The following is a 287,298-nucleotide window of genomic DNA, read 5'->3' as shown; positions in this document are numbered from 1 at the left end:
CTACTTACAGGATATTCAAAAGTTCCTGAGCAACAAGGGCTTCACCTCTTCTCGAGCACTGTTTCCAGCCTGGGGTTGTCACAAGGTCTTGGGAAGCAAGGCAAGGAGTGCAGCTCCTCATCTGTCTCCCAGCAAGCAGAAGGACTGCTTTGCCTCATCTATAGAAGAAACATATTAACCCAGAGACTGATAAAACATCACCTCAACAAGGCAAACTTTCCAGCAAATTCTGAACCCCAGGGACAGGAATGGAAAACGCTGTGCAGGTGTCACAGTCAGCCCAGCATCAGCTGCACCCCAGCACCTCTGACTCGCACAGACAGACAGCTCTGTGCCAGTTGTTCCACCCAGCAGATCTGGAGCAGCGCCTGGCTGGTTTACTCCAGCTCTCTCTGTCCCAATGCAGATAAATTTAGTTTTCTGCTCTCGCTGCCTGGGGAAGAGTAGGGGGGGGGGAGATGACATCTTTCAAATGAGACCTTAAAAATAAGCTGTCTGCATGTCTGGACGTTGAAGAATCCCAGGCAAAGCTTTGCCTAGATAAAAGAGCTTGTTCCAGTACCCTAACCAGACTGCTCCCCAGCCAGGAACAGCTGCAAGCATGACTGGCATTTCTTGCTGCACCCAGGGTGCTCTGGGGGTGCCACCATGCTGTATGCCACATACACATGCAGTGACAACCCCTGCACTTCATTTCTTCAGCTCTTCACAGAGATCTGGAAGACAGAAGCCACAGCAGAATCAGGAATAAAAGTCCAGATTGCCCATTTTCCATAACTGTCACCCACTCCAGTCACTAGCCCAGCTTCCCTCCCAGAGACACTTTCTTTCCCTGGGGCTGAAAGCTGCTCTGTAAAGGCAAGTAAAGATTGGATAAAGAAAATAACAGGATTAATAAAACCATGTGTTTGTACAAGAAAGCTTTTGCTCTGATCTGTAGTGCTGCAGTATGTTTTGACCTACTATTGCAAGATTCAGCTACATCTTCCCTCCTTCCAAATGTGACAGAAGGCAAAAAAGAAAGCCACAGCTGATGCTGCAGAGCCCTGTGATGGGATTCCAGCTGACAAACAGCCTCAGCAGAGCTGCCCCCACACACACACGGATTAAACCCCCACACCCTCTGCTCTCCTATCACCTGCATGAGGAATTGCACACACATATATACACACATACAGGCCTGATTCTCCACTCAGACACTCAGTGAAACACCAGTAGCCTCCAACACAAGGAGAAACACACCCCCAAGAAGATATACTTCCTAATGAGGGCTGACATTTACCAGCTACCACCAGATCCTGTATTACCCAGAATAAAACTTACAGACAGAACCAGCCCTGCTTGGACAGGGCCAGTAGCAATAGACCTCAAACCTACCCAACACTTATGAGGAGCTGAGGTTGGCCAGTGGCATCTGCTCTTGTGTGGCATTCAAGGGGAAGATCAAAGACTCCAGGTGGCCTTTGTTGCACAGCCTCTCTAGGCTGTCTGGCTACTATACAACCCTATTAGCTTATCAGTTCTGTGTTGATATAGAGAGAAAAGGGGCTCTAAGCACCAATATCAGAGGCTTACAGAGTGATGAAGACTCCAAAAAGTACTAACTGAGATCTCACCCATGACAGAATAAAAATTCCAAGGTTTGTTCCAGAGAGCTTTAGCACCAAGTCCTCTTCAGCACAAGCAAGCTCTGAGCCACACACAAAATAAGTGCAGTGCATTTTTGCAGTGGATTCCAAAACCTCTCTGGATGTGGCTCATCTTATTTACTATTGCTGCCATGGAAGGTGGATTTATTCCCAAATTTAGCAGCTGCCAAATCAATGTGAGAGTGTCCACATGGGAATTTGCCACAAGCTTTTGTTAAGCCAGGGCAGTACTTGCACGCTGAACAACCTTTCCCTCGAGAGGAAGCGGTGGCCTCGCTGCATCACAGTGTGGGTTGCTCATTAGGTATCTCACTCTTGCCTAAATCCAGTGGTGATCCTCTTTAGAGACGGTCCCTCACCTTTCAAAGATGACACAGTGACAGGAGACAAGGAGCTGACAAGGAAAAAAGGACTTCTAAACTTCAACCCCAGCTTGGAATGCAGGGCACATGGTAGCGAGTTTATTTTTTCAGCAAGCAAGTTTCCTTTCTTCCAATCAACTCTGAGGCAATAAGAACTGGTTTTCAACATGGCATAAATCTGCCAGCAGCATATCAAGGCTTCAGAATAGCAAGGGCACAGACAATTGTCCAGTGGAAAAGAAAAAAAAAGGTCAGAGCAGTAACTCTTTCAGTATTTGTTCCACAAACAGAGAAGGTTTACACAGCTTTTCTGGGCAATTATAGGGCAGGAAATAAATCTCAACAGAAACTCATCTTCTTCTCACTCCTTTTGCAGTCGAATCTCTTTGCCTCCCGCCCCTTGCAATGTCCCCAAAATGCTTTGCAACAAGATGTCAGTTACACAACCCAAGGCTGAGCCCCAAGAGCCGGTGGAGAAGTGTATTAAATTTAATAGCATTGCTCCAGGTAATCTATGACCACTTATAATCAATTGTCCATGCCTGCTGCAGCATGACTGGAGCCATTTTCCCAGGCTGCAGGTGCAGGACTGGCAGAGAAAGCTCCTGCATAGGCTGGGAACGAGCTGTCTCACAGCCTTGAGAGGCTGAGGGACAGCCAGGCAGCTCATCTGTGCTGCCACAGGCCTGCAAAGCCAGAGTCCATGGTCTCCTGGGGGATTGGAAAGCCCAGGCATGACCACACCAACCCCAAAGAGACTATCATCTGTGCTGGGGGAAGAACAAGGAGGAACCAGTCTCTCTCCTTTGGCATCAACGCAAGGAGGCAAGAAAAGGATCACTGTCTGTTTTATTTAAAGGGAAATGATGCACAGGGATAGGAATGATTTCTCCTCTGCTGTGGCAGAGTTGGGAAATGATTGGCATCTCCTGCAGCCCCTGAAATCCAGTATCCCTTCCACACTTTGCAGCACCAGCATCATTCTGCTGCTCAGGAGCAGCTCCAGGCTCCTCCACAGTGCTGATGGGGAGCAAGAGCAGCCAGGCCAGGCAGGCAGAGGGGAGAAGGAGGGGATGGAGTAAAAGAGGACAGTTTCAGGAGCAGGGCTTGCTCCTCCCATCCTTGCCATACAGGCAGGAAACACCGTCCCACCCATCTCAACACTTCCGTTATAGAAGTGGTAGGAATTAGCTGAAGAGGAGACTGCCCTAGACCCCAGGTCAGCTGTTGTCACCACACCAGCCAAGTTCAAGTAAGATCTGGGTCTAGGCTCTATTTCTGGTTCACAGAATAAACCCAGTTGTCCCACGATGAGGGTACACTTAGATTGATAAAACCCCAAGGAGCACCATGAGTACAAATGGCCCCGACCTTTGCTGAACATGGTGCTTGCCTTCCTCCCTGCTCAGCTCTCTGGGGGCCTTGGCAAGGGGCTGAGTTTTGCTGCCAGCTTCCAGGAGGGCTGTAGGGAAGAGTTACTGGACCCCAGTCTACGTGTGCTGCATTTCACAGTGCCCCAGGGAAGGAACACATCCTTGGTTTTCTGAACCTTCCTCTCTCCTCTTCTTGACCCTAAATGGGTTAAGTCCACGATAAAACGTGGTCAGAAGCCAAGTGAGATCGGCCCCAAGCTTGAAGCAAAGCTATCAAGTGCAGCCAGTGAGGACAGCAGCCTCCAGGCTCCCTCCATCTTTCTCCCTTGACACTTATATGGACAAAGAAAGGACCTGTCACCTTGGCATCCGGGAGAGAAGATAAACACAGGCACAGCCTCTGAGGTGTGGTCTCCATTCAGCATCACAGCAGAAACCCGGGGAAAGGAGGAGGGTACTGAGCCCAGCATCCCCATCACTCATGCAGTGACCAAAGCCAAGTGCAGGGAAGAGGTGACAGCAAGTGACAGCTCCAAGTGTGCAGGAGCAATTACAGTCCTCTCTCCAGCTACATTTTCCTTCCCTAAGCTCCCAGCTCTCCTCCAGCCAAAGACAAGGCCCTAGTGCCCCACAGGCAGCCTCCACACACACTGGGAAGAGCAGATCCCCTGTCTGCATCCTCAAGCACACACAGAAAACTAGGTGAGCTTTGTCACAGCAAAGAACACCCACCACTAAAATCCCTACTAGCTCCCTGCCCAACAGGCAATTGTCCGAGCAATCAACCCCGAACCAGTTTCATCACGTGGTGGGGAAAGACAGCCAGAAATTACTGTCCAGCCTGCTAAAACCCTGGTCCCCTAAGGTCAAGCCACTTTCACTGCGGAAGTGATAAGAGGCAGCGGGGTGCTAAGCTGTCCACTTCAGCCCAGCGTTAATCTCGGAGCTTCTCCAAAGCCTGGCACGAAAGGGATCCATGGAGCTGGCCTGGAAGCAGCTGCTGGGCTCCTGAACAGAAACACTGCCATCTAGAGGCCCGTTGCCTTGCCTGTGAAAGGGGTTGGGAAAACCTGGCAGGATTTTCCATACTCCCCAGGCACCTGTGTGGAAGAGAGCTATCAGAAGGGACAGGGAACCTGACGTTTGGGAGTGCAGCATGGGCCAGACTCCAGGAGATTTCAGTCATCATTGCTCAGAGAGCTTTAAGGGATGTTGCAACACTTAGGTCTTTCTTTTCTCCTTAGGAGAACTTGGCCAGGGCTTGAGTAACAAATGTTCCTTCTGCTTTGGAGTGTTTGACAGCTTGTCTTGCCCTCTGCCACCCACTTGGAGAGATGTGAGCTGGGGAAGGTTCTCTACACCCTTGGGCAGACCACGCTGAGGGGACTGAACTGTCCTGTGGGGAGACACCAAGGCAGCATCACTGCAGTGCCTGAGAAATGGAAATGAGTGTGAAATCAACTGGCTCAGCTGAGCATCTCAAACTCTTTCTGCACACAAGAAAGTGCCAACCACCCAAAGTGCTCTGTAAAGGCAGGCTCAGATCCCAGCAGACACCAGTTCAAATCAGAGACATTCTCCACAACATTTTTTGGCCCATGCTGCTCTCAGAGTCAACAGCCTCTCATATTTTGCTGCCTCTATCACACAAGACCAGAGTGCCACATCACCAGCATCTCCTTGTCAGCAGAGGGAGGCAGGTCCTCCACACAGAGCCACAGTTTAGGCAGTGCACACATGGGACACTTGCAGGGTTGCCTGCAATATCCTCCACTGGTGCATCAGTGCTGCAGAAACCACACCTACCCCAAAGCACAAGGAAAGGGGAGAGCACAGCATCCTCTACCCTTTCCAGTGATACATGAACCAGCAGCCAAACCCTAGCTTTGCTCCTGTGGCTGAGATGGTGGCCTCCACAGCAGGGGCAAGCTGGACAAGAAGCTGGGTAGATCACAGGGAAGAGGATGGGCCAGGGAATTCAGCTGAGGTCAAAGGTAACATCTTCATGTTAGGTAAACTGAGGCTGGCCCATTGAAGTCACTAGACTGGATTGTACCAGTGAAGAACAGGAGCTGGAGCATGCAGCCTCCAAGCTGAAGAAACCTCTCAGCCCTACAGAGCAGCCTGCAAGCAAGATGCAGATCTCTAGCACTTCACTGGTCTCACCCTCCAGGATCCCCAGCAATAGCATTACACAGTCACTGTCACATACAGAGAGCAGCCTGGACCCTCTAACTCTGCCCCATGGTGAGCGCACACCCTATTGTGATCCACTGCCACAGTGGTGGGACACACCAGTGCTCCCTCCACCTTTGCATGCTCACCTGGGAGCGTCAAGCACATCCTCAAATCCAGACCAGTGCTTAGTCAGAAAGCTTTTGTCAGCAAAGATTAATTTCTGTGGTTTGCAGGTTTCTACCTGAGCTACCTCAGAGCTTGAGCTCTCTGGGGAGGAAAAGAAAAGATAATAAAATCCCCTGAATGTGTGATCAGAAAGGAAGCCTGATTGGGTGTCCTGTAGTCCTCTCACATTTTTAAACTGGTGAATCACTGGAACTACTAAAGAAAAGAAAAATCACCTAGCCTGAGCCCTGGAAATCTCATTTGAGAAGGTGAGAAACTAGAAAAACACACTTGAACACAGGTTTTGAAAAGAAACCACTCCTCGGTCTTAATTAGGGCTTGTCCAGATGAGGCAGCCATTAAGGTGCGTGCACAGGGAGCTGTGGTTAGTGTCCACTAATGGATGAGTAAGAAGACACCCCAGGATTTAAGCTGCCGGCGCCTCTGAGGACTGATGGAGGGGAGGCTTCTTGGCAGCTCTCTTCCTCTCCTCCACAGTCAGGAGGCTGGTGATGGATGTCTGAGTGCCAGCCCTCCTCTCCCACAGCACATCATTTGATTTGCCACAGACGCAGGGCTGGAGGTCCCCGGCAACGCTCTGCATGCCAGGAGAGGTCACCGTCTCTTTGAATAACATCTTCTTACAGTGCCAAGAAGTGACATTAGGCTTTGCCCCCTGCCATCCCCTGGCATCACAGGGATGCTAGTCAGAGTAGGGGTGAGAGGAGGTGCATTCCCTGCCGTCTCTGCTGCCCATGCATGATTTATACCTGCTGTGTCAGATGGACAGCAATGGCACACGCTGCCTCCCAGCACTGGCGGCAGAGCTAGCAGAGATGAATGGGGACACTGCTCTGCTCCATGCCAGCCCAAGACTTCCTCCATGTCCCCTCCACAGAGGGCTTGCACAGGGTAGATTACTGTTTGCATGCAGGTGTTTGATGGGAGAGCATCTCCTGGGATGTTACTCTTCAAGGGGCCACATTGGACAAGCCAAAATGCTCAGAAGATTTGCTGCTGAGGTCCTGAGACAATATGTGGGCCAGCAACATGCTGACACAAGAGACATAGATCACATAAAAAGCACTTGCATTCCTTTATTCCTTTGCCCAAACTTCCCTCTCCATCCCAGCATAGGCTTGCAAGCTTGCCTTCTGCTCTCTGACCCTGCTTTGACAGGCACGGCTGGTCCACAGAGCAGCAGGTCAGACAAACAAGAGATGGCACGTGGCTTTCAGAGCTAGATAGGAACAGCTGAAAGACATAAGAGACAGACCCAACCACAGAGAGAGTCAGCACCGAGGAAGGACCCCTGACCCCAGGTCTTGGTTGGGAGACTCCCCCTCTCCCAGCATTTGCAGTTTCAAGTTGCTAAGTGGCCTTACTTCAAAACAAACTGAACATTTCACAACAGGATAGAGGCTACACGTGTGTTTTCTCCTCATTCCCCTCCAAAACCTGCCTTCACCACTGCTCACCAGCTCAGACATGAACACGTGTGAGCAGCTACCTACAAACATCACAGATGTCTCTGGAGCCATTTGATATTTAAGGTGGCATCTCCACTGACCTCTCCGACCAGCAGGATGATGCAGGACTTGAGGGCATCACTGTGAAGCTCTCAGCCTAAAATTAGAAACAGTGGCCCACCACTGGGTCACTCACCACAAGATCTTCCACCACTGCAGCCAGCTGGGACCCTCAGCAATTTTCACCTGCAAAGTCAGCATTCAGACAGGGCTGCTGCTGCATTCCCAGCCATGAGCTGGAGATTTAAAAACTACACTCTAGACAGGAAGGCTCCAGGGTGGCAAGGGGGGAAAACATTCATTTGTCCTTGGCAGAACAGCACCAGCAAACCCTGGGCTTTGAGGGAAGAGGAAAGCACTGGCAGCTACAAATTACTAATCAATGTCGAGTAACAACAACAGCAGCTAATAAGGAAGGGCTGATCAGCTTACTTTGGCAGTAATTATTCCTGACACCAGCCCTCAGAAGGAGCATCCAGGCTTAACACACTGTCTACCATGATGATAACCCAAGATAGCTAGAAAAATTTTGTGCTGGAAAAGGGGAGGGGGAAGAGAAAAAACCCTCAGCAATTAGCAAGACTTGTGGTGCTAATTACACTGTGAATGGTGTGCAGGCTTTGTCAGAGCTCACTTGAGCCTTCCAGGTGATGCCAGGGAGGGATGAAGTGCTAGCACACCTTTTCACGTGACAAACAATTCTGGCACCTGGTTATTTTTGAGAACAGCACAACTCTTCTGCTGCTGAAACGGAACCTGGCACGCATCCTTTGCCTTCATTGCCTGAGGAAAAGCCTCTCACCTCCATAGTGTAGTAGAGTTACAGTTCAGCTTCACATCACTGGGTGGTACTGAGCCCACCTAACCTGGGTACAGGACCAACTCAGGATGAGATACAGCCAACAGAACAATAAAAATCTTAATTTACCAACATGTCTGAGGTATGCTCAAAGCGTGTTGCATTCACCCACAGCTGCTCAAGATCCTGCAACAACAATGCTCTGCAGTGCTGCAGCAGCCCAGGCACAAAGGTCCCATCACTTCCAGCACAGCCACCAGTCCTCCCGCTGAAGAGAAGTTTCCATCAGCATCCTTTCACCAGCACAGGAAGAGTTACTGCACCCAGCAGGGGTAGCAGAGTGAATGTGTGAACACACACATGCTTTCTCCATGCACTTCTTACTGACAGAACAGGTGAGAAGAAAATCTAACAGCCCCCAAGGCTTGCGATCGCACACGCTCCTCGCTCACCTCTCTCCCAGGCAGGCATAATTAAAGGTACCCTTCTCTTGCACTCCTCATTCGGGGGGGCTGACAAATTGCTCTCTCAGCAGTGCTGTGTGTTTTACAGAGGTGAGCTTCTCAGAAAGGCAGCTGCCTTGGGATGCGGGTCACCGCAGTCACTGGCTCACGGAATCATGAGTTCTGCAAGTCCAGAGACGAATGAAGAGGTTGCAGCTTTCCTCCACACACATCAATGCAGTTACAGCAGCAGCAAGAGCTGCTGGAGACTGTTCAGACCTTCTCCTCTCTGGCTTTTCCTTCTCCTCCAAGACTCACAGGCTTTGGCACCTTATGCAGGATGGGGACTTTACCTTGGCCATGGGGTCTTTACAGAAAGCCAGTCCTCGGTCAGGAATACAAACCAGTCCGGCGAGACCCAGCAACTCAAGAGACAGTGGAGGTGCCCATCAGCACAGTGTTTCTGGCCTACAAACATCCCAACACTTCCTATTCCTCTCCCTCCCTTCAAGGGTGTTCTGTGCCAGCCCACCCTTCCCATCCCACACACAAACCTGTCATGAAGTCTACAATCGTAATACAGGGCAGCATCAGGGGGACATGGCTACCAGCCCTTGCACAAATAAAATCCTGTTACAACAGAGATCCCAATTCCAGCCTTTATTTACAGAAATTATTACTACAAAGGACCCTGAGGGAAATCACAGTTCTATGCTGCATACACTGAATTCATCATTGCTAGTAAGAAGCCTCATAGTGTTTTGAGACACACCAAGATGCAAATAACATCTGCGTTGTACGTCATGGAGTGGGAGACAAGAGGGGAAAAAAAAAACAACCACAGCCTAAGCAGTCACAGGAAGAGAGAAAGGGAATGCCACATGTGTTTCTTTTGTCCAGCCCAAGGCAATTTTTTATCCACAAGGTGCACTAAATCCTTTGTGCCACTTGATTAAATTTACAGCTGACCTAAGCTGTTGTTCTGCCAAAAAAAGAGGAGTCCAGACTTAAAATTGTCCATAGGGTGAATGGCCATGGCTCTATGCAGATATGTAGGCAGCCCAGGAGGGCAAGGAAGGGAAAGAGGAGGGAGATGCTGCAGGGCTTGAACAGTTTGGAATTGCTACCATGAGCCGTGCCAGCACTGACACCAAATCCTGTGCTGGAGTATCTACTCTCAGGTGAGGGAATACAGATGGGGAAGGGGAGCAAACCCCCATTGCATCCTCCTGAGATGCCACATTTGGACAAGCAGGGAAAATGAAGGCATCAAGCACCTGGGGCACCCTCCCACCTGCAAGTCATGCATAGCCCAGTGATGCTCAAACACCAACATGGTCCAGCAGTCAGAGCATTCTCCTGTCACAAACCTTGACTGGTTGATAGAAGCAAAGAGGGAAAGGGTTGTGATGTTCAACAGGGAACAGACAGATCTTCCTGGGGCACAACCACCTGTCAGATGCACACTGTTCAGGCATACTGGAAGGAAAGAGGAAGAGGAAAAAGAGAAGGCATCTGACCTTACACAAATCTACAGGAGCTGCTCCTAAAATTTACCAGCACAAAGCAAGCAAGGCATCGGAGAAGGGGAGGCGAGTTCTCTGACACTGCAGTGCAGGTGCCATAGCACTGTAAGGGTTGTAAATCAGAGTGCTGACACCAGACTCACTGTATGGATCACACCAGGCACCATCAGAATCACACACACCTGCTACAGAGAGACCTTCCCTAGCAGAGGGCTCTCCCTTGCACTACAGATACTTGTAATAACAACCCATCATCACTTTGCTGTACATAGCCAGAAATGTTGACTTTAATGCCAGGCCAAGGATGTTCTCAGTGCCTGACCGGCACACATTTCCAAGTGATGTTTCTTCAGCTATTTCCATCCACCTAGAAATTATTAATACCATCCACTTGAAAGCATCTTCCCAAGCTGAAGCTCCCATGTCTCAACATTATCAGAGGAAAGCAAATCCTGACAACAAGAGGAAGGTCCCATCAGTTGACACCGATAGGTGAATGTGACAGTTCTCCAGGAGGGAACCAGGAGAAATAGTGTTGCTCAGGGACAGCCCACGTAGGGCTCGCTTATCACAGAGGGGACATCAGCACAAGGTGCAAGCTCAAAGGCTGAACAAGACTTCCAGAATTGGAGGCTAGAACCAAATCATTCCTTCTTTGTGTCCTCAATCAACTCGTCTCTCCTGCTGCTGTTTCCACCAGAAAGGGAGGCCATGGTCTTCATATCTATGGATTACAGCCAAGGCAGCAGCCTGGACAAGCCAGGGTAACACAAGAGCTGGCCCCTGCAAAGCTGTTCATCAGTATTTCAAGGTGAATCTGACAACACAGCTGGTTTCCTAAGTGTTAAGAACATGCTTTGCTCCAGCCTTTCATCTCAAGCAACACAGAGAGCCAGAGGGCAGCTTGCCAAAAGCAAAAATCACGTGCAGGACGAAAAGCAGCACCCCTGGGAAATCGGCATCCAAGGAAGGTGGAAACCTCCCCCCCCAATCTGACAGAATTCAAATCCCTCCCCTGCTGAGACAGTCTCTTTCAATTTCTTCAGTGGATGTATTTCATGCCTCACCTGCAGAGTGAATGTTTCCTGTAGAAGGAGGAACCATGCAGAAGTTTGAGCACAACACAAAGCCAAACCTGGATTGTATCCCTTTTCCTTTTTTTTTTTTTTTTTTTTTTTTTTACCCTTTCACCCCCTACTGAGGCATGTCAGGAGTGAGATTTCAGAGAGACCAGCAATATTGTCAGTGCCTGAGCCCCCTGCCAGCAGCCCTGAGCTGGCAGGAACAACACAGCCTCTTCGGGAACCCTTCCTGCTTGTTCTCTTCTCACAGCACAATTGGAGGCTAAACTCACACTCCAACAACAATGCTGTGGATGAGTCATGCTCGCTGCTGTCAGCTGGAATGATTAAGGATGAAATGGCATCGCTTATCAGCTATGAGGTGGCTGCAGGACCACGGAGACAGTCACAGATTGGGACTAGGAAACACAGCCCAAAGCAGGGACTTTCTCAAAAGACCTAACCTTTTGTTCAACTCCTACACAAAGCTCAACATTGCTTTAAAGCCTAAAACCAACTTAAACTTATCTGCTTGCAGAGACAGCAACTGGCTCTTGCACATGCCTATGGAAGATAAAACTTTGAGGGGCTCGATGATAATTTTAGGACCAAATTGTGTCAAGTTTTTAGTGTTTTCAAGCTGGGAGTCCTGCAGGGTCAACAGAAGTGTGTTCACAGATCATAATGGCTCTGACTAATCACTGCCAGTTCTTGGCTGGCTGCCTGGTTAAAACTTGGATTACTCCAATGGGAAGCTGACCCTCATTTAAATTTAAACCCACATTTTACAGCTTCAAGTTGCAGCTGCCAGGCTCTCCCTGACATAACTTCTTTAGGTCATTGCTGTTTCCTCTCACACTTCTGGTGAGGCACCAAGAATCAGGGCCATTACCAACGTCTCATAGTTGACAGGACTAAGACAGCAACCTCCAGCCAGGAAACCAGTGTGATACATTTAATAGCTGAGCAACTAAACCCACTGGCTAAAATTACTTGCAGCAGAACATCAGTCCTGTGGGGAGGTCTCCCTAAGCTAGCCCACATTAGTATTTATTAATAATAATACCAGTATCATTCCACTCACGCACTTTTGCCTGAAGATACAAGAACAGGAAACCCATTGCAAGAAAGAGCCACACAAAGTATTAGGTAAGACATTTCAAGGGCACCTTCCCAGCTCCAAAAGCAGCCCTTGGCCTGCAAGACAGGTACCTGTGCTCCTATGGCACGTGGAACCCTACAAAGTCATGATTCACCAGCCTTTCCACCCCTGGAACAAGAAACTAGATTATATTTAAGGTCCCTTGAAACACAAACCATTCTATGATTCACAACAGAGCGGGTATACAAGAGATCACCCCTTGCCCAAATATATATAATTTTGGTTGACAGCTGTAATGGACATCAGAGCCTTGCTCTCCAGGGGAGATTCAGTTGGAGATCACCTGCAGATCAGCTGTCTGACTGGAATATAAAGGCAGGCATTGGCACTGAGAATGGCTTCAGGGATTGAGAGCTGATGCTTTCCCAAATGGCCAAGTAAAGCAGATAAAGGAGCTGTAGGTTGATTTGATGATATAATCAATAAGATAATTATATTAATTCAATCGTTTGATACAAAGCCACTTCCTTTCTGTTTGATTTAACTGCATTTCAGAATTTTCATGGCTGAGTTGATCAAATACATAAAATAGTAAATTTGTGCTGATTAATTAATATTAGATGTATTTTCCTTAACCATGAATTGCAGAGGCCCAGGAGCCGAGAGCGTTGTCACCCAGGAACCACATAATGACAGCCCATAGATTTGCACCTACAGTCACCACACAGCCAACTACTTGTGTCAGATTTCATCCAAAATTCAGGACAACTGTACCACAAGGGGACCTGGCAGAGAACAGAGATGCAGGTGCATCCACATCCTTGAAGTGTGGGCATCTACACTTAATAGAAATTACCACTTCTGGTAATGGAGTAAAGAAGGAATAATATCAGGTAATATCAGTGGTTTTCCATTTACAGGAAAGAGGAGTAAAGCACCATCCTTCAGGAGGATGGAAGATTTTAGGCGGTTCACTTTCAGTCTTGTACCCTAAAAGGACACCAGTTAGAGAAGCCAGTAAGCAACGCCACCACCATCCCTGCCCAAAGCTACAGTTACATGGTGAGCTACCCTACTATTATTGCCCCAGAGAACCAGAGTAAAAGGGAAAAAAAAAAAAACAACAACAACAAAACCACTACTATTAATGCCCCAGAGAACCACTGTAAGACACTGTAAGAGGGGGAAAATGTGATAGCAACCTCTACCTTGTTAGACTGCAGGGCATTCCTCCCTAAGGCAGGGAGCAAGTATTCTTCACTCTCCTTCCCAAAGATGCTCCACTGCTCCTGTTGCTGGGCAGCAGCATTTCAGAAAGCAGACTGAAGATGCTGGGGAAACTGGAGGTGCCTGCAATGACCTTTGGTTTTTTCTGCTTTTCCCTAGGAAGGACAAAAAACACACTCCCACACTCCTGCCTGCAACTGTATCTCTACAGTAATTCCCAGTGCTACCACAACTTTCTTTCAGGCTTGTTTCTTTTTCCTCCCTCTTTCTCCACTTGAAAATTTGCTAACCCCTGACACTGCCAGGAGAGATGCCGTGAAGGCGATCGTAGGTCAGCCTTCTTCAAACAATTGCAGGCCTTCTTGCCAGGTTCCTCTCTGGGCAATACCATTCCTCCAGCAAGGAAGAAAAGCCTCTAATTAAAAAGACCTGGACAGCAACCCATCAACTCCCACTCCTGCCCTGATCAATGAAGCTTGCTAATTAAAAGCAGTTGACCTGAGCAAAGAATGGCTTGGAGGCGATTAGCCCAAGGGAGACTAGATTTAAGAATTAAATTACTTGACTGGTCTGTTTCATTTTATTTTACAATCCCTGTTCTTCCTCCTCCCCTCAACAGGTGAACAGTGGCTTTGAGGACTCAGTCCCAGTTTGTAAGAGCAAAGGAGCAGAAAGTACAGCCTGCTGTTTAATTCACTGTCAAACACCACAGGCTGAGTGCTTGGGGCTGTTGAAGCAGCTGCTCTGTCTGATCACCAGGTGACAACTGAAAAACGGCCAGGTGGCACCTAATTTCTGCAGTTTGATTAACTAGTACTTTGCACCCTGACACATCAACAGGATTGGGGACAAACACATGGCCAGTGCCTCAGACACTCACTCTGAATCTACAGCCATATAAATACTGACATATTTATTATAAACCCCCCAGGAGATTTATGCCCAGCAATCAAAGGGAAACAACCACCACTCAGAAGTAATAATGCTCAGATCAGGTCCCCATCACCTGGCCTGACCAGTGACTCACTGGTTTGAGTATCCCACCACACAGGGCTATAAAGCAGGTGAGAATCCTAAGGCAAACTGACATGCAGCAAACACACCATGTCCCACATCTGGGATCTTACAGGATGCACTGGGATTGCAAGGAAAGCTCTCTCTGGAGAGCTCTCACATCTAGTTTCCAAGGTTGCTTTGCCCTGCTCACGTCAGTGGGAACTGCAGGAGCTCAGCACCTCTAGAAACTCTGTTAATAAGAGGTAAAACAGAAGAATGTAACGCTTCCTTGCTTCAGGAGAATTGGGTAGAAACGTGAAGTTTTTCCCCATACAATTACAAATTCCAGTGCAAAAGTGAAATATGCTCTCATTCAACCACCAGTATTCAGGGGCCTTCACCACAGAGTAACTTTAAGGGGATTTGCCCAGAGCACATACATTTGCACAGAGAGAAAGAATATTCTTGAGAGAAACAAGAAGCTTCCTAACCAAACGCTTGGGATTTTATGTACGTTCCACACACAATCTTGGCATTAATTTTCTTTTTAAAATCATTGTTTTGGAGCTGAGAGGAATAAAACCAAGAGCAGGAGTAATGGCAATCCTATTTATGTAACTTATTAATCTGCTGCCCTTTCTTCTCTGGCATGCCATTTATTTCCTCTTCGCCTCTGATGTGCCTGCAGAGCCCAAAGTGTCCCCCCCATACTCCTGACTGTTGATACCAGATCTTCAGAGCATTTCAGCTTTTGCTCCCCCATGATTATTCTCTCTCCTTTTCTCCTTCATGTAGCCTGCAACAACTTGCTTACCATTTTCCAACCAGCACAGCTGGACACATCTGACACTGAACTGACCACCAGAGCAAGGCACTTTCTATTTCAGCTGCAATTCCCAAATGAAAATAATACTCTATGGCTTCTTCCAGTTCCCTTAAAAAAACACCCTGATTACAGGATGAAAAAGTGATTGCATAGCATCCAGCAAAAGGAGCTGGTCAAGAATTAGGACTCTAGGGCACTAACACCAGGAAAAAACAAAACGCAATACCTCCTTATGAATGCCAGCCAAAGGAAAAATAATTCAGCACCAGAAATCTAAACATAGCCAAGCCATCTCAGCAAGGCAGTAATTTGTATTCCTCCCCACCAAGGGAAGTAGTGCATAGGCATGTAGCTACAGACACAGAGTTAAACCCACAGCTGCTGCAAAACCAGAGATCTGCCTCCAAAGTGCCCTAGGAGCCCACAGACCTGATGGGGCTCACCAAGCCCACAGGGATGTTGTGGCTCAGGCATTGTTTAAACTGCATAAACAAAGATGTCTGAGATGTTATAATATGCTGTTACTCAGGACTAATTCCCCAGCTGCTGTCCCTGAAGTAATCCCATAATTTTTATTACCAGGAGGGAACCTACTGCAAACCCAGCCACTTTTCCTTCCAAAGGGGAGAAAATTCATCAGAGATGCAGCAAAACATCCTCATCTGACTTGTGAAGCAAGAGATTTCTTTAAAGAAAGTTGGTCTCTCCAGCAACACCTCCCTCCTGCCCTAAGGAAGAGAAGCACAGGGAAGCATGACAAGAAGCAAAGCTGGGTAGTCCATCAGAGGAAGGTGCTTAGGAGATGCAGTCCCTTCCAGCTACCTGGCTGAAATTCAAGTGCTGGATTAGTGTCTCTGGCACATTTCTAACAGGAGGCAAAGGAGAGAAATATAGTGCTTCCTTCCAGCCTTTCAGATCTACAAACCTCTCCCAGGCAGCAGACATTCTGGTCCACCTAAAAGAGGCTAGAATTAGAAATTAGACACATTTGTCATATAAAATTTCCAGGTACAAGGAACAAAGCTGAATTTTTATCAGGCAGAGATGGTGTAATAACACTGTAGCAGCTGGGAACTCCAGTCAGGTGAAGGTCAGGGCTGCTTGGCATCCACTACAGTCACAGGCCTCTCAGAAAACCAAAAAGAGCAAAGGACAAACAGTTCCCCTTGGCAAGCTCGCTCCTGTCCAGCTGGATATGATGGGCTTTGAAGGTTGGAAACTCAGTGGGTCTGGCTGCAGCGAAACAGGGAGGAAACAGGAGATATGGAAGAAGAAAAAAAGTTAATCTTCAAAAACAAAATGGTTTTGTTCATCTTCTCTTTGGTCACCAAGTTAGCTCCAGCTGTGCCTTGGGTCTGGGACTGAAAGGAGAATGCTAGCTGGAACCCTAGGGAATTGAAGTCACTTATGTGTCTCCTTTGTACTGAGTTACAGCTCACATAAAAATTAGGGTGGCAAGCCCTGAAGGTGCCCTTTAGCCACATAAAGAGAAAAGTGCTGCAAAAGACAGACCTTGATAAAACATGATCCAAATGGGGACACATTTGGCATCCCTTGGGGTAGTTGACAGCTGCGCAGGCAATCATCCTGACAGTGCTGGGCAGGACTGTAGCTCTGCCTTTGGCCCACACCCATTCTGTGGGGGAGAACACAGGAGAATGCAGGGCTGCTCAGATTTGGCTGTGTCCTATTTCTCCTATCAAATCTCTGCAAAAGCAGCATTCTTCCACCTCCCCCCTTGGAAACCTAACAAGGATCAACAGCTGGAGGCCCCTTACCACTGCCAAGCCAAGCACCCAAGGACCTGCCATCTGTGTTCCAGCCTGCCTTTTGTACTGATTTGTTACGTTTTCACCCTGATTGCACGCCTCAGGCAGGAGACAGTTGCTCTGTGCAGTACTTGGAGGAGGGGAGTTTTACAGCTTGGCTGATGCCAACGCACAGATGTTACAGGCTGGGTCACGGCAAGGTGCTAAAGGCCTTCAGAAATGTTGCAAAGCATTAATTATATTCCTGCAGCTGTTCTTTAACCCTCATCCATGTCTCCTTTCTTCCATGGGCTGCCAGAAAGACAACTGTGAATGTGAAATCAAAGCAGGAGGCCTTGAAAAGAAGCAAGGCAGAGTCTTTAAAGGTTAAAAGAAACAACACTCTGCAAAGACAGAGCTTTTTTAAAGCTGTTTGTCCCTGCCACTTGCTTGGACACCTCCTCTTCTCCTATTTTGGTGCAGCACTGAACTCCAGCAGCATCCGAGGTGAAATGGAAGAGGTCACCCAAATCCTGACATTTCACAGAGCACGTCTCAGCTTGAAGGTTGATCCATGAGCTTGGGAATACTTTGTCTCACAAGACTGGAGCAAGGAAAGATTAGTGGCATGGGTTTAACCAACCCCCCATCTGTGCAGATCTAGAGTTGAGGGGTTTCCCTGGTTTTCCACAAGTTTATGTGAACCTCTTGAAGCAAGTCCAGAGGAAGGTCACAAAGATGCTCAGAGGGATGAACACCTCTCCAATGGAGATAGGGAGGAGAGTTGGAGCTATCAAGCCTGAAGAAGAAAAGGCCCCAGGGAGACATTAGAGCCCCTTCCCATGCTGAGAGAGTGTCCTAGGGTGGCTGTATGATGCCTTTATCCCCAATCGTCTGCCCTGTTTATGTTGAAGTCTTGTTCCAAGAGTGAAAGGAGGAGGGAAGAAGCTCAGGGTTTGTTTTCAAAAAACTCACTCCCTCCTCCACATTCCTGCTCCGGGACGGTGTTGTCTGCAGACGGACGGACAGCGAGACAGAGCTCTCCTTTGCTTTTTCTAGTTAGTTTTAGCTAGCTGAGGCAGAGAAGTTCCCTGGACTGTGTTTTTTTTCCTTTCTCTGGATCTGCTCTGGACTGAACACCAGAAGAGCATCAGCAGCTCACACCTGTGGCCCAGCGGGCCGGGCCGGGGCCGCGGCATTGCCAGCGCCGGAAGGACTGGTCAGAGACTGAGTGAGCTGAGCTGCAGCCCGGGGGGGGATTTGCTCTGAATTTGTCTCTCTTGGAGTGGCAAGAAGTCTTATTGTTTAATAGTGTCTAAGTTCTCTTGTATAATAAACAGGTTTTTTCCACTTTTTTCCTCCAGAGGTATTTTCTCCCGAACTGGCTGGGGGGAGGGGCCAATTGAATCTGCTTTCCTAAAGGAACCCTTTTGTGGGGGGGAGGGGAATTCTTTCCCCAGACTTGCCCTGAACCAGGACACATACATTATTTTGGCGCCCAACGTGGGGCTCGAGAAAGTGGAAAAAACCTTTATTCCTCTACCGATTGCATGTTGGTTGTGTTTGTTTTGTAGTGGGTTAAAGCACCCAGTAGCCATGTTGCTTACATCCATAATGTCTCTTGGGGTGGAGGCCTTCATGTGGTTCTGGTCACTAGGCCTTTTTGAGGTTTTAGTGCTTTTCTGGTCACTAGGATTGTCCCTTACACGCGGTTTTTACAGTAGAAGAGCACAAATTAAAATAGCTATTGTGCTGGCCTTGGCAATAGTGATTTATAAGGCGCTTGTAAAGATACTGGATTCTGTTCAAAATATGTATGCTTTATGGTTTTTTCACCCTACCCTGCATCCTAGTTCCAGTAGGATGTTCTGGGAGTTTATTAGTAATTGCACCTGGTTTGTTAGAGGAGGAGCAGAGGATGAGGTTTTCCAACCCCTCCTTTCCTTCTTCTCTTTTGAATATGTTATGTCATTTTTTGAGAATGTTCAGTCTCCCCTGAATGTTAAAGAGACCCTCTTTCTGGTATTTATCCTGGGAAACTTCCTTTATACAGCCTGCAGTTTCTCTAGAGTGAAGGCTGAAAAATCCAGAGGGACTGATGAAACCCCTCATTCAGATGTGGAAAATCCTAAGTGGTGTGGAGAATGGGAGAAAATAGGCCAGACCCTGAAGGAATTTTCTGACCCTGTAGAGTGGGATTTTCCAAGTGAACAAATTCAGAACCCAGATGAGGTAGGGAAATACCTGAAAGAGAAGTGCCATGATGACTCTAAGGAGAAAAGAATCATTGCAATAAGCTGGGCTCTGGCTTATGCTTATCGCACACTGCTAGATACTGTAGGCCAGCAGACAGAGGCAGGGGGGCAGGGAGATAAACCAGCAGCAATCCCAGTCACTCAGTCCGCAGCCAACCCCCCAGTTACTCAGGCTGTAGCTAAACCAGACAGTGAACCTAAACCACTGGCAGTTGCTGCGGGAAAGAAGAGAAGCAAAACTGACCGGCCAGGGACTGATGATGATGATCCAGGAGAAGGACCCTCAAAGCTAATTACTGACACAAAAGCCGAAGTTAAGGCAACTGATGCAGGATCAGAAGCCACTACTGAGTCCTATTCCCTGAAGGACCTTCGTGGCCTAAGGAAGGATTACACTCGACGACCTGATGAGTCTATAATTAGTTGGTTGGTCCGTCTTTGGGATGCTGCAGGGGAGGCTACAATTCTGGATGGTAGCGAAGCGAGACATTTGGGATCCCTGTCACATGATCCTGCCATTGATCAAGGAATTATGAGGGGGGCTAATCCTCGCAGCCTCTGGGCACGGGTTCTGGACAGTGTAGCACAAAGATACTTGTGTGCAGATGATCTTTATATGCAGCAAACCCAGTGGAAGACTATAGAGCAAGGAATTCAACGCTTGAGGGAAATGGCAGTGGTAGAGATTGTCTTCTCGGATGATCTAGATACTGTAAATCCAGACTTGGTACCATGTACATCTGTGATGTGGCGAAAACTTGTAAGACTTGGGCCAGATGAATATGCTTCTGCTGTAGCAATAATGAAGCAAGGTGACGGTGAGGAGACTGTGCTTGATATGACAAAGAAGCTCCGAGCATATGCAGATGCTGTACATGGCCCAACACACTTGAGAATTGCAGCAGTAGAAACACAAGTGCAGAAACTAGAAAAAAAGATAGAAAAAAAGATAGAGAACAAGATAGAGGAGACTCTTAAGGGATTTAGGGAGGAGATTAAAGAGGACCTTCTTAAAATTTCTGCAGTACAGATCAGAGGTCCTGGTACCCAACGCAGACGTCCCTCAGATAGGGAGAGAAGGTACACCTCACGAGCTGAGCTGTGGTTCTTCCTGCGCGATTGTGGAGAAGATATGAGGAAATGGGATGCGAAACCTACTGCTGATCTGGCACAGCGGGTGCGTGAATTGAAGGGAAGCAAGACTCCGAGAGGAATTTTCACCAAAAGGGAAGCAGCTCCAGTGACCCATAACCAAACTGCCATATATGATGATGATGACGATATTTTCGATCCCCTTGAAGGAACCTCCAAGACATATGCCCCAGGAAAGAAGGATAACCAGGCTTAGAGGGGCCCTGCCTCTAGCCAGGTAGAGGCTAGGGAAAACCGTATTTTCTGGACGGTGTGGATTCGTTGGCCTGGCACATCAGAACCACAAGAATATAAAGCTTTGGTCGACACTGGTGCGCAGTGCACATTAATCCCATCAAACTATGTGGGGACAGAACCTGTTTCTATTGCTGGTGTGACAGGGGGATCACAGGACTTTACTTCAGTGGAAGCTGAGATCAGCCTGACTGGAAATGAGTGGAAGAAACAGTCTATTGTAACTGGCCCAGAGGCCCCATGTATTTTAGGCATAGACTTCCTCCGAAGTGGGTATTTCAAAGACCCAAAGGGACTCAGGTGGGCATTTGGAATAGCAGCTGTAGAGACAGGGGGCATCAAGCAATTGAACAGCTTACCTGGACTATCAGAAAACCCATCTGCAGTAGGACTTTTGAAGGTAGAAGAGCAACGAGTACCAATTGCCACCTCAACAGTGCACCGCCGGCAGTACCGAACGAATCGAGATGCCGTGATCCCCATCCACAAAATGATCCGTGAGTTGGAGAGCCAAGGGGTGGTCAGCAAAACCCATTCACCCTTCAACAGCCCCATCTGGCCTGTGCGTAAATCCGAAGGAGAATGGAGATTGACAGTGGACTACCGTGCCCTAAATGAGGTGACTCCACCGCTGAGCGCTGCTGTGCCGGACATGCTGGAACTCCAGTACGAGCTGGAGTCCAAGGCAGCAAAGTGGTATGCCACTATTGATATTGCCAATGCATTTTTCTCCATTCCTCTGGCAGCAGGATGCAGGCCTCAGTTTGCTTTCACCTGGAGGGGCGTGCAGTACACCTGGAACCGACTGCCCCAGGGGTGGAAACACAGCCCCACCATCTGCCATGGACTGATCCAGGCTGCACTGGAAAAGGGTGAGGCTCCAGAACACCTGCAGTACATTGATGACATCATTGTGTGGGGGAAAACAGCAGCAGAGGTATTTGAGAAAGGGGAGAAAATCATCCAGATTCTCCTGAAAGCTGGTTTTGCCATCAAGAAGAGCAAGGTCAAGGGACCTGCTCGAGAGATCCAGTTCCTGGGAGTGAAGTGGCAAGATGGACGGCGTCAGATTCCTACAGATATCATTAACAAGATCACAGCGATGTCTCCACCAACCAGCAAGAAGGAAACACAAGCTTTCTTAGGCGCCATAGGTTTTTGGAGAATGCACATTCCTGAGTATAGCCAGATCGTGAGCCCTCTCTACCTGGTCACTCGCAAGAAGAATGATTTCCACTGGGGCCCTGAGCAGCAACAAGCCTTCACCCAGATCAAGCAGGAGATTGCCCATGCAGTAGCCCTTGGCCCAGTCAGGACAGGACCAGATGTGAAGAATGTGCTTTACTCTGCAGCCGGGAACCATGGTTTGTCCTGGAGCCTTTGGCAGAAAGTGCCTGGTGAGACTCGAGGCCGACCACTGGGATTTTGGAGTCGAAGCTATAGAGGGTCTGAAGCCAACTATACTCCAACAGAGAAGGAAATTTTAGCAGCCTATGAAGGAGTTCAGGCCGCCTCGGAGGTGATCGGTACAGAAGCACAACTTCTCTTGGCACCCCGACTACCGGTGCTGGGGTGGATGTTCAAAGCAAAGATTCCCTCCACCCACCATGCCACCAGTGCCACATGGAGCAAGTGGATTGCCCTTATTACGCAGCGCGCCCGGATTGGAAAATTGAATCGCCCTGGGATTTTGGAGATAATTACAAACTGGCCTGAAGGTGAAAACTTTAGTCTTGCAGATGAAGAGGAGGAAGTGGCACATGCTGAAGAAGCGCCACCATATAACCAACTGCCAGCAGAAGAAACACACTATGCTCTTTTCACTGATGGCTCTTGCCGCATTGTAGGAATGAAACGGAAGTGGAAAGCAGCCGTATGGAGTCCCACACGACGAGTTGCGGAAGCTACTGAAGGGGAAGGTGGATCGAGTCAATTTGCTGAACTCAAAGCGGTTCAACTGGCCCTGGACATTGCTGAAAGGGAGAAGTGGCCAAAACTCTACCTCTACACTGATTCATGGATGGTAGCCAATGCTCTGTGGGGGTGGCTGGAGAGGTGGAAGAAAGCTAATTGGCAGCGTAGAGGAAAACCAATTTGGGCTGCTGATGAGTGGAAAAACATTGCTACCAGGGTAGAGAAGCTACCTGTGAAAGTTCGTCATGTAGATGCCCATGTCCCCAAGAGCAGAGCCAATGAGGAACACCAAAACAACCAGCAAGTAGATCGGGCTGCAAAGATAGGGGTATCAAAGATAGACTTGGATTGGCAACACAAAGGGGAATTGTTCGTGGCACGATGGGCCCATGATGCCTCAGGCCATCAGGGTAGAGATGCCACTTTTAAGTGGGCACGAGATCGAGGGGTGGATTTAACCATGGACAGTATATCTCAGGTAATCCACGACTGTGAGACATGTGCTACCATCAAACAGGCCAAGCGGGTGAAGCCCCTATGGTACGGGGGGCGGTGGTCCAAGTATAGATATGGGGAGGCCTGGCAGATTGACTACATCACACTGCCCCAGACACGCCACGGCAAGCGTTATGTGCTCACAATGGTAGAAGCCACCACAGGATGGTTGGAAACCTATCCTGTGCCTCATGCTACTGCCCGTAACACCATCCTGGGCCTTGAAAAGCAAATTCTTTGGAGGCATGGTACCCCTGAGAGGATTGAGTCCGACAATGGAACTCATTTCAAGAACAGCCTTATCAACACTTGGGCTAGGGAACATGGTATTGAGTGGGTGTACCATATTCCCTACCATGCACCAGCTGCAGGAAAAGTAGAGAGGTACAATGGATTGTTGAAAACCACACTGAAAGCATTGGGTGGGGGATCTCTCAAGAATTGGGAACAGAATCTGGCAAAAGCCACCTGGTTAGTTAACACCCGAGGCTCTACCAGTCGATGGGGCCCTGCCCAGTCTCAGCTTTTGCATATAGTAGATGGAGACAAAGTCCCAGTAGTGCATGTTAGAGGCTTGTTAGGAAAGACAGTGTGGATCAATTCTGCCTCAAGTACGGACAAACCCATTCGTGGGATTGTCTTTGCTCAGGGACCAGGTTGTACATGGTGGATAATGCAGAGAGATGGAAGAACACGATGTGTACCTCAGGGAGATCTGATTGTTGGGTGAGAACTATGTATAACTATCACTGTTTCCTGAATACTGCTGCCATTGTCTGTGTATAGTTGTATATTAGATGTATAATGTATCTATTTATAGGGTTTGAATATATATATATATTAGTTTTAGTAGTAAGCTGACGATATGGGGATAAGGGGTGGAATGTCCTAGGGTGGCTGTATGATGCCTTTATCCCCAATCGTCTGCCCTGTTTATGTTGAAGTCTTGTTCCAAGAGTGAAAGGAGGAGGGAAGAAGCTCAGGGTTTGTTTTCAAAAAACTCACTCCCTCCTCCACATTCCTGCTCCGGGACGGTGTTGTCTGCAGACGGACGGACAGCGAGACAGAGCTCTCCTTTGCTTTTTCTAGTTAGTTTTAGCTAGCTGAGGCAGAGAAGTTCCCTGGACTGTGTTTTTTTTCCTTTCTCTGGATCTGCTCTGGACTGAACACCAGAAGAGCATCAGCAGCTCACACCTGTGGCCCAGCGGGCCGGGCCGGGGCCGCGGCATTGCCAGCGCCGGAAGGACTGGTCAGAGACTGAGTGAGCTGAGCTGCAGCCCGGGGGGGGATTTGCTCTGAATTTGTCTCTCTTGGAGTGGCAAGAAGTCTTATTGTTTAATAGTGTCTAAGTTCTCTTGTATAATAAACAGGTTTTTTCCACTTTTTTCCTCCAGAGGTATTTTCTCCCGAACTGGCTGGGGGGAGGGGCCAATTGAATCTGCTTTCCTAAAGGAACCCTTTTGTGGGGGGGAGGGGAATTCTTTCCCCAGACTTGCCCTGAACCAGGACAGAGAGGCTACAAGAGAGCTGGAAAAGGACTTCAGACAAGGTTCTGGAGCAGGAAGAGGAGGAATGGCTCTAAGCTGAAAGAGAGGAGGTTAGATTAGATATTTGTAAAACATTCTCCCCTGTGAGGGTGCTGAGGCCCTGGCACAGGTTGCCCAGAAAAGCTGTGGCTGCCCTACCCCTGGAAGTGTTCCAGGCCAGGCAGGACAGGATTCAGAGCAACTTGGTCTAGTGGGCGGTGTCCTTGCCCATGGCAAGGACATTGAATTACCCACTGGAATTCCAATGGAATGGGAAGATCTGTAAGGCCCCTTCCAATCCCAACCATCCTGTTATTTTGTAGTCAGAAAAACCCCATTTTGCCCCAGCTGGACCAGAGCTGTACTCAAACAGACCGGTGACTAAACTGATCTGCAGAACCCAAGCTTAGAGCTGCTCCCATCCCTGCTATGGAAGCTGGGGTTATGCCAAGTGTCAAGACAACATTCAGGCAGGCTTACCTGTAACAGCTCTGGGAGATGTAGGAACCCAGGTCTCCTGAACGCATCTCTTGTGCTTCAGTGCCCTTGACAGCCAGCATGTGCCAGGGCTGGCAACACACCCTCTGGTGTCCCTGCACAGGCACTTCTCTGGGCAATGGGAGCCCTGGAAAACATGAAGCTACTGCTGAGGAAGTAGATCCATGCCTACAGCACAGTGCCATTCAGAGCTACGACTGCAGGAAAGCAGTTAAGGAGATCTGCATCCACATTTGAGCCCTGCTGAAGATCAGGACTAATGAGCATTCACACACCACCAAGGCAGCCATTCTGGTCCTAAAACTATAGCCTGCCTGGGGGGGCATCTCCATACCCCACAAACTAGAGGTTCTCACGGGGAGAGCTTGTCCATTTCTTGTCTTCAGACCAGCTGCAAAGTAAATCTCCATCTCAAACACAGGCATTCACTAACATCTGTATGGGCTGGGCTGCAGCTGTGCCGCAGGGCATGAGTGGGCTGATAAAACCCACCAGGCTCCTGAAAGGCCTCTCCCTCCCCTATTCCCTGTGCTTTAAGCTGCAGTCAAACAGAGCATAACTCCTTTTAAGACTTGCAGATGTGTTTCTGAATCTGGCTGGGCAGCTTGTGCTGGCTAGAGGGAACAAGATTGTCTGTGGAACCCTTTGTGCTTCAGCTCTCTGTGCACAATAGGATCCCGTGCACTCGGGGGCTGAATAACTTCTTATGCCAGAGATGAAACAAGGGGGAGAGAAAAAAAATAGTACAGGCACAATAGCAAACAAACAGGCAGAGAGAGCAAGGTGATGGAAAAGCAGGCAGGAATAGCTGTTGTGCCCAGACATTCATTTCAAACCGCATCTCCCACATCCAAAAAAGCATAAACTAATAAAGAATAAGTTTTTGCCTGACACATCTCAGACGTGCCTTCAGTCGAGGATCGTTAGGACTCAGCATGCTGGCCAGGACTTGAACTTCTGCATAATGGCCCCAGACAGCTGCTGATACCCTCAGCTGCTGCTGGCACAAATTTTCACTCCTCTGCATCACTTTGGAGTCATGATAACTAAAAAACCAAATACCCCAATGTCCAACCCTTGAAAGGGGATCCAGGATAGCATTAAGCACTGAACCCCAAGGTCATGTAACACCAGACTGGGCTATGCTGACAGCCATAGGTGAAGGAGCTTCCTCCAGGTAGCTCAGGAGCCTCATCCCAGATGCCCAAATAGGATACAATTCCTCCCACACCAAAGCAGTGAGTGATGGCTTTCTCCCCTTCCCTCTGGGGAAGGCTGCCCCTGGATATGCAGCCATTTCAAGCAGGAATTGGAGATGAGCAGTGTCACCCTAACAGTCCTTACACCCTGGGCTTGGGATTGTCTTCCTTAGGCAGCTGCCCTAGAGCAGCCAAAGGTGGGCCAACATCAGATTCCCACCAGAATGTGCCAACAGCCAAAAAAAATCAGATTAAAGGCTTTGCAGGAACAGTTTTTGTGTTAAGACATTTCTGGACACCTCCGTTCTGCCTGAATACCAGAAGACAATGTTTTTATCTGACTAATGGAGCTCCTCAAACAATGTGGCCCAGGCTGGCTATTTTAAAACAACGTTCAGCAGAGACTTTTGTTTCTGACAGAAAATTTAACACCTCACTCTTGCTGAGTACTCTCACCCCAAGCATCAGAGTGGATCAGAAAGGCTGTGCTGGGAAAAACCACAGAATTATTAAGGTTGGAAAACACCTCCAAGATCAAGTCCAACCACTGATGCAGCAACATAACTCACATCACCTCTGATCCTGGAGCAGAAAATCCTACCTGCCCAAAAGATCCCTCAGCAGGGACATGCAGAGAGGCAGCTTCTCCAGCAGCCTCTCCCAAACAGCAGCCTTCCTCTTTCCACTTCTTTTTCCAACATTCTTTATTTATTTTTCAATCTGCTTCCCTCCTCTCCCCCCACCCCGACTCCAAATTCAAGTTATGTAAATTTTACAGAGGGGCTGACATCTTCTGATGAAGATGATCCCACTGGTGTTATTGTCTGGCTGTCAGCTCCTGGGAAACAGGCAAGGCACGAGGGCGGTTGCTGTTTTTAACCAGAGGCCGCATCTGACTCGAGCGTTAGGGGAGTTAATGAGCACTGTGCAAAGGGAGGGATGCCTGGCAGAAAGCAAACAGAGGAAGCTTTATTTTTACATTTCATTATTTTTATAAGAAAAATAAGCTTGGGACCTTAAGGGAGGTATAAAGGGGATTTTTTTTTTTTTTTTTAATAGAGAATTTGCAGCTGGAAGGACCTGCTGAGATGTCCTGTGCCTAAATATCAAGGAGGTGTCAGGGTCTCCAGAGAGGTTACCTTACTCTTCTAGGTTTTAACATCTGTGAGTTCTGTGTTTTAACATCTGTGAGTGTGTACCCACACACTACAGCTCTAGGAGAGAGTCCTCTGTGGCTCATCCCAACCATCCAACCCCATCCACATACAGGATGGATCTTCTCTTGGGGGGGTCACAGTCCCCAGGCTGCCCCAAGGAGTCCAGACAGGCTGGGAGCTCCCTCTCCAGCTCTAAAGCAGATTCAGGCCACTCACTGGGTGCTCAGCACCAAGCAAGTTGAAACCAAAACCAGTAGTCTCTAGAAAAGATGGATAGGGCCAGCAAGCCTGACACTATTCCCCATAAAGCAACAGGGAAGAGGTTAAAAGAGATTTATGGGCATATATCTCTGCCAGAACCACCAGGTGATCATGTGTACACATTTCTCTACTCTAAGACCTAATTTTCCACCATTTCCCTTGATTTGCTGTTCCTATTCTCCCATTTCCTTGATTTAAAGCCCAATTATTTCTTGTCCTCTTGCCAGTGAAAAAAATATTTCATAAGCACGCCTGCTGCCTCTCGCCACTCCCTCCCTCCTTTGGATGCTGGTTTCAATGGCTGACTCATGCTTCATGTTCTCTAAAATTTAGAGTATTTTAGTGAACACCTATCAATGATTTTACCATTTTTCTCAGTGATACAAATGGGATTTGGCACCAACTAGCTCGCTGTTGGAATTTAAGTGAGTCTGTGGTTGCCACAGCTCTGGCAAGTCTTTGCAAAGCAGTCCCTGGAGACTGTCACCTGGGCAAGATTTCATTGTGTCCTTCACAAGGGATGAGCCACAGATCCTGGGCTGAGCTGGAGGTGATTGTGGGCTGGGATAGGGAGAAGGGCAGACAAGTAAAATCTGTAGTTCACCCAGGCCAGCCCCAGCCTTCCAGGGGAGAGCTGGTCACTACCACCCCTACCCAAGTCCAGGATCTGGTCCTCCTCCTTAAGGATAATGACAAACTCTGCCCTCATTAAAAGGAAAGAACAGTGTCACTGGTGGGTCCCCAGTCTAAACTTCTAAGCACCATCAAATCTTCCAAGTAGTTTGTCACAGACTGGCTTCTGTTAGCCCAGTGAGCACCAGTGCTTCAAAACATTCCTAGGCAAACATCCCCCCTCCCATTGGAGCAATGGTTTTACAGTAAATTTTCATTCCTCTTCCTCCTCCTTGCCCAGGCTTGCATTTCCATAACATCCTCTTACTAGCCCCGCTCAGTCATAACCAAACCTGCCCCAACACAACACACCCATGAAAAAGACAGTCAAAAGTGCTATTTCAATGTTTCCAACCTTCTTCAAGGAGATGGATCCATAATGTTAGGTGAGTTAAAGCACAAATCAAAAGACAGGCTCCTTAGGCCATGAGCCTAAGAGAAGGAAAAGCTCAACATTGTTCTGAATCAAGCTGAACATGGACTCAAAATTAGTTCTCCCGTACTCTCAACTCATGCAGGTCTCCAAGACCTTGAACTTCCATGGCCATCTGCTTCCATGACCATCAGCTGCTTACCTCTACCTGCACAGCATAACTAATTTAGCCTTCATTTCCCCCCCCCCCCACCAAAAACCGCAACCAAAACCACACATAAACACAACTCACTGGACATGCAGCCTTTTCATTCAAACACCATCGAAAAAAAAATCTCAAACGTGAAAGTTGTAGCTCACTAGCTGGCTCTAACTTGGGTGGCTCTCCAGAAGGGACATCTCCAGAGATTTTAGTCCTTCCAGTGGCTTGCTGGAAGCAACAAGGAGGAATCACCTTGAAAAGATGATCAGAAGGAAGGAATAGGATGAGTTACTCTCTCCTAGATATTTTGAGCTATGCCTGTTCTCTTCAGCCACACAAACATATACCACAGCACATGGAGAAGTGTCCAAACCTGATCTCATGTTCAGATTTGGAGACAACTGGGCAAGAGAACTGGGCACAAGGTGGGAGATGCAGAGCCATGTCAGAAATCAGGCCATAAAACATAGCAACAGGAAGCCCTAAGAAGGTCAAAACATTCACACATCCCAAAGTAAGCAGGATCTGCTCTTCACACCCATCATGGCTGCTGGCAGCTTATTCACACATTTCACGGAGCCTGGAGGACAAGTTGAGGCCTGCAATGCTGTTTGGCTACACCAGACTTGCTGCTCTGTTATGGGATTGGGCAACTTCGCTCCAAAAAGCTTCACAAAATAATTGAACACCAAATGCCACCAGAGTGAGAACAGTTTGGTCTTTGGTTACCCAAGAAAGGACTGAGGTTTGTTGGGGGAGGCAGCTCTTTATCTGAACTTATAAAGAAGAAAACTAGCCCTAGCTAGAAATATCAAGTAGGAATGGAAAACATGAGGAAAAATTGAAAGGCTCTGCAGATTTCCCTGTACAAGGCCATCATCTCTTCACAGCTGGGGCTACACAAGGCAAGACCTCCTCTGTTTTCAGTGTGGCCTGGAAAAAGCCATTCTGTGGGGCATCAGACCTGCTCTGGATTCCTTCTAAGGATCAGCCCAGTGAGGGCTTCTGAATTCCACTCACAGCTTGGGGATGTTTGGGGGATCAGCAGCCCCAAGATCTCTAAAATCCAGAGGTCTCAGAGAATGCTAACCAGGCTAACTTCATCCCCCTCTTCGTACAATCAGCTCTGCTAACTGTATTGGCCTAAGGGTTAGTAGATTAATGCCACTTTTAATTTATCATGTGGCTGTGGCTGGCTGGAAGCATCACCTCCAGAGGAAGGTGACTCACCCTAAGCACACTGTTTTCTGAACAGTTTTCAGCCAATCCTGCCCACTAGACCAGCTCCCCTTCAAGCTACCTGTCAGCCCAGCACAGGCTGGACAGCCCCCAAAAGCTGACACACCACAGTTCATATTCCTGGCAAGTACCATCACAGAGCTTAAATCCCTGTAAAGTATTGGAAACGGTAAAAGCTGGCCATTAGGGTAGTTTTATATGGAATAGATATTCTAGGTTGTAAAGTGTGTTCAGAGGGATCATTACACTCCCTCAGCTGCCTTTCCTCAGAGGAAAGAAGATAAATGTCCAGATGGATGTTCATAGCCCAGGGCAAGGGAAATACAACATCCTCTGGAAGAGTGAGCAGAAGTACTGGAGAGCAGAGACTCTGCTTGAAGCCAGCATGACCAGCTTCCCCAGCATCCCATCAAACCCAACCACTCGTGGCAAGCCTACTCCAGGGCCTCAGTGCCACTCTCCCAGCATCCCAAGTGTGTGGTGTTAGAGAAAGAGGTGCCCATTAGAGAGCTCACCCTGACCTTGGATACCATAGTAGTGTCAGGGATGACTCAAGATAACAAGACTCAGCATGTCAGCAGTGCAGTGCCTCTGTGTGCTTACCCTGCTGCCCGAACAAATCTTCCCCCATTTGATTTGACCATTCCACAAGCATGGGGATGAACTGTGTGGTCCTTGGGGAGCTCACTAAGCCAGTATTTATGTAGGAAACAGAAGCTTGTTCCAAATCTAAATATAGCTTTAAAAAAATAAAAACAGCCTCTATCTGATCAAGAGAAAAGTGTTTGGAGGGCAAATTGAGACAGGAGTTTGCTCAGATTTATGGGGAGGGGGAGTGAGAGAGATCTGAACTGAATCCATCCCTTGAGCAGAAGTGTAACTACATAACCCTGAAGTCCAAGTATAATTTCCTCTGCAGCCTGGCAAAATGCCCGAGGTCTCTTCAACCTCAGCTATTTCATGATTCTGTGGGATGCAGAATTTACGGTACTCGATCTTGATGGTAGGAATAAGAGGGATATGGTTAGAGCCCCAGCAGATCTTCTATCCCTCATCCCACCCCTTCTGATTGAATCCAAACCTTTTTTAACAAAGAGGTCCATCCCTGTTCCCTCAAGGAGGGACATTTACAGCCTTGGAAGAGCAAATGTCCACCAGAGATCAGTTTTTCCATTCATCCATGGAAAGGATCAGATCAAAAGAACAGGGACAACACAAACCCTAAAATGCACAGGTCCTCAAATGCTGAAACATTTCTCAACCTCTTCTTTGCCAGATTTTGGCAGGGGGAAAAAAGACAGCAGAGAAGAGAGATGTAACTTGGTTTACTGGACACTCCTACTCGAGCTCTAGTGCCTAGGATCAAAGATTAGTTGATTAAAATCCAATTTCAAAGGTTATTAACTTTTGGATGAGAAATGCTGCTATGGTGAGCTTACTTGGGCAGGCTATTTCTGGCTTGGCAGAAGCGGCTGTCAGGGAAAAACAGCTCTTTGCTTATCAGCACCCAGCTTAGACCCAGATGAGGCAAGAGGCTTTCACCTCCTCAGGCCACTTTAAATCAAGACTAAATGAACAAAAGGACTTCCCTTAAGTTGGATATTAAAACCAGCTGGGCATTTTCCCTTCATGTCACCACAGCTCATTTGAAAACCCTAAAGAGCCTTTGTGTTGTTTTGCTAAGTTACCCAAATTTCACTCTCCTGCACGGTATTCTGGTCAGGCTGGCAAGTGACAGCTCTGACACGAAGTCTCAAGGTATCTTCAGCCCACATCCTCCTTGCCCAAGCAACTCCTTGTACTTACAGCAGCTGTGCCACCATTACCAGCTCTGTCCCACTACAAAGAGGCAGGAAACTCTGGCACTGCCAGCTGAGAGAGGTGACAAGCCAAGCTGAGATCTATTTGCCACAGGCTCTATCTTGAGGGCCATATATCCCAGCTCCTAACCTGAGATCCTTTCAGGACACCCAAGTATATTTTAAAGCATGTAAGATACAAAATCACAGAAACATTTAGGTTGAAAAAGACCTCTTAAGATGTAGGGTGGAGCTATGTCCTGGAGCTTTAGGGTTGAACACATTCCTTGTCCTAAGGACAAATGGGGGTTAAAGACTGCCTTTGGGGAGCCAGTTCAGCCCATCCCCTCCTGTATGAACTAATCCTAATACTACTTGCAGATAGTTTCCCAGTTTCTCTGCTCTTTCCCAGGCACAGCAACCACAAAGATGAAAACTGCAACGCACAACACCGCAGCAAACTTTTTCAGATGATAAGGGCCCATTTCTCTCTCAGGTACAGAGGTTTTCAGAACATCTTTCATCCGGGGAAACAGTATTTATGGCCATCTGTACCCAAACAATGGGCTTCACCTCTTGTGCAGAAGGACTGAGTTTATCAGCCAAATGCAGTCATTGACAGGGACTCACATGTGTTTTGCAAAGGGCTGGGTCTGACTCTTGTCCTGCTCACAGTGAACCATGTGATGTGTCTTCAAAAACCATCAGAACAAGAGGAGGTTAACACCAAAGCAGGAGGGAAAAGGCAATTCCTGCTACTGTACTTAAAAGAGGGAAAGCAGCAGGCAGTCAGGGTGACCAAGTTTTCTTTGAAGAGTGTCTGGTGACAACTACATGACAAATACCTTGTCTCTCCAGGAGGCACCTCAGTAGCTTCTTTCCTCTCTCCTGCTGTGCTCCAGAAATCATGGACACAGTGCCCAGAGCAGCACGGTTGAAGGAACTCCACTTTCAGACACTTTCAGACCCAACTCCAAACAGCCATCAAATCAGTAAATGACAGCAAACACTGACTTCTCCCTGGTTCAATTAAATCTTATCTTTAACCAAGGAAAAAGGAAAACAGCCTTGCAACCTGCCTCAGGTACACATGAAGTATGCAGGAGCTCTTCAAAAGGATTCCTGTGCCTGTAGATCAGGAACAGGCTTTCAGAAAAAAAAAAAAAATCAGTTATTTCCACACATCTTGTTGCAATGTTCAACCAAGTTCCTGTTACACATAGTGCCTTGGGGGAGGAAGCAGCGTGGACAGCACAAATCAGAGGCCTCCCCCATCCCTGACAAACCCTGAGCATGTGATAATAGAGAGAAAAGGGTATAGCTGCAAGCTTCACTTCCACATGGGCACAGCAGGGATCAAGTATCTGAAACCAAGCCCACAGAAAACTTTGAACCTAGAGAAAAAATGTTGGCACAGAAGTGTTGTAGCACAAGACCTTCCTGCTGGTGGTGAGGCCACTCTTGCCTTGGGGAAAGAGCATCGTATGTCTCCCCTGAACTGCAGAGAGGTCAGGATGGAAAGGCACAGAAGTTTCTTCTATGAGAAAAAAGCTGCTTTTTAAACTACCTCTAGAAAGAGAGTCTGACTCTCCTGTCATTCAGCCCATGCCACCGCACCAGCCCAAAGGGCTAAGGGTCCCCACACAGCCTGGGAAAGGGCCAGGAGGTCAGCATGGGTCTAAGTGCCACCCATGAGCTCCACCTTGTGCTCCCAAGAGCAGGAGCCCTGCTCTTTCCTGCAAGCTTTCCTTGTGTATTCCAGCAGCAAGCTACAACTGAGCTGTGAAACAACACTTGGAAGCAAAGGCAACACCAGATCAGCCAGGCAAACGCTGAGGAGAGGTGACAGTAACAAGGAAGGTTATGTTTAGCCTCACATCTGTGCTGTTTGGAAACTCTCTTTACAGGGAAGGAAAAAATAGCTTAAGAATAAATCTTTTACTTGGAAAACATCCAGTTTGGGAATAAAAACCAACAATCTAAGAGAAAGAGTAATTGGATGGAGAAAGATTATTGAGTAGGTGAGGTCAGGGGATGCAAGAAGAACAAATGAAGGACCACCAGCACAGGAAGGATTTGGGGAATCAGCCATCTTTGGGGCAGACATGCATGCTCCAGCTGTCTCACCAGCATCATATTTTGGAGGGGAAAGAACAAAGCCCTGTGCTGCCCCCACTTTGCACAAACCACCTTCCTACAACAGGGGAACCAGCTCCATTCTTCCCTGGGCTCTTCCATCCCAAAGCTCAGCAGAAAGCCAGATGCCAGACAGGAACTGGGAGCTACTGGTAAAGGAAGCCCAGTGTGGAAGACATGGAAAGTCACTGAATCTGGGTCTCAGTTTGGAGCCAGTCACTCCAAACAGTATCCTAACACCACAGAGTCCACCTGTACCTCCTCTGAAATGCCCCAGTCCTTCCTTCTCTATCCTCACTCAGCCCCACCTGAATCACATCCTAGTACGGCAGGAAGCGCCAGCACTGGAGTAGAAAGGCACATGCTGTTTGCTCAGGACCAGTTCAAGCACACATCATTGCAGGCACATTCCCATCTGCTCTTCCAGTGCCCCAGGAGTCACCACACCATGGCAGCAAGAAGATGCTTCTCTGCCCACCCAGTCCCAAGAAAGCAGCACCATGCTTGGTTAAAGTGCCCGACAAACAACCATCCAGGCCAGATAAGCCATCTCCAGACAGGCTTGCTGGGGATATTTCCCCATTACTGCCTCAGTGCCATGTGAGAGATCTGAGTCCTGCTGCATTACAGGTGGTTGAAAATCCAATGTCCTTCCTCCCAAAACAAGGCATGTTTGCACCTGCCTCAACCCCCCCAACCCCGCATAAGGGTGGAGCGACCAGCTCTTTGCAATGAGCACAAAACCCACATGGCATTAATCCTCCATGTTCATATCAGAAATCCAAATCTCTAATTTACTTCATCCTGAAGTCACTTAAATGTAACCATCACTCCTGGTCCTACTTCTGTATTTATTTTTCAGGTTGCAGATATAATTGTTATACTAACAGTGCCTTAGTTGTGATTATAAATACCCAAACTCCCATGCCTATGTATGTGCAGGCACGCATCCACACACACTCATTCTTCTACCTCTTGAGAAATGGGTTTGTTCCGCTTTCTTCTGCTACTGATAAAATATTGATTAGGGAATTTGAAAATTTGAAATGATTTAGGAGTCTCTGGATGGGAAACGTAATGTAGTGTGCCGGTCGCATTATGAGCCATCCATCACCTGTCAGCAAGCAGCAAGGAAGTGACAGAATCAATACAAACGTGTCTGAAGATGGGTTTAATTCATTTCCCTTCCCCCTCAGGCCATGGCTGGAGCATCCCAGACAGAGGAGGAGAAAGCTCGGTAACACCAGCCCAACCTCAATCCACCCAAAGTGCAAGGGGGTTAACTTCTTCCTTGGCAGTCCAACGACATCAGGGCCAAGATGGGTGAACTTGGCCACATTTCCAGGGGAGCATGGCCAGGCCAGCCAGCCAGGAATTGCTAAATCAGATCCTGAGGGCTGCATGCAGCTGCCCTTGTGCCCTGAGGTGCTCTGGGGTACCTCCAACATCCATGTGGGTCACAGCACCTGCACGGCTCCTACTAAAAGCTGCTTTGATTGACTTGGCCAAATTGTTACTTGTCCCTAAAGCCTCCCCATGGATGGTAATTCCAGCCTGTCCCAGCACATTTTATGCCATGAAACACTCCCATACATTGGTCTGCTTTCAGAGGGACCAGACTGGGCAGTCTGGTGAATCAGTGTGAATCTCTCCTTTCTTCCCTACTTCTCTTCTGCAACACCCACCTTTAGTCAGCATGGCCTGATCCAGCTCCTCATTCCTCAAGCATTTGTTGTTCTTACTCTCACCAAGAGTTCTAAAATAAAATTAAAAAAAAAAAATTAAGGGCTGAGAAGAATCCATCCATAGGGCGATACATCATCCTCCTGCATTTTACAGATGGATTCAATTGGCCTGTGATCCTATTTTGCAGATTCCCTTAGAGCACTGTAATTCATCCTGCAAAGCATTTCAAATGAGACCAGACAGAGCACCAGAGAAATGACAGGAGTCGGGTGCCCTGCTGTGCTCCCCAGGAGCAGAGAGGGTGACCAGGCAGGCTATTGCTCATGTGTGATTAGAGCTAGTTATTCCAGGGCACACCGCAGGAGGTGATGGCAACACAAGGGCAGCTGAAACAAGGCCAACAGAGCTCCCAAAAGCTGCTCCTTAACTCAAGCCAACCCACTGTGGGCTACGTTAGGCAGCAGCATTAACCCTGGCTGTAGAGCACAGTGTGGCACAAGGGATATTCCACAGCACAAAACAACTTCTGACCTGCCAGCTGTGGGTGGAAGAGCCAACAGCCTGCTGGGTGCGAAGAGGAGGATCCCCAAGCTTCCCCCTTGGATGGCTCTTTGTCCTGACAGAAGCCTGACAGACAGCTCTCCCCTCTTCCTGACATCTTTCAAGGCTTCAGGGAGGCGGCACAGGCCAATGGATACAGGAGCAAGCACTCATCTTCTGGGCAGCATGTTTCTCCTCTGTTCTTTGGCCGATGATGTGGCTGCAGGCAGGACTTCTTGGACAAAACTTCCTCATTCATTTTGATTTTAATTCCATTATTGAATAGACTGCAAAACCCTTAATGTGCTGCAGAGTCTCAACTACTGCAGCTGTGCAATTCACTCCAGATACATCCCTTCTACCTCACCATCCCTAATAGACTCAATAAACGGTTTCCAAATCCAGCAGAAGTGCTCTATTTGCTGCCTAGTATACCATATAATCTTTTGCAGAGGTAGTATTGATCTTATTAAACCTGCAGCCATCGAGTCCTCAAATGTGTCTCAGTATTTGCTTGCCTCCAGCAAAGTACCTCTTCCAGCCCCACAGCAGCATGCAGATGACAGCACCAGCCTATACTGACCCAGAGACAAGAGGATCAGTGCATTCCTGAGAACAATTTAATAGTCAGTAGAGCCATGGCTTTAGGGTATTTAGTCAGAAGCAATATCCCGTCTCAAAAAGAAATGTCTGAGTAATTTTAACTGTAAGGGACAGAAATTAGGGACTAATTCAGGCCATAACAGGTACTGAATGCCAAGTCCAGAAGCAGCTCTGCTCGTGGCTAATGGATTTTGCACAGTGAGACTGGCTCAGGGCTCTCAGCTCATCCCTCCAGAATGCTCACAAGATTCACTTGCAGCCACTTTGCAAAATTTTCCTCACCCATCCATAAAGGGAGAAACTCATGAGATTATTTGCACGGTCCTCTCCAAACAAGCAACCCTTCTCACAGCACAGAAGCTGGCTCCAGATGAGAGAGGAGAGACTGTAGGAGGCTGGGCAAGGAAAGCTGCATTAAGATGCAAAGCACAGAGCTGGAATTCTAAAAAGAAAGCTATATATACACATCTGTATGTGCAGGTACATGAAGCTCACCATTTTGAGGAAACACAGCACCACAGTGTGCTGGGAAGGCAGAGGCATAGAGCACAGTCTAACCAGATGTTTGCCTGACAGAGCCTCAGCACTGGGTTATGTTCCCAGGCTACCCTGGCAGCGACACCCAAGGAGAGGACAGATTGCAGCTCCACAGCAGAGCATTAGGACCATGACTTGTGTCTTTCTTCTAGACAAGGCTCTGGTGCTGCCAGCTTACAGCAGGCACTGAAGGAAGGGGTGATAAGTGGCCACCGTCTGGCCCAGAGGCACTGGGGTGCCAAGCAGAGGGGAGAAGGAGGCATGGCTTCCACCCCTTTGACATTGGCGCTGACCCAGTTGTGTCAGTCCCGCTTGCTGGCCCATCCGTCACCCTGCTGGCTCCTGCCAGGGCCTCAGGACCTGCAAACGTGGCTACACATGTTGGACTATTTGTCTTTTCAGGTTCTTGGGACAAGGGGGCTGACAGCCCTATTAGTTATCACACAAAGCAGAGCCCTAACACATCCCCAAAGAGGAGGATGTGGAATAACCCCAGGGAATAAGAGAATGTCAGAACCACATGGCTCCCAGTTTCCCAGGGAAAGGCAAAGCACCAGTACAGCCTGAGAAATTAAATCCTTGCAAGAAGTATGTGGGGAAGAAACCTGAAAGCTGAAGCTTTCACTCATCACCTGTCATCTTTCCTTAGCCAAAATTAAGTTGCTTCTGTAACAGGCAGAGGTCATCCCCACTTTCAACACTGACCTTTTAAGCCTCATCCTGGGATGTGCCCAGGCTGGGAGACCTAAACTACTCCTGCACCAACCCAAACTAATCCAGCAGTCTTAAAGGCACATCATTGCTCTGGGAACCAACCACCCACTCACACACACTGCTATGAAGAGGAAGAAACACTGATCCAACAGCCCAAAGAAGTCCTCCAAACCTATGTAATGCCCACACATCCTGAAAGCAGCAGGTAGGGACCTAGACCTCTGTGCTGGAGGAAAACCAGGATATATGGTTTTCATATATCACAACAACAGCTCATCAAGACGCTTGAAAGCACCAGGCACAGAGGTCAGATGACTAAGAATTGTACTACAAGTCCTCAGAACACACCAGTGGGATGTCACATCATTTTATTCTAAAGAACAGCTAAAGAAGTGCCCTGCTCCCCACATTGCCAAACCAATGCTCCTCCAGCCAGTGCAAGTATTTCTAGTGCACACATACACCCAAGCCATTCATCAAGGCAGCTCCTGACTTCCCACATAAGTTGGTTTTTAGGTAGGGATCTCCATGTGAGTGATTACAGCCCAGCTTATCACTGTCACCCAAAGCTGCCCACCTGCCCTGCCAACACCTCCAGCAGAGCAGGATCCCAGCCAGTACCAGTTCCAGGATCTTCCCCAGCCGTTCAGAAAACAGCCAGAAGGCAGAGACTGAGCTAAGGTTTTGTAAAATAGAGTGTGTTGTAGGTGGAGAGGAGGGGAGACATCTCTTTGAGCAAGTAATTTCAATTGCCTTGAGAAAACAGGTTGTTAAAATGATAGAAATAAATGGGTTGCTTGAGCAGCCTCTGAAATGCTTTCAGAGAAAGCTTCCAGGTAGGAACATTGATTGCAAATACTTATTAACTGCTCCTTCATTATCAAAGAGATGTGATACATATGTTTACAAATTTTGATACATTTTTATTAAATCTACTTAACTGTTTGGTTCTCTAAACCTTCCCAGAAGAACCATCACCAAGCAACTTCCTAAACACAACTTCCACTTCTGCACAGGCAGGCGTGGGCACCGCAGGAGTCCCTCAAGCATCTGCCTGTACCGAGGAACACGTGGCACCAGTGTTAGACCCAAAATGGCTCTTTTGATCCCAGTCTCTCAAAAAATGAGGCTCTCACTTCAGAAGATGTGTGATAGGGTCACTCACCCACCTTTGTCCACTCGTGAAAGCCATCAGCCAAGAGACTGTAGGTCCCTCTAACTCAGCCTCCTGTCTCCCACAGGAACTGGGCTTGATGTTAATGGCGAGAACTGAAGAGAAGGTGGAGGCGTTTTCCCAGGATGATTCTCCAGCTCCTAGCAGCTCAGCACTTACAAACTTTCAAGCTGTAAATTGCTTCAGGGCTCTGTTTAGGCCCATCACCAAGAGTTATCTGCCATGAAATTGCCAAGTTCATTTTTAAAGCCTCATGATATTTTTTGGCCGCCACAACATCCCAGGACAACACATTTCCAAGGCTGAATTTCCGCCCCCCACCACAGCATGTAAAACTGTTTGATTTAAACTTGAAGTCCATTATTTTCTTACCCTGCAGGAAACAACAATTGCCTTCTAATCATCTTCTTGGGTGATTTATCCATGTCTCAAGTCCTCCTTGCTGATGCTTTTCCCAAGCTGGTGAGTCCTGACCTAGGCTACCCTCAGATGGAAGCTGTGACACCAAGTTATATAAAGCATGGCTCCTTGCTCTTGCCAACGTCTTCTCCAGCAGCAACATCAAGTGTGAGCGATGCCCTGTGCTGAGACAAGTGTTCTCCTCTGGGGCTCCTCCCTGGAGCTGCTCTTCCAGTGAAGAATCTGAAGATCTGTTTATTTTAAGCAGGCTAGAGAGAGGCACAGGCAGAAGATGGTGGAGAAGGATCCCCACCTCAACAAGAGACAAGATTTGCCTCTGAGAAAGCCTGTGCCAGAGGGATGCACAGATTGTCACCTCCTGGCTACTTGGTCAGGAGTCTCTGTCCAGAGAAGAGGCATCATGCTGATGACCAGATTCCTGCAGGCTTCCACAGCCTCCATAAGCCTGCTGGAAGAAGGGAGTCCTGCCAGCCCTTTTCCAATAATCCTGCCTGAGGACTGCAATGTCCCAGCCAGAAACAACCCTCTGAGTACACAAGAAGCACAGTGATGCTGGTATGGTCTGCAAGCTCCACCTGCCACAGAGATCACAGCCAGTCCACCAACACATTTTGTTTTCAGAAGCTGAAAACCCTGGTGTGCTGCCAAGTAATGGATGCTTCATCATTAGCACCTTGCCTAAGAGCACACATAGCATGGCTGGAGTTTGCAGGAGAAAATGGGAAATATCCTCTCTCCACATACGGCTGTTAGGGAACACTTTATCACAACAGGAAACCCAGCAGGGCCCAAAGCAAAGACTCACAGGTACAAACTGACAAGCACAGTACATCCCATGGCCTGCATTCCCCAGAAAACACCTACCAGCTCAAGAGCTAGAAAAGCAGTTACACCTTTCTATACACATTGTCTCCGTGTTGGGATTTTTCATACTACTAATGACAGGCTGGGTTGTAGCTGGCCAGGTGTGTTTGAGCCTTCAGCACTGCTGCAGGGCTGCAAAATGGAACCAAACGCTTTGCCACAAAAGCTCAAGTCACCTGTGGGCCAAACCCAGGCTTACATCTCAGCCACACACCTTCCACAGACATATTTGCCAGGCAATTCATCAGTCCAAGAATGCCATACCCTGCATAGTTCAATCCTAATCCAGCACCTGCAAATCCCACTGAGAAGTGGAACAGAGCATCTCTGTCACCAGCAGTCAAGCACACAAAGTTTTGGGCTTGTCTGTACTGCCCAGGCATTATTTCCCCCACAGAGAGAATGCAGTGGAAGGACTTTTCAGACACACAGACCTCATCCCTCCCTCACTGCAACTGTGTTGTCCCAGGGGCCTTAATTATCCAGGATCCTTCTTGCAGGGAGCTGCTCTCTGGGAACATTTGCATGTTTGACTCCTCTGGACAAGTTCTGAGGCAGGCAGCTAATCCTCTCCCAGGTCTCAATGTCATATCAATTTTCCCATTTGAAGCTGAGCTCCCTCCATCAGGGGTTTTAAACTAATGAGACATACTGAGGCCTTCAACTCTGGGAATATCAAATGCAGTGGGATTCAATTTTGTTTGATTTTCCTGTGGTTTTCCCTTCGTAATTAACACCAGACAGCATGCAACGTCTCTTCATCCTACCACTGGATACCATCTCCTCTCAAGACAAACATGTCAGGAAAGGTGATGCCTCTACCCTATGCTGCCAAAAGCATAATAATTCTTTTTTGCTTCCTTCCCCCCAGCATGAATATAATCCACATCCTCACAGTACCATTCAGACCCTTAAATCTCCAAGAGCAGTGGCAAGATCCCTCAGGGTTCACAGCCCCTCCTACTTCGTACTCATACAGATTATGCTCCAGAAACACCAGTGCATGGGCACAAGCTCTGAAAGGATTTAATGGACAGTCTTTCCTAAAATCCTTAGAGGGCTGAGGATCCCCAACATGCCCTTGCAAAGATGAGGAAATATGAATCATAGAATCATTAAGGTTGGAAAAGACCTCTAAGACTATCAAGTCCAACTGGATCTGTTTCCATGTGCACCCTTTCCAAAGGCAGCCCAGTAGTCTTTCTACTATAGCAGGTTTTCCACTCTGCTAAGACACAACAGCTGGCACTGATCATTGGCTTGGAGATCACACAAGCCAATATCCACTTTAAAAAAAAAACAAACCTAAATGAGCTCAGTTGTGCCACATCTGGCAGGACCTGCAAGAAAGGCAATGTTCTGTTTGATCAGAGGAGTTTGGTACAGTCCCTCAGTGTAGCAAGGGGCTGCACAGCAAAATAACACGGTGCAAAAACCTGATCAGCAAGAGACAGCTCCTACAGGCACTGTTATATGAAGGTTTTGAGGGAGAATGTGTATCTTTAATGTCCATTATTAAAACCTGACACTGCCAACATCCTATGGCCTCAATCCAGCAGAAATCCCTGCAGAAGGGCTCTCCTGCAACCTCTCTAGACAGAGAACACCTGAGGCAGGAAGGGAAGATACTGCTCTAAGCAAAAGCAGGTCAGATCTGCATTAAACTGAGTGAAGCAGATCCTTCTCCACAGTTAGAAAATAAAAGTCACCAACCAACTACCCCATACACCTTGATCCAGGACTCTCACTGCAGGAGCTACATCAGGGTTCAGAGCAAGACCTGGGGTTGTCTCTGCCATTCAAGCATGTATATTAAATACACTCTTTTAAAAGGCACAGCATACTGTGTGATCTATTCTAAATTAGCATGTAAAATACCTCATTTTTCAAAGAAAAAACTGTTTCATTTACCATAACTCAGTTGTCACCTTGACTTTTCTACACAGGGTAGCAGAAACTGGAAGGGACTCACCTGGACTAATGCAGTCTGCAAATTTAAAATCATGCTCTTCCTTTGTGTATCTGTAACAGCCACATCCCATTTCTTATAGTGATTTCTATACCCACAGCCCAAAATGACCATTTCAAGAGATGTTGCATTGCATCTGCCCTTTCCCCAGTTCCACCTTGGAAAATATTTAGGTTAGGAAAATACTAGGTTCATTAACTGGACCATTTGCCACCTGAAGCTGCAACCAACAAATTCTCCCACACCTGCAGCACCCCCATGGATGTTTGAGGGATGAATCCATCCCCTGTTAATGCTCTCACTGCTGTGTCCCTGCTTTGGAAAACACCAGCCCAGCCTCCTGCTGCTGTGCCAGGAGCTTGCAAGTTCCAAGTGTCGAGCAGCACCTCGGAGCAGAGTTCAGCAACACTTTATTATCGCTCCATCACAGAGTTCCCCACACTGCCTGGCAGCTCCAAATGAGCCCTCCACGCTGTCGCAGCACCAGGACCACTGAGGTTTCATCAATATTCATGTCCCAGTGACACTCCAGAGAGCAATGGATCTGTTTTCACCAGCAGATCATTAAACAAAGGGAAACGAGTGACCTCGCAAGACCAGCTGCGTCACTGATGTCACCAGGAGCTGAAGGGACAGAGACAGGGTCATCACCCAGCACTTCTTTTAATAAATAACAGCTCTAAATGAGCATGGCCTTGCCATGCCCAGCGGGATCCACGTGAGACTGGAAGCATCAGGGACAAAGATGCCCGAACTGCAATGTCAGGCACAACAGTGCCTCCTCTCAGCAACCCTGACCAGGGGGATGCTGATGGAGGAAGCAACAGCCAGCAAAACAGGGCTGTAAATCTGAATTAAATTGCTGTTTCAGGCACAGTTAGCCCAGTGCAGGGAACACACACAACTCCCTCCAAGAGCAGTAGCATTTAGGAGCACCCCAGGGCTTCCTGGAATGCTGCATCCCAGCTGAGGGTGTTTAGCAGAGAGCTTCCCCAGGCTGCACTACTGCACTCCACACGCAGAGACAGACCCTAATTGCTGCCATCCATCACGTTAACAATTAGCATCATGTTAATGCATTTCCACTGCTCTCAGGAGAGGATGGAGAAGGAAAAGTGAGTCTTAGTCCCAGTTTACCTCGGGTTCACTGGGAGGCCACAAGAAAGCAACTCCCAGGCAAACTTTCAACATACCCAGGGGTTCCTTGTGATATTCCCAACCTCTGAATAAACCAAAGCCCCACAGGAAAAAAATCAGCTTCCTCCAGCCCTCCTAAACCAAGCAGACAGCTGCCCTACCTCCATGTTCCCACATAAATAGAGTAGCTAATGGAAAATCACCCCTCACCAAAAACGAGACAACCTTGGGTGGAAGGTGCCAGAGACTCTTTTTTCTTAGTTCTTTAACTGATGTTGATACCCAACTCAGGTGCATCAGTTAAGGCTGATTCTGCCTCTAAACTCTTCTGTGAGCCTTGATCTCCAAATGTCCAAACTTGGTATCAAGAGAGCAACAGGCAAGCAAAGAACCTCCTGTACCCCACATGCATGGCTGCTCACTGAGTCTAAGGGGATTTGCAGCACACTCTACTTCAGAAAAGTTTTGCTATTTGACTCCTTACAACCTCAGGGGATGAAGTGCAGAATCAGAAACCAAAAATCTGAGAAGCAAATCTAAATTCACAGGATTTATTTCTAAAATTATTTGCCAGATCTGCAACTTCTACAAGCAAGAAGTCCCCTGTATTTATAATTTTCCTCTGAAAAAGAGATTGCCTGAGCAACAGGATAGACGACATTCAGTCTTGGAAGAGAAGGATATCTAAGCCTTGAGCAAGAGATTTGCACACTCACAGCCCTTTAAACCAACTCAAAGGACCGTAGGGCAGCAAAAAGCCTCTGCCAGGCCAAAAAGCAACATACTGACCACCCAAAGAGCTGCCCAAAGCATCCTCCAGCTGAGACTGAGGGACATGAAGGTGTGTGGGTGCACACCTGCAGGACACAGAGCTGTGAGGACACTCAGCAACATGGGAGTCCCTCCCCCTGTACCCACAGAGGCAGAAATTCCATCCCAGGATTCCTAATCCCAGAATTAGGTGCCCATCCTCAGGAAACCCACTGGAATTGTGTGCTGCAGTTAGCCAGACTCACTCCAGGGCAGCATCCTGGGCTCAGCCAGTCCCTTACAGGTCCTGGGAGCCAAGCAGCCCTGGAAGAAGGGACAGCCAGGTGACGGCACCTGGATCGGCCCACGCAGGTGCCCCGAGTTTACCTCGGCCTCGATACCCTGATATAGTAAAAGCCAGCAGTCCCTGCACTGCAGCCCTGGTTAAAGCCATCCACACGCTCACCTGCCAGCCCTCACAGCACCTCCCCGGAGCTGTCCAGGGCAGCCTGCACTCCGCCCCACAGCCCGTCCCAAGGGCTCCAGCCCCACAGCCTGCTATCAACAGGGCTTGGACCCCAGCCTGGATCAGTGGGGCACGAACCCCACAGCCCGCCACGAGTGGCCACAACCTCATATCCCTTCGCGAGGGGATTTCCCACCCCGCAGCCCACCCCAGGCAAGTTTTAGCCTCGCAGTCCTTCAGCTCGAGGTCGAGACGCCACAGCCTGCCACGGGCAGGTTCCAGCCCCACCGCCCACCCCAAAGGTTCGTGCCCGCCGCTCCGAACACAGCCCCTCAGGCAGCGGTTCCGAGCCCCGCCATGAGCCCGGGCTTTAACCCTCACAGCGGGGCACGCCGCCAGCCCCTTCCGACCAATGGGCGACTCTAAATCAGCATATACCGCAGTGCACACTGGGTAGAGCCAGCGTCTCACCCTACGCTAGAAGCAGCCATATAAGTGAGCCTTTATATAGAGCCGGAAGCGCGCAGAATAGCGTCCGGGGGAAGCTCACTGCCGAGGCCACCCACGGGGTGCGCGTCACCCGCGCCCCGCCTCGGGGAAGGTCTGAGGGAAGGGCCGCACACGGCCCCAGCAGGGCCCCGCCCGCGACGGGTGAGTGAGCCACCAGCAAGGAGGGGGCGCCGCGCGGGCCGGCCCGGGCAGGAGAAGCTGCGGCGGTTCCCCCGCGGAATCCCGGCGGATGCTCGTGGCCCCGCGGTGCTTTGAGACAGACTCACGGCCGGCGCGCTGAGTCCAATGGGTGAGGTGGGGTACTGCCCCATAACCCAATTCAGACTACTCTCCCCCGGACACCTTTTCGTTTTCACTTTCTCCTCACCATCCTTCTGTTATAAACGGGACCACACTCCCGGTACTAAAAGTGATTGCAGCACTTATTGTAATAAAAAGAAAGGCCCAAAACAAAGTGTCTCGCAGGCCGAGCAGGAGCGTTCCCGCCGAGGATGCTGCAGCACCAGTGGTGGGTCGTCCTGAGCAGCGATGTCCCCGATGTTCCAGGTGGAGCGGCACAAATTCACTGGGTCAGATGCCCCTTTTATCCTGTTTTTTGTCCCTTTGGATTGGTTTCTGTTTGCATCCCTCATTTCTATGAAGGTTTAAGGAGATTGCTTGGCCCAGTTCTGTCCAGGCTGGCTCGTTTTGCTGGGAGGGTGGTGCACTTTACTTAGGTGTAACTACCCTTTTAACCTTTACAACAGTACATGCTTAAAAACTATCAACTATTTTACAACAGTTTCTAACCTATTTTTGACACTTCCACCCCCATTTCTACCCTCCTTACCTTCCCCTTCTTCTACCCTCCTTACCTCCCACAGACACCTCAATGTTCCACTCTTCCCCCTATTTATTACTGACTTCAACACCCCAAACCTGGAGCCCGGCGACAAAGATCATTAAGGAGCATCTTGCTTATGAGGAAAGGCTGAGTGAGTGAAGAGAGGGGACTTCATTAAAATATCTACGTATAAATACCTAAATGTTAGCAAAGAAAGCTAAATAGAAATATTGCACTGGACTTCAGGAGCCACACATAAGGGACGAGAACAATGAGTTATGCAAATCAGACCTAAATTTTGTGAAAGAGGAAGGTAGAGGCATGTGTTCTCACCTGGATCACCAAATTATTCACCTCCCTCCCAGCCTCATGCCCCCCATTTATTGACTTTTAAACCCAGAAACCTCCCCCTTATTCTACAACACCCTCCACCAAGCAGGCCCAACCACTGTTACCCCATCCAAAATAAACACAAACACCATTTTGGTTAAAAAAAACTTTGTGCAATTGGTCTCTGCCATCCTTACCCACCACCTCACAGTGGGTTGGGGTAGCGATGCCGGGAAAGCAGCTTGGGTTGGGTGGGTCGGGCAGGAAGCTGGGAAACACAGAGAGAGAGGTGGTGTGAGCAATGGGCTGTACCCCAAAATGTTGGTTTGCCATCATCAGGATGCAGCCACAACCATCCTCCCTATGTTTCGCTCATTCATCATACCCTCCTATTGCTGTCCTCCCACAATTGATTTACTTATAAAAAACCCTTATTCCCAAAACTGCTATTACCTAAACCCCCCTGCCCATAGGAGATCACCTCCAATATGGCACCACCCAAAATCCAGGACACTTCTCCTCCCCAGAATCATAAGCCACCCTGGGTCCCATGCAGCACCACTCCCTCAGGAAAATGCTCTCACCTGAGCAACCTGGGCAGGGTTGAAGAGAGGAATTGAAGCCAATGGTGGAAGAGGTCCGGGGTAGCCGGCCTGGAAGGACCAAAGAGAGAGAAAGTTAACAGCCACCCCAAGCAGAGAGGTCTCCTGGACACCTCCATCACACACGGACACACTTCCCTCCTCTTCTCACCTGCTGTCCTGCTGACTGCCTTCCATCCTTCTCCCATGAGCCTTTCACCTCTGCAGACGCTGGACTAACAGCAAAGGTACTTTCACCCTGCATTCCTCCTAGGGCCAGCAACCAAAAACAAAACCCAACTTAAATTTAAGAGGAGAAACTTGTAAAAGGGTGATGGAGGAAAGATGTGAGGGGAACATGCAGTATTTACCAGGATTTCTGGAGAGAGGCTGAGCCAAAGGGTTTGTCCCATCTGCCAGAGGGGCTATGGGTGGGGATGGTGATGTCTGCTCCTGAAATCACATCCACCCGTTTAGAGCAGAAGCTCCTTGAGCTGGGAGAAGACCTCTGCACCAGATATCACATCAGGCTTTTGGGGTACCCATTCTGCATTCGTCCTGCTGCACAGGTACCCCAGGAGCTGCAGGAAACACGGCTAAGGAGGGGCTACAGGGTCAGGGCAAACAACTCGGGCACAAAGCTAAACCAGCCTGAGGGTTCAAACTCAGGCAGGAGGCTGGACACCAAGCCTGGGTACAGTGTGAGGGGCCAAAGTCCATGGGTCCCCTTCTGTTCTTCATCTCCTGCTAGGTTTAGAAGAATATCCCAACATTTTTTTGCTCTGGGGCTGTAGATCATTCTCTACCAGGAAGAAATTTCCAGGGGAGGTTCTCGCTCCAAGCTCCGAGCCACCAGGGATGTGATGCCCTTAGGAGCCGGCTAGGTCTGGGATAACCATGCATGGCTGCTTCCCCCTCGCCGCTGCACTTCCAATTAAAGAGGTTTTCCTTTCCCTGCATCTCCTGAAACCTGCCAGAGCAGTGCTGCTCACAGCTGCTGTGTTCCGCTCAAGCGGAGGGCGAGGGATCCCTGCAGAGTTTGCCAAGGGCTTGGATGACCTCATGGGTGAAAGAGGCTATATGAATTTACAGTTATTATTAATCAAGGATTCAATTCCAGGCTACAAGGGCTCCCAGTCCCGATCTGCCCCCACACGGAATGGCCATGGCCCCTGCACGAGGACAGGGGGAGAAACAGTGGGTGATGGGGAGATGTGTCACCCATTCTCACAGCTGCACCCTGCATGACACCAGGGACAGGATGGTGTTTTGTCCCCTACCTGTGGTCCTGATGTGGGAGAATCCGAGCCTGTCTCAGACTCAGCCTTGGGAGAAATTTCCTTGGTGGGTTTTGACCAAAACCAGCCAAACCACCTAAATCCAGAGCTCTGGGAAACGAAGGAGAAGAGTGGAAAGGGATAAGAAGGGGTGGATGCCAGGGTCCTCCAGGTGCCTGCTGGGAGTGGACACCATTTTTCCAGGGGCAGTGCTGGCATCAGGGACAGGCAAGCTCAGTGCATGAGGCTCATGATGGCTCTGGCATGCTCACCTTGTCCTCCTCTGGCTTCATGGCCTCTGCCTGCTCCTCAGCAGGGTCCTCATCTGCGCTGTCCAAGGAGGGCTGGCTGTCCCCCAGGGAGACAGTGGAGGTCTCCGAGAGAGTCCGAATCCTGGTCCGTAACTCCTCCTGCCATCAGACATGGAAGCTGCCACGTACTGTTCCCACAGGAGCTGCACTGAGCATGGTCAGAGCCCCCCTGGGACTGCTCCACACCCAGATTAGCGGGAAGATCCCCAGGGACCCCCATATGCCTTACACAGCAAGAGCACCCAGAGCAGGGCACAGCTTTCACCCAAGGGAACAACTGGCACCATGATGGGGGGGATTCCATGCGAGTTCAGTGCACGGAAGGATGGGCCAAGACATCCCAGATCCAGCCAGGACCCTCAATGGGATGGTCTCTCTGGCCCCTCTGACTCACCTGCTCTGAGGAGAGGGCTGGCTGCACCCCTCCAGGGGACAGCCTGGCACCCCAGGGTTCCCCAGCTTCTTCTGTGGAGCAGAGGGAAGGACACAGTCAAGGTTTGATCGGTGGAGCTATGGATTTATCCATCAGAGGTATTTCCAGAGCTTCTACCATGCCCCTCTCCAGAGCACAGCCATCCATGTGGTGGCCAAGATGTCCCCCAAGAGATGCAAAAGGCCATTCTGGTCCCTGTCCCTGCCAGCACCAGGGAGTAAGTGGTGAGGCTGAACTGGTGCATCTCAAAGACAACTTCTAAGGAAGAAATTTATTGCTGTGAGGGTGGTAAAGCCCTGGCACAGACTGCCCAGAGAAGCTGTGGCTGCCCCACCATCCCTGAAAGGTGATGGCCAGGCTGGATGGGGCCTGGTCTAGTGGAAGGTGTCCCTGCCCTTAACAGGGGGTTGGAACTAGATGATCTTTAATGTCCTTTCCCAACACAAACCATTCTGGGATTCTGTGATTTTTGCAGGGAAACAAGGCTGCAGCACTTACCTGCTGGCAGCACTGGCTGTGGAGGGGGTTCAGCAAAATCCCCTCCCCGAGGGGCACATGTCTCTTGGCCGAGCACAGGGGGCTGCAGGTCTCTCCCCACGCTGGGCAGCGGCGACGCCACGACCCGAGCAGGTGCTGGAGACCTGAGGGACATGTCCTCCTGGGACCTCGGTCCCTGGGATGGCACAGGCTCAAACCACTGGTCATACTCGTAGCTTTCACTCTGGGGAATCTTATTGCCAGGCTCTTCATCTGCCAAAAAAAACCACACCTCAGGAGTTTACAGTGTTTGTGATGTTTGTAATTCTATCGAGCTGTTGCACAGATTTCTCCCCTTTTCCATTAAACAACAGCAGGAGCTGGGGGAGTGAGGAAAGACTCCAGGGACCAGGCAAGGGAGGAGGTAGGACACAGCACAGCAATAGGAACCTTCCAGAGGTTTCAAGGAAGGTGGGCTGGGAAAGACCCGGGGGAATTTTTTTTTAATCCTGGGAATGTACCTGAGGCTATAAATGAACTCAGAAGGGGAATGCTATGGAAGCAAAGGGCCCACAAGCAGCATGCAGCAGCAGCTCAAAGGAGGCTGAGGTCTCCAGCCTTTTCCCCTACTCCTGCTCTCCTGCTGCACACCCTGAGCATGAAAGTTTCACCAGGTAGCTTTCATTCCTGTTCCACAGCAGCACCCATGGATGAGTTCCTTGCTTTAGGCAGATTTATTCCAGGTCGGGATTTTTTTGTTTGAAAGGCAAGTTGAGCAAGCAGGATTTGTTTTATTTAACACACACATTGGTCCCAGGTGTGTATGTCCTGCTCATTCCAGCTCAGCAGCCTCCTGCCAGAAACACTGGGCACTGGGAAATTCCTCTGCCATTGCTGTGAGACATGGCAGGCAGGATACAGATCCCATAGGGAAGGATGACAGCACCTCTTGATGCAGTGCTATCAAACCCTTTGCTTTGCTGCCAGCATCACCTCCAGCCCACTCAGGATTGGCTTCACACCCATGAGCTGCTCCCACATGGCCTGGAGGTGCTCAAGATCCACAAGGAGGAGGAGGATGGATGCTCAAACTCATGCTGCCTGGCAAGCTCAGCTGGAACAAGTTAGGGAGGACCACGTGGATTCCAGCTTGGCACCTGATTTGGGCTTTGTCTTTCCAAGATGGATGGATTCAGCACCAAGCCAGCTTTCTCTGCACGCAGGTCCCTCAGGTGGTGGCTCTGGATGGCCTTCACAATGAAGGAAAGGGCCAAGCACAGGGAAGGTGAGCTGTGGAGACCACATGGAGCAGACCTAGCTGCTCAGAGAAGCCAAGCCAATGGGATCATCATATCTGCAACTTCCTTCCAGGGAAGGAAGATCATAGTCTCAGCCCTGATAGCAGCAGAAGGCAATCAGGATTGATGATCCTTTTTACTGCCTGGGAGAGCCCTTTGAAAAGGAATTTGGCAGCAGCAGGGAAAGCTGATAGGAAGAAACGGCTTGAAGGAATTAGTTGTGTTTCATCCTGTCTGTACCAGCCTCTGCTCTCCACACTTCAGTGCCAGCATTCCCAGTGAAAAGCAGATCCAAGGAGCAGGGGACTGTGTAGGAGCATCCTGCTGATGGAGGTGGATGTGAAGCAACACCTGCCCCTGACATCTCCTCAATGGGACATCCTGATGGATGACTGCCCAGATGGGAAAGAAAAGCCCCCGTGCACTTCCCTTGCCACCAGGGGATGGTTGTGTCCCTCCTCTTGATGTCTCTGGGCCTTCTGGGTGGGCTGGCACAGGAGGGGACTCTTGGGGTCACCAAAGGGTGAAGCAAAGGGATCAAAGAGGCAGCAGGGAAGTAGAAATGCTGGGACTTCAGCAACAGGCATCCTGCATCCTGTCACACAGCAGGATGAGCTCCTTCCTGAATCCTTTGCTCTCTAAGTGTGAAATCCCTTTAGTTCAGCTCCAGTTTGCACCCTCAGAGGACTGCCTGGGAATGGGGCCGTCTCCCCTGAGGCTCAGCTGGGAGGCTCATCCAGCATCCACCCCCAGCTCCTCTTCTCCTCCCACAGCACCCAGAGGGACCCCGAAGCTGTGGTAATTAGGCCCAATTACTCAGACTTTGTATGAGGACGTGAGCATCGAGCCCTCACTTTGCAGCCCATGCCTGAGGGATGCATCCAGGCAGGAGCAGCCTTTCAGCTCTGGGGGGATGCAAGGAGCAAGGGGTTGCTGCTGGTAAAAAACTCCAGGGATTGGGAAGCTGCTTCCCAGCCCATGGCAGCACAGTTCCATGCAGGGGGAGCCCACTGGGGAGACCACAAGTTGCTGCTTTGTTTTATTTACCTGCTGTCGGTAGAACAGCACAGGGCAGCTCCAGCTGAGCAGGTGCCACCTCTGGAAGAAGATCATCTTCCACCTGCAGAGGGAAAACACGGTAAAACAGATAGGAAAAAGGGTGGCACAGGACAAAAACTAAGGAAACCATGAGGCCAATGCAAAGGAAAGCACAGTGCTCATGGATTTAGGCTCATAGCCTACCCCAGGCTGCAGGAGAGACCCACACCAGCAGGGACACGGCTCTTTCCCAGTAAGCAAGAGGGGCTGCAGCGCCCCTGAGAGCAGGCAGGAGGGGAAACGAGATGGAAAAGGCCACAAAACCAAAAGCAGATGTGAAATCTGAATGAAGAGCATTAATCCAAGCACCAGACCATAGTTAAAGGACCCCAGAGTACGCCCACAAGGTGACACCCCACCAGTGACCTCTGCAATGTCCTCCCTGCAAAGGGAGACCATCACTCACCCACCAGCCCCTGCCTGCCCTCCTGAAGCAAAAACAAAGAGAGTTTTGCCCTATGTGAAGCTCTGCAGCCCTCAGGCACTGCAACACTGCAAGCCCCTTGCTCCCCCTGAATCTGCAGGTCCCAGAGCAGAGACCACATCTCAGAACTCACAAGCCAGAGAAGAATAACAGCTTTTGAACTCCATCCCCTCAGATTCAGGGAAGAGGAGGAGGATGCTCTTGCAGACAAGCCACAACACAGACCAGCTGTCCCACTGCATCCTCCTTACCTCCCACTCCCGGCAGCAGGCTCGGAGCTGCTCCAGCCAGTCGGGCTCCAATTCCTGCTCCTGCTCTGGCATCTCCAGGAGCAGAGGGTCACAGAGCTTCAGCCTCTCAGCCAGCTGCAGGGCCAGGGGGACAGCAGAGATTAGCACATGTGTCAGATCCACAGGGATCCATCATGGCTGGGCACACGGGCTCGGGAAAACAGCATCATTTTGTAATACAGGGGTAAAATAACACCAGCCTCTTGTGCAGGATTTAATCCCTCTCCCACACCACCACATAGGTGCCGGCCCATCCCCTGCCCCACAGACTCTGCAGGACTGGCTCAGCACCTCCACAGAGATGCCAAAATACTGTGCCAAAGATGCTCCTCGCATCAAAGAGACAGGTAAATATCACCATCCTTTTCCCCCCTGAGGAAAATGAGTGCCTTTAATCCCCCCTAACAGCCATCCTGGGGCACTGGCAGGTTTGCAGGACACACCACCAGAAGCCCTGGAAAGAGCCCAGCTCCCAGGGCAGCTCATAAGCTCCTCACCTACCCCATGAGGATGGATGCTGGTGTTTTTCTGATCTGCATTTACAAATCTCTGAGATTTCACAGCCTCCCAGGCTTGTCCTGATGCTTGATGTCCTTAGAGCTAAAGAGTATTTTCTTAATATCTAAGTGAAATCTTCCCTACTGCAAATTAAGCCTCTCTATCCCTGCTCCCATGGAAGCTGAGAGAGGAGCCAGGCAGCATCCCCCACGAGCAGCCTCCTGCATGCTGGAGGGCTGTTATCACATCCCTCATACCCCTTTCTCCCCCACCATATCTTGCCTAGAAGAAATAACCCTCAGGCCTTCTTCAGAGGTCATTTCCCCCTCAATCTCTTATCACCCTAGCTCTCCACTCCCACACTCACTCCAGTTTAGCCCTGTCTCCACATGCAGCAGCCCAAACAGGCCCCAGCCAAGACCCCTGAGACCCCAGCACGGGGGGATTATCACCTCCTTGTCTCAGATATGCCAGTTGTACTCTCACAACCCAGAATAACACTATAACATTGGTGGGTTTTTTTTTTTTTTCTTTTGTAACAGCATGCTATTATGCTGCTGCTCAGTATTTTTTCCATGCTCCACTATCTCCCCCAGGTCCGTCTCTGCAGTGTTGCCGCTGTGTGTTTAATTTCTCCTGCAGAAGAGGGGTCTGTGCTGCCCTGGCTGCGGCCATCTCGGTGACTTGGGGCTCCAGCTCCCATCAATGGAGCAAGAGGCTTTTCTGGGGTGACCCAGGAGTCCAAGGTGAGATGCAGGGCTCTCTGCAGAGCTAATTCCCTGTCTGAAGGAGTGGTTTAGACAAGGATCCAGCTTTAAGACAGGTGGGTGAGGGGAGATGGCACTCAAAGCACTGCTCTTCATCCACATCTTTACTGAATTTTCTCTTGCTGATATCAGTCCCTGATCTAATGGAAGGTGTCCCCCATGGCAGGGGAGTTGGAACTAGATGATCTCTAAGGTCCCTTCCAACCCCAAACATTCTAGGATTCTTGGGGATTTCTCAAGGTTCCTCTGGCTACTTCATGCTGCCTTGTCTTCAATGCTTTGCTACAAGGTTGCCACCTTGAGGGCCAACAAAAGCCACCCAGAGGCGACTTTGCAGCTCAGCCACCCTCCACAGCTACACAAGACTCAGCTGTTCTTTCTTGCACCAGTCCCAAGCAGCCATTTCTTTCTATTCCTGAACTTTTAAAACACAAACTCTAAACCAGCACAAAGCACACTACCCAGGTCTGTGAGTTTACAGCAAGACAGGAGCTGCACAACTGGATCCCAGCTTGGGACTGGGACTGGCCACAAGAGCAAAGTAACCCAGAAGCCAACCAGGAGCCTGCACTACCTACTGTCCCTTCTCTTTACAAACACACCTATGCTCATCCTAAATCAATCACAGGAAAAAGGAAATTATAAGCATGATTGCTCCTAAATGGGAGGAATATTTAATCCAAAAGCTTATGTACACTTTGATCCAGCATTAATGAACCAGCACCTGGTTGTATATCGTCCCCAGCTTCAAAAGAGGGGAAGTCTTAATCAAACACTAATGTGTATCATAATTTGTAACACAGTCTAGAACATCAAAGACAAGAACATCTATGAATGCACTAGTTTTTCAGATGAAAGTGTTTTCTCCCAGGAGAAGCATTATCCCCAGCAGAATGGCAGATCTAAAAGGCTGTTAGACAGCAAATAGGCTTCGATGACGGGGTGAGGAAGCAGTGCCAGCCAACTTTTGGGTGAACTCAGCAGCACCCACTTCAGACAAGCAACTTGCTGCCCCTCCCCTCACAGCACCACGGATTTAGCGCCTTGCATAGAATCACAGAATGGTTTGGAGTTGGAAGGGACCTTAAAGCTCCTCTTATTCCAACCCACCTGCCATTTGCAGAGACACCTTCCACTAGACCAGGTTGCTCAAAGCCCCATCCAACCTGGTCCTAAAGGCTGGAGGAAGGTGACTAGCAGCCTCAGCACTGCCCTGGTCTTGTGAGATCCCCACCTTCCCAGGGGACCTGGGACACTTGGCCTCACCCCTCTCTGGCCCAGCCCCCTGCTCAGGAAGTAGAGGGGCTGCACTTGGTGCTACAAGTTGGGCCATGCTCCCTCTCAGTGTCACCCCAGAACACACCCCCTCAGGAGGTAAAGAGAATTGTAGATGTGCTGGAGGAGAAATGTGCACTTAGACTTCACTTCTTAAGTCTGTGACATCTAGAAGTTTAGAAAACCCCACCAGACTTAAAAACATCCTTTGTTTCCAAATAACTCTGCTCCTACTCGACAGTCAACATAATACCTTTGTTTTCTACCCTAAATCCACGGGGATTAGAAACCCTGTGGAAGCGTTGGCTTCGCTGTACTTGGTAGCAAACCCTGGGGGGCTGCTCAGAGCTGCCAACCACTCCCACCCCAGCAGGTCCTGAGCGGGTACCACACCCAGGTGGGGGTGCAGGAGGTTCAGACTCACCCTCACCACTTGCTGGGCCAGGACGGGATGTACAGCCGGGTCCTGGCGCAGGAGCGCGGTCCCGATGAGCTCACAGTACTGCAGGGCCTGGGCTGGCAGCCCGTGGTCAGCCAGGCGGGAGGCGTAGAGCAGCTTGTACACCTTGGGAGAGGGAAGCAGAGCAGCTTGTTCACCTTGGGAGAGGGAAGCAGAGCAGCCACGGGTGGGAGCAGGGAGATGGACAGGTCTGTGGGTGCCCTGTGCCATGGCACATCGCCCTGGCGTGATTCAGAGCAGCCTGGATCACGCACTCAGAGGTCATTTGCTGCTTGAAGCCAGTTCCACCCATCCCCATGGAGGCATCCAGCCCAACCCCCCTCCTCCTTGAACCAGGCTGTGGATATTCTCAGTTCAGTCAGAGAGAAAAAGAGAAAGATTTCTGCCAGGCTAAGCCTGGAAAAAAGTCCAAGAGGAATGTAAACAACCTATTATCTTGTTTTCCGTTCATATTGTTTATAGATATGTTCTATCACACTGACCTAAGTCCAGTGTACCAATAAGGTGAAATGTTTTTACTCTAAGACCAATGGAATTAATGTTCATGATGTTCTCTATAAAAGAGAGAAGTGCTTTTGAATAAACGCTCATTTGCCTTCTGAAATTATGTGAGTCATTTCGCCCGTCCCTGGCTCAACAGCGTCACCAGGCAGCTTCATAGAATCCTGGAATGCTTTGGGTTGGAAAGGACATTACAGCTTATCTAGTTCCAGCCCCCTGCCATGGCCAGGGACACCTCCCACTAGACCAGGTTGCTCCAAGCCCCATCCAGCCTGGCCTTGAACACTTCCAGGGATGTGTCCATCCAAATCCATAGTGCCCAAGGCAGCAACAGCTGGGTGCTGCTTTGCAATAGGAAAAGTTCACCTGTTATGCAGAGAGCAGGAAGCAATGAGAGCTGAGCAAGCACTGATCAGACACACTGTGCACCCCAAAATCTGCCCTGCATGAGTCCCTTGGCCAAGGCTATCCCTATCATTCCCAAAGCCCAGTAAGGGGACAAGCCTCAGGAACAGCTTGAATTCCAGGCTTCGGGGAGATGGGTGCATGTTTTGGGGTAAGTCTGAGCTCTGCACAAGATGTAGTTGAGCATATCCATTACCTGGAAGGGGAGCAGGAAGGATTCGGGCTGTCGTAGCTGCTGGCAGTACTCGTAGATTTCCATCCTCTGGACGGCCTCTGTCCTGGCAAACCAGGAAAACGCCTGGCTGCAGAGGAGAGGGGCTGGGGTCAGTGAGCAGGAGCAGAGCTTCCTCCCCAAACAGCCCCGCACAGAGCACGCCTTAGCAGCAAGAAAAGCCCCGACCAGGGATTGCTTCTGCATCAAAGTGAGATCCCAGGGATGGGGAAAATGTGGGACAGGTGACTGTGGCAAGAACCCCAGCCTTGCTCACCAGTGGCTGCTGCCCAGCAGGGCCATGCGATCTGCCTTTGCTCCGAAGTAACCAAAAGGAATATCTGCCATCAGGTAGCAGAAATGAGCTGCTTCAACTGCTCCCTTGCTGGCTGGATGGAAGAAGGCAAACAATTAGTCCTGAGACATCACCACATGGTCTGCTTTTGCTTTGGAGGCTCTCAAGCTCACCCAAAAATACAAACCCAACTGCTTTGCTTTCCTGCCCACACAGACCCTGATCCCTCCCTTGACCCTCTTGTTCGTCTGTTTTCCCCAATTGCTGCTTTTTTTTTCAGGAGGTTTTGGTTTAATGGTAGAACTGAGTGAGCCTGAGCAGATCCAGCTCCAACTCTTGCAGGGTTCATAAAATCCCACCAGTGGGAGCAAGGCTCAGTCCCTGCAGTTACCTACACCTTCCCTGGGCCCACCTGCTCCAGGTGTCTCCACAAGAGCAACTAATGGATGTGCCTGGGCCCGATTCATCTGAGGATCCACTGGCACCTCACCACTTCCACTTCTCAGGCACTGCAGCTCAGGGGTACAGGCACAACTGTCTCAGTGTGGACATGCACGGTGACACTGCAGTGCCCACCCTTGTTATGGCTGCTCCCACTGATCTCGGCTCACCCAGAGTGTCTCCCATGGTGACAATGGCTCGGTGGTTGAGCTCCATGTCTCCAACCTTGTTGGACAACATCACAGCCAGGTGAGGCCTCCAGTCCCCCCACGTGGCATCCCCGCAGCACTGGAGGGAGAGGAGGAGAGCAAAGGTGAGCAGAGATGGTCACCAAAAGGTGTGTGTCACAGGCAGGTGACAGCACAGGGGAACACCTGCCAGGGCCAGCCTCTCGCTCACGGACCAGTGCTGCCTGAGGGATCCTTCCTGACATCAGCTGGAAGAGGGTCTGCAGTGGGTCATTGGTGGCCAGTGTGCTGGTGAACCTGTGAGGAGACAGCAGAGAAGGGCTGCAGACCAGGACCCCAAACCTTCATTCACCTCCCAGAGCACAGCCGAAATGCCCCAGGAAACTGATGTCCCAGAGAATCCAAGAATGGATTGAGTTGGAGGGCACCTTCTAGTCCAACCTCCCTGCCATAGGCAGGGACACCTTCCACTAGATCAGGGTGCTCCAAGCCCAGTCCAACCTGGCCTTGGACACTTCCAGAGATGGGGCAGCCACAGCTGCTCTGGACAACCTGTGCCAGGGCCTCCCGATCCTCAGAGGGAAGAATTTCTTTGTAACATCTAATCTAAATCTACCCTCCTTCAGCTGAAGCCATTCCTCCCTATCCTATCACTCCATGCCCTTGTAAATAGGAGGCAGAGCGGATCACCAGCCCCTGGTGAGAATGGCTTTCCTCCTGCTTTCCAGCCCCCCACTTGGTTTCTCCTGTCCATTGGGAAGCCTGAAGGACTTAGACCTGTCTGAGTGGATGCCCTCTGTCCCCTTTTTCCCCTCTGGAAAGGCTCCAGCTGGAATCAATGCTCTTTTCCAATTCAGGAGGCAGTGAAGGGATAGCAGGCTTGGAAAGCCAGCCATGGAACATCATACCCTGCTTTAGCTTCTCCAACTTACCCAGTGAGGACCCAGCTGTATGTCCGAGGGTCCATCTTGCTAGAGAGGAACAGGGCATGGCCCCACAGCTGGTTTCTCATGGCCCAGACCAGAGCGTCCTGCAGGTGAAGGGGAAAAGAAATAGGGTTTGCACCAACTCTGCTTCCCCCCTCCTCTGCTCCCCCAGCTCAAAGAGTCCCAGTAACTGCTCTGGCTTTAATTAGCATCCTCCAAAAATCTCTTCCAGGTCCATTTGTCTTTCTACCTTGAAAATTTACAAGAACTTGGACCTTCAAAGCAATGTTGTATCCCCTAGATTTCCAGTTCTTTGCTGCCTGTTAGCTCTCAATGCCATGGGATCCCAGTCTGGGCACCCAATCTGCAACCCTCCTCTCTTCTCCTTGTGCCTTAGTATCCTGTGAGATACCATAGCTGCAAATGGGTTTGGAACAAGATGACCTTTAAGGTCCCTTCCAAAGCAAACCATTCTAGGACTCTATGAAACTAAATGTGGTTAAAGTGCTGGTAAAAGCCTCCGCATCTCATCTTCACTTGGGTCTCCCATCCCAGTTCCCAGTGGTGGGAAATCACTGCCATAAGCCCCGTTGTACAAACACAGCTTGGAGGGTTGATCCCACAACGACAAGTCACTTCTTGACCACCCTTCCCTTTAAAACCTGCCTGAAGAGGCCAACAAGTCCAAGAAAAAAAATCTACAGCCCCGCGTCCTGGATCCCACTCACCACTTACTTTCTTCCTGCCATAGTAGAGGAGCTTGGTGAACTTCTCCACTATCTGTGCCTGTGTCTCCATGATGGGAGGGACCTCGCCGGTGAGGAGGTCCAGCGCGCCCGGCTGGCGCGATGCCCACTCGTCGTCTGTCAGGCCCATCAGGCTGGCCACAGGCTCCTGCCTCTTGTACTTGTCCTGGCGCCTGCAGTCCTGCATCAGCAGTTCGGCCGTGTCCGAGCCCACCATGGACTGGGAAAGGGAAGGAATGAGCCACCTGGAGGCTGCCCCAGCAGCAAAGGCTGACGGCACTTCCAGTCTGCCCCCTTCTTACCCCTGTATCCTCGTCCCAGCACATGCCCCAAAGAAGACCAGCTTTGGCTACCAGCACGTGGAGTTGGAAGGGAAAGGACTCAGCACAATTAGGAAGACCTTCACAACACTCCCTCTGACAAACTTATTTATCCACCTGCTTCCAACAAGCAGCTGCAGACTGGATTGGGTGGATTTCAGTGGATTAAGGGAATGCCCCCCTTTTAAGCATCTCCATGAAGGTGGCACCAGTCCCCCTCCACTGGGCTGTTGGCAGTTCCCAGGGATAAAAAGGAATCATGGAGAATGATTTGCTCCAAATATCCAGGCAGCATCAAACTGAGGAATGAAAATCAGATCCTCTTAAGGTACACCCCTTCCCCCCAAAAAATAGCAACTGCATCAAGAGGCACCTAAGGGACATATTACTTGTCTCATTTCCAAGATCAAAAGGGTCATCCCCTTTCATGGGATACCTACTCCATTCTGCCGGCAGAGGAGGACCAGGAGTTTCCAGAGGAGAGAGGAATCTCTGCCCTTCTGTGTTGAGAGATCACAGCCTGTGGTTATCTTCTGCTGGCAAAATGTCATCACATCCACCTTGTGCAGATCTTCCCTACAGTAGCAGAAAGAAGCATCAAAGAAAGCCAAGGCAAAGCAACCTAGGGCATCATTCAGGCTCAGTCCCTAGGTTCACTGATGGGAATATGCCAAAGATTCAAAGCAAGAGCTGGAGGAAAGAATATCCCCAGTACCAGTGACTACTTTTAAGTTCAAACACACTCAAATTTATTGTGACTCTTTGCAGATCTCTGCGTTTCAGGGATGCAAAGTACATTTCAAACCCACTCTTTGCCCTCCTGATAATATTTTCCTCAATCCATCTGCAAAGAAACAGTTTGGATTTGCTGTGCTGCCATTACATCCATGGATGTCCAAGGCTGCAGAAGCAGGCACAATCTGTTGTGGAGGCAGAGTGGAGGGTCACTTGTGTGACCACAGAAACCCTCAAGCTATGTGCAAGCCAGGCAGAAGTGCTGCCATGCAATAAAATAACCATGCAGTTAGAAAGAAAGAATGGATGAAACAGAGAGGGAAACTGCAGGTGGAGATGTTGCTCCTGACTCGGTCATTCCAACATATTATATGGAAATTCTGGGTTCCAAATGGTAACCCAGAATCACAGAATGGTCTGGGGGTTGAAAGGGAGCTTAAAGCTCATCTAGTCTTACCCACCTTCCACTAGACCAAGCCCTGTCCAATTTGGCCTTGAACACTTCTGGGGTAGAGCATCCACCACTTCTCTGGGCAACCTGAGGCCTTACTACCCTCACAGGGAAGAATTTCTTCCATATATCCAACCTAAAGTTCCCCTCTTTCAATTTGCACTTACTGCCCTTTGTCCTGTCTCTACAGTTCCTGACAATGAGACCCTCTCTGGCTTCCTTGTAGCCATTTCGGATACTGGAAGGTACTGTGATGTTTCCACACAACCTTCTCTTCTCCAGCCCCAACTTCCTCAGCCTGTCTCAATAGGGAGGCTGCTCCAGTCCCTTTATCCTCCTCTGGACTTGCTCCAACAGTCCCATGTCCTTCTTATGCTGGTGGCACCAGAACTGTTTGCAGCACTCCAGGTGGGTCTCACAAGAGCTCACAAGGGAAGCTCCAGATATTTCACCCAGCTTCTGTGTGTATGCACAGCCCTTTTGCTTGGTAAATGCTTTTTCCCTTTCTCTCCCTGCTTTGGTTGAGAGTGGCCAGAAATAGAGACAGCCTGATGCAGCACACCCTGGTTCATGCCCAGGCTCACACTGGAAGAAGGTACATACTGGGTCTGACCCTGCTGTGGCTCAGCCACCTCAAGGGACAAAAACTTTAGGAAAAGCTAAGCCACAGCTTGACCCAGGGCTTTAGACATCCAAAGAAACCAAAAAAAAAATCATTTTTCTGAGACAAAACGAGTACAAAATAAGGTCAGATGTACAAACCACACTAAACCCACATCCCATGAATATTCAAAAAAAACATGTCCCACAACCCAAACCAACCCACACTGCATCAAAGGGGCTGGGCTCCCAGCCTGAACTTAGACATGGCCTTTGTAGATAAAACCACAGGGACCCTTCGAGTCTGCCTTGAGCTCACGTCTCCTCATAAAGGAGACAGTCAGGAGGACACAGCTCCTGGACCTGCCTGTGCTGCCATACCTGGCCAGGGGCCCGGGGAAGGCTTGCAGCTCCTCTAACTCTTCTGTGCCATGAAGGATTGCCTAAAAAACAAAAGTAAATTCAGCAGCTGGCCTCCAGCAATCGGACCAGCCTCAGCTGGGCTATTGGACAGCCAGTGTCTTGGCCAAGGATTCAACAGTGCCAGTGAACCCTGTGCTGTCTTAAGGTAACCACAGATCACAGACCCTGAGCTGTCACATGGACTTCAGTGCTAAGGCCCAGTAAAGAAATGTCTGCTGAGATGCCGTCTGCCTCCTTCTGGAGGTAAAATAGGAGGCTGGAATGCTGTGGTAGACTTGGGGCATGGACAAGGCTCCTGTTTTGGAGCAACTCAGGAAGCATGAGTGGAGTTGTCCTTTGGAGAGGAACAAACCACATCTGTCCCCATGAGAAGGGATCACTGTGAGCAGCCACAGGTACCAAGGGTTACAGAGGTGAAGGCTGAAAGCACCACCCAGGCACAGGCTGGCACGATGGAGACTCAAAAGTCCACATGGGATGGACAGAAGATAGGAACAAAGAATGGTAAGGCTGCTGAGGAGGCTGCTTGGGTTATGAACCATGTTTGCATCCCTCAGGGTGACAGGAGCCACTCCAGGGAGGGGACATGGGGCCTGGAGGGCCAGCTGTGTCCTACCTCCAGGCTGTGCAGCTCGACACGGGGCAGCTGTCCCTCAGCAGGGTGGTGGGGACACGCCAGCACCAGGTGACCCCCGGCTCCAAAGCACAGCGCCGTGTGCAGCTGTGGGAACTTGAGGGGGACTGCTGGGGTCGGGGTGGACACCGAGGACCCCCCTGCAATGACACATAGGCCACTGTGAGCCACTCGCACTGATCACACTCCACATCCACTATGGAGGACTTGACCAGGTCCCAACCTTGTCCCCCAACTTAAGTGGCCCTCCAATGACCCCCTATGCAAGAATTGTCCCCCAAAGCAGCAGATGTGCACAGCAGCTCCTACACCTACCCAGGCAGAGCCCCCAGACCATTCACCCACCCCACAGCCCCCAGTCATGGTTTGTGCCTGCACAACCTCCTCCAGGAGAGGACCCAGCTGAGAAACAGCCAATATCCTACCACCAGCCATTTATTCCCTTGCTTCCCTCTTGTCAGAGCCCCTCATTACACCTCACCTGTTTGTCCCATGTTCCAGGACCCTGGAAGCACAGGGTCATCATGGTCAGCACCATCACGGATGTACAGGCTGAGCTCATGGCTGCTGGAGCTGAGTCCTGACTCTTGGTACTGCAGGAGCAGGCTGGGCTGGCCCGAGGGCTGCAATGGAGGGAGACCACACAAACCTGGCTCAAAAACTAGGGGCACTGCTGATTTCCTGCTCCCAGGCAGTGGGGCAGGCTCTGCTGCTCCAGGGAAGTGCCCAGCAGGAACAGCACAGCCAATTCCCATCCAAACAGCTCACGCCCTACACCAGCTTGAGTTCACCCAACAGCTTAGAAAAGTAATTTACATCGGCCACAGCTGTAGTCCAACAACTTTTCTAGCCCTAACATGAGCTCCTCACCACAGCCAAGGAGATGGGGCTTAGAAACCCCAAAAAACACCACCCAGGAGCAAAATCACCAGAGCAGCTTTGATTTGATCTTTTAATTTTCTCTTGGCAAAACCCACCAGTCAGGACACAAGTGTGCTGGAGCATGACTCGGTGGACAGAGCTGACAATGACAAACAGCTGTCAGCTACCTAGGAAGGCTAGAATAGTGGAATCATGGAATCATTAAGGTTGGAAAAGGCCTCTAAGATTAAGTCCTACCATTAATCCAATACTGCCATGTTCACCACCAAACCATGTCCCCAGCTGCCACATCTACATGTCTTTAAAATGCCCCCAGGGATGCCTCTACTACCTCCCTGGGCAGCTTATGCCAGGGTTTGACAACTCTTCTGTTGAAGAAATTTTTTCCTAGTATCCAACCTAGACCTTCCCTGGCACAACTTAAGGCTGTTTCCTGGTGTTCTGTCACTTGTTCCGTGGGAGAGGAGCCTGATCCCCACGTGGCTACAGCCTCCTTTCAGGGAGTTGCAGCAAGTGACAAGGTCATCCCTGAGCCTCCTTTCCTCCAGGCTGAGCCCCCACAGTCCTCTCTGCCTCTCCTCATCAGGCTTGTGCTCCAGACCCTTCCCCAGCTCTGTTGCAGAACATCCCACTAAGCCTGGATTTCTGTCCTGCTTCTGGGCTGAGCATACAGACCTGCACCTGGGGAAGGGACAGCTCAGCAGAGGGAGAGAACACAAACACTAAAAACCCGCTGCATAATCCCCCAGGCACTGTCAGGCACCGAGTGCTACATAACAAAGGGCCCCTTTTCTCAGCTGGAGGGGGACACATGGATTTTTCCCCAATCTCTGAGATTCTTGTCCTCCACCCCTGCCCATCTTGAGGTCACCTCTTTGGGCTGGCCACCAGCCTCCCCTGAATCACTGCTGAGGGTTCCTTCCCCTGTCCCTTCCCTTCTGGCAGTTGAGGTGTAGCTCTCCTCATAGGAGTTGTAGGTCTGTGTCCTGCAGTGAGAGCAAAGGGAGACATGCTGAAGGTCTGGGAATTTTGAACTGCCCACAAACCAGCTCATTTTGCAGCAGGTGGTTTCACAAGGCTGCACAGACTCGCCAGCTTTACCTGTCCTGCCCTGGGTGGCCCGTGGCCAGGTTGGGGTGGTAGCCCCTGTAGTAGTGCTGGTCCTGGTAACTCTTGCCATAAGACTCTCCTTGTCTCAGGTCTAGAGAGAATCAAGATTCAGCATTATCCCTCCAGAGCAGCAATGAAGTTTCAAAAGAAAAACCATGAATCAGGCAATTTGCCATGCCCACTCAGTTTGCTTCCAAATTATCCCAACACATTGGAGATAAGATAATAATGCCTTGTGCACATTTGCCAACACAGCACTGATGTCCTTTTCTCTTTCCTCCCTCCTCTTCTGTTCAGTCCAGAAACAGCTAAGAAGAGGTCCTGGCCATCCTGCTCACACAGCACCATCAAACTCGGGCTGGAACCAGGAATGACACAGGTTTTTAGCCATGGTAATGAAGATCAAACCTCCCTTGGGTGCACCTAGCTCCTGCTCACATTTCCTAAATGCAGACAGGGAGCCAGTGCTGCACAGAGCACCCACCACCACCCAGGAGTGTGGGCAGGAGAGAGCCCAGAATGTGTGCAAGCCTTGGGAGAAGAACCCTTCCTGGGGAAAGCATCACTTCTCCTGCAAGCTGCCTCTGTCCCCAGAGCCAAAGGATGAGCCCATACCTCTGTCATCCTGCCACGGCACCGGCTGCCACTGGTGGCTTTGGTAGGGGTAGCCATCCCTGTTGCCAGCTGCAGGATACTGCCATTGGGGGTCTTCATAGCCCTGCCTGGAAAACAACACAACACACTGATGTGGGGAAGAAAGGGTTCCAGGGTCACATCTAGGGTCTCTCCTGCTTGGGACCTTTGGAGGCAGCAAAGGGGATGGAAATAAAACCAGGTCCCCTGCTCAGTGGCAGGGCCAGGAACTGGTCCAGCATCACACCTGGAAGGAGCAGGAGGAGGTTTGGATGCTTTGCTGCCCCCACCTCTGAGAAAGCTGTGCACTGCAGTTTCAGGGGATGCCCAGTTTTATAGAATCCAAGAATTGTTGGATTTCAAAGGGACCTTTAATGGTCATCTCATTTCAACCCCTGCCATGGGCAGGGGACACCTTCCATTAGACCAGGGTGCTCCAAGCCCTAACCTGGCCTTGAATACTTCCAGGGATGGGGCAACCTGTGCCAGAGCCACACCACACTTAGAGAGAAAATTTACTTCCTAATATCCCATCTGCATCATACAACCTCAGCACAAAACCCCATGTACTGACTCCATAATTCACTGAGGGCAATAACTCAGGCAAATCAACCCAGATTTGCTGGAAGCTCTTTCTCAGCACTGAGAGCATCCTCCAGCCCACATTTTATCCATCCACTCTTCACTGTTTCAGCAGCTGAGCTTGCAGGCTGCCTCTTGCTCCTATATTACCACTTGTATTTTTATTGTTCACCTTGCACTTAGGAAAAAAGAACTGCATTTAATCAAACCTGTAAGAAAAATGCACCTCGGGGCTGAGACAGAGCTTGTTAAACAGCAACCACAGAAGTCACAGTTTTAAGAAGAAATCAGAGCTGCAAACGCTATGCAGCCTTAAATACAGAAGTCATGGGGGTGCTTGAATAAGCTGGACATCACCTATTGACACGCTGCGTCCCTGTGCAGTCACAAGGGCAGGACCTGTGAGCAGTGAAATGGGCAGTTCTTATTTGAAGGAGGTTTCCATAAAGAGGAATCAAAGGGATCTCACCTGGAGTGGGGCTGGCTGGGGTAGCTGCTGTCAGCACGGGAAGCCGGCCAGCGGGTGTCACTCTGGGGGTGGTGGCCCTCATCCCGGGGGTGACCAGAGAGGTGTCTCCCGTGCCAGGAGCCGGGCCGAGGAGCCTGCCCTGACTGCAGGATGTGCCGCCGGAGCGGTGCCGGGGGGCCGTGGTGCCCCTCTGCCCATGAGCCCCGGGCTGCCAGCCTCTCCCAGGGCTGGGGCATCTGGGCAGGAGCCCAGGGCTCCATCACAAACTTGCCAGCAAAATCCTCTCTGTTTTTGGGGAGCTTAAGCCCCAGATGGCTTTAGTGGCCTGCAAATGATAAGTCACAGTGCGTTTGATCAGCAGCTTTTCAACCCCCTCAAAGCCCCCTTTTTGAAGCCTATTGCCAGCTACTGCTTTTTAGGAGCATCCTGGAAACCCAGGATCCTTTCCAAAATACCCAGAGGCAAGGAAAAGTCAGCTCTACATCTTCCTTAACTTGAAGCTCCCCTTAAAACACCAGGATGAAATGGTCTGCCTTTGAAAGCAGCACACATCCATCTCTTTCCAGAACAAGAATCTCAGAATGGTTTGGGTTGAAAGTCACCTTAAAAATCATCTAGTTCCAGCCCCCTGCCATGGGCAGGGACACCTTCCATTAGACCAGGGTGCCCAAAGCCCCATGCAACCTGATGTTGAACACTTCCAAAGATGAGGAGTTTCTCTGGGCAACCTGTGTCAGGGCCTCACCGCCCTCACAGGAAAGAATTTCTTCCCAATACCTAACCTAAATCTCTCCTCTTTCAGTTTAAAACCATCTCCCCTTGCCCTATTGCTACAGGCCCTGCTATAAAATTTGTCCTTACCTTAAAAAGCCCTCTTATACCCAGGTAGGATCCTCCCAGCTGCAAAGCACCAGCACTCACAGCCCCCTCAAGCTGTGAGAGGCTGAGAAATCACCCTCCCCTCTGTGACACAGCAGTGAAACTCCATTTGATATGCAGTACAGGAGGGGGCATTGGCAAAACTTTGGGCAGGACAAGGAGTTTTGTTCCAAGAAGTGAGCAAGCAAGGAGCAAGGAGAAATGGAGGTTTGTTCTTGTGAGCTATGGGATGGGGTGAAAACAAGGATTTCCTCTTGCCTTTCAGCTCCAGCAAGAATTCCAAGCAGGCACCAGATTTCGTTATAGCAGCCCCATGCAGAACAGGAAATCCTGAGGAGAGCCCAGGGCAGCGCATGGGTGAAGCCCCAGCTGCCAGGGGGGTGTCACCCTCAAGCCCCCCATGTCTCCTCTTGCAGCATCTGTACCCAAAGTGTCCCCACCACTACAGGCGTCCCCAGCGCAGGGAGATGGCCAGATGCTGTCTGAACCCCTCCTCACTCCTCCCCCTCAAAGTTTAGGGCACTTTGGCGTAATTTCAGAACTGGAAAACACACAGGTCTGAACAGAGGTGGCTCAGTTTGTGGCTTTCTAGGTGACATCCAAACAAACCCTTGCCCTAAATAGCCCCGAGCCACAAACATCCAGGCACCCATTGTTCCAGTCTCACCAAGGGCCCACCCCAATTTTTGGCCAGGGGTTCCCACCACCATCCTCCCCCCTCAGCAGCCACACACACCTGCTCAGAGGCCGCCGGGGCCTTTCCTCTGTTCCCTGTTGCCACTTCCAAAGTCCACTTCCACATGGGCCAGTGGGCAAAGGTCAGCCTCTGCTCCTCCGCCCCGTGCCCGGCCGCTCGCTCGGCTCCCGGGGGATTCCTGCTGCTCTCTGCATCCTGAGGGTCACCTCTCCCATCTCTTGGGTCTCCTCCCACCCAAGGTAAGGAGCACGCAGCCCTCTGAGCTCAAAAAAAAGCCAGATCTTTCTTCTGGGGAGTTTTTAAATGAAGTAAGTAGGGGCTGATAGCGATAGGACAAAGGTGAACAGCTTTAAGCTGTAAGAGCAGAGATTTAGATTAGATGTTAGGAGGGAATTCTTCCCTGTGAAGTTGGGGAGGCCCTGGCACAAGGTGCCCAGGGAAGCTGTGGCTGTCCCTGGATCCCTGGACGTGTCCAAGGCCAGGTTGGAGGGGGCTTGGAACAGCCTGGGATAGTGGAAGGTGTCCCTGGGGGTGGAATGAGATGATCTTTAAGGTCCCTTCCCACCCCAAGCATTCCAGGATACTATGAAATGTCTTCTTCGATATATCCTCACATCTCCTAAATAATAATAATAAATAAAACCTTATTGGTTTAATTCAGACCCAGCCACAGGTCAAGCAAATAACATCCATCCCACCATGTCCTGCCCAGGGCACAATTTGGGCAGGATGGAGCTGGGCTCCACCCCAGCACTGCCTCATCTCAGTCATTACAACACTATAATGGCCTTGTTCTCTAAGTGACCAGAGATTCCTGCCTGGAGACCCTATTCTGAACTCCCCATGGCACTTAAAAACTGAGAAAATTTGCAAATTAAATCAAATTATGTCATAGAAAACCACATTAAAAGCGAGATATAAGGTCCATCATCTACCACCCAGCAGTGTAGTGATGTCTCACCTTCTCCCCCATTCCCAGAGCCTCCAAATTACTTCCACTGTAACATGACAGCACTGACTGATTTGGGATTCACAGTCAGGAGAGTTTGCTTTGCATCATGGTGGCACTGTCAGAAACCCCCTCCTTTAATGATGTTGAAAGACTACATATATTATAGCTTCAGACCTTGAAATTTACATCCTGTTGGGAGAGTAAGAAATTTTCCCTGGTGATCCTGAGAAATAAGCATTCGGTCTCTGCAGAATTCAAGATTTCAAGTAAAAAAATATCCTTAGCACTCAGCCGTACAGAAATCCGACTGGGAGAAACACAGACCAGGGCAGCGCTGTCTTTGTGCTGCTGAGCTGCTGCAGTAGAATGAAATTAAGCATCTCCTCTTATTTCACAGCTGCCCTTCAAAACTTCAGGAGGTTTTGAAGGAAAAGGTCTGTTATGGACAGATCAGGGCTCAGGGGATGCAAGAAAGGATCCCTATGAGAGTCACACTTTAAAAATACAAAAATTGATAGGATATTTCATTAATATGAGCCTGCAGGGCTCAATCAGCATCACATAAAGATGAAAAGGGGAGTCAATTTAAATTAGATATAAGGAAGGAGTTTTTTACAGTGAGGGTGGTGAGGCCCTGGCACAAGGCTGCCCATAGAAACTGTGGCTGCCCCATCCTTGGAAGTATTGAATGTCAGGTTGGATGGGGCTCTGAGCAAACTGATCTGGTTGAAGATGTCTCTGCTCACTACAAGGGGAGTTGGACTGGATGACCTTTAAAAGTCCTTTCCAACCCAAACTATTCCATCTCTATGATCCTTAGGCTGCTGTTGCCAGCCTAACCTGGGAGGCTTGGATTACAAGGAAGATTTGGGAGCTTGTCTTGCATAAAAGCAGCTGCAGCTTGTGACGCTCGTGTTTGAGATGTGTGGAAACTGTTCCTGTTCTTGCTAGGGAAGAAGAGGTGAGAAACTCCACCACCAACGTAAAGCTTTGAGCAGAAGTGGTTTAAAATGGATGAGGAACACCAACTTTAAGGCAAAAGCAGGAAAGTGTGTTGGAAAAAAGAGCCAAGGAAAGGAGCTGGGGAATGAAAAGCGGCAGAAGAAAAAACAGAGAAAAAAGTCTCAGATGGGCTAGAAAGAGGGGAAGAAAAGGATAACCTTTCAACGTCATCACATCTAGCCAAGAAATTACTACTTTAAAGGAGTCATAGCTGTGCCCTAGGACTGCCATCAGGCTTACAGGACGCTTGCAATCCAGGCAGCAGATAGCATTTGTCACAGAGCTGAAGGGACACCGCTATCATGTTAAAACATCACATTTTTCTGCTTTAAAAGATTTCACTGGTGTTGTTACAGTAACGAGATTAGGTGGAAAACATTTTTCTTCATGCCCTCAGTGTGTTTGTGCAGCTCCTTGGGGCACTGATCATGGACAGCCCCAGGCTCTCAGGTCAGTCTCCCACAGCAAACCCAACCTCATCTGAAACCTTTGTGACCCAAGAGAAGAAATTCAGGTGGCTTCAGTACTTGAAGCTAATTTGAGGTGATTTATGTTGTTTCTACTTGGTTCTGAGATAAGGTTTATTTTTTTTTTAAGCAGAATTGATAGGAAGCTTTATTAATCTCCAAGCTTCAGCCCCCTATAAATGTGAAAATATATATATGTAAACAAATGTTGGGTTTTGTTTGGTTTTTTTTTTTTTTTTTTTGGAGGGGGGTTGTGTGTGTGGAGATGTCTTGAGCATCATGCAGGGCAGAAATGCAAGTAGAAAATGAACTACATAAAATGTGAAAACTCATCTTAAATATTCTACACAGCAAAAAACACCAGCCCTGAACATGCTGCCAGCTTTTGAGACATTTGGCAGCCTATTTCATGTCACGCAGAGCAAGAAAACAAAAACCACCCCGGCCTCAGGTTCCCAGACAGGCTGAGCACCTGCACCACATGGGGAGAGCCCTCAGCCCCAATCAGTCTCAATGGCAGCTAATTAATAATTAGCTTGATCACCCTTCTCAGGCTCAAAGGGAAGGAGCTGTGAGAGCCCTTGCTCCAGCTAGGGGGTGGCATTTGGAGCTTCCCAGGCCACGGGCATGCTGGTGGGAGGAATGTGGTGTCTCCTAAAGCAGCTGAGATGGGATCTGCTCCCACCTACAAGGCACTGCCTCAGCACCATCCTGTGGGTGTGATCTGGCCATCATGGCCTCACTGCTGCAGCCACTCTGTGAGCTCCAGTTCCCACCCATGGTTTTGCACCTTCCTTCCCCACGTGAGATCGTTTCCAGTTTGGATGGATTAAGCTGTCCCTCCCCACCACCCCCCTGCAGACACACAGCCGCATTCGGCAGCTCCCAGACACGCCTATTAATTTTTGGAGACTTAGGCAAGAATATTAATTGCATTCCAGAGGCATTCAGCGTACTAGAAAAAGCATTTTATACCCCGCATTGTATCTGGTGAAGAAACAGAGCTGCAAAAGCTGTTATTTGTGAAACTCAAAATACATCCCTGGTCTGGATGCACCAGAACCATGACCTCAGCCTTCTGCGAGAGCTCCTGTTACAAAACAAATCCCAAAAAACTTCGTAATCTTCCTCTTACTTCATTCCCACTTCAGCCAACCCTCCTTAACTCTTGGCTGTGAATACTAAGTCCTGGCTACCTGCATCCCCCACCCTTAAAGGAGAAGCTGTGCAGCTCCTGCATTCCTTCAAGGCTGGCTTGCAGCACCTCACCTGCCTGGACCCACCACGGGGAGGGACTGGGATGCACAGGGACCATGGAGAGACCAGAGCTAAACCCAACAGCAGTGAGAAGGCCAGAGAGTTTTCAGTATTCAGGTCCTCTCGTTTTCCTGTGCAACACCCCTTATGTTTTCCCAGCCATAAAATTGATGTTTATCTCACTTCTAACTGCCTTACAGAGATCATTACACATTGCAAATGCAGCCATTTGTGGATAAAACGAGCACAGGCAGCCTGGAGACTGTCACACCACCCCTTCCCGTGCCACACTGCAATGCCTTGCAACCTTTAAGCTGAAAATTAACATAGAATACCAAGGGACCCAGAAATATTTGTCAGGCAAATGCAAAAAAACAACGAAGCAGAGGCAATTCTTCCACCTGTCCCACACCACCCCCTGCTCAACCAGGGAAAATTAATTTTTAATTGGGACAAATCCTGCAGCTATTCTTGCGGCATTAAGTAAAACCAATAAAAAAAAAAAAAAAAAGCCAAGAGAAGGTTGTTATTCTGTGTCTAAAATCTCCTTGCTCTAAAATGTCCTTCTGGATCTGGGTCTGTTGGAAGGTGTGGAGGGCACAGAAGGCAAAGAGGGGGATGTAGATATTAAAAGAAGAAACCCCAGCGGCCACAATTCTGCCACAACACCTCCTGGTGTGCATGCCATGGAGAAGCAGGGCTCTGGGAGGCCAGGACAACACCAGCCCTCCTGGAGCTGGTGCCTCCAGAGACTTCCACATCCACCCACCCACCCCCAGGCTCCTTTGCTGGTGGCCATGGAGCGAGTGACTGGACACAGACCCTTCCCCGAGGTCTCCATCGAGTGCCAGAGCAGGGAAAGCCGATCAGCTGGACGTCTTTAGCCCCGGGAAGTTGCAGGGTGTCCTTTTGAAAACATTGCCATCTTGTGTCTCTTCAGACAGCTGAACACTGCTCCAGGAGCTTTATTACAGGCAATCAGGGACAATAAAGACCCGTGACAGTTACAGATCGCCTGGCTGTGTCCTGTTCCTACTGCTGCCGTGTAAAGTTGGACAGTAACCCATTTCCCTCATTTTTTCTCATCTCAATTTATGACTCCTCTGCCATGAAAAGCCACTTACACCCTCCACAGTTACATACACCGTATCCTCTAAGGCCAGTAAATCACGGTCTCAAGTCATGTCAAATTTTGTGAAATAAAGCTAAATTGCAGTTGTACTCTAAGGCGAGAAGCTGCAAAATTGAGAGAGAACAAGCTCTGCTTAAAGCCAGAAACCCAGCTGGCAGCCTCCCATGGCTTGAAGAGGCAAGGACCACAAAAACCCCTCAGTGAAAGATAAAATCCTGATAGTAGAGAGCCCACAGGACCCTCTGGGCCACCCCAGGCTGCCTCTGTAGGTCTTCTGTGGGGTAATCCCAAGAGTTTAAATAGTCCAGACTCAGAGGATTTCACTCTATAAAATGAGCTGAAGTCCCTCAAAGCCAGGACACAGAGGGCTAGGGGCAGGACACAGCCAGGCTCCAGCAGCATTTATTCATTGAGGCTTGCTCCTCAGCCTGAATTTGGGCTTGGAAAGAAAACTGGGGGGCTGATGGGGTCATTGTTTAAAGTTTTGGGGGTTGTTGGGGTTTTTTTGTGCAAACAGAAGTTAGAGAAGTACTAACACAGCAGGGTTTCACTCTGCTGAGCCCATCTGGGCTCACTCAAAGTGCTGGGCACTGCACAAAGACCTGGCGAAACTGAGGACAAAGAAACTTGACCCCAAACCACCCTTTACATTTTTCAGGGGCACAGTGACTTGTCTTTTCCCTTCTGCAGCAGAGTTAAACTTTCATGAAAGCTAAATTAACTTGGAGAAGAGCCAGCTCCAGGGACAGACAGCAACATGATGGAATGAGAGCAACGAAGACCCAGACCACTGCTGTTCCTGCAAATTCCCCTGCCTGCATCCCACACTAGTAATATCCAGGGGACTCAAATTGCTCCATGCACTGCAGCTTCTCCATCTCACCATGACAGAACATCCAGCCTTGCAAAGGCACCAGGCACCTCTTTCACCATTTCTCAGGAAAACCCTTGCAAAAAAAAAAAAAAAACAAAAAAAAAAAAAAAACAAAAAAAAAACAAAAAAAAAAAAAAAAAAACAAAAACAAAAAAAAAACCAAAAAAAAAACCAAAAAAAAAAAACCAAAAAAAACAAAACAAAAAAACCCCAAAAAACCAACAAAAAAAAACCAAAACCAAAAACAAAAACAAAACACAAAAAAACCCCAAAAAAACAAAACAAAAAAACAAAAAAAAAAAAAAACACCCACTGCTATTTTTGAAAACAGAATTTATTCCACAGTCTCAGCTCAGGAGTCTTCTTCACTTCACAAGGTGACCTCACAGCCCATTGCATGAGCCCAGAGCACACCTCCAGGTGGAAGAATGCCTCCCCAGAAAGAGAAAAGATCCAAAGTAGACACACACGAACGCACACAAAAGAGGAAAATAATGAACAGCCATGACAGAGACAAGGAAAATCACAAAACATCTCCTGCCAGAGTCTTAGCTGATAAAAACCCAACGTGCATAGCACACAGCTTTGGGCTGGGATACACTTAGCCCTCTCTGAATGTTTAATGGGAGTATATGCATCAGTTAATCAACAGCACAAGACACAAAGCATTTTGTACCTCCTTGCCACGTGTTGTGCAATTAAAAGGCTTCTCATTCAGGCAAAGAAAGAAAAGTCAAGGGACTTTGGCTGCGAAACATCCATTATTCAAAAGTATATCCATTATTCAAAGTTTTTCTTAAAATCCTATTGTCAGTTTGAAAGGAAAAAGAAAATGAGTTTCTGAAAGCTGTGCTCCGTTGATATTCCATGCCAATTATTGCTGATTGTAAGTACTAAAACTCCAGGCATTTTGAGGAACTAAAGAAATCCTTCACAATTGATGAAAAAGGCATCACCCTGTGGGAGTCACAATTTCCCCCCCCCCCCCCTCAGTTAACTCTACCTAGCAGGGGTGTGAAACACCTGGGCCAACAACGCTCCCTCCTTTCCCAAATTGCTCAGCGACCCCAGCGTGAGGCTGAGGAGCAGCTGTTCAGGAGGAGCAATACCAAACTGCTCAGCAGGCAGGAACAGACACCCAGCACTGCCCCCCAGAGCTGACTGCACCCCTGATGCTGGTGAGGGAAGCCTGGGTGGGAGGCACAGCCTTCCCACAGCGCTCAGGAGCTTCCACGTGGGGTGCCAGGGCTCAGCTGCAGGAGCTCAAATAGGAAACAGATCCCAAGGGTGCCTCCTGCCATCCTGATGCGAGGGAAGAGGAGCATCAGATCCCACAGAGCCCCCCCTGGAGCCACCCAGCTCTACCACAGCCCCTGCTGCCCTCAGTGGAAAAAGCACTGGGACAAACAGCACTGCTCCAGGGAAGATGCCACCCAGGAACCACCTGGACAGTGGAAAATATTCAGCAAGAGCAACAAATTGTGATAAATTGCTGACTTTAGAATATAAAATAAGTAGCCAAGGTTTTACCTCCTCTTGGAGCTGGAGGAGAGAGTGCTGAGCACCCCCTGAGAATCCAGGCATCAGGCACCTCTGTAGGGATGAAACAGGTCTTAAGTCCAGGTGGTCAGTCAGTCCCCAGGCTGGAATCGGGTCCAGGGAAACAAACATGCTTGGCCAGGCCCAGAGCAGCAGGGTCTAAGACTGTGCTGAGCTAGAGATTAGTGTTGCTAGTCAAGGCTTAGAAAGCAGAAAAGCCCCCAGGCCGAGCTTATTTGGAGCCCCAGCCCACGGGTGGGGATGCACCAGAGGCACTTAGGGAGAGGTAGAGCAGGCTGCTGTCCTGTAGGGCTGGCTGTTAAAGAAAGAGCTGAACTGAAATTATTATTGAAGTTATATATGAGATTAAGAAGTAGGGGCTAAAACCTGAAAAAAATAATCGAGAGTTATGAGCCAATAAAGGTGCTTATAACTTTAATTTAAATAAATATGTGTGGTAGAAGAATAGAAGCCTTAGAAAGGCTTCCCTGTCCGTGAAGAGGTAAGGCTATAATGTCTAGTAGTCTCTCAAGGCTTAAAGATTATTTTAGGTGAGTAAAGGAAGAGCAAAAGAAAAAATGCCAGAGGGAAGCAGCATTCCCTGTGTGATAAATACTTGCTGTAACTGTAATACTATATAAGAATATATGCTATTAGGAAAGTTTAAAATCTGCTTATTTAGGATTTCTGTATGTACAGTGTGTAACTGAAGTGTGGAACCTCCAGTGGTGTGACCTGAGCAGGGCAAAGACCCAACTCCACCAGAGCAGATTGATGGAAGGGTGATGGCTGACAAGTAATAAATGCAGTAACTTGGGTGTAACCTATTAAAGCCCTTTAACACTGCTGGAAGCTCAGTGGGTGCCACAGGGTCAGAGGCCTGCTCTTCCACCATCATGCTATTTTTCTACTGTCAGACTACCAACTTTAGGTGTTGCCAATAACTTGGGGAACAATTTAAGTGTATAAAATGAAGGCATTATTCAGCAGCCTGTGCTGACAGCTATCTTTAAGCAGCACATTTATCTAAAGTACAATGATGCTTCAATAGTGGATACCTGTAGAGTGCTTCCAGGGCACTAAAATGAGCTGGATTTTATCTGCAGGAAGGCTAGGGCTCACAGCTTATTTGGACAAATTCTTTTCTGCAATAGACCATTTTCTGCTATTACCAGTGAAATAAGCTAAACACCCACTTCTTTTCTTCCACAATGAGAAGCTGTGCATGATGTGATGAATTTGCAAAGCTTTTAAAGGATGGATGGGAGTTAAAAAACTTCCTCCAGGGTCTAAGACACTGCCAAGCAGGACTGGAGTTGCAAAAGGAAGCCGGGAGGTGTACTGCAGCACGGAGCCAGAGCTGCTGCGATGCTGGAAGAGAAGGGCACAGCACAGACAAATTGAAGCATTGACAGATGAAATGGTCTGACTCTTGTGACTCCGCAGCCCGTTGTAGCTCAAGTTTCTGTCGTTAAGCTTCAAAGAGTAACAGCCAGCTCGTTAGTGGCGTCTCAGGGTCCCTTTGTTTGCAGTGGTTCTTATAAAGGTAACAGTGTCTGTAATGGCCCCTCCTGGGACCAAGCTGGGCTGATGCAGGGTCAGGAGCACATTCGTTCTCCCCAGGCAAAAATGCCTGGGGATGTGGCAGGCTGTGTGGAGGGAGGGCAGGAGAGCAGTGTCCCTTCCTTGCTAGCCACTGCTGGTGGCTGCATAGACTTCATTCCCTGTTCAAAGCACACAAACTTGTACCCTGCCTGAAATCTTTCTGATTTTGGGTGTCATTTCAGCTCAGACCTCTCTGTGCAGCTGCTGATGGGGGCACTGCTCTGATACAGAATCACGGAGTGGTTTGGCTCAGAAGGGACCTTAAGGCTCATCTTGTCCTACCCCTCTGCCATGGGCAGGGACATCTTCCACTAGCCCAGGTTGCTCCAAGCCATGTCCAGGCTGGTCTTGGACACTTCCAGGGATCCAGGGGCAGCCACAGCTTCTCTGGGCACCCTGTGCTTCACCCCCCACTATGGCAGTGGCTCCCAAATGGGCACCAGTGGCACCCTGATTAGCCTCAGCTGCTGTTTGTACAGCTCAAACTGGAAGAAGCAGCTGGAAGTCAGCCATGATGCTCTGCTGCCATAGCCACTGACTGCAGCCCAGACACAGAATCAGGCTGCTGTCAGGGGGGAAAAGTGGCCCCCAGCCTTCTGATGGGGTTGGAAAAGCAGTGTGAGGAGCCAGCTTATACCTGGAGATGATGACCATTCCTGTGGCCTTGTGCTGGAGCAGGTGGTTGGAGGCTTCATTTAGCTGCAAATTCAGTCAGAGGTATTTATGGTGATGGCCATGAGGCTTTGGAGGAAGGGGAGGGAAGGGAGGAAGGGAGGAAGGGAGGAAGGGAGGAAGGGAGGGAGGAAGGGAGGAAGGAAGGGAGGAAGGAAGGGAGGAAGGAAGGAAGGAAGGAAGGAAGGAAGGAAGGAAGGAAGGAAGGAAGGAAGGAAGGAAGGAAGGAAGGAAGGAAGGAAGGAAGGAAGGAAGGAAGGAAGGAAGGAAGGAAGGAAGGAAGGAAGGAAGGAAGGAAGGAAGGAAGGAAGGAAGGAAGGAAGGAAGGAAGGAAGGAAGGAAGGAAGGAAGGAAGGAAGGAAGGAAGGAAGGAATTTAGGAAGGAAGGAAGGAATTTAGGAAGGAAGGAAGGAATTTAGGAAGGAATTTAGGAAGGAAGGAAGGAATTTAGGAAGGAAGGAAGGAATTTAGGAAGGAAGGAATTTAGGAAGGAATTTAGGAAGGAATTTAGGAAGGAAGGAAGGAATTTAGGAAGGAAGGAAGGAATTTAGGAAGGAAGGAATTTAGGAAGGAAGGAATTTAGGAAGGAATTTAGGAAGGAAGGAATTTAGGAAGGAAGGAATTTAGGAAGGAAGGAAGGAAGGAAGGAATTTAGGAAGGAAGGAAGGAAGGAAGGAAGGAAGGAAGGAATTTAGGAAGGAAGGAAGGAAGGAAGGAAGGAAGGAATTTAGGAAGGAAGGAATTTAGGAAGGAAGGAAGGAAGGAATTTAGGAAGGAAGGAAGGAAGGAATTTAGGAAGGAAGGAATTTAGGAAGGAAGGAATTTAGGAAGGAAGGAAGGAATTTAGGAAGGAAGGAAGGAAGGAAGGAAGGAATTTAGGAAGGAAGGAATTTAGGAAGGAAGGAAGGAAGGAAGGAATTTAGGAAGGAAGGAATTTAGGAATTTAGGAAGGAATTTAGGAAGGAAGGAATTTAGGAAGGAAGGAAGGAAGGAAGGAAGGAATTTAGGAAGGAATTTAGGAAGGAAGGAAGGAAGGAAGGAAGGAAGGAAGGAAGGAAGGAAGGAAGGAAGGAAGGAAGGAAGGAAGGAAGGAATTTAGGAAGGAATTTAGGAAGGAAGGAATTTAGGAAGGAAGGAATTTAGGAAGGAAGGAATTTAGGAAGGAAGGAAGGAAGGAATTTAGGAAGGAAGGAAGGAATTTAGGAAGGAAGGAAGGAAGGAAGGAAGGAATTTAGGAAGGAAGGAAGGAATTTAGGAATTTAGGAATTTAGGAAGGAAGGAAGGAAGGAAGGAAGGAAGGAAGGAAGGAAGGAAGGAAGGAAGGAAGGAAGGAAGGAAGGAAGGAAGGAAGGAAGGAAGGAAGGAAGGAAGGAAGGAAGGAAGGAAGGAAGGAAGGAAGGTGTGTGAAGTCTGCATCTGAGTCTGGGCTTTCCACTCCTGGGATCCACTGTTGGGGTTGAAATAATGCAGGACCAGACCAGCTCCTGGCTGTTCCTCTGCTCTACATCCTTGAGTGTGCTGGATGGTGGCTATGTAAATATTTCTGTGGAGCTCAGCCATTACCTAAAGATTTAAATGCCATTGAATAAGTTAAAAAAAAATATTTGAACACCTTCAAACGTGCTCCAGGGGGGAAATGCAAATGAAGGAGCATCAAGATCCACTAATCCACTTCTAAGGCATTATCCCAACACATTATTCTTTAAGAACACAAGCCCTTTGGTATGGGAATGAGTGGGTTTTTATGGCATCACCACTAAACACATCACAATTCTGACCTTGCAGTACCCAACCAGAAGTTAATGACTCCAACTCAATTAAAGCAGATTTAAAAGGATGAGGAGAAAATGGGATTTCTTGATTTAATATTTTTGTTTCTTAGAGAACCAGAACTCTGGCCTAACTGCTCACTAAACTCTGTTTCTAAAAAAAAAAAAACAACCCCCCCCCCAAAAAAAAAACAAAAGAAAAAAAAAAAAAAAACCCAAACAAAAAACCCCGAACAAACAAACAAAAAGGCTATTTGCTAGAATAATTCTGAGGAGTCTTCCCCATACTTACCCCTTCTGGTTTGGAGAGTGCTTGAACATGGGGATGGGTATTACTGGGAAATGGAGAAGATAAAAGAAAGTAGAAAATACATCTTCCTGGCAGGGACTTGGAATGTTCTCATGGCACAAAACGTTCTTCAGGAGCAGCAGATTAGGGGCAAAGAGGAGGATTTTTCTTCTTCCAAAACTGACTCTCACAATCCTGCCCTCCCACATGAACCTGCAAGGGGAGTGAGGAAAGAAGATCCACTGGAGGTCTTGCATGTAGTCTTGAGGCATGATCTATGTGCTGAAGAGGGTTTTTACTTCAGAGCAACTTTCCAGAGCTTCCTTGAAGATGATGGATGGGATAATGGGGAAAAAATCCTTTACTGTGAGGGTGGTGAAGCCCTGGAACAGCTTGCCCAGGGAAACTGCAGATGCCCCATCTCTGGGAGTGTTCAAGGCCAGGTTGGACTGGGCTTGGAGCAGCTTGAGAGAGTGGAAGGTGTCCCTGCCCATGGCATGGGGTTGAAATAAGATGAGCTTTAAGGTGCCTCCCAACCCAGCCCTTTCTGTGATTCTGTCCCCACTGATGGCCTCGATGGCTGAGTGACACTTCAGCTCCTCTCTGCTCCAGCTGCAGTTCACGCTGTGGCTTGTGCTACCCTTCAGAGCCAGCTCCCATCTGGGGTTGTTCCCCCTGCCACTATGGCCTGAGAGTGAGGGAATGGCCACCACCCCATGCAAAAGCTGCTCTGCTCAGAGAAGCACTGAGAACCTCAGGCTGCACATGTGAGGTTTTTTCAAGCAAGTGGGAAGCTGGGGTGTGACCAACTCTTCCTCTGTAGATATTTAAATGTGTATATGGCACAGTGGAAAAGACACATTGTTGATTTCTGAAAGGTGCAGTGTTTCCAGGCCAGGGGAACCCCCCTGCCATCAGAGATGTGCTGGGTGCTGCCATCCAAGGAAGACCTCTACAGAAAGGGGTCCCATCCCCTCCCTTCTTCCCCAGCACAAAGCTTTGATGTAGTGAAGTGAAACGTTCTGCCAAACAAGGACCAGTATTTGATGCCAACTTTACAAGCAGGAGTACATTAACTCCAGGCTGCATGGAAAATGTCACTGCTGTGCCATTCACACAGCCCATGTAATTGCTGTGGAGCAGGAGAAGGAGGGTGGCATGGATCAAGGTATAGAAATGATTCCTGCAGCCTGTCCCCTCCTCTGCTGCTGTCTCTCTGTATGAACCTCAGGGCATCGCTTCATTTCAATGCTTTGTCTCAGCATGTTCCCATCTTTCAGAGGAGTGAATAACTTGGCATTTCAGCTGGTGGCTGCTGCTGAAAATTGCAAGAGTTGGACACCCCCACTGCAGCTCCCTGGTGAAGGCTGAGTGGCACAGACACTGCTGCTCACAACCAGAGCTGCTGCCCTGGAGCCCTTCAAGGGACACTGAGCTCCTCTTTGGTGAGACAGCTTTGTGACAAGATGCTCCCCACTGAGGGGAATAGGGAATTAACTCATCGCTGCATGTGGCCTGTGGTGTTTCAGCACTGAACAGGTTCACCAGGAATGTCACATGCTGGATAGAAAGTTTGTGCTGAACAATTCTGAAGTTTGCAGTGTATCTGTGTGGGTTTAGTTTGTAAGAGTTGCCTTTCCTGCAGCCCCTGACACTTCAGACTGTTGAAATTCAGCAGGCTGGGGCTGCTGACTGAATCTCTCACTGGCAGCATCCCAGCTGGACCCTGTGCAATCCTCACCTCCAAGGGGCCTGCATGCTTTCCCCTGCTTAGAGGGAGAGAAAATCAAGATGCAAACCTGAAATGATCACCTCAGCTTATACAGATAGGTGCCAAAGAGACAGGATGCCAGTTTTTCTGACAAATTTTTGACAGCTGAAATACCCAGGTGTAGGGTTATGCTTCATGTGCTGCCCCCTGAGCAGCTGCTGCTGCTGTTTACACTGATTAAGTCCATGTGCCATGGCCAAGAACCAGTGAAATTGTGCCACAGGTGGTTGGCAATTGCACCATGTCCTCATACTATGCCTCCAGGGATCTGCTACAGCACCTGCTTAAAGCCATGAGTAATCCCAAAGAGTTATGGGGCCAAAGATCTGTTGAGCTGAACCCATGGTGGGGCTTGTATTTGAGCCTGTTAAAAGATGTAAAAATACTTGGTATTTAATAGCTTTTTTTTACATCTTTTAACAGCCCAGTGTTAGGATAAACTTCCCCCAAGCATCACACTCTGCCAAAAAATGACAGGGTAAGGGAAAAAAAGTAATCTGAGGGTTGCAAGGCAGCAGCTCCAGCAGAACTAAAGCTCTGAACAAATGGACAAAAGTCTTTGCAGTTTTGGAAAACAGTGGCTCTGTATCCTCACCTTCTGATCAACGACATGCTCTGCTGCCGCAGCTTTAGTGCCAGTCACACCACTCACTCTGCTTCCCTGCCAAAAATCCCTTATTGGATGGGTGTCAGGAGAGAAATCACGTAGTCCTGCTGCTCTTTCTGAATTAAACATTTGATTTCCCTGTGTTTTCAGGAAGAACCGTGAACAGCTCATGATGTGTCTAGTAACAGTCCACTTAGCAATTGCATTGAGTGAGTGAATTTACCCCCTTCATCTCCTGAATGTGACTCCTCAGGCAGAGCCTGTGCCTTCTCCATCGGCAGAGCTCGGCATCCCTCGCCCACAACCACGGTGCTAAGGCTTGAAGGGGGCACCCTCCGTGGCACATCCCCTGGATCTCCACCCACACTGACCGATGAGGGAACACGAGCCCGTTTCTAAACCCTTGCATCCCTGCATTTTCCTTACCTCCTTTCCCTTCACATGGGCCAAAGACTGGGCAAGCTGTGAACAGCAAAATTCCAGGTGGGCAGAAGATGGCAGCAACAGCCCAGCAACAGCTCTGCTCCACTGGCTGGGATTTCCTTTCTTCGGGAGTACCGGTGTGGTTTTGCAGAGGAGAGGAGATATTTTTCACCCCTTTGGACTTCAGGATTGTGATCAAGGCACAAGAGACACCTGGACTGGAAAACCAAAGGTGACGGCTCAGCATGAAGAGCTTGGTGTGAGAAGGACCCTGTAAGCATTACCCAGACATTGAAAGGTGTTCTTCCAGCCTGGGTGGATCATTACAGGAGACTTCCATGGATTTAGATCCTTAGTGCAGACAGATTTTCTGCATCATCTTCATGATACAGGTGATGCTGTCCCGTGGGAGGTGGTGGGAAATGGGCAGCAAGCATTGACGAGCAGCAGTGCTAGGACAGTTTTGGATGCTTTTTTCTTTTAGTCTTTCATCATTGCAGGAGGCTTGAGTGGATTTTAGCTCCTGGGTGCAAGTACACAAGGCCTTGTGGATTTTAAGCTTGACATCCCCTTTCCCCAGTGGAAATATTTAGGAACAACTAGAAACTCACTTTTTTAGTGCTCTTCTTTTTCAAGAAACGTGGCAAGTAGATCCTGAACACTCCACTGTGGTAGGAGTGTAGGCTGGGATGGGCTGGCAGACACTGGAAGTGACATGTGGGAGAGGAGGGAGATGTGGACATCACACTGCCTTGCATCCTGGATTTAACCTTCCTCTTTTCCTCCATCTTGTACACTTTTTGCAACATGCACGTAACTTTTGTTTATTCCTGTTCTTAGGAAGGTTCACTGAGATGGGATTTAAAACATCTTTCAGCTGTGCTGCTGCTTCTTCTGTGGAAGATCTTGGCCGAGTCACCTGTGTAAATTCAGTGTCCACATTTGTTAAAGGGAGACAAAGACTCTTCTTGGTAAAGAGCCTGGAGATGTATCAGCAAAGGGAACTTTTTCTTACTAATGCAGCATTCAAAGGGGCTGATTTGAAAACAGGGCTTATGCTGTTGTAAGGTGTTGCCCAAATACTATAAAAAATAAGCAGATTCTCATGTCAAGGAGGTTTTCAGGGCAAATGGACAGGGCAGAGGGTTTGAAGAGGGGGGCTGGAGGCACAATCAAATTCCCAGAGCAGGGCTTCTCCAGCGTGTGAAGCTGGTGCCACTACCCTGTCACTGTAGAGGGGACAAGGAGAGATCCAAAGTGAAGGGGGTGCTGCAGAGGGAGATGATTGGGACTGAAAGAGGGGAGCAGAGGAGCAGCAAGACAGGCAGGGCAGGTACAAGCTCCCTTGAGAAGCATGACTTGATTTACTTCCCCAGTGTAAGGGTATTAGATTATTCTCAGTGACCCAATAAGTGCCCCACAAGCCTTTGCAGTGATCACTGTACTTTGTGGGGCTGCAAAGGAGGGCATGGGGCATCCCACATGACCAGAAGCTTTGCCAGTTTGGTAGCCTTGAGCATCTCCTCTTCAGGAGGCTTGTCCCAGGATGAACACCAGAGCCTGCAAGAGGAAAGACTCCACCATGCTTTTGCCAAGGCACTGTTTCATAAAGCACTTACAGCTGAAGCCCAGGAGCATCTTTGGAGTGCTTCAAATGTTGGTATGGGAGCAAAGATCTTCAGTGCTGGGCTTGGGGGGAAAGCAAAGGAAGCCCTGCAGTGGGGCCAAGCTGCAGGCACACCTTGGGGAGCCAGAGGGTGCTGAAGGGGAGAGGTGAATGATGGGAAAAATAGAATAGGGAAAAAAGAAAGGATGCTCTGTCCCAGCTTGGGGGGACTTGAGAGGTAACAGGGCCACTGCAGCTCCTCACAGTCCTGCTCCCAGCACAGCACCCCAGGGCACAGCTGTGCATCCCCAGCCGACTGGGCATTGAGCACGGACTGGCGCTTTCAATATTGGGTAAATAAAAAAAATGCTGGGTAAATATTTAGAGTATCTAAGTAGATCTTTGCAGCTTCAGTAAACCACACCAGAGGAAAATTTTACAGAGGAGCATTTTGGCTTCCAGAAGTTTGATTTTTTAGAATTATTTTAATTTTTTGGGGTATTTTTTGAGAGAAGGTGCCTTTGCAGAAGCCTGTGGTGGTTCCCAGCAGTAAAAAGGGCTGTGTGATGCCATCACAGTGTGTCATCACACTGGTTTTCCCAATGGGGAAACAAAACATTCAGGGGCCATGGGTTGAGTCAGAGCTTGCAGAGCCAGGGGATGAGAGCCCAGATCTGCTGAGTCTCCACCCCATGGTTTAACCACAGAGTTGTCCCTTCCCCTCGGGGGATCCCACACTCCAAAGCTGTGCTGCTGCTTGCGCATGATTTTTGGAGAAAACTATTTTCATAGAAAATAATGTGCTTCTTGGGCTGAAACATCTTATAATAACTCTCTGTCCAGAAGGCAGATGGCAATTAATGTGGGGGAGGGATGATGAGACAAAAAGTTTGGGAGTGGAGAAATCAGTGTGGTGATTTGTTACAGCTTCCTAAGAGGAAGACCAGAGCCCACACAGCAGCTACCTGACAGAGACCCAGGGCTGGGGTTAGGTGTGGCTGTGCCAACGTGGCTGTCCAGCCCATGTCATGCCAGGTGTGGGGTAAACTTGGCTGGCTGATTGTTCTGAAGGCAGCTCCTGGTTGGCAGTGGTGATCACACCACCTGTGCATCTTTATCTGGAGTGAAGCAGGGCGTTTGTATGCAAGCACCCTTTTGTCTGGCACCCAGGATCAGGAAGAGAGGTGAATTTCTCTCATAAAACCCTGCAAGAGCTCTAAAGAGCAAGTGGGACTGAGAGGATCTGTGCCCTGAGCAGCGCTCCAGCGGATGTGCCACAGTGCAGGATGCACTGTAACTGAATGGGTGTGAGATTTTCTGTGTATCCTCTTTTTCCTTCTAGACTTCGCTCCAATAGCTGGTATTTTAGTAGCTTAGGGAGAGAGTGCCTCTCTTACTAGGGTCATGACCACTAGCCCTGGTGCCTTGTGGTGACGTGAAGGAGAAGGGGAGCAGACTCAAGCTCAGTGCTGGTACCATTTCTAGATATACCAGGTTGTTACTAGACATCATGCACAACTTGGATTGGAATCCTGCAAAAGGACAATGAACTGGCTTTTCTCGGGAGCAAGTGGATTTTGAAATATCAGCTGTGGTCATAGAAGTGCTGAGACTACACTCCCATAGAAAATACAGAGGTGGGAGGAAAAATACCCAATGCAGCTCCCAGACGCTCAGTATTTCTCGGGCAAAAATCTGCACTCATGCACAGAAAGCCCTAAACATTTTGGAGTGTACCTGCAGAGAGGACTGGGCACTGCACATCTGGACGGTGTAGGCTTGTGGAGCATTAGCTGTGGGCTGGGAGCTCAGGCTCCTGGAATTCAAGCTGTACATCTGCAGGGCAGTCATGGCGTAGGCTCTGTGTACACTGTCCTTCACATCTGCCCTTGCCAGGCATCAGCCCTTACCTGTGAGCTCAAGTGGACAACTTGAAAAGTCTTTTGCTGCACTTTGCCACAGGGAGTCTGTCAGCTCATTTCATCCATCAAGTAAGCGCACAGCCAGCAGTAATTGCTCCTGGTCTCTACTGTACAGCCCTGATTAAAAACCAGGGCCACAGCCACCAAGTGTCATCGCTGTGGTATTTCCTGCCCAGAGGAACAAATGCTGCTTCCCACCAGCTTCCAGCTTCCCTCCCATAAGCAAGGAAGGTCTCACCTGAACATACTTGCTATGAAGGCAGATGCAACCAACTTGAATGTCTGTGAATGACCGTGCCCCTGCCCAGGATCACTGTCTGGGGGACAGGCAGGTGTTTCTTGGCTGGCAGTGTAGCAAACAGGATGGTCAGCTCCACCTTTGAAGCAGCTCAGATGCAATTGAAATTAATCTGCTGTGGAACCCTCCTGGCTTCTGCTGAACTACAACACAGATGGGTTTGGCTCACTGCATGCAGCAAAAGCCACTTAATTACAGCAGCATCTCAATTTATTTATTTTGATCATCTTTATTAGCCATCACTTAAGCTTGTAATTAAGGGAAGAATAGGGAGTGTAAAAAGAGTACCATCCTATGCTGCTGGTCTTCTCCTGTACTGCAGCAGCTGAGTGTTGCTCCAGTCTGCTCAACACCTTCAGGACCCTCTCCTCTCCTGTATGGATAGCACTGCTGTCACCTATGCTCCAAATTGCCTGCTATATTCCTGGAAAAGCATGGCTGTATTTTTTTTCCTGGGACACTTCAATTGACTTGGGTAGAATATCTGATGCCCCAAATGCCCTGTAGGCCCAGCATGAGCACCAGGTACCTCCTGGAGGTAAAATAAATACCCAGCAGGTAGGTTAGTACTCTCTCACCCAGTGGTAGAGAGCATCAAAATCCTTGCAGAGACCCTGGCAGGAAAAATGGAGGCCTGAGAAGTGAGACCTGAGGCTCTCATGGTAACTAAGGGAGCCCAGACCTTCTCCTCAGGAGAGAACACTGCTCAGAAACACAAAGCTACATCACAGCTCTAATTGTGGCTGTTGTCATGTGCTTAAATCCTTGTGTTCAGTGGAGGTGTAGCTGTTCAGGTACTTCCTCTCAAGTGCCCAAGATGTCTCTGTGATTTTCAGCCTGCCTCTGTACCACTGTCCCAAATCTCCTCCTCACAATCCTACATCTTGATTGCACTCTTAGGGCTGCAGGGCTGCTGTGATCAGCACCACACAGCCATTTCCCACCATTCCTGCACTGAGACTCAGTTTTGGTTTATGCAGCCCACTTCTGGGGTTCCTACATCTTCTTTTAAAGATGGCCTGAACAACCACAAGCATCACCAGAAAGCTTTAATGATCTCTGTGGTTTTAACAGGGACTATCTCATTCACGTCACCGTAATGCCTGCTCCTGGACCAGGACCCACCATGGCCCATGGGATAAGCTCTGCTGCCAGGAGGTTCACAGGTGAGTGGCAGGGATGCATCTCCAACCCAGCATCTTTGTAGGTGCCCTCCTAGTGGGACAAAGGGCTGGACTTGACTTTGAGAGCTGGCAGCTCCAGTCAAGCACTTTTGTGTAGTCCAGGAGGAAATTCCCCAAACTGGCATCCGTCCCCTGTAAAACCAGGAGAAGGTTCTGTTTGTGGTGCAAGGGAATGTACATCAACTGTCAGGGTCTGCTCAGAGGACAGAGGAGACGGCTGGATGTTGTATTTGTGTGTGAGCTGTTAAAAGCTCCAGAGCAGAGTTTTTCCTTTATTTATTCAAACATCTCAAGGAACATTAGGTTGCTGGACTGGGAGGGGAGAGGAGGAGTTTGCTCCTCCTTTCTTCCGAAGTTTCAGCATCTCACAGTGCTCTTGATCACTCCTGTTTGGTGAATGATCCCGTGGTAAATGTGGAAATGCAGCGTGGAGAACCCCAGGGCTGTGTTTGTAATGAAGAGCCATCTCCAGGCTACACCAAGCGAGGTTATTTGTGTCCTGGTACAGCCTTTGTTTGCAAACAAAGGCCTCTCTAGGTAACCACACAACAGAGCACAAGTGCCTATTTATTTGCATCTGCCTCTGCTCACAAGAGTGAAGGAAGGGAACCCATCTGTTTGGGTAAGGGAGGAAAAAAAAATAACAGCAGAGGGAAGTTGGTTACATTTGTAATACAGGCAGCCTGGAGAAAGAAGCCCATGATTGTAGAGATGTAGATAAATCTAGTGATTACTCTTTGCTCAAAGTTCAAGCCAAGTCATCTAACCAGGAGCCTGACAAGAAAAATAGAGACAAATACATCATTCCTTCCTTACTGCCCTAATTTCTTGCTCAAAGACAAAACCCAAACCTCTTTGGCTGAGTTACAGTCCAGTAACTGCAGCCTTTCGCTGACCCTGTGTCCATCCCACGACCTTTTCTGCACTGACTCATCACAGCATCTGCTGCTGTCACCTCCCCAGTGTCCTGGGGACCAAAAAAAAGGATCTGTTCAAAGGCTAGATTTTAAAATGCCAGTCCTGGGCTCCCTGAAGATGATCCAGCCCATGAAGAGAAAGCTGACAAAGGTTTGTCACAGTCTTGCCTTTGCTTGTTATAGTCAGTTGGAGAGTTTTACAGATCTGTTCTGAAGGTTGCTGGAGGCTGGTTGTTTTGTTTTAAAGTCAGGGCAGTAGCAGACGGGCATCCACTATTAAAAGGAGGAATTTAAAAAGTCATTTGGGCTTTAAAGCCAGCTGACTGCTTTTGATAGGCTGAAGGATTTTTTATGTCTGGATATTCCTGACCTGCAAGGTGAGGGGATGTGTTGTCATGGAAGAGGATTTGAGCAGCTCCAGCAGACAGAGAGGATCCTCCACCTTCTTTAACAAGGGTTCTATGCTGACTTGTGAGAGCCTTTAATCAGACTTCAGGTACGCTGGCATGGCCACATCCAGCCATCCCTTGAGCTTTGTTTCCAAAGAAAAGTTCCAAAATCAGACCTTTCTATACCAGCTCCAGCCTTTCTTCATTTCCCTCCTCCCTAAATCCTATGAGGAGGAAAAAAAATTACATTTAGTGCTGCATATGCCTTTACATTTGCTTTTTATAAGGGCTTGGCATGAAGGCACATTTAACCCTAAGAACATCCCATTGGAAGGATAAGGTGCTGTTATCTCAGGCTGCTCCCTTAGTCTCCTCTGAATAGTTTTGCTTAGCTTGAGAGAACATTTCTCAGCAATTACATAGAAATTATCTAGTTTGGTGCACTTCTGACACATTTTACAAAAATACTTGATGTGCTGCAAAAGGAGTGACTCAAATGAGGAAGAAAAATGTTTCTCAGCCAGAAAAGTCATGGAAGTGAAGAGCTCACAAGGGTTCAGCTGGTGACCCCTCAGCCCAAACTGTCCACAGCATCAGCAGGGTTTATATTTGGATGATGTTCTCCCCAGACTGAGTCATATTTCCTGCCTTGAGTTGCTCCAAAAGGCTGGTGTTTCAGGCAGGGTCCACATTTCAGTCTGAGTCACACAATAGGCAGGAGTGGCCCTTTCTGCTGCTTTTGGGTGGACTTGGATTACCCAGCACATGTGAAAATTAGACCCAAGCTGAGTAAACAAATATTGATCTACTCAACCTCAGGTCACAGCTGAGAAGAGTGTTATGAAGGAGTATATTGAAGGGGCTGGATAACATCAGAGGGTATAAATGCAGGATGAAATTCAACCCTTCTCCGGGGAGTTTGCAACCTTAGAGCAATCAATAGGAGCATCTGAAAACGCTGGTCTCATTTGGATTACAAAAACCCCATGTCTCTGAGTGGTTCCTCCTTTAGCAGCTGAGTGTAAAAAAATAATTAATGAACAGTCCAGAGCTGCTGAAAAGAGGAGGGGGAGTGATGCTGAAATAGCTGTGTGTCGGGGGCACGTGGAGCTATAAGTGGATTGGGATGGGAGCAGAGGCACGGCCTGTTTGAGGGAAAAGCAGAGCAGTGGGATAGACTCGCTTGAGATGATTAATGCTGACCCACACCCCATCATCATTCAGGGTATGAGCGCTCCTTTCAGACGGAGACTTGTGCTGCCGAACGCGCTACGTGGTAATTTTCCAGGTACTTGGCCATTTGACTTGAGGGTTTTTTAAAACATGCTGGATGAGATGTGATGTCTTGTGAGCACTGGAGGGGAGGCAGCAGAGCGAATTTTTCCCACTGTGGTGAATTAAGTAGGACGTGCTGCCTCCCCAAGCAGAGTCCCTGACCTTCCTTGTGTCTCTGTAGGGTCACAGTTTATTTGCTAACACCTTACAGAAAAGCCAGAGCCAGCTGGTCTTTCCTCAATGGTCTGAGCTTTCCTCCAAAATCCACACTGTGATTTTGGAGAAAAATTCAGACTATTGAGGTTGGTGTATTCAGACCAATAAGGCTGACTCATTGCAGGCCTGATCCCTGACCAGCAAAGTCTCTGGGATTACCAAGAAAATTATTTTCCACTTAAAAGATGGTTTGGGTCAGAGGGGACCTTGAAGATCATCCAGCAAACTGTCTAGTCAGATGGGTTTTCCCTGTTTTCTTCCCAGCAGGATACAAGGACAGGAGCAACCATCCATCAAAGCACATTGTCACCAGCGTGGCAGACAGCAAGCCCCAGGTGTGGAGGGGACAAGCTCTCACAAGTTCACATTTTTGGTCCTGGTTCCTGTTTCACGTGGCAGCAGGTTGGCCTCGACCCGGTGCCTGCCCCAACAGAGCAGGACACGGCAGCTTGAAAGGGACTGTTGGGAGAAGAACAGCTGAGAGCCACAACGATCCCAGCGTGTGTATAAATAGAGACGGAGCTGTTATCCTGATGAAATGAGACCAGATGTTTCTCCCAAATCCCTCCTCTCTGCTAGTGAAAATTATAGTTTAGTTACAGCAGGGCAAAGCAGGCAGCAAAATATTTTCAACCAGCTAATGTTGGGAAGTCAAAGGGGCAAAATGCCTTCAGTGGGGTAGGCATACCATGCCCTGTGATGCTGCAGGCATGGATTGGGCATAGTCAGAGTGGGAACCAGAGGAGTCCCTTGCTGCCTTTGTTCTATTTTTCTGCTTCCTATCCCAGTATTAATGGGCTGAGTTTTAAAGCCCATGCTGCGGCCGCTTTTGTGAGGTAGAAATTCAGTGTCAGCACATGTATCCTGGAGGCAGTTGGCATGAGATGAAGGAGGGACGGCAGCAGCAGTTAAAACTGGGCCTTGGCTCTTTAATATTTAACTTTCCCCAGTGCTGGGTCTTTTTTTTAATCAGTTTGTGCATTATCTGCCATCCCGTTCAAAGAGGGTTTTAGCAGAGAGATTTCAGTGCTTAATCCCAGGGGCAGGGAAAGCGGAAGAGTCTCTCTGAAGGTTCCAGGGCTCAATCTGGCCTCAATTACACCAGCCTAAATCAGCAAAGAGAAGCCACCATGGACTTCGCTGTGACCACATCGGGCTGCAGGTAACAAAATTGGGGGTCAGTCCTGTATCTCTCCAGGAGACACCTCTGGTCCCTGAGGCTCCATCTGTAAGGGAGTTCCCAGGAGGATCTAAACATCGTCAGACTGTCTCAGAATAAATATCCACTTTGGGCAACAACTTGCGGCCTGGCTGTGGCCAGCTGCAGATGCTTAGGAAGGGATATCGGAAGAGGAAGAGTATAAAGTGATCCTTCCTCCGGCATTTCCTCCTGGCTCCTGGTAATCAGCAGTTGAGGGACTTCCTAAGCCGGAGGTTGCATGAATTTGTGTAATCCCTTTTGTTTTGTTTTTTTTTTTTTCTCATTCATTTATACTTTTGGCCTCCATGACATCCTGTGGCAATAAGTTCCACAATGTAATTATGTGTTGTGTGAAAAAGTACTTCCTTTTGTCTGCTTCAGACCTGGCTCCTGAACATTTCTCTCTATGTTCTTGTGTTGTGAAGAAAAGGGAAAAAGAATTCCAGGTTCATACCAGACCTCTCTTGACCTCTTCAGACTTCTCTGTCTTTATTTGCCCCAAGGTTTTGTTCTTCCAAACTGGAGTCTCCTTGTTTTTCTAGTCTTTCCTCCTCATATGGTATCTATCCCATCACTTCCACTGTCCTTACCGCCCTCCTCCGTGTCTCTTCTCATTCTTCTCATTTTCTTATTGCCTTTTTTTTTTTTTTTTTTTTGAGATAAGATCACTGAAGTGAGACTTGCTCACTTCTGAAGACATGAATTCATTCTCCTGGAAGAAGGTCAGCTCAAAAGCTTTCTTTTCTCAAGCCACACTGGTGTACTTTCAGTTCTTTAACAACACATACAGCAGTCTTGGGCTTAATGAAAATACATGTGCAGCTCTCTTCAAATACTTGGATTTAATCTATTCTGAGCAAACCCCCAGCCCTAATTTAACTAGAGTCTGTGGGTTAAAATGATATCCACAAGTCAATCAACTAAAGGGGCTGGTTTACACGAAAGGAATTTCATGCATGTGCTTATATTACTGCTCATTTATGCCTTCACAAATCCCCTGAGCACTACTGGTGGAGAAGACCCCCAGCCAGAACAGCTGAACTGGTGAGCATGAAACTTGGGAGTCTCTGATTTCCAGGACATCTTTATTTATAAAATATGTCTATTTTTGCTCCTGTCATGCCTGCAAAACCAGCCTTCCTATTTTAGTCATCCCTGCTCTTTATTATTGTTTATGTTGCCCTGAACCCCACGAATAAAGGCTGGAGAATGGATTTTGTCTTCTGCTGCCATGTGAATTTCAGAAACCACACTAGCCAGTCCTTCCAGACCTTGCTGTTAGGATGGCTTGATCATACTTGCAGATGCAACCAGCCCTCACTTGATGGGAACCAGTTGCTGCTGTCCTGCGCTGCTCCTGTGTAAACGCCGTCCCAGGATTGTGTGGCAGCTTTTTAAATCTCCACTTTTGGCAGAAGCTTAGCAGCCACATCCTTCCCTCACTATATGCCAGCTCCTCTCCTGCTTCTCAAAGCAGCTCCATCCCCCGTTCCCCCGTGTCCGCTTGTGTGAGTTTCCTGCAGTAGGGAAAGAGCCCAGGCTCGTGTGAGGGATGGGGATGTCTCTGGGAGGCTGGCAGCAAGAAGGGGGCTGTGGGGAGAGTAGGAGGGGAAAACCTTGAGGATTTTGTTGGGTTGCGGTCACTAAATGATAAGCTGGGAGAATATGTACATTTTATATTATCAGGAGCATTGGGAATGAACAAGGGTAAAGAGCACGTAGGAGGGAAAAACTGCTTTTCCTACTGCTTTATGGTATTATTATGGCAATTTATGCAGATGTCTGCTCTGGAAGGAGTTTCCTGCACATCCTCAACTCCCAGAACTTTGGAAACCACGCTGCAGAACATGTTTTAGGGTGGGAAGGAGCAAGGAAATGTTACTGGGTGTCCCAGTTGTGCTGTTTCTTTGCAGAATCACCCCTGTCACAGTGGTGGAGGGTCAAATCCCCACCAGATTTCATCCTGGTTATCTCTTCCTGGTTAAAAGGGTAGTTTTAAAGACCTCTTTTTTCCCAGAGAATTGAGGCTGACACCATTAAACTCACTGGATCTTTCTTTCCCCTGGTCCTGTCTCTTACCTCTTACCACCTCAGGAAGTGCTGAACTCACTTGTTTGTTTTAAGCAAAACAGAGGGATAAAGGTCCAAGAGCTAATCCTGGCTCAGTGAGATCCTACAAGCCTCTTCACTGAGGGTGTCCATCCTCTGCCAGGTATGAATCTGTAGGAAACTGGACTACACCAGTTCTGCCAATCATGAAACAACCTAACATTTGGAAGGAGGTTTCTTTATTTTCCAACTCAGCCTGGAAATCGCAGCAGGGTGCATATGCCCACCCATCCTGCTCTCTCCCAGCTGGGTAGAGAATGACCCAATTGTAGGGCAAGATTCAGGTGAAGCTCTCAGTCAAGCATGAGACAGAAACTCACAGAAATGTGGTTTCATCAATTAATCATGGGGCTGGCAGGACTTTTTTCCTCCATTGAGGAGGAAATGCAGCTTCCATCACTGACACAACTATGTGGTGTGAGGGTACTCCAACTCACTATGATCAGGAGGGCAATGTTCACTACCACTTTGCAAATCCTCAGCTCCCAGGAGGAGCTTTTGGGAATTCCTAAGACAAACCTTCATGTTCTGGCAATGGACTGGGACCTGTCAGGCTGCAGAGCATGAAGTTGCTGTTCTTCAGCCACAACTTGCTGTGTAAACCCTCTTATTCTGTTCTGCTGCAAAACAAAATAAGATGACAGAAGTGTGGTTAGAAGGTGTGGAAGCTGTTATCTACTTTAAAGCAACTTTATGGCAGCACAACTGCTACAGGTCCACACTAAATCAACTGCTCTTTCAATAAAGAAAAAACTGTTAGTGCCTCTAAGTTGTGTACAGAGGTGAGCCCTTGGAAACAGCCTGTGCTAGTGGAGATAATCACTGGATCTGAGTGCTTGGGTGAACCCACACAGTTCATATTGATCATGGACAGGTGCAGGCTCAGTCCAAGAGATTACAGGGATGGAACCCAAAGTAAGCTGAACCCCTCTGCCCACCTTCCCTGAAAATTCAAGTCACAATGCCATGATTTAAAAGACACTGCAGGATGCATGCTTTATTCACAGCTGTTCTATTCTAGACTTTTAAAGAGCATGTACCTTAAGCACTGGGAAATTCACCAAAATACAAAAGGAAAATAGAAAACTGAAACATGGTGTACCTGGGGGAGGTCAGTAAATAGACATTCAGGACAAACCAGCCTGCAAATCCCATAAATGAAATGCTCTTAATCAGTTGCCCTCCTTTCCCGGCAGCACATCTCCTCATGTACCTGAGAGAAACAGCCTGTGTGAGTGCATGAAAGATTTATCAGTCTCGGTCAGGCGTGCGAACGCAGGTCTGAGCCTGGGGAACCCCACGGCAGCCGCTGTCCGAGACTAACCCCATCACCCTGGCGGTGCTGCGGCGTTACTGGGAGAAAGGGCCGATTTGTATTCCTTCCGGACGCCTCTCCCGAGCCGCGACTCCCCTTCCCGCCGCCGGGCTGAGGGGAGGAACCATCTTGAGTCCCCTCCGCGCTGCCACACGAAGCCCCGCACAGCGAGACGGGCTCAGGAGCAGGCGGGGGCCGGGGAAAGGGCTGCCGGCGGCTGCGAGGGCAGCAGGGGCAGAGCCTCCCGCCATCGCCCGCCTCCCCTCAGGCCTGGGGCAGGGCGCCGTGGCTCCGCCCGCGCTGACGCGAAGGGCGGGGAAGAGGCGAGCCGGGGGAGGGAGAAAGGGAGGGATGGAGCCGCACTAAGGCGAAGCGGGGCCGGGGCGCAGCGCGGGCGGTGGCGCCTCCTCGACCCCACGGTAGCATGGAGGCGGTAGCGGGAGCGTCGGCAGAGCCGGCAGCATGGGCGGCAGAGCCCTTCGCGGAGCCGGAGCCGGGCTCGGAGGAACTGGAGGCGGGCAGCGCGCTGGACCGCGTCCTGCGGGAGTCGGTCTGCCAGCAGCAGGGCTGGGTCCGCGTCTACGGTAAGGGGCGCCGGGGCGGGGAGCGGCGGAAAACTTCCCGGCCCCAACTTCTTTCTCCCCGCTGCTGAAGCTCCCAGTTCCCCGCGGCTCCTTGCCTCCCCCCTCCCCGCCGGGTTCCCGGAGCCCGGGTTCGCCCCGCGCCACGCCTTCCCCTCTGCCGAGGTGCAGGATGCTCCGGTGCCGGGATCCGCGTCCAAAGCTTTTGTGTGCCCGGAGTCCCAGGATGTGTGCCCGGGATGAGGGTGCCGGCAGGGCTGAGCGCTCCCGGATCTAATTAGTATTAATGAGCAACTATGGCCTGGGAGGTGCTGATACCGTGGGTCCCGTCGCCCCGGACTTACTGGTCTGTGTTACATTGGCACCTTTATAATTTATAAAAAGGATGTTAGGATCTTCAGCACTGCAGGACGCGGGGTTGTTTCCCCTTCTTTGTCAAACTCTCCCTGGTATGTAACCTTTTAAAATTAACTTGATTTATGTGGCCGGGCCTCTGGTTTGTTTAGGCTCTCAGCTGAAGTGTAGTCGGATTTTATCTCTCGATCAGCACCTAAATAGTGGAAATTCTGTTTTATCTTTTCCTTGTCTCTCCCTCTTGTTTGTCTTGGTAATCTGAGGATAATTACTCCCACGTTTCAGAGTGAAGAGTACTGCAGGCATTATTTTGTTTTCCCTCCTGTAACAAATTTGATGGTCCAGCCTCGAAAAGGCACCAGTTGTGGTGTGTGCACATGTTACCTTTCTCTGCTATTATTATTGTTGCCCCTTCCCTGGAAGTGTTCAAGGCCAGGTTGGATGGGACTTGGAGCAACCTGGTCTACTGGAAAATGTCCCTGCCCATGGCAGGGAGGTTGGAGCAAAACCATCTTTAAGGTCCGTTCCAACCCAAACCATTCCATGTTTCTATGATGATGGAGAAGCTGTAAAAACACTTTTTTAATTGGGACTTTTAAACATGTTTTATGCTGGTGATAGTCCCTTTCATCTACCTCACCCGTCCTGAATCCCAAGGAGATTGCCCAGGTTTTCCCTGACCTGTAAAACTAGACGCAAATGCGCTCTGTTATCTGTGTCATTGATCTGTTACTGGTTGTGTTATTCCTGAAACACAGCGATGACATGAATAAGTTATCTGCAACAACTCTGCTGCATCTCTTGGCTGATGGCAGGTAATTATTGTGAGTACCGCCAGCCTGAGCCTTCACACATATCAAATGAGGAAGATCAGGCTGCAGGTTTTCTGGAGAGCATGGTCTGTTCAAAGACCTTTGTGTTTATTTTGGAAGCTTGAAAAGCTGGTCCCTCATCCCTCACCTGGATGAGGTTGTCTGTCTGCTTTCTGTCTGGTGCATCAATGAGCAAAGTTATGCTTAGCAGAATTAATTGTAATAGGAGTTTGGGATTTTTAATAGTTTGCACTGTGTTTAGCTTGCTGCTTCTAGCTTACCTTGCTTTTGTTAATCCCTGCCTAGAGCTGAGACTATAAAATGCAGCCTTATGCAAAAATATCTCTCTGCTGTTGTTGAGAGGCTTTCCAAAGAAAGCCATTTGCCTTCAGATTGTTTGTTTGTTGAGAATACTTCCTAAAGGTAAAATGAGAATGTACTTAAGAAGGGGATGTCTGGCACCAGCCTATCTGATTGTTACCAGGGTTGTATCTTCATGAGTGGAAGCAGGAATGTGGTTTCAAAATTAGCCGCAGTGAGGAACATTGCTTGTTGATAAAGTCATATGTTGTGATGTGCTTGTAGTTTGACATTAACATGTAGATAAATGGGGGAAAATCCACTGTGACAGGGCCCAGCTAGCTCACAGGCTATAAAAATCGGCCTACACTTCAAGCATGTAAAAATACATCTCATAGCCCTAGGACAATAACTAATTATTCCTAGTCTGTGTTTAAAAACAACTAATTATCCCTTTCCCTCATAAAGAATCTGATGTGTGTCTTCTCTCCTTTCCCTAAGAAATTGCAATCAGATTAGCTAGTATTTGTTTGTTTCCTCCTGCTTATTAGCCTTTATTTTTTTCTTGCATGAGCACATCTGGAGAAGTTTGTGGACAATGAATCAAGCTGAAACTGTGCCATGTTTGTGCACAACTAAATATGGGTTACAAACCTATGAGTGACAAGTGTTATTCATAGGATTAAAAGTAAAGCCTTGCACAGTTGTTTGAGGAACCACAGCAGCATAGCGAAAGAAAACAGGAACAGAAAGCTTAGCCTTATTGTCTGTATTGTCTGATAAACAAAGAGAACACTAACACTAATTATTTCACAATGAATGGCTGGGGGAGGGAAGGAATATCGAGCACATGAAAAGTGGAGAAGCGTTTTCTGGCATGGTGAGAAACACAGCTTTTGATGTCACTGCATTTCTTTTCCACGTGTCTCTGTGAACATGAACCACTGTGTAGGGGTGTTGTTCCAAATGAAAGGTGACTGTCTGAAAAGTGTCCCTAGTAGTGGAAGCATGTATTTTGAAGAAAAAGAGCTCAGCAGCCACTTAAAGACAGACAGCTGTTTATTTCTGTGCATCTCTACTTGGCAGTGGTGTGCCATCTACTTTGTCTCTGTCCAAAGGAGTAATTACTGCCATGAGGGGAGCTGGTCTGGTTGCAGAGCCTGTAAAACTTCATCTGTTAGCACAGAGAAAAGAATTTAGCATTAAAGTCCCATCATTGCTGGTCTCTGCGGCTTGCCAGCAGTATGACAGCGATGTGAATACAGTAGGACTTTACAATGTCTGGGATGTGATTTCAGTGTGACACTGAGGTCTTGTCTGACTTCACTACGAGATCTAAATCACAGTCTGGCTATTTTTGCATTTCCTGCCATAGCTGCACTAGTTCCAAGGGTGGCTGTTTCATTCTGCGTTCTGGAGGTTCAGCAGCTTCTGCTTAAGTGAATTAGCCAGGACATTATCATGGAAATACAGTTTCCTTACCCATGGACGGAGTTTGAAATATAATTAGTTTCCTCTAACCTGATGTTTGAATAGTGGATGGGAGCTGCAGATTTGCTTGTCAGAGTGATAGGTTTAATTGCTCGTGAAACACAAATCATGTGAGTGCTGTTAGATGATGTTTCCAAGAACTGGTTTTGACACACAACTAATGTTTCTGTAAAATATGTATCGACGTGTGTTCTGGGTGACGGCTTCCATTCAGACTCATGGCATGTGTGCAAGGGGTAGGAGGGAGGAGGTGTTTTGCCTGGATTAATGCTATGATTTTTTAACTTTTTTTCCGCTCTCTAAAAGTGATAACTGACTTTGAAAGCATCCACCCATGTTTCAAGGTCTTTTTCTCTGCTCTTTGAAACAAGTTTTGTGAGGAGGAGGCAGGACAATAACTGAATAGACAGCATTTTCAGTGCTAACTGTGGAAACACAGCAATTACATTGCCTGGTGTGGCTGACTGAACATCCATGGATTTTGCAGGAATGAATTCTAAAGCCAGCATCACAGCATTGGTGTTAAATGTTGCATGTGGTGGGGGTAGAATCGGTTTTTGCCTGATGTACAGCCTATGTCTAAACAGGTTGCAAACTTCTGTGACGGAGTTGTCAGATTCATTGTTGATGTGCCTGCTCTAAGCTCACTGCGAAAGCTCCTGTGCTAAAATTGCAAAAGAAGAGTTGCTGAAATATGTAAAAAATAGGACAGGGAAGAGTCTGTTCTTGAGTGCTCAGCCTGCAAACAGACATTGTTGCTCTGGGGCCTTATCTGGACTAGGAAATGTCTTTCTCTTTTAGCAGCAGTGCTAAAAGCTGGTGGTAGTTGTACAAACTCGAGTGCAGATAGGATGTGGACTCTTTCATCACCTTGTCCTCTAATCCTGCGGGCAATCTGGAGACATTCCTCACTGCTGGAATGACCTTCCTCGCCCCCCTTTCTCCTGGCAGAAGGAAAAGGCTCTCCAAGCATGGGCTCCATGCCTTTTCATGGATATCAATCTGCAGACAGAGCTTCTAACTCCAGAAAAAGCCCTAGACCCTGTGCAACCAGACAGAAACATCTCTTGGCTGCCTCAAACCTGAGTTCCAGGCTTTTAAGTATTGGCTCTCAGAAAATACCAGACTCATGCTCAGGACTGAAGCCATGGTAATATACGTGGTGTCATGCAGAGATTAAAAAATAGCTGTGGCTTGGGCACTGAGCAGAAGCATCTCCTAATCATGTGAAATTCAGTTCAAAAGCCCAATTTCTGTGAGCTATCTATTCCAGCAGTTTGTTTTCTGTCTTGCTTAGTTCTTTTATATCAATGATTTCAACTCTGTTCTGGGGGGTTTCTGGTTCTTTACAGCCTGCCTCACTATGACTTTGAAAGTAGCTTTTTATATCTACCTTTTCTTTTTATATTCTTGTTGTATTCCACTGTTTGCAGTCGCAAAGATTATCCACTTCCAAACCGTCTTGCTTTGGATGAGTACCAACAGGCTTTGGTAACGAGTAGCATCTTGTTGTCAGCAGATCCTTTCCTTCCAGCCCTGCTCATGCTGCTGGCCGGCTTTTTTCCGAGATGTGCGTGCGGGGATGGGGAGTGTGAGCCACCACCCTCCCTGCCCGGGGTCCCGCCTGCCCCCCAGCCTCCAGCCGAGCCCGAGGAGGTCCCACCAGGTGGCGGCATCTTCATTGCGGTGGTGCAGGACCTGCCGAGGATGCCTGAAACACGCGGGGGGGATCCCGTCCTCTCCGCTCCCAAACCTTATCGCTCATCTCCACAAGCTGAGTTACGAAGTACTCTAGAGGCTGTCTAACAAGGGGGAGGTGAGAATGGTGTAGTTCATGTAAAAACAAAAACAAAACAATAAAACCCCTCTTAGCCAGGCAGCGAGGCAATCTGCTAGATGAGATGGCTGTTAGTGAAGGATCTCCTCCTAGAGATGCCTGTGGATAGTCAGCTGGGCTGAGGTTTGTATCTGCTGCCTTTCTGAGTGGCTGTGGAGCTGCAATTCCTTGCAGGAGAACATTTGCTTTTAGGAAGGGCTTAATAGGAGATAAGGTGAAGGTGCAGAGACCCCTGGAAAGCTGAAAGGGAGCTGGAGAGCTGCATGGCGTCTGTGCAGCCAGTCTTGTGTTGGAACGGAGAGAAGGTCAGTGTTCACCAGCGTTTCTTTCCCTTCTGATCAATAGGCTTATTATTAACTCGCCCAGAAAGTTGGTGCAAAAGCAGGCTTGGAAGATAAACCTTATTGAGCCGGGAAATGTCATTTCCTGAGTGTTTGGACAATGCCTGCTGTGGTGATATTTGACCTTATCGTAGCCTTCAGGTACGGAATGAGGGACAGACATTGAATACTGACAGCATAAAGCTTTTGTTAGTTTTGTTGAGATGATAAGCAACAATGAATTTTAGTTGGAGCCCTATTGTAAAAGGCAGAGTTTAATCAAAACCAAGGTTTTAAGTGACTGCATTTGCTACAGATGAAAAACAGTCTAGTGTGCTGTGGGTAGAGATGCTGCTTTCCCTTGCCAGACAGCAGCAGGGAATATCAAAAGATGAGTGAGGTGCTCTTGCAGGTGATCTGCTCATGCCTGCTCTGTGACAGCTCCTCTAATAGCCCTTTTTGACCCCAGGGAATTCTTACAACCATGCAGGGGGTGAATTAAGGAGCCTCTCTGCTCATTCTCCTGTGCACTGGCAGAGGTGACTTGGAATGGAGCTGAGAGCTGGACACAGCCTGTTTTTTCCTTGGTTGCTTTACTCCAAAATCTTATTGCACAATCAGCCCTTTGACGTTAAAACTGTTTGCCTTTCCTCTTTTTAAGGAACACTGACAGGAACTTATACATAAATGAAGTTTTAAAAATTTTTGGGGGGAGTTTTTAGCTGGACTCCTTCAGCTGGCTGGGTTGTTGCAGGTGTTGCCTAGGTTACTAATTTATTAAGTCACTTAAATATTTGGAGGCATCAACAATACTAGAGTATGCTGGGGAAAATGAGGATGACATTATTTTAGAACACTGGTTTCCTGACTCCTGTATTTCAGTCACACGATTTATCTCTGGCTGAACATTTTCATGTGGTGCTGTTTCCTATTTTTAAACAATAGGGAAAAAAAAGGGAAGATAAGAAGAGCATAACTGTGACCTGTTGACTTATTATGAGATCATGGATTCCTTTTAACTGATATTTATAGATTTTTATAAAAAATAGCTGAGACTTCTGTATTTTTGACTTATATGCCTTTTTAGCCTCAGGGTCAGAAGTTAAGATCTCATCTGAATTCTTTCAAAATCCTCTGTGAAGACACATAGTAATCATGGAAATACAAATTGTATCTGCAAGGAAAGTAACCAAGTGAAAAGAAATATTGCTGCATTTTGGTTTGTACAGTTCTCTCAAAGCCCTTTGTGTGTTTTGACACCCTCCTATGTTAGAAAACCTTTATAAAATTAATCAGGAGGGAACAGCATTTGTTAATTCTCTTTAATAGGGTTTTGAAAGGTCACAGAAATGTAGAAAGGCTCATCTCCAAGCGTTGGGATTATTTTTAATTGTAAAGCAAGCTGGAGCAGTGCAAGTAAGGAGCTCTTGGAGGTGAAGGGGTCTTTGCACTTAAGTAAATGTAAAACCAAGTCCTGGATTTAGATCCTTTATTATCTAAAGGGATTTTTTTTTTTTCCCAGCTGGGAATACCCCATTAGAAATTAGCTCTTACACTGCAAGCACTGGCAGGCACTTAGTTAAACACATTAATTCTGCAAACTGTGGGAAAACGACACCCATTTCAGCAGATGTGCATGCGTCTGGTGTAGATTTGCATAAGAATGCATATGCTTCTCTGTGAGTTTCTGGCTTGATTAAAACTTGCAGGCACCTTTTCTCTTCCTCTAATGCTGTGTCTGCATTCTTGGCCATTAATGGTTTAATTGAAAATACCCCAGTTTTTTCTGTCTTAAGATAATTCATTTTATTTACACAGTGCTGCACTGTAGATGTGCTTGGTGCTGTATAGACAGAGGCTGCTTTGCTTGTCTTTTGGAATTTGTAGCCAGAACCAGAGAATAAAGGATATAGCAAACATGGAAAATGGCAAATGTGTTTGAAAGTGGATGGAGGATTACACGGTGGAGTATCAGGAGCTGGGAGGGGATTGTGTGTATTCAGTCCCAGCTTCCAAGGTGGTGTGGGAATGGAAATCAGTACTGTGATGAGAAGAAAAGAAGTGTTGAGGAATCTGTGACTAAAAATGATCTCAGACTTAATCCCTCCCAGCATTAGGGTTTCACAGTAACAGTCCAAGAGATTCAGCAGAACCTCTTCACCTTGGTCCTGTTCTCAGTCTGCATGGCATGAAAAGAGTGTGGGAAATTCCTTCAGGTAGACTGTAGCATTCAGTCTGAGGAAGTGTTCTTAACTCTGGTAGCAGGGAATTGAAGCAAAGTACTGGAGGCAGGGTATTTAAAAAGAGGAACATTACTTGGGTTTTGACTTGAAATTTCCAACAAGGAGACAAAACTTCCTAGGAATAAGCATTTTGTGTCCATTGTATCCACGTAACATGATGTAAGAAATGCTGGATGCCCCCTACCACCTTTTAGGGCTTCAGGAGGAGATGTTTTGGTTTTTTTTCCTAGGGCTTCAGAAGGAGATCTTTTGTGTCAAGAAAGGGAGCAAACTTAAAGCAGCGGAGTCTCTGGGACAGGCACCTGATGGCAGTGAGCCCAACTGCATCAGCAACAGCTTCATGCTCTCCTGAGAGCTCTGATGTTCCCCAGCTCTGGAATAGCAGTCCTCAGGGTTAGGCTGAGAAAGCTGGAAAACCTGGACATTTATGACACATCCGCTTTTGGGAGATCCCTCACAGAGGAACTCGAAGTTACTACATGGAATACAATAGTGTAACTGCATTTCTCCTCTGGGGATATACATCATCCTCTACTAGTAAGGGCTTGGAGGAAATATAGGTGGGTTTGGCACTTCTGGAGGGATTTCTGCTCCCCGTTTGATACTTGCATGACAGAGTTAAAAACCTGCTTGCTTTTTTCAGGATCTCATTACTTGAGTTAGTGGATTGGCTTGAGATAAGTGGAGGTAATTCACACCCTCATTTAGCTGACTCTTTAGTGCACTGATACTGGTCTCAACAAGATAGGGGACAGATGCTGCACTACTCAGCACAGTGTGTGCTATGAGGGTTCCAGGAAAATGTGTGCAAAGCAGCAGTGGCTGGGAGGGCTCAGTGCAGTCCTTGAATCTCATTTGGAAATTAAGTGATCGCTTTGCTTCAGGTTTTCTGTTCCAATTTGCCTTGACAAATGGTGACTGCTTTATTAACAATTCCATCAGGGTTAAAGGAGGAAGGATCAGTTTCACTGACTTGAACCATTCATTGCCTTGCTGTATGAGTGCATCCAAAGCATTAATGGTTTTATTTGAGAGGGCTGCTCTGAGCTGAGAAGGTGAGGAAATGAGGCACAAATAGGTCCGATAACTTGTCCAAGGACATACAAGAAACTTTGCAACAGAAGTCTGATCTCCTGAGACACCTACAGTGCTTTGCTTGCATGCCGTGGGTAGCACTGCTTTGTGTTTGGGGTGCCTCTAAGCCTGCTGCTTTACTTAGAACCTCTGTAACTATTAATAATCCCCCCAAATACCCTATTACCTGTCAGATCTGTAGGTCAGCAGGGCAAGATGCCCTCAGAGAGGGACTTCCATTCAGGTGATTACATCTGCTTGTTCCTTTTATTCCTTTTTTTTTTTTTTTTCTTATTCCCCGAAAAGCCAAAGGTAAAGCTTTGTTGACCTTACATATAGAATAAACTTGTCTCATTACAGTGATAGCAGGCTGGACCACTGGTATGAAGGTATTGGATAGCCAGCACTCATTAGCTTTTTGTAATTTGTAAGGCTGAGTGGTGCCTAAATCATTAATTTCAGGTAGGTAACTCTTCACTGCTGACTGGGGGAAGCAAATACAGATCAAACCTAGAAAACCATAGAACAATGGTTAAACCACTTTGAACTCCAACATCCTTCCTGTGGCATTTGGGACCTGGTGCCAGTGGATAGCACAAGTTGGCTTTGCCAACACTTGACTGATCCATAGTAGTTTTCCATGTTAGGTATTTTATCATAGGAGTACAGTGCAGTGCAGGCTCTAGGAAAGAAGAGGAGACAAAATGCTTCCTGAAAAGATGTTTATTTACATTATGAGGTTATACCTCAAGCTGTACAGACAAGCTGCTGCCTTCACTGCATTTCCTACTTGCTTAAATATACTGAAACATGTACATCACGCACCAGAAACACAATGTGCTCACACTTGCTAGGAAATCATTAGACTTCCTTGTCAAATAATACTAAGTATTTCCTATTTTGAGGAGGTATGTTTCTGTAATTATTTTCCATCTTTTTTTTTTTTTTTTTTTTTTTTGTTCAGCATGGTGGGTAGTTGATAGGTATCCTGGAAAATAAGAAGTCAGGAAAGAAACCAACATCCTTCTAAACCAGGTTTGAGAAGATTTATCTAAATGGCATTGGTTTATGCTCTCTCATGCTCTCTGGCAGCACTTGCTTAGGATGTCAGTGAGGTGTGGGGTGATTAATTACCCTGTTGAATAGATTTCATGGGGTCCTTCCTTAACTCCTTCCATTAGCTCAGGCCTTGCTCACTGAAGTTTTCAAATAGCCTCAACTCCCTAGAGATAATGAGTTTTATATCCCATATAGTGAAGTAGCAAAAAAAAAGTTTTATGGTCTTGCCATAAATATTTATGTCAGTTTGCTTCCACGTACCATTGGCTGGTGACTCCTCTGCTTAAAGAAGCTCCTGTAGTTGTTCATGTCCAATTCTGTAAGTATTGTCAGAGCAGTGTGAACTGAGGCCATTTCTAATTCAACTCTCCTCATTTTGATGCCAGTGGTTGCTAATTTCTCAATTTATAGCCATTAAATCATTATAACCATTAAATCAAATTAGGAAGGAAGCCTCCTTTTTTTTTTTTTTTTTTGTCAGCCTATACAAGCTTTACAGATGGAAGTTAAGCATTTTCCACTCTAATTTTTTTTTTTTTCTTTATTTTGAACTTACTAATAGGGAAGTCAGGACTGTGAAGTAAAGGGCCTCTGTTTGAAGAAATGATGAATGTGCACGATAAAAGGAAGTATGATAAGAAGGAAGCAGATTTATTTTTTTTTATTCCAGACCTGTGCTGGAAATGGGGAATTTGCATATGTTGTAAAAGTCAAAATATGTCTGAAACTTTGCTGGAAAAAAAAAAAAAAATGAGGAATGCTGTAATAGTAGTTGAAAATCTAAGTGGTATGAAAGGGAATTAATCTTTGCAATTCTGGCACAACTTGCTTTCTGCTATTTTATTTTGTCAGAATATATTGATTTTTCTGTGTTAAAAACCAGAAAAGGGTGAAAATACAAAAGTATCTGAAAATGCAGCATGGCTGTCAGTGATAAATATATGTGTGCTGTGAGAGCAGCATTCACCTGAATCATCATGTCTCAAATTTATCTGGCTCCAGACTTCAGCAGGGTGTTTGGCCAGTTCAATTATGCATTTTTGGTAATTTGGATTTAATGGCTCTCTTGGCACCTTTAACCTGCTGCTTATATATAATGGTGATAGAATACTGGTCATCTTTTATAATACTGGTCATCTCTAATTATTACATTTGTGAGGCAATAAACAATTATGAATTGTACATAAGCAACTAGAAGGAGGCTTTTTCCTTAGTCTTGTATTTTGACTTACACATTTTTATAAAAACAGATCACAATCCCTTTCTTTATGAATAATTTGAAGAGCAATAGCTCTTAGTATCAAAATACAGCAACTGTTTTCTTTGCAATGGTACAAATCTCTTCTCAGAATAGGATGGAAACCAGACAGCCTGAGAAACAGCAAGTGCTCTGGTAGAAGTTAAGGTAGTTTCCCCTTTGAGCAGATAGGTGTTCCTATAAAAAGGTGCTAAGAATTAAATCAACCTGCTTCTTCCATGCTGAGAAAATACTTGCTCTGATTACAGGTTATATTAGCTTTGATGTTTCACTTAATTCTGGGGAGAAAAAAATGGTGAGAATGGACTGCTGGGCCCTGGCTTTCTGTGTGTTCAGGCTGATTTTACTGCCATCTTTGTGGGATTACCACAGGTATCTGCTGGTCAGGCCATGACATCTCTTGGCTGACATGTGTAAAACTGTAAAACATAACCACCACATCTGTTTGCAGATCAGTCTCTACCTGGATGGCTCTAAAAAAGCTTTGGGCTGAATCTCAAATGAAAGCTGTGGTGACAGAGGGGTGTTGGGACGTTGACACCCAACAACATAAATCTTTGCTGTCAAGGCTGCTATTGTTGTTGATGGAGTTCAGAAGGGTTATCGCGAGTTCAGTCTAAAAAGCATGCAATTAAGTTTAAAACTTGGAGTAGCTTTGCAGGAGACTTACAGAGGAAAAGCTGTTATGTATCACTTGGAGGCTAGTTAATCTGTTTCATCAGGTTACCGGCTGAGATATTCTAGCTGTACTTTTGATTTCCATTTATAATAACCACCCAATTCTCTAGATGACACAGTATCCCTCCCTGTTTTGTTTCCAGACTTTATTGATGTGGCTTCTTTGTGACCTACTTTCTCTGCTTTAAGGTTGCTTTTTTTCATTCCCTTCCAAAAGGAAGTGCCTTCCATGAGAAATGCTGGAAGTTCACTAACCAGTTCTTAGTACTGGTAGATGAAAACTTGGACCAGCCTGAGTGGCCTTCTACTTACACCCTGGGTAGATGATGTAATTGACTTTTGGGTGCTTTCCTTACTAAGTTCTGTTGCTGACCATTTTGAGACCCTGGAGCTGGGTGTTTGGAGAATTAGGGAAGGAAATGCCTGTGTTTCCTTGGAGCTCTCATTACTCGTGATGGAACTGGCCAGCCCTGTGACTTTTAGGGGCATTGTGTTGGCCTCTTGTCCTTGCAGGGGCCTGCAGTATGTCATGTGCTTATTACTTAAGCACTTGCACAGCTGGAGGAAGCAACATCCCAGTTCTTATTCTGGGGTGTTCTTCATTTGTGTTGCTCCTTGTGGTTTTCTCTGTAGTTCCCACTGGTGGTGATTCAGTTTGAGGCTGAGCTGTATCTCTCTTCAATTAGTGGTGCCTTTGCTTTTTATTTGGGGCAGGAGGTGTGTGTTCACTTCTTTGTGGGGACACTTAAAAAACAGTTAGTCTGATGCAGATACGCAATTTTCAGCAGATATGTAACGTTTAGCTAAGTCTTTTGGGGGGATTAATACCTCAGTGGAAAAAAATTTCACTCCTGTAATTTCACAAAGCTGATGTAGCATTTGTAATCATCATCTCATAAAACTGGCTGCTTTTTTTCCTGCTCCATTTCACTCTGGTGTCAAGTTGGTATAGACACTGGTTACCCAAAAGAAAAATCTACTCCAGTCCTTTTTATGGAACCTTGGTGGCTTTTTGGTTTCCAGCAAAGATTAGCCAGCTTTGTGTTTATAAAATGAGCATGCTATTAATTTTAACTACACAGTTTTTGCTTGAAACAGCAATTCAAACCATGAGGGAAATTGTTTTTGTGTGTGTTGATGTCAAAGGAATTTCAGCAAAGGTGACATTCTGCTCCCATTGGGGTCTGCAGTTGAACTTGCCTTTGCTCATCTGGGGTTGGGTGCAGGGTGCCCTTAAGCCCCTTAGAAAAACCTTTACCAGAAGGTGAATGGAGAGCTTGAACTACAAGAGATGTTCACCAGTGCTGCAGACAGCAAGCTACTGGAGGAGAAACACGTTCTTGTAGTCCACTGCTGTAAGTCAGAATCCTCACTGCCTCCCTTGCTGCCTTGTGTCTAACCAGCTGTGGGCTTGTGTGCTGGTAGAGGTGGAGTTATGCTTGTAAATGGAGTGCTGGAAGAGTCTGGGGGCTAAAAATACAGCTGAAAGTAGCTGTAGTGGAGTAATTTGCCTCAAAAGGCAACCTCTGGCATTGTGCTTAGTGTTACCAGGGCTCTGAGGTTAAAGGAGCTCTGTGTGACTGGGGAGAAAATGCAGAATTGAGCAAGTGTGGGGGTGCCAGCTGGAAAGAGCCAGTGGTTTTCTGGGTACACCATCCATTTCTCCACATCTCTTGCCAGCAGGATGCTGGGTGAAAGCGGGGTGGTGCTGTTTTTGTTGGAAGCAAACTTGGTACAAGAGGCCATACTGGTCCAGATGTATGGCATGTGAGAGTTGTTAGTGGTTTGGAGCTTTTTAGGATGTTCTTATTCTCTGGATGGAATATCCAGCAAAGCAAGTGAAACATCGGCACCCATAAGGGATAGCTACTGAGTTTCATACCTTGGGTTTTTTTTTTAATCTTTCCCTTTATCAGCATATAGGAAACAATGATTGCAAATCTCTTCCCCAGCACATGCAGATGTATTTGTTGCTTGGAATCTGAGCTGGGCAGGAGCTCTGAATTATCAGCATCTGATTCCAGAGCTTTGACAATCTGCAATCTCCTTAATATTCTGATGACCCACCATGGGTATTATTTCTCTGAGGTTTTTTTTTTGGGTTTTTTTTGTTGTTGTTTTTTTTCTTGAAACTCATATTGCAGTCTGAATGCTGTTGGTTTAGGATTAAAAGAGATGTTGGCTGGCTCTGTGCTTTGCACAATTTTCCTGTGGCAGCAGAAAGAGGGAGAGTGGATAGTAGGATGCTCTTTCTTCCACATTAGTACAAATGAAGCCTGAATTAGAAAGAACTTTTAAAATTGAGTGTTATCTCCTGTTCATAATTGTGTCTCTCTAATACTATGACTACCAAAACACATAAATTATTCATACAAGGAAGAAATACTCAGATTTTTTTTCTTGGGGGATCACAGCACTTCCAAGGAAACACTTTTTACCTCTAAAGACACTGAGCAACTCTGCTCTGGATTCTCTGGCAAGGGTATTATTCCAGTTACAGCTTATCTTTAGAAATAACTGCAGATTAATTTTAAAAGACACATGTATTTTAAAATTAATCTTGCTTACCCAGATGGCAATTAGATTCATCTTAGCGGTAATGTAAATCTAGAGTAGCTCTCCAGCCTAAGGGCTGGCCATTTTACTGTCCAGCTGTTTTGCAAATGATTTATTTCATTTTCCCCCTTAGTTTCTTTGCCTCACCCCTCAGCTTTACTCTTGCTGCTCATAGTACAGTGAGGGAAGAACAGTTGCACTTAGCAGCTCCAATAAATGACTTTATTAGAATTAGAATTGTGTCTGCATTACACTAATACCAAAGGTCTTAGTTCATCTTATAGTCTCTGAAGCAGATTGTCATCATTTCCACACTGCCTCCTTACAGTGGGGGAAGACAGCTCTGACTCAGTCCCTGGATAAATGGGAATACAGGGAACTGAGTGCTGCTGCCAGGCAGTTTGTTCAGGCTTTGTCAGTGGCTAAAGACGTCTTTCTCCCCACTTACTGTAATGTTGAGCATAACGTGCAGGAAGAAGACCTGCTTTACAACAGCTCAGGAATAAGGATGAACTACCTTTCTGTCAAAATGATAGTAAAAAGTCCTTAAGTCTGAGGATTTAATGTGGATATTTAGAGGACAGTACAAATGTTATCCTAGGACACAGCAAAACCAATGCTCCATCTGAAACCTGCAAATTTTTTGGCATTCCTTGCTGACAGAAAATAAAATTAAAAACCGTACTCTTTTCAGGCGTTCCAGTAAACAAGCTCATGAGTAGGGAATTGCCTTCTTTCAGTTGGGAAGTAGCTCACAGGATGGAAATTCCTTGCTGCTTCTCCTGGTTTTCTGAACTTCAGAGCAGTGGAATTACATGCCAAACACAGCAGAGTTTTGTGCTATCCTAGGGAAGCCATGCCTGCAATGTCCTGGAGATGGAGCAGAGCAAGTCTTAGAGGTCAAATTCAACTCCAAGGTCCATATGAAAGATCTGAAAGATGAGGTGTGGCTTTATGGTTCCTGGAGAGGCCTCACAGACAGACTCCCTTGCCTGGGAGGAGGTTTCCATTTGAAATGCTACCTCTGGGCTTCACTTTGAGGCTTCCTATCTTTTCTTATCTGCTGGACCAGTGTCAATTGCTACTTGTATTTGTCTGTTCTTTGCATCAGGAAAGTCTCTGCAGAGCACTGGAGGATCACCCCTGTGCCTAAGGGCTGTAACTCCCAAGGGTACTAGGAAAAAACCATTTCTTCTGCATTTTCTAATTTCTTGTATGCTATCCGTAGCTTTTTATTTTTCTGAATTAGTCTCTCTGCTACACCTGCCATGGCTCCTAAACAAAATTTAGAAGTGCAGCCCAGACAGAATATTAACACCATTCTCATTTATTTTTTGAAGAAAGGGCTAAAAAGGAAACAGCTTGCCTCAGTTGTCTTGTCAAACTTGTTTAATGTCAGTACATGAAGTATTTCACTAGAACATTTCCACCTTTACTCTTAGTAAGTGGATGTTTTTTGTGGCTGATACACACAAGGTATGAACTTCCATTCACACATCTTTGCCATAGCTTCTTTGCTCTCACTCAAATACCAGTTGTTTCTTTTGAGTCACTTATATAGCGGCAAAGAGAACAGGTAGAAAAAAATGGGGTTTGGTTTTTATCTTTCTGAAGGTGTGCCTTTGTCTTGAAGATAAATCATTATTTATAAACCAAATAATGTATTTTCAAATGCAGTGTGTGGTTTGGAGTTTTTTTTAAAACTGTTCTACTTTAAACTGGAAGTCTGTGGTTGAAGTGCTAGAATAAAACCCAGAAGCAGCTTGATGCTGTGCACCCACTTGGATGGTAAAGCAGAAAGAAAAATACCAGGGAAGCTGGGGAAAGGGACAGCAGCCCTAAAAATCCAAACTCTTCCTAATCTGTCTCTTAATCAATTGTGTTATGTCATTCTCAGGAGTTCACAGGCAGCCTGAAAGCAGAGACCAAAGTTCTTCATGGGAGATTTGACAAATCCACCTGTCAGTGTCACCCGACAACTGATTTATCATCTCTGACAAGTAGAAAATTGCTTTGACTTGTCTGCAGGACAAGTAAAATTTAGTAACAGTGATGGGATTTTTTTAAAATTGTCATGATCATGTAAATCCTGTTATCTCTGTAACTCAAGTTCTGAACAGTAAAATGACATTAACTTGCTTAAAAAAAATTTAAAAGGTCTCATATTAACAGATAACAGGACATTTTTCCCCCTCAGTTCATTTTTAAATCCTGTTGCCTTTCAAAGGCTCACACTTGTGTATTTCAGCCCTATTTCTCTGGTAATAGAATATTGAAGATGTCTTTTAAAGAAAAAACCCAGCGTGTAGCTATGTCACATCAAAAAACACAAAGGAAGAAAGTCTGCTTAATCTGACAAAGCATCAGTGTTCAGGCTATAAGCTCATTATGAGGCTTGTATAGTGGGAGCTGATGTTTTTCAAATTAATTTCTATGATTACCATATAAACATTTTAATAGCCTTTCTTTCTCTCATATCCTCAGCAGCTGAATATTTTAGTATGTTATCTGGTCTTTCACAGCAGCCTTTATCCCAATCAGCCATGCATGATATGTTTACTAGAATGCTTATAAGTATTTCCACTGTAATTTCATGTTCCAGGTTATGCTGCTTCAGCAGCTTCTCTGAGTGCATTTGGGGTGTTCCCAGAAAACACTCAGGGAGTTTTGGGAACTTTGAATTTCTAATTTTATTTGGTAGTCAATGTAAAGAAGTCACATAATATTCTATTTAAATCTTTCAACTGTCTGGAAAACAATTTGCTGTAGCAAACATCAAACACCTTGAACAACGAGGCTGATGCTGCAGCATTTGGTTTGGTTTGGTATGTGTGTTATTTGCTGACAATAATAAGTAAAGCCTCGTGTTCTGCTCATGCTGTGACTGAAAGGTTGAGGGAATCTAGAAAGTAGGAGTAGAGCACTGTTAAATGGCAGAGATTTGTTGGGATTAGGGATCTATGCAGAGCTGCCTCCTGCTGTAGGGTCCCAGCACAGGAAGGACAAGGACCCGTTGGAATATCCAGAGGAGGCACCAGGGTGGTCAGGGGGATGGGGCAGCTCTGCTGTGAGGAAAGGCTGAGGGAATTGGGATTGTTCAGCGTGGAGAAGAGAAGGCTTTGGGGTGACCTCATGGTGGCCTTTCAGTACCTGAAGGGAGCCCACGAGACAGATGGAGAGAGATTATTTACAAGAGCATGGAATGATAGAACAAGGAGAAATGGGCTCAAAATGAAAGAGAGTAGGTTTAGATTAGATGTAAAGAAAAAATCCTTCCCTGTGAGGGTGCTGAGGCCCTGGCACAGGTTGCCCAGAGAAGCTGTGGCTGCTCCATCCCTGGAAGTGTCCAAGGCCAGACTGGATGGGGATTGGAGCAACCTGGGATATTTGAAGGTGTCCCTGCCCATGGCAAGGGGCTGTAAGTGGATGACCTTCAAGGTCCCTTCCAGCCCAAACCATTATATTTTATAAATTAAGACTACTGCCAGCTTCTTGAAACTGGTGGAGTTTCAGGCTGTTGTACCACATAGGTTTGAGTCTTGCAGCTCAGCATTCTGATATTGCTTTTCTTCTCTCTCAGCAGCACCAGAAATGTCAAAAAATGTCATACTGCTCTAGGCATGGTCACAACATACATCCTCTGGGATCCCTCATTTGCATCCAAGACCTGTCTTGGCTCAGTTTCTATGACAATCTCCTGTTCTGTATGTTTTCCATGATTACTCCAAAGCTCCTGCTTCCCTAGTTTGTTTCCCATCAGTAGCTTTGAATATCCATCCTCATGCCTTGAGTGTTTCTTCTGTGTCTCACACTCTCCCAAGCTTGTTGTCAGCAAGTAGAAGAATTGCAGCACACCAGTTAGGAGATCTGAAAGCTGTGTATGGGCAGGCTAGGCAAGCATTTGAAATCAAAATAAAATCTCCCAGCAAAATAGCGGTAGCATAATCAACAATTATAGTGTGTAAAGCTGATTTTTTCTAACCTATCTCTTTTCTATATATGGTTCCCCCTCTCCTCCCTTTTTTTGCTTGCCCCTGCTGTTTGGGCTTTGGGGGTGGGAGACCTGTTTTGAAAGATGCATTAAATGCACTAGCTAAATCTACCAAGCTAAGAAAACAGCACAAAAATAATGTAATAATTGTCAAAACCTCCTATCAAAACCTCTGTAACAGAAATAAAGCATGGATAAAATGTATGACATTTTTGAAGTGATTGCATTCTTTAGTACTGAGGAGAGACAGCAAAGTCTAGATATTGTTTGATTTTATTCTTTTTCTTTTTTGAAACTACCTGGGTTGCTGGTAAGTGTCAGCATTATTGCTGTCTTGAGGCTTTTCCAGTGACAGCTTATTAAGAAATTGAATACTCTCAGAACTGCACTATTTTAAACATAGGGGGTTGGGGATAGTGTGCAAATGAGGGAGTAAGCAAAGAGGCTTTGGAATTCCAGTCTGCTGCAGAGGAACAGATTCATTGCTGCAGGAAGAAATGGTTTCCAAGAAACTTTTGGGAAAAAGGAGGAAGAAAAGAGCAGTGCTTAAGCCTGTGACCTGCTGCACACTTTTACAATGTTTCAACATCAATGTGGATAAAAGTAGTAAAGATGGAAGATAGGAGTAAAAGCACCTCTCATGATAAGACCAGAAGAAACAGGTTTTGCTGTAAAGATGAAATGCTCCTTGCACTTGTATTTTAAGCAATGTTTTGCTCTTTTAAAAGTGTTTGAGGAAGACAGAGATCAAGCAGGAGACATGATAATTACATGAAGCTCGTTTACTTCTACATGTCACGCCAACCATTAAATCAGGAGATGTGATGAAAACGGGTTTAGAAGGTTATTTAGCTAAGCCTGAGCTGTTCATTGTTTTTCCACTTTAGTTTAGTTGCAATTTTGTCATGTAAAATCAATGAATGCATAAATACACAAAAATAGGACGGCCTTTAAACTTGCCATGTTTCTAACAAGTGGTGTAGGAAACTGCTGCTGCCTGTTGACCCTGTCCCTGTGAACATCAATAACAATATGTTTATTTTTCCCCATCTCAAATGTTAAGTTGTTGATTTCAGTGGTTTTGACCTTCATTTCCTGTGGAATGAGACTTTTTTTTTTCCTCCTTCTCCTTGGATTTGAAGGTTGACCATCAGGAAACAATATTTTTTGCTTATTTTAAGCTATGCAACACATATTCATTCCATGCTTTTTCTGTCCTTGGCTTCAACTTGTAGTATCTCAGCTCCTTCCTCACTTACTCCAAATTCATCCAAAAAAAAGGGCTGTCTTTCCTCCTGCAGGCTCTAAGCCTTTAGTAACACTGATATTAATATTATCAGCAGGCTGAAGTTCATAGGGTGATTGTGAAGTGAGAAATAGAGAGTGTAAAGGAATTACTTTGTTATTGTACTCAGACTTTTCTCAAGGGGGAAAATAAAACTCCCTGTTAGGAGTTCAGCAAATCCAATCACCAGTGTTGGGGTTTGAAGGTACACAATTAGAAAGCAGTATGGCAGTAGGATGCAAAGAAGCACAGCATCTGTCATGCCTGAAATAGTACAGATTCTGTTCAGTGAACCTGGTCACTTAAATTTTTACCTGTCCAATTAAACTTTTAAAGTAAATTTTGGTAGATGCCTTAGATAATATACATGTGATTGGTTTCATGTCTTCATTTTTGCCCTGCAGCCTTGTTAGTCTGATCCTTCTTTCAGATAGCATCATTAAAATACTGGCTCATTAGAAAAATGCTAGGTTTTTAACATCATCTTAATGTAGCCTTGTGTATCTATTTTTTTGTAGCAATAGTGCATGCAGGCTTACCTATTTACTTTTATATTCTTTTGTTTCTCTTTCCCCCACTATATTAACAGCTGTGGTAGATGAACCAAGAGCAGGGACCCCTGCATTATGTTGGGACTTGACTTCAGTGGTGCCTTATCTGAAGCCTTGCCTGAGTAATGGCTCTGTCAACCTTTGCTGGAGGGGATAAATTTGGCTTTCCTGGTCACAGAGTATTAGTCTGACTTTTCTGTTAACACCTTTGACTCTTTCTTTTCTGGCTCAACGAAACCCCAACAGTTTAAGTAAGCTTAGCCCCAACAGCTTAAGTAGCCAAGTTGGAGTTGGAAGTACAGTATATTTTAATCCAGTCTGCATTTCAACAGTATTTTGATTACATGAGATGGAAAAGTTGAAGTTACTCTGTGCCTAATCTACTTGGTATCAGTAAATCACAGACACTGTATCACCGTTAACTTTCTAAAGAAAAATATTATTCAAATTTAACTTGGAATACATTTTCCCTCTATTTCTTATGCTTGTGATCTGAGAGATGGGAGTATTTTCTCTCCTACTTTTCCCCTTTCCCCCAAATTCTTATTTAGTGTTTCCAGACAGAGGAAGAAACAGGATATGTCCAAAACTTACATCAGGTTTGTTTGCAGTGACCTGCCAGACTCTCTGAATGTTGCTTGGTATAACAGCTACCTAGGAATTTGGGTCCCCTCTTTTAGGATGGACCCATTACCTCCAAACTGTTCTGGCTCACTGACCTTGAACAGTGTATTTGTGGAACATTCATCTTCATGAAGCAAATGCAGATCTACCAGATCCCACATTTCCCAGCACGAGGCTTTCTGTCACTCTAATTCCCTTATCATAACCACAGCAACTTCAGTTACCCCTGAATCCTGGCCCATCTGTCTTGGATTTACTAGAATAGTACTGTGGTTTAAATAACATCGCCTCCATTTGTGGAAGCAAACATTTATTGGTTTATCTGCAGGCAGAATTGATGAATATTACTGTTTGCAGGGATAAATGGCATTTTATCATGGACTCATAGCAATATCCTACCTGACTGCACCTGCTGCTGGAGACAAAGCACAGGGAAAAGTGACTTCCAGGTGGACTTCCAGGCCTAGAGGAGACTGGAACCCTCTGTCAAAACTGATTATAAATTACTTTTTTTTTCCTAATTTCAGCTGTCTGTTTAAATTTTGAATTTTATTTTTGTGATCAAACATTGTTCCAGCTCCTTTTCCTGATCAGTCTCAAGGATTATTTTTCCCCCATGCAGAATAAAGAATGCTAACGTGCTGCAGCTTAGGGCGCATTTGTTTGAGTGCTGTCCCATTTGATTAGGCATCCTCGGTGAACCAAACCCACTGATTTTTTTAACTCACCTAGCATGGAGCTGAACTTTGTTTCAGATCAGAATCCCTGGTATTTGTGCTGATTTCACAGATGGTGAAAGTTTATTTTCCAATTTTACAAGCTGATTTTACAGATATTTGGGGAAAATCATCCTGCTGTGTAACTAGCATGAGTCAGCATCAAAACTTTTCTGTCTCTTTCCAGTATCTTTTCTGCTGACATTTTTTCTTGTTACAGTGCCTTTTGCAGTACTTTCATATCTATTTTATTCCTGGCTTGTAGCAACTGTGAGAAATCTTTTAAATAAGGACAGTTGTTAGTGTGTGTGGGTTTGAGAAGTTATGAATTCACAGCTACTTGAATGTGCAGAAAGAAATAGCCTTCTTTTTCCAGCCTTAATGATTTGAGGATTCTTGGGGGAGGGCAAGGAAGCATCAGTCATTTCTACAGTAATTTCATGCTGATGGATCCCTCTGCATCCTGCAGCCTATGGTGGTGGGTTTATTGACTGTAGGTCAGTGTAGGAAGGCAGTTTATGCACATACTCTGCTGTGTTGGAAAGCTTCATTAATTAGAGGCTTCTCATTTTCTCCTTGATATTTTACTGCTCTCACACTTGCTGATCTCAGGGGGAGGTGGTTCCCCAAAGACACAGCCCAAGGCACAGCCAGTCCTGCTAGAAGGAAAGGGTCTATTAATCTGGTTTAGTGCTGGGCAAAGGGTGTTGTGAATTTCCTCCATTCATCGATTTGCCACTCCCAAACAAATGAGTAGTCTGCCCTCATTTGGATCACCTGATTACTAGCCAAAGTTTAGGAATAGAAGGACAAAGTAGTATGTGTGCTGTCGAAGTAGCTTCTAAACGTTTGATTATAGGGTTAGAAAGAAAATAATATGAAAAGAAAACACAAGTACAGATTACACATGAGAGCAAGATCCTTCATTGGCTGCTCTGGGAGTCTGGCAGCACACTCTGCTGCTCCTCATGAGGCTCCATGGCCTTGGGTTTTCTTCAGGCTTTCTTCAGTTCTCTTGCTAAAATCACTAAAATAAAACAGCCTGTGCTCTGCCCAGACTGGGCTTTGAGAGTTGGGTGTGAGCATGGGAGCAGCATAGTTTTTTTGAGCTGTGCTCTCAGCTGGGATAAAAAACAGGGTGAGAATCCTTTCTTAATTTTTCCACTTAATTTGCACATTACTCATACATTTCTTGGCTTCTTGCAGCATTTTTGGGTCTTCTGTATGTCTTTGACTTTCTCAGAGTCTGGGACTTTGGTTGTCCACAGACCTTATGAGCTTCTACCTTCCCTCTCTCAGTGAGCACTGCACGAAGGCCAAGTGTCACACAGATGACAGGTTTGCCATTCCCTGTTTTTTTTTTTTTTTTTTCCCTTTAAGCTACCTTCCTTCCTTTCCCACCACTTCTTTTTAGCATTTTTAGCTGCTGCAATATTTCTGCTATAATTAGCTCTAAGCATGACTGTTGTTATCTCTCCAGAGTTTAATTTTTAAAAGACGATCTAGAGGAAGTAATGCTACCTTGGCTGAAATCCCTTTATTGTTTTGGCCAAGTGGCCAGCTTGGTGATGGTTAACACAACGGGCTTTTAAAAAAGGTTTCTGCTTGTCCTCTTCAGGTCTTCAGTCTGGATAAAGGACTTGATGTACCATTAAACATTAGACATACACTCACCCCCAGTGCATGTGCTGGTTTATTTTGATTTAGTCTGGATTTGTATAATTTGTCTATCTAGGTCATGAGTGAAAATAAGCTCAGGGTATTATATGCAAAACAGATCTGATTTTTGACTTGTTGCCTCCTGAAGAAGAGTTCTGTGCAGGGTGTTGATTTTGCAGAGGTTGAGGCTCAAATGTGTGGAGGGAAGAATTTTTCCTTGCTTTGAAGTTTGTGCCAGTTAAGGCTGGTGAGGTGGTGGAAGCTCTGCACCCTTTTCCTTTTAGCATTGAGTGAATTTTGTCTCCATATTTACTAGTGTGAAATTAAAAAAAAAAAAAATTGAACAGGATACAGGAACAGTAACTTTGACTTCACCTTGCACCATCTTGCAAACAAATCAGTGGCTATCGTCCTGCCCTTCCCAGAACTGGGTGTGGTGGCTGAAATAAAACATCTCACAAAGAGAACACAGCTCTATTGTTCCAGGGCAGCAGAAAGATGACTTCTGAAGGCTGAAGTGAGGAGTTTGGTAGTTATTTTTACTGTGTGTGTCCTTTTTTGTGGATTTTATTTTTTCAAGTACGATATTTGTGCTGGTTTTGACCCTTTTTCTCCAGTCTTTATTATTTTATTGATTACCTAAATAAATAAATTACAAGAAGCCTTTAGAGCCACTCACTGTAATTTGAAGCTCGTTTCAAATTATCTGCTCCAATTTAATTGATGAATTTCAGCGAGTGGTAGCTTAGCTTAGGAGTGTTCCTCTGCACCAAGGAGGGATTGCAAAAGCAGAACCTCCCTCAAAAGTTGCCTCAATACTTGGCCTCAGAGAAATGTCCTTATCCTTCTTCCACCTCCTCATTGTTTCACACTCATGCTCATAGCTGTCTTGAATTTAATTTTTAGTTTGCAAGCTGGGATTTTCCTTATTCATTTTATGAATGCAATGCCATGCAGGAGTCAGCCTTGTACCTTAAACCCAGTCTGGATTTACTGCATAACTAGGAAACAGGAACAAAAAGGCCTCCTGCATAACTGGTATTATTTCTCTTGCTGAATAAACCTGTTCTTATGATTATTTCTTTACTGGCAGCAGACCCAGAAGGTTTCTGACTGGATGTTCATGCACACCTGTGTCCTGTTTTGTGACTTTTGCCCATGGATGGGGTCTGAAGTTCCTCCTGGAGAGATGCTGGATACTGAACAAGATAGCTGGACTTGGCCCAAAGATAACTAGTGGAAAGTCTGAGAATTGTATTATGCCGAAAAAAAAAAAAGCCTAATGGACTGTAAGAGAGTCTCTGGGATCTTGGAGTGCGAGTCTCCCAAAGAACCCTGGGTGGTGATGCAGCATAACTGAAGATAAAGGGAAAACCACAGGTCATAAAAGTGTGATTTATGGTGGTGACTTCTTGTGCCAAATAACTGCGTGTGGAGACTGTTGTTCTCAGGAACATAAGGAGTGGTCTTTGTGTTGATGATATTATTTACTCCAAACACTAATTGACACTGAGTGTATTAGAAAGGAAGTGATTTTTAGGGTGGGTTTTCCACCTGAAAACACAAAGGCAGAAAGAAGCAGGAGCTTCTTCCTTTGCAAGCACCTGCTGCCATAGGGCACTGAGGTGTCTGAGCACAGCCCCTAGTTTGACATTTCAGCAGGTCTCTTACTGAAGTAACACTTGACAGTGTATAGCAATGTTTTTCTTTCAACTTTTGTTTTAATTTACAATCAGCATTGCTCAATTAGAAGTTTTCCCTTTAAGATCTGCTGCTATGCCTTTTATATCTGATCTTCCAAACATATTCTTGTGTGGCTTTTCCATCTCCTCTATGTTTTCTGTTAAAGAAAACCTCATAAAAATGGCTGATTAAAAATTATAATTAAAGGATCCTGCTTTACTACAGACCTGATGATAAAAATTTTAGAACATGAACATCTTGTAAGAGCAATCATTTCAGTTTGCTTACTGTAGTGGACTAATGTTTGATCCTTCAGTCACATTTGGAAATATAAAATCACAAATTTTAAAAACTTCCTCTCTATTTCAGACTGAAGACTTAGACTGCATAAAATCCAACATGTGCTAGTCAAATGAGCAAAATATTTGACATCCTTCAGCTCTGGTAACAAAAGGACCATAGTCTGTGGAATCCCTGATGCCAGCTGTGTTGAAAGTTGCTGACTTGGCCTGTGGCTGTTCCCTGCTCATACAGAATTACACTTTCACAGACACAATCCAAGCTGTGTGCAGTTTTCTTTTTTTTTTCTAAAGAAAAAACAAACATATGCTCGAATATAAGCACAGACGTATGTCAAAGATGCAAAATAAAAGGCAGGCAACAAAGCATGTTAATTTACAAGAGTGTCTTTGTAATTTTGGTTTCTGACTAGGGTTTGCCACACCTTCATTTCATTATCCCCTTTTCCTTTCATTCATCTTCAGAAGTACTGCAGCTTTGCCTAATTCCTTGAAGAGGAATGTCATAAAATGATAGTATTTCTAAGGAATGCAACATCACATCTGACTGGGCAGCCTTCCTCGTGTTTGCTCTTTGACTTTTTGGCCTCTGCTACATGTAAATAATCCTCCTCCTTTAAAGGGCTTTTTCTGTTTGTTGCATATAATACAGATTGGGAAAAAAAAAAAAAAAAGCTTCTGCTTTGTGCTTTCTCCCTGTTGTAATGGGGAGAGGTGAGTGATGGAGAAGCATTCCCTTTTTTCTAACCATGGTTAAAAAACCAGAACAGTCTTTAACAGGTCTAGGATGCAAGTAGGGCTGCTTTTTGTGAAGAACAGTATGTTGTGCCATGGAGGGAGGGTTTGAACAGGGCTGAGAGCCATGCATGGATTTGATGACATTTTAGTGGCTACTTGCAAAAAGAAGGAACTGTGATGTTGTTTAGCAAAGTTAAGTATTTCCCCAAATGTTTTCTGTTCTACAGAATCGTGGTCTTTGTGTAGGAATATGATAAAATGTAAATAATCTGAAGTTGTAGAGAGCATGCACATATTATATGTGATTAATTTTGGTAAGCTTGACCTGTGAAAGTAAATACCTGTTTTACAGTGTTGTTTACACAAGAAAGTGGTCAGGAGCACGTGTTTCTTTGAAAGATGACTCTTTCGGCTGCAGCACAATTTTATTGGGGGCTCTTGGGATCAGTTTGCTCTGCAAAATGCATTGTACTCTGGTAGTTATTCTCCCTGTCTGAAGGAGGATGGCCGGTAGGGTTGAATGTCAAAGAGCTGTTGGGCAGAATAATCCCCTGACACATCTTCCTTACTGCAGGAGAAGCTCCCTTCTGAAGTCAAAATCATTTTCTCAACAATAAAACTGTTAGGAAGTGCAGTGCTGTGATTTTCACTCTGCTAATGCAGCTGGGAAACCCTTCAGTTTAGAGGCAAGCTGAGAATTTCTATTGCTAATTTGCTATATTAAGGCAAATTAGAGTTAACTGATGTACTTCTAAATGTGGCCTGTGTGAAATGAAGTTCCTTGCAGCATAATGTGTTTTTTTTTTTTTTTTTTTTTAATAGCACAATTTATTATTCCATAAGTAGGTAATTCCTCTTTGCTGATAACCACATGTCTGGTCTTTCCTTATGCTGTTGCAGTTCCCTTGGAGCAGCAGAGTGCCTTTCAGAGTGCCAGTGATGGAGTTGTAGCCCCTTGAGGGGCTGTATTTAGACTGGCTGCTAACAGATCAGCTCCTTCATGTAATTACCAAGCTCTGACAGAGCAGCTCAGTGCACATAATTACTTTCCATTTGCTCTCTGAGTCGCAGGACAGCCCTTCCTGCTTGGTGAGGAGTTTATGCCTTTAAAAAAAGAAGAAATCATTTTGTAGCTCCCAGCAGACCTCTCAATAAACATCAGCAAGTTCTGCTTATCCGTGACATAGAACAAAAGTATTTGCCTGTCTCATTGTGCGTCCTGACTTCACTGGCTTGAAATGACACCTTTTGGAAGTGCCTCTCCTGCTGGGATGCTTTGTCTTTGGAGTGACAACTCCCACCTGTGTCAGTTGTGGAATTCACCACTGTGAAGGATCCTAACTTCCATGGTGAAGGATCCTCAGTGAAGCCATACCTGGCTTTGCAGCACCTTTGTTCCCTTCACTGCAGGGAATGCTGGAAGGTATCAGAGACAGGATTTTTTTCCTGAGGCTCTTCTGTTGATTTTAGTTGTGTTTCATTATTATGGAGTGGGATGAATGAGGTGGTACAGAGACAGGGAGAAAGGCTTTGTGGTTTTTATTAGCAACAACTGTGCAAGCAAACTTAATTTGGCATTCTGAAGCCTGCTGGTGGTGTTCCAACTTTACCCCTCAGCTGTTGCTCACTGCATTGCAGAGGCCTCTGTAATCTAGCAATTTCTCATTGTCTCCAGCCCCTGCCATTTATAAGTGGGGACTCAGGTTGCAGAGCAGATTAAGTGAGCATTCCCTTTTATTTTTAATTTTAATACAAGTGTTTCCTCAAGTCATAGGAAAAATACACCTGGCACTCACTAGCTGGGGGATGTGTGCTTATTAGATGAATGGAAAATACCTGTATGATCTTGTCCCCTTTGGTTTTATAGGAAAGAAGCAATAATATGCACTTTGATTATGATACTTCCTATGTTTCATATTTTCTTCCACTCCCAAAACAACCAGTCTAGTTTATTATTTCTCTTCTTCCTCCTCTCTCATTTCCTTCTTCTGTAGTTCATGGTATTTCTCATCCTGTCTCTTTTGTCTGTGTGCTTCCCTTCCTTACTGCTGCCCCAAGTGCAGCAGTAGTGCCGTCTTGCTCATTTTTAGATTAAAATTCTTATCCTTTTGAGAGGGATGTTTTTTAGCCTATCTTTTATCAGCTTGCTTTTTCAGGTTGTAGGAGAATTAGAAAGGTTTGCAGGAGCTGCCCCAAAGAGGCCAAGCCTTCTCTTCTCTCCATATCAAGGGGAAAATCTGTCCCCTCACTCAAATTCCATGTTTGTCCTTTTATTTGGGAGAGTAAATCCCACAGGATTTGTAGGCATCACTCACCCTACCCCTGGTCCCATAAAGCAGTCCTTTTACACAAAACCATTTTGCAGAGATTATTCTAGGCAGTTATTGACATGCCAGTGGTGAGTTAGCATGTGAAACCATGCTCTGGGGGTTCAGAGTGCCTTTTGCCTTGCACAAAAATGGTATCCCAGAGCTATTCTGTGCTGGTGGGGAGGTCTTCTCTCTTGGGAGCTACATTTTTGTCTGCCTATTGCTTGCACTGGTTACAGTCCAGCAGCCTGTCAAATGTCTGACTTACCCCCTCTTAGAAAAACTTGAGCAGCTCTGGCATAACCCTCAGCTGACGTTTTTGCAGCCGACTGGTGACTCACAGTCCCACTCACAAGAAAGCAAGGAGTGGTTGGGTCAACTCTGCTCCAATAAACAAGGCAACTGGTGCTTGTGCTTGCAGGTATTCCTGGTTTCTGCCGTAAAATTGGCATCTCATAAATGCTGCTTCATGCTTTCCTCCTCTCCAGACAAACATCTGAAAACAAGGAAAGAGATGAAGGTCGGTGGATTTTTTTCCTGCTTGGTAGCCTCTAATTGTAGTTCAAACAAAGCCCAGGATTACCAGCACATAGGAGGGAAAATACACAAAGTACCATTTAGCAACACACCTGGCATCTGGTGTGGAGATGTGATTTGTTTTTTTGGACTACCATATCTTGTAGCTTTTTTTTTTTTCCCCTCTCATCGACTCTAAAATACAAGGGTGATGAGGAAGAGTTGTGCAAAACAATTGAAAACCACTGTATTTCTGTTCTGCTAAAGGAAAAACAGTTCCTTCACTAGACTGCCTGTTCAGACTTTCACACAGCCAATGTAGAAATCCATGAGTTATCAAAAGGGGCAGTTTTGATTCCCACGATGACATGGGACTGAAATGCTCATTTGAGGTTTTGTGAGGGAAAGCACATTGTTTTGCACGTGGATTGCAGTGGGCTTTCAGGGTTATTTCAGAGAGCAAATTACAAGATTCTCCTGTGGTTCTGAAGCCTTGTTTTCCTTACTGATGTGCCCAAGTTTAGGGATTAAAAGTAGGTTTCTGGCAGCTGTCTGCCAACAGCAAAAGTAGGACCTTGTATGCAGTTACAGCATTAAGCATGTCTGGTCTGTGGTGGGGGAAAAGGGAGATTCCAGGAGGAGAAAAGAAGAGACCAGCAAATTTCTTCTGCTGTTATCAAGCAGGACCTCAGCAGTCTGGCCTCTAAGAGTATAAATTCCTGCTGGGAGGATCACTCCAGGTGGAGGGTGGCTCTGCACTGTCCTCTCCCACAAGTCCACAGACAGAACAGTTGGTTTTGTTTATTTTTGCTGGATTGGTTTCATAATATTCCTAAAGCAGTATCACCTCCCACTGAAAGCAGTATGACCTCTCACTGCCAGCACTGTTCCAGAGAAAGCTGGTGGGTTGTTTGTTTTGTTTTTTAAAGTGGTCATTTTGCTTGGCTGACCTTCTTGGTAAAGAATACCTTTAGTTAAAGATTAATATCTGCATCCTTCTCTTATCATGTTGGCACATGCAATAAATATATCTCAGACTTCAAGAATTATCACTAGAGTCACAATGAATAAATTTTATAGCACCAGGGGGGTGAGTGAGAATGAGGGAAATGGGTACCTTTGAGTCTCTTGTACCTTGCAGAGTAGCCAAAGCTGCAATTACTGTCAGTTAACTGTATGTTCTGTTACTTACAAAGATAAGATTGTTCACTAACAGAGTAATAGCAGTATTTTGTTATTTTAACTTGATAGCATCCTACAATAAAACAGAAAATTTATTTAGCATACTAATGAATTATGTACTCTTTCTGTGGTGCACCAGCAAGTAAACTGTGTGAGGAGACATTTGGTTTTTTTGTCTTTTTAGCATCATATGGCTAGAAATCCTCCTCTAAAACAAGAAGTGCAGGGAAGCCTGAGATCTGATATGCTTTTCTTTGCACTGCTGCTGACAAGAAAATCATTTATCTCACCTCCCAGCAGAGCTGGTGGCAAACACTGGGAGCAGTGCTGTGGTAACAGTGATCAGAAGTGAGATGGATGTTCTGCAGGTGCAAACAGCATTTCCTCCTTGTGCTGAACACAGGGTTATAGAAATGCACTCTGATATGCAGGCCAGAATTTTTTTCCTAGAGAAATGCCATGTGCATTCCCAGCTTTGTTCACACTGGGTGAAGGACTGCAAAGTCCTGTGAGAGGACCCAGGTGAGTATGTAAAGACTAACCCAAGTGCATATTTCTTCTGGTTTTACTGCATTTAATCTGTTGTAGATACCTCATCTTATTTTAGCTTCCCATCCTCAGTCTCCCTGACTTCCCCTTTTTTCCTTCCCTTTTATCTTTAAAACCTGTGGTTTGATTAGGAAGCTGTAATCTTTTTATAGTTCATTTCATTTAAAAGCACATTAACCTGTAGAATGAGCCACTGGCTGTCTCTTGTTCAATTTCCAATGAATTTCCTGTTTGTCTGGATGCTGAGTTATTCACTCACCAGTAAAGGGAGGCAATTAGGTTGCTGAAAGCTCCTTGTGGCTGAGATCTGCCAGGCTGGCACTCGCTGCTGTGGCTCAGCCACAAAGGCTTTACCCCTTACTGGCAATGGCATCATTTGTGCAGTTCTTTTGCATCTTTTGGTTCAGATTTCCGATCTTCTGAATTTAGCTTCTTGTATTTTTTTTTCTTATTTTTGTCTTTTTTTTTTTTTTTTTTTTTGGTCTGGCTCAAATTGCAGCTTAAAAGCAGTCTTTAGTATGTCTTTCCTTGCACATTTATGTAGGAAATTTGCCTGTGTCCTGAGGGAGGAAGAGCAGTGGGAGAAGAGAAAACAATCTACACATTCTTCCTCATCAAAACCCTTTGACAGAAATGGAAATTTCACTTTTCTTTTTTGGAGTGCACTTTAAAATACTGTATGAACTCCAACAAACTTAATTTGTTCATTAAGAATGTTGTGCAAGAAGTGAAAAATACTTGTCTCATATTTTGGGAGATTTTTTTGCCTTATCCTTGCAGGTTTTGTGAGGTAGAACAGACAATTGCAGGCAGTCATGGACTGCCTGTCTTGTTCTGCCACCACCTGTAGCTGCTGACAGGACATGGGAAAATGGCTTCATGCTGAAGGAGGGTGGATTTAAATTGTGTATTAGGAAGAAATTCTTCCCTGTGAGGGTGGGGTGGCCCTGGCACAGGTTGCCCAGAGGAGCTGTGGCTGCCCCATCCCTGGAAGTATCCAAGGCCAGGCTGGACAGGGCTTGGAGTCACCTGATCTAGTGGCAGCTGTCCCTGCCCGTGGCAGGAGGGTGGAATGAGACGGGCTTTAAGGTCCCTTCCCACCTAAGGACATGAGACTTACATATCCCTCTGTGAAAGAACCTGAATTTATCTCCCTGTCCTCCTCTCTGCTTCTCTTGTTTTTCACTATGAATTCACGGTAAGAGAAGCTGCAGGGGGAAGGGAACTTCTTCCAGAGGCTGTGCATTGCTGGGGAAGAAGGGGGCACCTGACTCAGGGAAGGAGTCTGAGGTTTGAAAAAGTTGAGATAAAACAGCTCTCGAAAACCTTGGTGAAGGCTGTACCACGTGCTCAGACCTCCACAGCCAAGGTGGATGTTATTGTTGAGGGGAGGGTGAACCTCAGCCCTGCACTGAGAACTTGCAGAGCAGCTCCTGTGAACTTTTGATTTTTGCAGAGACTTGGATATAGTAATGAGCTGCATTTTAGAGAATTCATGCTGCAAAAAAGGGTGACTCCATGCTTGTGACTTCTTTATTTTGGTTTTTTGTCTTATCAAGAGTTATTAGAGACATTTGGTTTTGATGTCTTGGATTCAAGAAGGCAATATGTCATTTTATTAGCACATTTCTGGAAGGCTATGTGGTTCTCCCCACACCCCCTATCCTTGCTTTCCATGGCCTGTAAAGCCTGATTGTTCTATCAATCACAGTAGTGCTAGTGCTGCCTGCAGTTTCTGATAATTTTCACTCTGTTTTAAATTTTGCTAAAGCAAAACAGAGACATGGACTTGCAACTGGCATTTAAACATAGTAAATAAATATACTTCTGCTCCTAAATAAAGACTGTCTCTGGAGACAAATTTATAGTGGTCTCCCATGTAGTCTCAGTGTTCTTTTCCTTGCCAATCTTAATTCCTAGTCAATGTACAGAGAGACGTGGTATTGGAGAAGTTTAAAACATGGATTTTTTTCAATGAGATAGCTTTTTCCAGATTGGATGCAATTTGTGAAGATGGGAGGTAGGGAATTGGTGAGTATCTGTAGAGGTAGACCTTAAATAAATAACTTACTAATTTTTTAAATAATACTTTCATCTGTGGTATGTTTTGGGGTTTTTTTGTTTGGTTGTTTTTTTCCCCAAAGAGAGTCTTTGAATGCAGACTGTGCAAATACTTTGAGAATGATCGAAGCTATTAATGCATCATTGATTTCCTCCACTGACTTGTCCATTAGATATTTAATCTCTTCTTTTTAACAAGTGTGTATTTTTCTGTTTCAAAAGCAGCCTCCCACTGTCCCTTGCATAGTGGGAAGCATGTCCTGCTGGCTTTCTGTCACCGTGCCAGCCTTGAGACTTGGCTTGAACACTTTGGACTTATCCTGCCTTTCTGCTAGAGCTGGAGGAGTTGGGGAGCAGATGCACTCATGGCATGGCCACCCAAGGCAGTTTAATCTGTCCTGCCTGAGCAGTTTATGCTATGATTCTGTGGTTTTGTTGGCAGGAGCAATCTGAAACAAATCTTGGCAGTGCCCTGGATACTCCCCTGTCCTGTCTGCTTTCTTCTGTCCCTCATTTTTCTCAGGCCAGTTGTAAGAATGTTTTGTTAGATGGTCACTGGTGATGAGGGTTTTTAATAGTAGCAGCTGCTGTAAAAAATTGCTGAACTGCATCTGTTCCACAGAGTTCTGTGAAACTCTATTTCTAAGAATACATCCCCCTTAACCCCAAAAAAACCATAAAAATGAGGAATGATTGGCTGTTCTAGGGTCTGCACAGGGACTGTATTTTTGCTTTTCTGAAACAACTTGTTGAGCTGCATGCCTGAGAAACAAAGTGATTTGACTCACTGCTTATATTTAGTATCATTACCTACTGCATTAGGTTCTGTTTTCTTCCAAGCATTAATGTTTTTGCTCAGGAAGGTTAACAGGGAAAACGCCCAGCAGAAGGCATTTTTGTGCTTATCACAGGGCAAATGTGTGGAAAACATCAGGTCACTCTGCTGGGTGTCAACTTGTTGGTTGGTTTGTTTTTTTTTTTTTTTTCTACTTTTTTGTACAGTCTGTAGAAGGAGCAGTATCTAAGGGTGGGGAGAGGATGTCCTTCCTTTTTGGTAAAGCCTGTAAAATTAGAGGAGCTGGTGCATCCTTAGTACAAATGTGGTCTGAAATCGCAGCACTCTCTTTGTCGTGGTCCAGAATCATGTATATGTGAGATCCCAAATTTAAAATATACCTTGTGATTCTACCTCCCCAAGGTGATAATTTTTATGGTTTTGAGTATATTTGTAACTGAAACAAAAATTCAAGTTGCTGTTTTTATGTGTAATATTAAAAATATGTTTGGTCTTATATTTCTATTTGGAACCAGCTTTTATTAAAACCTTCTGTAACCACATAGGAAGCAAATGGGAGATGCACAAGTTTAAAGTGCTGCTGGTGAAGCTTTAGTCTAAAGCTTAATCGTTGAAGACTATTTGAAAGCCTTGGCTGCCAAGAAAGCCTGGGCTCAGCTCAGGAAATGGCATGATTCCTGGTGTTTCTGGATCCAGGTGAGGAGCCGTAATTGACTTTTCATCAGTGAAGTGCAGAACGTTCCATTTAGTTGGTGTGTAACAGGTGAATGCCCCAAGCAGTGGGGAAGTGGTGTTGAAAGTGGAAATGGGTGGAAGAGTTTGAGCACAGCTTTGCTGGTCTGAAGGCTGTGTGCTGCTCTTCATTCTCCTGTTGCCATCTCTTATGTTAGTGTTGGTCTATCCCAGAAAAGCTCTTCAAGGAGTTAACTGACCAAACTCATCTTTCTATGTGACTTTAAATGGATCACAAATTCAAGACCATTTTTCTTCCACTCATGGGGGTGTGAGAAGCTGCAGAGCTGCTATCCCATTTCCCTTTCTGAAGCATGAAGGGCTTTGATTCCTCAGAATGTTTTCCCTCCTTTGCTCCCAAGCAGTCTCATCCCAGGGCTTTTTTTTTTTTTTTTTTTTACTACATGGAACCCCTCCATAACCAGGGTGAGGAGCCTCTGCTGCCTGAAGTAGTTGATCTGTACATTGGTGCAAATCTGAAGTGTCCTGCAGTATCTCCTGAGATTCCCTGTGATAATCACATCACCCTGCCAAGGAACCCTGTTAATATTTGTGTGGCAATTGTTTTCGTTCTTGGCAGAGATAAGGGCATGTGAAGCCTACTTTGGCTGATTAAAGAAATTATTTATGTTTTGTATTGTAGCAGTGATTTCATTACACTTGAAGAATTAAATTCTGAATGTCTTTTGGTAGATATGTACATAAAAAGATTATGAGGCAGTTAGCTGGCATCTTGGGCTACACCAACCTCTCCCTCAGAAGAAGGATGAGGACCTGTTGGTGCAAGTCCAGAGAAGGGCCATGGAAATTATCTGGAGAAGAAAAGGCTGGAGCACCTCTCCTGTGAAGAAAGGCTGACAGAGTTGGGGTTGTACAGCCTAGAGTAGAAAAGGTTCTAGGATGATCTTACAGCACCTTCTGATACCCTGTCAGAGGGCAGGGTTAGATGGGATATTGGGAAGAAATTCTTCCCTGTGGGGGTGGTAAGGCCCTGGCACAGGGTGCCCAGAGAAGCTGCGGCTGCCCCTGAATCCCTGGAAGTGTTCAATGCCAGATGGGAGCAACCTGACCTAGTGGAAGGTGTCCCTGCCCATGGCAGAGGGTTGGAATGAGATGATCTTTAAGGTTCCTTCCAACCCAAACCCGGTCGAGTGAAGGGGAACAAAGGTGGAGGGGTGTTTGCTCAGTCCAACTCTTACATGCTAGCAAGTTTTTTCTACTGAAATGGAAATGAAAGTTTGAAACTGTGTGCAGTTCTTCCATAACTAAGTGTTGCTTTGCAGGCTTGGATGGTGGAATGAGGAGGAGACCTTCAGCAAAAGGCTGCTGGGCTTTTACTCTACTTTCACTCTGCTTGCCCTGTGCTCCCTTGCCTCTCTGCAGCTGTGCTTCTCTTATGTGGAGGGTTGTTGTGAAACTTCTCCACTGCACCTGGAAAGATTTATGTGAATGCTCTGTTTTTGAGAGCAGCACTGGTTTTTTTTTTTTTTTTTATTCCAACCCCTTGATCTTGCAGTTAACCTTAAAGGGATATCAGCAATTTAATTGTATTTTACTTTTATAGGAATTTAATTTCCTGAATGACAAGGTGAAAAGAGGAGGGGAGAAGAACCTGCTGTTGCCTCATTAAGAGTAAGAGAAAACGGGAGTCTTCAGTAGCCAGCTTTGCAAGATGGTAATAAAAAAGGGTCTTTGAATAGTTGCAGATCTCTCAGTGTTTTTAGTTTAGATATTAAAAAGGCTTTTTATGAGATAAGTGGTATTTGAGTGAAAGACAAATAAAAAGCACATCTGAAAACACATAGGATGGCAGCCCTTTCAGACAGGCACTTATCATCTTGAGGTTGAGGATTGCCCAGCTCCTCACTCAGCCTTTTATACCAGCCACAGTGTGGCTTGGCTCCAGAAACCACACAGAGGTCAGGCACTTTTGCATTGGTGTTATCAGTGAAGACACTGCCTGCTGAAGGCTCCAGACCAAGAACTGCTATAACTTGTGCTTTCAGAGACAGGAGGAGTCTCTAGTGCTGCAAAACCTTTACCACCCCAGGTGGCTGGGGGAAGTTCACTTGTGGACTGGCATTTTCCCAGCACTGGATTACTGCGAGCAGAAGGGCTGCTGTGTCTGTGTCCCAGCCAAGGTGAGAATGGTCACTGTTTGGCTGACCCTCAGGGATGGGCCAAGACTCTGCTGTCTGTCCTTCCTCCCCTCTTCTTCCAAGAACACTTGGGTGTGGCAGGCTTCCCTGATGGCAGCAGACCTGCAGGTTTGCTGCTGGACAGAGCAAATGGGCAGAGTCTGTGTGTGTCTTTCTCCCTTCACACACCAGGTAGGGCACTGTCCAGAGACACCCAGCTTGTCACAGTCTGCAGCAGGGTGTCTGTGAGCACAGTGCTGGGCATGAGTGGCTGCTGCTGTCTCTCTCATGGGCTCTGCTTGCCCTTGCTCATCGTGCCTGTCAAGTGCACAGACCTGCTGGGGAGCCAGTGGAATTGTCAAAGAAATCAGTATCTTCCTTTGGAGCATCCTGGGTCAGTAGAACTTGACCTGTCTGCTCTCTTCTCTGTCAACAGATCTTTTTTTGCCAGCAGTGGAGCAAATGTTCGAGCCCTCTGGATCTGTGCAAAAGGATTTGGTGCATGCTGGTAGTGTACTCTTTGCTCAGATGTAGAGATGGTGTGAGGGAAATGGCACAAAATGGTGGGGAAGAGCCATTGGAAGCTGAAGGAGCCTGAGGCTTTGTGTGGTGAGGTGGGGATCTCCCAGAACACAAGCAGGCTGTGCTTGAAACGCTGTTGGGGAGGATGTTTGACTCCTGCCAAATCCCTGCACATGCACTCATTTCTGCCAGGCTGACCTTGTTCCTGGAGAGCTGGGGTGGGGACTGGCTTGTGGGGCAGGCTGATAGCCAAAGCCATATGCTCTGACCTGTACTCAGCATCCTCCTCTGCTCCTCCATTGCTCCTGTACTGCAAGGTGCAGCAGCTGTAGCTGGTGGTACCTCTTCTGGGAGCATGTTTCTACATCTGCCTCCCCCTTCTTTGCCTTCTATCCCTGGAGTGAGTGGAACTCTTTTCATGAACACTTTTTGACCAGGCACTTGGAATGCTTATGGGACGCCTCGTCCTGGAAATCCAGGAGACCTCTCCAGAGGAGGAAGCAGCGTCTCCTGTTTGTCTTGAGTTACCCTGTCACAACAATGGCTTCAGAATCTGCCTAATTTAAAAGCTAGTTTTAATCTGATGGGAAGATGTTTGTGTATTTAAAATAGTTATTCCTTGCTGGAGCCACTCCCTTCTTTTGTCCTTCACTGCTGGACCTTTCGGCTTCGCTCAGCTAATGTGCAGTGCTTGTTTACGGCCGAGATACTGGAGCATGAAGAAGGAAGTCGGTCGGTTTAGCACTGATTCAGTCCCAGGCTTCCTGTGCGTGTGCATGCACGCGTGTGGGCTCAGCCCTGCTCCTCCAGTCGCCGGGCAGCCTCTGTAGGAAAAGCCACGGTGCTGGCAGACACAAGATGCAGGTGTCTTTTTTTTACCTCTTCCACCTGGTTTGGGCCTGAGCAGGTTTAGGCAACACGGGTAAAAATTCCAGTATGGCAAGCCTGATGAGGAAGATGCTGATGCAGGCAAAGACATGGAGTGGTGAGTAAGGGAAACATCTTGTCTGATGGGAAAGATAACTGCTCAGAAGGGTTTAGGTGCCTGGGAGGAGAAATGGGCCAGAGAGCTGTTGGGTATTGCTGTTGTTTTCATCTTTCATCTCCAGTGTGAGATGGCACACTGGTGTGCACTTGCACCTGAAAATGCCAAAGCCTTTGTCCATGGAGAAGATGGTTATCCAGGTGAATGTGTGTTTAAAGTTTGTTTCTTAGCCTGCCCTGGGATTTCTACCTTAGCTTGGCTCTGTAACAGCATCAGTCAGTCTAATTTGGAAGTTTTGGAGGGAGTAGGGAGTTTGGAGGAGACAGGCATCAAAGGAGCATTTAAACTGTTGTGTCAGTTGTGACTGCACCAAAAGATGAAGTTGAGAAGAAAACAACACTGATGAGCTGTGAAATAAACCATTTTATTGCTTTGTCCCTTTTCTTTTTCTTTTGATTTGGTGGCAAGTATCTCTCTGGATTACAGTAAGGTGCTCTCGTGTTGCACGGTTACAGAAAGTGTCATCAGCAGTGTTGGATGTTTTGGATTTTAAAATATTCCAGTAGCAGCACCAGCCTGTGCCTGGGCTTTTTCATTTAAATTTATGGTGTTTATCCTGCTCTTAATTGTGCAAATTACTGTAATTATGGAGTGTGATTATATGCATACCCATTGACTGTTTTTAAGAGGCTGTCTCAAATGTCAGGAATTGATTTTGTTAGCCTTGTGGCTTTCTGGTGCAAGCACCTTTCTTCACGCTGCTGTTCTGCAAAGCAGACATTCCAAAGTGCCTCAGCAGGAAACAATTTCTGCAGTGCCATATCGAGGGAATGACTCTTTAGTAGGGCAGAAGGCTCTTCAATGACTCTGACTAATTAGGACTGATTAGGTGAGTTATCAAAGACTGAAACAGCTCTCCTGAAGCAGCACAACTTCTTTGCTGCAGGCTGGGGTAAGGATAGGAGGACACAACCTGAGCCACATGTGGTAAAATTTATTCAAGTGCCAATTTTATCAGTGTGTGAATTTTAATGAAAAGTTGTTCTTTGAAATTAGGACTTTTGTGTGAGTTACTGGCTGCTCCCAATCTCTCCCAGGGCTGTAGCTGAGAGTGTGGAGGGGGCAGTGTAGGCACAAGCACTTCTCTTGTGCAGAAGTTACAGACTGGATGTGCCAAGTATTGTGTTGCCTTTTGCTGGGAAGGAGATCTTGTTGGCAAATGCAATTCCCTTCTAACCCAAACTTACTGGTCTCTCCCTGCTTACTCAAGACTTCTCAGAATCCATGACTTTCTGCCTTAAAATATGACTTGAAACAGAGCAATCTCCTTGATTGCATTGTGACTGATGTGGTGTGACAAATACAGGAAACTGTAGAGGAGATCTCCTTGATCTCTCTATAAATAGCTTGGGACTTTGGGTACATTAACCAGTCTTTACAAAAAGAAGTTGAGTGAAAATAAATGTCATAGAACCATGGAATGGTTTGGTTGTAACGGACCTTAAAGGTCTTCTCATTTCAACCTCCCTGCCATGGACAGGGACCGCTTCCACTAGATCAGGTTGCTCCAAGAGCCCTTCAACCTCACCTTGAACCCTTCTGGGGATGGGGCAGCCACAGCTTCTGGGAAACCTGTGCCAGTGCCTCACCACTCACACAGGGCAGAATTTCTTCCCAATATCTGATCTGATCCAATCCTCTGCCAGTGTGAAGCCATTCCCCTTGTCCTGTCACTACATGCCCTTGTCAAAAGTCACTCTCCAGGTGGGACTTCCTCTTCTAGGCCACTTTTACTTGCTTCAGGAATAAAGAGAATGGAATTATTCTACTTGAAATTTCACTGAGAGTTAACATAGAGGTGTTTTTTTTTTTAATAGGCAAGTCTAGCAGCTCTTGACTAGAGCACACATTTACTTTGTGTAAAGTGTACTTTGTGTACATTTCTTCAGAGAAGTTATAGTCCATCACTGTTTGAAAGCACAATTCTTTGTTGAAGGAAACACAGCCAATAGGGCAACATGTAAATAAATAGCCTTGGCTTTGATAACTTTCAGCATGATTTCAGAACCCCTGGAGAGCTGCGTTGTTTTTTTTTTTTTTCTTTTTTCTACTTAAATCTCTGTTTACACTGTGGGGAGGTGTGTTAAATGCTTTTTTTAAAATGCCTGCAGGGCATAAGGAAGTTGAGGATGCTGGGAGAATGAGATGAAGGGAATGTGATCCTGGAACAAGTGTACCCATTGAAAAAGCACTTGGATAGAGTGTGTAAATACAGGTGCTCATTCTGCCCTAGGGAAGGCTGGTGCTTGAAGCCAGTCTGGTTTCTGCATGTGCTGGGACCTCAGTTCTGGTTTGTAATCCCAGCCTGCTGCCCAGGTCTCCATACCAGCCCATGGATAAAAGGACCACTGCAATTAGCAGTCAGATGGAAAAAAAAAATGGCATAGGAAGGAACTATTACAAAGAAGCACAAATGACACTTAACACTATTTATTTTCCAGTGTTTATGGTGTGGGGAGCAGCAAAAATACAGATCTACACCTTATTCTGTGTCACCACATTTAATTTTGGTAGAAAAAGTCTGCTGCAAAAGATGCTGATTTTTGTCTTTACTAAGTAGAGCCTTTGATGACTGTTCCTCTTTATTTAGTGCTTCTGATGTCATTAAAAATATTTTCTTTCATTCTTGGTTGTTAGGAAGAGATTTACTTGAAGAAGATCTGAAAGTGATCATGGGTTTGTGTGGTCCAAATTTATGCATTTGATTAGCCACTAAACACTCACAGCAGCTTTCATAGATTTCAGGATTAATGAAGTACATGAAATATCAGACTTTAAAAGGGACTTCTAAGTGGTGACTTTTGTATAAGAACAGATGTGGTCAGATACTATTTCAGCAGGATTTGTATTCCACATAACTTTGGGACAGTAGGTCGTATAATGACCCCTTTAGAATGCAGTACTTAATTATAATGACATTTTTTATGACTCCTTTTAATGTATAAATATGTTTAAGGTTGGTTATGGCAGAGAACTTGTGAGCACTTCGTGAAGTGGTGGTGAAACTGAACATCCTAAGGTTTTGATCTTTATTTAAAACAAAAAGGTTATAAAATGTCATGGTCAAAATCAGCAAATAGCATTTTGCCAGACTAACAAATGCTGCTGGATTTATCTCTCCTCTCTTGAGATCCCTGCTACTTTTAAATACTCTTTAATTTGCCTGTCTGCTGGTGTACAGCTACAGAAAAAAGGCAAACTGTTGTTTGGATTTGGGGTAAACTGAAATAAGCTTGAGCCATGCCCTAGCTGAAGAGACTTTTAAGTCAACTGAAATTGGTTGTTCTTGAACATTGTTTTTCTTATATAAAAGTACAAACTGAATGAAAACACATTAAAGAACAGCAAAGCAGCAAAAACTTATGGAGAAGGACTTAGCTAAGCAGTATCCTTTGTTTTCTAACTATGCCAGCCCATATTTCAGCTGCATCACCACAGCTGATGCTGCCAAATCACCTGGAGGTTCTGCAGGATGACAGGGGATGCAAGAAGCTGTTACATGAACTTTCAAGTTGTCACATCAAAGCTCTCAAATAGCAGAAAAGTAACAGCCTTACTTTACATTTCTGTCTGTTGGCAGGTAAATAATGGTAGTAACAGGGATCTCGGGTAATTTTATTTAAGCATCAGGAATATCTTCTGTCTGAGAGTGCTGAGGATGATACATCAGGGACTTTTACCTTTACATGGAGCAGTATGGCTTTTAGGGGTGGTAGCCTCTGAGCTGTCATATCAGGACCCATGGCTAGGGGAGTTTCAGTAGGGATTTAATCACCTGAGTGCAGTAACATTTATGCTGCCCCTTCAAGTGAACACGTTATAGAGCATATTTGCTCAGAAAAGCATCTCCTTTAATGACAGTCTTGCAGCACGGGTGGCAGAAATATTCTAAATCTGTTTTGCATTTAGCAGTGCTGCATTTTTCTGTCATGGAGCCATCAGAATCCTGTCTGCGGAAAGGCTTTTAATATTCTTTAAAAACAACAAAAAAACAAGAAAGAAAAGAATCTGTTAAAAAATAATATGGTATTACCTTGTATATTCCTTGTCCTTATGAACCTCCTAGCCAGGCACAGAATGTTGTGTGCTATTTCCTCTGCAGACAGATAATTGCAGGAGGGAGAGGAAATTGAGCCATGTAATGTAAAAAAATCTTACCGAGTTCCTATTTCTGTTTACTGTGAACTTACTATATATTTTTCTTTTAATATTTTTTTAAATAATGAAAACATTTTAGCTTCTAAAAAAAAAAAAGTTTGATTAGTAGTAAATCACTTTAGCAATAAATTGTATTGTCTCTGAAGGTACCTTATATTAAAAGTAACCTTTTTCCTGTTCTTGTATCTCCATGTCTTCTCTTCAGTAAGGGACTGCTACTTGTATTGTTCCAGTCACTTTCCTTGTGGAGGTAAATTTGCAGTCACTTTCTGACATGACAAAACACTAATTACTGCTGCTGGTGTAAACACTGGAAGTGTTTGGGTTCACCTGTCAGTGTATTCTGTTATTATTGTGATTAAATTTGTAATCCTGTGGGTTGTTATCAGGTAACAGTAAGAGAATTAGTTTTGAAAATGATGTTTCCAGTTTCAGTTTTAGTAGGGCCTGAGAGGAGATAACAAATTAGATGATAGCTTAGGTAGTAGGAAGAGTGAATTTAAGCTGAGTTTTGTGAATACTGAAAGTAACTCTGGGGCTGAAAATTATGATTAGGCTAGTCAGAAAAAATACAAACTTTAATTTTCCTGATTGTGTCTGTAGATTTTAAAGTCTTAAAAGTCCCTGTATGAATTTTTTGCCATGGCCAGGTACTTTCTGGGCCAGTCACAGGCAGTGGCCTCTTCTTTGAGCTAAATTCAGCTTTTTCCTGAGTAAGTGCTTTAAATAACTATTCTGGCTAAATTGCAGCTTTCTACCTGTCAGATTTCAAGAGCTCCATATCAATCCTCAAATGTGTATGGCGAGCTAATGGCAGCATTAGACCTGTCTGTGTCAGAAGCTGCTGCACTGGAGTCTCTTTGCTGCTTCTTCACTTCTCCTGGAATCTCTGGAGTTAAGCTCTTGAGATAATGAACACATGTTTCTTCCTTCTCTTCCCTTGCCCTTCCTCTCTCTGTCTTGTTTTGCCTCTTATTTCTGGCTCTAAGTTTCTGAGCTTTAAATGCACATTTATTCATCCTTTAGTGAAGAATTGTGTTGTGTGTCACTATTCTGTATTGCTACAGAAATTCTGCCTAATTTTCCCTATAGTGTAGTTTGTGGTGATTGGCTTCAGTTACTTTACAGGGAGCCCTTGCATTTAATTGTATTGAATTTAATAATAGGAAAAGAATGTGCAACCAGTGATTTTCCTTCTCCCTGCCTTTTCCTGGCTTTGGTGGGATTACCCAGAAATTGCCACCTTCTGGTTCATTCAGAAGTTCCATTAATATCTCTGTAGTACAAAATTTAGATGTCTTAATGATAAAAGAGCTGCAGCTTCTATTTTAATATTCTTTCATTGCCAGCTTTAAAAAGAGAAAATGTAAGTTGGTGTTGGAATAGAAATTTTTTGCAGTATTGGATCTGTTGAACTATGATTCATTTGATAGTCTAGAGTTGTTATTATAATGAGGACTTTCAAAAACAGGCTGAAAGCAGAGGTGCGGGTGGATGAACTCTCCTGTTCAATTCAGTGATCAATCCCTATAAATGGGAATTGAATGGATATGGACTATTCAGCTGTGAAAAGCACAGTGACTACAGCTGGAAAGCTTGTGGGATTTAATCCATTTATTGGCTGTGTTTGATAGTTTGTTGCCTAGGAAGAGCAGAGGCAAGTAAGTGGGAAAAGTGACTGAAAGAACCCAGTAGGATAGAAGAATGAAGGCCAGAAATAAACCCAACTTCTTTCCCAGTGAATGTAACAAAGATTCTGAATAAGAAATTGATGTGCAATCATCTCTGCATAAATCATGCACTATTTCTGGAAAACTTCTTGCAGACTTCAACTCCCACTGCAGACGGGTTAGTTAACAAAGCCAGTTTAAGAGGTATTTGTGTCCTCCCACCTTTGGCTGCAGGTTCCTTTGAGCCACTTGAAACTGTAAAATTGTAAAACCACAAGCACCAAAGTGAAAGGTTTTAAACAGCTCAGAACAACAAACTGCTCCTACAAGGTCAGCTCACAGCCAGAGCCTCCTGCAGGGTGCAGGAGACCAGTGAGAGCAGGGAGTTTTGGATTTGCTGGCCTTTGCCTGTACTTCTGAGATCCAGTAAATGTTGAGTTGTTGATTCTCTCTGGACTTCACAGGCTTAGTTATCCTCCTTCCATCAAGATGACCATTGCAACTTTGCAAAGTCATTCCCTGCATACCTGATTTTTCACCTAAACCACTAAGAAATGCTAAATTGGGTGTACATTCTGCCATTTAAATGTGGCTTAGTGGCTTGGCAGGAAATGTGAATTTTTATTCACTTGATAACAAAAGCTGTTTAATTTAGGCACAGTAGAGGTTTGCAAAGTGGTTGGGATTTGGGGGGAACGTGTTGGGAGATCTTGTACCTTGACTTGTGAGTACACGGTGACTCATGGTGTTGGCTCTGGGAACAGAGCATTCCACTTCTCAGCTGCTTGGGGAACATCATCTGTGGATGATGAGGAATAAAATAAATAAGAGGATAAAGAGGAGCTCATGCTTTCTGTGCATCAGAAATATGGCCAGCACCTAATCTTTAGGGATCCAGAAAGGAAAGACTTGAAATGCAGACTCAAAAACGAGCTTGTTAAGGTAACTCTTTAGATCTAAAGACTGAATAAAAGATATTTTAGATATCAACAACTAAAATTTTTAAAGCAACTGTATATTTACTGTAGGATAGTAAAAATCTGTAGTATTATCGGCTCTTTTCAAGCACTTTGGTATCAGTCATTTCTTGCTTATCTATGAGAATTAAAATAATCCAAAAGTTAGATGGCAGATGTGCAGCTTCCCACAGTGACGTTGCTGCATCTGGTAGATGAATTTATCATAGGATCCCAGAAGGTTTGGGTTGGAAGGACCTTAAGGCTTATCTTGTTCCACCCCCCTGCCATGTGCAGGACACCTTCAAATATCCCAGGTTCCTCCAAGCCCTGTCCAACCTGGCCTTGCACACTTCCAGGGATGGGACAGCCACAGCTTCTCTGGGCACCCTGTGCCAGGGCCTCCCCACCCTCACAGGGAAGGATTTCTTCCCAATATCTAATCTAAACCTACCCTCTTTGTGCATTTAAGTTCAGTGAAATTTTATATGATACAAGCTGAGATCTGAGACTTCTGTCTAGTTTAATAATTAAATATTCAAACCCTCTTTATTGAAACAGTTCTCTCAGTTGTCCCAGACTGTCTTTCTCTTCTGGCTGCTGTGTTCATCTGGTGTGAGAACTTCAGCAGTACATTTGACAGGCTAGGTAAATGTGTTAACAGATGCACTGAAAAATCCTCCAAACCAAACCACAATTTATTAACCTTCAAGGTGATTTGTTAAGGCTTATCTTAGGATTGCCTTTTTGTATTTAATTGCAGCATATTAAGGAATATACTTGAGGGGTTTATATTTTAAGAAGATAAACTCAGATTTGCCCTTTTTTTTCCTTGTCTTCTAATATAATTTATTCCAGAGTAATAATCAGTTTTCTTATGTCAGTTTTCTAGACAGTCAAGAAGGTAAAAGAAGGACTTGATATGCTTGACAGCTTTTCAGACAGGAAGAACTTGATTTTGTTTTGGTTTCAGTTGTCCCTAAATTTGTGTTTGTACAGGGAGGTGAGATTTGGCCCCTCTTGCTGGACATCATGCCAGCTGCATGATGGTGAAACCACAGCAGCTTCTCATGGGTCTCAAAATTGTGTGTCAATCCTGATAAGCACCAGCACCTTTTAGTCCAGAGCTGTTTGTGCCTGGCACTCTGGTTGAGATGCAGGATGGCACAGCTGCTCCAAAGCTGTAGCCTAAGGCACAGGTTGCAAAGGAGACTTTTATGTGTGTTCCATCACCTTTCCTATTTTTCCATTCCTAGTGTGAGCAGGAGAAGCACTAACTGGGTCCCTGTGTCCCCTCCTTTCCCCTACAGCAGTGGGGAGAGGGTTGTTCTGAGCTTTGGGATCTTTTCCTTTCCTCTTTCCTTCTTGTTTAACCATCTCTATTCCCAAATTCTTCTGGCTGCTGATGGTCAGAGAAAACGCTATTTTTCAGGAAGCTGGGCCAGATAATCTTCGGTCCAGAGATGAGAAGTGTAGGAGGAGCTTTAGTGACTCTTAAGACCTGATCTGGGTTTGGGTTTTCATAGTTAAAAAACCCTGGATGCATTAGCATGGAATAGAAATAAATAGAATAATCCCAGTTTGGCACAGAGTTGACTTACAGAGCTCCTTTTCTGTTTGTAGTACTTCTGACGTTGGCGTTGTCCTGCTCTGTCCTCACTTGCTGTGAAATGAGGAGGGAACAGGAAGTGAGGACCTTGTGTTCATCTAAAGAGGTGCTGTTGGGAATGCCAGATTCTGAGGATTTCCTGTTTTTCTGGAAAGAATAAAACAAAACTTTAATAAGACAAAAGATAAAATCCTTGTCTGTCTGCCTCTTCCCTTGCCACTCCCTGCCACTTCTGCCCTGTGCACTGCTAGCCTGGGGTGGGATGTTTCCAGGCTCCTTTTTGAAGATACTTATAAATAAGTTGAGGTCCATATGTTTGTTTTTTCCCCAGTGATTTCTTTACTGTAAGTCATTGTATTTCTGTGTAATTGATCTATGTATGGCAACTTGCATCTCGGGAGGGAAGTCACAAATGGGTTGGGTCTGTGCTGTGCAAATGTGGAGAAAGGAAATAAAAAAAATAGGTTGACAGTAACCCTAATAATGACAGCTGGGGACAGAAACTTGTTAAAAAAATACAAGTTAAAACTAACTTGCTTTGAAACAATAAAAATAAATGGGATACATAACTGTTACGGACTAAAATAGAGCAGGGAATAGAGGGCACAGATTTCTCTCCTCCAGCCTCAGCCTGCCCAGCAAAATTTAGCTTATAAACATCCATAAATCAAGAAAGGCAAAGGCACTTTAAGATGTGAATATTTTTAGCAAGAAGGAAAATCATTTCAGTGGTGTTCCTTCCCATACATTGTGGTTATAAATCCCATTATCTTGGTGTACTTCACAACAAATCAGGATTTCAGGTTTGGTGTCCTCAGTATGTAGATTTTTGTTTCCAAACACAAAAGGGGGATTCTCCTTTTCTCCTTGTTTTTTAAATGATTTGGGGAAGAGAGGGAATACATGGCTGGATGTGTGCTGCAGGCAGGAATATCTGGTGGAAAGATATGAGCCACAGCAGGGCAGGGGGAGCAAATGCCCTGCCATGTCCCATGTAAGGAGATTAGGTTTAGACTGCAGCCTGGACTGAGCAAAAATTAGAAAGGATAATGCTACATTAATTCACCCAGTTCTAGCTTCTGTAGCACAGTGACAAAACAAAATTAGTAATAGTCTAAAAATACAACCCTGAATAGAACTTTCTTCTCCTCCTTTTGCCCTGTGCTCCTTCCTCCCCTCGTTTCCTGCTTGGGCACTCGAAGTTGGAAACTTAAGAGTGGGTTTTGAATGGGATTTTTCTTCCTCCTCCCCTTTGAAAAAAGAATTTGAAGAAGTTTTTTTAAAAGCCTGTTTCTGTAGCAGTGACTCAGTCCTGTAGTGCCTATCTGCCTTGTGTCAGGCATGGGGCTGTCTGGGGGAAGCAGAGTGTGCACATACCCAAACTGTGAGACAAACTTTGAAATTGCACCAAGTGCACTCGGAGCATCAAATGTGCTGGATCACGCTGCAATTCCAGTAACAGCCAGAGCTCTCCTGGCTCCCAGTGGGAACGTGCTCACGCTGCTCCAAAGGGGGAGAGAGGCCCAACTGCACATTCATTTGGATAATTAGGTAAACAGTAAATAGGAGAAGGCCTCTTCTGCTCAAACTGCATTGTTTTTTTTCCTGAAAGTCTATATTTAGATTTGGCAACCAGATTTATCACAGTGATTGGTGCATTATTTAAACAAGGTCACCGATGTGTGTGCGTGTTTATCTCTGCTTAACTGGATTGCTTATTTGAAGTAGAAATACCTCCAAAAATATTATGCAGAGCTCTTGAAAACTTGTGTTCTTGTGCCCCAGAGCACATGGTCTTTATTAGAAAATAGATGCAATTATTCATGTTTGCTTTTGCAGCTTAAAGTCCCGAGGGATTTGTACATAAAACTGTGGAGATTTGATTACATCCTGATTTTATGTCTCATTGGTACATGAGTGTTTCATATGTGTAAAAGCCTTTTTATAAGGCAGAGATTATAACAAGTTCCTAAGTGAAGCCAGACGGGTGCTGTCCTGTCTGTTGGAATTGGAGTACAGATGCTCATTAATTTAGTCTAACTGGTGGTTGCTTGTGTCTTTATAAAACCCAGAGTGCCTTTGTGTTTTACATTTAGAGCAAATATTCTGGGCTTGTTGGCAGGTTGGTTTGAGACTTCAAGGTACAATTTCAGAGTCAGACTTCATTGTTCACAGCAGTTCCATGCTGCTTGATGAGGTTGGAGCATGGTTTACTAACAGTGCTAGTGTGGTTAAGGTAAAAATAGCAAATATCAGCTCCTTTTCCCTTTTACCCATGAAGTGAGAAAACAAAAGGCATTTTAGAAATGCTGGAGAGGATTTTTCTCTAAGCAAGAGTATGCAGTTCTAGGGGGTTTGTTTCCTTTGTTTTTTTCATGGTTCTGTTAAACCTTTTGGTTACAATTCCATTTTTTGCCTTGAAAATAATTGAGAATGTATTTTTTAAAAAGAGATTGCTAACCAGTGGCTGCCTACTGAAAGTCCTGCTCGCACAGACTTACAAAGGGGACTGGGCTCAATTTGGGAAGGATTGACCTCAGAGAGAGGCAGTTCCAATCATCTGGTGTTCACACCTAATGAAACAAAACCAGTCATTTTGGAACTTGAAACAGAAGTGATCTCTGGTACCATAATAATCAATGAAAAGACACAAAAGAGATGAAGTGCTTGTGCGTGGCTTGCTGAAGGATGGGGCTCCACGTGCAGCTGACACCCACAGCAGTGCTGAGGGTGACCTTGGTGGCCTGGGACCCTGCCTGGGATGTAATGACTTGTGCTTCATGCAAATCCTTTTCCACAATGTCCACTTCTTTGTTTTGTGCTGTGGTGAGGAAGTGTGTGCACGTGTCACAAATTATTTCCTTGAACAGTCTGTGAAAGAGAAATGATCTTCTTTCTCTTCCTCCCTCCTTCCTGTCCCTTCAAAGCTTGAAATTCTCCCGTATGTCTCCCTTTTGGGGAGAGACTCTTTTTGTACATTGAAATTCCCAGGCCAGTGCTAGGACATACAGGTTCATCTCTCAGATCACGCGCTGTGTCACGAGCCATGTCCTACACTGCACATCTTTAATCATTCCTTAAATTGCAAGCACAGAGGTTAAGCCAAAGAGGGTGTGTGCTCTTTTCTCTCTCCGTGCTGGTTTGGTGCCTGCAGGTCACCTTGCTTCATCCCTTGGCTCTGTTGGCAGTGCTGGAATCTCTTCCAGGCCTGGCAGCAGGTACTTCTTCATCACTGTCCCTGACATGTGGCTTCTGCACTGAGTCAAGCCTGTTCCTGACAGACAACCTGTGGAGAGAAAACTCTGCTGCTTAGAAGGTCATTTACATTTAAGAAAAGCTCTTTTTTTCTCCCCCACCCTGCCTCCCCAATCTTTTTTTTTTATTTATTTTTTGGTTGTTTCTTTTACTACTTTCTCAATGCAGTGCTATAGCACCTGGAATTTTACACAGACCCTTCTTCCATGCTGCTCCTAAGTGTTTTAATTTCAGACTTTTGGAAATTTGAGTTACTAGGATGTTTAATCTTTCCTCTCTGGAGTTTATTTCTCCCTTTAGATGAAGGTTTGATCCTAAATTCCAGCTGTCACTGATTTGTTGTCAGTTGTTGCACTTTAATTTCCTGATATTAACACAACATTCCGATGGGGCTGCAAGGTGGGCGTTAGCATCGTTCTCATCCAGCTCAAGGAATTTCCCTGCCTAAATTCAGAGCCTAAAATAATTCTGAATTTGTAAATTCTTCCTTGTGTTTTGCTGTCCAGGGACATGGCTTAGTGGTGCACTTGGCAGTTTTAGGCTCATGATTGGATTCAGTCTGAAAGGTTGTCACAGCAGACAGAGTATTTCTATTACTGGTGGTGTTTAGATGATAAATGCAAGAATTTAATTATGCATGTTGCTAAAGTTCTTTGTTTATATACACTGTAAGAGTACACTCTCCGGTGATTTTGAAGTGTTGTCAATTAGCTGGTGGTTATCTTTTGCTGCCAGTTGACTCTTACAGTGGGATTTCCAGGGTTTGAGAAGCTTTTAAAATATATTTACATTTTAAAATTTATTTACAAAACTAGTATTGTGTTAAGGAGTTGTTTATATTAAGATAGTTTATTCACTCTAAAAAAGGATAAAATAAGGTAATAAATAAATTATAAATAAAATAAAATAACAGTTACAGCAACTGATTAAAAAATATCCAGAATAAAATTACAAACCCAGCTCCTAACATCCTTGGTGGAGAGTTGATAGGTCTTATTTTTGCAGCAGTCTTGCAGTGAGGATATGTTCCTTTCTAGTTACATAAAAATAAAGGCTGGAAAGTTCAAATAAATGCACATGCTCTTTGGGCATAGTTACCAAGACCATTTTGGGATGTTTATCCATTAAGTTGCCTATATACTACAACTGTATTTCCTCCCCTAGTAGCTTAGGCTGTGATTGGTTTGATGAACACAGGGATCACATCTAGCAATAAAACTGTGTTTTACTGGTGAAGCCCTTGCTTTAAGATTGCAGCAGTAATGATTTTTTTCCCCCCCACTTTCTCCACAAAAATCCCAAACACTTCAGTTGGGAATGAAGAAGGGTGATGGGAAGTTAATTTTGCCTGCTGAAAAACAAGGCTATTACAAACTGAAACGAGCAGCTTGTGTATGGTATTTCTGATGGTACTAAGCCCAACCTGTAATCATTAAAAATGGATGTCAGACTGGGCATGAGAGCTTTTTTTCTTTATGTTTATATATTTATATAAACATACTGATTTATTTGTAGAGTTGCAGAAGTTGACAGTGAGGTAGGTCAGTGCAGCTGTCCTTCTCCAGGGGCTCTGGTTGGTGATCTGTGGCTCCAAAGGGTTTCCCCCAGCCTGAGTTCCTTGTGTGTGTCACAGCTCAGTGTTAAGGCCACAGAAGAGCCAGACCTGTGGCAGCACCTGTGTCACAGGCCAGGGCTGAGGGCTCTCCTTCCTTACAGAAATCCCTAAATTTCCCCAAATTTCTGAGGGGAGTGCCTCCACTCTCTCCACACAGGTCATTCTGCTGTTACAGAGTAGTTGCCGGTGAGTTTACCTCCAGGTCATGCATTTATTTATTTGCTAAAATCCTTGGCTGGCTGGGGTGGCTCGCAGCTGTGTGTGGGCTTAACCACTGCCTGTGTCTGGCTGGCTCTTAAATGTACATTTTTATGGCCCTTGAAACTTGGCACGAGCTGTGTTTGGTCGTCAACAACAACAGCAAAAGATTGCTAGTGAAATTAAAACCTGGCATCGCTGCTCTACAGGTTTATTCGCGATGTATTGAAATGGGATTTTCTTGCTAACGTTTCCTGGCACTCAACCAAAGCCCAGCATCTCATAAATTTATATTATCTCTCTCTGCTCTGCTCAGTTGACAGGGCCGTAGCAGCTTCTCATGCAGATCACGGGAACAGCATGGAGAAATGAAACCAGGAGACTTTCACGTGGGGAGTTTGTATCAGCAGAGAAATTGTAGTGGTTTTGGCAAGGAATTAGAGGGCAGAAATCACAGAATCATTGAATGAGTCAGGTTGGAAGGGAGCACGGGGGGTCATCTGATCCCGCCTTCCTGCTCAAGCAGGGTCATCCTAGAGCACAGAACAGAGGATTGCATCCAGACATGTCTGGGATATCTCCAGTGAGGGAGACTCCACAGCCTCTCTGGCCAATCTCTTCCAGTGTGTGGTCAGTGCACAGTGAAGTTCTTCCTCATATTCAGGTGGAAATTCCTGTGTGTCTTGAAGAGTTTTCAGTACCTGCCTTCAGAAACTAGCCCATGGCAAAAGCAGAGCTGAGTCAGGCTGGCTTGCTGCAGCTGTAGTGACAGGTTGGGCTTGGAGTCATGGGGACAGCAGTTACAGCTTGCCTTGACACTGAAATTTAGGTGAGGTGCTCTGTGACATTTAAATGATCTTCTGTCACCATTTAGCTTGTTCAGGGGCACTTGAGTCTCAGCATAGTGATGATAGTGGAAACAGCATCTCTTGATTTATGTGGGACAAGTGAGCTTGCAGTGTTTGTCACTGAAGGCTTGGCCAGCTGCAGGCTTGTGAGAGGCACGCGGGGCAGCTTTGCTCTCAGGAGCTCTGCTCTGGGCTCAGGGATCTCTGTCTTCCAGCCACACCAATTCCAAGCCTCCCTCTCCCAGTCACTCTAACCCCAAGTGCAACAATTTCTAAGGTGCTGTTTCATTCGTCCTCTGTGTAACTTGGAAACATTAATTAATACTAAATATGAAGAGGTCGAGTAAGTCAGGTGCACTGATGTGCCCTGAGCTGAGGAAAAGTCATATCCACCTGCAGGAAATGTTGCAGAGGGAAACAGATGCATCTTGGTGATAGGAGATGGGAAGGGGATGTTAGGTCATTAATTACTTAGCCTTGCATAAACAAAACTTAATATTTTGAAAAGTCTCTAATTTAAAGGGAAGGAAAAATCTTTCATCTTCTGTGCTATTTAACTACATGTCAAGTTGGGTCAATTGGAAAACTTTTGTGTTCATTCCTGCTTTATATATTGATTACTTCTCCATGAACTGTTCCAATGCTCTGAGCACTGGGCTAGTTTTAAATGGGAGAAGAGCTAAGGGGAGCTAGACTGCTAAATCCAGGATCCCTGACCCTCTGTATTCTTTCTGGTTTCTCTAGGGAGGATACAGGGTGCAATTTGATTTACTTGTCTACAGGTTAAAGCTCATTTGATGGCTGGTTGTTGGGGACTTAAGCTGGGATCGTTTCAGAAGTGGTATTTGCTTAGCCTGCTAATTTTTTTCAATTAAAAGAGAGGATTTGATTGAAACCAAGTGTGGTAAATAAATGCTAAGGGTTATCATGGATGTTGGTGGTTGTGTGGCATTTTGGTTTTGGTTTTTTTCCTCTTTTATCTCTCTTCTTTCCCCTTTTCCCCTCCATATCTTATTAAAAAATGAGAAGCTGGTAAGTTTGTTTGGTCCAAAACTAATTTAGAATGGAGCAGTATGGTCATGGGAGATTGCAGTTCATCCTTTTTTTACTATATAAGCTATGAACTTAAATTTTACACTTTGTAGTGCCTTTACTCAAGCACTAGACAGCTTCCAGAGAGCATGCAAGCATTAAACATTAATTTGTAACATCAGAGCCAGGTTCTCCTTCTTCCAGCTGCTTGGCAATGGTGCACTTGGGGTTTTCTGTGGTATTGCTTTTTTACTTTTTTAATTGGCTGGTAATATTTATTAAACAATATACTCTGAGAAATTGCTGAAGCTCCTTGCAGTAGATTTGGATAGTTTTTCTGGAGAGCTCAATGGTGGAGAGTAGAATTCCCACACAGGAGGCCCTTGGCAAAGATTTATCTTCATATGCTCAATGCAAATGTAAGGCTGCTTGTGTATATTTTCTGTGAAATGTTATAAGGTTAAGAAATATCGTTTTCCCAATACAGTCTTAAAGCTGAAATACAGTCACATTCCAACATAGCAAATCTGCATTTTGTGCATAAATTACTTAAATATCTAGGAGTAGTGAAATATAATGCTGTTAAACATGTCAAATGTGATGATTAAGTGACTGGATTGTTAGGAAGAAAATAGTAATTTTCTGAAAAGCTAAATGAATGATTTGGCACAATGAAGTGCAAACACTACCAAAAAAGAAGAAAACTGAGGAAAATTTGCTAGTGGAGGATCACATTTGTAGGCAGTTGGTATTAAAAAGAGTGAAAATATTTCAGATTTTGTCAACTTAATTGACAAACTAATTTCTTCCCCTGACATTATTTTACCTGCTGACAGCTGCGTGGGTGGCTCAGTATGTCTGGGGATCTCACATCACTAATACAGTCACTGCTGTAAGCTGATTTCTTTGTGATACTGAGACTGTGAAATGCTTTCCAGGATAAACTGCTGCTCTGGAAGGACTGGACTGGAGCCTCAGTAACTGGACTGGGGATCAAGGAGAAAGTTCTGCCTCCTGGATTACTTGCCTGCATGTTCTGTGGACACAAGAAATGCTGGAACCACTTGAGACAAATTTTAACTCAGTGGCACTGAATTAGTGTAGACAAAGGTTTTTTTTGAACATCATCATTGCTGCTGCTGATGTGTGTAAGGAAGGGAGAGATCAGTTTGACTCAAAGCCCAGGCTAAAATTTTTGAGTTAGCTATTTAAAAGAATTGTCTTATTGGTAGACTAAGCAAACTTTATATCAGTGTCATTATGTTAACAAACATATAAAACTTGTCTGCCTTTCTAGAAGCACTTTGAGAAAGACACTCTCTAGAGTACACTGTGAAACCTCAGCTAGGCCAAGGATAACGTTCCTTTGATCACGGAATGTGTTCTTCTGAGCAGTGGTAGCATGAAATAAAAAGTGAAACCAGAAGTAAAAAAAAAAAAGTAAAAGGCCTTCTCAATATTATTCCAACTTAAACTAAACTGTGACTTTGTTCTTGGGCTTCATGTAGTGTGCTATTGAAGCCCTTCTCTGTACTATTAGGTCTGTACAGAGCTGTGGTCCAGCCCCTGGCCACACCAGTAAAAATAGTTTTGAGTAGCAGTTAACCCATAACTGGTTTTGCACGTTGCTTTGTGCTGTAACTTGAGACGTGGTTAATCTTTCTGTGTGTTCCCTTGCTGAAATGGGTAGTCTGTGTGAGTCTGTGATCAATGCAATGCCAGCTGTATTTGGAAGGGGATGGAGGAATGTTTCTGTACAGTCAGGTGTCTGCAGGATGGTGGTGAAAAAGGAGGGGACAATCCTGGTGATCATCTCTGTCCTCATGCAGAGACTGGTGTCTTGCCTAAAGATCTGTCCTGTCCAAAGTGCTGTTGTGCTAAGTCCCTGCCTTTGTGCTGCTAGGGTTGTATTATCCAAGTTGAGTCATTCCTCAGGGGTACCAAGTGTTCCAATAGGGCAGGTAAGGGCTCTCTGAGGGCTGTTTCAAGAGTCTGTGTGGATGCCCAGCCTGGCAGAGATCAGCAGGAGTTACAAAGCACACTAGAAATCCATAACAAGCACCCCCACAAGGATTTCAGCTCCTGCACCGTCTGTCTGCGTTTTCTGTCCTCTCCTGCCTTTCTGTGCTCCCAACCCAAAAGGAGATGTCAATGTGTTAGTGGAAACTTGTGCAAACACAGCTTGCAGAGCTGACCAGAAGCCTGCCTCACATTCTCAGCTTTCCCTGCTGATTATGGCTTGTGCCACTGGAGCCATCCATCGGATGAATCATCCATTGGATTTATTCATACTCCTGATGTTCCATAAAGCCTGCCTTACCAGCCTGCCTAATTCAAAGCATTTGGCCAAAGCACTGCTGCCACATTAGCAGCAAAAGGCTCAACAAGGAGAAGGAGAACCCGTTGCTGGAAGGGGTGGGAGACCCAGTAACAGCAGACCCAGTTAAAACTGGGCTTCGCAGTGCTTCTGGTTTTGCCTCAGTCTTGAAAACATGGACACCTGTGGCCTCTGTGCTTGGTGAGAGGGGATCGAGGAGGAGAACAGCCACCAGCAAGAGATGAGGGTCAAGTCAGGAGTTACTTTAAAGAACCTGTGTGAGTCCACGGAGCCAGATGGGCTGCAACCAAAGGTGATCAGCAACCCCTGGGACCAAGAAGCAGAAGACAAAAGCCAGCTAACTTTTTTTCTATTGGGGTCTGTGTCTCATTTTCACAGGAGTACCAGTATCTCTGTGTTCACTGCTTGTGCTTCTTTGAAACCTGTAGCAGAGTTGTGGTTTAGGTACATTTTGTCATTCTAGACTTATGTTCTGAGCCACATGATGCTGACAAAGCAAAAGAGGCAGCAGCATTATTTCATGAGAAATTGCATTGCAGCGTCTGAGCTGTTTCTGGTTATTTGTTGTGACTTCTTAAACATGATCATTTTTACATAGTTGCTTCTGTCATTTATAATTGAAAAGTCTAACTTGCTACTGAATAGAGAAATTATTTTTTTATTTGAAGGAGGTTTTACGGTAACTCCCTCTCTGTTCTAGGGAGCAGTGATACCCTTTTCCACATATACACATAAGTAAGGAAGTTTGTGCATCTGCAGCTGACAGGAATGTACTTTGGCTAATGAATGCAGCCTAGCTTAAAGGTGGGATCCCATAGTGGGTCAGTTAAGCTTTATTGGTCTGCCAGACCAGATTATCATTTTATTTAACTAGAGGAGTAGTTTTCATTGTTACTTTATTGCCAAGGGTGTGTCAGCATTTCCGTTATAAACCCCCTATTTTCAGGGATTTAAGTAGACTTGAGATTTAGGTGTTCTGGTCTAAAACTTGGCAAGCGTGTTCTTCGTTCACGTGCGGATATTTTCTTTATGAGATTTAGAACAGTCAGCTGTTTCTTAAACTGTATTGAAGGCAAGAGGGTTTTTTCCTCTTGATTAAGATAGGACTAGTTTTTCCATCTCATTTATTGCAACTAGATTTATAAAAAATAATCCCCTCTTCTGCTGTTTAAAAAGGGAAGAAAGGGGGAGGAGAAAAAGGAGTATCTTCCTGCTGCCTGGTTCTGTTTGCCATGCCTCAAACCCTTCCCTTTGGTTTGTGTTTGGTGAAGTCCCACCCACCCTCTCAGTCCCTTCTCTCCTCCTCTTTACTTATTTCCATTCAGTGTATTTACACTGCATTGAGTTGCAGGGTTTGTTCTCCTTCCTCCATTCCTCCTCTTTGCTTTCCTGTCTCGTGCTTCCAGCACTCGATTCTGATAAATCTGCCTGTATTGCCTTTCTCTAAAAGGCAGCTCTGAGGTACTCTTAAGTGATACAACATACCTGTGGTAAATAGAATCTTTATTTAACTATATATAGTAATATACTTTGCTACTTAACTGAAGAACATGTGCATGACTCTTAGTTGAGTACTGTAATTTTTCAACACTTTTCTGAGACATTGCGGCGTCTCTAGAGCACAGTATTTTTGCATTCCTTTTTTTTTTTTAAACCAAATCTTTAATGTAGACTGAAAAAAAAGTGAAGTGTGATTGGTACAGAACAGCACTGTGGGTTTTCATTGCTAGGCTCTTTTAGTCATTTCCTGAGAGCTTGGTGCAGAAATGTGACAGCCCAGGAAGCGACCGCAAGCTCAGCAAGGCTTTGTGTGCCGTTAGAAGTTGGTGTGCCACAGGTGAGGGCACATCCTCCTTGTGGAGATGTAGGAATACCTGCTTCTGGGATTCGTGCTCAAGGTCTTCAGGAAGAACCTCTGCTGTTTTGCAGTTCACAGCCATGAACAAAGTAACTGGGGATGTAAAATGGTGAGTAAGGAACTACAGCTACATGACTACTAAGCAACAAGGAATGTAAGTGAAGTGCCGGAATCCAAAGGGTGGAAAATGAGCGCTTTCAAAAAGCATCATAGTCTTTCTCCCAGGACCTTCAGAAGATCTTTGTCAGAACATGATGCTGGCACAGCTACTTTGAAGGACTATCATTGGTACCACCGAATGAAAAGCAAGAAGTTGAATAAACAGATGAGTTTTGATTCAGAGAAACCTCTCAGAGCGTACAAGTGCCAAACACATCCTTGGCCTCTCTGGAGGGTAAGCAAAAGAGCGAGCTCCTCCAGTTTGAAAGGGGAATGCAATGATCCAAGTCTTGCCAAAAGTTCTGCAAGCATGGATGCTACCAGTGCTGACAGTCTCCAGGAAGACCCACCTGAGCCACCCTTCCCGACAAGGACCAGGCTGTTGCAGGTTCCCTTCAGCCGCTCCCTGTCGGAGCCCGTGCCGCACGCTGGGAGCGGGAATGCACGGCCGTTCCTGCAAGCCGTGCGCTCGCTGGACGCCGAGCAGCAGGGCTACTTCATTCGGGGCATCTTCTCCTCTCTCTCAAGTGGCTTTTCAAAGATCATGAGTTGGAAAGGGGAGCCTGTCAGCGAGTCCATAACTGAAGGGAAGACAGAGGACAATCAAATTGTTTTGAGTACAGGTAATGAGCTCACTTTTGTTTTGTTCTGTTTGTGTAACAGGTGAGTGTAGCGAGGCACACGGTAATTGTTTAAACTGTTTTGCAACTTGTTTTTATTAATGTGATAGTGATGCTCTGATGTTCTATCTTAACTTTTAAAAAGCAACTGAAAAAAAGGTCCTTTCCTGATAAGGAAGTGGTATGAGATATTTTGGTGTGTGCTTTAAGACTTAGAGGTCCCTTTAAAACAAGCATCACCTGGTGGTAGCAGTAGCATTTCCTTCTCAAGCGTGTGGTATACACAGTCCTGCAGGCACAGTATCCTCTGTGGTGTTGTGCTGCCCTGATTGAGATATCAAGCCTGCTCATGTCAAGGAAGTACCAGGGAGAGAGAGAAATTAAGCTGTCTTTTAAACAGAGTTCCAGACAGTGAAATGGATCTAGTTCCTCATACCAGATTCTCCATTTTGTAATCAAGCAGCTGGATTGGTGTCTGCTCTCTGGTAAATGCCAAGGACAGGCATGTTGCAAGGGTTTAGCCAGCTGAGATTGAGGTCAGGAAGATGCCAGTCTGAGATTTCATTTAAATCTAGCCTGCTGCTAACAACACTCGTAAGGCAGAGAGGGAAAAAAAATGGGAGGTAAAGAGGATAAGCTTGCCTTTTTTCTCAGGCTTTTCTGAAACTTTCTAGTGGGCTACCCAGCTTGAACCCAGTAACTGATGATGCCTGGAAAAAAAATCCATAAAGTTTAAATTTGTAATAAAACCAAAAATAAACCTCCCTTCTCCCCAAAACCTCAGCACTTTTCAGAGTCCTCCAGATTATCATATTAAAAACCTGATAACATCTGGATATGATTGAGGCTGCTGGACAAGTCATCAATATTCCAAAAAATTCAGTAGTAATAGTAGTGAAAGAAGAATATCCTAGGTCTACAGGGGTGTTCAGTCTTTCAGTGAAATGTCCCTGACAGGCTTGTGCTTGCTATTGGCAGCTGTCATGTTGCTTTAAAACAAAAACAAATGACCAAAAAGAAGAAATAACTAAGGAGGATTATATCTGTTCAAGCCTATTTATTTACAGTCACTGGTTCATTTCTCCAAGACCTTTTTCAATAGAAATTTGGCATGATGATGCTTAATGAATTGTGTGGAACACATGGAGGGAAAAAGAAAGTAATAGGACTACTTCTCTTCTTTTTCTTTTCTGTTGAAACTTTCTAATTAAGGAGTTGGTTGGGTTTTTTCTCTCCTCTGTATTTATTCAGATTAGGAACAAAGGTTTTTACTACAGACTCTCACTGTTGTTGAGACCTTCTGGGAAGGTATTCTATGTGATATGAGCATTTGGATCAAAAGGCCACAGTCTGTGAAGGGCTGAGCATCCTTCTTTCCTCTGTTCTGGTGCTCTTTGATACCAAATGGTTCTTTCATAATTTACAAGTATTGCCAGTCTCTGTGTTATTGGGATGTTTTGCTTTTTAGTAGCATGTAAAGTAAACAAATGAAAAGGATTATTTGAGAGAAGGCAGCACTTGGTAAATACTTCATGCCAGTTATGGGACAGTGACAGAGCCTTTTGGCTCTTTTTTGGGTGGGCTAAACCTCTGTCTGAGCCTGCCAAAACTGGTTTTGCAAAGGGAATCACAATTCAGGAACTGAGAGGAAAACAATGGGTCTCTAGATTAAAAGTCAAACTCTCTCGAGGGAGGAAATTATAGCTGAGAAGGTGTTTGGGGAAATAAATTTGATTAAGTCACCTGTAAAATCACTTGCAACAGCCAGGTCCTGCTTGCACCACTTCACAGGAAAATAGCTTTTGGTGGGATGGACAAACACCTCCATGAGGCTTCTTTTCACCCTTTGCCATCACAAACATTCTACCTCCGATCCCTCAGGTAGATGACAGCTTGTGTTTAACAGAACTCGTTCACCCTGTAAGAGGTGCAGCTGTGTGGGATATACAGTCAGAGGACAACTAATTGCTCTCCACTGCTTTTATTTTTCCTTGAAGAAGTGCTGCCTGTGCCATAATTAGCTGGAGCTGCTGGGCAGAGGCTCCTGCCCTGTGCAAGACTGCAGGCTGAGACCTGCTAAAACGGTAGTAAAACTTGTGAGCTCCTGGGGTTTAGAGCTGAGGTCTGAGGGAGCTGACTTGAAGATAAAAGGGATGAGAGAAATGTACATCTGTCATGTTCTTCAGCCACGATCTAGATGCTCAGAAGGGATCAAATCTTGTGTTCTTCCACATGAGTTTAATTCAGTGTGAGTCACTGAATTGTTCTCTGACTGTTTTAGTGCTTGGATGGGCAGAGGGTGTCTTTCCATGCCTATAGTCCTGTTTACTGTTCAAGGAAAAATCCAAGAAAATTGATGTTTTCCTCTCCTCAAGAAGCAGAACTTGGTAATCCTCATGCAGCTGACATCTGTGGTAAAAGTGCTCAGGCACTCGAACTAACCACAGGATGGTGTGAGACATGGGGTTTCTCCAAAGTATGCAAACAGCTTTACACTGAAAAGCTTGATCAAAAGTGCCCCATGAAATGTCTGTTTGGACAGAAATTCTTGTCACAATGACTGAAACCCAAGAGACCTTTTCTGTGTTGTGAAATACACAGTGGGAGAGGCACACTTTGGACTTGAACCAGGAGAACTCAGGGGTGCATGTTCCATCTCTCTTCTGTCCACAAAGCCAAGTCCTCTACTTCCACAGCCTCACTCAATTAAAAGTATTTCCACTTTCTTCTGAAATACTTTGAGATTATCAGCTTTTTAAAAAGTTTGTCTTCCTTCTAATGCTTGCCTGGCCTCTTGTGTTTTGCTTCATCTCTGTGCCAGAATGGCAGAATGGTTCCCTTCTTCAGGAAATGCTTAACTCCCAAAAGAGTTGTTTTTATGACAGCTTGAAGAGGGAAGTGGGATTTAAAAAGAAAAGAAAAAACAAGATCTGGATAAATATTTTCCAGTTGGTCTCACAGTCTAGGAAGCATGTTCAGACGCTGTTTCATCGGTTCTTGGCTCAGCAAATCCCTCCTGGATGGACTCACTCGTCCTCTTAGGCGATGAAAGGATGCTGAACCCCAGGAGAGCTGTGTCCTTTGGCTCTGCCCAGAGCCTTGGCTGGTTGCAGAGCCTCCCCAAAGTGCATGGCAGGCTCTTTGCAACCCACTGCAGTGTGGCTTTGGGGAGAGGGGCACAGATGGAGTGGACAATCAGCAGGATTAGCAGAGCTCTTTCCTGGTGTCTTCCCAGGAGCAGCCTGGGCCGAGTTTGGGTGTGAATGAAGTGCTTTTGGTGTGTATCTGCTGATTTTTAACCACTCCTAGAGCCAAGAATTTGGAACCAGCACTTCCACTGGCATGTGCAAAGCCTGAAGGTAAAAGGTCTTATACTCACTATTATTATTACTTGCTACTTAAGAAATCTAAGAACGTATTAATTTCTATTACATATGTTAGCTTGAGGAAGGAGAAGTGTCGTTCTGATGAAGTTACAGCTTTGTCAGAGAACATTATTTATTGTGAACATACCATGATATGGGTAGAAAGAAGATAAGGAAGGAGCTATGCAGACAAAGCCTTGGATCCAGGGTTGTGGGTGAGCAGCTGCACCTGTTCTTATTATTTCTGAGCAATACCAGTGACCCTTTCACACTCTTGAGAATGGGTTTGTGAGAGAGTTCTCAGATAACATTTATTTCACTGTTGCTTATCTGGATCTCAGGGTAGTGTGTGTGTTTAATTGTAGACTGATGACAAAATAATCCTCCAGTAGAATGCCTTACCTATATCTTCCCTGGGTATCTCTGGTTTGGTTTGAGGGGGTGAGGGTAAACACTGGTTTCTTTTACTTAGTGTGTGTTTGGTTTTCACAATCGCTCTCTTGTTAATGTTTTTATAAAGACAGTTCTTCAGAATTCCTTCCTTCTCTTTTGTCACCTGGATAAAGATATGTTTCTTCAGTCTTTTAATTTTGATTTCAAGCTTTCATTCATTTTATAGAGGATTTTTTGTGCCTTGAATGAGAGAATATTTTATATCCTTGCTTTTCCAGAAGTGCTTGGGTTTCTTACAATTCACTAAAGTAACTTGAACTCTATGCCCTCTTTAAGATCTTTACACTGTAGGTTTATTAAATTACATTTCATACATATCCATGCAAACTTGTCTAGAGATCTGTATTTTCCCATTTACTACTCAAAAAGGCAGTTCCCCGTTTAGTTTCTTTCAGCAATTCCCAAAATACAAAAGGAATTTAGTATTTATTACTCATTGGAGCAGCTTTTCTGTATTCATGTTTTTAAAACCACTTGCTCATTTTAGAAGCCCTTCTACTGACTCATGTTCCTTCACTTGCAAATCTCTTTTGCTCTTAAGTAGTTTATTTTTGGTGGGGTTTTTATTAGGGAAGTTTTACACAATTGAGCTTATTCATGTGTTCCTTTAAGTGCTGTGCAAATGCCTTGTGCTGTGAAACCTGATGTTGTTGTGGAAAGGTGTAGTCTTAGTGTTCAAACTCCTTCACCTTTAATTATCAGAGCAGATTCAAGATAGCTGCTTGTACAAAATCCCTCATTGTATTAAGCTGTAGTTTTGTGTAGTTATAAATATGAAAATAGCACATTGCTGCCCAGTTTCTCTCTCATTTTTAAACTGTAGCGTGGTCTCGTGGTAGCAAATGTTAACATGGTATATTTGAACTTACAGGGATCTGGGGATGCACAGGAAACATTTCTGGCATTTGACAGCTTTAAGTATCATTAAACATCCCTCCCCACTACTTCCTTCTGCCTGGTTCATCCCAGGCATTGTAACGTTTAATGTGGGCTATAGGCTAATACTATGCAGCTGAATATTTATGAACACAACACAAGATAATTAGCTGTAATATCTGAAGCCAATAAAATTATGCTTATCTGATTTTAATTCCACTTAATGGACAGTATCTCTGTGCATGTGTAGTTGCAGTCATTTCAGCATTCACTAGTGATTTTCATGTATTTAATCCTCAGACCACTTTGTCAGAATCCAAAAATTCACATTCAGTGGGATGAATGAGGATGTTTATATTTGTAAGAGCTGTTTTCTGACTCATGAAATCATAGTAAGTGGCTGGCAGGGTGTTATGTTCCTTTTTGCCATTTTTGTGGTTGGTATCCGTGGGACTGTTGGGATGTTGTACTTTATGCTTCTTGTGCAGAGGAGTCTGACAGCTGGTGCATGCAGGAATATTATCTGTGATTACCTTGATCATGAGAAATTATTGCATGGGCATTATGTGAGGAGAGGGTAATCGTGTCTTGGAGACATCTTGTCTCCTGTGTTTTCTTAGCAGGGAGAGAGGGGTTTGAAGAGATGCAGCTTTCTTAGAGGCAGCCAAAGAGTGGAAGTGTGGAGATTAGGAGAAAGGGCTCCCGGTGAAGTAAAGCTCTGGGGTTTTGGTGGGAGAAGCTTTTCCTTTGATAATAGGCCAGTCAGGGTCAAAAAGAGGTGGCTGGAGGAGGAAAAACAGTCTTTGCTTTCCAAAGGAGAAGCTTTGTCTGGAGCAGGCGGATTTGGAGTCTTTGACAAAGCTCTGTGTTCCAGCTGTGGAGTCTCCAGAAAGAGAGCCTTGGGCTGTGAGACCCAACAGGGAAGGATGTTGTGGAGGGCAGTGAGAGATGCTCACAGCCCAGGGCTGTCTGTGGGATGTCAACACCTGCCCCACAGCCCAGGAGGGGCCCAGACTGGTCCTTGCCAATCCCCTTGAGGGGTCAGCAAGCCCAGGCTTGGGAAGTGTGAAAGAAACTGTGTTAGACTCTTCTCAAAATTCTGTGTTCCTCTTAAAGACAGGCCTAAACCGCAGCTGCCAGAGGGTACAGAAAAGGGAAGTGTACCCAGTGGTTCAGTTACTGCTAAGCTTATTTGACACTGGAAATGGGAGCCTTAACTCTTCCTGACACACATACATTTGGGGCCTGTAGTGAGAGGGTAACTTCTGCCATGGTAAAATTTTCTTTAGGCAAAGCTCCTTGGTTTGCATTTCCACAAACGCTGCCTGTAATGGAACTTGGCGCAAGATGAAAATTGCCTGCGTGCTTACACAACGAGTGCTTCCGAGGCACATTGACCCTTTTTTCCTTAAAATAACAAACCCAGAGGAAAGTATTTAGGTTTTAGGCCTTTGGTTTTTTTTTTCCAAATAACGAATGGTGCAGATTTGCAGTGCTAACAATATGTGATTTAGGACTCAAAGCAATGGCATTTTAGAAGTAAACATGTGCAAGATTATCTCTATGCACTTATTTATCCCATTACTTTGCTAAAAAGTTACTTGATTGCTTGCTATAACTAATTAACTTGTATTATCATTTAGCCTTATGCTTTCTGTGGTGATACTTTCTCTGTGGTAGTTACTCAAGAGACTCTTTAGACTCTTCTGAAATAAATACTTCATAATCCTGTAAAACATCACTTGTTTAAAGGAAGCTGTTTATGTAAACAGTAGACTAATGCATGAAACTCTTGACATGTTAGCATTGAAACCAACTGTCTCCTGAGTGGTTTTGCTCTTACTCTGAGGAAAGCTGCAGCTCGACATCTGGTGTTCTGTGGGCGAGAGAGCTTTTTACAAGTTACAGGACCGCTTGTTTAAATGAAGTTAAAAAATATTTCCTTCAGAGAAGGTGATAGAAAAAAATTACTAAAATAGCTTCTTAAAGAAGCTCATGTTTTAGAGAGTAGGCATTCCCTGTCTTTGTGCCTTGGGGGGGATAAGCTGGTCATTTAAATCTGTGCATTTGGTATAGAAGATCTTTCTCAGAACATGGAAATTTAGTAAAGATGTGTAGTGATAGGATATGAGGTTAAGGTTTTAAACTGAAAGGGGGGGGGGGGGGGGTTTAGTTTCCATATTCAGAAGAGATTTTTCCCTGTGAGGGTGGTGAGGCTCTGGCACAGGGTGCCCAGAGAAGCTGTGGCTGCCTCATCCCTTGAAGCATCCATGGCCAGATCAAACAAGGCTTGGAGCAACCTGGTCTGATCAAAGGGGTCCCTGCCCATGGCAGGGGGTGGAACAAAATGATCTTTAAGGTCCCTTTCAATCCAAACCATTCTGGGATTCTATGGTACTGTGAAAAACCACTTGTCTGGAAACTGCTGCAGAGATGAGCCAGATGAGTGACAGTGATGTGTGACAACAGGAGTGAGCAAACCCACTGCTGCAGTCAAATGCGTTTATTTCAGCTGTCACCACACATTGCTGTCTATAGGTTGGAGACTTAGGGGATCAGAATTATGTGGGTTTTTTGAGGTTTGAATTCTAGTTCTTGAGATTTGTTAATTGTGCAAAGATCTCTGATTCTTTTTGCCCTTCCTTGCCAAAGACAATCCCTCTTTCTAAAAGGTGCAAGAAAGTACTCTGTCAAGTCCAATGGCAAGTCGTAAGCAGACCTGCTTACTCATTTTATGTCTAACTTCAGCTGCTTTTGCATGTTTTATAGGTATTGAAGAGCTTTTCTGTATCCCATATTCTGACTACTCCCAAGTAAAATCTTCTGAGACTATCATGTATTTCTGTGATGATAGTATGGTCAGAGTTTTAGCTGCATCTCACTCATCCTAAGATGAGTTGCTGTTGATTTTCTGCTACTTACACCTACGAATTTACAATCCATTTTCATAGAAAAAACAGTAGCTCTTTTGATGTAGATAGTCTTAAAAGCAATTTTCCTCTAACAGTCATTTAGTGACACAGATGCTTTGGCAGGCAGGTTTGGCAGGTTTTGACACAGTACTACAAAAAATCTGCCGAACTCCAAACTCTTGCAGTGTGTCTCCATCTACCTTCTCTCTCCTATTAGTTCTGGCTGCACTTGTACACAACAAGAGGCTTTGTTGGCAGCACAGATCCAGGCAGTGCCACTGAGAGAATTGCCTGTGAAGGGAAGAAGGTGAACACACAGATCCAAACAGCTCCCAGTTGCCTTCAGTTATCTCCACTCACGCAGTGCTTTTTTTAACATTACTGAAGGGGTATTTTGGCTGTGTCCTGTATAAATAGCCTCTCTCAGTAACCACTTCCTCTGCCAGCTTTGTGAAGCAGTGAATCCTTGCATGCCTGATGTGCCGTGGTGCTGCTTTTGCAGGCTGGGCTGGCTGAGCGTGTGGTGCTCAGCAAGGGGAGGATTCTGGCTGCACTGTGGTTTATTTGTAGGTTTCCCATCAGCCCTCCTGTAGCTGATAAAACGAGTGTGGTTCAAGCCACTGATGTCTTTTATGATAGCCTTTTCCTTTATTGAGATAGTACTTAAATGATACTGGGACTTAATCTTACAGAAATTGTGATGAAGTTTTGAAAAGGAGCAGGGAAGGAAGGGATAAGTGTTCAATCTTTTGTAGCAGAGACAAATCATTGTCTTGATGTTGGTTTTCATTATTTCCAACTGTGACTTCCACTCCCACTTGCATATGCAACTGTCACGTGATAATTTGGCTCTTCTTTATGGTAAAACAGTGTTAGGGCTGACCTGTGTTGGTAAAAGCCTTTCAGTCCAGAAGAGCTGGTTGACAGCACAGGGTATCTAGGAAAGTACAGAGTACCCTGGCAGGGGGGCAGGTGAGGCCCTTGTGCCTTTGTGGGGTTGGGCATCAAGAGGTTTGTTTGTCTTTTATATGTCTTTTTTGTATCTTTTACTGTTACTACATAATCTCAAGAAAATGTCTGGGGCAGTCACCCTGGTACTTCAGCACAATCAGTCTATGTGATTAATACTAAGGAAAGAGCAAACAACATGTCATGAAAAGGTGGTGCAAAGTCTTCTGCATCTTGGCCATGCAGGGACAAATCCTGTGCATGGACAAATCCTGAAAAACCCAAAATCAGGCTGGTGCCCTCCTACACACCCAAGTGCTGGTGAGCACAGGCTAGGGCTGGGGAGCTGGGGCTGCTGTGAGGTCTGCCCAGACACAAGACAGCACTGCTAATGATGTAGTCCCCCTCCTCACACAGACACGTGCCTGCTGTGTTCACTGCTTTAGCTGTGTTAACAAGGTGTTCTCAGCTGCTGTACCCACAGCAGCAGGGAGGAGGCTGCCACAAAACCTGCCCGAGGAGCTTGTTATAATGGCAGTTCCTTAGCTCCTGCTTGGATATTCTCTAAAAGGGGAAGACTTCTTTCCAGGAAATCTCTTTTCCCTTCTTCATTGTGGAGTTTCTTTTGAGCTTTCTGTGGATGCTTCATGCCTATAAACAGAAGTGAAGGCCCTTAAATATAATTGTAAAATGCATTGTTATTTTTTCTAGGGGGGGATTACATGTGTAGAGCAGGAGTTTTGAGTTACTTTGACAAAAAACATGAATGGCTCAAATGTACTAATTGAAAAATTTCTGTTTGCACAGGAACCAAAATAGAGCCAGCAGCCACAAAATGCAGGAGCCTGGCTGTGCTGTGCAGCATATGTACCCAGGCTTCTGACACCTTCCTACTGTTACTGTGGAAACTATAATTTCCAACACAGTCCTGAAACAGGGGGTTTTTATCTGCAAAAGGGGACAAGGTCTGCAGATGAGAAAGAAATACTCCTGTGCAATGTGAAGCCAGCTGGGGCACTAACTGTGCTGGATTTGCATGGTTGTGCTTGATATGGAATTGCATGTTCAAATGGACGTCGATGTGCTTTTTGTAATTTTAATGGTAAAAATCCAGGTGGGTGTGTTGTAAATGCACTGAGACATATGGACCTAAGGAGACCTATCCTGAGGAGTGGAAACTAGGGAACGCAAGGTCAGACATTTCTGAATTATCAGGTATGCAGAAGGAAAAAAGTGACAGCAGAGAGGCTCATCAGACTTCCTCCCTCCCCCAACAGGCCCGGCCTGAATTAAAAACACATACAGCAATCTCCACTCTGAATAACTTCTGCATGGCTATATAATTTGAAAGAGAAATGCTTTCAGGCTGATGATACGTTTTGTCTACGTCTGTAATGTCTCATTTGTCTTTGGATACCCAACAGCCTTAGCTATGTTTATTCAGAGCTAAGCAAACATGAAGCTGAATGTACTTTCCAATGATCAATGTAAATCAACGTGAAAAATGGAAATCATTATAAAACATACACACACATATATATTTAGTGAGGTTTGCTAGATTGATTGCTCCTAAACCTAGAGCTTGGCTGCTCTTACGTGCAGAGAATTCACAAAGAGACAGCCATAGCCCAGGGACAGTGAAGTGTGGTCACTGATGGATAAAATAAAATTCATGTCTGTTTGCATTTTAATGGATTTAATCACATGAGAGTTTGGGGGGGAAAAAAATAGATTTTTTTTTTCCTTTCTTTTCATCATCATGCCTGATTGCTTCAGGGCTAACAAAAGTGGTCCCAGGTACTGAGATACCATTTTCAGTTCTTGTGCTCTTGTTTAAAAAGGCTTTTGCAAAGACAAGGGATGTGCACAATCATCATTAGTCACTGAGAATGGGACAAATAGTACTGGTCTGTAGATGTGGCAAAGAAAACAGAGCTTGAAGTTTTTGGCAAAGTGGTGAGGGGGAAATGAGCAAGATGCCATAGATGGTTTTTATCACCAGAGATTTACGAAAATAAGCTTGGCATCCATCAGGGGTTGGTGGATAGGGTACCATCCAGCTCTAACCATGTGGAAGCAGCACTGTCTGTCTCTGGCAAACTAAAACTCTTGAAAAAAGGGAGTTGTTCCTTAGTCTTTCACTCTTTGGTGCTGCCTCTCATCTGTGCCATTCCTGCTGTCTGTGACATGATCTTCATACGTATATTAAACATTCTTGCTTTGTGCTGCTGGCAGGGACCAGCTCTGCCCAGTTCATCACTCCTTCCTGCTGGCCCTGCTGCTGCTGCCTCATTCCTGCTTTGTCAGCTGCTTGTTTCCTCTGGAACTCCATTTCTCCAATTCCATACTGCATGACATTTATCCCTCAACCCCCAGAAATAATTTTTTGTTCAGGAACACCATTGCTAAGGCAGCTAAGCCAGGTATTTTGTGCTAATACTGTTGCAAAAAGAAAAAAAAAAAAAAGAGGAGAAGAGTTTGTGTATAATGCCAAGCTGTTTTATGAAGGGCACAAAATAGAGAAGCTCAAGCTTTTTGCCCTGGATTTTCTTTTGTTATGTCACTAAGTGGGATGTTTGTGTCTGTTTATACTCTGATTTCTTGTGTGTTTTGAAATCTCATTGTACTCAGTGGTGGAAAATTGGCTGCTTAAATAAAGGCATGTTGAGGACAGCTCTCTACAGTAGCTGGAAGGAAATGCTTCTCAAATGTATTGTCCAAGTTGGTTCTAGTTAATAGTCTCTTGGGTATGTGAACTTTCCTTGGCTTCTCCACCCATCTTCTGGCAGCAAACAGAATTCTTAGCATTTCAATTTAAAAATAAAATAATTAATAAAAACCTGTGCTGCCCTTCTAAATTATTTCCCAATAGGAGTGAAATGTACTTCAGTAATAACTCATTAAATCACTTGTGGGGGTTGATCATTCCTACTGGGGAGGGGATCCCCACAAAACAGCAACATAAAGCAAATCTCTTCAAAATATTGTGATTATTTTGTTTCTATAAAAATTCCCCTCTCCCTTTCCCCCTGGTCTGGTTGGGTTTACTGTTATGAGATGCAATTGCTCAGCATGACTGCTAATTAGATGTTACCAGGCCTGTTTCTGCAAGGTTGTGACCTATAAATTTTTGTTTAGCATTGCTGTAGGACAGACATTTTCTCTCCACTGGTTATTATTTATCCTTGCTGAGTTCATGTGTTCTCCTTCTAGGATTTTGGAGAGGAGTACCTGTGGCTTTACCCTTTGGATAGAAGGGGGTTTGGATTTGCCCTGGGAGCTTTGTGCTGTCAGTTTGCAAAGCAGACAGAAGGGATGACATTTGGGAACAAGTGCATGTTTGTGCTTAGGCATTAGATGTAAATATAAATTAAAATAAAATTTTAAATACAATTTTTTTTGGTATAAAAATCTGTCTTGAAAATACAATCAGCTAGAAAGCAGTGTAATGAAGAACAAAAGGTTTGGTCTTCACAAGCTTTATATTTTACAAGTTTTGAGGAACCGAGCAGGAGTAAGGAGGAAGAAAGTGAGAAGGTGAGGGCTCAAGGGTAGTGAGTGTTTGGGCTGAGGATGTGGCCTTTATTTGTCAGAGGCTAAGCTACTGGAAGGAGAAGGAAACATTAAGTAGAGGGAAAACCCAGCTGAAGAATACCTGAAATACTGCACCCTACCTCCAGATCCTTTTAATTAGCCAGCCTATCTTCAAAGGATACATTAATCATGTTGCTTGGGGTTTGCCAAAAGCATGGGGAACCTGCTCCACCTGTTCAGGTGGTACCTCAGGAGCCTGGAGCTCGGCATGGCAAAATGTCCAAAGCAAGCTGGCTTGCAAGAAACATCCTTCCCCTGGCACAGGGTTAGCTCAGCACTTGCAATTCTCTGCCTGGCACTATTACTTCTTACTGTGTTGCCTCTTTCTTTCACAGCTGGTTTCCCACAGTGCAGAATCCCAAAGTGGTTTGGGTTGGATGGGATCTTAAAAGATCCTCGAGTCCCTACCCTCTGTCCTCTGCAAGGACATCTTCCTCTAGACTGGATTGCACCAAGCCCTGCCCAGCCTGGTTTTTGAAACTTCCACACAGCTTCTCTGGGCGATACCATGCAGGGTAAGCAAGAAGAAAGAAATCACCCACAATATTCTGAAATTTTGGAACAAAATGAAGCTTGATTTGCCAATCCTGACACTGTGTGGTAATGAGGAGAGCAAAGCACTCTGAGTCAGGAGGCTCCTGAGCCTTGATGCCAGCCGGCAGCTCAGTGTCCTGCTTTGACCATCTTGGTGGTGACCTCCTTCTGCTTAACCAAAGGGGATTTTTCTCCCCAAGCTGGCTTCCCTCCCTAAACCAGGTGTGATAGCTGGGTTAAATTACACCGGGAAACCAACCTCACGTAACCTTCAACTGAAGGTTAAAGGGTAGATCTGATGAAAGAGGTACTACAGGTCATTGCCATACTGCATTAAATGTGGGATTCAGGTTATTTGCCACAAGACATCTCTTGGCATAAATCTAAATATGGCTCAGGATCCCTATTGCAGTCTCCTTCCTCTAAAGTTTTGTGTTGTTATCATTAAATGATGAAAAAAGTCCCATCTTTTGAATGTCAGTGTTGATTTACTGAGATACAGGAAGACTTTTCAGATGTTAATGAGGAAAATGGAATGAGGAGCTTTCTGGTGCTTTTGTTTTTAAGTAGGTCAAATCAACAAATTTGTGTGTAATAACCTGGTGGTTCCAGGTTCTTCTGAAAACATTTTGAAGATGCCAGAAGGAAGCAGAATGGGTCTGTCTAAATAGCAGGGGGAGTACTACATTGACTCCCTTGAGGGGGTCCCTTAATAAGTCATTTGTTTTAAGTGGTTAAAATACAAAAGCTAACTTTAGCCTTTATGCCTGAATGACCTGGTTAATATGCAAAAACATGCACATTATTGCAGCAGATTTTAGTGTCCTGTGAATTCTCCCTTTGACAAGGGAAATAAACTCCCCTCTATGAGACATCAGCAATGCTAACAAGTCCTCTTTTCCCCATAGTCTGTTGTGGCAAGAGAAAAACCAAACCCAAAAGAAGCACTTAAGTGCTTGTGTATCTACCCAGAAATATTCAAGAAACATTCAGACTGAAAGTATCTAAAATTGTACATCAGCAAGTGGCTGTGCAGTGGTGGCAGCGTGAGCAAGCGTTTAAAGCCTCATGTGAGATCTTTGTGGGGGATTGTTTTATATATTATTCTTTGTTTTTTACCTTATTCTTTCTTGTTATGAACACCACCACACACAAGGAGGGTTGGTTTGAGATGGGTGGGTTTCAGAGATGGGGAGTTCAGCAATCCTGCTGTTGCTCTGGGAAATGAAGTTTATAGGGTGACATCAGTGACAATGAAAATATCTGCTTTCTGGAAATAAAGGCAGAGGCGAAAGCTTCTAAAAGAGACAGGCAGCATGGTGTAGTTCAGGCTGCACTGAAAGACAGCCTGTTTGGTTTTCAGTCATTCATCTGGAACTTGTTGTGGGCACTGTCTCATCGCCTGCTCTGTTCCTGTGGCTCCTGTCTCTGCAGAAATGCTTCCGTACCTTTGTACTTCCCATACCTCCCTCCTTGACTGGAAAAGCAGAAGGGTCCTGCTCTTTTGAAAGTGGTCTGTGACAGATGAATGTCATCTGGCTAATGCCTTCTTGGCAAGGGTGGGGGTAAAGCAGTCTGTTAACTTTAGTGTTGGTGCTTTTGCCAAGCTCTGTGCACTGCTTGTGCCACACATCTTTAATTTTGACCCTGAGTACACTGGCACATTTTTGTGTGTGTGCACCCAAAATGTATGCAGGAACTGAGCAGCTTTTGCTTTTAAATTGTTTTGTTTGGTTTTGGTTTTTTTTGCGCAGCCAGCTGCCTTGAGACAAGGTCCTTTAAAAATTCAGGAGGTTTTTTCTTTTGTTCTCTTCCTGCACTGCTGCAAAAAATAAAGAATGAAGAGGGAACAGCCCACTCTGGATGCCTGGTGCTGAAGAGGCTGTGAGATGGAGATTAGGGGTTGGTGAGAGCAAGCACTGCAGAGGACAGAACAAGGTGAAGGGCATAGAGCTGGATAAGAAAAGGACCATGCATAAATTAGGAGGAAAAACTGCAGACTTTTTTTTCTCCCACGAATAATTAACTTTACTGCTATTCTTCATTTTCTGCCTTCTAAACCTCTCACGAAAGCCTCTTCTTGCTTTGGAGAGAAGTGTCACTTGAGAACCTTCTCAAAACTTGGCAGCTATGTAATAGGGGCATGTAATCTTTTATAATCCTCTCTACAGGTTTGTAATAACCATTTCTGTTTTGAGATTCCAAAGTATTTTGTAGGCCAAGTGGGAATTTAACTGTGAGAGAAAAATGTACTTAATATTCAGGAGCAAAGATGAGTGGTCCTGGGCGGGGAACGAGACCTGAATAAGAAGGAAAGGAAACCTGCTTGAGTATTGAAGGAAGGGTCACAGCAATGGCTTCAAGCAACTGCGGGTTATTTGAAATCTTAGTTATCCTGGGAATTGAGTTGTTTTTTTACAGAGACAGCAGCTTCTGTGGTGGTGATGTCATGAGATTTACGAGGCTGCACAATGAGCCCCTTGTTTGCGGGCACGCAGGGAGGCTGGCCCGAGCGCAGGGCGCACCTGCGTGTTTTGTAAGGTCCCCACCTCGATTGGGTTGTGATTTCTGGTTCCACTTGTTGAGCCAATGAGTACACGGTGATTGCCTGATGGGAAGTTGCTGGCACTGATCCATCTGAGAAGGCGCTGATGTCTCCTGACAGGCACATCTTGCACGCTGTGTCCCCTGAACTGGGCTGGGCACAGCCCAGGAAGACGGGGACAGAGAGCAAGGCGCAGCCGAGGATCAATTACCCTTTGTGAATTTAACATTTAGCAGTCGGCCATGCAGCAAGTAAGAAGCTTAGAGGAGCTCAGTAGCATTCAAGCTAATTGGTAGCTTTAAACTGCTATTAAGAGCTCCCACACCTTTTGCTCAAAGAAGCTGCTTGGTGACAGCAAGCTGGTGCAACTTTGTGCTTTCTAGTCAGAATTACCCTGCCAGGCCAATGTGTGCTTTATGCCTAATTTTTGCCTCAGCCGTTAGCTCCTTAGCTCTCATATTTTAGGACTTTGCAAGAAAGCTTGAGACTGTTGGCACACTCAGCATCTGCTCACTAAACTAGTCGTAAGATTTTAAGACTTGCGGTTTCTTTTTTGGAACAGCTCCATAATTTTTCCTTTTGAAAATAAAATCTCAGTGAAACTGCTTACATGGTTGTAGCCTAACTGAATTTGTGCTCTCGAGCTTCTGCAGAGCCCTTAGGTACCAGGGAACATTGAGGCCTTTTAGGAAATGTCAGAGGCTGAGGGTGGCAAATGTGTTAGCACAGGCCTTGGGAAAGGTTTGGGTTTGGAATTGCGTGTGTTACGGGGAAGTGAGAAGGGAAATCTTGGCTGATCTCTGCCACAGTCTCAGCCCTGGTGCGAAAACTCCTGAGCTGTAGATAGGCACAGTGGTGACGTTGCAAGAACAGGGCAGATGTATGGACTTGGGCCCAGGGGAAGTTGGCAGAGCCGTCTGGGAGCTCAGCTGCAGGAGCGAGGCTGCTGTACCTTGCTCGCTGCCGGCTGACTCTTGTACAAACAAGTCAGATCTCTCCTCGGGAAGGAATTGAAGGGGTGGGAATGATGTCAGCAAGAGATGCCGTCCTGCTGGGAGATGCCAGGCTTGTTGAACAGTAGCATTCTGTATTTTGTCTCCTGCTGGTTGCAGAGGAGACAGCCCTTGGCTGCTAAAGCATTCGCTTATCTGATGGTTTATTCCTCTCCACTTAAAAATTGCTCCTGATGTGGTTTCTTAGTGCAGAAAATCCATAGGAAATTTAAGAATCTGGCTGGCAGCTCTGGTAGTGGACAAAACATTGATTCTCACTCTTTGAGTTTTAAAGGTTACTCTTTCCTCCTTGGTGTCAAGGTGAGACTGCTGCATGTGAGAAATTCTGAGCAGCAAGGTGACCCTTCTCCCACCCCATCACACATCTCAGCAAAGCTTCCCAGCAGCTGCTGGGGAAAAGTTATGCCTTTAGCTGAGGGCCGAAGAGACACAGTCCTCATTCAGAGGAAGGGAAAATCCTTCAAACCTCACCTGTAAGCAGTGAACAGCAGATACCTTCAGACTTCCCATCTCTAAATTTTAAGACATTCCTTCTCCCAAAGCTGACATACTGATGGTAGGGAAATGGAAGCACACACAACAAGCATGAAAATTGCCAGAGTCACATTTCTTTGAGGATATAGGGCATGAAAACTGCACCTGACTGAACAGTTTTTACTTTAATCTCTCTGTGGCTCATGAGATTCTTCACTGGAATAGTGGAAAACCAGTCTTGAGACTGTGTCTAATCACAGCCACTCAATAAAAGAGCAGTGGAAAGTTAATAGATTAGATTGGCAAGATTGGCCTGTACTAGAAAAGTTAAAGATCTTGTGAAGAACCTGTGTTACAATGCCAAATACATTGGAATCTGAGAAAGTCATGGCACTGGTCATGGCTTCTGCCAGCTTCTAAAATACTGTTTTCACCTACTTAAACCTTTTATGACTTTATTCTGTGCAGAATGGATTTTCCAGGTAGTGTTTTGGCTGTAAGCAGTTGGAGTGAGAGCTTCTGAGATCTCTGAAGCCTGATGGTTTGACTAAGCCTTTTTTACCTCCTACCCAGGATATTAGATTTCCATCTGAGAATTTGGTTATCATTTCATGCAGCTGCTGGAGGAGAGCAACTGGATTCAGCTGAATTGAGGGCTGCTCATTGCATGTGGACTGGGCTTTGTTGAGTGTGGCTATTATATGTAACGGGAAGAATTCGCACCAGATACTTACTTCTGTAATAACATCCTACATGAATGGCATGCTTCTCATCCCAAAGGATCTGCTCACACTTTCTACCCTTAAAATGCCACCTGCTGCACCAGGGATCTATTGCTGACCACGAAAACGTAGGCACCTCTTAGCTGAAATGGAGCCATGCCACAGAGTGATTTAGAGGGGCAAGTGATCACTGCTGTATCTCACAGTAGCTATGAGAAGTTTCCTAGAAAGGAAGCCCCACATTGTGCTTTGAAACAAAATGGCAAAATTAGTGGTGTTGTTTCTAATGTGTGCTGGTCATATTTCTAAGTATATTGTGGTTCAGAGAAAAATTAATCAACCCTGAGAGCATCGTGTTTTCTCTTTAGCGTGGGAGTCTCTGCATTGCCACACACAGTATATGCTGAATTTTCCTAATATTATACCATGAGCATTGTGTTTTCTGTGTTGGGGCAGTGTGGTAGTTGTCTGTACAAACTTGGAGGAAGGGTGTTCCTTCCTCTTCCAAGTGAGTTTGAGCATCGTGATAGGTTTCTCTTTGAACAGTTGTTTTTGTGAGTGTCTGTCTGCACTGTTCTGGTCTGGGTTGGGTCAGAAACCATTGCACATGGCTGGGGGTTGGTTGGAGAAATACGAAATACAAACAAAAGCTCTGTATATCAGCATGAGAGAAAATAGAAGTTGCCTTGGTTGTGCTTTCCCTAGCAGCCCCCTCAGTGGCTGACCTCTCTCATCCTCTGCCCTGTGCAGATGTTCAGAGATTGCCCCTCTTGTGACTGGGCCAGGATTGCTCCAATGCCTGTGCAGATCTTTACCTGAGCATCAACATCTGTCTGAACTAGGTGCACATCCCCACCCAGCTGTGTGTCACAGAGCTGCTGTTGCTGTTTATTTTCACTCACATTAGTGACTTCTTTTGCAGAAATCCTGCCTTGTTCCAAGACTTGAGGGAATGGAGCATGTTGAGATACTGTGTATTTCCTTTTCTGCCATATCTTTCCCTTGAATCCCTTCATGAGCTTTGAGATTATGGACGTTCAGTGGAAGGACTGGTAGTTGTTATTTATCTTTGAAGCTTCCTGTCAGTAGTAAGGCTTGTTTCAACTTGCTTTATCAAGGTTGGAACTGATGATTATTCAAACTGGACTGTGTGGTCATGCACAGCTGGGTAGGTTGAGGTTCTGACAAGCTCTCAGATGACAGCACTTACCTAAAACACTTTTCTCTCATCCTGTCTCTATGGTAAGTACATAAAACACTATGGAAACATTGACACTGGGCAAGCAGACCTGTTGTCAAAAGGTGTTAGGGCTCTTACTAATCTCTCTTCACGGGGAAAAAAATCCTCCCAGCATACAAACTTGGCCACCACATTAGTTACTCAGCTGCTTGGCAGCTCCTTGTTGGAAATACTAGGAACAGAATATGGACCCTAATAAAGAGGAGGAAAATTTGGCAAGTACTTCAGTTAGCCCTTGATTTCACCATAGGAATAGTGCAGTTCAGAAAAGGGAGTTCTGAGGTGTGCCAGGGGTGCTCCTGTCATCACTGGGATGGAGGGTTATTTCTGTGCTTTTATTGATAGTAAGTAGAGAGTGCTTTTTGGCAGAGACTGAAGGCATGAATTTGCCTTTAATGTAGTTTTGTTGGCTTGGTTTCTGGTAATTCTGTCCTTTTCACTAGCTCTGAGGAGAGAAGATGCTGTTTTTCTGGTTGTAGGAGAGCTGTTGGGGACTAAATGACACTGAAGCACCCATTATCTCTTGGAAATAATTTTATGATTCTGCCCATTGCCTGCTTTTTGGAAAATATTCTCCACTCATGAACACATTTGGAATTTTAAGGAAAATAATTGTTGCATATTTGCAATGGCAGCTTTCAGAAATGTTCCCATCTGATAGGACTGCTCTGCTCCACAAATACTGCTAAACTGCCATGAATTTTCCTGAGATGTCTTACCCTGTCTGTGGGAATTAGCTTGGCACTGCCTGCTGCTGCTTTCCACATTTCCTTGCCCTGCACCACTCAACACTTCTGTTGTTGATATGTGATTATGGAATCACTTCCCCTCTATTTTTCCCTTTCTTTAAAAATAAGCCCTATACTTCAAGAATAACAAGGTACAAGTTGTCATCTGACTGAAAGAAAGGGAGCTTTGTGGATATTTATAACATGGCTAGTGGTATGTCAGAGCCCTGAGGAAAAACAACACAGTTTCCAGTCTTCAGCAATGTTGGATGTGTCAGGAGGCAGTGGTGAGGATTTTTTTCCAAGCTGTTACTTAACTGATATTAGCATTTGAAGGCACATAAGGCCTGACCTTTAATCCTATGTGTAGACTTGCTGATCTGCTTACTTGAATGCCTCATTGAAGTGCTGCAGAATGAAGGGATTGCATCAGACCCGAGAGAAATCTTCTGTCACCAGAACTTGACTGTTTAGGTGTGTGGCTGCATGAGCCCATCCCACATGTAACATCTGCAAACTCAGAGCTTTCAGATGCACCTCCCTGATATCTTCTCTAGCTCCTGTCTGAAGTTGTATTCATCAGTGAGAGATCATTCATCTCCAAAGCTCAAGCCTTGCTGTGTGAGCTGACAGAGTAGCCCCACAATAAAAAAGGACAATCCTGACCTGCAGTCTTTCCCAAAAGTTTCAGTGTTCCTCGTTACACATGGACTTTTTGCAATTCACTTTGCAATTCACTTCTATAGTGATTCAAAGCATGGTGCTTAATTAGTTTTATGGGGCTTTCGTGAAAGAGGTCGGTGGGTTTTATTACATTGACGTGAAAAGTTGGAGCCAAGAATGTAAAATGAAAACTGAAGATGAAGAGCACCGGAAAGCAGAACAGGGTTTGTGAGGCAACCAAGCATGTATGTGATACTGTGCAAAGTCCCAAAGAGTCTTCTGTCTAAACTGGTACCATACTTCAGAATAAATTTTGAAGTCACAGCTGTTGTGAGAGGCTCCAAAGATATCAGCCATGCAGGAGGGCGAGCTGAGAAATAATTTAAATAGGTGGGACTGATGCACCAAAGCTACTCTGGGGTCCTCGTTGCTGTGAGTTTTCTGGGACCACACGTTCCACATCCGTGGAGTTTGTGATGTGCTCGCAGCGTCAGCTGAGGAGAGAACTGGAGTTACAGAGTCCAATGCTCTGGAAAACCAGCTGGCTGAAGAGAGCACATGGTCAGGCTTGCAGGGGTGCTGGGCTGTGCCCCGACTTGTGTTCAACAGGACACAAGCACGAAATATTACCACTGTGGTGTTCTCTAGGGGTGACTGACAGCTGCAGACACCGGCATGGCATGTCAGTCTGCCAGCAGCCTGTGGAAAGCTATTCTGACGTAGCCAACCCACTTGGCAACAGAGCCATGGCTGGCTCACAGTGCCTGATGACTCAGTTAAGTCCTGGAGTTGTTATTGCAGTGGAAGAAGTCGTTCTGTTCTTTAATTCCTTTGTGCAGCCCATGGATCAGTCGGATGGTATCCTGCCAAGGCCTGTAGTTAGAAGAAATTATAACACAAAGATCTTTTGGGGCTGGGCAAGTCGTGACTGTAGATTCTGCATTGGAGCTGATGGCCCAGGAAGGTTTTCATTTGCCATCAGGAAGTTTACCAGCAGTTCCAAATGCAGCTTCCTTGGTTCGTGCTCAGTGCAGCAGCTGGAGGCACTCTAGCTGCCAGCCCACCCACATCAGCAGGACAGGGCACACACACCTTCATCCTTTCCTCCCCCTGCTGATTTATCATGTGCTTTCCTTACCCAGGAGACCAGATCCCCAGAGCTCTCATCTTCCCATTTCTGTTGCAGACCCATACCAGGAGCTCATGGCTTCATCCATGTCTACTCTCTGTCAGGTTTGTCATGCTTAGGCAGGGATAGGGCTCATGTGCTGCTTGGGAAGCCAAGGTCAAAGCAGGAGCAGCAGTGGTTTTATTTTACATCTGGTTTGGTTTTTGGTTGGACACCATGATAAATGTGAGTTGCAGTTATGCCAAAAATCTACCTGGAGGGTTCATGTCTGTAAAATGGACTAATATATAACTTGTGGTGGAGTCTGTTGTGCTCCAGGAGTTTGCACAAATGCACTTTTGCTTCACAGAGCTAATGGTGGTTTCCCTTCATTATCTTTATGCTTAAATAGAGTTTTGGGCAATTTTGAGGCACACAGCATTCATTGTCACTCTCACAAACCGAGTTGGATCAGAAGTAACAGTGTGTAATCTGATTCTGCATCTCAGCTTCTTCCCTGAATTATTTTACCTGACATTAAGGTCACAAAGGTGCCCTTCTTTCTTATTCAGAGCAGTAGGAGCCATGCAGCCCTCTCCTTTTTCTTGCTTAAAGGTTGCCTGTTCCAAGCACTTTCCTGAATGATCACAGAACTCCTGATGCAATATGAGGTTGAACAAGGCACTGAAAGCCATCTTCCAAGTCTGGCTCTAGAATGTGACACATCCCTTGCAATGCAGAGGCAAAGCTGCAGGAAGAGTGCATGAAGATGCTGCAGCGTTTTTGATAAAGAGGGGGCACGAGCAGGGTCTGCAAGGCGGGAAGTAAGTTGGAGGGGTTCCTTAGTCCGGGTTTAACGCTGGCCTTTGGGCTGGCTCTCCCTGGAAGGTGCTGGGTGATTGAGGATTCGCTGGCCTCTAGTGGTGATGCTGGGGAGAAGCTCCGAGAAGCAGCTGGGTTCTCTCTGTGCATGCTACTAGGGGTGCTAAAAGGCAGGTAGTGCTACAAAACATTTCGGGTTTGAACACTGACTTTGCTCCTGAAACAGTTAAAGGAGGTCCTGGACTCCTGTGCAGTCCCTTGATTTTTGCAGTGTCTGTTTTAGACCCTTGGGACTTGAGGGATCTCTAGTGTCTACATTGAGAATGGATGATTTTTAGATCATTGCAAGCAAATTGTATAGAACTAGAGTGCGAGATAAAAATGAAACTTAATCCTATAAAGCAATCAGAAGTTAATATCAAAACTTTGTAAAGAGACGAATCATAGAATCCTAGAAGGGTTTGTGTTGGAAGGGACCTTGTTGTGACAGGTACAATGTCATATGTCGCTCAATTGTGAGAAACCTGCGGGAAAATTATTTTAAAATAAATTTTAATAGATCAGGACTGGGAACCAAACAAGATGGGTTATGATTTGGTTTGTTGTTTTTGAGGGGGTTGTTTGTTTTTTTTTTTAAGTATGAGTTTTTGTCGTTGTAGTATCTGTGGCTAAATGAAAATGCACAATTTCATCAAGTAGGTTCCCCACCAAAAGGTGCTAGTAAGCCCTTCTCAATTAAATGCCCATCCCTTTGAATTTGTCCTTCCCTTCTTCAAGCCTGCCTTCCTTGATCTCTGTCTTCCTTCCTATATCTCTCTATCCTTAGTCTCAAATAATCCACTTTATTAAGATTTAAAGTACATTTGGGGCCGTACCCCTTTGAGAAGGGAGTGGAAGGAAGATTAAGTTTTCATAAGAGCTCTTGGTCTTTTCAATATATTTCAGCCTTTGACAAAGACATTCATATTCATCTCTGGTATTGCCATTTCTGTAAGTCATGCTATAAGTAAATAAATATTCGTAGCATATGGGTGCCTCCCAGGACTCCCATTTCACCTTTTAAAATGCTGAAACAGACCTCACTCAGCAGACAGTGCAGTTTTGGTTCAGATCTCACTGCAGAACTGTGAAAGCAAAGAAGGTGGTTAATGCTAACGTGCTAATGTTTTCTGTTGCCAGATGTGAAAGGACCACCCACCCACAGATTGTCCTGTGGCCAGTCCCCCTACACCGAGATGACAACATGGGAGAGGAAATACTGCATCCTGACAGACAGCCAGCTGGTGCTGCTCAACAGGGAGAAGGAGGTGAGACAAGCTCATGCTGGTGCCTCAGTACCTGCCCTTTGGCCCTTATTGGTAAAAGGAGAAGGCAGCTTTCTTCATCTCCCCTTTACTTCACTCACGAATCCTTTGAAACATGTGCGACGGGGCAAAGGGAATTTAAAAAGAAATTTTAAATTGAAGAAAGAAATTTTAAATCCAGAGTGATGAGACACTGGAACAGGTTGCCCAGGGAGGTTGTGGATGCCCCATCCTTGTAGGTGTTCAAGGCCAAGATGGGTAAGGCCTTGAGCAGCCTGGTTTAGTGGGAGGTGTCACTGCCCTTAGCAGGGGCTTGTGACTAAGTGATCTTTAAGGTCCCTTCCAAGCCCTTCCCATTCTATGAAAAGGGGAGCTAAGCTATCCTGTGTGTGAATAGGGTGGTGCACACAGTTATAATCCAGCTGGCCCAGATGCTGGTGGCACAGAAGAGGTGACAGCAGCCAAAGTGCAAACTACCTCCTGGAGTTCTGCAGCCTGTGTTTGTCTGCCACTATGTGTCTTCCTATGTTACTTCTTCTTTTAAAGGTTCTTAGAGCCACCACAGGTATGTAAACCTGCCTCTTTATGTCAGTGCAGACATAAAGGTAGGGAAAAGTGAAGGCTTTTTATCCATGAGTTTTAGTCTAATACCATAGTTTCCTATATTTGGCAACGACCCCAATTTTTGTGGTTTTTCTTGATTCTTTTGAAGCTTCTGTATATGGCTGTTACAGCCTGAGAGTGAGACCTGTTTCTGGTGTGGAACAAAATATTAGTCAGCTATCCTCAGGTTTATTTGCAATGAAATATTGCCTTGCATAGGGAGAGTGGGAGTAAATGGTTTAGAGAAGGACTTGAGTTATTAGAAGGGAACAGCTTTAATGCTGATGTGTGGGAGAGGTGATTAAACGCAGGCAAAATGGAAGGCCCATTTAATGGTATTTGTTTACTATGTAATTCCTTTTCTAGTCTGACAGGACTGACACCTGAGGAATTGAAGTATACACTGAAGAAACTTAAGGAGATGTGAGAATCATTTCTAAAACAGTGCTGTACCAGCATAGCTGGGCCAAAAGGATGCTTCTCATTAGGAAATGTAATTGAAACAACACTGGCTCATATCACAAATAGTTATTTGAAGGTGGTAATCAGGCACTTAGGGGTTCTTATTTCCCCTGCCACAGACAGCTGAAAGCATTTTTCTTTCAGGAGTAAGATGAGGCTTTTGACTAGATCCTGAGGAGTAAATGTGCGAAGTCCAATGTATCACATCGTTATTTTCTATGTTTAAATACACTCTGGTTTTTGTCAGAAGCTGAGGAAATTCATTATAGGCTATAGAGGGCCTGAGGTTTAAGTGTAGCAATAACCTCAAGAAAGCAAGCAGTAATGTACATTCTTGCAGTGTGCTTTCAAAGGAATCTTCCTGCTCTACCACAATGGGAAATAGCTTGTTTCGGGAAATGCTGCTCGCAGATGGGCCAAGCAGACATGCCTTTGGTGCAGGTGTGACTCCACATGCTGATAATGGGATTTGTTTCAGAAGCCTGTAGCTCGAGTCAGATTTGCCATTCTGATTTTCAAGTAATTTGTGACTACTGTGAAATTAAAGGAAAAAGGGAACTCCTTACAGAGCCATGAGTGTTCAGTAGGAAAATAAGAGGTTGGTTTAGTCTGGCTTCTGAGTCTGGACACACAGTCCCTTACAGAAACACACAACATGTAGAGCTGCCAGTCAGGAGAGAGACACAGGGATGATACTCTGGATTTACACTTTCTTCTAATTTTTTCTGAGCTAGGAGAATCCCTTTGCAGCCTTCCTGAGAAAAGGGAGGGGAGGCAGCACAGTTAAATTTTTCTTGGCAAGTCATTCAGAGTTGAAAGAGGCTCCATGAAATGTGATCTAGAAAGAGGAGTGCACAGGGGCCTAAGGCAGCAGTGGGGTGAGACGCTTGTTAAGAGCATGATGATGGAAAAGTCTGTATAAGGGGAATCATAAAAAGATCCTGGGTGTGACCACTGGTGCAGGGAGCCTAAGCAAAGACCAGGTGAACAAAGAAGAGGGAGGTTACTTTAAGAAAAAATGAAGATTATGTTCAGAGTAAAATTATTGGAAAGGTGATGCTGGAGTTTTGTTTGCTCAAATCAGGCAATAGGCAAGAGGAGCAGGGGAGATTCCTGCTCTGAACATGGTCATTACTGATAGAGTGAGTAGGGAAGAATTCCTTTGGGGTGCTGAGGAGGAAACAATGTTCAGGACAGAGGGATATCCACCAGTGAGTGAGAGGGTGTGGGGGAAGAAGGCAGAGATGGTAGCAGCAGAGTGCCCTTGCAGCCCAGAGGGGGTGATGGATGACTTGAGAGGCTCCCTGGAACAGAGACTAGGCACTGTTACGGAATAAAAAAGTGGGGATTTATTAAAAGGCCTTCACGGGTTACACCTTGGGCAGTACAAGAACCTGCCTGAGGCTACACCCAAGATGGACCCCAGGTCATGAGTTTTCACACTTTCATAAGTTTTGGTCCATTTCCATATTGTCCAATTCCAGCTTCAGGTTATGCAGTCCCATCCTCCCAGTTTGCTCTCCTCAATTCACTGTTGTTTGCAATTTTTGGGCCTAAAGCTGCAATGGTGTCCTTGGTTCTGGGGCTGGAAAAGGATTGTTTTGTCTGATTAAACTGTGAAGAGAACTTGCTAACACTTTATATGAAGTTCAGAGTTACCTATTAATGCAGAACAGAATCTGGAAAATATGAAAGCTCAAACTTAAGGCATCAGGAGCACTTGTTTAATTGCAAGGCTGACATAACTTGAAAGGTGTAAGTCTGAAACCTCTCATTTTATTCTCTGTCCATCTGCTTCATTGCTTCGTGGAATAAAATCCGAGAAGCTTGGCCTGTGTGAGTCTGGAAGGGAACAGAAATGTGTGTTTATACTGCTTTGTAAAATCCTTCCGCAAGTACGTGTGTCCAAGTTAGAAAGTGAAAAATATATACAAAATGTAAACAGGTACATAGAAGAATTCTCCACTGTTTCAATTCTAATGCTAAATTTGGGGTTTTTTTCAGTTAGTGCTGCTAAAATACAGCATTATGAATTGCAGATTTTTAAGACCAAGGGAACAGTACAGAAATAAACAGCGTAGTAGAGAAAACTCATTTCTCATAGTGTCCCACCACTATGGATTTATTGTCAAAGCAGTTTGAATGAAGTATATGCAAGAGAAATTTTGTGCTGTGCAAGAGTAGGTTGAAAATCAGAGGCCTTTTGAAGTGCAACTTGATCCAAAAATATCTGTAATTACTTAGACAAAAATAGTCTGTCAGTATCACCTTGTGTAGTGTAGAAAAACATTAATTACTTGACACTTTGTCAACTTTATAAAATGAGAATAGGTGAGACTGAAGAATGAAAATTATTAATGAAAGGAAGAGTTCAATGCCTAAAAAGTAAGTAGAAAGAAAATTAATCCCTGTAGGAACGTGGGACATGACTTAGCAAATAAGGAGTCCTGAGTGACGGGGGTGTGCAATTATTACACAGTGTGATAATATTTAACAGCATTTTCCAAGACAAGGAAAACAGGCCTAGATTGATGCCTATAGAAATCAGTTATTTCTTCTACAAGGAAGAGTTTCTCCTATCTGGAAGGTGTAGATGTTTTCATCTGCTCTGGGAAACCTGTTCCATCAGGTAGGAAGAGCTGTGAGGGCACAGTAGACATGTCTGTAAAATCAGAGCCATTTAAAACAGGGAAATGGAATGAGTGTTCATGAAGACTGGTTCCAGACACACAACACTGTGCACAGCACTTCCACTTGGAGGGAAGTGACAAATGGCTGCACCTGGCGTTGGGCTGCTTTTTAGTTGGGCTTTGTCAGCAACTTGGCTGCAGTCCTGCAGAATGTTTTAGTCTTGTGTTCACTTGGAAATGAAGACGAACAACATTTTTCACTGTGTTGGACTCTTCTTTTTCCCCTCCCTGCACCCAAACCTCATCTTTCTTCCTGGATTTGGAAGTGCTTTTTAATCAAGGGCAAAGGATAGCAAAGACCTACATGCACTGTGACAAGATCTACTGCTCACTGGTGCTGGTGACAGAGGCCAGCAGCAGCCACAGCACACCTGGGATGTATTTTCCTAGTCTTCCATTTCCTGTGACTGACACCAGTATGGTATGACAGTGGTGATCCCAAGGGAGCAAACATTGCTGCATGGGGCCCTAGGGGAAGCTCTTCCCAGATCTCACTGCCCTCCTCAAAGGAGTTGTCATGGTTGGAGGTCTTACAGCAAACATGTTTCACCTGTAAATAAGAGTTTGTCAAAGCTGAACCCAGCCATAAGGTAATATTTGCCTTAATTCCCAAGCAAATTTAATTATTTAATTTCCAAAATCCCAGAGAAATGTTTGCTGTCAACATTTTTAAAGTGAATTCCCATGTCAAAATTTTAGCTAGCTTCTAACTTTCTGAAGGAAGGTAAAAATTAAAATTAATTATTTAACTTGACATGATTTTGACATGATTCCAAACTTCCTAACTGTTAGATCAGAAGAGTCTGCAAATTCTCAAGTTTGTCTTGATGCACTCTTTCCAATCTTGAAAAATCTTACCTGCAATGAAGACATTTTTTTAATCTGCTTTTTTAAAAAGAGCCTATCTTAGCTTGCCTTTAAAAGGCATTAAATGCTTGGAAAACTCTTACTCCTATTTCTTCTGAAATCCCATCCTCATCAAACTGCTAGAAATCCCCAATACAGACTTTTTATACTTAAAAAGTATATTCAGTGGCAGGTGAACTGGGATGCTGCTCAAGGATTTAGAGTCTACGCTCTGAACCCATCCTCATTAAATTGTGAAATTTGTCATGGAAACGTGACCTGTGATGAAAATTGTTAAGATTGCTGAAATGATCAGCATCTGGACTGTCCCTATGTACCTTTTTGTTAACACTACTCAGAGTTAACACTACTCAGATCCCAGTCCTGAACCACCAGCTTCAGCATTTCAGTTCAGGGTCAAAGAATTCACAGGTTGGTGAAGTCTCAACAGGGAAAGAAGAGGATAAAGCTGGATAGGGGAAAAAAAAATAGCTGAAAGACTGAATCACCATTAGAGTCCTGACTCTGCAAGGCTGTGTCATTCCCTTCAATCTTTTGCTGAACTGCCTGCTGGAGTGGTGGGGGTTACAGGAGTGTTGGGAAGGTTGCAGATATCTGCCGTGGTATTTATTTGTGCACTTCCTTGTGTTTTGGTGCCTCCCCATCCATGAATCCATTGTCTGACCACAGAGCACTTTATAGAACTGTTTAAAATGTGCCCAGTCCCAAGATTTGCAGAGCTGCTGACCAAGCTGGTTTTATTTGTTCACAAAGCAGTATTTTTTTAGAGCAGGCTGGTCTCATGCTAAGCAATAAAAACTGCTCCTGCAGTCTTGGTGTTAGTTCTTTTTGTCAATATAGGTCAAGACTATGGTTTTGGAGAAGTTTTACTGTAAATAACAAAGCATTTTTAAGTCAGACTTAAGGGCAACTTTGTGAGTTACTTTAGTGGGGAAATCAATGCTGCAGTAGCTGTATAGGACTAGTTCACTGTGACAGGAGTGTGGCAGGGGTTTGGTTTCAGGGCTGCTGAAGCAGGTGTGTGGTATGACTGGTAATAGCTGATCGGGAAATCTGGCTCGGAGCATCCCACCAAAAAGTTCTCTGAAGGAAATCGGGAGAGCCAGAGGATCAGGAGAGTGTTTAGAAGGGAATAAGACTAAATGGAGCCTCCAGATGAGAACTGAAAGTTTAATATGTGAATTTGGTTGAACATATGTGGCATAAACTAACAAAATTAGTCTTTGTTTGATTTACTGACGTGCTTTTGCAGAAGAGTTTATACAGCTGTAAAAATCACCAGAGAAGACAATAGTCTGACCAGAATAAGAACCAGGAGTTTGGGAAACTTGTTTTGAAAAATGGGCACTGTTTGAAGGAGACAAATAGTCCAGGATAGTAAAGCATTAAAAAATGACCTTAATAGAATGTTAAGTGCTTAGAAATCAGGAAATGCCTGAACTAGTTTTGAGAGCCATTGTAGTGTGCAGCCTGTTTCTAAAAAATGCAGTGTCTCTGAGATCTTTTACAACCTTCAGTGCAAATGAATGATAGCTTTTTGTTTGCTATTAATACTCATTTTTCAGAGCTGATGGAAGATACAAAAGGGTAAGCAGCACAGGAAATAGGCAGGGGCTTCTATTTCTTTAGGTGCCAGCCCTGTGTTATGTGGCCATATGAAAAGAAATTGGCCATGCTACACGTACTGCACTTGTACTGTTGGAACCAAAGTCCTCATCAAAAGTACCCTGGGCTGCTGGCACCTTCCCGTGGCCATCGCTGGGCTGAGCATGCCCGCGCTTTCCCGGGAAGCCTCCGGAATTTTGTGTTAAGGCCACGAATGCCAAATTATGCCGAGAGCTGTTAGCAGATAATGAAGTCCCCTATCAAGGTGGCCTGGTGCCGAGTTAACAGCTGTTGGCATGGTTTTTCTGCAGGTGCCTACAGAAGGGATCCCGGAGCCGCAGGATGCCTCCCGCGGGCGCTGCCTGCGCCGCACGGTCAGCGTCCCCTCCGAGGGCCAGTTCCCCGAGTACCCGGCAGAGGGGGCCGCCCAACTAGGTAAGAGAGACCTTGGCCACGAGAAATAAATAAATCAATCAATAAATCAATCCGTTGAGCTGCGTGCTCTCCGAGGGCAGCACCCTGCCAGAGCAGCCTGGCTAGGTGGGTACCACCACAGGATGTGGAGGTCGCACAGCCCAGGCGTTGTGTGTAAATGCCTCCAACAAAGTGACTGCCAAACGTCAGGATTTATCCAAATATCAGGGAGATGGTTATGGGATGCTGGAGGAGCATGGCCCACAGGGAGCTTTGTGGCTGTGTTTTTAAACTCACTAGGTAGCCCTGGGATTAAAAGGTGAGAGCTGCTGGATGCGGGTCAGCAGGAATGCAGCTCTTGTGGATGGCTCTAAGTGGTTCCTGCTGGTTTTGAACTGTTAGCTGGTTATGTTTTACCTCACCTCTGGAATTTCCTTGACTTCATATTTTCACAACAAGCACCGGATAACAGGTTTTTCTCTAGCTGACCTCATGCCTGTTCAGGGTGCCATTCCTAAAAGAAGCAGCCATCTGCCCGCTGTTGGCTATAATTATCCATGTTGAAATTTAGGCAAAGCAAAAGAAAAGATAGGTATTAAAAAGGATAGACAAAGGCTCTGTTGCAATGGTTCCCCAAGTCCAGGTTTGGCCCAGTTCCCCCCTCTTTTCCACCCCACCTGTGGCTGCATAAAGAGCAACATTCCAGCTCTTCCGGAAAAAAAAAGGAAGAGGCAGCAACCACACACAAATGAGCTCTTCTTTCTCTTCCCAGCCTATGCAAGAAGCTTTCCTTCACATAGGCTGGTGAGACTTAGGAGCAGTTCTTCCCTGGTTCAGCTGTGAAAAATGTCACTCCTGGGAGAGTGAGCTATGAGGAATAAACATGCATCTGTAAATAGTAAAGCAGCCTTGATAGCTGGTGTACAAGGTAAAGAGCAGATAAGGTATTTTTAGTTTCACAGACTCAGCTAGTTGGTTTTTTTTTTTTTACTAAGTATTTTATTTTGCAAGTATATTGCACACAAGTAAGGAAAATCCCACCCTTGTAGATAGGTAATTAACACATTGAACTGTATAGCTTATTTATTTGTACTTGTCAATAGGACTGTTTAACTCTTCCTTATTTGAGGAAGGCAGATATGGTTCTTTTTTTATATCTTAGATTACAGATTTGAAGTCTGAAAATAAACAGGGCAAAGTTGGGGATTTAGGAGGGAAAACTGCAAAATACTTTGAGATGAGCGACATGAAAAGAGCCCTGACTGGATTTTTTTGTGGCATTCCAAATGCACCTCTAAATGATCATTTTGTTTTGCCATATGAATAAATGTTCATTCTTGTTTGGAACTAAACCTGATACTAATCATGTTTACATTGTGTTGTAGGCAAAATACTTACTCCAGGTATATGGCCAGTGAGGTGAATAAAGAATTATATTGCAGCCAGTCTGCACTAGGCCGTGAATATTACTTACAGCTTCACAAGCTAGAAAGACCTTTAAAAATCTAAGATTTAAATACCTTCTTCTTCTATACCATGTGCAAAAATGAGTAGATTTTCTAGTCTTCTATGAGCATCTCAACAGTTGGAAATCCCAGTGTTATATTTTTTAATGGAACCTTGTAACATTCTTGATTTTTCTTGAGGACCATAGAGAATGGATGACTCTGCTATTTGGTATCTGCCTTGCTGTGTATTTTGCTTCAGTTTTAGATGCAAGTGGCATCTTAGCCAGTCTGCACTAGGCAGTGAATATTACTTACAGCTTCACAAGCTAGAAAGACCTTTAAAAATCTAAGATTTAAATACCTTCTTCTTCTATACCATGTGCAAAAATGAGTAGATTTTCTAGTCTTCTATGAGCATCTCAACAGTTGGAAATCCCAGTGTTATATTTTTAAATGGAACCTTGTAACATTCTTGATTTTTCTTGAGGACCATAGAGAATGGATGACTCTGCTATTTGGTATCTGCCTTGCTGTGTATTTTGCTTCAGTTTTAGATGCAAGTGGCATCTTGTAGTGTGTTATTTGATATACACCTGACAAGAATGTATTAAAAGTACAAGATAGCTACCTGGTCTTCTCCATGTGAGAACTGCAACTGTAGTGAATACAGATGTCACAGAGTGTGTAGGCAAAGGAACTGGGCATGCAATGGGAAGGGAAAAATTGAGCAGTGCCCTTTCTGTGAGTATGGATGAGAGTGGGGGGGGAAGGTCATACATAATCTCAGATTGCTGTGCCCTAGGCAGTTCCCTTGTTCTTACATCCTGGTTAAAAATGTCTCTTGTCATGATTACAGAAATCCTGCTAATGAAAAAAGTGGTTTGATAGCAAGCAGTGGGAATAGCTTTATGTCAAGATGCTGAGCCAGAGGACACATTAGTGAAGGGAACCATTGCCCATCTTTATACAGAGAAAGAAGCAGATGGTGGCAGCCAGGACGTATCACAAGCAGTACAGATAACAACTGCACTAAAATAGCTCTGGAGTGCACACCAAAAGCTGAAAGGCACAGCAGAGGCAGCTACAGTATCTGGTAGAGAAATTGCTATGCAGAGCTGATAAGAATATCAAGCTTGTCCCAGGGAAGCATGTGGATAACATGGCAACTGCAGGCCTCCCATCTGACAGTGATATCTGAAATTATTCTTTGCCGAAGAGCTCCTTAGGAATGGCTCTAGCGCAGAGGTGAAGGCATAGCAAGTGTTTGCTCTTTTCCCTAAGTAAGGTTGGCATACCTCTTTTGTGATTTACTAATTAATAGATTTATTTATTAAAAATGAAAAAGGAGGTGTAAGGTGATGGGGCTCTTTTTCATTTGTAGCAATAAAGTTATAGCTTGCATGAGAATCTTATTGTTAATGGAGCAAATGGAACAGTCTGTGTTCTTTAAGGGCTTTGCATAATCAGCTGTAGCACCCATTCTGCAGATTTCTGTGGCATTCTTTACAGAATTATGCACACATCCATGTAGCACCATTCCTGGGAAGTGTGTGGGAGAAAAACTACCCACGTTACATCTGAGAAATGGAAGCCAGAGATGTGTAGCTCCCCAAAGTTCAGCATTCAGTCAAGTGTGCTTCACCCAAGTCATTCTCACCCTCTTTCATTTTTCCCCCTTGCTGCAGGGTTGGATCAGCTGTTTGGGAGGCAGCTGCTGCACCACTGTGGTTGCAGTCCCATGTACTAAGATAGACACCAATTTCCACATACTTCAGTACAGCAAGCTGTAATTTGTGATGGTTCAGCAGCTGCCAGAAGAGCAGCTGAGCCATCCCTTCTGCACAGGCAGAAACCACTGTGGTCACCCTCAAACGAGGGCTGGAGGGACAGACACAGGAAAAAAAAGCACAAGATAGAAAGTGACTTGTTTAAACACTGAAAACTAATAAGATCATTTAAAAACTGTAACTTCACAGGCACTCAGCATCTGATAGCTTAGAAGCTTGCCCTCTGCTTGCAGGCAGTGGAGAAGTTGTTGCTAATGCTGAGATTCTTAATTCCTGTCTGAAAGATCCACTGTACACTAAGTTGTGTCAGAAAGCCATCTGTTAAATATATGCCATAAAATTTCCTTGGTGCATAATCCCTATCATTATAGTAATACCTCTGTGAGAGAACAGGCACACTCTAAATATGCCATTTACTTGCTAGGATTTCATCTTGGCAGCACTTACTCAGAGGAGCCTCCATTCAAGAAAGCTAAAAATGTAGCTGTAATTTCTTCCTAACTCCAGCTTGACAGCTTCTAAACTTCTTTCAAGTGTTATTTGCAGTGGGGTAATTCTGTTACAAAGTGAGATGCAGGCCCTGGAGACCAGCACCTAAATGTCACAGGAAGAGGAACTCAGGCTGGCCCATCTCTGTTTTGCCTCCATTTCTGCTTCAGATCCTGCTCTTTTTCTAACAGGTGTATTTTTTCCTGTTAGGGAGATTACATCCTTTTAAAGGATCGTTGTTTATAGTAGTGTGTTGGAATTAGCCCATTCATCCAGTAAAAGCATGATTCAGATTTCCAACATTCATGCTGTTTCACAGGCTAGTAGCAGTTACCACTTCCTTTCCCAAAATAATTGTCTTTTCTCTTGCTCTGCTTCCTTCTTGCCACCTGCTCACTCTAAATGAGAGTTGTTAAGGAGGTTACACAGCAAAAGTTTGGATTCTGGCAGCTTTGTGGCACTAATAAGAGATTTTTTTGCCTGCATATGTGAAAATATCAGGAGGAACTGAAAGTGAGGAAAGGTTGGGGGGTCTGGTCTTTGTTGCTGTTGTTTTTTTTAAATTTTCAAGTATTAGGAAAGAGCATCATCAGAGAGTGTTTTTGAGATTCTCTGATGCTTAGAAAGGCTATTAGTGATGCAAATAAATCTTCTTTTTATATTTGGAGGTGAAATCATCCAAGAAGAAAAAAAAGACTGTTTCACTTGCTGAAACAAGTTAATGCTGCTTTTTCTCAGTCTGAATATGCATTTCTTGATAAAAGGTTACTGAAAGGAGGTCAGAGGTGAAGCTGCCCCTTGCAAATTTTAGTTTTGTCTTCACCCTGAATCACTAGCATTGAGAATGAAGCTCTGATCTGTTTTGATGGCAGGCCCAAATTGCATTGCTACCAGGTGAGCAGTTAGCTGGGCAGAAACCCTGCCTCTGTACTCTTCTAAAAATCCAGAGGGTTTGGAATTGGAGTGAGCAACAGAAGATGAGTTAAGCAGCATCTGGTTTCATTGCTGTATGCTGTGTACCTCTTAGAACATTCCTGCAAGTCTCTGGTGAGCCCTCCTGCCTGGGGAGGATTGCTCCAGTACCTAGCCCATGCTCTTCCTTCAAGTAAAAACCTGGCAGGAGACAGCACACAAGAGCTAAAAAGATTCCTGGGGTGATTTTAATAACTTCTTTTTCTAAGACAAAGTTGTTTACAACTAAAACTATCAAAGCTGAGCTTTGCTTTCTGTATATTCCAGCTGGAATGAGTATTTGTGATGAAAGAAAAAATAGATTTACTCTGTGCTCACCATATAATTAAGATCCTTGTACAGTAACAGCTAAGATAAATACCTGGAAAGGGTTACTAGTTTTAGAGGTGGGGAGAGGGAGACAATTTGGCTTGGAACAAAAAGGATTGTTTGTGACCTGCTCACTGGAAGAATCTGCAATGCACCAGTTTTTACACTCAGTAAAGATTTTTATGTTCAGCAAAGATTTATTTAGGAGATATGCAGGAAGTTGATATAATGGAAGTCCTGTAACTTCTAAGAAAACTGTGTGCCAACAAGAGGGCTGTCCTTCACCTTCCACCACTCAGCTTGGCCTACAAAGAATATCTGTTAGAAAGTAGGGATGAAAGAATGCACTTCACAGCTCCCTGTATCTCATCTGTAGGGATTTATGATGTGTTTTTTCACCCTGCTGCCATGTGCAAAATACCCATCTACTGTCAACTGTTATGCATGGCAGGGATACAAAACAGGGCTTGGGTTTAGCCCTCAGATTGAGGGGTATGTTTGACAGTACCTCTGGCAGGAAGATGGATTTGAGGGGTGTGTTTGACAGTACCTCTGGCAGGAAGATGGATTCAGATGTACTGACTTGACATGTTTGCAGCTCTCTGGGTTTGCCCAACCTGGGCTTGCACGAGCCTGTTTGTGTGTGTGTACCTGCGAGAGATTCCCATCCTCCTTTCTGCAGACCCAGGAGAATCAGATGCCTTGCTGCCAGTTCCCTTTATCACGTAATTTAGCAAGCCACAGTGAGCGGTTGGGGATTTTTCTTTTTCTTTTTGACCTGTGCTTTGTATCACAAACCTCAATTGCAGTGCCTCCAGCAGCTGCAAGGTGATGCTGGACTGAGGTTGGGACAGGGAGCAGGGTTCTGCACCCTGTGGGATGTGACAGCATGTGGTGTTTCCACAGGCTGCAGGTGGTCCCATGCATTTTGAGCCCCATGGCTCTGTTCTCTGCTTCCCTTCAGCCCAGAGCTGCCAGAGTTGCCAGAACCCATGTGTGGGAGCCTTTAGCAAGCTGGGATCTGAAGCCTTTGACTCTTGTAATTACACAATCAAGGCTTTGCTGACAACCACGACTTTTGCCTGCTTCACTGTCTGGTGCCTTGGGTCACGATCTCTTTGTGCTGTGACTTGGGTATGAGGTGTAGGGAGTGTAACCATGCCAAGATCAATTGAAATTCTAAAACTTTTATGTCTTTAGATGGTATTGTTTACCCATCATGGTCTACCCCAAAATGCAAATGCATACAAACCATGAGTTGCCTTTTAAAAAATCCTGTGAGATCCAGGACATCCTGTGAAATCCAGGACATCCTTACAGGCTACAGAGGGAAACATCTACTGTGTGAAAAGTGCCCTGCTATCTTTTGCATCCACAAAAGAGGTTAGGAAACGTTGGGAAAAGCCCTGAAGTGATGTGAAATTTGGACAATGTACAGTGCAATTTGCCTGCCTTGGAAGGATGAAGGGTTTAGACAATTCCGCTTGAAATTAAAGCTGACTCCAGGGAGGCTGGATGTAACAAACAGGATGCCTGGATCTCAGTGACATTCCCCTGGGCAATTGGACTTATTTGTATACAGAAAATTGCCAAGCTGCTATCTTTCTTCTTCTATAACGCAAGCAAAGCCAAAGGATTTTGGTTTCTTCTGAATGCTGCTGAAACTTTATTCCCCTGCACATAGATCATCTGTGCTGAAAGCTGAGTTTCATCATGAAGTAAATTTTATCTGTTTAGATCTTAAACATTTTTAGGACAGAGATAAAGGGTAAGAACACATAATCTCAGCTTTCTAATATTCACGCATAATCCATTAGAGCTTGTTTTTTTTTCCCTTGGAAGTGTATATTACATCCCTACCCACTGCTTCCAGAGCACACAAAAAAAAATCACTTTAGAGATTTTTTAATTTTATGTTAAGAGCATAAAGAACACTCTGTAAGGAGAGCATGTTGTTTAAGGTAGTAATTTCTCAGAACTGGTGGCTCTTGGGCCATCTGGGGCAGATTTGTTGCCGTGTTCTAACTAAATCTTGGTTTGTTATGAAGGACCCTGTGATTTTCCTTTGTTTTCTCAAGAAGAGCAATAAAAAAATGTTTATGAAATTCTTTAGAGAAATCTACCTTAAATCATACATGAACTCATTGTGGATTGTTCAATTTTGTAGCTTATCTTTTCTAGTTGTTTATCTTGTGGCAAAAAGTAATTACATTTCACCCAACCATGTGTACTTACCTTTTTCCCATCAGTAACAACTGGCTTCACACTTAATGGAAAATTAGCCTTCCTTCCTACTGCCTGCATTTCCTTGTCTTGTCTAGAGTTAGTTTGGACTGTTGAGCTAAACTTAAACGTACTGATCTGGTTCAGAGTTGGGTATTTACAGAATTAGCTGTTGATCAGTTTATTGCTTTAGTATAAATTGATTCTCAAAAATGCAGGTATTTATGAGATTGGATTAGGTGCATCTGGTTTGAAATTCAGTGTACAAAGCTGTCTCTGCTGTGCAGGGATATGCACATTCCTGTCTCCCTGCTCTCCCACCCTCCTTGGTGCTGCTTCTGTTCCTTGCCAGGGCAATCGATTCAGCTTCACGCAGTGCAGTCATGCTAACATCCTTGTTGTGGTGATGGGCTGGCTTTGAATCTGACCTGGGAGATGTTCCAAATTACCCCCAGCAGCAGCCTGGAGTTAGAGGAGCTTGGGTGTAATACAGAGCTGCTCTCTGTGTTGGCTTTGATGGAGCCAGTGCTCTCACAGTAGGAGTGGAGCCATGGCCCAAGCGTGTAGTGAGGGTTTTATTAACCTGCCACCCTTTGTCAGTGATCCCTCTTTAAAGGCACAAGGGGAGGAAAGAATTAGAACTGTGATTTTTATCTGCAAAATTGATGAAAAATGTTTTAGCAGCTCAGCAGAGAGATAATTTACTTAAAGGAAAAATAATAAAGCCACAGAGGAAAATTGAAGTCCTCCAAGAGGAAATTGGGCTGTTGAACTCCCCTGGAGTTAATTAGGAACTCTTCCACCAGGCACCTCTGTGCTGCAAGCTAATCCTGGATTCCCAAAAGCAGCCTTGGAGCTGGAGAGGACTATACATTTTAGCAGTGATTAGTGCCGATTAAGGTACAATTGGTGTCCAGTAAAGTGCTTTTGCCTACAGACTAATAATTCTTGATACATGTTTGAGGCTGCTTGATCTCGTGCATCATCCAGTGAAGAGCTGAAGGGTTTTTCTGGTTTTTTTTGGTTTGTTGTTTTTTGGTTTTTTTTGGGTTTTTTTTGGTTTGTTTTTTTTTTTTTTTTTTTTTTTTTTTGTTTTGTTTGGTTTTGTTTGGTTTTTTTTTTTTTTTTTTTTGTTTTGGTTTTTTTTTTTGGTTGGTTTTTTTTTTTTGTCTCAGTTGAAACTGCAGATGTTTTCTTGACCTTTCAGTGAGCTGGATGCAGTTTAGGTGAGGATCTGACCATTGAAAACTCCAGTCATCTCACTTGTTCCTCCTCACCAATGGTCTTTTCCCACTGTTCTGTGGCATGGACAAGCTAAAGCAGTAGCATAAAAGTCATAAACGTCCTATTATTTGAACAGAAGTCATGTAATATTATCAGGGGTTTCTAATAATTTTTATTCAATGTCACAGTCTTTTGGAAACAACTTTTATCCCTAGACTTTGCAAATTGCATTTTGAATTTCTGAATCTGGGTAGATGTCTAGAATAATTCCAAGTACTTGTATAATCTGCTTTTCCCACCCCTCATTTATTTGTTTATTAATTGCCCTATTCACTCTTTCTACCTAAGTTTTCAGCAGATGTCTTTGTTTGAGTCAGACAGATTCTTCAGCATTTCAGAGATCTTTTTTTTGAGGTCCATATAGCAAGTTGTAGGATTGACAAAAATAGTTACCAGGACTGAGCCTTCCTGCATCACTAAAAATGTCTTCTCTGGGAGAAATAGGCAGATTATGGCCATATTTCAGAGATGAATCTAAAGTTTTAGCCCTTCTGTTAGAGCCTATTTTTAAAACAGAGGGTTCCTAAATGATGGAAAAACAAGAAGCAAAATATGGGAACATATCCAAATTATGAATAAATAAAGAAATCAAAATAATAATAATAAAAATTAAATAGAATAATAGTAATAATAATAATAACAGTAAAGAAAAAATATTTGCCCATAAAAGCACAAGAACCCTTTGAAGAGATGTACAGACTTATTTTCATGTCCCAGTCCTTAATTTTTCCATCTTTTCTCTCATGCCCTGTGGTACACATGCCTTGTGTGGTGTTGCCCCACCCTCTGGAGAGATGCTTTTCTGTGGTGCTGCGGATGCTGCTGGTCCCGAGCTCTGGAGTGGACAGTGCTGTGTAATTACCCGAGCATTTCTGGCTCTCTGCCCTGCAGGGGTGGGCAGAGAGGAGCTCATGGGCCCTTAGGAGCTCTTGCTGCTCTTCTACACAATCTGGCTCCACTGTGATCCCAAGTTTTCCCTACTGCTTCCAGTAATTAGGCATTTCCAAGCAGCAGGTCAAACCAATTTGTCCTTTGGAGGGACTGTATATTATGTTACTCTGCTGTTAGTGACAGATTTTTGGGGGAGAATGCCTTTTTTTTTTGGAGCTTCTCTTCTTTTCCATTGCTACTCTTGGTGCAGGATCCCTGGGTATAGTTTAGTGATTGGTTTTAGAGGACAACAGAGCAGTAACATTTTTTTTATTATTTGTTTTGCAGTCAGTATTGTTTAAGTAACACATTCAGTGAGTTTCTTTCCCAAGGGTTAGGCTTGTTTTTTCCACAGATTTTCCACCTGAGCCTTGGCAGGAGGCAGGGTGACCAAAGCTTTTTCTTCCAGGGGAAAACACTGAGGGTGTGGGAAATTGTTACCTGAGACAATGAGCAGAAGCTCGTTTTAAGTAACCCTGCAAGAAAAAAAGAGGTGAATCAGAGGTATTGCAATCAAATGGCAAAATTAGAGAAAATTAGGAAAAAACTGAAGAAAATTAAAAATAAACAGAACATTTGCTCTTGACAACAGCAAAAGGCAGCCCCTCAGTTCTTGGTGAGCAATTTTAGCTTGTTTAGCAACAGGCTGAGCAACTTCACATTCTTGTGTGTGTGTGCTCTGTGTCCCTGGCTGGCAGGTGGGACCTGCTGGAGGACAGACTTTAAAAATGGGCTTTTCAACCTGACACGCTCTTTTGTCGGGGTGTCACAATGTATGAAGGGGACAGTATGGTGGCAGTAGCAACCAAACTGTGTGGGGTTTGGCTTCTGTGCTTTAAAGAGCTATAAATAAATAAAAATGCTATGCCTGGAAGTTCAGCACTTCTAAAATTTAAAAATAAAAAAAAGAACAGAGCTCAGGAAAAGGTAATTGATATCAGACTTCACCATTTCATTCCCAAAGCCACAGATCTTTGAATTTAAAGACAAAAATAAAAGGCAGTGCAGAAAACAAAGGGGGGGGGGGGAAGTTCATTGTTTGCTTAAGTAACTCTTGGGGCTTTTTTGGAGCTGTGTATTTCCTAAGCTGTAGAAGCATTTGAAGTGGGGAAACTTCTTCAAAGGAAATGCTGTTTTTCAAACAGATTCAGATATATTCCCTGGTGCAGCTCATGCGATGTTTTCATGTAAACTGGCTTCTTGCACTCTGGACAGCGTCTGCAGTGATATCACCCTCTTAAGTTTCCCTGTAGCTGATTTTAGCCTCGGAGTCAGCTGCTTGAAACCCCTGTGTTTTCTCAGCATCGGACGGGTTTTCACAGGAGCGTCTCCTCCTGCCCACACCCCTTCCACCCCACCCCGAGTGCTTGCGCTGCCTCTCGGCTCCCCACGCTCCCTAGGGACAGGAGAAATGGAGCGTGTGCCCGTGCCGGCTGGATGGTGTCGTTTTTGGGGAACATCCGTGGCGCTGGGAGGGCAGGCGGCTCTCGGGGGGCGGCTCTCGCCCAGCCCGAGCCAGGGAGCTGAATAGGGAGGCTGGCGCTGGACGGCTCCGGCTGTGCTGCATTCCTGCCCGGCCGGGGAGAGGAGGAGAGGAGAGCGCGGAGGCTCCGCTGCCCCTGCTTGTCATCCTGGCAGGACCATGGTGGAGTTGATAGGATTCCCACAGAATGCAGTGCACAGGTGAGACAGGTCCCTCCGGACACGGCCGCGCTGCTGCGGTGATTCCTGCGGTGATTCCAGCGGGGCGGGGTTGGCTGGGAGGCACAGAGGTGTTCTGCTGGAGATTTAAAATTACTTGGCTCAAAGCGAATAGAAACTTGCCGGGGTTTTGTCCGTGTGGCGTGTGTGTACCAACTCTTTTATTCGTTATATCAGCTTTATCCAAAGGTCTTTAAAGAGATGTTTACATTGGTACTTTTCTGCTCACTGGTACAGAAATTAAGTGTTAGTATTAGAACAACATGTAGATGCAAAGATGAAGAACAGGTTTTTGTAAACAGCTTTCAGAGCTAAAAATCTGTTTTATTGCCACCTAATAATGAGATTTATTTTTCTCCTTCTCACTGAAAGCTCTTACCTGAGTCAGTACATTTTTGACATTGGATTTCTAGATAAGGCCAGACATCATCATCCAAGGGCACTCTGTGGGAATATTTGTCAGTGTTTACTTGTGGCTGGCATTGTGTGATGTTTCCAGCAGAGGAAGGATGATGCCAACCTTGCTTCCTGTCCTCCAGAAAGTGATGGTAAATCAAAGCAGTTCAGGGAATCCTACAGGTTGCACATAAAAAACAAGAAGATTTGGTTTCCTTTCAATATAAAGGACACTGCCTTAGCAATGCCTCTTTCTTTTCCAGCAGCTTTTGTCCTAAAATGTATTAAGTGATGGCAGGCTAGAAAGCATTTAAGTTTCCTGCCTTTTGATATGGTTGAACAGTTCCCAGTAGGTACAAAACCAGTAAATGTTGTCTAAGGAACTGGGGAATGGAATCTCCTGAGTCAAATGTTTTCTGCTTTGGAAATCTCCTTTAATAGGTGCTGATTAGGACGTCCTCCTTAGTCATTTTCCTCCTCATCCATAGACAGGGTGAATACTAATTTACTAACTTGGAGAGACTGTTTTTGTTAGCCTGAACCAATGGGCTTGTTCTGCAGCTGCTTTTGAATTACATGATCAGAAAATGAAAACCTTCTGCCTCAGCTTTTTAAACACGCGTTCCTTTGAAAAACAAGCAAACTTTTGGCAAACTGCTCAGAAAAGTTCAAGGCACCACAATGCCTATTCCTTCCAAATTTCATTTAGGTGATTTTTGGGGTAGTTACCACGAGGGTGCCTTTAGAATTTCCTGTCTCTTTTTGGGACTCTTTCATACGATTAACATGTTAATAGGGTAGAGAATTAAGAGTACAATACTGGGGTGTTATGGAAGGCAGATGTGAGCAGCAACTTACATTCCTGCAAATTCTTCATGTTGTTGCCCAGCTTTATCTCATACTCTGTGGGTACTCTCCTCTTTCTCTCTTTAAAATCTCTGGGGAGGGGAAAAAAGTGTTATTGCAACGAATACTTGAGGCGACTTGTGTCAAAAAGATCTGTCATGGCTCTTTAAAGCTCATGGGAACAAATCAGCTTCATTTGTGCATGAGCAGGAGAAAGGGACATTCTGCTACACTGAGCCTTAACCTTGCCATTTTCTGATATCTGGGAGTTAGTGTAACGTGTAATATTGGAAGTCAAAGATATTGGGGATGCAGCAAATTACAGGGTGTGGATGGCATTTGAAAAATGGCTTATTGGCATCAAGAGACAGATTCATTTTCCAGCATGTAGAGGTATGTACCTTGTCCAAGCTTTAATTCTCTGCAAAGGGAGAGCTTCCTTTTATCTAGATTTCTTGGCTAATTGGCATCAGACAGCACAAATGTTTTTTAGGAGGCCTAATAATGGTGGGATTTGAAACTGGGCCAGTGGCAGAAGGGAGACCTAATGATCCCCTTCCATTTAATTTTCTTCAGCTATGGGTGACTGCTTCTGGTAAGGGAGAGGGAAATCTGCACAGGAAGTCAGCAAGCAAATGATGCAACTACAGGCAGAGCTTATGGTTTCAGCACTATCACCTCCACATGTGAAGTTGTCTACAGGCTAGGAGTATGTATGTTATGGATTTAATGGGAAACGATGGTGAAATTGTCGTGGTACACATGACTGCAGAAATTGGGTTACAGAGTAATAGCTGCTTCTCTGAGCAGGTGGTAGCAGCTACAAATGGTTGTGATGAGTCTGTGTGGAACCATAGAATCATTAAGGTTGGAAATGACCTCCAAGATCATCAGCTCCAAACGTTACCCTGGCACTTCCGTAGCCACCACTAAACAATGTCCCTAAAAGCCACATGCACACATTTTTTAACACTTCCAGGTGACTCCACCACTTCCCTGGGCAGCCTGTTCAATGCTAAACCGCTGTTTCAGTGAAGAAATTGTTCCTGATGCATTCTTGCCTAGCAGAACAGTGCTGATCCTTGGACTGTGGGTCTGCTGTGGTAATATGTGATATTGCATTTTTCTTCTCCTGCACCTGCAGTGTGCTGAGCAGGGACTTTAGGAGGGCAATGTTGTGATGTGCACATCTGCCAGAGAAGTGAAACAGCTCTGCCAACATGTTTCCTTAGAGTCGAGTCTCTGGGCAACCTTCAAAAGTGGCACCAACCCACAAGCACTGAAAAATCAATGTCTGGCTTAAAAAGAGGGGATTGAAACGATTTTTTTTCCTATTTATTTATCCATTTTCCAAACTGTTTTGATTTGTTTTGGAGTAGGCTTCAGTGAGATTTCCAAGCTCAGTCTCACTGAAACTGTTACAGACAAGTCCTTTTTCTAGAATAGATGTTGTAATTGTCTCTACATCTGTTTGGTTCCAGGGGTAATGGCTACAGAAAAATGCCAACTATACAAAATAAAGCATAATTCTAATGCCTGCTTTCATAGCATTCATGCTCCTAAAGCCCTGGCCTAGTATGTCCCAAGATCACTCCAAAATGTCAGCTGTATTTTCTCCAGGGAAACTCCCACCAGAGCATCCAGGAGGAAGCTCTAAGATAGATATTGCATCAATCAAAAATTAAGGTCATATCCACAAGATGGAGGACTTGGTATGTCCTTGTAAAAATTCCTTAAACTATGCAGTCTCTTCCCTTGCTTCCTTGCTTCACCACCAAATCTGGTCCCTAATTTGGGAACAGATTAAAAAACCTGTCCATATGCTGCCTTTCTTGCACCAATCTCTAGTGTTTGGCAGGGCCTTGGGCTTTGGCAGTTGCTGTATTTTGGTGCTTATGTAGAGATTAACATAGTCTTCCTATAAACACAGGTGGAACTGAGTGGTGAGAGGGAGGGAGACTACATGATTCATGGGCATGGGTAGGGAGTCATGCTGCTGGTCACAGCCACTGGTTCTCTGGAATGCTCCTGCTTTTCTGCTGCCTACCTGGTGAGTGCCAGCCGCGTGCTTTCGGGCCGCTGCACACTGAGAGCTTTTTGGTGTGCTTTTCTGTCTCCTTATGTGGTGTTAGAAGTGCTGGTAACTTTTTAAGTCTGTGCCAGTCATGGAAAGTTCAGCTCCCACCTGATGGTGTTGGCAACGCTGTGGTTTCTTGATGCATAAAGGGAGCAAGCAGTGACCTCAGGGTGGAGTAAAGTTCCCTGCTGGCACGGCACCCTCAACCCTGCTCTGCAGGAATCGCTGATATTTGGGTTGTGCTGAAAGCAACAAGTTGAACTCGTTGTGGGAGTGCTGTTACCTGGAGCCAAATGTTGTAGGAAGAAGGTAAATAATGCTTAAGTTGATGGGGCAGTTCCTATGTGATCTGGCCAGAAGCTTAAGTGTCATGGTCAGTAAATCATCGCGTTGGTCATGGTGAATGGCATCTCAAAACACTTGGAAGCCATCCGTGTGGGTGTCAGGCATTCTGATGGAACTAGAATGTTGCAGGCTGAATGATACTTACTTCTCTCTCGTATTTAGTTCTCTGTCATGTGAACTGTTTTTCTCAAAATTCTAGTTCTCTGTTATCTGTGTGATGATGTGGAGTCACAGGTAAAAAGACCCCAAACCAACCACCACCCAAACCCCAGCCCTCACTAACTTGTTCTTTAATTTGTTTGCTTGTTGGAGATGTCATCCAAATGAGTCTAAATAAGAAAAATCTGTCCTGGGTGTTTCCCAGCTCTGGTTGAGCCTGTATGCCCAAGGAAAAACAGTAGGTCAAGAAATAATAGTAGAGACCAACATGAATGGTGGAAGCATGCCAACAAAACTGCCTTAATCAATTATTTTCACAAAATACAGCGCTTGTGAAGACATGAATTGTGCAAACTATGTGGCCTGCAAGGTGAGCAAGGAAAACTCCTGGGAAAAATGTCATCTTGTGAATGCCAGCATTGGAAATGAAGTACCCTTTACATTCTGCTCATTAAATATATAGCTGGGTGTATTCATACTTTAATACAAGATGTCTGTTGACATGAGGCATATGGTTCACAGTCTGGAAAGGCACTCCAGAGTGAATGGCTCTGTGAATAACTTCTTGGCCCTAATTTGGAGTTAAATTAGCTTCATATTTTTGGAGTGGTCATTAATAGGTACTTATAAACTTGCCATCCTGCTAGAAGTGTAACTTAGCTGAATCCCTTGGCTATTCTGAGGATACCAAGGAAGTTGGATTGAGTACAAAAATGTAATTAAGTTGGTGTGGAAGGGGGGGAAAAAATACCCCATGGTTTTTCATCAGTGAAGTTCTGAAAATCCAACAGTTCTGCCCAGCTGAATTACCTGTATTATTATATACGACAGAACTTCAAGGTTTGTTGTTTTTCTCACCTTCATTTTGAGCCTTTCTGTCCCTATTTATCTTTCCAGGCTGTCAGCAGGCACAGCTTTCACTGCCCCTGGATTCCTCTGTGCTCCAGAAATTGTTATTTAGGGAATTCTTTTTTTCTGCTCCCCTCCTGAGTAACCACTGGTTAAGGTCTCTGATCTCAGCTGGGCTGGGAAGGCTGGTGGTGCTCACTCTGGAAGTGAGGAGAACAATTACCCAGCTAAGTGACAATATTACATCAGTGTGCAGAGGTTGTCATCTGCAGATGGATAAGAGCTGTTGAGAGGAAGTGTAGAGATCAGTGACTGTGCTGAAATCACTTAATTAAGCAATCTGAAAGGATAAAACACTAGACTGTAATGTGCATGTGTGGGCTGGCACTTCATCAGTTCATTTATTCCACAATAAATGAACTGGCTTGAAGAGAGACATGGGTATCCATACTTTTTTATTTTTTCTGATTAAAAAGAGCTTTCTGTGTGCTTTGCCATGCTCCAGTGGGGCTGTCCACATCTTCTCATGTCTGACATAAACCTGCTATTGATTAACACTGCAACAGAATTACTCTGCTCGTAGCGTGTTCACAGGATCCTGTCACACCACTACACACTGCTTTCTCTTAGGTCACTTAAGCCAAAAAAGTTACCCATGTTCCAAAATAACCGTGAGTACTCCCATCATGGTTTCCTAATACAGATTGAGTTACTCAGCCTTGTCCACTGGGATCTTCTTGAACTAGATCACAGCTTGGTTAGGAGGCTGTTACATTGTAATGCTGCTCCTCAAAGCAAAATGGCTTTCATTATAGATGGGCATTTAAAATGATTTAATGAAGGAAACAGAGACTTGTGCGTATAGAATTGACATTTTTAGGTGTCAAGGAAACTTATTTTCAAGCCAGCTGCTTGTTCCATGCTGTGGCATAGAAAATAGGATTGGAAAGTTAGTACTGCTTTGCATTTTTCTGGGGCAAAGTGCCTTAGATAACTCCTGTTATTTCCTGATGGACAGGTATGAAGGTGAGTAGTTTTGCCTGACACATGACATTGTTCCAGGGGTTGGAGAAACAAACATTCATTGTTTCTTATTCCCTCCTAAATTATCTGTAAGACATTTTATTAAGAATGACTTGGATGTGCAATATCTAACCTATATTTTTGTGAGGACATCATCTACTGACTAAAGCAATATCCATCAATCAGTCTGTCAGCGCCTGTCCCTGGAGTGCATGTAAGACCCATTTTTCCTCCCCTTGAAAATGCCTCATGCAGAGAACATTAATACATTAAGATTTATAATACCACACTATGTGCTTACAAAGCATCTGCATCACAAGGCATCTTTGCTCTATTATTTGCATATATTATGAATTTTCATTTACTAAAAATTCCTGTAGAAAACTCTGAGACTCATGCTTCTGGGTAGTTTCACTGATCAAGAAGGTTAATTTTTAAATTCACAGGATGGCAAAGCTGCTTAGCTTCACAGGTTTTAGACTCATAACTTCAGGAGAGTGACATTGGTGACAACTGCAGAGTTCAGTCAGTGGCTGTAATGCAGGAATTACCAGGGAGGGATGTATACAAGTTTTAAATTATTGGTTTTTGTAAGATGCTCCAAAGCAGAAGGGCTTGGTTTACTTTCCAGGCTTGAGAACTCATCTGCTTTTAGAACTCAGGGGTGGGGGAGATAAACCCAAACACTTTGAACAGGTTTTCTCATGTTCTCACCTGCTATTCTGTACAGGTACTGTTGCTAATTTTGGAAAGCAGTCTCTCAATACAGATATTAACTGCTTCTTGTCTCTGCTTTTTGATTATTTTTTGGGGGTTTTTGGGGGTTTTTTTTTTGGTTTTTTTTTGTTTTGTTTTGTTTTTGTTTTTGTTTTTGTTTTATTTCTACTTTGCTGACCCTTCCCTCCTCTCTCTATTTTCATATTTTCCATACTTCTACTCTGGTCAATAGAGCCATTTGTATCTGGATTTGCATTGGTTCAACAAACTCCCAGGTAGGTCCCACAGCATGAAAATAAGTTAGTCATATTTTGAATAGTTTTCTCATGCTGATTTTCTTTTTATCTTACAATCTGGCTGTCCTGGAAAATTTGGACAAACTTTTTTATGGTTTTTGAAAAGCATTAGGGCACAAGACCTCCCTTAAGACAAATTGAAGAAGCTGTTCACAATGTAACTTCTGCTGTGACCAGCACTACATCCCTCCTGCAGCTGTGGAGCTGTGTCTCTGGCTTTCTTGCACAGCAAAGGTTTAAAAATCAAAATCAGTGCTCCAGAGGAGTCTGAAGATATATTTGAAGGGATTGTTTGAAACTAAGTATTCAAAGGATGTAAGCAGAGAGGACATTTCTGATAGCAGTGTTTAATAATGGTCTGTCAAAGCATACAAACGTCAGCAAGAGCCCAGTGGTTGGGAGATGAAGCTTGATAAATTCAGTCTTGGAACTAAGGAGCAATTTGCTAAGCAGAGTGGAGTTAACCATTGGAACAGCTTACAGGGGATCAGACAGGCTCTTTGTGTCTTTGTGAGGGTGGTGACAACTGGATGTCCCTTTTTCTGGAAGACAGGTCTTTGTTCAGAAATAATTCAGCAAATGGATGAAGTCACTGGGGGATGTTCTAAAAGTGTTTCAAGTCAGGTTAGAAGGATCTGGTGTCTCTTCTGCATCTTTTCAATCACTTCAAATTTCCAGAACTTCTAGGGGGATTGTCTTCATGACTTACTTTCTTACAAGGACTTTTTAATTCTTGCTTTTGTTCTGATGTCTGTCTCCACCTCCTGACAGTCCCTTACAGTCCCTAGGCAGGTGACCTGCATGTTAGTGTGACCTTTTAGACCACACAAAATGAAGATAAATAATAGGGATGTATTTATGCAGGGTTTTCCCCTCTGTGGGTTTCCCCAAGAATGTTAATTCACAGGAGAAATCTGCTTATTGAAAACTTCACTGTCCTTTCAGTTCCTAGGTGCATCCTCCTGGCTGAAGTCTTTGCCAGTTCTAGCTCCATTTTTAACGAAGTTTTTTTTTATCTTCCCATATTTTAAAATACTCCAGTAACCCAGTTTTGCATTTGGTATGCAATATATTTCCCCTGCTATCATGAACATTTTAAAATATTGGAAAGGATTAATAAAGCTAAATTATTACGTAAGATGAGGCAGCCAGGGAGGAAAACAGGATCTGTATGTGATTTGTACTCCTAGAAAGGACACAAAATTGGTAAGCATTCATGGGGAATCAATACTTATATCTCTGTTTTCTCTAGAACCTTTTATTTATAGGTAATAGTTAATATTGCAAGTTTTTAATGGAAAGACACCCAGGTGATTGTGAGTACAGTATTTAATTAGGGAACTAAAAAAAATTTCAATATAAAATTTTCATTTCATACTGACTAACCAGATAGACCAAAATAACTATCTAATCCTTTCTCTAAAAGTTCTTTCATTCCATTCTTACTGCAAGTTGATTTACATCATCAGTTTGCACAGTCTTAAAGAAAAGTTTCTACTTGTGGAAGTTGGACAAAATGTGATCCTCCCACACACAGAGGGAAATTTGTTGGAACAGTTAATCTTTTAAAAAATCAGCTCCTTTTGCATAGATGGGAAATCTATCTATCACAGGATTTTATATGATGTAGGGAATGTTTCTGGGTTTTCCTCCCAGATATGGGATACAGATGCACTTGTTCAGTGGGAATAGGAGGACAGCTCTGCTCAGTCTGGCACGCTGCTGGGGTACCTCACTCCTGAACCACCTGTCCCATGTTCCCTCATTAACTGGGAATTCTGTAGAGCATCTGCCCAGCTTGGCAGGTGTTTTATGAAAATATCTGTCCTGCACAAACAATACTTGCTACAGTTTGTCTTAGTAATTGGAATTTTCCTCCCTGCTGGGACTTGATAGCTCTTTTTTTTTTTTTTTTGTTCTGTTTTTTAATTTATTTGTTGGTTGGTATCTAATTTTTTGCTTTGCTGATCTAATGGCTTTTTGGTGTAGCTTGGATTTTAGTCAGTGGTCAGCAAATATCCCTGTTTGTAATAGGGACTGGCAAGTGTATAAATTATTTAAAATAAAGACAGGTTCAGAAATTGGTGAGCAAAAGGCGGCTGTCTCTTTAAAGAGTGCAGTTTGATCAGAGCATCAGCCCCATCCCCTGAGGACAAAGGCAATTTTGATTTGTGGGGCCCAGGAGTCCCTCACTTACCAGGATTCGTCACTGCTCGTGCATGTAAAACGCATTTTGTGCAGAATAAATCTTACACTGTAAATCCCGTACAATTAAATGTGACCCTTCATAAAGTGACGGCGACGAGGCTTCACTGCAGAGCAAGCTCGCTGTCCAGGCAGGACAGAATTATTTCCCATTTAGCTTGTTTTTCGGTTTTTTTTAGATAAATAACCACCCATCAGTGCTGATGGCTTCTTTGAGCCCCCAGGATTGCTGCTGTGTCCTTACCTCTCTCTGCTTTGCCCGTGGCAGTGGGGGCTGAATCCAGCAGGGCTGTGGTTGTGCTCGAGGAAGAGGAGGAATTCCCCCTGTCCTGCTGCTCGGGGCTGAGGAAGAGGAGCAGTTCCCTGTCTCTGCTGCTGTTGGCAGCCAGCAGCAGATTCCATTATTGCCGATCAATGCCGCCGCCATGCAGGAGGAGGGGAGAGGGAGGGGTGGGAGCTTCCTATTCACAGATTGATCAACCTGCCATTGCATGAACAAATTCATTGCAAAGAAGGCTGGGATAATAGCTGGAGCAGGAAAGGGCTTGTAAACAGGGGAATGCGGGCTCGTTAGTAGTGGGGAGGGGATTTAAATTGCCTCTGAGCTTGCTGGGTTTTTGTTTTTTTTTTTCCTAGCATAAAGCACAATACCTGAGCCTTCAAACAAAGCCAACACTGTGAGGAATGGTAGGGCTACATTGCTCTTAGCTGATGAGCTGTTCTGCTGACTTATTTGAGCTTCTTCAGCACTGATGTGTTTCTAGTTTTTACTTAAGTTGATTCTATTATAACCTGCTGCCTCTTCTGGATTTTGACACCTCAGTGTCCCCTGCTTCCCTTTTTTGCCTTCTTTCTGTTCCTGCTTGGACTGAAACCTGACACAAAGGGACAAGTACAAATCCCAGTTACTGCTCCCACCCATGCCTGCCGTGTCAGAGGTACGGTTGAGAGAACAGGGCAAGATCACACTCTCATGTTTGCCAGTGTAGACAGTAACTGGAGTACTGGAATCCCAAGACCATCAGCTCCTCCCCATTCTTCCGGCCCTGCTTCGTTCACTTACAGTGTTCTGTATGGAAAAGTTTTCTGGCTGGAGAATAAGTCTGCTTTCTCCTGGGCATGTGGCCGAATGGCTGGATAGCAGCACGGAAGATGAGAAAAGCCTTCTCTCGTTCCTTGGTACGGTAGGGTACAAACTGTATTTTTCGGGTTTTAACACTTTACCGGGAAACCTTTACGACTTTGGTGCTTAATTTCTTCAGTCTTTCAGCTCCCTGACCTTATTTCTTTTTAAAAGCTTTTAAGTGGTGTGCAGTGTTAATTAAACTTGGTTACAGCCTGTTTGAAATAGTTACAAACACACTGGGCGAGGGTTACCTTGTAAATGGGCTTGTGCCCTGCAGCAAATGAACTTAACCGGACTAAACAATGTTACTTACTGCTCTGGTTTTCTTCTCTGTGCCTTTTGACAAGCTGATCACCGGGTTCAGTCCACTTCCTCTCATTTCTGTCAGCTTGCCTGACTTCTGAACTGTGTGATGGTAGGAAGATAAATCAGGGGAGACAGCTCTAAGTTTTTCTTCTTAAGAGAAATGTGCAGATGCATTTAGAATAAAAATTCCCAAGTGTTGTCTCAACTCTGGGACCACGTTTAGGGTTCACTGACACCTCTTGGATGTCTGCAGTACATTGGGTCTTATTGTTATTGTGTCCATAACAATATTTCCTACTGCTCAGGGACAAAATCCTGCCACAGTGAGCAAGAAGTGCTGAGGCTCAGAGCAGCTTTCCGGGCCATGCAGGGGAACAGGCAGGAGCTGTTGAGCTTTGGTGTGTTCAAGAGCCAGTGAGGCAGTCCCAAAGGATTGCTTTCTAAAGAATGCCTCTATTCACAGCCCTTTTACAGACAGTAAAAAGATTGGTTTGGAAAGTTGTGGCTCAAGGCTGTTGTTTAATAATGAGGACAATAAATATTGATATCATACTAATGTGTGTTTAAATCATAAGCCTCTAAACAGATTAGGCTGCAGGAACAAGTTACCATGCATCAGCTGATCGGTGTTAATTGTCTGTGTGCAATCTCTGCAGCAAACACAAGGTAATTTGAATTAGCAGGGGCAGTCCAAGATCATTAGGAAGTAACGAGGACATCAGCATCTCCAGGTCATGGGCAGCAGCTCCTTGTCTCTGCTTTTGTGTTGGCACTGTTGTCCAGGCAATTTGTTTGGCTGTGTGTGGAGTCAACCATTAAGGGGAGTTTTAGACGTTGCTGCATGGCGAGGTCAAAAAGGAGCAACTATCCCAAATTTTGTACAGCCAGGCAGAGGATATGTTGAGCAGTTTAGGGACGTGCATCTGCTTCACTTCTGACTTGGTTTGCAGAGCTGGAGGATTTGTTCTTCTGCTTCAAAGTGTGTGCATCAGTCAAAGAACATCTGATGTTGTACTCACTCAATGCCATATACAGTTTCCTCCAAACTTTCAGGGAAAATAAATTGTGGGAGTTTGTACTTGAAACCCCAAAATTATTCTCTCCTGTGATATCTGTGCCCTTTCTTCCAGCCTCCTCTAGTATTCATCTGCTTCCATGTTAGGTCTTTGTCTTTCAGACTGTGAAGTCCGAAGTCTTTTAGGAATCAATGACTTAAGAATCTTTTAAGTGACTTAATGTGTCATTTATGTTGCTTTCTATGCACCCTCTATACTGGGCACTAATTCAATTGCACCTATTTTATATGCCAGCACAATGCAGCTGTCTAACACTAACAGAATTGCCTGTCTGTAAATTTAAAATCTTTTATAGTTGGATCATCTTCCAAGACTTATCTTATTGACTCAATCCCTAGTAAAGCACAGTAACTTCTTTTCAAACCCCTACTAATGGACTGCTAGATGGTTTATATCTAGCAGTTGTTTGATGCTGGAGTTCTACAGCCAGTGAGCTTTGCAGGGTTCCCTTTGTATTTTCCTTTCCAGGCATGGCAGCTTTTGTGCACTTCAGTGTCCTGAAACTTGGTTGCATTCACTCTGATACATCTTCTTGTAATTTTTTTCCCCCCCCGTCTGCTTGCCTTGATAAATGTGGAAAAGCTATCTCTGCAAATTTCCATTTTTTCCTTTAAGTTATACCTTGCAGGATTTGCATAATGTGTTTTAGTCAGAACACAAACTTGGACTTCAGGACTTAAAACAGATTAGGGGGGTTTGAGTTTGCTTTTACCTTAGGTTTCTTGTACAGGCATTTAATGAAATTTTTATGACAATCTGTGAATTAGGCCCAAGTCTGAATTCTCCCCAAGTGAGCAAAATGAGAGAGAATGCTTATTGCAAGATAAAACATTAACATTTTTATTTATTTTGATATGAAGCTTCCTATTTCACTAGGTAATAGCCATCAGAAAAATGCTGTTGAGACACTTCTTCCTCTTCTTGTTCTTCCTTCTGTATCTGCAAATAATTCCTACCTGGTGTGGCTATCCCACAAAGCTGGGAGGTTTGTTTAGTGTCTGCTTCTCCCACCTGGAGAAAAAGCTCTTCACAGTGAAAATACAAATTTCCACCACAGCGAGTTTTTCAAGTAGCCACAACACCCAGCAATAGGAAATTTAGGGCAACCCCCAGTGCCCTGCGGTGACCAGAGGGCACTGAGGCTACACCCCTGTGGCAGAGAGGGTTCCCTTCAGAGGAGGCAACACTCACCACTACTCTGTGTAGTAAGTGGCAGCTGGCTTACACAAACCTTCCTCCTGGCCTACAGAACAAGCTTTGGTGTTGCTGAGGGTAGAGAGTGGCTCAACAGGATGGGAGAAGAGACCTGCCTGCATTGTATCCTTGGGCAGCTCCCTCCTCAGAGGCATCTGCCACTGCAGAGTAATTGGCTCAGCTAATTTGGACATGACTGTTGCTATGTAGTGTGTAAATACTTATTTGGATAAATACTTATTTACATAAGTATTACTGCGTATCACCAAGATATCAGATGATAAAAGGGACCCATTGGGATGTTTACAACTCATTTGTTTGATGGTATAGTGGAAAGTGTCCCTGCCTGGATGATCTTTACGGCCCATTCAATCCCAAACCATTGTAAGATTCTGCAGTTTTTTGTTGAAGGTTGAAATGGGGTGGATCTGTCAGGTGGATTTTCTTCCCTTTTGCCTTTTTTTCTTTTCTTCTCAGAACAGACGGGTTGAAAAGGCTTTCAGATTGTTTTGATGGATAAACAATGTGATCTATCTGTAGCCTTGGTCCCTGAGAGTGAGCAATGCAGAAGGCACTTGTAATTTAATACTAAGCTGATGAGAGGTGCATTGATTTTTGCAGCAGGTGAAGATATGCAAGAGTAGCCTCAAGCATTACTAGTGGAGCAGGGGAGGGAACTGTCTAATTTTTTGCCTGGTGGTGACAGTATAGATTTCTTTCTCAAGATTCAGCAAAAATACTGTTCTACAGGCGTCACAGCAAGTTGCTTCAGCTTTTGATTTCCAGTTAATATATCCCGACAGTTTTGCTGTATCTGGGTCTTTATTTTCCTAGGGACTAAGCATGTCTATTTGCTCTTGTATTTTAGAAGGAGAAGAGAGGGAAAGGTAGTTTTTATTTTTAGTTCACTGCAGGCACCTAGTGAATATTTCATTTTCCCTTCCCCATTCAGTACACTTCTGTGATTGTGTGAGAAAAAAGAAACTCATTTTACTGATGAAATGCCAACATTTTATTTGCAGAAAAGTTGGATTGCTGCTGGGGAGATGTTGGGGAGGAGAGGGAAGGCAAGGGGAGCCAGGCACATTCCTTGCGGTAGCTTTTCAACTCCTTTCAGTTTAAAGTTAAGCTCTTTCCCAAAGTGCCCCTCCTGCAGAACGTGTTGTGGAAAATAGTGGGGAATTTGTGCTCGTGTTTCCATTTATGACTCAGCAAAGTTAACAGACTGTTTTAAATTACCGGGGCAGCTTTGATGTGATTTCCTGCGCGTGAGAAGTGGAGGAAGCCAAACCTATTACGTTACTCCTTACTAGTCAGTGTAAGATCAAAGGTGCTCACTCTAGCCCTGTTCCAATGGAATACATCAATCCCGTTTGCCATTGTTACATGGACATGGGAATGGCAGGGAATGGCAGAGACAATTCTTTATAGCCTACCTAGCACAGCTCTGGGCAGAGCAGTACTTACAGGTGCTGCAGAAAATAAAGTTTCCCTTCATCTAGGCCAGGGAGGCAGCTGGTGATAGGAAAGTGCACCGTCAGGTAAAACTGGCAGCACTGCAAAGGCTCCTGAGGTGGTGGGACTGACAGACTCAAAAACCTTGGGCTGGCACTGGCCCTGCTCCAAGTGCTTTTGTTCTCTAAAGGTGCCCTGATGGGACTTACCCTGCAGCTCTGGAACAGGTGATGCTGTAGGAGAGCTGGTGCTGCTCCGGAGGAGGAGGGTTCTCCCCACAGGGGCACCTCTCCGCTGCGGCTCCCGCTGGCTCTGGCAGGCCGGGATGGGCTCGGTCCGTGCGGGCAGGGCTGGGGCATTGCCCCCACAGCTGGCTGTGCCCTGCCCGTCCCTCGCTGGAATACCACACCGTGTGCTGGACTCTGCCCAGTTCACCAGGCTGCTCTCCCTCTTAGCAGTCCTTTCCCCAAGCAGACTGAGGGGCTCAGTGTCAGCAGTTTGCTTTTCTTAAAAGATAAGTATCTACCGAGTGAGACACTAATACTGCAGGGTCCGGATTCCTTCGCCTCTCCTCCTGTATGCTTCATTTTGTCAGTCTCCAAGCATCCATGGGAGAGACGTATTATAACTCTGCTGAAATCAAAATCCAGCATGCAAAGACATCACAAGTAATGCTATCCCTGAAGAAGGCTTCTCTCCTTTTTTTTCCTCTGGCTCTTTGGAGGAAAACGCTGCTCTCGTGGCACCAGCTGGCTGTCTCTCCCCATAAACCTTGTTTTTTGCTGCTGTGAATCAGGATGCACAGGGAGATTTTCGGTAGCGGAGGGAAGCCGGCAGTTGGGCGTCTGTTAATAGCCTGAAAGTAACTAATGAGGATGTGCAGCCGGAGCGATTGATTGAGGAGCTGCAGTTCTGTGTGCTGCCGCTCGCTCGCTCCCCGCCAGCCCCGACCGGGGAGGGAGGCAGGGAGGGCGGACGGAGACACCCGGCGTTCCCTCAAGTGGAAGTCACGGATCCCCAGGGCCGGCCGGCCAGGAATTGAAGTTTAAGCTGCATCTTGAAAGGAGAACGGCAGGAGTCAAAATGTCCCTGCCTGGAGTCACGGCTTGCTCCTGTTCCTTAAGGTTCAGAAGATAACAATGGACTTTCTGCTAGGAAGTGATTTTTTCCCTCCCCGTGTCGGGGGGTGTTTTGTGAAGCTGGATTCCTTAAAGTCTGGCAATTGAGCTGGAGATGGGCAGCACTTGTGATAAAGGTATCTGTATGCATACATATGCATATCTAGCTCTATATGAAAATGCATATATGTGTGTTTGTGGAGAGATTTTTAATGCTGTGTGTACTTTATTATGCTATTATTCCAGTATTTGTACTAGTCAAAGACATCAGTGCAGCTTTTATGAATATTCGTGCTCATCAGATCAGTCTGCATGGATTTAAGATGCCAAAGTCATGTCTTAGTAAGGTCATTCTGCCAGAACGAGGAGAAGTTGACCTATTTTTTTTTTTTATCTGCAGAGATATATATGTCATATTATCCAGGCACTTACAAGTCTTCTGCTGGCTGCATGCTTTGAGCAAGTAGTGGGATCATACATCACCGAACTTTGACCTTTGCCGAATTACATTCAGCTGGGACTAAAACTGAGCTTCCCTGGGTCTTGATTGTAGTTATCTCTTAATTACTGCACTGCTTACATAAAAAAATTAAATCTAAACTGAAATAGATTTAAGTTCTCTGAATACTGTCTCTCAAACAGTAACATAATATTAATGTCCAGGTATTGATCTTTACCAGCACTTTTTATTTTAACCTCCCACAGTCAAATCAGATTCACAATCTTGAATCTGCCAGTGAAAATGCCATTGTAGGTTAGTAAGTGAATAAGATACAGGTAAATAGAGGTGGGTTAATTCAGCAGTTTAGTAATGCACTCAAAACTTTCCCGAGGCTTCTCTCCTAAAGAGCACAAAGCCTGATCATTCACCACCCCCGGGCACCCATTCACCACCTTCTTCTTCTCTTCCTCAGAGGTCCCAGCAGAGAGATCTCCTCGCAGACGGAGCATCTCGGGGACCAGCACCTCTGAGAAAACCACCTCCATGGATGTTCCGAACACTTCTCCTTTCAGAGTACCAGTAAGTGTGCCTTCCCTGCAAAGGGGCTTTTGTCTCATTGGATGGGAGGAGGAATTCAAATATCACAGTGTACAGCCAGGCTGGGGGAGCCTGGGGGCAGAGGAATATTTGGTTAATATTTCCAGTTGACCAAGAGGTTTTGCTATCAAGTGTCATATATTATCAGTAAGATTCCTGGTATATCCCTAACTTGCTCCTTTTCATTGCCTTGATGTAAAGTTGCAGATAGAGAAACATCAGTGTTAATGTAGGCAGCGACCTATATAAATACTTCTGAAGTCGCCCCCAGGGATTGCATTCCATACTCAATCTTGACAAGGAAACAAGTTCCTTTAAGTTGGTGATAGCATGTTATTTTTCCCTCTTGCCAGTGAAGTACATAGAAAATCGAAATGGTTTTATACTTTATTCAGAAGCTGGTGTGTTAATTCCTCTTGAGCTCCTTGGGTTTTGTCCTGAGTTTGGTTGGCTGTGAGTCTGCATGAGAGTTGTTCAGCTACAGCCTGGATTTTGCTTGGGCAGTCTTTGGTCAGTGTGTCCAGGAGGACAAAGGCATTTCTATTATTAGACTGAGGACAAATCATCAAGTTAAAATGAGGTGCCCAGTAATTTTCAACAATGTTTTAAGATATCTAACTTGAATATTGTGAATGTTCTCATGCCCTCCTATACTTTTGGCAAGTAATACTTCAGAATAAGTCTTGCATTGTATCATTTTGAAAATAAAATTTAAAAAACAGCCAAAAGATTTAATGAGAGTTATTTAAACTATTCAAGGATTAAGGTTGGTCAGAGTGTATAGAATACATGGTGTTTAAAGCAACCTGTGAATTCATGATATATTGGAATACAGAAAGGGACCAAGGAAGCAGTGACTATAGTGGGTATCCTTACTTGGGCCCTTCCCAGAATCATAGAATAACACAGATTGGAAGGGACTAGACAATCTTGAGAGGTGCTTTCCCACCTGAGCTATTCTGTGTCCTATGAATGATCCTCTGTCACTTCAGAGATCTGTTTTCTGGATGGTACTTGGGAAAGAAGGGTCTAGTTGTATGTGAAGTTGATACAAGAATATTCTGTTACGTCAAGTTCTGAGAATTTGATACCAAGTCCATGATCCACAGAGTTCCAGGAAGATTTCTGAACTCTTGAGAGCCTTCAAAAGTCCTATCCATGTCTTCATTTATAAGAAATTCTGTTTTCTTTGCCTTCATCTATAAGTAATAGCCCAAGCCTTCAGATGTATACGTGCTTTGTAGTAGCCTTTATCTAACAACTGCAAGCTGTGTACCAGAAGTGTTTGATGACTATCTGTATTGTTTATTTTATATGCCTCCTTTTTTCCTCATTTTTGTACCATTCCTTTTAATGATTATCCTATCTCTTAAGTAATGTTTTAATGCTTCTCTAATTCTTCTCTAATAGTTCCCTGATTCTTCTTAGCTCCTGCTCCCTTTTAAAATAAGAGCCCTGCAGAATGTTTCTCATTTCCCCTGGTGGTGTGTTGGGCTTTTAGGACTCTGGCAAATAAGCTCAGGAAGCAGTACCTGGCTGCTTTCTTGGGCATAAACCAGCAGAGAGCTAGAAGCTATTTGTGCCACGTGGAGCTGGATTCTGCTGCTTTGTCTGACTGACCACCTGTACACCCAGGAGCATAATGCACCCTCCTGTCCTCCTCATGGGGACAAGGCTTCTGGCTTTGGAGGTTTTGTTCTGAGTAACCCATTTATACCCTGTTACTCCTAAGCAGGGGCTGAGATCACCCTGTTTTAAAGCATGGCTGCTTGTGAGCCGTTTAAAAGAGCAAGCTGCAATTAGAAGTCAGCTTTCTTAACAATACAGATGAGCTCAAGCCAAAACTGCTGAAACTAAACACACTGTTAACTTGGTAGATTGGCACACATCTAATAGGTGGCTGAGAACATGGGGAGGAATCGTGTTCCTGCCTTTGACTGATAATAAGAATTTCCCAGCTCTCAGAAGGAGGAAAGGTGACTTGGGCGCTTCGTGAAAGTCTCAGCCTTGGATCACTGATCTGAGAAGAACTGCAAGTGAAGGATGCAAAAGATGGCTTCAAATTTGTGTCTGGGAGGTTGTCCCTAGTTGACAGGGATTTATTCTGCATATAAAGGAGATTAACAGTAAGACGACTTGCTTTTTTGTTTTTCCAGACTTTGTCACCTACAGTGGAGGTTGGAGGGCTACGGGCAGCTGCAGCATAGTGCTGTCTCAGTGATTCTTCCCGTGGCCCTGACTCTGTGCCATACCTCGTCTACTCACTGCTTGGATTTCTAACAGAAAGCAGCTTAAGGCAGGGGACAGCTTAACCTTCTTCCATCCTGATGGAAAATTATGCTGAGACTTTCATAATAAGTTGCTTTTACAGCTTTTTAAGTTTGTCTCTCAGAACAGCTATTTAAAAGCTGTCTTCTCAATAGGACAGTAGCTTCCAGCATGTTCTGTGCAGGTTTTTTCCTTTCAAGCACAGGCAGTGGTACTCACTCAGAACAAGGCATCTGTTTTTTTAATACTGCTAATTGGCATTGCTTTAGCATCTGGAATTTTGATTCATAACAGCATCATTGCCTTTAAGCAAACATTTCCTTGACAATGCATTTTTTTAAGTAGTCTCTTCAGTGGTGGTGGTCAATGAGGGATTTCTTTTTAAGGGCTGATCCGTAAAGTTTGGAAAATTTGCCTTTTTACCTCCTGCATGGGCACTGGAGGAAAATATGTATATTTAAATTTACTAGTGTGTGAAAAGCAGAATTTCAGTAGTTACACTCTTTCCTAGGATGAGCCACTACATGGACCAGCATGTCCTTTGTGTTTGTGAGGGTGGTGAGGTCCTGGCGCAGGTTGCCCAGAAAAGCTGTGGCTGCCCCATCCCTGGCAGTGTCCAAGGCTAGGCTGGATGGAGCTCTGAGCAACTTGGGGTAGTGGAAGGTGTCCCTGCCTATGGCAGGGGGTTGGAATGAGATGATCTTTAAGATCCTTCCCAAGCCAAACCATTCTGTGATTCCATGATTTGTTCTGGTTATCTCCCACCAAGGGGAGTAAAGAGTGATTCTGCAAATGCTGATGCTGCACAACACATACAGAGAGAAGAGCTCTTGGTGCTTGTCCTTTCCTTTTCTTCCCCATTACCCCAAATTGTCTGCACTTGAAAAATTAGTCTCCATCTAATTTCAGCTGTATAAATTGAAATTTGATGATTTCCAGGTGTGTCAGGAAGAAATAATGAGAGAGAAGGGAAGGGCACAGAAGTTAGCAAAACGGAGATGAAGAAATGTGTCTACTCACATATAGACAGATGTGTGCTGTTTATAGATACATATATAGAAAAAGTCATATTTTTAATAATGGATATTACTTGACTGAACAAATAGGGAGGCAGAGGGAACTGGCTCCAAGTAGGCACTGTGACGCATAGGTGGGCGAGAAAACAGCTTTTCCCTTCCCACACACACCGTGTCCTGGCAGCGCCTCGGTCTCCGTGCATCCCGTCCCCTACTGTGGCACTATGGAGCTCCAGCAGCACTGCTGCAGCCTGACACATTCCCTCATTGCTCTGCAGTTGGAATTGGGTAAATATGGGACTATCCACATCCTCAGACCTCCTGCAGTGAGAGGATGGAGAGGGATATCTAAACTCACCCTTCAGACTCTCGCTGCGCTCTCCAGTTTTGGCTCAGAGTTGTTATTACAAATTATATGATTCATCCATCTCTGCTGGCTAATGGGGAAAGAAAGATGAGAAAGAGGCAAAGGAACAAGTGTGAATGAGACAGGAAAGCCAGAGCACAATCCTTGAAGTAATAAAATTATTTTTATAGGAGCCCTGATGTAGGATACTTGCAGATTGCCTTCCTTGGTTTGTTTCTGGCTGAGGGTATAATTGGATCTATAGAAGTGCTGTCTGCCTCTTTGCTCTTTAAGAGTACTGCTAAATGGAACAGAAGACAATGCAGCCAGCCTGAGTGAAGGTCAAAGCTTGATGAGATCTCGTGGCTGCCCAGCCTCATCTTTTATGCAGTCAGCAAGATTGTTGCTTCTCCAGAGCACTGCTCCGCTCCTGCTGTGCTGCCAGGGTAGGACAAGTTTGAGCTGTGCTGCGCACAGCTGTGACCCCGTGGCATACAAATACATATTTTTAATTCTGCATCAACACCAATGCAGAGATGGAATTGTTGGTTTGCATTAGTGTGAGGCACCACAGCATCCCCCATGAAGAACGCTGTGCTCAAATCTGTCCCCTCAATAGAAATTTATATTTTTCCTTCCACTTTCTACTCGTTACTTTTTGTGACATGTTTGTTTAAATCTTCTCCAGTTTTTATCACTTGCCTGTGCTGTAATGCCTTAGATATGCTGGCTATTGCATGAATTCTGTGTCAGAAAGCATAAATGGGTGACTGACTGTCTCCAGGGTGCTCACCACACTTTCATCCGTATCTTTATTCTGGGATAGTGCTGCTCATAGGCTCTGTAACTTTCACAGTGTCTTGCTGCCACAGCAGATTTGTTCATTACAACAAACTTTAGTGTTGGATCAGATGATGGGGATATCCGGGCTCTGACTCTGTCTGGTGGGCCTCAACAGCATGAACATTATTCTCATGTTTGGTGTAAACCTGACTTTATCCAATTCCTTTTATTCCTTAGTTAATGTAGGGGAGCTATGAAAGTACATAGCTTTAAGCACTGCTCACATTCCACTTGTCCTTCGCTTAGTAGTATTTAAATATGCGCCGACTCATTTTATTCTTCACCTCCAAATCATGACTTAGTCAAGTTATGCAAAGTTTAATTAATGCATCCTCTGCAAATGAATCCTTCTGGCCCTTTTATCACTTTTCTTGCTCTTGTATTTTTAATTCCCTTCAATTGATTCTCCAAGTTCTGGTTCTGAAGTTCACAGGAATGTGTGTTACCAGTTTCTAATTGCTCCTAACCCTTTGTGTTATTTCTCTGTCCTCCCTGGCCCTCACTTCACCTCTTAATTTAATATAGCTCAGTGTAATTAATGTGCTGTTTAATTTTTCTTCCGGATGATTAACAAGGATGTTAAGCAGAAGCAGTCAGGCCACTATCCCCACCACATCCCATTGGACCCTTTCTTCTACCTTGATACCTTATCACTTGTTGTAATTACTCTTTTTAGATATTCCTGCAGCCATTCCTCAGGTTCATGTTACGAGCTTTAACAAAGCTAATTTTTAATAACTTTTTTGTAATTGGCATGTATGCTATGTTATCAAGAGATGTTCTGAAGTGTTGGGCTGCTTAGTGGCTGCATGCCAGGGAAAGAGCCAGGGTCAGGAAATCATTGCCTGTCCTTCCTGACAGGCTCAGGTGACCTGTTTTCTTATCATGCTATTTTTTTTTCACTGTTGTTTAGTTGTTCTCCAGACATCCTTTTTACCTTTATTCCTTAATTCCTGGATAGGAGCTTTTTAGGATGCTCCTTCCATCTGCTGTTCCTGCTGTCGGCAGCTCCCACAAGGACAGCCAGGTGCTGCTCCCAGTTGTGTCCATGCTAAACACCTTGCTGAACTGGGATCTGAAAAGCTGATGTGGCCCTCTTGGCTATCAGGTAGCTCTTGCTTCTTCATCCTTTTTTCAGTATAATTTTCAGTATAATATAAATAATTATATATTACTTGGAAATTCGACTCCTGCAGGACTTTTGGCTGCATATCATGCAGAGTGCACGCAATCCTACGATGCATTTTATTAACAGGTGTATTATCAATGTACCCTTGTTACAGTATCCTCTGCATTTCCTTGGGTTTCTTATTACTGTTCCTAAACTTGTTCCTCCTATACTGCATCCCTCCTGTGGCTGTAGACCATCTTTCATTGGAAAGTTGAAATTGTTATCTGGCCAAATCTGCAGTGCTGTCCCATCAGGGGAAAAATATCTTTCCTGATCCTTGCTGTTGATCAGCTTGTGTCCTGAAGCATGATTATTGCTCACTCTTGTTATTTTTAAACCTGACTAATTCAGCTACATATGTTATTCTTCCTTATATAAACACATAATCCTTTTTTAATCTTGCTGAAAAAAATGTTGTCTGTATAATATCTTGTGGTGGTGAATTGGATGGGCTCATTTATAGATAGCATTAGGAAAAGTCTCCTGACAATCAGCGAAACGTGCTGCCTCTCATTTTAAATTGCCCTTTGGTTTTCTTATGTAACAGGGTGCATGAGGAGCTTAGGTAATTTCCATTCTATTTGTTTTATACATCTGTAATCCTGTCTTGCCTTTGTTCCTAAAATAAATAGTTGGTCTTTAAAATATATCATTTGTAAATGCCCCTCTTGTCTGCCTTTAATCAGTTTATACTTCTGGAGTTCTGTTTTGTTCTAGCTTTCTTGCTGAGATGAGAAAATCAGAAGAGTGATGCATTAGTGTGAAAGCTACGGCAGATTTACATAACACCACTCTGCTTTTATTGGGCTTTATCCTCTGTTTGGACATTCAAACATGCTTTTTATTGTTTTGTGCCTGTGCAGAAACCTCTTCTTCAGTGATGTAGTGCCAGGTTTTTTGACGAGTAGATGGTGGAACGTGGCTGTTGTAGGTCGCTGTCTTGTTCTGTATATCACCTCCAAAGTATATCTAGGGTTGTTTCATCTGCTTTTCTACTGTATGAGTGGTTCAGAGTCTTTTCAAAGGGAGTCACTGCTAATATTTTAATACTGGGTGTTACTGGGCTCATAAGCAAACTTCACCTCCTTGCTAGTTAAATTGGCCTTTTGCTGTTATTCTGCAAGGAATAGTAAATTTCACCATTTTGCTGCTCATTCCTGGAATATCTTTCCAGTTTGATCTTTCCATTTTACCACCTGGCCATCTTCCCCTGCTTCTTTGCCTTCCCATAGCTTTACAACATTACTGGCACAGGACAGTGTTTTCACTTGGCTCTGACACTATTTTTTTCCTTGATAGCTGCTTGTGAACAGCTTAAGGAATAAAATGCTTCATGTCCTCACCACGCACGTTAGTGAGGAGGCAGTTCTTCTGTCATCCACAGTCACTTGAGGGTTATCTTTGTACCCATCCAGTCCTTCCTCTCACAGAAGATGAGTTTCATGGCTCTGTAAATGAAGTTACCCACCTGGTGTTATTAATAATGCATTGGTGCTCCTCATCAAGAATTACAGATGTTCAAGATGCATTGCAAGGCTCAGATGCAGTGTGTTTGTCCCCAGAAAGACCTGATGTAGGTAACAACACTGTGTGTAAGATGCACCTTTTTTGTTGCCCATTTTACACTACTTTTAGTGCTTTGAAACTTCCACTGATACCATTGCATTTTATCGATATTGGCTGATTTGTGTTATGGTTATACATGGTTTCATTTGTTCATGGCTGAATTCACCTTTCCCTTTCCAAACAGTCAGGACAATCATTATTTATTATGCATGGGCTGCTTTCCCTGGAGTGGAGAATTATCATGTCCATAGGGAGCAGCAGTTCAGGAGTTGAGTAGCTCATACTTAGGCTGTCTTTGAATTTGTCAGACAGTTCCTGTGCTGCTCTGCTCAGGTTAAGGACAAACAGCCAGTTGGCATCTTTGGCCTTTTCCTAAAGCCAAAACTGCCCTCAACAACCACCACCTCTGGGTTGGAAATACTTGGGGGTGAGAGTTTCCGTGCTTTCCCTGTGCAGCTATGAGGGGAAGTGTCGGAACCCAAGGTGTCCCTCAGACACTCTTGGATGTTCCGGGTCCAGGTCAGAAGCCTCTGAGACCCTGGCAGGCAGCCAGAAACCCCTGTGGTTTTGAATTTGACCCATGGAACAATTTACCAACTTTGCAGGAAGAACAAGAAATCACAAAAGTTTAGATATCATAATAGAAGTAATCACAAAGTAAAAGGTAGGATTTTTGAGTGCTGTACAGGGGGGCTTTAGGCCTTGTACAGAGGGGTCTGAGTTTTGTACATGGGGGTCAGAAGTTCTAAGATGGAGGGATTTGGGTGTGTCCTGTCCTCCTTCTTTCTCTTTCCTATCCCCCATGTTCTTGGTGATGTTGGCACTCACAGATTGATTTAGAGTAGAAAGTCACTGTTCAATATAGGTGATAGGCATTGGGGGAAAACTATAAACATTTAATACGTAATGTGTGATATAAAAGATGGCACCAGCCCCTTGGGCGAGGGAGACGGAGAGAGATGCAGAGGAAAAAGGAGTCAGAGAGAATGCCGGGAGTGTGTGTGCCTTGAGATAACATGCAATAAACTGCCTTGAGACCAGACGACTGAAGACTACTGAGTCTTTCTTTGAAGGCACGGGTTGGAAGAGAGACTTTACCACCTCCCGGGGTCACCCCAATCTGGGGGTGATTCTGACAGGGGAGTTTCCAACAGCTTGCTGAATTATCCTTTCTCCTGTGGAGATTGCTTCTTGGCAGAGCGGGAGAGTCGAGTGGCTTAACTTCCAAATGAGATGAATAGAATTCTCAGTGGGATTGAATTATTTTTAGAGGTTGTTATCATTGGGTTTTCTTAGGCCAGTGTTTGATGCTTTTGGATGAGGTGACAAACCTGCCCTGACCTATTCCTGACTGTGTGTGTGGTTGTGCACCATCACTCTCTCTCCCCATCTCTCTTTTCCATCCCTGTTTCCCTAAACCTGTGATTCTGAGGGTAACTTGTACTGAGCTCCATCTCATTAAGTGTGAACCTCAAATCTGTCTCTTTTCAAATTTCATCCTAGCTAGTTTATCCTACCAAGTATTTTGTACTTTTTTGATTAAGAACATAGTCTCATCAATGCAGGCAGTTGGGTAATAATTTACATCTTTTTGTCTGAGGGTGTTTGTTTAAGCAGTAGAATTCTCACTGTTTTTAAAGACGTTCTATGATGATTCTTAAAACTCAGACACTCCATTACATTTAGATATAAGAACCAAACAAGAGTCTCCTTTGTGTTGAAATAAGTATTTAGGAGAAATACCTAGAAAATAAAATAGCAGTGTTTTTGTCTTTTTAATGGTGCAAGCCACATTTATAAACATTTATAAATATTTAGTCTATAGGACTAAAAGGAAATAAAACTTTCAGTTACATGGTATTGTTGCAGATAGAAGTTTATTTTTCATCGCTACATCTTTTTTCTATCTGCGTTCAGTATTTAAAAGCATTTCCTTTGGCAAATGGAAATCAAAAAACTCTGCTCAGTTCTGGCATGTGTGAATTTTTCATGCTGCTCCCAGGTTGTCCATCTGTAAGCACTGCCCCTGCATGAACTGCCAGCACAGAGCAAATATTGCAAATGTTTTCAACTCTTGAGGATGACCAATAAGCAACCTTTGTTTGAATAAATTTTTGTCTTTAAATATATTCTTACCCTGTGCTTTGTTTGTTTGTTTTTTGTATAGTCAACTCTGGCTAGCCTTATTCAACCCCAAATAGAACATTTGTTTCATTGGGGTATAGATTATGTTCAATTAAACCAAGAGCATGTTCCATGTTAAAGCAATACCAATTTCAAACTGTACATGCACACAAAAATGAATATTCACCATCCTTCTCTGAGTGAGATTTGGAATTATGCAATATAAATACTTCTGGACCCCTGCTGAATTGGGTCATCTTTGTCTTATTTGCCCTTAAGGGGAGAAAGCCATGGTATTTCATGTTTGCAGTTGGAGTAGACTGAGAGGTACTGGACTGAAGCCAGGGTCCACCAGATCTTAATCCCTGTGGCTGGGTTTGTTACCTTTTATTCTGAGAGGTCAGAATATGCACAAGTACCTTTGAAAGTGCTGTACATCCTCTACTTGAATTCCAGCAACTGCCCCAGGAGAAGCCCAGGAGCATCTATTGATTACAGGGTTTTTTCAAAGGCACTTTTTCAATACTAGGACCAAGAGAATTGCAGCATCATGGGTGTGCTGTGGCACACACAGCTGAAAACACTTCTTCCCTTTTGACAGTACCTTTTCCCTCAGCACATTGTATACATTTGTGAGGTTTGTTTTTTGTGGGTTTTTTGGTTTGGTTTTTTTTGGTTGGTTGGTTTTTTGGTTTTGTTTTTTTTGGGGGGGGGGTGTCAGTATTTAGATATCAGGCCTTTTCTTATCCACTTTATCAGGAGAATGTAGCAGCTTTCACCCCTGAGGAGCCTCTGGCTCAGAAACTGAAACTGAAGAGCAGTCTTAATTGTAGCACTGCTTTCAGATGCAAAAAGCAGATTCCCCTTCCTTTGTTCTCTCTGACTCCAGAAGTTTTCAGTACTTGGCTAGACCAAATCAGAATTAGGCTGACCTAGTGTTGGCAGCACCCCCATCGAGCAGGAGATGATCCCAGAGACCCCCTCCAACTAACATGGCTTTGGGCTGTGATTGTTGGGTGAACAACTGTAGTTTAAAGACAGATTCTTCGAAAATTTATTTTATTTTTAGATCCTAAGAAGATTTTTGGATTGAGCTTTGCTTCTTACCAGTATTATAACTGATATCTGAAGCCACTGGTGTGTGAAATGCTTTGAAATTTTCTATTCTGGCTAGCCAGATTATTGAAATTATGAATTATTTTAAGATATAATGTGCTATATCTCAATTAAAAAGGCAAACCTGGCTGCAATTGTGGGCTCAATAGAAGCTCATAATATAAGACCTCTGTACTTTTAAGCTGACCAAGAATTAAAAATATGGCATGTAGAGGGGAAGTAGGAAGATTGAAGATTGCTCCTTTTTAAATGATAATTGTGGGGTTTGGGTCTCTTGTATAATAGTTGGAATCCATTGAAGTGCCCCAGTAATGTGAGTACTGCTAATTATTGCAATTGAGGCTTTCACCTCCTGGAGCTGTCACTGACAATCCAGCCCTGCCTTTCTTCCTGCTCAGAGCAATCCCAGTCCAGCCCGTCCTGTGACTGGCATCAAACCTCTGTGTTTGGACTCAGTGGCAGTGCATTGAGTGATTCATTACTGGCATCAGTTTCCCTGTTTCACTTCTGCACCTTCTCATTTTAGGGCTTCTTCAGTAAGCGCCTGAAAGGATCCATCAAGAGGACAAAGAGTCAGTCCAAGCTGGACAGGAACATAAGTTTCCGTCTGCCCTCTCCCAACAGTTCCGAGGACAGGTAAGGTGCAGGGCTGACACCCAGCACGGGAGTGCACTCAGGGAGGAGAGCCAGGAAGGGGATAAGGGGATTTATTGTCCAGCTGGCATGGGGTGGGGTTGTGGGGCTGCTTCTGGCATGTCAGAAGTTTAGTGTGCAGTGTGCTGCTGATACAGGATGGGAAACTGCTGCTGTTCACAGCTGTCAAAAAGCTCAGGTTAAGCAGATGGACTCCAGTACCTTTTCCTGCATCTGTTTCAAATAAGCTGCAGACTGCCAATTTTATGATACAAAACCATGGGATTGATCAGCTGGAGAGAAATTTGCCTTGCTGCAGGCCAGTGCTGTAGTGAGATGAGGAGTTGTGTTGGTGTGAGTGGGGTGGTTCCACCAGTGCTGGCACAGCCGGGATTTGTGCAGTGCAATTCAGGCACACTGAGGACCCTTGCAGTGTTGGTGTTCTGGTTATTGCAGTGTTACCACAAAGAACAGATGATCTGTTTTTCAGAAAACTGGAAAACTCATTAATTTCTGACCATCTTAGTGCTCCATTTGGTTTATCTTTGCTTGTTTAGCTCTCTGCTGGAGAACCTGGCTGGGAATGGATTGTGTATGAGGCAAGCAAAGGCTCTTACACACAGTGTTTCCTAACTGTTTGCAAAGTCCCTTGATTGTTTTTATTAAACATATTCTGTGTTACATTCCACGGTAACCCAGCAGGAGAAGTAGATAGAATGAAAAATAAGTTGGCCTGTACTCGAGGCCACGGCAGGCTTCTGTGATTTGACATTGTTCAGTGCATTTTCTGTTTTCCTTTAGCTGAGCTGAATTCATTAGTTGTATCTGTCATGCTGTGCTGCTTCAATCAATGTTGCTGCTTTCTCCATCTGAAAGGCAGACCATAAAATCACAGAGATAGCAAGGCTGTGGATGTTGGAGGTCTGTTAACATCAGGAGTTATAGAAAAGCCTGCTGCTTACCAGATGTGACTAACCATCTAGATGGCCTTGCTCCTGAAGTCCACCCAGGCTGCCTTGATGCAAGTTTTCCTATAAATCTCTATTTTCAGGGCGTTGCAACGTGGCTATAAAAGCAACTTAGTAAGCATAAGCATCTTAAATAATGCCACCAGGTAATCGAGTACCTGTTATTTTTACCATTGTTTGAAAGCAGCTTTGATTGAATTTTTGTAATGCGAAAATTTCTTTGCCATAAATAATCTGGTTGCCTTTCCTGAGCTTGGTACTCATGCTGGATACTTGGCTTTTGTAGTGTCAGGGAAGCACTGTTCTGGGAAAGCTAATTAATTCCTACATCTTTGGTTTAAGACATGATGTTACACACAGCAAAGCTGCCTTCTTTTAAAAAGCAGACCCCCTTCTACTCACTGCCAGTGTAGGCACAAATTTTCAACTAGACTGAAATGAAATGTGAATTTTTTCTGATGGCCTGAAAGCACAAAAGCATAAAATCCAGGTACTTGATCACATGGTGGCATTATTGAACATAGAGCTGACTCTAAATTCATGAGAAGGAATTGCCACTCTCTCACTTTCTGTTCTCCCCCATTCTGTGTGAGCCTCTCAATCTGTAGCAGTGAGAACTTTCCTGTCCTGCCCTGGTGAGTCAGGCCTTTCCCATTTCAAGCAGGTGATTCTAGGTGATGTCATGGTGTTACACAGGTTTTCAGGGCCAGCATGACTGATAGCATCTCCCTTGTCTTGCTCTGACAAACACAAAAGCCCTGCCTTCAAAGAAAGTATTATACAGCTTCATAAATTAAAACCCTGCATGGATTAGAAGGAAATAGAGGCTGCTGTCATATTGCCTTTTCATGGGGTGTTTGGGACCTGACAAGAAAGTGGAGATTTTACAGATAAATACCTCTAAAATTGTGGACTAAGGAAGATTAGTTATCCTGGTGCACATCAAGATTTGGGATACTGTAACATTGCATGCCATGCTAGGTGATGACAGAGGATGGATGCTATCTGTTCAGAGTTGATTTAAAACAGAAAGGAGTCAGGAATGCTGTAGGGAGCAGGGATGGAGATGAGTTGCAGATTTTTTTGTAATCAGATTTTCTGTTTCAGCGGAAAGAAATTGGCCAATGTACCTTTTCTGATTTTTAACTTTATTTCAGTGTGTCTGGGTTAGTGGATAGGGAGAGGAGAGAGTTCTGGTGCCCCTCTAGAAACATGGATCAGCATCCAGGTGTCCTGTAGGAATAAATCCATAACCTCTCAGTCTGTAGTTCACACCCCTCCTGGTGCTCAGGCTCAGGTTGTTTGCTGGTGGTTTTTTGTACTTGAATATATTGTATATATCTTTACAATACACTGATGTGGCAGGACTTAGACTGTGCTCCTTTGTGAGCCAGGGCAGGTGGGAATGAGGCTCTTCAATGTGTGGCCAGTGCAGCATCTCACCAGGTTGCCAACAGCTCTCACCATGAGGCAACCTGGCACCGTGTTCCTGTGGCATCTTTCACAGCTTTTCCAGCCTGTTTCCTCCTGCATCCTTTGAGCTTTTCAACTCACACATTCATCTGTAATGTTTTCTCAGTGTCCGTAATATATAAAACATGTAAAAATAGCATGAGAAAAGACTTAGGAGAGACCAAATTAATATTTCCAGTTTGTGGCCAGGAATTTGAGAGTATCTCCAAGAGGACCACCAGTTTTGTTTACAGAAGGGGAGCAAAGATGATTGTTACTGGCCTGCATATGGTCTCGGTGACTGCAGCAAAGCTCTGCAGACAGCTGGGAGGGCTTTGCCCTGTTGGGATTTACAGCCACGTGGGAATCCTCCTGCTTTGCTAAAAGTCATTTTATGGCATTATGAGCCAGGGGTAGTGGGGCTCAGAATGGGCTCCGGCAGGGCACAGGGAAGCAGGTAGCCATGGCTCTGGCCTTCATGGCCAAACAGTACCACTCCTTCAGCCACAGCTTCTTCTACTTTCGGTAAGTTCCTGTTCCTCCCTCCTTGCCTCTTTGCAGTGAGAAAATAGCGCGGGTCGTGTAAATTGTAGAAACAAAACCTGCCGTGTTTTTCAGGTCCGTTCTAATTTCATGCCGGTTTTGGAAAAAAGGGGTGGGGGATTTTCACCCTGATTTAGCTGTCAGGATGGAAATCTGTGTTACACAATGCGTTATTAAGGCTTGACTCACTCCCAGCTTGCATTCATTCAGCATATCTCTAGCTATCAGCACACTGGAGTGTAGGGAAAGGGGAGGGAGGAGTGGTTTGTTTCTGGAGGGACACCTCACTCCTGGTTTGGTGAACATAGTTCTTTCAGCAGTTGTTTGGTTTTTCATTGAAAACTGAACAAGACCCCAGTGCTTGTCACAGACCTTCCCCTTAGTGCTGGACTGCTCTCTCCCACTTGCAAGCTCACTTTTTTCTTAATGCTGATGCTTCTCTGCAAAGCCCAGGCTCCTCCATGAAGCATTCACCTTGAGTTTAGCAGGGAAATGAAACTGCATCAATTAAGCATTTCTGGTCCATCAAAACAAACCAATTGGAAGCATTAATAGCAGAGACCGGAGGAGAGAGGAGAACTCTCCTGCTGTGAAATTCAGCAGCCTGCTTGGCTGAACCCTGAGAGGTGTCTGTTAGACAAGCTGTGATCTGCAGGGAGAGCAGGCAGGCAGGGAAGGGCTTTGCAAATCCAGGAGTCAAACAATGAGGCTTTGGGTCAGACCTTGCCAGAAAAGACCAGAATCTCAGTGGAAGACTAGAATAATATACTCAGAAATCCCCAGCATTTAATCACACCTGAGTGTAACTTGCAGATAAATAAGTTACCCTAAGTTTCTGATTTTTCAAAAAAAAAAAAATTAATAATAAAACTGGTTAGACTTGTAGAATTGTTGACCAAGTAATAGGATGTTCAGATAATTGGCAGTTGGAAAATGAAGAGGGGTGTGGTGCCTACAAAATGTGCATTTGGACAGGGAAAAACCTGGTGCTGCAGCATGGGCAGAGCACGGGTGAATTGCAGGTGATGCTGGAGATGGTAGGGTCCCGTTCCACAGGGCTGGGAGCTGGGATAACAGCAGAGAGTTCACTGCATTACAGTCCAGGCTCTCTCCTGTGACTTTGCCGAGTGGCTAAGTATTGAATTCGACTTTCTGCTCTTGGGGAGTGTCTCCCAGCACATGGGGATTGCTGAAATTATTTGAAGCATGCAGACGAGCAGCTTGGTTTAAGGCAGTTTGGAGACTTGGCTGTAGCTGGGTGCTTGGGCTGAGTTCTTTCCTTTCACACCAGTTTGGTAAAGGAAAGTTCATTTTTAAACTTTTTTTTTAATTTTTCCAAATCTTTTAGATTATTGATGTCCACAGGCTTGTTTTACAAGTAATATAGAGCTCTCCCTGGTAAGCTCAGTAATTGGAAGTCTTTTGTGCCTTGTAGGTTGGCTTTTAAATAGGTCAAAATCAGCAGGAGAGCTTAATAACCAGAGCAATTAGGATTTTAACCCTTTATTCTACGTGCCTTATAGCCAGTAGACTATAATAGAACTTTGCTAATAGGCTGCTGTGTGCTGTGGGCAGCCTCTGAAAGCCAGAGGTTTCCAGTTCCCAGCTTACAACTGAGATCTTCCTATCAGGGAAAATTACTGAATTATGGTGTGCAAGGAGAAGGGGTCATCTTGGGGCTGGGCCAGCAAGATGGGGTGGTTGGAGAGCTCTTTTTCACTGGCAGTTGTGTGCTGCTGCCAGGTCAGTGGTTTAGGGCATTGTCTGGGCTCTGATTTACAAGGAAGTGATGCAGCTCTGAAGACCAGTACTCCAAAACATATGAAAAGAGGTGAGAAGCTTAAAAAGTTCCCTGACATGCTCCTCTTCTGTCGGTTTTTCCTCTGGGAAAGAAATAATGGAGAATGTATAAGAATTATTGTGTGCTTTGGTAAGTGTTTGAACTCCTGTGTAGCTCCTTTGCAATCTCTGTGGTTTACAGACATAGAAAAAGCAACAGGATAAAAAGTTGATCATGGGAGGTCAGTTGTAATTTAAAACAGGATTTGTGTTGTTAATGGAGCTGTTTAACAGAAACAGATTTGTACAAACAATCCCTCCCCCACGTTTTGCATGTGTGATCTTCCTGTTTACAGTAATCTGCTTCCCTGGGATTACCTCTCTGCTGACAGAGTCTGAGCAATACTCATTTTCCCAGTAGCTTCCTAACATAATGCAGGAAGGACCCTGTTAATCCAGCCCCTTCGCTGGACACTGGGACATGAATTAGTGGCATCTATGGCAAAAGGAAGCCAGCAAGCAATTTCCTTTCCTTGTTACAGATTCAGCATATCAGATGAGGCTTTAAAGCAGCAGAGAAGTATTATTTCTGTATAATTATTGCCTGTATTGATTGGGATGCTGCTGATACAGGCACAAGTCAAAGATTTGCTTTGCAGATCTATCAATAGATGAAATCTATACTGTGGTGCTCACAAATGCATGTACTTGTGTTTGTAAATGCATGTGGTTGCATATAACCAACAGTTTTAGGATGTTCTGATGTTTATGGAAGATAAAGTGCCAATTCTAAGCCACTTCATCAGTTTATTGAGCTGTTTTAAATATGGTAACTTCAAAGGATTGCTGGAACAGACTGACATTTGTCTGCCACGGGACCCTGAGTCAACAAAACTACCAGTGCTCCAGGTGCTCTGCAACAAACCCAAATGCTCACAGCCCACTAGTCAGAAGAGCAATGGAGCAGAAGAGATGCTCCTAAAAGGTGTGACTTGCAAGATGGGATGTGCAGGCTTGGAGTACATCTGCCGTGCATACCTGCCTTTGCTCCTGCCCTGTTCCCAGAGGCTGTTTGGAGGCTTTCTTGGAAGATTCTTTGCTCTTTCATGTTGCCCTTTAATGTCTGGATCTCATCAAACTCGTAGGAAAGGACAAGGAAGAACTTCTCTGTCTGGGAAGGTCACCTTAGCCACGCCTGCCTCCCCTCGCCTGCTGCCTCCACTGGCTGCCAGCCCCCCCTAATCTCCTTAGGGGATGCTGTGCCTTGGCAACCCAGGAGCAGACAGGAGCCTCTCCTGGCACTGTGGGGAGGGAGCTTTCCTCACCAAGGAGGGAACTTTCCTTACCATAGCTGTGGCTGTTCTCCTGGCCCCAGCCTATCTGCCTGGCACAGTGTTCCTCCGAAATCTGTAACCTGAGGCTTGAGGAAGAACTCCTCTTGGATTTGTTTGTGCCTTTCTTCCTCTCCAGGCAGGATTTGCTGTCTGAGATGTAGCAGAGAGCAGGAAGTTTGGAGGGAAGGGCTGTGGTATGTGGCACCGCTATGATCTGGAGATGCTCTGCTAAGTGGCTCTACAGTTGTTTCGTGTAGGTCTGCTTGCCTTGTCTTGCTCCAAGTGCAGCCTCTGCTTAACTGGAATTTGCTACATATCTTTTTTTTTTCTTTTTTTTCCTCCTTTCTTTGGTAATTATTTCTCTTTCCCTCCTCTTTCCCCTCTTTGTGCTCACTCCATGCTTTCCTCCACTGACCAGGCGCTGGCTGCAGGCTCTCAGTACTTTGTAAGGACAGGAATTGCTCAGAGTTTGAGGCAGGGACAGAAGCCAAGTGACCTCAGCAGTGCTTTCTTGAGAGGAGAAATTAGAGAGGATTTTGCAGAGATGACATTAAAGTGTGGCGTATTGTGGTGTGTTTATTTTAGACTTGCCCTACCTTAACTGCAGCAAGTGCTCAATTATACAAGGCTGAGGTTTGGGTTTGCGTTGGTTCAGCTGCTGCCGGAACTTGTTAGAACAAAGCACAGCGCTGCTAACGCTCCTACTGGGGCTGCTGCTTTGCATCTGAAATCAGTGCCTTTGGAATATTCTCCCATCAAAGGGTTTTGCTGCCTGCACTTAGGTCATTCAGTATATTAAATGGGAACAAAGTTATCCCTCACTGTTTCATAAATCTTATCGTGTGTGAATCTGCTCCAATACCTTCAGCGTTTCATTCCGTACAGAAGAGCAGCTGGGTGAGCTCTGCTTGTTGCATTGCCTGTATCTTTTGTGGTGCCCAAGGTTTTGTTAAGCAGTCTTGGTTAAGATGCCTTTTCCAAATGTTTGGGGGTTTTTGCCTCTGAGTTCCCCTATAGAATTGCTCACAGGTAGGAGGAGTTTGATTTTGCTAAGGATAAAGAATGTGAGGAACATTTTTTTTTGTATATGTGAGGGAAGTGCACAGAAACTAATTACTTTTCAAAATTAGGGAAGCTGTTAGAGGTAGCTGTGCTTTTCTTTCCTCTATAAATAACAATTTTTAACCTTTTCCATTTGATACTGGGAACTGAATCAAAGAGAAAATACTGTGAGGATGAACACAGGAGCACTGTCTTTCTCTGAGGGATGTGTAGAGAGCTGATGCCTCTACTTCCACATCTGTTCCTTGTGCCCAGTCACACTTGCTAGATGGGCAGCCACATTTATGGACTCGCCTTCAGGGATCACTGAGCACAGGGACTTCTAGATCTTAACAAAAGCCAGACCTGCCAGCTCAACAGCTCCTTCTCTGCTAAGCTGGGACTCTGTGCTCTGCCTCCTTGTTGGTCAGATGTGAAGGATGTGTCTGAATTCCTGCCACAGGAAAAATAAGCTGTGTCTGCACATGATGTTTACCTTGAGATGCAAGCTGCGCCTCAGGTGATATATGACTGTTGTAGAAGCCTCCAGGGCAGGTGTCAGTTTGGAGGCAGAAGGAGAAGCCACATCACTTCTAAATTGGACACATTTTGCAGTGCTGTTTGACAGCAGAGCTACCCACTATGCACAAATGTTGCGTCAAATCATATTGGGAGGTACAGAAAGGGTTAAAGCACATTTGATAATGTCGCTGTTGATTGCCAAAAGCTGTGGCATAGTGGAGAGAGGGAAATGTCTCTGAGAAGTGTTCAAGAACTGGTGGGGACAAAGAGAAATCTGCCTTGATAAAAAGGTGCTGTGAATTTGGGGGATTTCAGCTCTGGTATAGCTCAGGGATTTACAGGACAAGCAGCTGGAAAGGAGAAGCAGTATGTGTCAATGAGAAGTTAAAAGAGAAAGAAAGTATCAAAAAAAAATGGAAATTCGATATGAAAGAAGCAGCTGAAAAAGAAAATGCAAAATTACTGATTTGAGCAATTGGGTAGTGAAATGGAATTTGTATATTTGACTTTAGTGTAAAGGCTTTGTATGTTAAAAATCAAGTATATTGTGAAGGGTCACCTGCTTTAATGAGTAATCCTCATTCTCCATTGGTTACAGATTTAGGGATGCGTGTGCTCTTTGCTGCTAATAAACAACATCTGTCTGCTAATCTAGCTAGTAACAAGTATTTTCAGTATTACATCCAAAGCTACCTTTATGGGCTTTTTTAAAATTTCAGCAGTTAAGTTCTGAATTTTTTGCTGCTGTTCTTTCACTGACAACTTGGCAGCTATAATTTGTAGGTCAGTGGGAAAGGACTTCCTAGGCTGGATATTGCCTTGGGAGTCTGGGCTTACTGGCCTAATGTTATTTTCATAAGGTTTGCAGACTAATTGTGGAAGTTGCTCTGAATAAGCACCGAGACAAGCTGCAGCTTTGTCTGGGATCTTGCCAGCTCTTTTTGGTAACTGTGAGGAAAAAAAAAAAAAGACATTTCTTTTCCTCCTTGTCCTACAGACCACGTGAGTTGCCCAAGCTGAAGGAGTCCCGTTCCCATGAGTCTTTACTGAACCAAGCCAGCACCATAGAGACTTTGGACTTTGCAGCAGAAGAAGCAGTCTTTGTCAAACCACTTCACAACAGTATCCTTGGACGAGACTTCTGCTTTGAGGTAGGGACAGGCTCCAAAACCGGCAGCTGCCAGTCCCCCTGAACCCTGGGGGAATGCTGCTGCAGGACTGAGGGACTGGAAAACAGAGCAGCCGCCACTGCCTTGCTGAGGTTTGGGTGGGGGCTGTTGAGCCATCATGTGACTTTTGAAGTCCTTGAGGTATCAGTCACTGATGCCAACAGAGAGAAGTCTTTTTCTAATTGAAAAATCTCTTCAGTTTGATAAGCATTTGTAGTGTGCATGCAAATGTGTGGTTGATACATACAGCACAATGGATATGCCATAGTATGTACATGACCTGTGTGCTCACCCTCTCCAAATTCACCTAGAATTGAATTTAGAAAATTTACTGTAACCAAGAAATTAGTTTTACAGTCACAGTCCCATTCCATTAGCTCAGTGCTTTCAAGTTGCCAAAGGAGAAGCCTCAGTGGCTGTGCACGTGTCCATTGCACCGTGAAGCAGGATCCAAAGATCCCTTTGCTGTTTCAGCAGAGGCTGCAGGCTGTGGCTCCGAGCTGTGCTCCAGAAACAGGCAGAAACTGTGTGTGTGAGCACAGCCCTGCTATCATAGTTCCAGCAGTGGAGCCCTGTGTGTTTGGATACAGCTGAGGCCACGTCACCTGTCGTGGCAGGGGCAGGTCACTCCGTCTTCAGCAGGATTAGTCAGATGTGTCTAAACTTCTGGAACAAAGATCTGTTTACAACCTGGAAAATTCTGGCAGCATATCAGGCTCTGGTCCCTCATGATGCATCCAGGAACTGTTCCTGTTTGCTTCAGCCTCATTCTTCTGGTTGGAAGCACTTTGCAGCTTGCTTGGGCTTGGGGAGTTGGGTGGAAAACATTGGCAACAGCTTCGCTCTGAGGCTGTTGCCTCAAACTGCTTTGTAATTGTGAGCACAAATGAATGGAAAGAGTAAATGAGGCTTGTCAGGCCACGTAAGAGGGGAAGAAACCCAGGCAGTTCCCTGGTGTGGGAAAGCAGAGCTGTCAGGGCTGGAGCAGAGCACAACTCCCTCAGTTTGTTTAGGCTGTTACTGTGTATATGGACTCCTGGGAATATTTTGTATGTCCAGTGTGTTTTGCCTTATGCTAATGCATGGTCAGTTCTAGTAACCAAATCATGTGGCTCTGGGCCTTAACAGGGAAATCGGCAAGCTTTAATAGCCACAGATCAATTAACAACTGTTTAAAAAAAGGAAGATTAATTAGCTGATTAAAGCTTTGTTTAAAAGTCTTTAAGAGGAGCCTCTGGTGCTCTTAATTTTATATAAATTCTTTTGTTTCTCTAGTTTCATATAACCTCAAACTTCTTTTGCTCTCTGCATTTTGTGGGCTTTTCATCCTCTCTGCCTTCTAGGCTGCTGTATTTTTACCTCCCTTTTTCATATTTACTTTGTTACTCAAGCATTGTTTATCTTCCTCCTTGCTTTTTGCAGCCTCTTTCATGTCTCCTAGGCTTGCCTGAGCTCAGTCTGTCATTTATTCATTCCAGGTAACCTACTCCAAGGGCAGTAAATGCTTCAGTTGTTCCTCTGCAGCAGAGAGGGACTGGTGGATGGAAAACATACGCAGACTATCGCAGCCAATGAAGGTAATAGAAACTGCAAAAATAAGATTAGTGGGGGAATGGAGGTGGTATGATTGGATTTTAGTCCAGTGTACCAGGGCTTCCCACAGATATATCCTCAATTAATTTAGTCTGGGGAGCCGTCCGCTCATCCGTGTATCTAAAGCTGCCGTGTGCTATTCCAGGGAGTGCAGTAGGTCAGACCTTTAATGAGTAAATACACACCAGCATGCTTCCTGATCCCTGCCCCAGAGCCAGCCTGGGATGCAGGCTGGATTTCTGAGGTCATGCAGCTGGGAAAGATGGGGTATGGCTTCATAAGGGTCATGTTTTAATCTAGGACCTCAAAAAAACCAACATTAAACCAATTGGAGCTGGAGTGAGACAGGGAATCAAGTTACAGATCAGCTGGAAATGTCTGATAAGTCACTCCATAGCTGCAATCCTGCCTCCCAGGGACAGGCTAACAGTGCTCTGGGATTCCTCACCAGTCTGGCAGCTTTGGACAGGCTCTTGTGCAGAGTGTTTGTTTTCTAAAGAATTTCAAATACAGATTTTGAAGAAGAAAAATATTCCAGCACTCTTGACATACAATAAGACAGCCCTTTGCCTCTGTTTAAGAAAATGTCCAGTTTTCTAGAGATTCCAATTCTCTCTGGATCAGACAATCTGATTCTGAATTCTGACTCTGTCCTTACCTCAGACAGAAAAGGCAGCACCTTTGCTGCCACTTCAGAAGATGAAATATTCAACTTTTAGGGGTTTTGAATCAAAACTGATCTCTTCCTTCTGCACAGGACAATTGCCATCGAGCTGAAAACGTGCTTCGCCTCTGGATCATAGAGGCCAAGGACCTGACCCCTAAGAAGAAATATTTCTGTGAGCTGTGCCTTGATGACACCCTCTTTGCCCGCACCACCAGCAAAGCAAAAGCAGATAACATTTTCTGGGGGGAGCACTTTGAGTTCTACAGCCTCCCACACATTCAGAGCATCACAGTTCACATCTACAAGGACGTAGAGAAGAAGAAGAAAAAGGACAAGAACAATTACGTAGGCCTGGTCAACATTCCCACGGCCAGCGTGACCGGTCGCCAGTTTGTGGAGAAATGGTACCCAGTCAGCACCCCTACAGCCAGCAAAGGCAAGTCAGGGGGGCCTTCCATTCGGATCAAATCCCGCTACCAGACCATCACCATCTTGCCCATGGAGCAATACAAGGAATTTGGGGAGTATGTTACCAGCAATTACGCCCTGCTGTGCTCCGTGCTGGAACCTGTGATCAGTGTCAAGAACAAGGAAGAGATGGCTTCTGCCTTGGTGCACATTCTTCAGAGTACTGGGAGAGCCAAGGTAAGCGCAGGTGGCTCCTGTTGGAGTGACTGTGGCTACTGATAAGGGGTTCCTGGTGGAAAATGGGAGGCCCATGACAGTAAGCAGCAGCAGCATATGTGATGTACAAAGTGTAAGCGGGAGGACTCTGTGACTTCATGTTATTCTGAAAATCAGCACCTACCTTTGAGTGTCCCTTGCATTTCTAAAATCAGGATGTAGGTTAAGAGATAAGTGAACAGGAGGTTGGTGAACTGGAGAAGTGCTTCTATAAATAAGCCTGTGGTACAGTGAGCAGAGGGTGTCGGCGCTGAGTCAGCGCTGAGTCAGCTGATCAATGCCAGCATCGATTTGGTCAGTGTTTGAACAGCTATTTGGGGCATCTATACCAAGTTAACGGTGATCCCACCTGCCCCAAGCCTGCTCTTAGGACTTCTGGGTGCACACTGCTTTCTTCAAATGAGTTGTGGGAGAGTATCCTGCAGGTCATGGGAAGTTCTGGGAAGCATTAGTGTGCATTGATCTATCTGGCTGCTGACTGCCAGCTGCTGTGTGAGTAGTGCCACGCTGGAGGCAGCTTCTGCCAGTGAATCCAGCTAGAGCACAAATCAGAAAGACAGAGATATGGAAGGATGGCTGTAAACAACATCCAAGGGACAGCCTCACCTAATTATTCCAGAAAAGGTCCTTTTCTGCTTGCCCCTTGAATCCCGTCTTAGGATGGCTGGTGCCCTGTGACAGTGTGTGTGACAGGAATACCTTCTTTAAGTGATCTGATGAGAGAAGCTGGTAGCTAAGATTATGTTGAAACCCTGCTAGAAAATGGCTCTGGATTGCTGCAGTGCCTGCTGCAACAAGTAGATAAATTAGTATTATAACTTTGCATTCCTGGTGTGTGAAGTTTTGAACCTCTTTTTATGGGAGGCACCAGGTGGCTCAGGCTGCCATAAAGCTCCTAAGAGGGTGTTTCCAGCTCATACTTCTGCTGATGGGGATACAGCTGGATGTTCCCAGTTTGCACCAGGTGAAAAGAATTCTCGCAGATTTTGTTGAAAAGAAACAGCAATAATGGACTGAAAACCAAGAGTACTAAATGTAGTTTACTCACATAAAGTTACCACTTCAGGAAATAAGTATTACTGTAGAATTAGACCCTATATCAGGAGATTATTCTCTGTATCAAGGCTTGCTGACAGTTCCTGCCTGGACAATCAAATACAGTTCAAGTTAGGCCATGTAGATAACCAGCAAGTTGAATGTTAACTTCTTTTTTCCCAAATCCTAAAGCACTCTTGGTTTGTAAATTTAATTTATTAAGCCAGTCTTCTTATTTAAATATCATCAAGCTGTAATAACTTGTGTGTCACTTCTAATTTGGATTTTTAGATCCATGTTTATATGCAATATTCCTTATAAAGATAAGGAATAAATATAGGAATAAATATAAGGAATAAATATAAAATAAGGATAAATATAATAGTACAGTTTCCTTCAGCAGACAAACCTCTGATAAACAAGCTGCTGAGAGGTTCTGTTCTGGAGCTAAACTGAAACACAAGCTTGGCTGTAAAGGGTTTTTTTTTTTTTTTTTAGAGATTTTTGCTTCACCCTTTATAATTTGTGATCTATATCATTTTACAAATATAATAAACCCAAGAGGAGACCTAGCTGTTTCCTCGGCCCTTACTTCATGTAGCTGCTACACCCCTTGTCTCAGGCTGAGAAATCATTTATTATCCTAAAATATCCTTCCTTCTTGGCTTCTGCAGTTAGCCTGGCACAACTGAGCTGGTTAAAATCACCTTTGCCATTTGACCTTTTTCCCTCAGGACTTCTTGACAGATCTGGTGATGGCTGAGGTAGATCGCTGTGCAGAACATGATGTCTTGATCTTCAGGGAGAACACACTTGCTACCAAAGCTATTGAGGAATACCTCAAGCTGGTGGGACAGAAATACCTGCAGGATGCACTGGGTAAGAAACCCCCTGTCTGCCACCTGTTGGCACAGCAAGGGCTGACCCTGAGCTGTGGCTGCAGCTGGGAATGTGGGATGAGAAGGAACAGCCTCAGCACTCAGCCTGAGTGTCTCATACACAGATAGCACTGTCTTGCTCTCGATGCCCTTCCTCCACATGGAGAAGGGTGCTCTTGGGTACCTGCAGGAGTAGCACCCAAGGCAAGGCAAGATTTGATGTAGCTGGGTCCCTCTTCAAGTTTGTATTACCATGTTCTGTTTTTCTGGGTAACTTTCTTTTGTGTCTCTAGCATGATAAATAGGTGTAACACTACAATTTCTTTGTGAACAATGGTGGTTGTTTGATCTGATATATAAAAAGGCTTGAAAAAGGGGTTTTGACACATAGCCCTTAGAGAGACAAGGCCAGGGAGTGAGACTGCAAGGCTGCCAGGCATCCCAGGACAGGAGATCAAGATGCATCCTCTCTGGGAAGCCTCTTGCCTGCGTTTTCCCTGAGTGCTCATTATTCACTGACTCATTAAAACTGCCTGGCCATCCTGGGATCTCCTACTCTCCCCACCAGGGTCTTCATGCCCACTGTTACATGCCAGGGTGGACTCTGATAACTTTGTTATTGTCCCCCCTTCACCAAAAGATTCTGCTCTAGTCCTAACCAGTGCCTGGGGAATTCCTGGCCACACAAAGTTAGCAGTAAAGGGGACCAAACCCAGGCTGGCTGGCTTCTGCAGGCTCACCACAGTCAGCTTTTAGCAGCTCCACACAATCTTCCTTCTCCACAGTTGCACAATGAGCCACCCACCCCCTGTTGTTTCTGGAATGAAGAAAGCTTTGGAAATTGATACAAGAGAAACAAGACCAGGCCAAAGCCAAGTCCCACACCACATCCTTTCACAAAAAGGAGAAAAAAAAAGCCAAGCTGCCTGCTTTCCCAGCAGTCTCACTTGTCCTCAGCAATGGCTGGCAAGGCATCAAGGAGATAGCTGGCTAAATTAGTGCTCCAAGGGTCAGTGTAGTCAGCTCTGGGATTATATCCAGTTTGGCCATTTCTGAAGTGTAATGAGCCTGTTCTGGTAGTCTTATTCTCCTGGGTGGGACGACTGAGTGTAAGTCACAGTTGTAGGCTCTCACCTGGTACAGAGGAACAAGAAGCCTGGTACTTTTTGCTGTGCTTCCCAGCAGGCTGAACATCAGCTGTGGGACCACTCCATTACAGCTGACTGCAAGCTCCTTAATGTGCAGTAATTGCATTAAATATTTTAACATTAATGACTTCCAATACATCATTTAGCACTGAGTGATAAGATGGTAAATCATAGGCAGGAGAGATGGAAAATGCCCCTAAGGCTGTCCAGCTTGTCTGCAGCTTAGGACAACTTCACTCGTGACAATATCCCCATCTAATTCTTTGTCAGGTTTTAAATGTCATTTTACTCAGCTACCCTGTTCTTTGAAAGGATTAACGACACTGTAGTTGGTGATAGCAATGTAACATGTATGTAAGGGAATCTTATATCTGAATCTTGTGGGCCACAAAGAGTAAGCTTCAAATATGTTTAAGGATAAAAAAATATTACCCCATAAACAAGAGTTAAAACAGAATTGGCTCAACAAAAGTGATGCCAACAGTTTTGCAAGTAAGAGATTTAGATGTCCTCGGCAAAAATTCAGAAATTGTGGTGCCTGCTTTGCTTGCAACATCACCAAGCTGAGATTTGGGAAGGGGCTGAGAGGTGTTTAAGGGGTTTTAGGAAAGTAAAAGCTAAAAACAAGCCCTTTTTCCACAAATAAGCCTTGTGTTAGCTCAGAGCCAGTGAGATCATCTGAAGAGATGAACTTGAAAGACATGGAATCATTAAACCAATGAATAAAGGGTTTTTCCTAGTGAACACCCAACAGCTTAAAAATCACTTGGAATGCCTGCATATAGAGCAGGGAAACCACTGACTGTTCATTCCAGTCTGTCAGACAAAGCCAACTTCATGTGGTTTGTATGTGAGCAGTTTCTGTTGTGATGCTGAAAGGGAAGGGTGACAGAAATGCCCATGAGCTTGAAAGATGCAGGCCATAAAAACGCTGTAAGGTCTTGGTATAAGAGGTTGAGAAAATTAGCAGCATCTTGCTAGTGCTTGGGTATTACTCTTACTCCAAGGGCAAGGTGACACTTTTTAAAATTAAAAAAAAAGAGGCAGATTTAGAAATAATATAAATAAATATCATTGCCAGCACATTTTCTGGGGAAATGATGAAGACAAATAGCACACAGCTTCATTCCTAGGACTGTGGATAATTTCACAGTTGATAACACAGTTTGAATACCAAGTCAAATCCTCCTCTCTAGGCCATAAGGGAAGTGCCTACAGGGTTGCTAAGCAGAGCCATCCTGTTTTTACACCTGTGCCTGGGGACAGCAAGGGCACGGGAGGCTGAAGCATCAGAGCCCAGGCTGTGCTCTGTTGGGAAAGGGCTGGGAGGAGTCATAACAGACACCCCAACAGCTGGTGTCTGGAGGCTGAGCTGCAGACACCCAGAGCAGCACAGGCAGTTGCCAGGGAAAGACATAAGCAGGATTTAAAGGTGTGTCAAGTAGGCTTTTCCTGTAACTACCCTGGTTCCTCATCCTCTTCCCTTTTTCCAGGGGAATTTATAAAGGCTGTGTACGAGTCAGATGAAAACTGTGAAGCAGATCCCAGCAGGTGCTCACAGAGTGAATTAGCAGATCATCAGTGCAACCTGAAAATGTGTTGTGAGCTGGTCTTCTGCAAGATTATCAATTCTTACTGGTAAGGCATCTTCCTTCCCTCCCTTTGTCCCCTGTTTGCTCAGGGGTGCCTGTTCCTCCTCTGAGGGTGAGGGAGCAGCAGTGGGACAGGGAAGGAGCACAGCCCCTTCCATCTTCCCAGGCTGCCTCTGTCCCCTTTCCTCACTGCCTTCCTGCGTGTGACTCCGGATTGCAGGTGGAACCTGTGGCCAGACTGAGGGGTCCCAAGCCACAAACCACACATCCCCAAATCCTCTGCCAAGGGAACACATACTGAATGTGACTGGATAAGGAGGGAATAAAATCAGAAGATAATAGCTTAGCTTGGACTTGGCATAAAAAGCTGCAGGTTTTGATGTGTACAGAAGACTTTTAGACCCTTCAGATGTGTGGAACTGAACAGGAAGTCACAGGGAGGAAGCACTGGCAGAGAGACTTCTATTAATCTCTGTTTCTGAGTAGCAGTGGAAGAAGAGGGGCCTTTCTGCTTTGGCATGAAGCAAAGGCATAGTACTGAGAGCCTAACAAGCAAGGTAAAACTGTCAGATATGGAGATGAGCTCAGTTTGCCTCGTTTGTTTTCATTATTCTAACACCCTGTTTGCTCCAGGGTAGCAATTGATAAGTAACTCCTAGCTTGCAAATCAGCATGTCTGGAAATGGCTTCACTTAACACACATGAACAAGGGGTGCTTTAAAGACTACTTAGATGCCAGCAGATTAAATGGGGATCTATGAATAGAGGCTTAATGACATTACCTAGCCGAGAGAGAATGAGAAAAAAATAGGGAGGTAAAAAAAGAGCTGATGTTTTCTCACAGATCAGTATTTTGGGTGACTGATCACCAATTCAACTTTTTGCATCTCATTGCCAGTGCAATTTTATCAATTTTATTTCCTTTTTTTGCTTTTCAGTGTGTTCCCTCGTGAGCTGAAGGAAGTGTTTGCATCTTGGAAGCAGCAGTGCCTGAACAGGGGCAAGCAGGATATCAGTGAGCGCCTGATCAGTGCCTCTCTCTTCCTGCGCTTCCTGTGCCCTGCCATCATGTCCCCCAGCCTCTTCAACCTCATGCAGGAGTATCCTGATGACCAGACCTCTCGCACGCTCACCCTCATCGCTAAAGTCATCCAGAACCTCGCCAACTTTGCCAAGTAGGTGCTGCCAGGGAAAACCAAACCGGTGGCCTGCCTGATTCCTAGTTGTGCTCACAAGCAGCTGAGTCTCTGGCAAACTGAAGCCAGCTTTAGGAAAGGGGGAGTCTTCTCACTTAGATGAGAACACTTGAGACACCTCAGATAAATTCTCCTTACATGCAGACTGGAGCTGTGTTGAATTCTGTGGAGGGGACACAGCATAAAACCAAGGAGAGTCATGCACTAGCATGTTAGTCTATGTGCTGTTTCAAAGGGAAAAAAGATCCTTGCTGTTTCAAGGATCATGATTTTCATGTTTTCTCCCTCCAGAATTCTCAGCTGAATGATACAAAGGGCATGGCACGTCTCCTACATGGGAGGAGAGAAAGAGTATCTGTGGGAGCAGGGAGAGATGTGATTTGTAATATAAACAGTGAGGTAGTAGTATTTAAGTAAGTACAACAAAGCTCTTAAATTGTCCATGTGGTTTTTTTCCTCCAAGACTTCAAAATCTTCAGATTTTTTTTTTTTTTTAACTCCAAATCTTCAAAAAGGCAGGTCTAAAGTAAAGTGTTTAAGTAATTATCTGTAAGCACTTGTACTCTATATATTGTGTGGAGGTTATTAACTGGGTTTCCCCCCACCTCCCTTTCCTGCAGGTTTGGTATTAAGGAAGAGTACATGGCCTTCATGAATGAATTTTTGGAACATGAGTGGGGAGGAATGCAGCGTTTTCTGAGGGAGCTCTCTAACCCAGATACCATCTCCAACATGCCTGGATACGACGGCTACATCGACCTGGGCAAAGAGCTCTCGATGCTGCATTCCCTCCTGTGGGAGGTTGTGTCCCAGCTTGATAAGGTAAAGCTGTTTGGAGGCCCGGGAGGGCAAATCCAGGGATGGTACCATAGCAACAGTAAGCACTAGGGAATATCAAGGGAAGCCAGGAGCTTTGGAAGGGAATGTGTGATGGTGCTGTTTCACAACTGCTCCTTCCGTGATTTTGGATCAGGGCTGCAGCAGGGTGTGTGAGGTGGTTGGGCTGCAGACACTTTGCAGAGCCTTTAGGAAGGTCAGCTGCAGGCATTGCTTGGAAGTGGACCTGAAATCCCCTGGGCAGCCAGTCCTGTCTCGTAAGTGAGGCATTTGGACAGGAAAAGGCCATGTTGCTGTGCCCTTGTGGTGCTAAGGGAGGTGCTTTGCTGCACACCAGGCCCTCCCCTGGTTCTGATGGAGGAATGAGTTGGCCCTGTGGAGCTGTTCTCATCCACAATTCAATCCAAAGCCTGCTGAGATGCTGTCATTTCCGTAGCCTTTGATTTTGGCAAACAAGGAATGCCGTGTAAGAAGCTGGATTCGTTCCGAGTGCCATCCTGTAGCAGAACAAGATTCTTTCTGCTGTGCCGTGTGCTGAGATCATGTGCAGTGTCCAGGTTCTGTTCTTCTGATCCCAGCAGACACCACCAACAATGCTTCCATTTAGCTATAGAAGGAGGAAAGGCAGAGCTTTGCTCTTCCTTAGCTATGTGGGTTTGCAGGAACCAAAATCATTAAAATCTTGCTAGCAAAGGTAGTTGATAAGGCCCAGAAAAGCTGAACTGTGAGTCTTTTTTTTTTTTTTTTTTTTTAAGTGCTTGAAACTGTTCCATACTTCAATTTTAGAGGTGCATTATTTTGTCCATGCTCCATGTATATTACTCTTTCTTTTGAAACTGGAGAAGTAAGGTGAATAGCAATGCACTCAATTTTTATTACATTAGGGTTTGCCAAAGTAGTTACTGGTTGTGTATCTATTTTTTCACTGTACATTATTTAAAAGAAAAAAATCTGAGCTTGCTGCATCAGAGTAAATTGAAATGCCCTTGACTCAAAAGACAGTCTGTATATTAATCTTAGTTTGATAATAAGTTATGATGTTGTTTTTCAATTTACCTCATACATATACACAGTGTAGATTCCAAATGTATGGATCTGCATGGCCCTTTCTGTAGGTTAGATGTATGGATCTATCCTAGCAGCCCTTGGGAGCTGGTACAGTGGTTTCCTGAAAAGAGAATTAAGGGGTAAAGTTACATGCATTATGGCTTTACTGTAGGGAATGACTGGGAAATAATGAAAGGAGCCACCTTGGAGATTTTAATAGCCACAATGCTGTATGAAAGTGTCTGTAAAGAGACCTTTCTCTGGAGCCAAACTGGCTGAATACCTGCTTATGGGGAAAACAAAGGTATCTTTGAGAAGAACATTGGTTTTGTAGCAGAATTTAATTTTTTTAATAAATCTGCAGTTCCTTCACCTTCTTCCTGCAGTCCCAGGAGCCTGGAGATGCCCTGTAGCTGATCTCCCTGCAGTGGCCCAAAGGGGTGAGAAGCCAGGGCCTGGAGGAGCAGTCTTCCTTGCTGAAGGCCAGCTGCTCTTACCCTCAGCCTGGCCAGCACTGCTCTTACCCTCAGCCTGGCCAGCACTGAGCTAACCTGTAATTGGAGCCACACATTTCATCCCATGCTGATGGGATGGTATTGGGATGAGGATCACTGATGCTCTCATGCAGTTATTTTTCATGTTTGGGTAGGGAAGAATGGCTTAATTAATTGTTGATAACGCTGTGAAAGGAGATGGCATCCATGCAGGATACCAAAACTGAAAGGCTTATGAAACAAAAACCTTCCCTTTCCCCATCACCCTCAACGCCTGCAATCCTCTCATGATCCCCCTCACCTGTTGGCATGCATTTCCTTTACCACATGACACCCTTTGCCTGGAAAGTTCCCCCCACCACCTGAATCTGTAGCCTTTGAATGCCCTTCAATGAGCAGATGCCGTAGTTTTCACTTTGACCTCACCCACCCGGGACCCAGTATGCTTTGCATGATAGTTTTGCATTGGAATGGCAGTAGTTTTGTTTTATTGAGCATGATTTTTATTTTTGGGGGTCAATCCTAATTTCTTTTCTATTTCCTTTTCTTTCCTCAATGTCTGCTGCACCCCGTTTCGTCTCCTCCATCCATCTCGTCGCCGTCGTTGTGCTGCTCCATAACACTGCATTGCGATCCTGGCACACCCGCACACAACCACCCACCCTCCTTCCTTCCACTCCATCCCTCCACCTCTGTGCATCGGTACCAAAAAAACCCAAATCTGGCGGATGTCGTGGTGCTTGTATCCAATTAGGGTGAAAATTCCTTCCTACAGGCAACCGTGACAAAATTGGGACCTCTCCCTCGTATTCTTGCGGATATCACAAAATCCATGACCAGCCCTACACCCACGCAGCAGCAGCTGAAGCGTTTCACGGAGCACAGCTCCAGCCCAAACGTTGCTGGAAGTCTCTCCTCGGGACTTCAGAAGATAACTGAGGACCCCACCGATGGGTAGGTTCCAGCCAGGGCTCAAGGGCAGCTGTGGGGTTGTTAAAGCTGTGAAGAGTTGGAACGAGATGATCTTTGAGGTCTCCTTCCAGCCCAAACCATTCTGTGCTTCCAAGGGTTGGGGGCTTCACCACCTGAGCTGGTTGCCTGGCCCTGCTGTGGAATGGGGAGCTCTGGCCTCTCTCATGGGGAATAGACCATCCCAGTAATAGGTGCACAAGGTGGCACTGGGCACCTGGAGCTTGGACTTACCCAGGACTCAACCACATCTCTGGGAGTCAGTGACTTGAGCTGATAAAAAACCCAGTTCTGTGATTTACTGCAGCCTGAGTGCACGGTCAGCCATCGTGTTTCCTTCTGGCCATCAGGCTGCTAATGGAAAAACTGAGCCGTAGGTGAAACTTATTAGCTGTGGAAAGCAGAAGTTGTACCTCCTCTGTTCCATGCAGCATTTTTCACACTGTAACAGCTGTTAATCTGGAGCTGTGACATGGCCGAGCTGCCAAAGGGCTCGGCTGCTGCAGGCCCAGAGCAGTGCTGTCAGGTACAAGGGCCAGTTTGTCACGTGCCCCCTGAGCTTACATCCAGCTCTGAAGGAGCCTTCACACAACTCCTGCTGAATTTTAAGACCTCCATAATACAACTCATAGAATCATTAAGGTTGGAAAAGCCCTCTAAGAGTATCAAGTCCAACTGTTAGCCCTGCACTGCCAAGGCCACCACTAAACCATGTCCTCGTGTGCCACATTTAAGCACCTTCCAAGGATGGTGACTCCACCACTGCCTGGGCAGCCTGAGCCAGTGTTGACAATCCTTTGGGTGAAGAAATGTTTCCAGGTATCCAATTTAAACCATCCCTGCTGGCACAACTTGAGGCTATTTCCTTTTGTCCCATCTCTTGTTATGTAATGACAAAGGGTTAAATGGCATCTGAAGTGTTGCTAGAGACAGAAGTGACTAAGAGAGGGAAGATTTAGTGGGAATGGTTTAGATTTCACCTGTAAAAAATAAAATAAAGATGAAGGACTTCTTGAATCAAACACAATTCTCCCAGATAAGTGGTAATTAAGGAAGAGTGTGTTCTGACTTGCACACAAAGAGCTCATAAAAGGAAGTCTGGATCCTTGAAGCTTTCAGTGGGGGGAGGTTAAGTGAGGTAGAAAGACTTCTCTGGGACCTCTCGGGGTCTTGGCTGCTCAAAAATTAACCAACTTCCTTTCCACTCCACAGTGACATAAACAAGATGAGGTCTCCAACACAGGAAAATGTAGATGGACATTTTAGGGGCAAGACCTTACTGCTGGTTCAGCAGGCATCCACCCAGAGCATGACTTGCTCAGATAAGGATGAGAAGGTAAGTGTCTTGCCCAACGGACGTAGCATCTCTCTCATGGACCTGCAGGACCCTCACACAGCTCACAGTGACACCGCTTCCATGATCCACGACGTGCCTTTGCGCCTGGCGGGCAGCCAGCTCTCCGTCACCCAGGTGGCCAACATCAAACAGCTGTGGGACACCCAGAGCACCCCCCAGAGCGCTCCCCAGGTCCGGAGGCCGCTGCACCCGGCGTGGAACCAACAGGGCAGCCTCCGGCCTCTCTCATTCCAAAACCCGGTTTACCAGCTCAACAACCCAATCCCCCCCACAGCCAAGGCCTCTGTGGACTCCAGCCCAGAGAACCTGAGCACTGCCAGCTCCCGGAGCCGCAGCAACAGTGAGGACTTCAAGCCCAGTGGGCGCAGCAACAGCAGCCTGGAGGACTCTGCCAAGCGCAGCTCGCAGAGCGAGGACTCGGCGCGGCGCCCCGTGGGCCTGGACAAGCACGTGCCAGTGGTGCTGCCCCACCAGAACAGCAGCAGCCAGGCACAGATCCGCAAGATGGACCAAGCCGTGCTGGGCACCAGGGCCAAAACGCTGCACACGCTAACGCACAGCCCTTCCCTGCTCAGCACGGGCAGTGTGTCGGGAGCCTCGGGGGCCCTGGGCATGGAGCCCATCCAGAACGGCAGCCGCTCCCGGCACCAGTCCTCATCCTCCAGGGAAAGCCCCGTCCCCAAGGTGCGGGCAATTCAGCGCCAGCAAACGCAGCAGGTAAGGAAGTTCTGCCTCCAGGCCTCTGCTTTGGAGTTCAGCCCATTGCTCCTTGGCCTCCAAAGCTTTCTTGACCTTGAATCTCAGAATCTAAGCTGAATCCAGAGTAGCATTACTTACGCCAGTGGCCAGTAGCAAGTGTAAGGAATAGTGTGCTTGTCACCCTCACAAGCTTGGCAAGCCACCTTATCTGTGCCACTGGCATACTTTTGTACTAAATTTAAAGGGGAAAAAAAACCTGTTTTCCATTTACTAAGGTAGCAGCAAACCTGCTGAAAGAAACAGAACTGGAAAATTTCCCTGAATACAAAAAGAAAAAAAAACAAACCAGGAGCAGCTTTGTAGTGGTAGTTCAGATCGCCATGTGAGACTGCGTTTGCCCTGTGGTGCTAATTTAAAAGCAGAGCTACCTCGAAACAGGGAAATGAACAAAGATAAAACATCACAGAATGACTGCTGCCAAAATAACAAATAAGCACAGTTGTCTAAAGTGTGGAGAAATCTATATTTCACCATGATGAAGCAATCTCTTGCTGTTCCTCAGAAAAGTGCTGCTTTTTCATTTATCATCCCAAACCATGAATAATGCAAATTTTTTGTGGAAAGGAGTGCTTATATCTACCAACTCCTAATGCACATTATCAGTTGCTCATAGGCAACTATAAATCAAGGTTTTCCTGTCAAAAAGCCAACGTTCCTTTATCTTTCTTAAAAAAAATAATAGCAATCCTGTTGTGATTTGCTGTGTATGAAAATATTTTCCTAAATGAGTTTAATTTTACAGAGGAAGTGAGTATTTCAGTGCTACAGTGAAGGTGGAAAACATGATCTGCAGGTCAGAGCTCTTGCAGGGGGAAAGCTTTGGGCTGTGAGGTGAAGCTGGCAGAACAACCTCTGCTGTGCCCAAGGTTTTCTTGGTGTTCCCTGACAGTGGAGCTTTCTTGGCAAACTCCTGAATGTTACAGGAAAACCTGGGTGATGCCTGGGAACCCAAGAGCAATCAGGGCTTTAAAACTACTTTGATACCTCAAGTTCATTGAAGTATGAGACCAGAAACACTGAATCACAAGCCAAAGCCTAGTATGCCAAGTTAGTGATATTCGAAGAAGTAATTGTTTGTTATTTGAAGTGTGGGGCATGGCTAGGTGAAGGGTTTTTTGTGGAATACAAACAGACCTTGTGTGGTTCTGGTAGCACATTTTAGGCCAGTAACAAGGATAAATGTGAAGGGGATGTGCATCCACTTGTTTTCCCACTGTACTTTCTATACTAATTGTTTTCACTGGGTTCATTAGAGTACTTGCTCCTGCTTTATTCAGAGAAATCAATTTGTTCTCTCCTTCCCCACACCCATGAACAACGTCTTGAATGGTGCCAAATCGAGTGGCCAACATTTTTTTCAAGGCAAATTCCATTGCGTCCTTTTAATTGCAAATCTTGTTGTGGAATTCTGTTCTTGTTTAAAAAAGAGAAAGAGAAAAGAGAAGTTGGGCATGTTCTTTCTGGGCATGTTCTTTCTAGGCATGTTTTGTGGGCGTTATAATTATTAGACTCTGTTCTCCACAAGTCCCATTTGTTTCTGAATATAGAGCTGGGCCCTTTGTTTGCTGGGAGAGGTCACTTTTTGCCTTCCATTTCCATTTAGGAGGTAGGTGGGAACAGAAATGTCAGTGTGTTCCTCTGGAAGAGAGGAAAAGAGGGGAATTAATACATGATCCTAGCAGACTAATTCTTTCTTTGCCCTTTATTAGAGAATAACTTGTAACCTATTAGCTTGTGTGACTTGCCATCCGCTTGGTCTTTGACAGCTTCCACAATTTGGCTGATGGAAATATTCTGTCCTACACTTGGAAGCTTGTTTGGCAAGGTTTGCTGCTGCTCAGCAGTCTGGTGCAGGGCAGGGGATGTACTTTATAGTCACCTTTCTGCTCTCTGAGTCCCCTGTAGCTCCAGTGGCTGGTGACAGTGTTCATCCGTCCTGTTCCTGATTTCTCCAGCCATTCACAGCCTTGCATGGTCCATGGTCTCCCTTGCTCTGGCTGCCTGACAGCAAACGCCATCAAAAAACTCAGAATTAATGAGCTTTGCCAGGCTGCCACACTACACCTAGGGGGCTTTTAGCTTTCTTGTCATGAAGACTTCCTTCTAGGCAAAAGGCCTTTGCCTAAATCCAAGAATTTTTGCCTAATTCCTATGCCTTTTCTTTGCCTTTACATTTCTGTTGAGGCTTCTTCCCGTGCTGGAAGTGTCCATGGCTGCTCAGGACAGCTGAGCTGTGGGAGCAGACCCAGCACCAGTCCTGTCTTCCTGAGCAGGAGAAACACAGCAGGAGGGTGACATGATCCCTGACTCCTAAAGAAGCTCTTCCTCCCCCATGGAGAGCTCCTGGCTGAGACTTCAGAAGCTCCAGCCAGGGAGCACAGTGCACTTGGGTGCACGACTGGGCTAGGCAGGGAGCTGAAGAGCTGCCTGGGCACAAAAAGAAGCTGCAGCTGGGGAGAGGTTGATCTTTTGCATTTCTCAAAAACATAAGACAATGTTGCTCTTTCAGGAGTAATTATGCTAATTCCTGCGCTTATAAACTTGTCTTTGTCCATGAAAATTGCTTGGAATTTATAGCAAGCCATGTTTTCCCCAGCCAGGTGGAGAGTTTCTTGTCTTTTTTCTTGGCTCCCTTTTTGGATTCCCTTGAAGAGGAGAGAGAGAGCCTCCAAAGAGGTCGGACATTTCTCCAAGTCAGCACAGCTGGCCCTGGCAGGGCAGCTACGCTGCAATGGACCATCCAAACCTGGCAGGCACTGCTGTGATAATGTCACACCTTCCTGCCATGTCAAGTCCTGCCGCGCTGTCCCAGATCCAGGCTGTGCAGTCCCATGCTCCACTGCAGTCTGTCCCAGCCTGACTGAGGAAGCTGCTCCCAAGTTCAGCTCCTCAGCACTCCAGGGAAGCCAACCTGTCTCATCTGAGCACGCTGCGAGCAGAGCTTTGTCAGTGCGTGTTCTCTGTGCAAGAGATGGCAGGGTGAAAAAGCCTTGCTGACAGTGTAGCAAAGGGAAGAGGTGGATGTGAACAGGATTGGGAAACAAGAACTTTTTCAGAGAGAAGCTCACTTGGAGAGGAAGAAAAATTTCTAAAGTGGATTGGTTTTAGAGGGATTCAGGTAGGTGCTGTAGGTCCAAAGTCAAGGCAGGATGGAGTATCCCTGCAGGAGACCTTCTGGGGATCCTTTGAGGCTGCAAGATCCATGGGTATCTTTCTCCTCCAATTGAGCTGGATGTCAGAGCTGGTTTGTGTGCAGTTCCTCTGGTGGATGCTAACACCCAGGTGTCTCTGCCCCAGGTACAGTCACCGGTGGATTCTGCCACGCTGTCCCCGGTGGAGAGGACGGCGGCGTGGGTGTTCAACAACGGCCAGTACGAGGACACCAAGAAGGACATGGCTCAGAACCTGGACGAAGTCAAGCATGCTGAGAAGGTAGATTTGATTCTGAGTACTGTGCACCCCACAGCAAGTTCAGAGGGACTTTCAGGCTCTGCTGTCACAGCATCACATATTCTCACACAGGTTATATTGGTTATAACGATCACTAACTCTGTAAGTAAAGTAAATCAGGATTTACTTTATTTTACTATATTTATTAACTTTATGCACTGAGCATGGCTTAGGACATGCACAGGGACTATGCAGGGCTGCAGCTCAGCTTTCATCAGTAGCAGCAGTCAAATTTTGTCTTGGACTTCTCCTGAGGCAAATGCCTGTCACCCAGGTACTGCAAGGTTTCTGAGCTGCACAGAAATCTGCATGATCTGTTTTTGAAAGTGTATGTTTTTTCAGGAGTAGATCCCATTTTTCCAAATACAGTTACAGCCATGTGTTGCTGTGGGGATGGAGTTGTTGTGTAAGAGGTCTGGTATTTTGAGAACACAAGGAGTGAGGAGAACATTTAGTGGACAAAGAAACAGAAACATAGGATTGTTAGGAAAGGTGAATGAACCCAAAACAAAGGAATATATTGAGATTCATGGCACTATTGAGAAATGATTGCCCAGAGAGACAAGAAGAACAAAAGCTCAGCCAAGTAACCTGACAGGTTCTGGTTTGCAGTGACTGGTTTGCTCTGACCTGCCCTGATTGATTAGATCCTGAAGATTGAGTTATTTGGGTCCTACACAGGTCTGGGTTTGTAAGTTTGGGCAGCCCAGGCCATTTCTGCAGTTGAGCACTGTTAGCAGCATCTGCCTGAGAACTGCTGGAGTCTGGAGTAAGGCAGGATGTGACCAGTCAAGGATGTGGAGCCATGTCAGAGCCCTCTGACTGCTGGAATTGTGCTGCAGAGTGATACCCACAGTGTGGGAGCGGCTGGATGCTCCTTCTCTTTGGTCGCCCCTGCTTCTCACTTCCTTTACTTCAATCAGCTTATTTTTCATAAAAAAAAAAAAAAAAAAAAAAAAAAACCAAAAAAAACCAACACTCCCCTAAAGAGCAGCAGAGGGGGTCTGATCTCTTCTTTTTTCTCCTTTGCACCTGGCAACCTGGCACCCCCAGTACGAGCAGGAGATCGCCAAGCTAAAGGAGCGCCTGCGCGTGTCCAGCCGCCGGCTGGAGGAGTACGAGCGGCGGCTCCTGGTGCAGGAGCAGCAGATGCAGAAGCTGCTCACAGACTACAAATCTCGACTGGAAGACAGTGAGGACAGGCTGCGCAGGCAGCAGGAGGAGAAGGACAGCCAGATGAAAAGTATCATCAGCAGGTGAGGCTTTGGAAAGCTCAGGACTGGGTGTTCCAAACAAGACAAGCGGCTCCCCTGTGCCACTCTATCCTTGGAGCTGAAGAAATGGGGATGCAACTTGCCTGAGGTTGTCAGGAAGGTAAAAGAAAATATTTAGGAATTTTCAGCTTAGGTCTCTGAGTCTAGGTCTTTATTTTTGTTGTTGTTTGGAATCTGTACATGAAATTAGTTTTTCAGAGCAGAGCCATTTTTGGCAATGTCCATTCTGAAAATAACAAGGCTGGGCAACTGGGTGTGTCAGATGGAGAGATAAGCTTTCCTGAGAGCAGCAGAATTCTTCTCTTGGAGAGCCAGGAGAAGCAGAGAAATCAAACCAACAGCCTGAAACATTTGGGAATAATATTAACCTGTCCTAATTTGTCCCTCCCTTTGCTCATCAGACTCATGGCTGTTGAAGAGGAGCTGAAGAAGGATCACGCTGAGATGCAAGCAGTCATTGATGCAAAGCAGAAAATCATTGATGCACAGGTAGGTAAAGAGCTCAGGATCTCCCAGAACCTGTGTGTAGAACCTGTTATTGGCCCCTCTCTCCTGCCCCAGCACTTTTATCTATCTTCCAAGCTGTATCAGCCCCCAGTGTGACACGTGTCACTTATTGCCTCTGGGAGACAACTTTGGGCTTTATTTAATACTGTCTGACCTGGGCTTTGAGGCAGCCTGGCAACAAATCCCAGGACTGATCATGTCTTCAAAACCTTTGCCGCTTTGTGAGATCCCAAGGGAGTAAAGGAATAGCAGTGCATTGTGTAGATGTTGTTCCAAGTGTGGACCTGGGACCTCTGGGAAAGCTGTGCCCCACCCCAGCATAGTTTAGCTGCCATGTGCATGCATCTCAGCTGTGCCAGCAATAGCATGGCTTTGGACAGTGGAGTCCAGGAAAGAGAATGCTGCAACAGAGCATTGTCCTGGGAATGTCACGTGTGGCATTTCACCTCACTGGCCATCCCGGCAGTCCTGGGGAAATGCCCATTTCCCGCAAACCTGCAGCTCCCACCTCGGTCACCCTGGGCAGCTGTGGGGAGGGGAACCAGTGGGAAGTGCATGTGGGTGTATCCTTTGGGGTCATTCCAGCTTTTCCTCTGTGTCTGTGCTGATCCCACAACAGAACCTGGGACTGGTTTGTATCTGCCTGCCATGTTATGTTTGTGGTATTTGCATTTGGAAGGTCTCTTTCCTGCTTCTGGACTTTTCAGTAGTTCCATATGGAAATTTTCTTTAATAATTTTTTCATTAATAACCTAAGTTATTCCCTCACAAAGAGTGGTGGTGGGAGTCTCAGCTGAACATGGTTAAACACGGCACTGAGGTATTAGAAATATTTTAACTCCTGTGGAACCGTAGGGAAAATGTAAAGCAGCAGAGAGCTGTGTTTTTTGGAGATAGGCACAGTCAGGGCATCTCACTGTTACAGGCATGGAATGGCAGCTCATCCAGGCAGCAGCCTGGATTCTGAAATGGATGGATGCATTTTTCATCTGCCTCAGGAAGGTGGAAGGGCACTGGGCAAACATGCAAAGTTATTTTTGGAGGGGAGAGATTGTGACTGAGTAAGAAACTTCCCTGTTACCTGTGTGTGCCAGGAGGCTCTCAGCCTTGGTGTTGGTTAAGGGTTAGCAAGGTGGAGCATGGACCATTGTGATCCCAGTGTCACCAGCTGGCAGAGGTGACCCTGCTGACCTGTGAGACCTTCAAACCCTCAGGGCAGGAAGGGGGTGTAGTCCTTGGCACACTTCATCAAGTGATGCAGCGTTTATCACCTGTGGTAGAAACCGATGAAAAAACAGGAGCAAAACAGCAGCATTAATGATTTCTCTTTTTCCTGGTCAAGCAAGGTCACTGGCAAACCTCAACTGCTTCACAGTTGAGTGCATGCACAGGCAGTGCATGGGGGAAGTGCAGTTGTCACCGTCCTTCCTCGAGTACCTGAGCAGAGCAGGAAACTGGTGAAGGATTCAGAACAGACTCACCAGGGGAGCCCAGGTGTCTGCTGGGTTCTGTAGCAATCCCTTGAAGTCATGCTTAGAAGATTTTATTTAGTCTGATTCCTTCAGTGGCTAGAAAAGGAAAGGTGTTTTTTTATGTGAGATTCATCGAGTGGGGCTGAAACCCGGCTTGTTGTGCCCGGCTGAAGAGTTAAAGGCTGCCAGGAGCAGCAGTGACCTGAGATCCTGTGCTTAGGGACACCAGCCTGGGATGGTTTGAGGGGTACAGTGCAGCTCCCAGCACTGCCCCCGTGCACACAGACATGAGCTGTTCCCCTGGCTCTGGAGCCTGAGCAGGGATAGGTCTGGCCAGACTCTCTCCTCGGAGCGGCACAGCTGCAAAGAGAACTGGCCCAGTTGCTATTGCAAGTGACATCTCCACTGTGTTAAATTACAGGTCATAAATGGGGATGAGATAATTCCAACAGGCAAGTAAAACCAATCAGTTCTCTAGCTGAGCAGTACCCAGTCCTGACCCAGCACACTGACCTCCTACCCATTTCAGCTCCTCCAGCTCCCTGTGCTCTGAGCGTGTTAGAGACGTGCCTGGTAGATCCAATTTTCCTTTCAGTGAGAAGATGCCTCTACTCACCAAGCTTGGGCTTTAAGATTGATTTTCCAAGTGTGGATTTCCAACTGTTTTGTAGACTGCCTCAGTGAGTGTTCAGCAGTGTCTGGAAGCACCCAGCCCTTCATTTTCAACTCTATGGAAAGATTTTTTAGAAATTTTTCAGGAAAAGTTTCAGAAGGAAAATTTTAATTTTAAATTGTGTGTTCCAGGTGAAATACAGTCAGAGGAATAGGAGATTTGCCTGGCTGAGGGGCACATTCCTTCTGAGGCAGTTGTGTTCTGCAGGGTTCATTTCAGCATGGGAGGAAAGGCCTGTAACTCCTCGGCTCAGTGTTCTCCCTGCTCCCATCAGCTGGAGTGGGATGAGGGCTAAGGCAGGCCTTGTGCCTCGTGCCTCCTCCTCCTCCTCTGTTGGCTTTACACAGAGCTTGGCATCTTGAGGGCTGTAACAGAAGCAGGACTTAAATTCTGTTTTGTTTTTGCACCCAAGCACTCACTCCTGTGGGGGAGCCTGCTGAGAAAAGCAGACGCTGCTTATTAGTGCTGTGGCACGCACTGATGTGCTGAGATCTGAATCCCAAGGGGCTCCGGTAGCACGTGAGTCTCCTGAGCAGTGTCTGAACTGTTCCTTAATGTTTATGATTTCCATGCATTGTTTTTCCCTCTATTTTGTTTCTCAGTGGGCTGGACTGGGAAGAGTTCCCACATACAACTTGTTTTGGTTGAGCAAATTAGACATTTTCCCTTCTCAAAGAACAAAAGCTAATCAGCTGGTGGCATGGAGAGCACAGTTACCTTCCTGCTATATCTAGCACTGCCTTCTGCAGCTGCATTATTATTATTTTTTGGGGGGAAAGATGGAAAATGTCATCTCTGATTATGCCAACAACTCCTTGGCTTGCCCCTCCAGTGCTGTATCCCACTGCAGATATCCCACTGTTAGCAGGCTGGGTCTGGTGATGGATTATGTCAATTTAGCAGCGCACATCCCTGAGCTGTCTGCTCCGAGTGGAGGCTGGCACGTTCTGTGCAAGGACAATCAACCAGGCACGTGCATTCGTGGAGCCCAGGAGCCCCCCGAACTGGAATGGGTCTAGGAGCAGCGTGTTCCGTGTTTGTTCTTTGTGTTCTGTCGATGGCATCTCCCCTCCACCCACGGTGCCCTCTCCCCCTCACCTCCAGTAACCCTCAGCATTAGCTTTGGCTGCTGCTTCTCTGTGTTGCTGTTGCACCGTCACCGCAGGCTGCCATTATCTGCTTTTTTATTATTTTTTATTTATTTGTTTGCTTATTTATTTATTTATTTGTTTCAAGCATCCCATGAGTTTACTCTGAGCACACACCATCCAAAGCACAGAGATGATGGTTGGCAGATACCACTTGCACTTTTTTCTGCCAGATGAAACCCCCCACCACTTTTATTTTCTGCTGCCTGTTTCTGTTTTTCTAACGTACTTCTAAAATGTAATATGGAGATTGGCTACCATTGTTATTAGCACTGACCCCCTCCCACTCCCCTGTGGCTGGGTGGAGCCTCCACGCCTGGATCGATTCCCCGCTGTAACTTGGATTTGTCGCACAAAAAGCCCCGGAGGGCCGGAGCAGCAGCAGAGGAGCCCGTGGCACCCCGAAAACAGAAAGAGGCAGACAGCCCATCTTGCCAGGGAATGCTGGCCCAGCTGCCTCTGCCCAGAGCCCAGGCCACTCCCAGCGAGGGCACCGGGCGTGCAGCAGCTCTGACGCTGTGGGGTGTCTTTGCAGGAGAAGCGGATCGTGTTCCTGGACTCGGCCAACACGCGCCTGATGAGTGCCCTGACGCAGGTAAAGGAGCGCTACACCATGCACGTCCGGAATGGCAACCCTCCCAAGCTTTCCATCACGGAGAATGGTGAATTTAAGAACAGCAGTTTCTAATTCTGCAGGTGCTGCCAACCACCTCCGTGGAAGGGCAAGACGGAGCAGAGCCAAGACCCCTCACCGTCACTGATTGTTGCACATAGTTCTTCTGTAAAAGGAAAGTTGTATTGTTTGAAGATTGTTTGAAAATTGTTTTAGAATTGTATTTTAAAATTGTATTTTAAATTGTTTTAAGATAGTATTGTACATTCAATAAAATTGAAAAAGCAACTCTGAAGGGTGGGCTTTAATTCCCCACTCAGGGCCAGGAGAACCAGGCTCCCCAGAATTAAGTCCTTGTGGATCACTGTGTAAATAGAGGGAGTTCTTGGGTTGTGTACAGAAAATGCCAATGTAATATACCAAAAGGAAGTGAATACTGTAGATTTTTTAATTATTGCTATTTTTTTTATTATTATTATTATGTTGTTGTTATTGTTGTTGTTGTTGTTGTTGTTGTTGTTTTTCTCTTGTTGAAAGCACTGCAGTCCTGGGAGGAGGAAGAGGGGAGTGTGTGTGCGTGTGTTTTGTGGGTGAGAGAGTGAGCAGCGGGTGACTCGAGGCAGCAACTGGCTGATAAAAGGACATGAATGGAGTGAAATGAATTCCATAGGAAAACTCAGCAGCTGCTTTTATTCCCCTCTTTCCCAGCTGGTCTTTAGCTGAATGCAAACTTGATAGCAAACGTTTTAGCAAGAGAAACTGGCTCTTGCTGTGTCCCGTACCTACTTCCAACAGTCTTTCTGAAGAAGGTACAAAGTGGGAGCAGCAAGCTGGATTCCTGGAATTTGCACAGTCAGGCTTCCTGTCAGACAGAGGGGATCTGCAGGATCTTGTGGTAGGATTCTTTCTTTTTTACCCCAGTTCTGATGCAGTTTTATATTTTCTGTTTGGAGGATTTACAGACCTGTAAATACTTTTTTAACGATTTCTAGCCAATCCCCACCGTACGCCCCCTGCAGAGGCACCCTGAATTCCCTCTCTGCTCTCCATCAGGAACAGACAGGTTAATCCTCTCAGGAAAGGGCTAACCAAAGGGTGCCCATGCCCAGCACAGGAAATTCCATATGCAAAAGTCCCTTTTTCTAGAGGATTTCTGTATTTTAATGCTTGCTTATTTTCACTATTTCAGCCACTTGCTTAGCCAGCTTAGTTCCAATGAAAGGTGTTTTCTGCACCTTTGTTGAAAGATCTTCCATTTCTGCTGAAGTTTTCCTTTCTCTGGATCATTTAAAGGGATTTTTTTTTTTTTTTTAATTCTGTACACTGCAGTTCTTTTCAGGAGTTTTGACTAAGCTTTTGTCTCTAATTTCTGTCATAGAAGTATGATTCCAGACTGCGTGTGAATGGGATATCGCTTCAAAGTGACCTTCTCCTGGGAGATAGTGACATTCACAACCTGTAACAGATGAACAGTAAATGGCTTGGTATTGTCAATTTTCATGATTTCATCAAGTGCCACAATATTTAATCTGAGAGAGGGTTTTTTTTTAAATCCCAGATTCTGGAGTCGTGTGAATTTTTACTTCCAGCTTTTGCTGTGCATTTTTCTAGCCTTCAGACTCTCACAGTAAAGGAAATTATTGCAGCATTGATTGAAATTGTTAATTACAGAAACATACCGATAACAGGGAGTGTGATTAACTATTCACACATGCTGTGGAAATTGGAAAAGTTTACTTCAATTTGCGACAAAACCTTGAGAGGTGCCTCAGTGTGGGATTGTCTCACGAAAAATGCAGGAGTATCTAAGCCAGTTCTCTGCACATGAATTATTGCAATACCAAGACCCAAACCTGGTGCCAAGTTTGCCTGGTTTTTGGAAATGAATTCATCCCAGCCCTGTGGCTGATGCAGGAGGTGGCAGAGCAGTGTGTGTGCTCTGGTGTCACAATGCTTAAGCTACATCACTACCCACGTGTGTTCTGTGCATCAGTGCAGAGACCCCTGTGCTGTAGCATGTGTGTGCATCAATCCTAGCCAGGCCTTCTGGAGCACTGCAGCGAGCTGGGATTTGGGATTAATGCTTGGCTCTTTGGGATCAGAGCTGCTCCAGCTGCTCAGCCAGGACTCAGTGCTGCCGGCACTGACACACCTGGGGTTGTGCTCTGCATTGGCTCAGCAGTGGTTACTTTTCCATACTTTCCAAACCGTCTTCCAGCTCTAGATCCTTGCTGACCTCTGATATTTTATTCCTCAAACTGTGCCTTTGAGTTTCTCCTTCCTCCCTTCAGGCATTGCAGCTGTAGCAACTTCTCCAGTTTGTGTTGAGCTGTCATGTGAGGGCCTCTTTGACACAAACCCTTTTTGTGGGCTCTTTCTGTGGGATCTGCATGTCCCTGTAGCCATGTGCTGTAGCATGGGGGAGCGTGTTCCCATCCCTTTTGGGATGGGCAGGTGAACTGCTCCCTTGTGGCACCATGCAGGTGATGTGGGTGTGCTGTGAGCAAGGTGAGAGTGAGTGCCCGTGGGGCTGCACTGACAGAACAGGGCAGAAGCAGATGTATTCTAGGAGAGTTATTCCAGCATTATTTTGGGAAACACCTTTCCCTAGAGCTCCTCAGTGCTCTGGTAATGTCAGAGGTCGCTGGCTGACCTGTGTGGTTTCATGCTGAGGGCTCTGAGGTGTCCACTTTGGTTTCTGCAATAGGGGCAGCATTTCAGCCTGCACTTTTAGAGCCTGCCCCAATATTGGTGAGGTCTTTGGTAGTGCATCATTCCAATACTGTACCTTCTACTGTATGTTTCTCAAGCTTGAAGAATGCTTGTAGGAAAAAGCAGCAGCTCTCTCAAAACCTGACCCTTCTCTGTGGTCTCACAGCTCGTTGCTACGCTGGTTGTTTCTCTGCTTTTCCAGTTTCTCCCCTTAGGTGCCAGGCATGCTCCTCCAGCTCCGCTGCTGAGGGGTCGCTGCCTGCAGACCCTGGAGGGGTGAAGGTTGCAGAGTCAGTGCTGCAAGACTGGAATTGATCTGCTGCAGCACAAAACACTGCTCCTGAGTCCTGCAGGCAGCTGTCTCTCCTAGTTTGTTACCAAGCAGCCTTCCAGAAATCTTTCAACCGCCTCAAGCTGACAATATGTGAAAATGCCAGTTTCTATTTTGTCCAGACTGATAAAGTCCAAGTGGCACTAACCCACGTGTCTGTTCAGGAGCAGGAAGCCTGCCTGGGCCTGATCACATTTGGGTTTAGACTCGTGGGCAGTGGGCTCTGAGGGAGTAAATGGTGCAACGTGTGATGGGGAGCTGGCTTTGGGTTCACACTCTGAGCAAAGGCTGATGACTATGTCTAATGCTGTACAAGGAGCTGCTGCTCTCACTGGGGAAAGGATGAAGCAGTGCAGGAAAAACTGGATAGCCTGGAGGAGGAATACTTATGTTCCTCAGACTGAACAGGAAAAGTCACACCATCTTGGTGTCTGAGTCCGTGCTGGCCACGTTGGTACCATTCTAGGAGGGTTCTGTCCAAACCTCAAAGCCACCTGGGGTTCTTGAGCGCTCAGAAAAAGCTTGAGGCCAGCACAGCAGGGCAGGGAGATGGAGCAGCTTCTTGTGTGTGGCCTCTTGGCAGGTTGTGTGTGGTGTGTGCAGTGTGAGGTGAGCAGGATGACAAGGGACAGGCTCGGAGAGGACAGAGGGAGCACAGCCTAGGCATCATCCTGAAAATCCCTGTTCTTTAAAACTCTAGGAATTCAGGCCTTTTTTTGGGGGGGGGAAATAGATTTCACATCTAGGAATGACCAGCTGTTATTTCCCTGGTGTATCCAAAATGGGCAGCTTTTTACAAAAGCACAGATCCATACAGTTACACATTTTGCCACATTCCTCTCCAGTGGCATAACTCAGGCAGGGAATCTACAGGAGCATGGAAAGGGATGCGTGTATTTTCTAGTTAGAGAATATGAGGTGTATCCACTAATAAATTATTTATCCATCTAATAAATCATCAAAGCAATGGGGTTTATTTTGCATTCATGTAATTGCTTTGGTTTGGCTGTGAGTTTTTCCCCCATTATATATTCATTTCATGTTTTGATGTTTGTGTAAACCCACCAGCTTTTAACTTGGAAGTCCATGAATTTCACAGCCATGTCCATGGAATGTGTCAGCAATACTTATTTGTGTGGATGAATTCTGCTTGTGTTCTGCAAAAATGTCTGTGTTGTTCCTGGAGAACAATTCCTGTCCCAGTTGAACCATGACGTGCATTTCCATCAGTGGTGGGCATGGTCTGCCAGAGGAAAAAGGGTTAAATTTAGGGTGATGTTTCTAGGTGTTTCCTTCTCCACAGTAGGTTAACCTCCAGGAGAGTGAGCATGTCCTTACAGATCATGCCTGCCAGGAATCCTACCTGCAAAAATAGATTTTCTGTCTCAAGGGCCTTAATAAGAGTGTAACTACACAGAACTGTTCTACAGTGATAGCTCTAAATAATTTATTTTTTATTTCAACAAAGTACACCTTTAAAAAGGAATAAACTTGTTTTTCAAGCTGTATTTTTATGCTTGTAGCACTGGACTGTTTGGTCTCTGAGATCCATTTCTGCATTTCATTGCCTGGGTTTGTTCTAAAGAAGATTTATTTTTGTTCTGTGAATCATTTTTGAAGGTTCTTGTAATATGTACAGATATAGATACATTTGAGGACTTTTATTGATATTCCTACAAAGAATACAAATAAACTTTAACTTTAAACAGTTTGGACTCCGTAAACTTATGCTGATTTAAAGTCCCCTTCTTTTCTGTGCTCAGGTTGTGTTCGTGCAGAGGGTGGAGGGGAAGGAATTCCCACTGTGACAAAATGTCTGGGACAGAGCAGCTCCCACCTGGAGCAGCCTGAACAAACCAAGGGCTCCAGGGCCAAGGGGAACAGGATCAGTTCCTGCGTTCTGAGGCTGGGAAATATCTGGCATTGTGGAGTGAGAGAGCGACAAGCTGTGGAGGCACGGAGAACTGCTCTCTGCTTCCTTTAGCCGTGGGGTTTTTCACTGAGTGGTGAAAAGAGTTCCCGTGTTTTAATTACCGTGGTTATTCCCTTCACACCAGACCCATGAATGTGATCAGCCCGGTTTTCCTGTTCAGACCATTCCTAAATTACACATTCTCATGCAGCAGCCCAAAGCTGCAGAGTTAGAGGCATGGACATGCAAAGGGATATTATTTATAGGTTCACATCAGATGCTGGATTCTAAGATATTTACATGTATTCTTCATATGTGTATGAAATCTTGTGTATAGTGAATGGGAAAACCTTCCACAGTGATCTTACTGAGTGTAAAATCCATATTTTTGGTTTTTTTTTGTCAAAGTCTCTTTATTTGCATTTCACATAATTATTCCTTCTCCATAGTTTTGAAGCCTGCAGGATGCACATGGCATACCCACGGTGCCAGCATGCGCCGTGTGCTCTGCTCCAGCCCCTGCGTGGCACTGGGATAACACAGCGACAACTGGGGCAAGTCTGGGCTTTTCTGTCCCAGACTCAGGTGTTCTATCCTGCAGAGGGCTTTGAATTCCACTTTACTCCACTGTGTAAAACTGTATGTGAATGTGCAAATTCTTCTCCCATTTCCAGCCACTCTGGACAGAGCGCACAGGGCTCTGGAGCCTGTCCTGCCACTCTTGCAGTTCACTTGGGAAATTCCTTGGGAGAAGCACCCCTCCCAAGAGTCCTCCTGCCCACAGGATGCAAGTGTACAACCTTGACTGATTTCCAAGGATGTGTGCTGCTGTTTTATGTTAAGCAGCAGCTGCTGCTTAGATCCATTAGCAGATGGAATAGCAATTTGCTTATGCTGAGTATATGAGTGTCAGGAGAAGAGAGTCCTTGGTCTTGCTAGAACCCATCTCACATTGCTGCCCTTCACCTTTCTCCTGGTCCCACAGATTAAATATCCTCATGTCTCCAGAAGATGTATTAAATTCCTGCTTTTTGCTGTAGGGGTAGATCAAATATCCTGGTTGTAGGCGTGAAACCTGGCTACCTGTCTGTTCTTCCTGCAGCCAGCATGAATTCCTTGTCCTTACCCTGCTGATGTGATTGGAAATGTGAGTTCTGTGGACCTGAGCGTACTTTTGAGGACCCTCAGCCCAGCTCAGCAGCAAAGCAGCCTGGGCTGAAATGGAAGGAATTACTACTAATACTGCAGATTCCATGGTGGCTGCAGGAGCAGGGCACTCAGGATGGACATTCCCAGCACCCTTCAAATTTTCCCAGCTTTCACGCTGTAATGGGACCCAAAGGGCTGTTGTGTCACAAGTGGAGGGGGATCACAAGGGACAAATACCCAGTGCTGACCCCACTGAAGGATGATACAGTGATGACAGAATCTAACTCAGAGTGAAAAGTGACCTGCACAGAGATGAGTGACATTTCTCATCACCTTTTCTCTGCTGTCCAGGCTTCTGTTGGCAGCAGGGTGCAGATGGTGGGAGTAGTTCCTGCTCTGCGTGGCAAGGTGCAAGTTTTGCCTGCAGTGAGGGAGGAGGAGTTAGAGCTGAGCTGCAGGATGCAGTTACTGCAGGATGCAGTTACTCAGCCCTTCCCTTCCTTCACGAGGGTCTGACATGGACCATCCATGCTGGACCTTACCTGAAACTCCACTATGGATTGTTACTTTTGTAGGAGGGGCTGTTGTGGGGATCTGCCCTTCCTTCCTTAGAGGACAGGGCTTGCCCTGCCCTGTCAGGCAGTGGGGCTGTGACTCCCTGAGCATTCCAGAGCTGTGCAGAACGTCCTGCTGCAGAGCCAGCAGCATCTCTGAAAGGAGGAGCTGCCCTTACCAGGGACACAAACTAGGAATGACCAGTAAAAAAACAGCTCTCTGAAGGCTTTGAAAAGATGCTGGGTGGATTTCAGTTCTTACCAGTGAGAAAATTTACTGTGGCCTCCCAGATAGCTGCAGTGCCTGGGAGCACACATCCCTTTGGGCATGGGGCCTTGCCCTTGGGTTTGTACCTAGGACAAGTCCCTTTTCCCTGGACCTCAGGTGTCGATCATAGCCTGTGTCTCACAGTTCAAAGCTCTGTTCCTGAGTGACACTGCTGTGTGCACTGGTTCCCTCAGCACTTTCAAAGGACTTTTTCCAGGACTCAAGACTTGAGTCCTCCACTCAAGGATTGGTGGAGGACTGACTTCCCTTTTCCTCAGTACAAGAAGGTATTGCAAAAATTTCATTTATATTGTTGGATGGTTATTAGGATCAGGAAGGCCGGAAGAACTTAGACCTGATAGAGACTGTCATCATTGGGATTAAGTAGAGCCTTTCAGATTTTTCTCATTCTTTGGGAAACTGAGTGGCAGCTCCCTGTTATGCCAGGATCTGTGCTCTACTGGAGAGCATTTAGAAAGTCATTGCTGCAGCAACCAGTAAGGCTAAAAAAGTGGATAAAATACTTGCCATCTCCTTTGGGGTTGACTGAAAGGCAGAGAGATTGTTGCTCCCTCAGTTACCTATCTTTTGTCATGCGTTTTTGTTGGGGTTTTTTGTTGGATTTTTGTTGTTGTTGTTGTTGGGCTTTTGTTTTGGTTTGTGTTGGGTTGGGTTTTTTTTGATTTTTTTTTTTTTTTTTTTTTTTTTGGGGGGGGTTTTTTTTGAAAGAAACACTCTCCCTGTGGGCAGATTCCAGATTGTGGCTCTGGGAAAGCAGGGATCTTAAAATGGAAGGTCCATCTGCCCCAGCTGCTGACTTGACAACTGTGCTGCTGGAATCAGCCATGTGCCTAAGGGGAAGAAGGAAAGGCTGAAGGAAGCCGTGTCCTCGAACCTGCTCGCAGCTCACCAGAGCGATGCTCTGCTCACTCGTGGCTCCCAGGTGTTGTGAGAGCTCTGCCCTTGTGCTGCTGTCTGGGGGCTTTTCCTGAGGGTGTTTGCTGTGGTGATGTGCTCTGGAGAGCTGGCATCATGTCCCTAGTTGCTGCTCCCACTTGGCTGCAGGGTTTCTCCTGCCCTGGCCAGGGACAGAGGCTCATGGTTGTCAGGGGCACCTGGGGAGTTCACAACAAGCAGCAGTGGTTATCACAGAGATCAGAAATCCTGGGGGAAAAGAACGATTTACTGTCAATAGTGCTGACGGTGGCTTTTCAAGTGCTTTTCAAAACTACTAAAATGACCTCATCAGCTGATAGCTGCCGGGCCCCTGACTGCAGACTGCAGCCACTCCACTCCCAGAGGAGCTGGGTGGGTCCCACGCCGGGGTTGGTGTCCTGTCAGCGAGCTCTGGTGGCAGCACAGCTGCTGCCCTGCCCTCAGCCCAGGGCAGGAATGGCTGCAATGCTGCGGGGCAGGAATGAGCTGCATTGGCAGATTTGTCCTCAGGGAGCAGCTGGGATAGTCCTTGGGTCAAAAATACACAGGCATCTGATTTCAGGATGATTTTAGGATGCAAGTATTTGGCTGATTCTGGATGTGAAGATTTGGGCAGGTTTTTCCCTGGTGATTTGGCTCTGTGCAGCTTTCTTGGATTCACAGCTTTCCTGCAGTTTGCCCAGGTGTAGGACTGTGCTGGTACTGATTTACTCTCTCACTGGGGCAGGCCTGGTCTCATGCTCATGCTTCCCAACAATAGATGTCCTTCCAGATTGGGGCAATAAATACTAACCTGTCTTGTCCCTGGCCCTAAACATTAAAAGCAATTTTTGCTCCAGATATGTTCACTGCACTCCTTGGCACAAGTTAAAAGGGGGGTTATTTTCCCACAGTACTTTGGCTGCTGTCCCACCCCCCAGACACAAAGCAGGATGCAATCAAATAGTTTGAAAGTTTTAAAGTGACAATGAAGTTTTTATACCTTCCAGTATGACATTTGCAGTTTACTTTGATCAGGGATTTGAAGGTGAGATGTGCATCATCATAAAGAGACCATCCTGGTGGGCTCATCAGAGTAGTGATGCTTTTATCAGCTGATAGAAAACCTGGAGGAGCCCAGTGACCGGGAATCTGCTTAACTTGGATCTGGCCCAGCCCAGTTTGTGGCAGGCTGGCTGCTTTCCCCATGGGAAAGGAGAAAACTAAGTGAATCAAAAGTTTTGGCATCATTATTCCAACCTACCTGTTGTTCTTCCATGTGAGGATTGGTGTTTTCATTGCCAGGGCTCCACAGGGAACCTGCAAGTTTTTAATTTCATTTTAGTCTCTCTAATAGCTGTGTGAGTGGTGAGTGAGTACATACCACACTAGTACCTAGTTTTTCCTCATTTCTCACGTTCCTGCTGCACTTTTCGGCTCCTAAAGGTCACAGCTATCAGAGGGGCCTCTACTGGAGTGAGTCTGGAATGAATTTGATAAATGATTTCTACATAGGCATGACATGAACACACTCATTGCTACAAGTGTTTCCTTAATCACTGCTCCCTTATCAGCATGAAAAACAAGTATGTAGAGTATCTTGGGCAAATACACTTGTGCAGATGCTGGGAGAGCTACAAGCCTTATCAGCAAACAGGTTCAGTAACATTTGCAATTCAATCCACTTGGAATGGCTGTCAGTAGAATGCTCATCTTTCCCGAAAGCCTTGGGCCATCCCTGCTAACTCCAGACCTCTCTGAGACAACATCAAAATCTGTTGCTGTGACAGTGTCCATGGAGACTTCCCACTCATGCTGCCCTCTAATTTGCGCCCCACTGAAGAACTAGGAACATAAAAAGCAGGACAAAGCAGATGCTGCCCAGCTAAACAAATCTCTCCTTCCTACCCACAGGGCTGAGCTACAATATTTCTCTTACAGAAGTGATATTTACTAGGAAAAATGAGCTAATGATCAATGGCTGTGCAATAACACACTGATGTAAATAAAGAACCTGACATGAGAAGTGGACACAGAGCAATAATCACAGGCTTTTCTTGTATCCATGGGGATGAGCTGGAAACCCATGTCTGTGCTCACAGAGAGCAGGACAGTCCATCTCAGCAGCAGGGCCTCATGTAGGGGAAGTTGGCTGCTAGGAACCATGGTGAAGGATCTCTCTTGGGCTGTCAAGCAGCTGCCACAATCCTGTGGTTCACTCTGAACCTGGGCTCTCAAGGAATCAGATCTTAATTCTGGAAGAGGTAACAGTATTGGTGTCTGTAGCCTCCACGTTTGTATTTCTGAAGGCTCTTCACCAAGGAACCTACTCCTCCTTGGCAAATTCTCACCCCAACAAAAAAGGTCAAGCATTGAGACTGTGAGTAAAGAGCCTCAAGTTTCTGTGACCGAGGAGTGGTAATTGGAGTTGGGGGCGTTCCCTATGAAGGATATGCAGCAGATCTTGCTACTTCAGCTTTGGACAGATCCTGGATAAGACATGGAAAGCTGTTGCTTTAAGTGGAGGTCAGAAGATTACTACCAGACTGGAAGGTAAGAATCTCTCTGGAAAGGAGAGCAGTAAAATGTCATAAAATACAGTTCCAAGACCTTGATTTGTAGGTGCAGTTTGTGGTAATTGGGAGTGGGGCTGCTGAGCCTCACCCCTAATGGGCTACAGCTGTGAGAAGCAGGTGAGCAGCACTGACAGCAATGAGCCATGGAGTGCCCAGGTGCACTGACCAACCACAAAGGGAGCAGAGGGCACACAGGTGCAATCCATGAACATGAGGGGGATAAAAGGTTGGGCTAAAGAACAAGAAGGGCTGATGCTTGAAGCTATCTGGAGTGGTTTGCTGTTAGTTTGTATGGGTATGTGCTTGAAACTTTTTGATGTGGTATGGTGTTATTCTGTTTGGGCAAATGCTTAAAGCCTTCTGAAATGGTATGCTGATGCTATATGTGTTGTGGCTGTCTCAATGGTGATACTGTGACACTGATTAGCATTTACTGATTTTTGACCTCAGGATAAACAGCATGGATATGCTAACAAGACTGTGGAGGATGCAAATTTGGGAGCTATCCTCAAACATGTGAGGACCAGAGCATCTTGGAAAACTAACTGAATGGGCTGTAATAAAAAGAACAGGGTTCAGCTGTGGAAAAAGGAAGGGAAGTACTGAAAGGACAGACATTTATAGTACAACTACATATAGTAATAATACTGTGACTGGGTTTGGATGTAGTAATTAGGATTCACTGTGCAGAAATGCTTGAGGGAATCCCACCTGGCCTATCAGACAGACAGCAGGTACAGAAAGGCTGTTCCACATATAGCTATACAAACCAGACCAGAGCCATGGCAGCACTACCCAGTTTGCATCTCCTTTGCAGGAATCAAAGTTTGTTATGCATAGCAGGGTTTTTAACTTCTCCCATGTGTCAATAGAAATCCTGAGGAGAATGAACTGCTGTCACATGGGCTGGATGCTTTGCTTACTGCAAACAGGGCTAAAAAGGAGACTCAACTTTTGTGCCATCTCAGGCAACATTTTGGAGAATGCTAATTGCACATTTCAGTGTGTTATTCCAAGAGGGCAGGATCCTCTGAGGACTGGCCTTTGTGGCTCCAAACTGTGTGCTAGGCAAGCAGGACAGATCCAGCTCCAAATGAAGGAAGTTTATCTGCATGTGAGGATTTTAATACTGTGTTCCCAGCAGAGGCTTTGTGGGGCTTACCTTGGCTTCACGCTGAGCTGCAACACCATGACCGATGACTTCCACCATGGAATTTGGTGTATTCTCTCCCTCTTCAGGCACCCAGTTTGCCAAGAACAGAAAACCAACTGAGAAGCAAAACTCAGGATTGTCTGGATTGTATGCTGTGAATTGTAGAGGCAAGAAGTTAGGTGAGACATGTCCCTTCCCTGTGTTCCCTGTTGGTGCTTCTCTCCCAGTTCTGGAGCCAGACAAGCCCCCAGTGGAGCTGGAGGCAGACAGGAATAGTGCTGTAAAATCCCCTGAGCTCAGCTCTGACTGAAGCATTAGTGGTTTAAAGCACAAATTTATCAGAGTCATCAGAGCATGCAGATTGGTGAGACGATGTAAGCAAATCCCAAGGGATACTGTTCTATCCCTGCATTATCCTGGAACACACAGCTGTGGCTATTAGCAGCAAAACCCTTTATGTTTGGTTCAGTGGACTGTTGGAGAAGCTGTTTTGGTAACATTTCTCTCTGAGACATTAAACACTAAAGCCAACCCATTGCTTCTGCTTTATGGTGGCAGAAACCCAGTCCAGGGCGCAACGCGAGTGGTGTGAGCCAGAGCCCTTCATCCCTGGCACACCCCCTAAAACCTATCCCAGGGAGAAAAAAGTGGAAGGCCAAGAAGAACTTGGAAATTGCTGCCTTTCAAAACTGGCTGTGTGTCATTTCTCTTTTGCCTGCTAAAGCTAGGATCTTCCACATCAATTGCTTCTGCAAATCACACCCCAAACAGGCCTGGCCCCCTTCCATGCTGCTCTTATTTGCATTCCCTGGAACACGAGCTCCAACAATTACATCTTTTATATTTGCATACACATTCTGAATGCTTTTGAGCTGATTGTAAAGGTCAGGCTGAGTGGTGAAGTACAGAGGATTTGAATAGATCAGTCTACCTCAGATGCTTGAAGAAGAAATCACTCTGGGCTAGATACTGTCCTGATACACATCTAAGTGTGCTGGCACTGAATAGTGCAGTGGTCTAGAAATTTTAAAAAACTGATTTTCAGTCCTGTCTTGTCCCTCCCCTCACTGTAATTTCAGAAGGCACAGCATACAGTCACTGCATTTTTCAGACACCAAGTAATGCAGGCAGGAGATAAGGATCATGTAGCCACACCAGATTTTGGATGCTTATGCCTCTTCCTTAACTCATGGATCTGCAAAATAGGGATGGAAAACTTGCAAAGACTGAAATACCTGCTCCTTTTATCTCTGATCTCAAGGTAGAATGTAGATGTTCAGAGTGAATCTAGCTAAATTCTTTTTTTCTGCTACTGAAATGGTTTCAGCATTACAAGATTTTAGCAGGGACAGCATTGGTTTCATGCTCCCCAGTTCAGCTTTATGCTTCAGAGTGTCTGTTTTCAAAGATTACTGTTCATGCAATGTCAACCAAGTCACCATCACCTCTGCTGGCATGTGGAAAGTGTCAGTGGCAGCACTTCCATCCCCTGAAGCTATGCTCTTCCTGCTGCCCTGTATCCCATTATCTCTGTGCAGACATTCCTTGTGTTTACCTGCCACGTTCCTGCCCTGCAGGCCATTTCTACAGCAATTCTCCCCAACAGAGCAGCTAAAATCAGGTGCAACCTCAGTGCCTGTGGTAATTATGTTCGAAGGTTAATGTTTCATAAAAATATCAAAGCGTTTCTGCCCCTCAGCCCATGATTTTGGTAGAAGCCAGAGATTTTTTCTCATTTGTTGTGGTCTAACAGTTACATGCTTGGCAGCTGGATGCTTGTTTCTACCCAGGGTTTAATCTACCTGATAGAACTTTATTAAAATATGAACTGTGGGTGTGGTAATCTTTTGGAAGGTGAGGGGCTCTGAAATAGCTTTTTCTCCCTGAAAATTCGCCTGAGTGCTAAAGCAATATTTGGAGCTCCAAGTACATCAGGCTGTATTTGGCCAAAGATTTAATGAAATGCCAGAAATGAGGTGCTTGTGCTAATGACTAAGTGGCAAACCCCAAAATATTTATCTTCTGATTTTGCTATATGACATAGCAAAGAGAAGACTGAAATAATAACTGTTCTAGCTGTAAAGTGAACCCTTTTTCTTAGAAATTTGCTTGTCATGTCTCTTGCAGATTTTGTTTTCCCTACACAGCCTGGGGGGGAAAAAACCTACCTTCCATAAAAATAAAATTCCTGCACTATAAAAATACTGTAAGTTGACAAAAATCTCCTAAACCACCAACAACACTACCCAAAAGGTGGGGGGATGGGCACAGATGGAGGGAGGGTTCACAAACTCCCTTGGCATTGCATTTTTGCTAACAAGGGGTCAGATTTTGGGGGGGTTGATGATAAAATGCCTGCTGATTTCATATGGAACAGAAGCAACCATCTTTTCTTCACTTTCCTCCCTCTTCCTAGGCTGGCAGTGGTAGGTGTGTGCTGGAGCCTCCATGCATTGGCTACTTCCCTTTCTCCTGCAAGTGAAAACCATTGCAGTGCTTTACTCAATGCATTGTAGAAGTTGTTGCTGCATATAAAACTAGTTTGATCTGGGATGAGCTGAAAAATTAAATAACTGCTACAGAATACTGTGAAATTCTGGTTTTACAAGTTAGATTTTGCGTGGGAGAAGGAAAGATGGCTGCATTTTTTTTCATGTTGTTTGTGTATCATTTCCAAGCCTTAATTGATGAATGTGATATAGTTTGATAGCTAAAAATATCAAACCAGTTTTGTGGTGAAAATATTATTAAAATGAAAATAAATATGGATCTCTCTACATAGGTGAGAGAGAACACACAAGGGAATGCTTGAAGTGAGTAGGTTTGGAATCTTTTCAGACTGGAAAAAACCCACAGCTTTGCTTATGTGCAGCACACATTGGTTAAAATATATTTCAAATTTTGCATATGTTTTTGAGTATTTAGCTAAAAATGAGGCACTGCATCTAATTAGAATCTCAAAACTCACAGACAAATGCTACAGGCTCAATGCTTTGAAATGTAAATAGAACCACAGTAAAGATATTGATATGGGAGTATCAGTATGATGTGAGGGTAATAAAGAGGTAAAAATATGACACACCTTCTGAAAAGTTGAGAAAGAGCACCTGGGGCTGGTAGGAAGGACCAGAGCAGTGATGAGAACTAGAATAAAGGGCTCTAACATTTTACACAGGACTTGAGTCTGTCTAATCCAGAACCTGCTCCCCAGAGTCACAAAGAGGCATTTCAGTGCCACCCCAAAGCATCCTGGATGACAGGGATACTGAGGGGGTTTTGTGGTGGGTGAAGAGACGGCCTGAACCTCACTCGTCACAAATTTATGCCTTAACGCCTGAAAGTTGCTGATGTGTATTTGAGCATTAATTAGGTCAGACATGAACTGTTTAATTATTGGCCAACCAACAGAGCTGGGGCTTGCTTTGAATTTCTCAAGGTTCCTGTCATTAAAATTGCAACTTCAAGAGCCATTCCCTTCTTAAAAACTTGGGTAAGGAAAACATTCCTTAAAAAGCATCCCCAGTTCTAAAAGTTATTTACAAGAGTTATATCAGCAAGCAGTGTCTCATCAGAGAAATGTGAAAAGTAGTTAAAGGCAGGAACATGAGTTAGAAAAGAGAAGTTTTACATCCTAATGGCTCCCAAAATCACTGCAGGATCACGGTGCTAAGCCCAGCCAGCTGGTTGTTTGTAAAATAGTGAGTGAAATGTTCAAAATTCACAAATCCCAAAGAGGATGGTGATGGCTGGTGCATATGATCTCAGAGCAACGATTAACCCCAGTTTATGAGGGCACAGACCACAGTGTTCCACTGTGGCCTGGAACACCTCAAGCTGTAAGACGGCAGTGCCCATGCAGAGGCGTCCGGTGCTTCAGCTTAAAAATCCAGTGTGGTGTCCCTCCCTGGTCCCGGAGCAGGGGCAGAGGAATAGTTTGGGAAGCTGTTCGCGACCACAGGGTGGAGCTGAAGCCCTTTTAGTTCGTGCCGTTCCTTTCGTAACTTGGCGTTCGCGGAGAAAAGCCGCGGTTCGGGCTGTTCGCAGCCCCCTTTGGAGCGCTTATTATCCCGGTGACCTCATTCCGCTCTAGGGGAAGTCAGGGAATGCATTTCGAGGGCTGAGGGTACTCCAACAGGGCACCGCGCTTGTTTGGATCTCCGTGGCAGACACAGGCACGACTTGTGATGAATTTGTAGCACAGTCAGTCATGTGAAATCATCGTTGTCTCTGAGTGCCTGTAATAAAGGCTCTGACCTGAATAAGTGAAAGGAAAACACAGCTGAGAGGAACTTATCGGGGTGAAGAATGTGTATGTTAATAAGTTTTCTTTGTTTCTCAATTCAGCTTTTCTGTTCGAAATTATTTTGAGTGACAGCACTGGATCCATAAAGGACAAGATGGGAGCTTGGATCTGGGCAGGCGTAGGGAAAATAGGACTTGTTTTGAAAACAAATTCCAAGCAGATGGGCAGAGCAGCGGGAGGGCGAACGCGGTTGTTCAGATCACTTGGTGCTCGTTATTTGTTCTTTGTCCCGTCCTGCTTACTCGGGCTCCAGTTCCCTGTTTTCCACCTGCAACCAGACTCCCCTTATCTCACTGATTCCTCCTCTCGACTGCCCTTTTCCCACAGCTGGCTCGGAGCTGAGCCTGATCTCCCGACGGCTGGCCACGTGTTGGGGACTATTTAAGAGCCTTCTGCCTTGTCCTGGAGGGTGTCCGATGCCCAGCCGAGGTGGCACTGTGTCTGTTTCTTGCATCTCCTGAGGAGCAGCTTCCCGAAGTGTGTATTCTGGTGGTCAGGAGCTCCATTTCATAATCCTCATTGAATTGTGGCTGAAGGTCTGCATGCCTACAGCCTTGAGAGCAAAACCATCTCCTGTGGGTAGAGCAGAATCCAGCTGGGCCTGTGACTCCAAGCTCTAGTCTTGTGAGGGTCAGCTGTTCCAGGAAAAGGTGTAGATCTACCACTGGTGACCAGTTGTGCTTTTGCTACCTCGATTTTGTTCAGGCCATAAAAAGACATATTGCCAACACCTGTGACCATGGATGACATTCCCATAGCAAACGGCTGTGTCCAGTGAAGACCTTATTCTCCTCTTGTACATGTTACGGCTCTGCTGGAGGCTGCAGAGCCCTTTATGTGCCAGCAGCAGAGACTATGCCCTGCCCCACCCCAGGTGAGATTTAAAGTGCTGATGAAAGTGGTTACAGCTCACTCGTCCAGCCTTTTCTGAAGTGTAAGAATGCTCACATGTTTCTGGGGATAGCTCCCAGCTGGCAGGTGCTGATGGGTACCTGTGAAGCCGAACATCTTGAGCCAGCTCAGCCAGAAGTGCTGGATGAGTATGTCTGTCACTGGCCTCGGGAGACTGGACAGCTAATCCAGCAGAAAAGCTCTCCCTGTCGGCCACATTCTAATAGGAGCTGACACAGCTCTGCAGGTACAGATACAGCTGTGGAAATATCCCTTGTTTTCACTTTTTAAATACTTCTGGACATTTTTAAGATGTCTGAAGTTTTCCTGTAAGTCAGTAGCTCCCTGTCAGACCCCATTACCAGTCCCACCTCCCTTCTCCTCACTTCGTCTGTGTAAACCCATGTCAGAATCAGCACACCCAGTGCTCCTCTGCTCCTGATGGCTTCTGGCTCCAGCTGGCACCACTCTTGAACACATTAAAGGAGTAAGACATCCGTGGTTTTGGTCCCTATTTCCCCTGTATATAACATAATGTATCATTAGGCCATGGTATCAAATGCAAGTGTAATACAGCTTATGGATTGAAACTGGTGGAGGGATCTTCCAATACCATAAAAATGCTCGGATGTAAGGGTGCTGATGTGATTGTAATCTTTGCATCTATTCCCTGACCCAGGTGATGATGAAAAGGGATAATTATTACATTCATTAATAATTTAGGAAGCTAAGCAACAGCACCTGGAAATTAGGTGTCAATTTTGCAGGATTTCCACAGAATGAATAAGGACGAAAAATAGGTCAGGTGCAGTTACACTTTTATAATTTTGAAGAGGGGAAGGAAATATTTTTAGCAAGAAGAAAATGCTTTCTCTCCTGGCTCTGCAGCACAAGTAGGTGCCCGTAACTGATGAGGTTTCTCACACAGGATTGCTCCAGGCCTGACAGGTCGCTGATGATCTCCCCATGCACTCACAGGAGCTACTCTGTGTGTTCCTGTGCTGGCAGTCTCTCTGTGAGGATTTCAAGAGTCATCTTCATTTTCTCCTTTTGGCTCAGAGGGTTTGTAGTTCCACAGGGCTGTCTGCCATGGATTGGTGTCATTTCTGAGTCATTTTCCCAAGCCAGGTCTCAAAACACTATTTCTTATAATTTTTTTTCTCTGAAAAAGAAAATATGTGAGCAATTCTCACATAGTCCTCTCTATGAGACAAGGGTGCGGTAGTGCTATGGAGAGCTTGGGCTGATACACAGTTGTAAAGGCTGGGAGAGATACAGCTCTGAAAAGGGTTGGAGTGCTGTGGTCCATGCTGTCTGTTCTGCTGCAGCTTTTATTAGCTCTGAAATAGTTCTCTCTCTTGGTTTTTAATTCCCCCATCTCCCTTCAGGCTGGCAGTTTGAATCGTGGGTATTCAAAGTTGCTTTCAACAGAGCATTTATACTTTTTATATTTAAGAGTACTATTTAAAATGCAAAACTAAGTTGTGACATTGGGTGTGCATCTCTCAAGAGTGATCATGTTAAAAATGAAAACTTCCATTTGTAAAAATATATTACAATTCTAGCTAAGGAAAGACCACTTTTCAAATTAAATATGTTTAAGTCACATCACTCAATTATTTTCCAGTATACAGCAGTACAATATGGATTTAGCAGACAATTAATTGCTCTGCCTTATGTGCTAATTTTTTTCCTGGATAGCTTGAGGACCTCTGCACCTATTCCTTTAGTGATTTGTGCCCGTGGGGCTGTTGTGGTCAAACCATGTATTACCAAAACAGAAGCCACATGCCTTCCTCACTGTGCATTTATCTCTGCACAAGCAGCATATCCATCATTGGAAAAGTAGTTTGGAGCACCTCACAGGACACAGCAGACTCATCTTCTGATCAGTTGGATTTGTTTTTATGCACCTCAGGTGTTGACAAGTGACTTTTTTCAATCCCACAACACCTCAGCAGTGTGAAGCTTGTATTTATTTAGGTGCATGTGAGGTGAATATTTCTCCAAACATGGCTGGTGTTGGGAGTAGTATTGATGTAGTTAAGTTTTTACTCGTTATGTAAAAAAGGCTGGCACAGTGACTGTAACTAGAGAGCTCAAATTTGCTCAAATGCAGATAAGTGTGGAGACAGAGCAGGCTTAGAAGGTAGGCCAAGTCCTATCATCTTTCCTTTCTAGGCAAGGGTACAGTTTTCCTGGGGTAGAAGAGCACATCACAGAGGGTTTTGCCCTCTATCCCATCATCTAAACCAGTGCAATCCATAACTGCATCAGGAGTAACTTTCCCCAGCACTGATAAGCTTGGGTCACTTCATATGTCCTGTTTGAGCTCATGGTATCACCTTGTATTTCAGAAAGATATATTCTAAGTCATATTTCTAAAAACCCCCAATTTTTTTTCTGCAGCTTTAGGTTTTCAGTGGGGGATTATAAGGTGTTAGAAGCTGCTGTATTTCCACAGCTGGTACATTATTTTCCAGCCTCAGTTCTGAGCAGCAGGAAGTGTTCTACATTATAGAAACCTCAGTTTTATGTAAAGCTGGTGGGTAGGATTCCTGCTGGATGGGTCCCAGCACATGAGTGTTTAAAGTGATAGAGATCTTAGTGTTGCTTTCTTTTTTTTTTTTTTTTTTTTAATCATACTGTTATATCAGTGCTTTTGTATAAAATTTATGATTCTGAGATGCCTTTTTTTAAGCTTCTAGAAAGTGAGTTGTGAGTGCAATTTTTACAGCTTCTCTGTTGAGAAGGATGTACTGGAATTACTCTTTATCCAGAAATATCAGTATTCCCTCTTGGCCCTGTGAAGTAACACCCAGTATTGGCTGGTTTTATTGCAGTAAAACTATAAACATTATTTATATGTTTTATTATAGGAATCAAACCATTAATTCATCTGGGCAATGTCAATATTTTCTTAATAAAGTCTCATTTTAGCATTTGGTCAACCTCACTGCTTAGATTAACTTTCAGTGCCAGCAGTGTTTACATAATACATAAATGCACTAGTACCTGTAATAATGTTGTGTTTTACTTCCTGAATTAATTATAGGTTCTTAAGCACTTAATCAAATTCCTTCAGATTATCTTATGCATCCTCTTCTGCAGGCAAGTTTGTATACCAATTTGATAATCTTTATCTGGGGAGTGCTTTTCACCTGAGCACATATGGGACTTTGTTCTGCTCTTACAAATCCTGGGGAGTTACATTTGCTCTTGGGAACATGCCTTGCCACGTGCTCATATTTTGAAGACTGTTAGGGTTTCTTTTGTTTTAAAATAGACCCCCAGTTATATTTTATACTCTTGATACAATTACTCTGCCTTGCATTGCAGTAGCTGCATTTCAGATTTCAGTTCATTCCTCTTTATTTCTTTACATAGTTATAAAACTTTCTCTTTTTTTTACTCTTTTAGTTTGTAAACACTTTAGGATACCCAGGAAAAATGCTTTTTATTATAAATAGAACATGTTCTGAATGTATTTGTTTTGGTCTTAAATTCCTTTCTAATTTGTAGTGAGTGCAGTGCATTACTGCACGTTACTGGCTGTTGGCAGGCCTGACACTGAACCCCTTGTACTGCTCCTTTTCCACGCGTGACCAAAGTTTTGTGACTTCCATTGCAAAGAAGATCTTTTCCCTCTATTTAGCTATCCTTACATTCTGCCTGCATGCACTGGTATGTGTTTTTAGCCAGGTACGCTGTCTTTCTCTTGGTTCTCGTTAGGTGTGTTTGATTGTCCAGCTTGCCACCACATCAGCAGTTTCTCCTGAAGTCTGTCTGTGGCAGGATCAGAGCCAACAGGAAATGTGACATTGTACATGGTACTTTGAACAGTCCTGGAGTCTTTAATCTGTTTATTAAGAAAGTTGTAAGACATGAATGTGTAAGGAACATGAATGTATGTGTTTAAATTTGCACAATATCTTGTATAAATGAGAAAAGTGGAAGAGAAAATTATGCATTTAAAAGTCTCATTACTTTCAGATAACCCATTTTATCAAATTCTCTGTCCTGTGATATTTTTGAGGTGTCAGACTCCTCTCTGTCATACAAAGGGCATGCAGCTGGCAGTTTACACATCTTTTATTGAGGTGGTGACTGCTGGCAGTACTTCAGGTTAGATAAACAAACATGGTCTGTTCATGTGTTTTAAAATGTAAAAAATCCAGCAAACAGTTAAGACAAATTGTTGACTTCACATTAGTGATCTGATAATGTAGAAACAGAGACTTTTTGGGGTTATGCAGCTTTTATCTGTCATTATTTTTATCTCCTGTAAGTAAGGGGTCCAGATTTGAGTTCACAGCAAATACAGAACTAGCCAAGCAAATATCCTTTTCCGCAACTCAAAAATCCTGTTTTTTTCCTTGAGCACCAGCACATGCTCTAAGGCTATTTGTAATTGCAGCTGCATAGCAGACAAAGAAAAGGGCTAATATCATACAGCTGGGTCAAAGCCTTTGCATTACCATACAGGTTTAAGGTCATCTGAAGGCCTAGTCTTACTGTGTTGTGATACCATGTTCTGAGTCTTCTTTGTTGCTGTGTTTCATCTATCTTTTGTTTAAAACATATTTTATTTTTTACAAGAGTGTGCAATTAAGAAATCTTTGTGTTTCTAAGAGAGATTGCTGCTATCAGAAGACCCAATACCCATCGTGATTTTGGGCCAAGCTGTCATGGACGAAACTCCAGGGAACACCACTACCACTTTTCGATCAGGTCTAGAGGTGCTTTGATGTTTTTCTGTTTTTGTAGATTCCAGGTATGTGAATCAGAACTTTGTGAAGTTTTTATTTGGATTTATAAATGCAGGAGAAATGAGATAAAGAAACTTCTTCCTATTATTCATGATTGTACTTTTCTCTATAATAAGCATTGAAATCTGGATTAAACCAAACTGGAAAACTCACAGAAGTGACCCACATAATGTAAAATCCACTCTGCCCTTCCTTCTAAGTTAAGCATGGTGTAGTCCCAGTTGTGTGGATTCTTCAAGAACCGAGTGGATCCTTGGAAATCCTTAAGAGTCAGGTGTCTGTGATACCTGACCCAGATGAAGCATAGTGACCCACACGAGAGCTCAGAGTCTGGAAGAAAAAACCAGCAGCAAATTCCTTCCAAATTTCAACTGTTGGCTCTGTTAGCAGTCAGAGTAGGCAAGGGCAAGAAGACATTGGTTGTGAGCTTCTGTGGCAAAACTGCAAGGAGTGTTGGTCTTCACTGTCGTATGACTTGAGAACATTTCCTGACTCTTTCCTGACCCTTTCATGAAAATGTTGGAAAATTTTATACCTTCACAAAACAAAAAGCTGCAAAATCCATGTACTGTCTCATTTCTTTCTGGTAATGCTAGAATAAGCAGCGAGGGGTTGCCAGGTGTTTTTGCACAGTTTTGGCAGTGTACTGGCCACATCCATTCTGTAGCTGGCTGCATGCTCAGCCCAGGACAGGTCTGGGCCTGCTTGGGAGCCTGGCTGTGCCTCCAAAGCTCAGTGTTTACACCTTGGGGATAAAGCTGTGTTGGAGCTCTTGCACAGCAGCAGAGCACTTTAGTGCAGGCCTGGGCTGTTCCTCTGTCAGTTGCTGCCCAGACCATGGCAGACATCCCAGCTGCAATTCCTTTCTGGTGGAGGTGTTTTCACTTCCACTGCAACCACTGCAAAGGTGCCAGGTCAGAAGTGAGTTTGGCAGCAGTGATCCTGCCCAAGACCCTCGAGTACCACAGGATAAAGCCAAGCAGTTCTAAATAGTTGTTCTTTTTGGCTGCAGAAGGATTCTCCAGGTGTCTGGGGAGCTTTGGAAAGGGTACAGCTGTGTAGACAGCTGGGAATACCCTCATTTCTCTGACACAGGAAAGGGCATGGCTGGAGAACTGCTGCGTTCTGCAGATGCCCTGCGGACACTGCAGCTAAAACAATTTTAATTTGCTCCTTGGTTCCCATCTGCTGTCCAGGACACAAGGAATCAAGTAATCATTGAGAGAGGCCTGTCTGTTGTGTGGGGATAGATGGGGCAACGTGGCAGGGCTGGATCAGGAGTGTCTAGACAAGCACTGAGCTCCCGCTGGATTTGGTGTGCTCAGATTTTGCTCAGCAGGGAGGCTCTGCAATGCCAAGGGGTTCGGAGGTGGAAAACACTTCCTTGATGTCCAGCCTGCTTCTCTGAGCAGAGGAGAGTGACACTGAAGGGACAGCGCAATGGGTTGCCCAGTGAAATGCAGTTGCATCAGATTGGAGACACTCTAAATCTGATGGTCTCTTTAATAAGCTCAAAAACAATCAACATATATGGAATTGGGAAATTACTGGGTTAACACAATGATGCATTATCTATGAGACAGTTCTGTTGTTTGGAGTCCAAGTACTATTTGCATTTATTTTCTGGCAAACATTATACATTGTCATGGATAATTCTTCCATTTGTGTATTTCAAATGTGTCTGCCTCGCTTATTTGTACCACGAAATCCCTAGCTGAAAATGAAAATGGTAAAAAAAAATTGTGGTGGCTTACTGAGTGACCTGCAAATGGAGTTGGGTATGTGCACATGTCTTCCACAAGTGCCACAATACAGACCATCAACCACTACTTATGTGAAGGTACAGATAGTGTATAACTAGCCAAGTGCCTTGTTCCAAACTGAAATGAAATGGATTAGATTAAACCACCTTCACTGACTATCTTATTTTACTGTATTGAATAATACAAAAGTTACAATTATCACTAGCAGCTGTCTTATGGGAAATCCTTTTGTGCAAAGGGTATCATCAGAATAATTGTATTAAACACAACTTGCTGAGAAAATTATTTGGGTAATTTCCAAAAGAGTTAATGTGAAGGAAGATTTCTTTGAATTAAGATTCCATAGATTTTGACTTCCTAAAAATGATGTCATCTTCCCTGTCCCACTTGGAGGAACTTATTTCAGACAGTCTTCTGTTCTAATGTGCAGATTTTGTCTCTTGGTTAGAGATGCTTCATGTCCTGATGACTCCCGATACTGTTCTCAATGCATGTTTGAAAGGTTCTGTATTTTTCTTTCCCATAGGGTTGTGTAGAAATGGGCAGTCAATTAAAAATGTACATGCACTGAGTTGTATGTATGCATAAAATCCACAAACTTAGAGTATATTTCTTTATTTTATGTTTGGTGAAAGAGGCACATACCTCTGTTTTGCTTAGAATGCTTTTTACTGAAGTAATTTCTCCCTTCAGTATCATATTAAAGTCTGTATTTCCAAACTCTTGACCTAAGCAAAAAAGCATTAGCTGTTTGTCTCACAGTTACCAATCTCACTGAAATGCTTGAGATCTGGGAATAAAAGGCCTCAACACAGCTGTGTTGAAAACAGCACAGAGGTTTTTTTCAAAGGGCTTCACCTGCAAAATTGGTATTCTTGTGACCTCTGAGATCTGGCTGCTATTTACTGAGTTCAATTCAAGGTTTCTTATGTGTTCTTAAAGGGTTTTAGTAATACAGGGTTCTGATCCTCAGTGTTGTTCTCTTTTTGCACTGTATTACAGGAGAGGCTCTGGAGAACAGGCCTGCAAGATGACAATTGATGGCAATTGACAGCCGGTTGAGGCCCCAAGTCCCTTGGGTGACTTGCTGTCACTGGTGAGGCTCCAGCCTCAGATTTCCTGCCCAGGACCTCTCAAGTCAAAATGTTGATCATTTCATTTAATCACCAAACCCCACTGCCATGCTGCTGATGTGGGTAAAGCAAAAGGAGTTGATGTGCTTGAAGGTTGTTTTTTCCTAGTTTGAAGGCTGTGGCTTTCTTTCACAGGAATCACTAAAGGGTTTTGAGAAGTAAGTTTTAAAATGCCTGTTGACATTTCAAGGATGTTCGCGCTACACTGATGCTGAGTTTCTGCTTAACATAAAACTCTGTGTTAATACCTTGTGACTTCTGTAGTGTAGTAAACCTGCCACCTGGAGAAACCATTCTATTGCTGTTCCTTTTGGTGTCATTAGGTGAGCTCAGCGAGGCAGGTGACACCGAGTGGCGCTCAATGTTTCCCAAGTGAGAGCCTGATGGAACACACTCTCAGGCAGGAGGCGGCGTCAGGGCAAGCATTAGGCAATGAGATGTGACAGTGGCTGTAATGCCAGGATATCCTTGTGCAGGCACAGGGAGTTGCTGGGCACTGGACTGACAGCCTGACCTGACAAATGGTCTGTTTCCTGACAGCCTTTCTCTGCATACATAAAAAAAGCTTCAATGTAAATAGGCAGGAGCAGAGCTTTCTCAAAAACTCTCACAAATTTTAATGTCAGTGATTTTTTTTCCAATTTTCTCTCACTCTTCAGTAAGTTCCAGGGTTTTCCAGGGATTTTTCTTTTGAATAATCAGAAGAGACAAGGGAGCAAAATTAATAATTAAAAAACCTGTGGAAAGTACCTTGACATTGTAAGTGGAGGGGAAAGATGATTGCAAGCTATCTCGCAATTCTAAGACTCCCCCCTGCCCCCCCCCCAAAAATAAAAATCTTTATTTGCAAATTGCCTGAATTTGGAAGCTCTGCAGATGTCGCAAAGAATGGTAAAGAAAACAGCAGAACTGTTCAGCAGGATTCTTTTGCACATTTTAATTGCTTGACATAATGTGGATAGCAGACACTGCTGCTCTGGGAAACATCTCTTCCACATCCATAGTTTCCTCCCTCTTTGCCTGTGTGTGGGAGGGGGGATTACTGCATGGCCATATGGGAGGCAGCTCATGCAGAACAGTTTCTTACTGAGCCCTGCTGCAGGAGCCGTGGAGGCAAAGGGAGCAGGAAATGATGGAGGAGGGGACAGGGCTCCAACAACGCTTAATGGAAGGGATGCAGAAATCCCCTGAGGAAATAAGGGGCTGAGGACATGGAGGCTTTGACCCTTCCATATGCCTCGCAAGACCCCAAGTGGAGAGGCAGTCTAAGAAATTTATCAATGTGAACTCCTTTTTTCCTACTTCATAGGATTTTCCACTGGACATGAAGGAGAAGTGTATATATTACTTAATAGCAAACTGAAATGAAGGTTGGCTGGTTGATAGTTCTTGTGTAAATCAGTAGGCTGGATCATAGTTTTATGTTCATAATATATTGAAGTGGAGAAATAGCTGCTTTAAACAATATCAATCCTCCTTCCTGGGAGGCTTCCAGGCCTCCAGGCTCTTCCAAGAGCCTGGAAACTCCAAATATGAAAGGTTGGGGAGGGGGTGGGTTATATAGGAGCAAGCCAGCACTTTATATTCTCCTTGTTTCATTTATCCAGATCAAATCCTCTTCCACATTTCTGAGGCAGCTGCAGACTTACTGACCTTGCATTCAATCAGTGACCCATCAGTAGTGCTTGGTATAAGAGAGATGTCCTTAAATCAGCATTCATCTTTCTGGCCAAAACCTCCCCATGGAAAAACCCCAATGCTCGAATGAGCCCAGCTTTTCATCTATAGAAGGAAATCTCAGAGAATTCTTCAGATTGTCTCAGATCAACAAGAGAGAGAGGCCCTGCTGAAATCTGACATATCCTCTGGGATCTGTGGGAGTCAAGGACAGTTTTCCCCAGGCAGGCAGCTTTTCCAGCCAGCTCCCTAGCTGCATGGACTTTCTCTGAGACACTACATGGGAACTGTGCAGAAGAGATAATATGGTCCTCTGCCAATTAATTTTTCCTGGCATGTTTCCATGGGCCTGAAGAGCAGAAAACATGTGAAGAAGTAGGAGGGAAGATGTGGTCCTGTGTATTTTCCTGAAAAGCTAGCTCTGTTCCACACAGCTGCTAGTGGTTCTCTCCCTTTATATTTTTCCTAATAAAAAGAGAAGCATAAAGTTACTTAATTATTTTCCTAAGGATGTTTTCTAAGCTGTTATGCATATTCTGTTACTGCTTTTCAAGTCTTGCCTGTTTTATCACACAGTGGCATTTTTATTCTCTTTATTGTCACAGGTCAGTAGACCTGCTAGGAAGTCAAATTGCCCTCATTCTGTTCTGCTTACAAAAGATAAGAGCTGGGAACTGGGTAATATCTTCTCAGTGTACTTCTGTAAGCATCCATCCAACCTGCTGCCTTTCCTCATGGCTCATTGTGCAGCAATTGCTTTAAATACCTGTCTCCAGTTACTTAATAGAAAGAAACCAGCAAAAGAGATTTATTAAACTGAAAGGGAAAAGTCTTGAAAGATGTTTCCTGCCTGTAGGGATCCAAACATAAGCACTTAACTCAAATGGGATTAGAGGATACAAGGGAGAAACAGATGACCTTTTTTCTAAGATCCTATCTTAACGTTCTTTTTCCAAATACACAGTGACATAAATTTCACATATGCACATGCTTATTCCCTCTGCCTCCAAGCAAAGTTGATGCAGTCTGACTTTTTAATAATCTATTATAAATAACTGGTCATAAAAAACCACAAATATTAAAAGCAAGGTATAATGAACCTGAACTTTATGTAAAATAGATAAAGGAGAGAAATGTCTCTAGTGAGCGATCAGTTTATGTGGTGAAGCATCACCAACAGTAAGGCTTGCACTGTCAGCACATTGTTATTATACATGTATATGTCTAACCATTAAAAAAATCTTCCAAGCTCTTTGTTTCCTTTGCTGAACTATTTGTTCTCTGGCACAGAGCCAGAGTATGTTGCATTAATATGCATCTAAAGAGAGTAGAAACTGTCACTACCTGCAGATGTGTGTACCTACAAGTGCATTGGCCTCCTGGTGTCACTGGAGGATGATGATGATGATAACAGAGGGAAGAAATTTGTCTCTTATTCTCAGTAACATCAATAGAACAAAACACTTAAATATATTGTTTCTAGTTTCTCTTGTTTTACAGTCTTCTCTTGTAGTTCTTTTAAAATCTTCTTCATAATATTCTTTTATTTTTTACATGGATTTTAAGCCAGAAGGCAAAATGCAAAATAGTGTTTAAGCTAAGGATCTATTGCTAAAAATATTATCATATTTTTCATGTTTTCCATATGCTCTGTTTAATTATATAGTACTTGTATCCTATTCAATTTTTATTGTCATATGCCCATAATTAAGAAAACTGCTTGATTTTAAGTTCACCTTCTAAAATCTGCTCCCAACACCAAATCTACATTATATCATACTTCTCTTATCTCAATAAACCCCACCTGAACTGCTGTTGATTGACACAGAGGTTCCCAAATTCAGTTTGTTTGAACAGTATGCAGAAGTCCAGAAGAATGGTCCTTGTGAAGGACCGTTGGAAAACTCTAATTTCTGACTCAAGTTCAGGATTTGCCTCTTCAGTCTTATCTTCTTTACTGAAAACTAAGAGTGTGTTAAGGTACATCTAAAACACACAGCACTGCAAAACAATGTAGTTTATTTACCCTTCTCCTCTAGGGAGAACAAGATAATAAATGGGTCCAATTTTAGTTGCTGTTTATAATGTGCTGAAAAGTGTCCAGATCACGCGTTGGCAAAAGCGATGTCATAAACTGTGGTATAGAATAAACTACTCCAATCCTACATTATATCAGAATAATTGGTGGGAAAGTATTTTCTCCTGCAGCTCTCAAGGGATAATTTATAATGAATGTCTAGTTTTTCAGGGTGTAACCATGCTCCTTTGAGTCTCAGGTATGTGTTTTTTCTAATATTACATGGCATACAGAAGTAGCTGGAGAGGACATTTTAAAGTGATAACTTAGATTGTAGCAGTGTTGAATGTTTACTTCTAATGTATTTGTAGAAAGTATTAACCACAAACTATCAGAAACTCTCTTTAGAAAATGTTATCATAGATTAGGTTCCTTGTCCTCATGATGGATGGGTCCTCTCTTGAAAAGTAAAAGAAAACCCTGGAAACAGAGATTTCATCCTTTCACAGAGTCAGCATGTGTCTTGTTTAGGTTTGTAAGACTCAGATTTCAATATTTAAATAAATCTTTTAATCTTTCCAAGGATCGCAATGGGAAAGGATGATATGCAAATGATAATTAGCTTATGCATGTCAGGTTTGGTCACAGACTCAATCAGACTGCAGTAAAACTTAAGGTGAACACCAGCTAAAGTACAGCCATTGTATTTTTGAAATTTCGTTGCTGAATGCACTTCGAAGCCTTTCAAGAGTATACAGGAAAAATCTCTTCAAAATTTCAGAAGTTTGGAAACCATCTCCAGCTGAGTCACATTTAAAAACACTGGACTGTTTAGTCCAAGTGCTCCAGGTCAGATGATTTTTTTCTCAAGAAATAAGCCTTGCTTCCATACACACTGACTTATTTACTTTAAAAATACATTTATTGGTGTGTTTTCTTTCATTTATCAGAAGCTATTCTGATGAATGTTAAAGTGACTTTTCAGCATGGGTATTATAAGAATGTGAAAATGTCATTATTATTGTTTCTATTTAAAATGAAATTTTGAAAACTCTGCACTTTCCCCATAGTATTTGTATTGGTAAGAAAAGTCTTTCATGCCTTAAGACAGAATTTGGATCTAGAAACCTGGATTAATTTTAAACATGGATTTCTTAGTTTGGGTAGAGAATACTGAAACCTTATGCACGTGTTTTCCTAAATGTTTTCTTTTCCTTTTAATGTAAATTGTCTAGAACAGTGTTTGCTAAGTCCTAACATTCAACATTTTCTCCATGTCCTGACTCTGTAACTGAACCCAATCATCCTGACAATACCAGAGATACACAGGAAAAAAACACAGTATTTGGAGTAGCTGAGGCATTACCTTTTTTTGTTCATTTGAAAACGAGTGAGTATACTATAATTTGGCTTTCTAACTTTCACTGAGGAAGGTATGGAGCAAAACACCATCCATCCACCTATTCATCTAATTCCAGCTGCCAGCAAAGCCCTGGGGCATGCAGTAGCACGGTACCAAAGGGATTACCAGCAGCTCAGACTGACAGACAAGATGCACAGACTGCAGCAGATGATGGCTGGCTGCTCTGCTTATCCCAAAGGTATTCCCAAGACAATTGTGTAAGTTGTTCTGAAAATGCTGGCTGTAAAGCAATGTGGCTTGTCTATCTTAGTAATTTAAGCAATGTGTTTATTGACTCTAAAGTTGAACTGTCTGAACTCTCCACATCCTTCATAGCAAAGCCCTCCAGTAGAGCAAGGCCTTTAATGGAGCTGCACCTATTTATACCATTAGAAATTATAGGCATAGATTTTCAGACAAGGATTATTACCTGTGGATAGAAAAGCCATGTTAAATTTGCCTTCTTATGCATTATTTCTGAAAATACTTCACAATGTTTAACAAACACTACAAAAAAATCTGGTTTCCCATCTTTGCAAGCAGTAACAATTATAATGGTAGGGGATAGAAGCAGCAGAGTAAACCAACCAAGGGAGCAAATACTGAAAAGCAGAGTTACCAAGTCCAGGTACTTCCTATGAAGCTCAAGGGAATGATTAGGTGATATCCATAATTTCTTCTATATAGGCGAAAGCAACAACCCAAGAAAATAAATTTAACAAAACTCTTAGAGAAGGGATGAGGCAATTTTTTAGCATGACCGTATTGTTATTGCATCAAGCCTCACCTGCAAGAAGATGCTCAGTGCATCTCTAATACCTTTCAAGGATTTCAAGACTCCAAATAAACACTGAGATGGATTATGACTGCCCATTCTATAGCTGCAGAGGGTGATGGATGCAGAGCAAAGTGCTCCCCTAACATGAGGACCATCAGGCTGCAGTGTTGCCCAGAAGGCAGGAGCACAGGATTTGTGGAATTGCTCTTCTTTGTCCTCCTCACACAGAAAAGAGAGCGAGCTGTGGCTCTGTCCTTCCTGCTCCTCCATGTTTGGACAAGGAGAGGTAAGTACAAAGCACATCTCAAAGGAACACAACTATCAAGGCTTCCCACAGTGCAAATAAAGAATTCTAGGAAGTTTCCTTCTTTTTAAAGCAAAATACTTCCTGATCTCCCCAGGTAACATTACCTCTCAGTGACAATTTGACTGATTAACTGAATGGTAGCTTAATCTGCTCCAAATTTATTACACTCCATAACAAAACTATTCTAATCTATGGGTGCAGTGTTTCCTGTTGTACAGTGAGATGTAAAGATTCCTGGAAAGTTCACCTGAGCATCTCACTCAACATTCCCAACCACAACAATTGAGAGCCAAAGGGGTTGTGGGTTTCGTTTTCCAGTTGTTAAACATTTTGCTCAAATTTTGAAAAATACTTTTTTTCTTTTCCAGATAGTTGTTTAATCACTGCTTGAGGGTGAAAAGAAGTGCATAGGAGCAGATGGCAAGAACACAGGATTTAAGGAGGGGACAGATGTAACCATATTAGGGAGCCTGGAAGATAAATCTCTTGAAATCTTGTGGCAGACGTGATCATTACTTTGTTTACACAGATGAAATATGACTTGTTTCAATTAACAGTTGCTGTTGACCATATTTGGTATCTTTCCCCTTCAGATGGCCATTAAAACCTGTTGTAAATCATCATGTTTGTGCTACTTCCATACTGTGCATAAATCATGTAGGCATCCCAGAATCTCCACCCTTTTTGGAAAATGTGTAGATAGATATTTATACAACAAAAAAATGGTGCTTGCTTCCTTTTAAGCAGGTTAGCAGTAGTGATGTGTTGTCTCTGGTGATGTACCAGGGAAGCAGAAAAAGAAGGACATCTGCATTCAGCCTCTGTGCTGCCAATCAGGGCTTTGCCTCTGGCTCCCTCCCCGCTGCTGCCAGCAGTGTCCCTGTCGCAAACGGCTCAAACAGAAAGCACGGTTTGAGTTCCCTACATCTGCAGCGTGGGAAGGCAGCACAGGGAAGATCAGCCTTCTCATTCTGTGGAAAATCCATAGGTTGTGTGAGAGACAGTGAGGAAATAACGTGGGCAGCTTCCTCGCTGCTGAGACGTGTGGAAGAGCCTTTGCTGAAAACAATGCCTTTGCTTGGGAAAACAATGTTTTGCAGATGTAGAGGAAGTCCTCTTAAATCAGCTGTGTGTGTTTATACTGACTTTACATGTAAATATAAATATATATATATACTTTTATTTTTTTTTTTTTACATGTATGCTTGGGCGAGTTCAGAAGCTGCTGCTTGAATATACTCGTTTTAAAGTTGTGATTTTTTAAAATATTAAGAAAAACCCCAAGCTGGTTCAGAGTGCTCTTGTGTTGTTCTAATTCCAGCTCCTCACTTTATCATTACCGGAAATGAGAAACAAGCAGAGGTGTAAGCCTAAGGAGGTGTTCTAGTGTTAATCACAACACCTTTGGGAGCAAATATTAGCACATCAGTTGAACACAGTGAGTGAGAGGAGCTGTGAGACATCCATCTACACATCAGCATAGCATTATTAGTAATATTTTTCTCCTCCAGCTCTAAACTTATAGGGTGTCTAGTGTCTATTTGAACCATAGTTCACACATAGGGTGTCTAGTGTCTATTTGAACCAGATTTCTCTGGTACAGACATTTTTTTATCAATTAATTTTTTTTCTTAGTTTCAAATTTAACTGAATGGACTGAAAATTTCATTTGGTTATGATTGAAGCAGGAAGCTCATCCTCCTTATTAAGGGGTAGAAGCGAATATATATATATATGTATTATGTATTAAGCAAATACATCCTTCAAAAGGAAAGAGGAAGATGGTGATAGTTACAGCAATGTTATATTTATCCAATTCTCACTCCTATTTTCCCCTGTAACGAAGGCAAAGACATCGCAGAGGATCACAGATCAAAAAGAAGGAGTATGTAGGTGTAAATGTCACAGACTGTGCACCTTACTAGAACCTGGATATTAATTGCACAATTAATATTAATGACAGTGCATTTATAAAAGACCTGTATAGGTAAGCACTCTAAAATCAGGAAATAATAGAATTAAGGTGACAGACACCACAACTGTGCTGCAATTGTGAGAAATGATTACGCACTTTAAACAAAAAAATTATACCATTTTCTTTTCATAAGTTGACAAGTAAATTTAGCAATATTTTGCATTTCTTTAGTGTTTCTCACCCTGATGTACTTGTGTGAATTAAGTACAGTCAGACTCATTAAATAACTTAGTCAAAGAGTAAGAATAGAAAATAACATTTACAGGTTATATAAATAAAATATTTTCTACTATATTCTCAATCCTTAGGGAACTATATACTTCAGCAGACATCCAGTTGGGACATCCTATATCAAATTGATTTTAACTGATGACTTTTTATGATAGTAACTGTTTCTAGATTCAGGCAATGATAGAAGAACTTTACTTAGTGCCAAGCAATTAGTAATTAATGAACTAGGTATCAAAATGTATGATATAATTTTTCAAATAATTTCTTAAAAGATGAAAAAGATACTTCCTGAGCACTTTTCTGCAGTACTGAGGAAGCTTGGATGAAAGGCAGCAAAATTAATTTGATTTTATATTAGTGTGTAGTTTTAATCCCAGTGCATGGTATGTCCACTCAAAGTACTATTTCTCCTTTTTTCTTAAATTGTATCGAATTATCTGTGTTATAATCTACACAAGTAAAGCCGATTACATTAAAGTAACTTACATTAGGAATGTTCTATTCTGAATTGCTTATGCCACCTTCTGTTATTGAAAAAGTATAATAAACTGTACTCTGCTGGCATTTTATAGACTTAAAATTTACATCAACAAATGCCCTGGATTGCAATGTCAACATTTCATTACAGCCACTCCTGCAAGCATATTGCAGTTTGTGTATGGAAGCATACACCTTTAGTGCTGCCTAACGGAAAAATGGTTTTCATGTGTGAAATTAAAAGCAGCCAGATAGATTTCCTCCTCTCAATTAGTAGATTATGTTGAAGATGCAAGGTGTTGCTTTCAAAAGGAACTGTTATATCCTCTATAATTTGGGAGGGTTGGGTACAGTGAAGCTGGTTACAGTCATGTAGGGAGATGAAGCTGGTTAGGCAGTGAATTATA

The 287,298-nt window shown here is 45.0% G+C and overlaps 2 protein-coding genes and 1 long non-coding RNA gene across 5 annotated transcripts; 2 read left to right on the top strand and 1 right to left on the bottom strand.

Moving 5' to 3' along the window:
• Nucleotides 1-46,776: 46,776 nt before the first annotated feature.
• On the bottom strand, nucleotides 46,777-68,039 carry SEC16B (SEC16 homolog B, endoplasmic reticulum export factor). 2 transcript variants are annotated; one of them, XM_053985712.1, is made up of 26 exons: nucleotides 67,976-68,039; nucleotides 66,361-66,685; nucleotides 65,292-65,398; nucleotides 64,668-64,767; nucleotides 64,438-64,552; nucleotides 63,166-63,307; nucleotides 62,667-62,824; nucleotides 62,009-62,070; nucleotides 60,282-60,417; nucleotides 59,511-59,741; nucleotides 58,782-58,879; nucleotides 58,065-58,146; nucleotides 57,832-57,949; nucleotides 57,203-57,314; nucleotides 56,911-57,016; nucleotides 55,773-55,913; nucleotides 52,770-52,883; nucleotides 52,044-52,116; nucleotides 49,720-49,971; nucleotides 49,183-49,253; nucleotides 48,750-48,887; nucleotides 48,481-48,588; nucleotides 47,572-47,653; nucleotides 47,373-47,470; nucleotides 47,204-47,272; nucleotides 46,777-46,887 (listed from the first exon to the last, which is right to left on the bottom strand). In XM_053985712.1, the coding sequence occupies exons 2-26, from the start codon at nucleotides 66,618-66,620 to the stop codon at nucleotides 46,825-46,827; spliced, it is 3,036 nt and encodes a 1,011-aa protein (XP_053841687.1). In that variant the 5' UTR covers nucleotides 66,621-66,685; nucleotides 67,976-68,039; the 3' UTR covers nucleotides 46,777-46,824. The 2 variants fall into 2 exon arrangements, with proteins under 2 accessions (XP_053841687.1, XP_053841688.1); XM_053985713.1 differs by having other exon boundaries at nucleotides 56,911-56,992.
• Nucleotides 68,040-88,219: 20,180 nt separating this feature from the next.
• On the top strand, nucleotides 88,220-90,644 carry LOC128811485 (uncharacterized). Its single transcript, XR_008438358.1, has 3 exons — nucleotides 88,220-88,373; nucleotides 89,836-89,899; nucleotides 90,367-90,644. It is a non-coding gene; the product is annotated as an uncharacterized LOC128811485 (long non-coding RNA).
• Nucleotides 90,645-95,089: 4,445 nt separating this feature from the next.
• RASAL2 (RAS protein activator like 2) lies at nucleotides 95,090-258,350 on the top strand. 2 transcript variants are annotated; one of them, XM_053985267.1, is made up of 19 exons: nucleotides 95,090-95,311; nucleotides 176,179-176,306; nucleotides 182,842-182,965; nucleotides 210,190-210,296; nucleotides 221,291-221,400; nucleotides 230,034-230,187; nucleotides 231,684-231,782; nucleotides 232,556-233,110; nucleotides 234,919-235,063; nucleotides 237,704-237,848; nucleotides 238,741-238,977; nucleotides 239,619-239,820; nucleotides 242,131-242,330; nucleotides 243,558-244,419; nucleotides 247,759-247,893; nucleotides 248,965-249,167; nucleotides 249,587-249,674; nucleotides 253,521-253,580; nucleotides 253,682-258,350. In XM_053985267.1, the coding sequence occupies exons 1-19, from the start codon at nucleotides 95,152-95,154 to the stop codon at nucleotides 253,757-253,759; spliced, it is 3,792 nt and encodes a 1,263-aa protein (XP_053841242.1). In that variant the 5' UTR covers nucleotides 95,090-95,151; the 3' UTR covers nucleotides 253,760-258,350. The 2 variants fall into 2 exon arrangements, with proteins under 2 accessions (XP_053841242.1, XP_053841241.1); XM_053985266.1 differs by having other exon boundaries at nucleotides 253,521-253,750.
• Nucleotides 258,351-287,298: the final 28,948 nt, after the last annotated feature.

The sequence above is a fragment of the Vidua macroura genome, chromosome 9 (genome assembly GCF_024509145.1).
Source record: "Vidua macroura isolate BioBank_ID:100142 chromosome 9, ASM2450914v1, whole genome shotgun sequence".
In the NCBI taxonomy this organism is placed as follows: domain Eukaryota; kingdom Metazoa; phylum Chordata; class Aves; order Passeriformes; family Viduidae; genus Vidua; species Vidua macroura.
Note: the sequence above shows the minus strand (reverse complement) of the source record. Positions and strands in the feature narration are given on the sequence as shown.

What these genes read in the sequence shown, in the direction of transcription:
- SEC16B (XM_053985712.1), bottom strand. Translation starts at nt 66,620, where the DNA reads ATGGAGCCCTGGGCTCCTGCCCAGATGCCCCAGCCCTGGGAGAGGCTG. An exon ending in TACAGCTGGGTCCTCACTGG is followed by an intron (nt 58,147 to 58,781) that starts GTAAGTTGGAGA and finishes GTCTCCTCACAG; the next exon opens with GTTCACCAGCACACTGGCCA. An exon ending in ACCCTGCCCAGGTTGCTCAG is followed by an intron (nt 46,888 to 47,203) that starts GTGAGAGCATTT and finishes TGTGTTTCCCAG; the next exon opens with CTTCCTGCCCGACCCACCCA.
- RASAL2 (XM_053985266.1), top strand. Translation starts at nt 95,152, where the DNA reads ATGGAGGCGGTAGCGGGAGCGTCGGCAGAGCCGGCAGCATGGGCGGCA. An exon ending in TGCTCAACAGGGAGAAGGAG is followed by an intron (nt 176,307 to 182,841) that starts GTGAGACAAGCT and finishes GTTTTTCTGCAG; the next exon opens with GTGCCTACAGAAGGGATCCC. An exon ending in CTTCTCCTTTCAGAGTACCA is followed by an intron (nt 210,297 to 221,290) that starts GTAAGTGTGCCT and finishes TTCTCATTTTAG; the next exon opens with GGCTTCTTCAGTAAGCGCCT.